This window comes from Pempheris klunzingeri, chromosome 18, assembly GCF_042242105.1.
Source record: "Pempheris klunzingeri isolate RE-2024b chromosome 18, fPemKlu1.hap1, whole genome shotgun sequence".
Classification (NCBI taxonomy): Eukaryota; Metazoa; Chordata; class Actinopteri; order Acropomatiformes; family Pempheridae; genus Pempheris; species Pempheris klunzingeri.
In genome coordinates, this window is record NC_092029.1 from 13,871,729 (window position 1) to 14,110,765 (window position 239,037).

At 41.6% G+C, this 239,037-nt stretch overlaps 17 protein-coding genes across 20 annotated transcripts; 14 read left to right on the top strand and 3 right to left on the bottom strand.

Annotated features, from left to right (window-relative positions):
* Positions 1-2,357: 2,357 nt before the first annotated feature.
* LOC139218073 (sine oculis-binding protein homolog) lies at positions 2,358-15,181 on the top strand. Of its 2 annotated transcripts, none has more exons than XM_070849608.1 (7): positions 2,358-2,655; positions 5,253-5,382; positions 5,698-5,892; positions 6,993-7,144; positions 8,347-8,442; positions 8,637-10,580; positions 12,818-15,181. In XM_070849608.1, exons 1-6 carry the CDS (start codon positions 2,563-2,565, stop codon positions 10,569-10,571), a joined length of 2,601 nt encoding a protein of 866 aa, XP_070705709.1. In that variant the 5' UTR covers positions 2,358-2,562; the 3' UTR covers positions 10,572-10,580; positions 12,818-15,181. The 2 variants fall into 2 exon arrangements, with proteins under 2 accessions (XP_070705709.1, XP_070705710.1); XM_070849609.1 differs by having other exon boundaries at positions 8,658-10,580.
* A 1,561-nt stretch (positions 15,182-16,742) lies between these two features.
* Positions 16,743-47,710, top strand: LOC139217654 (rho-associated protein kinase 2-like). Its single transcript, XM_070849041.1, has 34 exons — positions 16,743-16,861; positions 21,929-22,010; positions 22,730-22,830; positions 23,492-23,629; positions 24,611-24,871; positions 25,649-25,793; positions 26,048-26,186; positions 28,134-28,225; positions 30,675-30,834; positions 31,783-31,879; positions 32,011-32,090; positions 32,734-32,782; positions 32,888-33,023; positions 33,308-33,399; positions 33,673-33,919; positions 35,151-35,257; positions 35,378-35,537; positions 35,953-36,113; positions 36,534-36,718; positions 36,909-36,978; positions 37,184-37,287; positions 37,654-37,840; positions 38,634-38,727; positions 39,034-39,128; positions 39,429-39,617; positions 40,230-40,398; positions 40,659-40,880; positions 41,452-41,519; positions 41,638-41,726; positions 42,752-42,830; positions 42,965-43,232; positions 44,102-44,381; positions 46,076-46,205; positions 47,017-47,710. The coding sequence occupies exons 1-33, from the start codon at positions 16,766-16,768 to the stop codon at positions 46,167-46,169; spliced, it is 4,536 nt and encodes a 1,511-aa protein (XP_070705142.1). The 5' UTR covers positions 16,743-16,765; the 3' UTR covers positions 46,170-46,205; positions 47,017-47,710.
* Positions 47,711-49,553: 1,843 nt separating this feature from the next.
* LOC139218164 (leucine-rich alpha-2-glycoprotein-like) lies at positions 49,554-50,965 on the top strand. Its single transcript, XM_070849722.1, has 2 exons — positions 49,554-49,625; positions 49,819-50,965. Exon 2 carries the CDS (start codon positions 49,821-49,823, stop codon positions 50,817-50,819), a length of 999 nt encoding a protein of 332 aa, XP_070705823.1. The 5' UTR covers positions 49,554-49,625; positions 49,819-49,820; the 3' UTR covers positions 50,820-50,965.
* An 830-nt stretch (positions 50,966-51,795) lies between these two features.
* On the top strand, positions 51,796-52,973 carry LOC139218179 (phospholipase A2 inhibitor beta-like). Its single transcript, XM_070849736.1, has one exon. The coding sequence runs from the start codon at positions 51,803-51,805 to the stop codon at positions 52,805-52,807; it is 1,005 nt and encodes a 334-aa protein (XP_070705837.1). The 5' UTR covers positions 51,796-51,802; the 3' UTR covers positions 52,808-52,973.
* A 13,255-nt stretch (positions 52,974-66,228) lies between these two features.
* Positions 66,229-67,728, bottom strand: LOC139218303 (voltage-gated potassium channel regulatory subunit KCNF1-like). Its single transcript, XM_070849867.1, has one exon. It carries the CDS (start codon positions 67,726-67,728, stop codon positions 66,229-66,231), a length of 1,500 nt encoding a protein of 499 aa, XP_070705968.1.
* A 2,984-nt stretch (positions 67,729-70,712) lies between these two features.
* On the top strand, positions 70,713-78,041 carry pdia6 (protein disulfide isomerase family A, member 6). 2 transcript variants are annotated; one of them, XM_070848914.1, is made up of 13 exons: positions 70,713-70,793; positions 71,135-71,276; positions 72,062-72,119; positions 73,196-73,322; positions 73,621-73,727; positions 73,849-73,988; positions 74,504-74,618; positions 75,367-75,507; positions 75,917-76,001; positions 76,184-76,256; positions 76,339-76,497; positions 76,606-76,702; positions 77,348-78,041. In XM_070848914.1, the coding sequence occupies exons 1-13, from the start codon at positions 70,775-70,777 to the stop codon at positions 77,417-77,419; spliced, it is 1,335 nt and encodes a 444-aa protein (XP_070705015.1). In that variant the 5' UTR covers positions 70,713-70,774; the 3' UTR covers positions 77,420-78,041. The 2 variants fall into 2 exon arrangements, with proteins under 2 accessions (XP_070705015.1, XP_070705016.1); XM_070848915.1 differs by having other exon boundaries at positions 73,852-73,988.
* On the bottom strand, positions 78,037-88,394 carry hpcal1 (hippocalcin-like 1). 2 transcript variants are annotated; one of them, XM_070848916.1, is made up of 4 exons: positions 88,097-88,394; positions 82,061-82,518; positions 80,582-80,687; positions 78,037-78,683 (listed from the first exon to the last, which is right to left on the bottom strand). In XM_070848916.1, exons 2-4 carry the CDS (start codon positions 82,436-82,438, stop codon positions 78,586-78,588), a joined length of 582 nt encoding a protein of 193 aa, XP_070705017.1. In that variant the 5' UTR covers positions 82,439-82,518; positions 88,097-88,394; the 3' UTR covers positions 78,037-78,585. The 2 variants fall into 2 exon arrangements, with proteins under 2 accessions (XP_070705017.1, XP_070705018.1); XM_070848917.1 differs by having other exon boundaries at positions 82,061-82,532.
* Positions 88,395-98,309: 9,915 nt separating this feature from the next.
* On the top strand, positions 98,310-113,835 carry apobb.1 (apolipoprotein Bb, tandem duplicate 1). The gene is made up of 28 exons (XM_070848752.1): positions 98,310-98,382; positions 98,737-98,769; positions 98,923-99,035; positions 99,140-99,285; positions 99,463-99,610; positions 99,748-99,900; positions 100,216-100,340; positions 100,441-100,526; positions 100,621-101,065; positions 101,180-101,294; positions 101,376-101,522; positions 101,606-101,817; positions 101,939-102,134; positions 102,229-102,408; positions 102,528-102,731; positions 102,847-103,014; positions 103,124-103,329; positions 103,592-103,774; positions 103,868-103,998; positions 104,114-104,324; positions 104,413-104,585; positions 104,816-104,976; positions 105,064-105,173; positions 105,269-105,642; positions 105,854-111,883; positions 111,975-112,086; positions 112,328-112,514; positions 112,654-113,835. The coding sequence occupies exons 1-28, from the start codon at positions 98,328-98,330 to the stop codon at positions 113,647-113,649; spliced, it is 11,400 nt and encodes a 3,799-aa protein (XP_070704853.1). The 5' UTR covers positions 98,310-98,327; the 3' UTR covers positions 113,650-113,835.
* A 3,850-nt stretch (positions 113,836-117,685) lies between these two features.
* LOC139217454 (apolipoprotein B-100-like) lies at positions 117,686-133,225 on the top strand. The gene is made up of 28 exons (XM_070848750.1): positions 117,686-117,768; positions 118,244-118,273; positions 118,542-118,654; positions 118,775-118,920; positions 119,021-119,168; positions 119,305-119,457; positions 119,664-119,788; positions 119,905-119,990; positions 120,094-120,538; positions 120,653-120,767; positions 120,849-120,995; positions 121,078-121,289; positions 121,411-121,606; positions 121,701-121,880; positions 122,000-122,203; positions 122,319-122,486; positions 122,596-122,801; positions 123,060-123,242; positions 123,336-123,466; positions 123,582-123,792; positions 123,881-124,053; positions 124,264-124,424; positions 124,512-124,621; positions 124,717-125,090; positions 125,302-131,331; positions 131,423-131,534; positions 131,752-131,938; positions 132,036-133,225. The coding sequence occupies exons 1-28, from the start codon at positions 117,711-117,713 to the stop codon at positions 133,017-133,019; spliced, it is 11,388 nt and encodes a 3,795-aa protein (XP_070704851.1). The 5' UTR covers positions 117,686-117,710; the 3' UTR covers positions 133,020-133,225.
* Positions 133,226-140,100: 6,875 nt separating this feature from the next.
* On the top strand, positions 140,101-175,107 carry LOC139217508 (apolipoprotein B-100-like). The gene is given in 51 exon segments (XM_070848825.1): positions 140,101-140,216; positions 140,642-140,686; positions 140,817-140,929; positions 141,029-141,174; positions 141,339-141,486; positions 141,907-142,059; positions 142,344-142,468; positions 142,812-142,897; positions 143,012-143,462; positions 143,569-143,683; positions 143,785-143,931; positions 144,043-144,254; positions 144,381-144,600; positions 144,851-145,009; positions 145,114-145,317; positions 145,425-145,592; positions 145,858-146,063; positions 146,293-146,463; positions 146,842-146,972; positions 147,092-147,293; positions 147,431-147,603; positions 147,712-147,887; positions 147,994-148,106; positions 148,220-148,593; positions 148,716-153,370; positions 153,483-154,545; positions 158,061-158,988; positions 159,517-159,617; positions 159,620-159,674; positions 161,254-161,617; positions 164,899-164,967; positions 165,577-165,682; positions 165,925-166,112; positions 166,208-166,380; positions 166,680-166,971; positions 167,063-167,156; positions 167,344-167,451; positions 167,598-167,743; positions 168,491-168,611; positions 168,792-168,932; positions 169,043-169,348; positions 169,453-169,680; positions 169,947-170,214; positions 170,321-170,450; positions 170,569-170,703; positions 170,857-170,994; positions 171,231-171,356; positions 171,650-171,721; positions 173,105-173,226; positions 173,953-174,145; positions 174,829-175,107. Coding segments are annotated over 51 exon segments (14,547 nt in total). The 5' UTR covers positions 140,101-140,161; the 3' UTR covers positions 174,961-175,107.
* Positions 175,108-178,258: 3,151 nt separating this feature from the next.
* Positions 178,259-182,014, top strand: LOC139217794 (syndecan-3-like). Its single transcript, XM_070849252.1, has 5 exons — positions 178,259-178,415; positions 180,450-180,534; positions 180,648-180,694; positions 180,802-180,916; positions 181,004-182,014. The coding sequence occupies exons 1-5, from the start codon at positions 178,350-178,352 to the stop codon at positions 181,162-181,164; spliced, it is 474 nt and encodes a 157-aa protein (XP_070705353.1). The 5' UTR covers positions 178,259-178,349; the 3' UTR covers positions 181,165-182,014.
* Positions 182,015-183,240: 1,226 nt separating this feature from the next.
* On the top strand, positions 183,241-190,730 carry laptm4a (lysosomal protein transmembrane 4 alpha). The gene is made up of 7 exons (XM_070849250.1): positions 183,241-183,463; positions 185,152-185,272; positions 186,934-187,010; positions 188,062-188,184; positions 188,442-188,537; positions 188,899-188,997; positions 189,740-190,730. Exons 1-7 carry the CDS (start codon positions 183,335-183,337, stop codon positions 189,812-189,814), a joined length of 720 nt encoding a protein of 239 aa, XP_070705351.1. The 5' UTR covers positions 183,241-183,334; the 3' UTR covers positions 189,815-190,730.
* Positions 190,731-191,586: 856 nt separating this feature from the next.
* Positions 191,587-197,804, top strand: matn3a (matrilin 3a). The gene is made up of 6 exons (XM_070849751.1): positions 191,587-191,870; positions 194,991-195,566; positions 196,770-196,895; positions 197,310-197,408; positions 197,619-197,688; positions 197,782-197,804. Exons 1-5 carry the CDS (start codon positions 191,672-191,674, stop codon positions 197,672-197,674), a joined length of 1,056 nt encoding a protein of 351 aa, XP_070705852.1. The 5' UTR covers positions 191,587-191,671; the 3' UTR covers positions 197,675-197,688; positions 197,782-197,804.
* Positions 197,805-202,736: 4,932 nt separating this feature from the next.
* Positions 202,737-205,069, top strand: ttc32 (tetratricopeptide repeat domain 32). Its single transcript, XM_070849602.1, has 3 exons — positions 202,737-202,879; positions 203,085-203,251; positions 204,325-205,069. The coding sequence occupies exons 1-3, from the start codon at positions 202,764-202,766 to the stop codon at positions 204,450-204,452; spliced, it is 411 nt and encodes a 136-aa protein (XP_070705703.1). The 5' UTR covers positions 202,737-202,763; the 3' UTR covers positions 204,453-205,069.
* Positions 205,070-205,319: 250 nt separating this feature from the next.
* Positions 205,320-210,460, top strand: zpax1 (zona pellucida protein AX 1). Its single transcript, XM_070849098.1, has 21 exons — positions 205,320-205,420; positions 205,508-205,584; positions 205,665-205,760; positions 205,842-205,966; positions 206,359-206,502; positions 206,580-206,651; positions 206,753-206,917; positions 206,992-207,088; positions 207,168-207,385; positions 207,471-207,627; positions 207,705-207,910; positions 207,985-208,102; positions 208,237-208,433; positions 208,508-208,622; positions 208,692-208,861; positions 208,934-209,031; positions 209,120-209,250; positions 209,331-209,520; positions 209,712-209,853; positions 209,934-210,063; positions 210,361-210,460. Exons 1-21 carry the CDS (start codon positions 205,401-205,403, stop codon positions 210,432-210,434), a joined length of 2,742 nt encoding a protein of 913 aa, XP_070705199.1. The 5' UTR covers positions 205,320-205,400; the 3' UTR covers positions 210,435-210,460.
* A 2,372-nt stretch (positions 210,461-212,832) lies between these two features.
* LOC139217805 (uncharacterized) lies at positions 212,833-218,769 on the bottom strand. Its single transcript, XM_070849263.1, has 21 exons — positions 218,737-218,769; positions 218,592-218,650; positions 218,406-218,492; positions 218,198-218,319; positions 217,954-218,097; positions 217,704-217,802; positions 217,432-217,602; positions 216,966-217,068; positions 216,389-216,609; positions 215,620-215,776; positions 215,326-215,537; positions 215,144-215,252; positions 214,727-214,956; positions 214,520-214,634; positions 214,266-214,435; positions 214,097-214,185; positions 213,793-213,923; positions 213,385-213,574; positions 213,167-213,308; positions 212,978-213,074; positions 212,833-212,903 (listed from the first exon to the last, which is right to left on the bottom strand). The coding sequence occupies exons 1-21, from the start codon at positions 218,757-218,759 to the stop codon at positions 212,833-212,835; spliced, it is 2,742 nt and encodes a 913-aa protein (XP_070705364.1). The 5' UTR covers positions 218,760-218,769.
* A 1,768-nt stretch (positions 218,770-220,537) lies between these two features.
* On the top strand, positions 220,538-223,265 carry LOC139218015 (delayed-rectifier potassium channel regulatory subunit KCNS3-like). The gene is made up of 2 exons (XM_070849541.1): positions 220,538-220,586; positions 221,163-223,265. Exon 2 carries the CDS (start codon positions 221,167-221,169, stop codon positions 222,664-222,666), a length of 1,500 nt encoding a protein of 499 aa, XP_070705642.1. The 5' UTR covers positions 220,538-220,586; positions 221,163-221,166; the 3' UTR covers positions 222,667-223,265.
* The last annotated feature ends 15,772 nt before the right edge of the window (positions 223,266-239,037 follow it).

A 239,037-nucleotide genomic window follows, 5' to 3' on the forward strand; every position in this document is an offset into this window, starting at 1 on the left:
GAGGCCCTTGTGACTCTGGGCTGTAGGCAAAACTATTCAAAACCAGTGGGTAGACATCGCCCCCTAATGGTGGAAACACATTACTGTAAACCACAGGAGTTCACTCTGTGTGTCCCTGTAGGAGCAGACTACAGCATTCAATCATCTTCTTAATTGACAGGGTATGTTCTCTGCTGCCATGTATCCGTGAACTATAATGCAAGTAATGATACACAAAGTGGCCAATTTTTATGATTCGGTCCAGATGTTGAGGATTGTAACGTTAGACCTCTATCATTTGTGTAAGTGGATTTCAGGGGAAGAGTGAGACGGTCTTATCCCCGCCTTCACCCCCCAGAGGAACCTAAGGGGACAGCGCTCCCTGCAGAGGCACCAGATGTGCGCTTGTTATGGAGAGCCGGAGAGAGGGGCCTTTTGTGAGGCATCAGATAAGCCCTGTTCCCAAAGCCGGGCCGGATCGAGTATCATCAGCGGGTGTACGAGGGGGCGAAACCCAAGCCCTGCGCACTGGATCGGGTTTCTGTTTACACGAGCGTGGTCCCTGGATTCCTCCAACCAGGGCAGACCGAGGACGGCTGGAGACAGGGAGGAAAGAGGCTCCGAAACAGCCCTCCCCTCCCGCCTGTCTGTCTACCTGTCTGTCTCTCTGCGTGGGGTTTGGTGACCAAGTGAAAGTTCTGCAAAAGACAGACATTTAAGGATGCAGAGGCTCAGTTTTTCTACATATTTGGGAATACCCAAATGCGTGACCTCAATTCATCTCGGTTAGTATGAGTGTTAACCTTGGCGTTCAGAATAAATAAACTGGGATAAAATAAATTCTAGGAGTAAAATAGTTGTCCAACTTGTCGGAAATAACACTGATGTTTGTTTATGTTGCTGAATGCAACTCGATCGCGTCTATCTTTTCATCATTCGCCTGGAAACATGATAGTGTAATAAATCCTCTGGCCTTTCCCATCAAGAATAACCATGGGACAAATGTTTATGTTCAAAGCTGTTGTTTGCGCGCACACACCTCCCCCATATGTGAATGGAAACCCGGTCCTCGGACATGTGCTACTTTCCAAAGGCAAGGGTGGCTTAGGAGCCAAATGTGGACATTTCAGGTGTTTTTGCGCAGTGCGCACACACACACACACACACGCTGTCACACGGGCACTGATCAAACAGATGCCATTTGAGAAAGCCCCATACATTCTGCCACGGTATCATTTAACTCACCGCGCTCTTTTCATCTCTTTATTTTAAGACAAGAGTATTTGTACAGTGTTTGTACTGTGTCCCCTCAGATAAAACACAGTCTTTGCATTCCTTATGAAATGTATCTGTTGAGATTTGGGAGGGGTGGGCGCCAGGTGTTGGGTTACATCAACTCAGAGGGCCCTCCCTTCCCTATCCTAAGAGGGCACTGTCAAGCTGCAAGCAAAGAGCACAAATAAGACCGGAAGCGTGGTGACTTTGCTTTCATAATAAAAGCAAAAAAGTGTGTCAAAAATGTTTTAAAAATACTCTCAGCAGTTCCTTGTGCAGATTACAATTTAACTCAGCTTTAGGCAGTTTGTAGTAATGCTACTTTATTTCACTAAAAAACAGAAGAAATATTTATATAGTGTATCAACAGAACCAATCAGTCTCAAAATGTGTAGTTATTGCTTCTGGTATGTTGTCAGATGTGCTGTGCTTGATTTTTTTGTTTGCTTGGGCATTGATAAAAATGCTGTAACATTCGAATAATATAAAAAAGAGTAACATTTTGATCAGAGATCTTTGAGTGGTTAGTTTCACTCTGGTTTGTGTTAACAGGAAATGGTGCAAATATTCAACCTGGATTATTATCTGGCATGAAAAATGTCTCACACTGACAAAGTCTTTGTTTCTTATGTTTTGAAACCTAAATTGTGATGCATGTCGATCATAGATTCTTCATATCCTCAAAACATTTTCATTTTGTCTAAATATATATATATTATATTTTGATTTTTACCATTCTTATTTATCTGATCTCATCTTTATTCTTTTAATTGTTTTCATGTGCTTTTATCCTTTGGTTTTATCCTCATTTTGAACTGTTTTTACTTTGTTTTTTAAAGTGCTTTAATTTTAGAATGTTGTTAAGAAAAGTGCTATATAAATGTAGGTATTATCATTATTGTGTTGTTGTTGTTGTTGTTTTTAACATCAGAGTTCCATCATTGAGTTGCTGATTATTAATCTTGGCTGTCCTCAACTTGCATACTATAAACATGTAAGGCCACATCAGGTTGTCATTGAATTTACTCTGAAAGTCCTAACCGGAAGCGGTGTGTGTGCTCCCGATAGGCGGTGGACACACTTGGAGAAGAGAGAGTGGGGATTGTTCGGCGGTGGAGCCTCCAGCCCGGAGCGCACGCATGTCCAGTGGACTCGAATGGTGCGAAGCTCCAGATGAGGGACTCAGACGTCCGGGAATGACAGCCGCTGTCACCGGGAGTGACAGCTTTCACTCTAAGCTACGCCACTAAAACACCTCACAGCTGACACCCAACACTGATCCGGATCGGATCCAGCCAGACCAGGACTATGCCAGAGATGGAGAAAGGGAGACCACCGGAAAATAAACGCAGCAGGAAACCTGCGCACCCCGTAAAGAGGGAGATCAACCAGGAGATGAAGGTGAGAGGGAGAGTTTGTGTGGCGCTTTTTAGATTAGTTTCTATCCGGAGAGGCTGTTATAGACTGGGCGACAACTTCTGTACGCACGTAAACGTCTCCTCTCTGAGGGCAGCTGCGCACAAATCAATGCTGGGAATAATCAGACACACACTCTGTTTAACGTTCACTGAATGCGCTCCTTGTGTCTTTAATGTAAGCAATCATGTTTCACGAACGCACTTTTGTCGCAAATTTAGAAAAAAATAACCCTTCAAAGTTTGCGTCCATTAGGAGGCAACAAACTCGTGATAATAAACGAGCTTTAGAATTATAAATCCAAAATGTCACACTCAGAGTCACGGGACTTTTTTAATTATAGATGTCCGCAGTGAGGAAGAAGAGTAGGTTGGCCTTCGCCTTTCTGTGACGCCATGTCAGGCCAGCTGTGGCCGGACGCTAATGTCCAGCGGAGATCCAGATGTGCGTCACTTCTTCCCCGCTCTTGCGGTGCGCACACTTGCTGCACCACAGAGGCTTGCCCTCATGCCTTCCAAAAGAGAGAGGGTATTTATATCCTTTAAATAGCCTACCTCAGCCCTACACTGGGCAAAACACTGAACAGGGCTATAAAACAAGCTTTAAAGCGTGCAAATATGACACCAAACTAAAGTTCCCACTCAGAGATAATGTTTACACGGGCTCTGAGAATCGCTCCCCTGTTGGTTTAAAGGACAGTCAGCGCACAGGCAATGATAAGTTAAAGCACAGTAACAGACTTGATTCCCTCCCACCATTATGAGCCTGTTACTGCATGGAAACTAATCCTTGGATTGCCTGCTTTGTTTGGGTATGGACACTATTTGAGAGTGTTGACTGTGGTGGTAAGAGATATCTGAAGCTCCCTCAAGCAGGAGTTCAGAAATCTAAAAGGACAAGCAGTTTTTTTTGTGTGTGTGTTTTGGGGAGGGAGGGGGGGGGGATTCTGGCTTTTTTCGTGAGAGAGGAAATGTGGTCTTTTTGTGTAAGTGGTTTGGATTGTAGCTCTTGATATCCAGGGGAGGTGTAGTGTTACAACTTAACTAATTTTAATCAAAACATGTGAAATGCAACCCCCGCTTGATGTGAGCCTGCCTGCGCTGAATCTCAGGGTCGGCCCCGGTTTGTTGCCTTTGGCTGCAACTCTCTCTGTGGTTTGGGATATGGCTTGTCACTCTCACAAAGCAGATGTTTGTCTGAACTGCCAAAAAGAAACAAAAACAACATTGTGGGAAGTGGAAGGGTGGGATAAAAAAAAAAATTGCCAGTTTTTCGTTAACAAGAAACCAGAAAGGGTAAATGACACTGAGCTTTATGCATATGATGTAAAACATGTGATGTAAAACATACAGGATGAAAGACGGCGAGGGGAAAAAAAAAAAAAAGGGAGACAGACAGGAAGATGGGCAGGCCAACTGATTTCTAGCTCAGCTGAGGTCCAGCCTAGTGTTGTCTCTGTAATACATCTGTTTCAACACCACATTCGGACCTACTCCCTCCACGTCAGACCCAAGCGCAGCACCAGACACTGGATACTTCACTTTAATCATCGTTAGGCATATTTAGCAGGATATGATACCACTGCTTGCACTCACCCACACACTCTCCCAGACACACACACACAGCAGAAAGTGAGCAAGCGAGGGAGAGATCCATTTCTTTGAGGCCCTAGTGCGGAGCAGAGGTCGGAGTGAGGAAAGCAGGGGAAAGAATGTGCAGTCAGTACTACAGCACTACAACACCACCACAGCAGGCTGGCTGTGCTGGAAAAGGGTGAAACCTGAGAGGCAGCGCTGTGTCGGGTGTCAGGCTGGAAGGTGCTGGGGTGGAGGGGAGGATAGTGAAGATGGGAGGTGAGGGAGGGAAGAGGAGAGGAGAGGAAGAGAGACAAGGGGAGGGACGGGGAAAGCTGTGGAAAAGAGAGAGAGAGAGAGAGAGTGGTGGACAGTGGAGAGAGAAGAAGGGAGAGGAGTGGGGCATTTCCGAGAACCGTGGGACCTCGCTGTGGTGTAGGGTGTCCCGCTCTGATTTCTGCCCGTTCCGGATCAGGTTTCTCCTCCAATCCGGTTCTCCCAAAGCCACAGAGTGAGGTGGGTGGATAAAGAGAGAGACCTTTGTGTTTTTTCTTTTTTTTTTTTTCATCTGGTCGTAATAAAAAAAAAAAAAAAAGGGACCACACATCCCATCTGTGGAGAACAGTTTTCTTTTCTCCCTCTTTTTTCCAATTAAAAGAGATAAACAAAGGATGATTCATAGATTTCACACTGGTGTTAGGTTTTAAACCTTTCCGTCTCAGATTTAGCAAGAGTAAACAGCTTGAATACATCATGGAAAAAGCGTCATACTGTACTCCACTGTGCCCGTATTCATTTCTCCAACTGGGCTGGGGCTGAGAAAGAATCCCTCACATTGATTCAGAGTAGGAAGGTCTGATTATGTTTAACATAGGATAAAAAGTTCCACTAACAACCCTAAGATGTACGGTCACAGTTTCCCATTTGCAGGCAGGCTGGGGCTCAGTTACCCTATCCCTTTACATAGAACCTTAATCAGTGATTTCTTTTCCTCTTTTTCTCATGCAGACATTTGCAGAAAGCACCATGAACGAGCTGCTGGGATGGTACGGCTATGACAAGGTCGACCTCAGAGAATCGGAGGCCAACGAGATCAGAAACTACAGAGAAAGGCGTCAGCATGTGTCTGTGCTGAAAGGTGAGGGCAGGTGTCGACAGTTCACGGTTAGAAAAGAGTCGTCTTGGATTTACACCAACAGGTTCTGCAGGTTTTAGTGCAGACATTGAGTCACTGTTCAAATTTGCTAGACGTACTCTCCTGTAGTTCTCAAGTTTCATTCATTCAGATACGTCTATTGTTTCTCAACACGTTTGTACCGAAAATTAGAGTAGGGCATTGTTATGAGTGCAAAAGTTACTACAGTATCATATAAGCCATACTGTGGATTTATGCTATCGTTTTACATTAATAAACTCTGAGTCATAAGCATTACGTTATCTTTATGTCTTTCAGAAAACTCATTGCCAAAACCCAAGAGCCTGGACACCAAAGTCGGTCAATCTGTCCTCCCCATGAAGACTGGAGAGAGAGAGTCCTCCAGTGTCCCCTCCTCTTCACCCTCTTCTTCCTCAGCGAGTGCATCCCTGACCACTCCCAAGGAGCACAAGAGTGCCCCAGTCATTGTCCCCCTTATAAAGCCATCAGCAGGTAGTGGGCTATGAGACTACACATTAACACATATGATTTTAGCTCATAGCATTGCTGCTCCCCCAGATTCACACATGCACACATATTGCGTGACTTGTAATGTGTTTATATGTGACAGGTCAGAGTGCAGGTTCAGCAGTGCAGAAGGGACAAATGTGGGTTACATGGACGCCCTGTAAACAGTCAAAAAGGATTTTCCAATTACATGTCAGCATCCAATTATTCAGTACCATCACTTTTGTTGTGGTTAAGTCTTGCCAGTGCAGCCCATGAGCATGTGGACAGTAACATGTTTTCAATTTTTTTGACTGTGAACTCCTGCACATTGGGTCTAGATTTAAACAACCATTAAAACAGTAATGTACTGACTTTCAGTTTTGATTTGAGAGTATTATCAGGGTGAACACTGTAGGAATGATAATACTGTATGTATAGCATTAAAAGGGCTGCATCTCTTACACCGTACACTTCATGCTGACGGAAAAAAAAACTTTAATCTGAAGGTGAAAGTCAACTCTTGAACCATTGTTTCATTTCAACATGCACAGTCTAAACAGTTCAAAATGTATCATCATCAACAGACTGCGCTGGTAAGGCACAATGCAGCGGTGCACATGATAAGAAGTAACAGGGGTGCAGCAGGATCTGTGGAGTCCCTGAAAGAATATTGCTTCAGGACTTCTTTAATTGATTCACAGTAGAGTATGTCCCACTGGACGTTTTGGAGCACCTCCAGCTGTGGGCCAAGATCCTCTGATTCTTAAACACACTGACATTATTCAACATGAACTTGATCAAGTAATTTGCTAAAGGATCAGTTCTCTTCAGGTTCAGTTGAGATCAAATAGTTGTACTGTTAGTCCACTGAAAAGCACTTAGCCTTAGCTGTTCTCGGGCACTGAGAGGTAAAGGCTTCTAATGTGGCTTTTTAAAATCCTCCATAATCAACACCAGTGTCACCCAGACCTGTCTGGGTGACACTGGTGTCAGTCACACACACCTCTGTGGAACTGAGCTATTTTAGGTTACGCTTGGTAGTAAGACTTTTGCAAAGTGCACTAATTAATTGCATTCAGTTTTTTTCTTCTTTTCCTCTGCAGTGGAAGATGTACAGAACGTGCAGATAGTGTGTGTCTGGTGCCAGAAGGAAGGGGTAAAACGCTACTCTCTATGTATGGGTTCGGAGCTGAAGAGCTTCTGCAGCGAGAAGTGTTTTGCCGCCTGCAGACGGGCCTACTTCAAACGCAATAAGGTGAGTGGTAAACGTAAAATCCCGTGGAAATCCCAACATCTGCGCGACTGATGACGACTGATCTGTGCATTCGTTTTTTATATTTTTGAATGTGTTGAGTTCATCGGATTGCACGCGCGTACATGCAGGTACACTACGGGTGCATCAAGTGGTTTCTGGCAGGTAAACGGACCTTCAGAAACAGATACTCTTGATCCTGTGAGGTCATAACTGATGGATTAATTTACAGGAATTTAAAAAGGGGGGATCTCTGAGAACACACTTTCCAGTTATTATGGAGTATCCAGTATAGGAATGGTGGGAGGGAGGTCAAAGTTTGTGGAGGACACTCAGTATCAGTTTCGCGTTAATGGAGGAGGTTCCATCCATTAAGTGGCTTTGGTCTGGAGGACAGGAAAGCTGCAGCTATGGAGAACTGCTCTGATACACATTGCCATGATTTTTCACCTTCAACAACGACACAGATATACCCTCTTTAGAGGTGCGGCGTGACAAGCAGCTATATCACCTTTCACCCTCACTGTTGTTTATACTGTGGTAGGTTTTCACATGATAACAGAGACAAAAAGGAGGGCTGAACAGAGTCTGAGCGCAACAAGCCCTCTAGTTTTTCGGAGGCGGGGAGGAAAGCATTGCCGTTGGCTTGTCGCTGCTTGTCTGAGAGGAAAGCCAGAAGGCCTGGGGCGAGGTGTCCACTTTCAGCGCATACCTTACCTTCAGCTGCTTCATGTTTCGTAACTCAACACGACTCAGTGGGTCACAGAGATGGGGGAGCACTCAGATCCACAGCAGATTACATTACATGAATCAAGAGGAATTTCCTATATTAATACTGGCAAGGCCATCAATAATATGACAATACATCACCTGTATTATCTCCCTAAGCAGTTGTAGAATCATATCTGTTTCACAACACAGTGATTCCCCTTTGTTTTACTGAACTTTAGGGTTTGGTGCCATGCATAAAGTTCAGATGACTTCTAACCTTGATGACAAGGCAATTCATTTGAAGCTATATTTTGCGCTTGTTATGTAAGAAGCTCATATTTTCAGTATAGCATTTTGATTGAAGGCAACTGTACCTACGCATATCATCATGAATTGGAGAATGAATCCATCAAAAGTAGAGTGAACTCAGGTCTGACAAACTGCTTCACAGTGGTTCATGTCACGTGTGTCACGCTGTGGTTTTCCCCTGTCAGGCCAGAGATGAAGACCTCCATGGTGAGAGATCCCCTCAGCACCCCCATACGGAGGACTCGCCCAGACTGGTGTTGAAGATAAACAGCAATGTCAGAGTAAGACACTATCAATGTATCTTTTGTTTTCCTGATGTAAAGTATTAATATGAATATGCTATAAAATTACAAGATTAAAACAGCTTTAAACACATACACCTTAAGAGGTTGGAATAAAGTCAGCCTATCTCCCGTTACTGTGTATTTATACAAAGTTTTCAGCTAGGATCCATCACTTCAATGACCCCCCACAGTCTCTCTCCCCTGTGCCTCAGGTATGTGATTGGTGCAAGCACGTCCGCCACACTAAAGAATACCTGGACTTCGGATCTGGCGAGGAACGACTCCAGTTCTGCAGTACCAAGTGTCTGAATCAGTACAAGATGGATGTTTTCTACCGAGAAGCCCGTGCAGCTCTCACCAGCTCCAGCCCAAGCAGGACCAGCCAGGAGGGGAGGGCGGACAGCATTGTGACTGGGCAAAAGCTGCTCACACCTGAGTCTTGGAACAGCAGCAGCAGCAGTGCAGGAGAAGCTCGTCATAAAAATCTTTCCCCCAAAGGGTCTACGCCAGTCCATGGAGCAGCAGAATCCACCTCCATCTCCCCCTCGGAGGCATCCTCTTCTAATTCCAAGGTCCCTGTCTCTGGGCTGAGGACATTAGAGAGACCCATCCAGCCTCCCTCACATCCCCCTCCCATGGAGATTTCAACCCACTCTGCTCCACTTCATCCTCCACATCATCCTCGTCCCCCTCTGGAACATCAGCCCATACCTCAAATCCCCATGCCCTTCATCAGACCTCCACTACATGCTCAGGGCCTGAAAAGCCCCCTTGCCAACCCTCCCAGACACCCAGGCCCCCCTTCCAGCCCCATCCACAGACCTCCTCACTCTCCTCACCTGCAGCCCCCGACCTCTTCCATGAATCCCCCCGGACTGATGCATCCCTTCCCAGGAGCCTACTTCCCTGGGTTGCACTCCCCTCCCCTGAACATGATGCCAAGAGGTCCTGTCCCGATGCCTCCAATAATGAACTTTGGTATTCCTTCCTTTAGCCCTCTTCTGCCTCAACCCACTGTCCTGGTGCCTTATCCCATCATTGTTCCCTTACCTGTCCCCATACCCATTCCTATTCCCATTCCAGTCCCTTCTAAGGCAACCCTAGAAACTCCAAGTCACAGTGGTGTTATCCAGCCTGTGCCAGAGGGGGCAGACCGGGGTAGATCCAGGGCTACCAGGCCACCATCTCCAGGGATCCCTGGAGGAGACAGCAGATTGGTGGCCAACAAATTGGGTGGAAACTTGACACAAGGTCTCCACTCGCCAAGTGACCCCAGTACAAGGGACACAGACTGGGTTAAATCAGAGAGGCCATTCCCATCCCCAGCATCCACACCCCACAGTGGAGCATCCTCCCCCAGAGCAAAGTACAACGACTCCCCCTGCTCAGCCCCAGAGTCCGAGGGGCTGACAGACTATAAGCAGCAGCAGTCAGAGCGACAAGTCATCCAAAGGGTTCTTCAAAGGACCCACGTGAAGCTGGGGCCCAGTGCCAATGGAGTGGTGGAACTGTCAGGACTGGGGGAGTCAGGGACAGGGCAGGGTACCAGATCAGGGCTACACGACATCATCAGACCTACCCCTCTACCACAATCCCCTTCACATGACACTGTCTACCACCACCAGGACTCCCACACTCCACCTTTACACACCCCACCCAGCCCCACAGGGAGCAGCCATCCATATGATGCCATGTTCTCTGATCTGAAATCTCAAGACCACGGTCCAAATGGGATGTCCTCCTCATCCACACCCGCCAGTCCAGACTCCTCCCTACCCCAGAGAGTACCAGCACCACCCCCTGAGCCTGCACTCAGTGAGCTGGAGGCCATCAAAGAGAACAAGTGCTCTATTGTTGGCCCAGTGCGGGTTGAGGGCCCAGTCAGCCAGTCAGAAGAGCCCTTAGCAGTAGTTGGGGAGGTAGGAGAGGACCCCCATGTTCCTGATGAGGACCATGCCTATGCCCTGCCCACAGCGCCAAAGACAGGTGGGACCACCACCCCGCTGCTCTTGCCCAAACTCAGGGACAAGGGTAGCCTGCGGAGCCCTGCAACCATGCCCAGTGCTGGAGACATGGAGCCAGCTCTGAAGAGGCGATGCCTACGAATCCGTGATCAGAATAAGTAGAGGATGGAGGTGAGAGATCCTATTACAAGCGAGGCAAATTATAGATAGCATTACTTTCTCTAGCTGTTACATCTGATGTTACTGAATTGCACGTTTGAAGAAGGGACACAACCACAGTACCTTGTCCATCCTCATTACTCATACATACAGAGGACATGCCACAAGGATCTTGTGGGTGGGATATACCAAGCTTACTAACTGTATTGGCATAAGCTTCCTAAATCACATCCCGCTGGTCTTTGTGGCATTTTGTGTTGGTCTAATTAAAAACCAGCAATCATTTTTAAATGTCATTTGGGATTGGAACCCAAGGGATTGGAAACTGTGTGCATACGAACATTCACACACACACAGGACAAGCTCGATCACAGGTCTCACAGTATGCGCATGGTCACTAAACAGCATGGCGCCAAAGAGAGAGAATCCCAGTAACCTGGCACTCCTCTGGGCTCTAAGGTTACAAGAGGGGAAGGAGGTGGAGGGCACAGGCAGTGAGAGTGACTTTGAAAGGCGATCACTTCACCACAACCTGACAGTCACAATGCTTTGTTTGCATGGCAGCCCGTTTTGTAGGCTCAGTTTTGCCAAGATATGCAAGTGCGTGTCTGTGGGGAGGAGATTTCTGCATTTTAACCAATTGGCTGATGCTTTTTATCCAGGGCAGTTTGCAAAGTATGGGAAAGTAGTGGGTTCATTGTCTTGACGAGGACAGATGGCTGCAGCTAAATCAAAACCGTGACCTTAAGGTTATGGGATGGTTTGTCCAACCTGACACCCAGACGGAGAGACAGATCAAGTGAGATTGGCTGAGGGCGACCCCAAAGTCAAACTCTTGCTTCTTGCGGCATGGACAGCGAAGCAGTGCAGATATGTTTCTGAGGTCGTCGTGGAGACAGAGGTGATTGTTAGGCAGACTACAGGGCGCTGTGAATATGAGAGCCAACCCTCCGCTGTGATAGAGCTCTGGGGCTTTGCTCGAAAACGCAGGGGCAGAACCAGAGCGTTCCGATTATGCATGTCAAAGTGACACCCTGTTCTGGCTTCAGCTGGTCCTCTCCTCTCCCCTTTCAGTCCTTTCCCTTCTCTTCACTCACCACCGCTGTCCCCTGCCAACCAGATGTTGTTGTAAGAGTGCAGCAGAAAATCCTCCTTACTTTGGACCAATCAAGGGGCCTATTGGTTTCACTTGCCTGATCGGTAGTCCAAATGGCTGTAACACCACCCGCCGTCCTCACCCGCTGGTATCTCGCCATAACAAGATCATGTTGCCATTTTATTGTATGCCCTGAGATGAATCTGCTGATATTACAGAGATGGTTTGGATTTCAACTGGCCTGCTTTTCTCTCCATTTTCCTCTCCAAAGGCCATGGGTCAGCTTAATAATCATGTTTAAAAATGATGGCTGTGGATGGAGAAAGCACAACATAAACTATTATCTTGTATCCCAGGTGTTTTGTCTCTAAGTTACAAGATCCCCTTTCGCTGAATTGGTTCTCACTTTAATCTTTGTCATTTGTTGTGGTTTGGTGTGTCCCCTTAGTAACCACTACATATGAAATCACAGCGCGCTGCTTGAGTTGTGCAGACGGATTTATGGCCCTGCGTTGTGTTGGAACTGGCTGCCGTGTGCAAACGACTTGGGCTTGCCACCTCTGCGCTCTGAGCCGAACATTGCTGTCCTGTTCTATTGTCTCCACCACTAAAAGTCTTTTAAAAAAAAAATCCAACAGAATCAGCAGCCAACTGGAGGATTTCACCTCAGGAAACAGCCCGTTTTTTCGTCTCAGTTTTCCTTGCCTTTATTTGGGATATTTTATAGCCCCGTGTAATCCGATCCCACCACTTGGGTATTCGCTGAGCGTTTGAAACTAAAACGCAATGGGACAGAGGGAGTACAGAACCCTGGTTTTGGCCCTTACATGTGAGTGTGTATGCGTGCGTCTGTTTACGTTTAATATGTGTGTTTGAATGAAAGTCTGTGTTAGTGTGTGAGAGAGAAAGAGGCCAGATGTTCTTGGTTTGATTGTGCCCTGTGCGACATTTATCTGAGTGTTGACATGACTAAAAGCCTCATTCTCAGTGTTTATGTAGAATGGGCGGATTAAGGAATGAGTGTCCAGAGCAGGAGGGGTTGATATAAGATATGCTAGAAATGGAAATTACACAGAATCAACCCAGAATCTATAACATCTCACCACTCTTTCTCCTCCTCTCTGTTTTTTTGCTCTCCTCCACCTATGAACAGACTCCCTGTTTAACACTGTATGGCGGTGCCAGAATCAGTGCCACGCCCTCTTGTGGACAACGCCAGTGCTAACACCGTCCAGCCAGTCCCTCAGCCTGTCAGCCCACCAGTGTTGCTCTGCCTGTAGACCAGCAGGGTGCCAACGCAGGAAGCAGTCCAGATGGCCATATTATCACAAGTCAACGTGGGGGGAAGAACGCAACACAGTCACACGTTTTGTCCTGGACCAAAGAGCATTGCTGGCTAGTGTTTTATGTTGTGTTCCGTGAACGCTTGATATGGAGCATCTCAGATCTTCTCCCTGTCTGACATTGCCCTAAAGTGTGTCGTGTGTGTGTGTGTGCACAAGTTAGTGTGGCTGCCCAGATGCGCTCCTCCTCCTCCTCCTCCTCTCCTTGCTACACACAGCAGACAGGGCTCTGATCAGCCTTGTGTGGTCTTCTCAGATGGAGCCTGAACATGATCTCTTTCCAGGGGAAACGGTTTGTTTTCTCTGCCCGGCTTGCACAAAGAGCCACATTGTTCCTCTCCCCATATCCCACGCTGACTCCCCACTCCAGGTTTTGGGTTACCTGGCCGACGGGGGCTCAGACTTCAGGAGCTTTTTTATTTTTTTGACCGACAGCCAGGAATATAGAAGACCCTTCTCCCCTCCGCCTAGCGCCCAATCTAAATACGGTACACAGCGCACAGTAACGCGCTAGTTCTGAGGTTTGACTCCTCACAACCGACCGCCTGTGATTCCCTTCTCTGCTCACTCCCTTCAAGGGAGGAGAGAACTTTCACCTTGAGCTGTGCGGAGAGAGCCTGGCTGGGCTGTTAGGACAGACGACTGAGCAGCATAACACAATATGTGAGGAGAAAGGATGCTCCCCCTGGCTGCTCTAAAACAAAGTCAAACTGAGTAGAATACATAAGGGGACACCTACTGATATACAGTAGCCGAGATGGTCTGCCAACACTTAAGTCATGCTGACGGCGCCGGTCCATGAATGTGTGATTTACAGATCCTCCCTCACCTTTCACCTGACCTGCCAAAGCTTCGATAGCAAATCAGAATTTGAATCACTTGTAGTGCCGTGTGCAGTGCATGTCTGCTTTAAAATCCAGAACATTCATTGCACATGCCAGTTTAACCGATTCTGATTTTCTTTTTTTTTTTTTGTTTTGATCAGACAACTCTGAAAATCAGGCTTGTAATATTACCAAATGTGGTATTATACTCAACCGTCAAATGCTGTAGTATGCAGCGATCAGTATTACAGTTCCCGCTGTAGGGGACACCTGATGAGATTTGATCCAGCTAGATCACTTAGATGCTTTTTCAACACTTTTGTCCCATTGTAAGATTTCAGTTTTTCTAGTTATACACAGATATTATTTGATGTTATATTAACTTATGGATGATGCATCTGTAGATTTTCACAAAAAAAAGTGCTTTATTTCTTCATTTGTTTTTTTTTCTTTGATGATTGTATTTTGTGAGTGCTGAAGCTCTTAAATGCCCCCATCTTTATATGTTCTATGCCCACTAGAGAGCAGTGTTCGCCTTTGTAAATTTGCACCTGCCCTTTTCTGACAGGAAGGCACCAAGAGGCCCGTAGGCAGTCTGCTGAAACCCATAAGATTAGACAGAACACTGCTGACATCCAATGCCAAGTATAGGAGCTTTTTACTCCACGCCTTGCTGCCATTATTTTCCCATTACATCCTGGTATTGCTTAACATTACAGCAGTGTCATACCTAGAAGCTTCTTCCCAGTCTCCTGGGATAAGTGGCCATTATGACCCACTCCTAGAATAACTCCAAATGTGACCCACCCCTGCCGTCATTCCAAAAACAACATGCCTATCAGTTTGTGTGTTTGTGTGTGTGCCTACAGCAGCGACACATTTCTCCCCCCCCACTCATTCCTAGACTACATCTTCAGCACAGGTCATGCCATCATGTCAGCATCATCCTCGGCTGGCCAGGGGACTTAGTATGAGTCAGTGATGACATGACTCCATGCAAATAGCTGCAGTGTCAACAAGTGGTCCTCTACTCTGACGTCAGAGGCCAAAAAAAGACATTGTTAAGACTGCCATTGTTGGTTTTATTGCACATTTTAATCATTGCCATGTCTGACCTGAAACGAGATGTGTGTTAATCTAATGTTTGGACAAAAAAAAAAAAAAAACTTGTGTCAGAAATTTTGTTGCTGTCGTTGCCTGAAATTGGTTGGTACTTTCTGACCTCCCCTGTCAAACATTTAGCCCACTGTCTGAATAGATTATTCACAGAGTGTTTGTATTTGAGTATAGATTCAGTAACCGAGAGCTTTGGTGGAGACCTCTTTGTAAAGTAAAATAAATAAAAGTTATTCTAAGAGCAAGGAAGCGTCTAGTGTGTTTTCACTTCAGTTCTTCATATTGCACTTTTTCTTGTCATTTTTAGCCGAGAGCTGATATTTTGTTGCGCTGTAGCCCACTAAATCTGAATGTGGGCTTATATTAGCCTGACACACATAAAACTGTAAGGATTTTGAGCTGTAGACAAGGACTGTGGTCCCTGTAAATTTCTATTTTTAGTGCCAGCATGTCTGCAAGGCAGCGCATCAGCATTCCTGGAATACTAAAAGTTGGTCGAGGCCCTGAGCTGTGTCGGTAAAAGAAATGAGTGAGATAAGAGAGCAGGAATTCCGGCCTGGCGAGAGTTTCCTGGGAACACTGAGTGGAGGATTTTAGGGGAGCAGAGGCATCCGGGGTCCGGAGCAACTTTCCCCAGTCAGACAGAGACCAAAGCTGCTGGAGAGGACTCTTATCTCACACATCTCATATCAACAGATATTAGCTTTATGTTGCCAAGACACTTATAATACGACAGCATGCAACCGGATGCATAGGTTTGCCTTCAAAATAAAAGCAGATGGTCTGCAGGCGAAATAGAGGTTTAAAAAATATAATTAAAATGGAAATTAAAAACAAAGACTTAAAAAAGAGATTTATTTGAGTTTGAAAGTCAATTCTTAACTCACCATTTCAAATGTTACTAAGAACTTTTCCCCATATATTTACATGATTATCAGTTGACTTGCAATACATTTAAATGCAAATATAATATTTAAATGTATTTACAAATAATACATTTTAACATTTAAAAAAAAAATATTTTCTAAAAAGTTTGTTATACGAAATAGATTTTTTTTTTTCCTATTTTGACTGGAAATTCTTTTATTTGTTCACAAAATGTGCAATTTTAAAATAAGCATTTTGAATGTATCTTCTTTATGAAAAAATATATATATTTCATGTGATACCAAAGCTTTCCTTTTGAGGAGTTTTCTTACTGATTTTGGATACAACCAGAATGTTCTCATACACATCTCACTATTACCTTGTTACCATTATACTTGTTTATATTAACATTAATTATCTAAGGAGTCTTTCCTACTTCGTGTTTCCCCTCGGCTAAAATAAAAATTCTGTCTAATCTTTCGGTGAAAAGTTCAATCAGAGTTTTAGTTTGACAGTCCAAACCGGAAGTCGTGCTGTTTTATTCTGTCTAACTTGCAGCGGTCTGTCCTACAGGTTGGACACGTTGTGGTCGGATCAGATTTTGTTGTTCTTACCTGGGAACAGACGGGGCGCACCTGAACGTGAAGTGCTCCTTCAAAAAAAAAAAAAAAGAAAAAGAAAGTCCGCTCAGCTCTCACTTTCTGGCGAGATATTAATGAGAAAAAGGGGGTGAGACAGCGCACTTTAGCGGAGGGTGAATAATTAACCTGACAACTCAAAGCCGCAGTTTGCAGAGGAGCTGACATGAGGAGCTGAGCCGAGCAGCAGTGGAGCGCGTCTGCCTGTGTCCCGACACTAAAACACAGGCCTACAGGTGGTTGTGTTTTTTTTTTTTTTTTTACTATTTCTACCATTTCATGTCCTTTGACCTGGACACACCGCGCTGTGATCATGCTGGGAGCGGAGAGCAGGCTGGAAAGCCGGCTGAAGAGGCTGGAGTCCCTGATGAGGAACCCCGAGTCGGCTCTATACTTGGAAACACTGCTGGTGAGTTTGCGTTTACCTTCGGGGTCTGAACACAGGTAGGTGTCATGACTCAGGCTGGGAGATAATGAGTGGCACACGTTGCTGAGCTCTCAGTAGTAATTCTGTCATGATCACAGACACTGTTGTCTCAGAGCAGCTGGAGTTACATAAAAAAAAAACCAGTCACAATCTAATCTGATGACTGTTTTTGTAGGAGTGAATGATTGGACAATACTCTCTTTAATACTTTGGAGAACTAAGAACTTGGAGATGTCTGCTTGTTAAAAGCTCAGTTGCCATTTAGCTTTGTTTATCATTACTTTTGATTAGGGAAACTAAACTCCACCTACACTCCACCTGTAGCCATTTCCCCTTGTGTTAGATACATTTTACTGCTCAGTTTTACAGTTTGATGATATGAAAGGAAATTGGGTTTATAATCATCAGTCATGATACATTTTAAAAGGCGCATTACTGTAAAGGTGCATTACTACCACACACAGGCAAAAGAACCTACATAAGATCTAGTGTTCTCCATAAGATCTACATTATAGTTCGGTCATTCATCTTTTCTTACCACTCCATCAGCGTTGAGTCTCTTGGCGTGGCCTCTAATTGATGTGCCCTCTCCCTGACCTGTCCTAAGAATGCACTTTGATGAAACTTCTGCCACGGCTCAGCTTCTCTCGCTGTCCCGGCCTCTGACAACAAGCACGCATTTCTGAACTGATATGGAAGCCTCCTTTTGTTCTTTACCTCTGACCTGACAGGGTCTCACACCAGGCCAAGGCCTAAAACTGCACTTTACTTGTAAGTTTGCCCGTGCACAGCCATTTTTCAGCACCGCACTTCTGGGAAAAATACATTTAAATATGGAAAACTTACTGCCTGTAAGAGAATCCAGAGAGACACGGGGGGATGTAAGGGCTGGATACTTCTCTACATGTTCACGCTTTGGCTCAGCAAATGAAATAATCTGATGAGGAAATTGTTCAGGTGTTTCATACAGGTTTGATATTGACTGAACCAGCCATGCAAGGACATCCTGGTGACATTTAGAGCAAAGAAAAACCCACAGAGTCGTGCTCAGGTTTCATTAGAGGGGGTCAGTATGTCAACCAGATGAACAGATGAGAATAGACGAGTCATGTAAAGGAGATTTAATGTTCTACGTGCAGGTTTTCCCACACAAAACAACCTCTCTCTGTGCAATGTTTTCCTGCTGGAGGATCTCACAACTATTCTCAGTGCTGATGAGTCACATGTGAAGTTCAGTGTAAAGCCACTCGTTCTCATCTTTAATAGTGCAAACCCAGCTTATGTTACACGATGACCTAATCGGACAACAAAGTGAAATGAGGCCGTCTTGGCCCACATCGACTGTCCATCCGAACCTCACCAGTCGTTACCTCACGCTTTTAACTCGACTGTCTGGTTCCAAGCAGCTTTGCAGTGGACTTAACAATGGGCACCGTGTTGCCTGATGCAGGGAGCTACCACACAGGAAGCTGTAGTCACTTCCTGGAATTGAGATGGAGCTAACCTGCAGTGACCTCACATCACTATTTCCTGTTTGTCCTCCATCATTGTTGTTGTGTGCTCACTAAAGATGTGTTTTTTTGAAGTGTTTTTTTATCTGTAGAACAAAGGATTTGGGTCTCAGTCAGTGAACATTTTAGAAAATGTTTTTTTTTATTTTTTTATTTCATATTCCACCTAACTTCCTTATTAAAACGTGCTAAGTCGGCAATTATTACCTGGACTTTCAGTCAGAACATTAATACATGATCTATTTATTATGTGGTTGTATGTTGTGCTGTAATAATACTGACATTAGACCATCAGTCACTGATAAATCTGGCAGCTGATTTTGTACAAGTGCCAAACATTAACTGGTTCTAACTTCTTAAATATGACAACTTATAATAAGACAATTTAAGGCATCATTTTAGGCTCTTGTGATGGAGATTTTTCCCCATTTTTGAGGTTTTATGGACTTAAATTCTAAATCTATTAATCAAAAAACAATCAATAGAAATAATCATCTAGAGCTGCTTCACAGCAGCTTCAGACAGGACTGTGAACCAGGGCTAAGCAGTAGAATAATCCATTTTAAATGACGGATTACATTGAGCTTGTTGGTGAATACTAATAATAATCCCCGAATACCATTAATATGGAGCATATGCAGAATTAACGTATATGTGGGGAGAGCAATGTGTACAATATATAATAATAGTCTTATTGAGCAGTTTATAGCATAATAACAGAATGTATGAGTGCTGTCAGAGAACATGTAGACATGAGCTGAATGATTATAACAAATGCATTCAATGTGCTTTATGTGAATGTGTCTACTCACCAAAGCCCTCAGATGGGATGAAGTGCAAATTTGTAAGACATACTCTCTTTTTGTGTCTCTCCGTATTGTTGTTAGTATCCACACTTATGTGATCAATAGAGGTAGCTACTGTAACATGCAAATGTGTGCCAGAACATGTACAAATCAGATGTTGTATAAAGAAATTGTGTTTGACACAGGCCCACTTTCTATCAGCTTTCTCGAGGCAGCCTTCTTTAATACCCTTTCGACTGGTGCAGACCGGATCTGCACGAGCACCTGAGAACCCCCCCCCCCATTGTTGCCGAATGTGCTCAGGCAGTATCAGCTCACAGTGGAGCGGGTGGGAGGTGTTATCTCGGGTGGTGAGGACACACAATCAAGCCTAAACTACAGGATCGTGTTTAGATTTGTTCAGATTCCAGAGGTGAAAATCAGACCAGTTTGATGCGCTTATCGAAGGAGAGGGATCTAAGTGTTGAAGCCTTTGCACTGCAAGATTGTGTGTTCAGATTGTGTACTGTAAACAGTGGTGTGAATCACAGGTTAGCCCCTAGATACTTAAAAAACAGCACCTTCTCTGGTCTTAGCTCCAGTCGTTGTCCACTGGATCCCAATGTGAGTTTTGTCAATAACCTGAACTATGCAGAATGATACGTTCGCAAAATCAAAATTCATGAAACCTACAGATTTCACAAGGAAGTCACAAAGTTTTAAATTCGATAGGCAGTGTTAATACTGGATTTAGACCCAAGTTACTGATGTGATTTCTAACTCTACACTCATCAAACACACTGCAATTTTGTGTTCAAGGTGATTTTGTTAAAAATGGACGGATTTTACCTTTATAAAGCTTTAAAAAGCTGCAATAGGTAACATTACTTCAGTATAACTGTGGATGAAATAGCTTATTTTGACCATTACATGTGACTAACAGTATTGATTATATATATATTATATAATTGAAGGGTTCCCTTAAAAATGTGTATCTGTGTGCACTCGTGTGTGTGTGTGTGTCTGTGTGTGTGTGTGTGTGTGTGTGTGTGTGTGTGTCTGTGTGTGTGTCTGTGTGTGTATTTAGTTCTTTAAAAATGGTTGGTTGTCTGAATCAAACAACCAATCAGAGTTAATCAGCACATAAATGGCCAAAGACAGATACTCTGTGTAAATAACAGCTTCTGAGGCAACAACAGATTTCAATTAAATATTGTTAGTGAGATACAATGGTCAAAATACATGATTTAAATCAAAATGATAATGAAATAATATCCTCTATTATAGCTGTAAAAACTGGTTTCAGTTACAAGAATGGAAAACAGGATGCAGCAGCCTGAAGAATTTGAAGATTTTAATCTCATATTCTCACAAATTAGACACACACACACACACACGCACACGCACACGCACACGCACACGCACACACGCACACACACACACACACACTAATGCTTCATTCGAATCTACTAAAATGAGACTATATTTTCATATAATTCAAATGTTACAGAGTTCATCATGGCTGGAACTCAGAGTTTCTCCTCTACTGCAGTAACCATGGCTGTTACAACACACGCACACACACACACACACGGTGTAAACTGATCACAGATCCTCGAGTGCTCAGTCTGAATCCAGACCCATAAGCTGTTTGTCCCACAATAGCTTCTGAGCCTTCAGGTCTATTTCCACCCGTCTGCAGGGGGGGAGATCTCTCCACACTGCTGCTATTTAAAGGTGCAGAATTGTTCCACATGCCCCTGCCCACCCACTCACATGTCCCCGAACAAACAGGCCGATAGACACTAAAGACCCGACACAGCCCCACACACACACACACACACACACATATACACACTTTAATGACTCTACTTGACCCTTGTTTTTGGGGAACAGAGGGTCATGCCACACCCCTCACCCGCCTGCCCAGCTGCCCTACCAGCCTCATGCGTTACCAAAGAGACATTTTGGTTCTACGTGAAACTCAACACCGCTGATTTACGCGCCGATGACACTACTGAGGCCCCGGCTTTGGGCCGATGCTGCCACTGCTCCTCTGTGCTAAGCCACAGGGAGGGGTCTGTGTTTGTTGGGCTGGAGCGGGTGTTGGTGGGCCCAGGTGATAGTCTGTGTGTTTGGGCAGGGGGCTGTAAAAGCATCATGTGATTAGTTGTTGTATGAGTTGTTATGTCTTCACTTCCAACCTCCATTGTCCCCCTGTCATTGTCTTGTCATGCTGCGCATTAGCAGTCTCATTTTCTCCACCCTTCATGTTGCATTTGGGAGCGTACAGCTCGCAAAAAATGTAATTCTTTCCTTCCTTCCTTCCTTCATTCCTTCCTTCCTTTTTCGCTTCCTCCATTCATTCAGTTTTGTAGTCTTCACTTAGCCAGGAGGGGGTCAGGGTTGACTAACTTACAAGATTTGTCCTGACAGATTAATGAGAATGTCATAAAAAAATATTCCTTCCTTCCTTCCCAACATAAATGAAACTTCAGACCAGCTTTGAAACATAATCATATTTTCATGTTTCTCAATTCATTAATGAAAAATTCAGCCAAAACCGCACAATAGTGATTCCAGTGTTGGATGATAATTGTTTTTCCAATGCAGCGTTTAAGTTTGAGAGGCAAAATAGTTATTGAATAAGTAATTTAACATACTAGGTTAAACCTGGACAATCCATACTTTGTTCCTGTTTATTTGTTCCTCTTCAGGCTGTAATTGAGCTGTTTGTCTTCTGTGTCTTTCAGGACGCCATGAACGCCTTGGCTCATGATTTGAACTATCCTGCCCTGCGGAAAAACAAAAACATAGAGGCCTTTCTGAACCGATGTAAGAGCTACAGTGTGTTTGGTGAAGGTCAAGATTCTCATGCTTAGCTTGAAAAATGCCAATAAAGTTCTGAAATACTAAACAGAGCCAAGCTGTGAGAAACTGAGCATGTTTCTTATTTGTAAATGCACACAAATATGTTCTGTGTACCTTTACAGAACAGCGTGCATGCATAGATGATGACTTTCCAATCTTGTAAGAAAATCTAAATCCTTCAACAGGCGACGCTGTAGAGACACTGTTTACAGCACAGTGGTTGTTGTTTCTGCCAAAGGTCACAAAACAGATAAGAAATGGATGGATTAACACAATCATAGTCTGATTATTAGTGAAATTTTGTTATTCTACTCAGATTTTCATCTGCTATTTGGCCCTGACAGATTTTACAGTCAAAATAACACAAAAAGTTAGATATGAGTCACTTTTGTGCAGCTTTTCTGCTTTTTCAGATCCATTTTTTGTTCAATCTTTTGCACTCGCCATCATTGTTTAGACTTATTCAAAGATATTAATTAACATCACAGGCTAAATCTACACACCCTCTGCACTACTAATGTGTGTTTCTCATCTGAAATCTACTGTGGCTTTAATTATATTGGACTGGTAAAACTTTTCATAAACTCTCTGATCCAGCAGTAAACTGACCCCGCGCCTTTTAGCCGAAATGGTTGGAGCTTGACATGTGTGTCGCCGTGGTAACGTGTGTGTCCGTCCCTCAGATGAAAAGACAGTGACTCAGCTGCGAGAGCTGCAGGTGAAGCTTGAAGACTTCGAGAAAGTGAAGCTGATCGGGAGAGGAGCCTACGGAGAAGTGCAGCTGGTGAGATGTTTCAGCCTGGAAAGAGTTGATAAGAGATTAATAGTGTGTTACAGGTTTACTGGATGCAGAGTTTCTCAAGAATTCAGCAATGTGCACCAAAATACCAGAAATGTGAACCACTAGAGGGAGCAGCAATCTGTGAATCAACAAACATGCAAAATATGCAACATCTGCATCCTGTTTTTTTGGTGTTTCAAATATAATTGGCATCTTTCTCCGCATAATGGCCAATTTTAGTCACTTTGAGTTTAAAAAAGGTAATCAGAGCGAGCAGTAATTTGCTCCAACCTCCCAGTTTTTCCAGATGTCTGTCTCTTGTGCTGGTGGAAGCTTGAATCTGGTCTCTGCTGTGTGTCTTGTGGTAGAAACAAGTCTGGACAGGCTCAGTGCGTGGGAGAAGAGTGTGAAGTCTGGTGTGGGGGTGTGGAGGCCGTGGGGTGCTTAGTGTGTTTGTGCTCAAAATCTTGTGTAAGCATGTCTTTCTATGGGTGTGTGCCTGTAATTATGGGTTCCCCCTCTGTCTCTGTCTCTCTCACTGTTTCTCATGTTATCTTGGACATTGTGGCATTCGCAGTTTGTGTTCTTATTGTCCTCGTCCATGTTTACACACCGGCGTCTCCTCTCTCTCTCTCTCTCTCTGACTCGCCCTCCTCTGCCGTAGGTCCGTCACAAGGCCTCTCAGAAGGTTTACGCCATGAAGCAGCTCAACAAGTTTGAGATGATCAAGCGGTCAGACTCTGCTTTCTTCTGGGAGGAGAGACACATCATGGCCTTTTCCAACAGTGCCTGGGTCGTCCAGGTGTGCACATACGCAGGTTTTATTCTAGTGAAAAAACACAAAATAGAGAAAGGGTTGAACATTAAAACACATAACAAAGAAGTATATTCCCAGTCAGACCAAGCCTCCTTCCAATACACAGACTAAACAGGTTTTTACTAGATGTCTGGCCCCTTTGAACACACACACACACACACATCTGATCCCCTTATGTTTTAATTATATTGTAAACAAAAAAAACCCTCTTGTATCTCCTGTCCTTTGGGGGCGATTGATGTGCAAAGTCCATTTCAAGAGAAAAACAAAATGTTACACATACACCAAATGGGCTAAATATTAATTCTGGCTTTCAATTTCCCTTATTCTTTCTTTTTAAATGTCATTACGTCTATATAAAGCACAAGAGTGAGGTGAGAATGTTTAAGCCTTTAGGCAGTTGTTGACTTTAACTCTACGTGTGTATACATGTATAATCTCCTATTATGTAATATGCAATTTTGTGTCACAATACCAACATATTGTATATCTTGATAAAGTGAATCTTTTGGGAGGCAAATTAAGAAAACATTCATAGATAAAAATAACTCAGTCTGATATTTTTCAACAATGAACTCAACATACAAAACAATTATTTTACATCGGGGGGTTGCTGTTGGTGCTTTAAAATTAGATTAGATCAGTTTCATTGTTATTGCTCACAGTAAGTACCAGCACAAGCAAATGCTGATTAGCATCCAATCAGACAAACAGTAGCAAAGTGCACAAATGAATATACAAAATAAACAGTGTAGTGATGGTAACTAGGGATTTAACTGTGATGTAAAAGAAACAAATAAAACCAATGCCCAGAATGCACAATGTAGATGAAAATAGAATGAGTCTGGCTTTGTAATGCCAATAAAAAGGTACACAAGAACTTTAATATAAGTCAATCTGTATCAAATAAATGGACGCATAGGGCTTTCACTATATGACACCAAGCGACTGTTTATTGTCTTCTAGCTGTGCTGCGCTTTCCAAGACGACCGCCACCTCTACATGGTGATGGAGTTCATGCCCGGAGGCGACCTGGTCACGCTCACCATGAACTACGACATACCTGAGAAGTGGGCTCGCTTCTACACAGCTGAGGTGGTGCTGGCGCTGAACGCCATCCACTCCATGGGCTTCATCCATCGGGACGTTAAACCTGACAACATGCTGCTCGATCAGAACGGACACCTCAAACTGGCAGATTTCGGCACGTGCATGAAGATGGACTCGGTAGGTTAAGTGTGGGCCTGTGTTGGACGTAGAACTTTTGTGGTGGAAGAAGTTTAGTCCTTTGCTTCTGAAGAGAAAACACCTCCTGGATGAGCTGAACAGACGCTGAATTGACTTTTCCATCCCAAGACTTTTCAGTGCCCTAGTGCACCACCAAGTGCTCGGATTGTGAAGTGAAGCTCGATGCAGCACTCTTGCATCAGGCTGTTTTGAAATGCCCCACATGTTATTGTGCTAAACAACCAATCTAGAGAGCAGCAGAGGTCCCGCCTCTGGTGTGAGTCAGGAAATGTTTTTCCACCTTTTGATTTCACCACAGCAATTTCTAAATAGCTGGTTCACAAGCACACATCACATATTTGAGCTCAGCATTAGACAGAATGTGTTGTAAGAACATGTTTAAACCAGTCTAGCAGAGGTTGAACTCTGCCCTTAATTAACTATCAATGCCTGAATCAGTGAAATGGTCTGTTCTCCTACTAATGGTCAGAACATCTTGAATATTGTAAAGGTTTCAGAGATATGATGAAAGGACTTACCGGCATGTTTCCCTGCTTGACATTGTGCTGTTTCACAGTTTTTGCGGTAATGAAAAAAAAGAAATTTACATTGCAGCCGTGGTTCTGACATGACACAGCATACTCCTGTGAAAATAATATGGCTTATTTATTCTGCTTCCTCCCCTACAGTAACTTCACCAACCTTTAACTGTCACTACATTTCCAGTCTGGCTTCCTCTATATAGTAGATTTTATTTGTGTATATTTCTGTTTGCAGACAGGCATGGTGCACTGTGACACAGCTGTAGGCACACCAGACTACATCTCCCCTGAGGTGCTCCAGTCTCAGGGTGGTGATGGTTACTACGGCCGGGAGTGTGACTGGTGGTCTGTAGGAGTCTTTATCTATGAGTTGCTGGTCGGTAAGTGACCTACCATACATATTTATTATTGACTAACATGTCAACAGGATACGATGTAGCACCTGTAATATGTAAAAGCCTGTAATAGCCCCTTGGTTGTTGAGAAAAAGCTATAATAGTTGAGTATTTAGTATAATCATTAATAACTTAGCTCCAGCAGACACATACTGTTCATTTTTGTGTAGTTTGCAGTTAAAGTCTCAAGCATTTCTATCTTAAATATCAATCATTGTACAAGACTGCTTATTCTGCAGGTGAAACTCCCTTCTATGCCGAGTCCCTGGTTGGAACATATGGGAAGATCATGAACCACAAGAACACACTCATCTTCCCAGATGATGTAGAGATGTCTCAGGATGCCAAAGACCTCATCTGTGCCTTTCTAGCTGACAGGTTCGCACTTGGAACTCATAAAAAAACATTTTTGCTTTGTGCATTAACAAGAATTCAGACTATTCAAACTATTTAGACTATGTCACAACACCAGGCTCCCTGTCATCATGTGACCACAGTTGTATACTTAGATTTTCCGTTTCTACTCTACATCACAGGAAGACCCAACTCAGATTTGTACTTTGTGGCAACAAGTCCAATGAAAAGACCAAAACCAAGAATGTTACACCAACAACTTCCCCGACGTGTCTGGGGCTCTCTGTCCCAATCGTATTGGTTCCTATTTACAATGTAACTCTTTTAAAACGGGTCACAATTATATAGTTTCACTTTTCAAAAAGGTGAAAGATCTAAAATAATAGCTGGGCACTTTTGTTTTTAGCTAATGTTTTCAAACGGGAGCAAAATGTGTATTTGTTGGGGACTATTTTTACCCGCGGACTGATACACATTTGATGTGCTAGTGAGTATTTACAGTTTGCGAAATTGATTCAAAATAAACTACAGTGCCCAGTGTTCAGTGCAACGAAAGAGCATCTCGGGCAGTGCGATGGTGTAGCTCACTGATGTATTTTGTTTGGATGATAATGGAGGTCTGTGGCACAGAGGAATAACTTATATTACTTTGGCTACACAGACAACACTTGATGGAAGGGTCACTTCATTCTACGTGTTGATCTTTTCATTGACAAAAAGAAAAATATGAAACTTTCCTGTAATAGAACCAATACTCTGCCTTCAACTATTTGGCTGAAAATGACATCAGTGACTCCAAACCTTCATACACAGTACTGCTGATCCTATTAATGGTACCATTTTTATATGTGGATCAACATATTATTTGTATTAAAGGCAAAAGTTACATGACTGTGTGAGTGTGGGTCATGTAGCCAACTTGGTAAGTGGCTCAGCCCCCTGGAAGAAACCACTTCCTGTTTACATTAGTAACCCCGCCCCTGAGAGGGCTCAAACACAGGCCCTTTCTGCTTCAATACAGAGCAGCCTTTCATTTTTCCTCACTCAGTTTATTTACCTTCTCACTCACTATTCTCTCACCACAGACAGAATCTCACATGTGTACGGCTGCTTAGACACACGCCCACACACATGCATATCTTGAGCACTGACCAGTGCATTCATTTACCACTTAACCCACATGCTGTCTCTGTCGCCTCTTCTTGCTGAATCATTCGTGTGAGCATTACCATCTTTTCCTTTTGGATATTTTTTTCTACCTCTTTCCGTCTTCTCACTATACATTTTTTTTAATTTTCTTCGTCTAACTTTTCTTGGTGCCACTTTCCATATCTCCATCCTCTCCTTTCTGTTGTAACTTTCCTCTTTGCACTCCTGCATTGAGACACAGCCTGTTTTACGCCTGGCTTGGTTGCATGTCAGATTTTTTTTTTTGTTGTTGTTGCGGGGGTTTAAAAACTCTCCCTCCTCTCTTTCTTCCTCCCCGCCCCTGCCCTCTCTTCCTCTTGGCTGGGTCTGGAATGTCCCACACGTGGCAAGCCCAAACTGCCGCACCCCTCCAGCCCTGTACCCAGCGGTGGAGGAGGGAGGAAAGGGGGACGGGAAAGTGAGAGAAAGAGTGTGTGTGGAGTTTTAAATTGAGAGAGGAGAAAGAGGGAAGGCGGCAGCAGCCTTAGCAGTTGTGTTTGAGTTGTTGATGTTGCCTCCTGCAGTCTGATCCTGCAGTCTTCACTCCTTCTCTCCTCCTGGATCTATATTATCTGTCTGGTTAGAGGCGGTGCCGGTGTCCACCAGTGGTCATGCGGCTCTCCAGGCTGGTCAGTGTGGTCAGCGCCTAGTGGTCACTCCACTAGCTGTGTGTTTGGGATGACATGTTGATGACGATGGTGGGTGGAGGGGGCGAGCGGGGTGTGTTTTGTGTTGAAGATGAGGAGGCTCTGCTTACAGCCTTGCTCCTGTCGCTGTGTGCAGGAAAGTTCGTCTGGGCCGCACCGGAGTGGATGAGATCAAATGCCACCCTTTCTTCAAGAACGAAAATTGGACCTTTGACAACATCCGAGAGAGTAAGTCTGTACATGTGCATGGTTGCGAGTCTTTTGAGTTTCTTAAATCCCCACAGTGCAGGTGCAGATTTCCTCTTTTCCATCCCAGCTAATGTGTTCTTATTCTATTTTTCTTTGTCATTCCTTTGTTATTGCTTATGCGTCTTATCATCTCCAGCCCATTCCTCTGCAGGTCTGTTTCTCCTCAGCCTTAGTTCATGGTCTATTTCCATCTCCTGAGCCATTAAGCCTGCATGTATGGTACACATGCTCTCCATATGCTGCTCATATATTACATTATATGAGTGGATGCTGTGCAGAGTGCATGATGCAGGAAATGTGAAGGATAACCAGCTGCATGTGGATGTCACTCCAAAAAGAATGGATCAGAGGGAATTGAAAAGAGTTTTAAGAGTTTTAACGCAGATTTAATTAAGTTTGGAAGTTAAGAGCAGACAGTTTAATCTGAGAAAAGTCACGACCCTACATTTTACATTGGCTTAAACATGGCATGCTGGGTCTGCACCACCCGTATAGGCAGTACACACACACACACTGATGGGGCTGAAAGGCTCTTTTAATCACAATCTCAATCAGGACAGGTTTTGTTAAATGGTGTGTAGAAGCACAACTTTCAGTCCAATATGTGAACTTCTAGTGACATAAAGTCCTGTTACTATTATCATTATTATTATCATTATCATTATTATTATTATTATTATTATGTATTAGCTAAATACACAACTTAAAAGAATAGTAAGTAATATGTAATAGGTGGAGTTGTTACTTTACTTTGTTATGTTATCCCTTGGTAAATTAGCTAAAATAATCAAATCACGCACAGCCATATTTAAAAAAATGATCCCAGGTTTATTAAAAGGGAAATACAAAAAGATTTAAAAAGCCAAAAGAACTTGAACACTGTTACAACAGCTATAAATATATACATTAACTGATGATATTAACAAAAAGATGGTGCAAAAGCTCCCACTTCCCTAATGTGAATGTACATTGAATTGATCATTACAAACATGTCATGGTTTAATCTGCCATTATACAGCTGTATCAGCTTAAGCAGCTCTTAGGAAGGAAGGGAATAAGGAAAGGGATATATTAGGAATATGAACAGGATCTCTGTGTCTGTGTAGAATTACATGCGTGCTCTTTCAGCTTGCCCCTCCATCTCTCTGCTTCACCTGGCTCCGATTAACACAACAGACAGAACTTCTGACTGAACTTCAGGCTGCCGGGCAGTCTGGAGCACAAAACCACTACTGTGCCACTGCTGCGCTGCTCAGCTCTCTTCATGTTTGCATGTCCTGTCACACACACACACACACACACTCAAAACATGACGCTTCTCTTTTTCTGGCATCCCACAGAGCTGCATGAACCTCCCAGCCCTCTGTGCCTGTTTAAGGGTGATTTTACTCCCTGCTGTGTGTGGCTGTGACTCAGGAGGATTAGTCTCCATGAAGGATTCTCCCTGTTGTCTTCATGTTTATCCGGCTTATTAAGCGTTGGGGTGATTTAGGGAAAATAATTCAGCACCATGGATGGATGGATGGATGGATGGATGGATGGATGGATGGATGCACCCCCCGTAGCAGCAGGCGGGGCAGGCTGTGCGGCCTGTGTGGACTGGTCTAATGAGAGGGGCGCCCCAGTTTGGAGGGTTGCTCCCGCTCTCTCACTCTCACTGTGGCCACGGCTGCCTGTCATTAGCCGCCCGCTATCAGAGTGCATTCTGGGAAGTCGTGCCACAAGGGCCTCCATGGAGTGGCCCGTGTCTCTTTCTGTCTCACCACATTTTGCCTTTTTTTTTTCCCTGCCTCTTCTTTTTTATTTCCCCTCATTTGTTTCATTCCTGTGCTTGATCTCTCTCTGTATTTTCTCCACCATCTTTGAGTCACATTTGTCACGCTGAGGGTTGTGTCTTGACCCAACAGTAATGAGCTCTTTGCACTGGTCTGAGGAACTCGATCCATAATGGCTGCTTTTTCTCCTCTCTCAATTACTAACTATTTATAGGCTAAAGGACTAGCTTAGTTTTATCTGATTGGCCCTTTGACACATTTTTGTCTGCCTGTTGTGCAGACGTTTAAAGCACGCCTGCTCCTGTGAGAAGAGAGCAGGCGTTTAGGCTTCGTTGGTGAAAGGCACTGTGTGTGGGGCACAAAGCGAGCACTGTACGGGAAAAGGAGTGGTGTCAGCCTCACGCCAACCTGCAGGAAGCTTACTCCTTCTGCAAGCAGTGCCAAAGTTGGCATAGAGTTTCCTCCTGAAAAAATGTTAATAGTCTCTTGAAAGTGTACTTTAAATTTAAATACCTGTAGCACCAGGTTTTAATCTGTTATAGCCTCAGTTTATGTAAGACACCATCGCTTTCTTTTCTCAACCCCTCCTGGTTTGCACCTCCTCCTCTCCCCCCTTTTTGCTCCGTGACACTCTCTCTGCTTCTGTCTTCCAGCTGTGGCTCCAGTTGTGCCAGAGCTGAATGGTGACATAGACACCAGTAACTTTGACGACATAGAGGATGATAAAAGAGATGCTGAGACCTTCCCTCCACCCAGAGCCTTTGTGGGCAACCAGCTACCATTTGTCGGTTTCACTTACTTCAAGGAGGACCAGTAAGTCTTTTATTCTGGCATTTTTTTGAGTCTCTGCTATTATGCATAAACATTTTGCCTGGATTAGTGTTTATTTTTGTTAATGTACTTTTGTTAATGATATTGGGATTTTATGCAGAGAACAAAATGTAGCTGTCACGTATGGCAATTTTTACAAGGGCCTCTAGACTTAGGAAACAGGTTTAAGCACAGCGCTGTGCCTAAAATGCAAGTGGTAAAAAGAGACAGCTTCACACCCGTACCTTTTAATACAGTCTTACACCAGTCAGACACTGTATGCCTGTTCGAGCTTCACACTGCTGCCTTGTTCTGACAGCCTTTTTAAATGCCCTCCTTGCTTACGATGAAGTCTAGTTATGGAAGCTCTGGTCTCGATAGGTAGGAGAAGTAGTAATAATACACCTGTGTGTTGGATTTGTGATTCTATACTGCTTTAATGTTTTAACTTCAAGGTATGTTTTTACTTTTTAGGCTTAAATTCATGAAGCTGGGTCAAAGAAATGCCATTTAAGGCAGTGAATGACTCAGTCGAGAGCACAAGTGTGTACGGCTAGTGGTGAAAACAGCTGAAATTCCTTATGATACATTAATATGGCATAGGTACTAAAAAGCATGGCAACCTTTTGCCTTTACTGACGGTCTCAACTTTGTATTTTAGGATATACTATTTCTGAAATGATCCTCATTTATTAGTAGTATGTGTGGATGCATTTCCATTTTTAAAAATGAACACCATTCAAGAACAGTTGACACTAAAGGGGACAGCTGGTCTTAAAATGATTGTAAACTGGCTTCAAATTCCCTTCCCATTAAGCAACCATGTGGCAGAGTCATGTAATGGACAGTAGTAGTGGACAGTGTTGGATGTAACCAGGGCTGAAAAACCACCCCAGGTACATTCAGTCCCAGACATTCATGGCTCTCCTCCGTCCCTCCTTTCTTTCTCAGGCTGCTGAAGGGAAGCAACAACAGCTCTGTGGAGGATTCAGAGGACATTAAGGAAAACTGTGAGGACAAGGAGTATTGTTCAGACAGTGAGAAAGAGGTAGGGGCTTTTGTGTGTATGGTCTTAATATTATGCCAACAGAGGAGAGATAATAGACATAAATGAAAGATGGAAATGGACATTAGATGATAGTGTTTTTCTTCTGGTCATCTGTCTGTCTGAATAAGCAGCTGCAGAAAAAGCTTCATCAGCTGGAGGGGCACCTCGACCATGAGATGCAGGCCAAAGATGAGCTGGAGCACAAGTGCAAGTACGACTGGACAAACAACACACACATTAACACACAGGACTTAGTGTAGTGAGTTTATTTTTACTGGTTCTAACATTACAAATGTGTCACTATTAACTGTGCACACTGAGAACTTTTGTTCTCTTTTCATTCAAACATCCAGTTTAGGCAATAAATCACTTTGGGTTGAAGGGTCCTAATTTTACCACAAGAATGTCGTGAAATAAATACATAATTATCCAGTTGTTATCTAACATCTTAAAGCTTGTGCATGTAGCATGTTAATGTTAATCACTACAACATTAATTTTGAGACACTGACATAATTAGATTTAAGTAAAACAGGCCATCATTGAGAATATTGGCAATTGGGCTGTGTGCCATTTGTTGGCTGAGACAGGAAATTGGTTTGATTGGTTTAGACAACAGCATAGGCGAGTTTCCAATCATGGTAAATGTTTCCAGCGTGTTCCATTAGCAGAGAAAAAGAATGGGTGTTGATCGGGTCGTTTGTATGTCAACAATAGTCCATTATTCATGTTGATGCAAACAAAGAGAAACGTCTACCTGTAGTGATCTTATCTTATTATAACAGACCAAAAGGCCGCTGCTTCTGATTCAGTGATTTGCAGAAAGAAGTAATAAAACCATTCTTTTTCCCGCAGAAATGCCACCAACCGTTTAGACAAGCTGGTCAAGGAATTGGACAAGGAGGTAAGGATGGATGGATGGATGGACACCATCGCAGCCATCATGCACCTGATATGACAAATGAGAGTTCATTCAGCTCACCGTGCTGCTGATTTCCCCTCTGATTAGATGAGTAGCAGGCAGAAAGTGGAGGCATCGCTGAGGCAGCTGGAGAGAGAGCGAGCTCTGCTGCAGCACCAGAGCGCCGAGAACCTGCGCAAGGTGGAGATTGAAGCTGACAGGAAACGCAGCCTGGAGAACGAATGTGAGCAATTATCCAGTCTAGATTCTTGGATTGAAATTCTTGAACACTAACTCTTGAGCTCTTGTGTTATTTTATTGTACGCAGAGAAATGAGCCCAGTCAGACTACAGTATGTTTATGCAGGTCTTTGAGTTGTTCTCATTTTCATATATTTCACTTGCAAAATTGGCCTATATACTGTATGGCTCTATATGCTGGCTAGCAGTGGGTGGACTGTGGTATTTTCAGGGTCCTAAAAATATGTTATATGAAGCACTGCATTAACTTGTTGTTTTGATTTACAAGTGAACAACCTGAGGGACCAGCTAGAGGATCTTAGGAAGAGGAACCAGAATTCCCAGATCTCCAATGAGAAGAACATCCAGCTGCAGAGACAAGTGAGGGGGAGCTTTTTAGCCTCACCTAAAATAGCTTTATTTATAGTTTTGTCTGTCTTCTGTTGATAATTTTTCAAAATATGTCACTGTTTCATGAGTGTTTGTACTTATGTAAATCAAACATGCTAATGTTATAATCCATATTCAAGCAAGCAAATGCTGTTTTCATTATTCTTCTGCTTTCCACTCATTAAATCCCTTTAATTTTGCTGCTGCACTGACCCACTTTAGCCTGCAGGGAACAGTTTCATCCTGCCTGTTTCTCATCTGTAGCTCGAAGAGGCCAACGCCGTGCTTCAGGCCGAGCAGGAGGCGGCAGCGCGGCTGAAGAAGAGTCAGGCAGAGGCGCAGAAACAGGCCCAGAGCCTGGAGGTCAGCCTCAGGGAGATGCAGGAAAAGTGCAGCCAGCTGGAAAACAGCAAGATGGAGCTGGAGAAGCAGCTGATGGGGCTGCAGGCCGAGCTGGAGGAGGAGAGAAGAGATCGCAACCTCGGGACAGAAACTATTTCTGACCTACAGGGTGAGAGGAGGCTGTCTGTTTAACCCTGACATCTGTATTGAAAGTATTGAAATACACCGAAAAAGTGACGCTATGTAGCTTTTGAGAGAAGAACTGTTTCCCTTTTTGTTTTTACAAATGAAAAGTAGAATTTATAAGCAATGAAACATGCTGTTACACACAGACATTTTGTTGCTACAGCTTTACTTGGTGTGGTATGGCCAGTAGTTTGTGGTGGCTAATGTTAGCAGATTATATTGAAACATTGCTGCATAGCAGACAATAAAAAAGTCACATTTCTGGCTTTATGACTTTTCTGCCCTTGCATTACTGTTACAGCAGCTTAGCATTTTAGCTAAATGCTAAATATTGTACCATAACTGTCGGTTGTAACCAACCACAGTGGGTGTTGTTCACAAAAAATTACATAGTCTTACTTTAATAGTCTGTTTATACACATCGCCAGCACACAGTGTTTGGTAATAATCAATAAGCATAAGAAGAATGCTGTTAAAATGTGGCTGTTACATTTTACTACAATTAGCAACCAGCCAAGCATTATTTACAAGCTTTTATATTCTATACTTTAACGAGTCTATTAAAGTGTTACAAGGTTAGCAAAGTTAGAATTTACCATTCGAATAGGTTCATTAGCTGCAGGTAATCAAACTGTGATATTCATGGGCTCATTAAAACATCTCCTCGGTAGCAGGAAAAAGCTATTACACAACTCGGAGCTGGAGGCTGGACGGGGGTATTAGATGTGAATCGGTTTTTTGGACCAGGCCTTGGGAAACATCAGATCATAGGTGGAAACATCTGTTCAAAAGGCTGAGAGTGAAGCAAGAGGCTTTGAAAGCCAAAGCCGGACTAGAGCCAGCACCTCTTGTGAGACGCTGTTTGGAAACTTAGACGTGCTCAGTCCATGCAGAGGGGCCAGTCACTGAGGTCAGAGGAGACGTATCGAAACAACAGTGTCGCCTGTTTGCTGCGATGCCTCGTGCTTCTTTTTCCTCTCCATGAGGGTGGAGTTAGGTTAAGGGAAAATAAACACGAGGTGTGGTGTTTTTCATATATTGGAAACTGAACACGTGCAGGAGCATTACGTACTGTCTCACCTAAGATCGTGTCCATTTGAAACTCAGGTGAATTTTCCTCTAGTTCTACTACAGGAAAACAGGAAACAGGAAACATGTCCTACTATACTCTTTCTAGAATTCTCCTTCACTCTATTCTCGTTACACCACCTCAGGACGTATCTCTGGCCTGGATGAAGAGGTGAAAGAAATGAAGTCCTCTCTCTCCAAGGTCCAGACTGAAAAGAAGCAGCTGCAGGAGAAGCTCAGTGATCTCGAGAAGGTTGTTTGTCATTTCTGATTGCTAATTTCCATCGTGAATTGAGAGTTCAAGCCAGAGATCATGTCGACATCTCGTGAAATGTTGGCTGTTGGAAACCCAATGTCCCCTTTGACTCTTTAGGAGAAGAGCAACCAAGAGATCGACTTGACGTTCAAGCTGAAGTCTCTCCAGCAGAGTCTGGAGCAGGAGGAGGCAGAACACAAGGCCACCAAAGCCAAACTGGCAGATAAAAGCGAGATCTACCAGTCCATCGAGGAGGCAAAGTCTGAGGCGCTAAAAGGTGAGCAAGTGAGAGGACAAAAGGGTGAAAGATGATTGCAGGTTGGATTAAAGTATCAGATAATACACACAAAAGAGTGCAAGTATTACCGGTCATCAGAGTCAGTTATTCAGTTATTCAGAAAGGATGAAGAAGAAATGATGCATCACTTAGAGAGAAAAAAAGGCTGATTGATGGGGCAGACCTTGGGCCAACTGCATTTGCAAATAATTCTGTTTGTGTTCAGCGATTTGACAGAAAGCTATAACAGTCTGGCTGTCAGAAAAACCACTTTGCTCTGCGTGTCCTTCAGACACCTGGACATTTATCTTGTCCTTCAAGCAAGTTAAAGCGGAGGCAAGAATTGTTTTGTCAATACTGAGTGCAGCTTAGATTACCCTCCTGATGGCTTTCCTGGCTGTTCTGTTTGGTCCAGAGATGGAGTGCACCCTGAAGGAGGAGCACAGCTTGAAGCTGCAGGTGGAGGGACAGCTTCTGCAGCTGGAGAAGGACCACTCCATGCTGGACTGTGACTACAAGCAGGCGCAGCACAAACTGGAAGAGCTGCAGTCACAAAAGGAGAAGCTTAATGAAGAGGTCTGTCTGAGTCCTTATGAAAGCAAAGCTCGATTGCCAGTAGCAAGCACCTCGCAATCAGTACCCATGTCTATGACCTGGATTGCACTGCAAACTTCAGCATTCATCAGTACCAATTTTTAACTTATATTTAATTGTTTTACTTAACTCTTATCAAATTGAAATGCCAAACATTTTCTCTATTGAATTTTTCTCTATTGAATTCCCAGTCAGTTTTTTGAACAGATGTTCAGGCAAAATAAGCAACAAGAAGATGACACCCTGCTCTCTTAGTCATCCTTTTTAGTATCAGTAAAACTAAACATCAGTTGCAGCCTTAACTTTTTGTTCTGTTCCCCAAAACTGTCAATTACTACCACTGAGAATCCTTGTGTTTTTGTGTGTGTGTGTTTTTGTGTGTGTGTGTGTGTGTTTGTGCAGGTGAAGAACCTGAAACTGCGTCTGGAGCAGGAGATTCACAAGCGGAGTCTGAGCCAGAGCGATCTGAAGATGCAGAACCAGCAGGTGTCGGTGCTCCGCTCTTCAGAGAAACAGCTCAAACAGGAGCTCAACCACCTGCTGGACATGAAGCAGGTCCTGGAGAGACAGAACCAGGAGCTACGCAGGTCAAACACACACACACACACATAATAACATAATAACATAATGAGCGCAATGCAGCTGAGTTTGGTGTAATACTGTTGGCAAATTGTTATGGAGAATCTCATCCATCATTTTTGGTTTGAGGAAAGTGTTTTGGCTCTGGTTGTTGTTTGGTCAGCAGTGATGATTGACAGATTGTTGGTCGTGTTCCAGGGAGAAGCAGGAGGCGAGTGGCCAGCTGAAGGAACTGAAGGACCAACTGGAGGCAGAGCAGTATTTCACAGTAATTCTAACTATTTTCCTTCTTTGGTGCACCTTGTCTAGAAACAAGTGACAGCCAAATATTTGAAACCCAGCATCACATAATATTGTCAGACGAGCAGAAACTCTAAATCGATCCTCAAAGTGAGGCTTGAATGGGGTGATATGACCTCCATCCCAGATCTGTGGTATGAAATTAATCGAACCTCAAACTGTCCTCCTCCAAGACTCTTTACAAGACGCAGATCCGCGAGCTGAAGGACGAGTGTGATGAGAAGAATAAGCTGTGCAAAGAGGCGCAGCAAAGACTGGCAGAATATCAGGAGGAGAGGTAACTGTGGATTGCTGGTTTGTCCTGTCAAAGTTTATCTGTTTTCGTAAGAATTCCAGATTAGTGCTATTTGCCTTCTGTGAATTCATCTCATAGCTGAAAAGGCGGACTTGACCTTTTAACTGAATGAGTGCAGTTAAACCAGATCAGCAGTAAAAGATTACTGTTTACAAGTAGTTTAAATGTGATGAAAATGCTTTAAAATCGTGCATTGGCAAAAAGGTCATATAAATGTTAATGTATGTTCACACAGTGTGTCTCTGCCTGGCATGGTAACAGCAGGCGTTTTTCTAGTTCAGAGATGTACCCAGTTCTAGCATTTTAATAATATGGTAATAACAGTTGCTTTCCCTCTTCTCTCCGCAGGGATTCTTTAACAGCCCAGCTGGAAGTCAGCCTGACCAAGGCGGACTCTGAGCAGCTGGCTCGCTCCATCGCTGAGGAGCAGTACTCCGACCTGGAGAAGGAGAAGATCATGAAAGAGCTGGAGATCAAAGACATGATGGCGAGACACAAACAGGAGCTCAGCGACAAGGAGGCCACCATCAGCTCGGTGAGACCATTTTTATTTGATTACATCCAGGAGGTGGGTTAAAATTCTAACGTACTGCCATGTTTTTAGCCACAGTGAAAGACTTTTTGTGGGACATTTTACATTCCTGTAACAAATATAAACTGTTGTCACTCCTGACCATTGATTTCATAACCTGCCAGCTATAATAAGGAGCCCTTAAGAATTTTCTTGAAAATAAATAAATTAAAGTTTTTGACGCATTGTTTGCGTCCTTGAAGTTTAAAAAACATGTTGAATGCTTTTCCTTCATCATAAAACATTTGAAAAGCTGATTCTTTTATTTATATTATTTTGGAACCTGTATTGCATTTTTTTACATTGATATTTGCTAGCTCTTTCTTTTCTGTGTTTTGTTGGCATGTTGTTACCTTTCTCTGCACGTTAGCGCCACCAACTGTTGATCAGTGGAACAGCCTGAAACTGGCATCAGGGAGAAGATAGCAATGAATTGGGGCGCCACACATAAAAACATGGATCCATAGTGCTACTAGTGGTTAACAGCTAGTCTTGACTAGTCTTCAGCTAGTTAACTTGAACTTGATTAGATAGCCAGATTAAAACTGAGGATCAGCAACCATTGCAGTAAATTACAGTAGTTTGAATCACACAGTGTAAAAACAGCAAAATGCACAGATTAACTTCTGTTTTCAAATGTGCTGTATGAATTAAATTTGCCACTGTATAAATGGATGAGACTCACCTCTACCCCCCCCCCCCCACACACACACACACACACACACACACACACACACACACACACACACACACACAGCTGGAGGAGTCCAATCGCACTCTGACGGTGGATGTGGCCAACCTGGCCAATGAGAAAGAGGAGCTCAACAACCACCTGAAAGAATTTCAGCAACGTGAGTGTCATTTTGAGTTTAATGAGCACCACGAAGAGAAGAGAAGACATTTTCTACAGGACTGACATTTCCCTCAGTGTTGGAAAATGTGTTAAAAAGCTGTCCTCCATATCCAGATGATTAATGCGGAGAAGGCTGTAAAAATGTCATGAAAGTAGCCATTAATCTCTCCATCAGGTTCTGTAGAACGGCTGAACGTTGATCTTAAAACTCTCTTTGTAAGCTATGGATTACTTCTATAACACTTGTGTCAAGTAAAATTGTATATGAATTCTGAATTAATGTCCCTCTCTGCTATTTATACAGAGCACCAGAAAGCAAAGGAGCAGGAGAAGCAGATGAACTCGGTCAAAGTGTCTTTTGAAAGGCAGCTGCAGAATGAAAGGACGCTAAAAATTCAGGTGTGTGTCTGGGCGCCTACACACGTCTGGAAAGCCTAGAATATTTTCTATACTTAATACTTTTAGTTTTTTTTGTGCAGACGACTGTTATGTCACATCATTTGTTGTTAAGAATAATGTTCTGCTGCAGGCTTGTGTTGAACTCTGGGCAAAATTGCTGAGATCTGCCACGAGTTTTAAAAAATATGTCTCGCAGCAGCATTGATATTCCTGCAGGCTTCTCTGCGTATTTGCTGAATTCAGGTTTCTCAGAAATAGATAAATAGCTGTAAAGCTGCGTTTGCGGTGCTTTGCTCTCAGGCCATCAACAAGCTGGCTGAGGTGATGAACAGGAGGGAGACGGTGCGGGGAGGCCACCGCAGCACCGGCACCGAGGTGCACAGGAAGGAGAAGGAGAACAGGAAGCTGCAGCTGGAGCTGAGAACAGAGAAGGAGAAACTCAACAGCACCATCATCAAATACCAGAGAGAGATGACGGAGATGCAGGCGGTCAGTGCACCAACACACACCAGCACACCAACAGATGGCATAATGTGAATATATGTACTGTGTTTCTGTGCGATACCGATGATCTGTATTACTGATTCAAGTCCTGACTATAATAACGAGATCCAGATGGAGGCTTTAAATGACGGTATCTGTGTGGAATTAATACGCTTGTTCATCAATAGTTCTTCCCAGCGAGTCATCAATCAGTTTTACCGGACCTGAGATCATATTTAAAGCTGCTCCAGACAAAAATTGATTTAGATAACACACCTAGACATTTTTGGAAAATCTAACCTCTGGCACGGGACAGTAGCAGGGATAAGTTACAATAAGTTACAATAAAAACCCTAAAAATACCCATGACTATGAAGATAAGAGCAACAATAAAAAAGCAATAAAAAAAATCATAAAATTCCTCTAAAATAACAGTAATTTAAAATGGGTACGGTCTGTGTTAAAGAGATAAAGGATTTAGAGTATCAATGTTATGTTCAGCACATTAAATTGTGTACAGACAACCCTTTTTTTGCTTTATGATTGTGCTGATCATAACTGCAAAAAATAGAGATACCTTGAACTGTAACTAACAGCCTGTTAATGTCTCTTATTCAGCTGATAGCAGAGGAGAACCAGGTGCGCCTGGAGCTTCAGATGGCGTTGGACAGCAAAGACAGCGACATCGAGCAGCTTCGTTGCCAGCTCACCTCCCTCAGCGTTCACTCTCTGGACTCCACCAGCATCAGCAGCGGCAACGACCTGGACGTGGGTGAAGGATACCCAGGTAGACAAAGGAGACTTCCTTTCGCACTCGTCATCCTATAATTTGGCACCAGTATGCAGAATCAGACACGCAAAGCCAGTTCTAAGTACGCCTCTGCATGTAGATTCTGCATCTGTCTCCCTGCAGTCTCTTCTCGCTGGTTCCTTTGTTTTCACTCTGAATCTCTTTGTCTTCCAGGCCAGTTGTTTTTGACCTTTTCCTCTTTATGCTTCTTCCTTTTTTCACTTCACCTCAACTTCTCTCTTCGGCGTCCGGTGCAGTGCGCATTACTCACTCCCACACCTCAGAATCAATGTCCTTCACCTACCAGCGCACGCACAAATCTGTCTGCATCGACACCCGGCCCAACCTTCACTCGGCTCGCACTCTCTTTGACTCTGACTCTGACTCTGAGGATGAAGAAGAAGGTGACAGGAGGGTGGAGCAGGGCCACCGTCCCCTGGCCCTCACCTACGAACAGCCCCCAGAGGCTGAACCTGCAGGTGACCCTGTGTGGCAGTTCAAACCTGGGATGGCGATGAAAATTGACTTAAAAATGATTTATAACATTTATCCATCAAAATATTTCTCATGTTTTTAAAATTCGTGGTAAGTGCTTTGTCCCTAGAATAATTGAATTGAGAAGGAAACATCCTCAGCCCTGGTACAGCTCTGCAAGGTTTCAGCTAATCCTTCTACTCTGTTGACTCTGATCTGCTGTGCTCTAATCCTTTTTAATGTTCACTGGACACATGAATACTCACAGCTTGATGCCTTCCTGCTTTGTTCAAATTTATTCCGCTGCAGAAGATGTGAGCAAACATTTTTCCAAGACTGAAATTCATGTGCAAAGTCTTTCCTAAGCTAAAAATAAAAAGCTTCTTACTTGGTGTAATTTTCCTGTCACATTTTGTGCTGGAGATTCCTTTTAATCCTTATAGTTCCCACTGACTGTATTTTCAAGGAAAAGGCCACGGAAATTTCAAAATGTCAAGGTGTTCTTTTAAGTGACTCACATGATTAAAGGCTCCTCTTTGTGTTGACATCTTCCTGTTTTTTTTCTCCAAAAATTAGACTCCAGGCTGGAGGGCTGGATTTCTCTTCCTACCAAGAACACAAAGCGGTTTGGCTGGGACAAAAAGGTAACACATCCACCATTATTTCTCATATCTACAGATTTGTTTTCTTAGTAACTGCCATTACCGTTGAGTCACTTCCTCCTTTAACCTTTATGGCCCTCATTTTGCCTTTCTTTTACAGTACGTAGTCGTCAGCAGTAAGAAGATCCTGTTCTACAACAGCGACGTGGACCGAGAGCAGGCCAACCCCTTCATGACCCTGGATATCGAGTGAGTCATGTCAGGGCTGCTAACTCTCACGCATTGACCGTGAGACGCACACAACTAACACTTTTCACACGCTCTCTCATGCCACACATCAATTTTCTCAATATAAATGTATAATGTGTCAGTTATAATATGTATAAAATGACCTCTGACAAAATCTGTAAGAAAAATATGATACATCCAAACAGAACTCTTTCTCTCTCTTCTATCACCAGGCCGGCTTTCTAGTTTAATAAAATCTAGTTACTTTGTCTCCCAGACAAAATTATCCCACAGGTTCCTCTGTCTTCGAGCAATGTATTTCTCTCCTTGGTGTATTTTCATAGAATGTTCCTGTTTGTAAATGGAGCCAGATCAACCCTAGATACTCGTGAGACTACCATTTTTCAATGCCCCCTTCCCCTCTTTCATCCCAATTTCACATTTCGGCTGCAAAATCCCTCCATAAATTCACTAGATTGCAGGAAAACTGTCTGGAATTAACAGTTTTCGGGTAGGTTTGGCAAGTATGTTGAGTAACCATGCTTACTCATCATTGACTGTGATTATTGGCTTGGCATTTAATTGATGAATTCTTTAAAATTGCGAATTTGGCTGTTTTTTAAAATTAAGAATTACTATGGGTTGAGGAGTGACGACCCCGACCCTGCGGTGGGTAATGTCACATTTCCATCCAAGGAGCCACTGCAGCTACTGTGGCTGAAAACAGAAATAAGGCAGAATAAAAACTAGAAACAAAAGACACATTTTAAAACGGCAGTTAAAAACAATGACTGGATAAAGATTAGCAGAATAAAGGATGAGGATAGATTATATAACAAAAGCATGCTTTAAAAGAGGAAACTGATCTTGTCTTGCCGCTGCTGTATATTATGATATTTTGCAGCCCATAACTGATATTTTCTTTGAGCCGATGCGTTTTTAAGGCAATCTAGTTCAGATACAAAAGGTTAAATCGCTATACTCAAAGTAATAATTACACTAATTATTCCGAGTCACCACTTAACTCGTCCATCTCTCTCCTACAGTAAGCTGTTTCACGTCCGACCTGTCACTCACACTGACGTGTATCGAGCAGATGCCAAAGAAATTCCACGGATATTTCAGGTGATGAGCCAGGATTCTCCCTGTTGCCTGGTCTTTCTGGCCCCTCTTCCACCTTTCACAGACTGTCAGTGTAAATCAGATACGGCGTCCTTAATTTAACCGTCTGCTTCAATAAATCTTTTTTCTTTCCTCAGATCCTGTATGCCAACGAAGGCGAGATTAAACGCGACCAGGAGGTTGTAGTGGAGCCCACGGCGTACGGTGATCGTTCCTCCTACATCAGCCACAAGGGCCACGAGTTCATCCTCACTCTCTACCACTTCCCCTCCAGCTGTGAGGCCTGCACTCGGCCGCTGTGGCACGTTTTCAAGCCCCCGCCGGCCCTCGAGTGCCGCCGCTGCCACACCAAGTGCCACAAAGACCATCTGGACAAAAAGGAGGAAGTTATTGTGCCCTGCAAGGGTCAGTGTGCTCAGCCAAGAGTTCATATAGAGGTTTAGTTGTGCCAAGATCTCTTCAGCATTAAGATGGAGTGTGTATGTTTGAGGCCACACGTCTGATAAGAACACATCCAAACTGCAGTTAGCCAAGCAAAGCTGTCAAAATACAAAATGCAGTGAAATTACAGAATAAGAACACCTCCACAATTGTACCCATTTCATACAATAACATTTTTATTAGATTTATATTGAGAGGTGCAACTAGCATTTATTTTATTACCAATTAATCTATATTTTTTTTCTGATTGATCAGTTGGGTTATAATATGCCAGGAAGTAGGAAAAACACGTGACGATTTCCCAGAGCCCCAAGGTCAAAGCAATTTCTTGGAAAAAGGAGAAAGTTGTCACATTTTAGAAGCTTTTAGAAGCCAAAAAACAATTATATTGTTTGTCACAATGTTTCCACTTAATTCTCTTTTGATCGAATAATGAATAAATAGTTTCAGCTCTGTATATATTATATATTAATGTTTGATTATAAGCTGAATGGCCCAAAAATACCAATCTTTCTACATTGAAGCAAATAACTTATTGATATATTCTCTTTTGTGGAACTTATATAATTTCTTTCTCCTTTGCTATTGAGTAAACTTCAGACTTCAGACTAAAAAGTAACTAGGAACATTTTTAAATTTCATTGCAATCTAATACACAGTGTACACCTTGAAATTTCACCATATCATTTAATCCAAATACAAAGAAATAAAGATGTCTCAGCAAAAAACTAACTTTAGAGAAAAATGTCTCTTAAAGCTACGGAACTATCTTTTATTATCTTTTGTTGTCTTTACCCTGTTTCTAATCTATTTTAAATCTCTTTCTTTAACAGTGAACTATGACATGTCCACTGCCAAAGAGCTGCTTCTGCTGACCAACTCTCAGCAGGAGCAGCAGCGCTGGGTCAGCCACCTCCTCAAACGCATCCCGAGGAAACACCCACCATTGAGTTCTTCCTCTGCAGCACCAAGCAGCCCTCCTGAGGCAACGTCACGCTCCTCTCCACGAGACTCCCCGCGACCCTCACCCAGAGGTTCGCCTCATATGTCGACCCACCGCGGAGCCATCAAGATCCAGCCCAGCAGACAGCAGCAGGCATCGGGGAAGCCCAGGTGAGGATGGGGAAGATTTTACTGGATACTGGGCTTATTTTTCACTTCTGTTAAAGTTTGATTCTGTAGAATTTTTTTATGTTTACACACAATTAGAGAATCTTGTTCTCAAGGTCAAACTCACTGTGGCTGATATGTAGGGCTCATAAACAAAATAGTGTATACACATCCCAATATTATGTCGTGTGTGTTGGCAATAAGACAAAAGCACACTAAGAAGATGCTACCAACAAAAACATTTAGTAAGTGTCCAGGCAACTTTTCTCTTGACATATATTATACATATATTTTATCTATATATATATATACAATATATCAAATCTCCAGAAATATGTCCGTCTTTGTTTTGATTGTATAAGGCCGACTGACAATCGGATACAAGACATCGACAATTCTTATATTTGGGATAAAATATTATTTTAAAAATACCATCTACAGCACAAATGGTACTTCTAAAGCCATTTACTCAGGGACTCTGGTGCTGATCAGCTGCTCATTTGTGTTTTTTCCCAGCTTTTCTTTTCTTTTTCCCATTTTCTCTTTGTGTTGGACTTTTCTAAGCTTGCCAGTGCCACAGACCAACTTAATTTACTGTGAACTGTAGTGATCAGTGTCCTGCTTCAGTTGGAAACATAACATTTTGGATGAATTTAGGACAAAAAAAAGATCATGGTGAAAATGTTCAAATCTGATCTCACAAAATATCTATGTATTTTTAGTTCAGTTTAACCAGTTACAATAAAAACAACAAGCCTTTTAGTGTCTTTGCTGATGATTCTCAGACCTGTACAGCTGAAAGGTGCCTAAAGCTTTGGCTAACACAGGACGTCTTGCTTTAAACAGGATTCCTAAATCATTTGCATGTGCATCACGCTGTATGCAGCATTTAAGGGATACTTTGCTGATTTCCGACCAGCTTTTGTATCATCACAGTGTGGGTAGTATATGCAAATCAACAATGGTTAAATTACTTTCTTGTTAATTCCACCGAGAGCTCCCCACAGGTCCCAGCTGTCGGTGTCCACCGGGTGATGAGTCTTTCCGGCTCTATCTCTGTTGTTTGATTGAATAACTGACTTAACATTAAAATCATTGCTGTTATTTTAGTGTTAAGTTAGTCATTGAGTCGAACAACAGCTCTGTTTTGCGTCAACTGGTGTACTCAAAGAGTGCTGACACGAAGCTGGCTGAAAATCGGCAAAGTGTCCCTTTAATGCTCCAACATGGCATCTCGCACAGCATCAATAGCCACCTAATTGAGTAGGAAATGGTACCAAACCGTTATGGGAGCCACTAACTGTATTTGCCCAGTTTTCTGTGATTGATTAAGACACTCGGCTGTTAGTTTGCTCTCAGCCACAACCTAACTGGCTCTCATCCCTCAGCACTGGCCCCATGCTCCGTATCATCCTCCACTGACCTTTGACCTCTCCACCTCTGACCTCACCATTTCTAACGTCTCTCATGCTGGGAGGCTGTAAGTAGCAGAGCTTGTTGCTTGCCCGTCTGCCTTCCTTACTGCTGTGCTGCTGTGTCCATTAACCATCCCCTCACCGTGTCAAGCAGCACTCACTCACTTAACACCTCACAGCTCTATACTGCCCCCTGGTGACCTGGGCATGTTTTGCCCCAGTAGTTTATGAAGCACTAAAAGGCTTTTGAGCCCTCGGTGAACCTCACACTTACCGTTTCAGATTGCTTGAGTTTGGCCTGAAAGACTGGACTTGGTCGTTGGATGGTGTCGATAATGATGATGATGATGATGATGATGATGATATATTCTTCTGAAGGAAGCAAAAGAAGGGGGACGGAGGGTAACTGCATGTATGTTTGCAGTTAGTAGGAGGCCTTCGTGTGGCCTGACGCATGTTTCTGTGTGATCTCTAAAGTGACAGCACAGTAAAAAAGGAAAACTCATGAAGTGTTTGAGCTTCATTGCTGTCACAAGAATAGTGTTACGGTTTGGGAAGTATGCTCGCTGCACAAACAGCAGACAGATATGGGAGTAGTCTAGAATTCAAATATTTAAGATTAAAGCGACTATTTGGCCGTTTTGGGAAATATACTTTTTCGCTTTCTTGCTCAGAACGAGATGAGGAGATCAATATCTTTAGCATATTAGTCCATTAGATATGAAGCTATAGCCAACAGAAGGTTAGCTTAGCATGAACAGGGTAAACAGCTAGCCTCACTTCATCAGAGGGTAACAATACCTAAGAATTATAATAATTATATAATATATATTAATTTTTTACCAACTTTACAGCTTGTTAGCTGGTAGGCGGATTTTGTTGACTTCAGACGGAGCCAGGCTAGCTGTTTCTCCCCTGCTTCCAGTCTTTTTGCTAAGCTAAGCTAACCATCTGCTAGCTGTAGCTGGAGTGTTCTCATCAAAGTCTTTGCAAGAAAGCGTGTAAGCAGATTTCCCAAAAATGCACTTTAATATTCAACTTTTTCTTGATATTATTCCCATATCTGTCTGCTGTTTATGCATTCTGCTCGTGCATTGTGTGGCTACCGGAGAGCTTTCTTGTGTAATATGTGTGGATTTTGTGTGGGTGTGCCTTTGAAGTCCAGCCATTCTGTTGGTAGCATCCCAGGTTTTTCACATCATTTTCTTTCTCTCTCTTCACAGTTAACCCTGGCTTATCAAAGATGTGTGTTTTCATCGTCGTGGATTAATGACCGCAGTCTGGACGCAGTGCCTACATGTGTTATTTCTTCAGGGAAGTAGAGTGGAGAAAAAAAAAAAAATGCTAATCATGAAACATTCACAGAAAGCTGGCTGTCGTCATGAGAACTGGGACTGTCTTTGTCATTTTAACAAGAGGAAAATGAGCAGTATTCATATTAGAGCGAGACTGCATGTATTAAAAAAAAAAAAAGTAAAAACCTCAGCTCAGCACTCGATGACTAAAACTGCCTTATTTTATAATCATGAGAAAAACATGGACATTTTATTCTGTCAGATGCAATGACTCACATGGCTTTGTGCTGGTGAGGTGTTGGGCATGTGTGTGAACATTTGTAAATAGGATGAATAGGTCTGTCTGTGGATTGTAACACAGAAAGCTTAGATCATAGTATATGATTGTTTTATTTTTGTGGATATGAGTCAGCAGCACATCATACGGTATATGCTTGTCCTGTAAATGAATGCCGTTTTACTGAATGGAAGATTTGACATCACTATGAGTCTTCATTTCTTGGACTTATTTCATTACACAAAGTAGATTCATTACAATATAAGACAGAATAATGTGAATTGAACAGAAACAATGTGTTTTCTTCTCGCCATTTCTGACAAATCCAAATAAATTCTGTTACTCTGATACGAAATAATTGATTTTTCATTCATTGTTTAAAATCCCATTTGTAGGATTTGTCTCAATATGTTGCCGTCACGGATTTGGGGTGATAAATGACGAAGTATGCAAAAAAAAAAAAAAGTATGGCTTACAGTTCAGAATTTCAAACAGTAGGCCTTGATGTCTTCTTTGAAATGTTGAAGTCTGAATTTCACACCAAAATCTGCCCCTCCAGCTTAATGTAGATTCTGCATCAGAAGCAGCAGACAGACAGACAGACACTGGATGAAATATGTTGAGGTAGAGCCAAGTCCAATGAGTTATTTTCTTACTTTTGAACATTTTGGGGAAAACTGGAGTTGGAATTTGATCTCTCCACCCACATCTCCTCAGGTTCCGCTGTACCTGAATTATCGGCATGGTATCGGTGAGCTATAATTCACAGTTGAGAATCATGAACTCAGTGTTTTAATTGTTGCAAAACACATTTATTTGCTGTCTTGGCAAGCGTTAGGTGAGAAGGTAAATATGACACTCTCATATCTGTCTGGTAAATATTATATGCATATATGAAAAAAGACAATGAGATTATTGTAGATTCACTGACTTCATAAATACAGAAAATCTTATGGGAACACTGAAGTGTTCATTTAGAGGTGTAACATCTGACTACAGTGTATTTTAAGGAGACTATTTGAACTATACCAGAATAGGCCTGTCTCTATCTTGCAAGTGCATGTGGAGTGAGTGGGCTTGACTGAAATAAATCTTTCAAAGGAGCCTAAAGCCAACTGGCACTCATCATACATAATGTAATGGTTCATCATGTTGCCCATCTGCTAAAATCGTATTTCATAGTGCAGGTCTGATCCATTCTCGCTATCAGCCGTGTGACTGTATGTTCTGGTTAAATTACCATGAAATCTGCTGTACCTGCCTGCTGTCACCTCAGGTGGCACGCAGCCCTCCACTGGTGTTTCTCCTCCTCCTCATGAAAAAAAAAACAAACCTTCATTCTTTTATCTTTAGTCTTTTCATTTGCATTTTTAAAAATGTAGTGGTATTAAGTACATGGTGGTGCAAAAATCAAAACGTGCATTTGTAACTCCGCATATTGCGACACTCTGGATCTGCCAAGAGGTGTTTTATCAAGAACATGGTGCACTAATGACTTACATTGTTTAACCTTTCCTCTGTCTCCACTGTTATTTACTAAGTCTTCTTAATTTCTTTAGTAAAGCAAACACTTCAGCCTTATGCACTTCACATGAGCAAAATGTAATAATATGACTTGTCTGGTCCAAAGTCATGGTGAAAAAAAGTTTTGATCATTGTGATAAAATTCCCTCTGCATGATTTGTTTTCCTCAGTTAGACACTTTTTATCTCCAGTTGTAAATAAGTACATTTGCTTAAGTGCTGCACTCATAATATAAGTAGAATTTTACGGCACATTGACTTTGAGTATTTCCATTCTATGCTGCTGTTTTCATCTACTTTAATTCACTGCCATACAAAACATGTGATTGGCTCATAAACTACAAACCATTATTATTGAGATGTTTTCACATCAAACAGTTTGTTTAAACTAGCTCCAACTTGACCAGCTACAACAGTAAAATGCTATTTCACTGTCAATACATAACCAATAGCAGTCCAATATAACACTCACAGGGGACATTATTTGCATAAAGAAGTTTATTCAATAAAGCAACATAAAACTTTCCAGTTCATGTACTTTCACTGCAGATAAGAGTCACGCAGTCTGTCGCAACCGCCTGTCCTTGACTGTGTAGTGACGGATCCTTGTTTACTCAACAAGTAATGATTAGATTGGGGGATTCTGCCCCCCAATTGACTCAGTAATTTGCAAGTGAACAGTGCTGAATCTGATAGAAGGAGCAGTCTGCTGATCCTCATCCAACTAAAGAACAACAGTAAGTTTTCATTTGTTTTTCATGTTACTCAACATCATGTGCATAAACTAGAAATTATGTGTGCTTTTATTTGCGTTTGCATGTTTTACAGTGGATATTTAAGTCCTTGTAAGTTTTCTGATGACTTCTCCTCCTCATTTTCAACTCTCTGTCCTCCCCATCTTGTCTGTCCCATCTCTGTCCTCCCCCCTAGTAATGAAGTCCTGGTGTGTCCTTGCTTTCCTCTGGCTGGCATATTTCTGCCCTGGCACTCAGTCCTGCCCAGTGCTTTGCAAGTGCTACCACAGAAGAGCTGAGGTGGTCTGTCATGAGGTTCTTCTGACAGAGTACCCCTCTGAGGGCCTCCCAAGCAACACCACCATGCTGACTTTCCAGTTCACCAACATCACCTCCATCTCCGAGCAGCATCTGAGCGCCACGCCCATGCTGCAAGAGCTCCACCTGTATGCCAACCACTTGCGGAGCCTTCCCTCTCATCTCCTCAGGGGCGTTCCTCAGCTCAGCACTTTAGATCTCACAGAGAACAAACTGTCCGAGCTGCCCGCGGATGTCTTCAGCCACGCTCCGCTGCGCAGCCTAGTGTTGAAGAATAATCTGATTGTAAAAGCTGATGCTGAGTGGCTTCCTGATAACAGCAGCCTCACCTGGCTGGACTTATCTGGGAATCATTTAACGAAGACCCCGACTGCTCTGCTTCAGAGGCTGCCTCACCTGGACAATCTGGACCTCTCCAACAACCGGCTGGAGAAGATCTCTGCGAATTCTTTCGACTCGCTGACCAAACTCGAGAGGCTAAACCTGCAACGCAACAAGTTAGACACCTTGGATGCATCTGTATTCCAGAGCACCCGTAACCTCACCTATCTGTTCCTCACTCGGAATAAGCTGAACAATCTCCCGCAAAACCTTTTTCAGGAGCTCACTCAGCTCAAACACCTGAGTCTGGATGACAACCAGCTGAGTCACATCCCTGCAGGTTTGCTGGACCCTCTGAAGTCCCTGGACGAGGAGGGCCTGGACCTGAGCGACAACCCCTGGCTGTGCGATAAGAATATGGAGTACCTCTGGAGGTGGCTGCAGAAGAACAAGAAGAAGGTCTTCCTCCCTGAAACCACCATATGCGCCAAACCGCAGCCTCTGGCGGGGCGCTCAGTGATGTCACTGACAGAGAGTGAATTAATCCTTCAGTCTTAACATTTTCCATCCTCACTCTGGTTATTATCTGATATGGTAATGCATCTAGCTCAGCTTGTCGTTGCTGTCTCATCTTTCAGTCTCTTGAGACATTCCTCTTTTGTCAGTGGGATGTGAACGTATAATTAAATGATATGAGCAATGACTGAATTTCTGTCTTTCCTTGCACTTTAATTGTAGATTAAACGTGCTTTGAAAGGAATAGTTTGAAATTTTGAGACATACACTTTGTTGCTTTGTTGTTGAGATTTGGCTAAAGCCTGGAGATGGTTAGTCTGTATGTTCTGAATGAGGAGAAATACACTGAGATGATTTCATGATTATGGAAATGGATTAAAGCATTATAACAAATTAAATATCTCATTCATTCAACTATTGAACATAAAGTTTGCACTGGGGGAAATGTAATGAGGTACATGTACTCAAGTAAGGTACTTTTTTGTCATTGTATGGTAGTTTACTTCTACTCTACTACAGTTTTAAGGGAAATATTGTAATTTTTACTATTTAACAGCTACGAGTTAAAGTTACGAGTTAATTCTCAGGCAATAATTTTCGACATTAAAACCTCATGAGGAGCTTAGAAAATATAATAAATGTTGCCACTGATTTACAAATGGCACTTGGAATACATATTATACATATTATAGCTCATAAAATCTTCTTGCAGGAATGAAAAAGTATTGATTTGTGTGTGTTAACCGCTGTTCTTTTAGAAAGTACAGAAAACCACTCACCAGCTGGTGAGCTGGTTTGTTTGCTTGGATTTGTTTGCCTCTTGCAACATTTTGTCCTGACTCATTGCTGGGAACAAATGTACTCCACATTGTATAAAACCACGTCCGTAATCAAAACCATGCGGAATTCAGCAGTGCCTTTCAGGTAGGATTCTGCTTTGATGATCACATTTTCACATTGTAGGTAGATTAGTCCATTTTCCTGTCTGTGTAATGTGTATGTTTCCTTTGTGCAGTGCTTTAAAGATGAATTTGTGGATACTGCTGGCTTTCACTGCAGTGGCTGAATGCCGTTACCAAAAAAGAGGCACCCACTCGTGCCCAGATCTCTGCTCTTGTTCCTCTCCACCTTCAGAGGTGGTGTGCAGCCAAAGCTCCCTTACACATTTCCCTGTAGATGGTTTACCCTCCAACACCAGTCTCCTCTCCATCCAATCCACCAACCTCAGCAGTATTACAGCCAGTCATTTGAGTGTCGTGCCCCTTTTAAACAACCTCCAGCTGTACCACAACCACCTGAAAAGCCTTCCCTCAGATCTGCTGAGGGACGTTCCTCACTTGAACACGTTAGATCTGACAGGAAATCAGCTGGTTCATCTCCTTCCAAACACGTTCAGCCACACCTCACTTCGGAGACTTGTGCTGAAGAATAATCTGATTGAAAAAGCAGATGCTGAATGGTTTCTTGGCAACAGTAGTCTGACCTGGCTGGATTTGTCTGGAAATCGTTTAACGGGTGTACCCGCTGCTCTGCTTCAGAAGCTGCCCAACTTGGAGAGTCTAGACTTGAGTGACAACAACCTGCAAGACCTTCAACCTGACGCCCTGAAGAACCTGCACCGCCTGGAGTCACTGAATCTCGCTGGTAACAAATTAAGCTCCCTGAAACCTACAATCTTTGCCCACAACCGGAAACTATCCCAACTCTTTTTACAGGAGAATCAGCTCCAGGACCTACCTGCGACCCTCCTCAAGGGTCTCCCACACGTTGAGCTTCTGCTGCTCAATCAGAATCAGCTACAGCATTTACTGTCAGGGATGCTGGATGACAGAAAATCTTCTTTCCAGATTATCTTAACAGCAAACCCCTGGGTGTGTGATGAGAAGATGGAGTATCTGTGGAAGTGGCTCACTATCCATCCACAGAATGTCATCTTTTTGGAGGAGGTGACATGTGCAGGACCAGAAGCTCTTAAACATCGACAAGTGATCTCTTTAACTGGCAGTGAGCTTGGACTTGACAAGATTTAAAAAACTAGTGATGAGGAGGTGGCAAAAAAAAGGTGGATATTTTGCATTTGCTCTCTGCTATTAACTAAAATGTTATGTCTAATTATAAATGATTGACACATAGTCCACTGTATGACAGGCTGAATAAAACTTTATGATTCATTCTTTTATGCTGCACTGCTTTCTTCTGATCTCCCCTTGATCTCTCCATTGTTTGGATATTGTCCAGCCCACTGGGTGGCGTAAGACACTTAATAAATCTGTTCAGCAATGAGCTGAACAGACAGTGCAGGTCATGTAAGAACCAATTTAGTCAGCAGATCCCTGCCAAAACTTCATGCTAATATATTCAGATGAAATAGATTTTTACAATCTGTGAGGCACATAAGAAGGTGAAGGTGAATGAGCATAATTCAACATTTTAAATGCTTTTATAAATTAATAGAACAGCCCAAAAATCTGCGATTAAAATAAGAAATGGACGAAATCAAAGCGCTCTTCCCTCCTGCATTGGTGAATCTTTTGGTGAATCCTTACACCAGTGGATCTGCCTCACTTGTTGTTGGTTGCATCACAGATTGCAGCATTGTTTTAGTCGTGCCTTTTTGTTTTTAATGATGTTGAGCATGTGGGAGTGCGTGGGCAGTGCAATGGCTGAGTCTTCCAGCTGACCTCTTCTGGATGTGTTTAAATATCTCTCTTTCTCTTTCTTTAAGTCTCTCTCTTTCTCTCTCATAGTGGTATCTGTGCGTGTGCATCTTCTATATACCCACACACACCCGTCCTCAAGCCTTGATCACTGTGAGTGCACCCCAAATGTGATTTATGACTCTTATAAAATATAAAACATTGCCTCCTCTAGAGGCTGTTACTTATGAAAATTAAACCTTGTTTGTAAATCCTCCCCAAAGAGCAGAAGGAAAACTTGAGAGGTTTGATGTATGTCTTTCATTCCGCCGCTCTGAATTGTGTCCTGGAGGTTAAAGGTTGAGGAAGTGGGTCTGCTCATCTGAAGCTTAATTCCCTCTTATTCATCCAGAACTCCTTCTGGATGGAAACATCTTTTAGGTAAGATTAACAAATGCACTCTCCTCTATGTTAACAACTGCTGCTGTTCTTTGGGCACGACATTTAATATCCATCTGCTCCTGCGTGCCCCCCAGGCTGTGATGTTTGTGAGTGTGTAATGGTGGGCAGAGCACAATGAGCATGACGCTCCCCTCACCTGGTCAGTGTGGAGGAATGGAGCCTGCTCTCTGGCTCGCTGCCGTACTGTCGGCTAATGATGACTGACTGGCAATGAAATCTAAAAGGTTGCAGATGAGGTTATCACGCACTTGAGAATTGCTCTGGCCTCTCTGACTTTGTGTTGTATTAAGGAGACATGATCATCTTAAATAGCTGCTCATTAGCTCTTAATGGTGCACTAATAACTTGACATTTTTGTCCTAATTGGCGAACACAGAATATCTCTGAATGTCTGTTTCCAGGTGATTAACACAGTGTAGTCGTTAACTTCTCTTCTTTTTTGTATCATTCTTTTGAGGTGTCGTTTTTCATGTTAATGAAAAACATTTTGTTGATGTTTTTCCCTTCTTTCTTGCTGTAACTCTGCACAATAATTATAATAATTACCAAATATTGTCTGGCAAATCAAAACCACTCTCATATCTGTACATTAAATGAAGAAGGCAGATAGTTAGCTTAGCTTATCTTAAAGACTGGAAGCAGATGGAAACAGCTAGCATGGCTCTGTCTAAATGTAACAAAAATCCTCTGCAAGCACTTACAGTGGACAGATGTGAGAGGTATCAATCTCCTCATTTAACTCTCCCCCAGAAAGCAAATAAGCAAATTTTCTAAATGTATTTGTAATGCTTTAAATGCAAGATTTATAATAGTGGTGTATTGGTGCTTTGGCAGACTGTGAAGTACAATTAATCACAGCAAAAGAAAATCCCAAGACAAAGTTTCCCCTCTAATGAGACATTCATCCATCAACAGACACATCTGTTTTTTTTTATCCACACTGCAGTAGTCACCCTTTGTTCCTCAACCTTGATATTTCGCAGGTCACACTCACCTCCTTGTGTTGTGTGTGTTTGAGTTCCGCATTGAATAAAAAAAAAAAAAAAGGTTGTTTGAGTCATTAAAAGCTTACCCGAAGGTGGTTGAGAGGAGTCTCACTGTGGCTACCTTCAGGAGCTTGAGGCCATTACCATGCGAGCACTTAATAACAGTGAAACACTCCCACTGAGCCCTTTATCAACCTTCCTGCGCTTTAAAATCAAGATTGTCAGTATTTTGTTTATGCCTCAAACCTGTGCATGTGTCAGGACCAGCATGCTTTGCACCTCACAGCCCTCATCTAGCATGTTTGATCAATTTTAAGAGGTTGTCGGTGCGTGTGAAAAAATAGCATGATCCCATCCATTAACCCGCATCTTCATTTATCATAATCCTGCGTGCATTTTATTCATCTCATTCACCTGCTCATAAATTATCGCTCTACTTGACAGCACAAACACGGGGAGAGGAATGTGCTGTTGCCTTTGTGCATTATCTCATTATAGGCAAAGAGAACCGAGGTCGCTTCCCCGACTGTATGATGGGTTGTTGTAAATGGCCTCCTGTGCTCTCTCGGGAAATGGGCCATTAGGAGGCTCTTCCTAGATGGACGCCGTGTTTCACACCCTGCCACAAATTGAGGCTACTGTATTGCGGGAATAAAGGTTTTGATGGAGGCTCCCTCAGTATCCCCCAGCATATGGACACGAACCACGTGGAGAACACATTAACCTCTGAAGAAAGAAGCTATATTTATTCATCCAGTCTCTATTCACAGAAGTGGGAGAAATTATCAACCCAAAAATATCAACATGACAGCAACAGAACTCAATGGCAGCAAAATTAATGGAGGACACTAAGCGGCAGTGATGACGCATGCTAAGGGAGGACATGAAGCATCCGTGTATGGATGTTTGCTCTATTTTCTGTGCCAGAAGCAGCTTGTTTTTTGGTTTAAGACAAAAAAATGGATGAGGCTGCTAATGACACAGGACAAAAAGGATAGACAAGTCTAAAATTTAAAGGGTTGGTTCCCCCAAATAAAAAAATCCATATTTTCTAGTAGTATCGAACCGCACACCAACCGTCACCCCAGTACAACCACTGGTTCCACCAGTGGTGGAAAATAAACAAGTAGGCTACATATAATGAAACACTGGTAGTTTTTTTTTTTGAGTATTTCCACTCTCTGCTGCTTCCACTATATTGTCAGAAACATTGTGCGTTTTCTCACCTGCATTTGTTTGATTGTAATAATAATATTGAATGTACTCAACAAATAAATGCTGATGCATTCCTATAGGTTAATAAGTAATATAATATGCAAATAATAAGTAATATATATTATTTTGAAATAGGCATTTCTGCATTACATATTTAGCCTATGAATGCAGGAATTTCACCTGTAACAGAGTATGTTCACACTGTGGCTTTGCTACTTTCACTTATAAAGGATCTGAATAAAATGAAATACGTATAAAGAATAAAGGATCTGAATATATTTCCTCGACCACTGGGATGGGGGTATGCTTGAAACAAACTAGTACAATGTAATGTAAAAGGAACATGTGTGTATAGCTGTTTCATAAAGAGCACACTTGGAGGCCGGGTAAAAAGCCTGCAGTCAAACGCAGTGGTAAAATGAAATAATTGTTCTAATTTGGATAACAGCACACATTTTTAAAGGTTATTTCTTAGCCTTTTGCCTTAATTTGATATTCCCTTGGGAGAGAGAGAGGTTTGGCATGAAATAGCGGTCCCTTACCGGACACCCCCACAGCACACACTTTTTGGCAGAATGTCATCATTTGCATTTATGGTGTTGTACTACTTTGACAAATGAAGAGTGATGGAAGTAGTTGTGTTAAGATAGGAGGCGAAAAGGGCTTTCAGAGATTCATACAATGCTGAACCACCATTTGAATTGCACTGACCCTGTTAGAGTCCCCTGAACATATTGTCAATAGTAATAGCTTACCATTAGGGTGAATATATATTTTATATAATAAAAGAGTCATAAAGTCAGTGATCTGACACAGTGATGTTTGTGATACTATCTAACATTAGCTATTATAAGCTACTGGTGGTAACAGACCAATTTAGACTGTAGGAAAAAAACCTCAGTGTACTGACTTGAGCAACTTTTTATTTGTATGTGACAGACTGTGTTAGTTTTCATAGTCTAAATCTAACTCCAACATAGTGAAGACGCACACACAGATAGACAGGACCCACATCTGTGGTCTTTCATTAGCCCGCCCTCTGGAAACACAACACCTCTGATCTCCCTCTGCTCATAGCCTCCTCAGAAAAATGACTCACAGATCTTTTACTCCACCCCCAACTTCCGCCATTCTCATCTGACTGTAAACACATCCACTCTCTTTAATTACTGTATAAATATTCCACTGCAGCGATGCTCCGGGTATGATCCCTGCAGCTTTGATCTGAGGCTGCCGTAAAAGGAAAAGTCTTTGTAGAAGATACTCCGGTTACCATGATTCCTTTTGTCTCACTCTGTATTTGTTCTTAGCGGGGATGGCAGAGTGATCCGTCTGTGATCAGCCACAGTGACCCACGCAGGGGACAAACGGGGCCGGGGGAGTTTAATTACCTCTGAGCACAAAAGACAAGGACGCAACATTTCATCCCTGCTTGACGTCTTAATCTACTCTGTGACTTCTCATATCCTTTGCCATAAGTTTTTATGTGGGCTCACTGACATCCTTTCACACTGAGCTCATATGGGTTATCATCTGGCTCCATCTGTCCTGAGGGGGTTTAGGCAGTGCCTATTCACAGACTTTTCACCTGTTGTTGGGGTGGGAGGTGTAGAGCCACAAAGAAACTTGTTCAAAGGAAGTAGAATCAAGGTCAAGGCTACTGAGGTGGAGATCATATGTCACTGATGAGCGTAAAGAGAGGAGCAGGCCAACTATTTATGAGGCCGGACTGAGATGAAATAGCAAAAACAAAGCCGAGTTTAGGCATTCATTTAGCAACACGTTCATTCAGTGGAAGTCGGTGGAAGTAGATGCTGGTAGGTTGGTTTTGTTTCTTTTGAACAGAGCTATGCAAGCTGTTTCTCCAGTCTTTATGCTAAGTTAATATAACCAACTGGACCTTCATATTTAACCAACAGTGATGAAGGTGGTATTAAGCTTCTCATTCAAAATTATTATAATCTATGATAATAATCTAAAGTGTATTTTCCAATTTTCTTCAATTCTTCCATCAATTAAGTTTTGTGCAAGAGAGCAAATAATTCTAATTGACTACAAATATCATTTTAGTGAATGATTATAATGGAAATATGCATTTGTCCATTTTTAACCAGCATTTCGGAATAGATAGCTTCATTTCAAAATGCTTTATGATGTTTTTCGCACGTCTCTTCTACATTGCTGTTTTGAAAGCAAAAACCTCAATTTAGAGCTCATCACTCAAAAGTGAATTTCAAGATTATGGCAGCAATCGGTCATCTGGGTGTGGCTGCTACATTTTTCATAAGATGGATAGTGGATTTTTGAACGAAACGCCACTTGGAGTGTCACAGTAGCGAGAGGCAGAAACCCAAGGCTGAACATGGCAATAATGAAAAGCTGCCACAAATTGACATACAGATAATGCATGTTTGAGTAATTCTGTGACAGAGATAAATCTCACATCCCACAGGAGGTATAGGTCTGAAGACACCGTCACTAAATATTGTTTTTATGACCTTCAGCCCTAAATTAATTGTAACAAGCCACCATGTGACGAGGATGTTCCACTCCATAAAACATCATTGTCTCTGGATGAGATAATCAGCAGTGCCAAGTGCACCAGCGAGCAGGTCAGATCTATCACCGCGGTCTCTCAAGGCCAATTTCCTTAATTAGATGTCCATACATTTATCAGCAGAAGTGACACAGGGCCACCAGAACATGGCTGATACAGTAAAATTTGCCCTTTGAAAGCCATTTTTGAAGTGAGGACGGTCAGAGAATTGCATGATCTAAGTGACTGAGAGGCAAGAAAGAGCAACTTGTGCCACACAGTAAAGAGACCAAGCCGTAATCTTTATTATGTATGCAGGCAGTGGTACACAGGAGAGCCATTTATTCCTTTCATGTGCTGCTGTTTACAACCTTCTAATTGAATTCATTTGCTAAAAAAGCCATGCAACGGACGGATTGATTTCGAAATAAACTGAGGCAGCTTCAACAAGCTTTGGCTTTGAACAAGTTATTTGAAGCTGTCAGTGGACACGACTTTCAAAGCCCAAGTTCTTCTGGAGAATGTGCTTTGGCAGAAATGCGAAGGCTGTTTCTTCAGTCTGCCGAGGCCTGATCAAAGCAGCCAGCACGGCAGTAATGTGTGAAGCACTGCAACAGAAAACGCAGTGCACCGCCACAAAATGACAATTCAGACAACACTACGCAATAAATGACTAATGACGTGAATAAATGCACCAGGATTCTGACTTTTAATTTACATATTCATATTAGCTGTATGAGAGTTCACTTTACACCGGGGGACTTGGCTGTGGGAGCCTGAGAGACTAACAGTGGAATGTAAAGAAGGGATTTCACATTATTTTTCTGCCCTCAGTGAAGTTGGTTCAAACAAAGCCTGAGGGAAATTGTGCTGCTTCACACACTGAATCTATACATTTTTGTTATTGAATTCAACTTTCACTTTCAAAGGAGGCAGAGGAGAATGAAATGGGAAGATCAATGAAACTCTCAGGTCTTTATATTAAATGCAGAGATGGAGCTAGGAGGTGATTAGCCTAGCTTAGCATGAAGACTGCCAGCTAGCCTGGCTCTCTCCAAAGTTTCCCTCAGAGGCAGGCTGATATAACATGTTGTGCCAGTTTTATACCCATACAAAATGTAAAAAATGACTATTTGGAATTTTAGAGGGAGTCACATTTATTCACAACTATTCACTATTCTCATTATACTATTCACTCACTATCAGCCAGTACCATTGAAAAACCTACATCATGAAAACGAAAAAAGCCACATTAAATCCCTTTGGTTCCATTTTGTAATATTACAATATATATTTATTAGCACTGTAGTATATAACCAAGTTCCAGTGTGGTATAATTAAAAGACAGGCCCACTGTGCAGGCAATAACTAATGCCATCATATTTGGCCCCTGAAACAATAATTAACAAAACCAATATACCATAATGGGAGAATTGGTAGATTAAACAAATCTAATGAGTTCATAATCATTTTGTTGCTCCCCTTTGTCTGCTGTATAATCAGACAGGTATTTTTCAGATGCCAGGATCTGATGTTGGCTAACTTTCCTCCGAGGCTTCACACACAGATGCTTGGCTTGTTCTCAGAGCAGCAGAGGACTGGTTGAGGGCACGAATGTCAGTGAGCACATTGAGTGGGAGCCACAACAGATGTTTTACTGAGTTAAGGCCACATCACCTTCTCGAGGCTCGGCATTAAACTGCGATGGCCCAGAATCACCCCATCTCTACTTCACATAAAAGGCACCGTAAACCTCCCTCCCGCCTCACCTCACACCCCTCAGATAACAACCTGAAAAAATGAGGCTATAACTTCCCTGCCAACTCTCAAGATGCTGAGCATACGCTGAGACTAAAGGTTGTGTTGAACTCCTGAACACACAGTTTTTTATTCTATATTCTTCTCAGGTGAATGTTTTTCTTGAAACTGATTTAAAGATTCATTACATGTATTAAGGTCATATTTGGGGAACATCTATCACAGTTTCATTTTGCTCTCAGGAGTCTCTAAGCGTAAATCTTTATTTTTCATTTAAAAAAAAGAAGATAAAAGGTAGTATACTACTAATGTAATCCACAAGGACGCTCATAGCTGATTTATATTAAATGGTTGTTTCACACGCACACACAGAGAGTCTCAGCATGCCTGTACGTATCACTCAGTATTCTCCTGCTGCTGTCTTGAAACTTAGCGTTCGCACACCCTCGTTCAACTCTCTGCAGGAGCAAAAGCTTCTCATCAGACCACGTCTCTACTAGTCTGTCTTGCGGAAACAAAAACCGGCTCACCAGTCGTAACTCTTTTCCAGGCAAATCACTTTTCTCAAATTGCATTTGCAGTTATATTTTCTTTTCCCTTTTTATGAGTCCAGGGTAATGTAGCAGCAAACGGCAGAAGGCTGCACTTCATCTTCACTGGTCAGTATGCACAGGCATGATTTCATTGTTTAACGCTTTACATTGACATCTTGAAAGGTTCTGGCAAAGTCGGCTGCGAGGCCATTTAGAAATGCATTTGAAATAATACATTGACTGGGCATAGGCTATGTGATTTTTCAAATGAAAGCATATTAGGCCTTTATTCTGCAGGTGTCATGCATTTACCCGGCTATTTCTGATCTTTGTTCCCATGAAACCACAAGGGCGGCAGACATGATGATCTTACCAGAGAAGATTCTATGAATTAAAAAAAGTGGAAGAAGACATGGAAACAATTTTGCAGGTTGGATGAGTGGGTTAAGTGCATCATCCTATTCTGCTATTTTGAAGAAGGTCATATTTAATCTGTGTAATTATTGTCATGCCATTTATGCAGCTCTCCGCCTGAATCAAAGTGCCACAGGATGCACCTACGCAGCGTTTTAAACGTTTTTGTTGAAAAAGAAATGAAAGTCATGCAGCACACAATAACGCTCCTGGAACGTGTTTTTCCTCTTCCTCTGAATCTGACATCAGGGAGATTACCTTTTCCCTCTCCTGCGGCTGAAAATATCTCTCGAACGGAGATAGTGCTCAGAGGGGTGGGCTGTTAAGCCATAACATTATGCACACACATTCTTATTCAAATGAGTGTGTCTGACCACCTTCTGCGGGATATGAATCCATTAAGATATCCCATTTGTACAGCTCGAGGGTAGACTTTATCTGCTTCTGTAGTGTTGGGAGCAGCATCTGATCTACAGTACGTTTGAATACTGTACCTTTTTTTTGCCTTGTTTTTCTTTATTTTAGTTTCTTTTCTCTGTCTTTCTTTACTTTTTTTTCTCTTTTATTTAGAACTTGCATGCGGTCTTTGGCTTTGACCTTTCCACTCAGTCTACAACTTTGAACTTGCAACTTCAACTTTCGTGACTGAAGCTCCCAGGAAATTTGAATGAAGAGAGATGAATGGACAACCACTTTTTAACAGCTGTTAAACATTAATAAAACAACAATAAAGAACTTTACACACGAACAGCTGTTTAGAGACATGCACAACATAATTAGCTTGTGTTTGTCTTGAACACGCATTTGTCTGTACCGTTTGTACATAGGCTACCTACAGGGATTTTCCTATTTTTAGACAGGGGTTGTGAATAGAAGAAGATCCCCGCACTAAAGGTTGAGGGGGAGGGGAGTTGGGTGTCTGTGAGTCCGTGCTGCCATCAAAATGGTTGGGTGTAACTCAATACACATGCCAGTATGTCACCGGAAAACAATCACAACTGGGAGTCAGCTGGACACGAGAGTTTCAAGAATCACTTTGATTTATCCTGGCTAAAAGACATGCAAACACAAGCAGTAGTTACACAGAAGTATAAAGAATACCTGAGGGACCAGGCAGAGCACGTCACACTGTGTTTATTTACAGCACCTTGCAAGCGTGGTCCATGATTTAACACTAGATCTGATGAAATATTGAAGTGCACACACAGCAGTATGGTATTGAAACAAGCATGACATGCTATAGAGACTTTCCCTTGTTAATTATTCCTCTTCATCCTGGCTTCATGTTAACTGAGTTGTTGAGCTTAATGTCAGCAAGATAATTTGGATACCAACAGAGATAAGACAGAAAAGTAAATTAATTATCAGCTGGAGAATTTGACGATCTTTCCTCAAGCAGACTCCCACACAGATTATGATCTTTTTAGTCTGTTTAGTATATTCATAAAAATCAGCGGTGCACATAGACATGCCTCAGAAAACCCTCTATTTAAAGTGGTACAAGTCAAGTAAATACATAACTACATCTGCTTCCCCAAAGTATATTCAGACTTCTTAAAAAAATATATAACCATCTTTGCTCAAAAACCCTGTCCCAGGATATAACGACTATGTGCAGTGAGAAAATGTATTGATTTAGTAACAGCCATTAGCTAGTTTGGAAATTCTCACAGTAACTATGCATTTTTATGAAGGGATAATGAGTACAAATTTAAGTAAACTCAAAGGAATACATGAACACCCACTGAATGATGCAGATGACCAACATGTGGGTGTAAAAATTGGTGATTAGCCAGCAGATCACAGAAGGTCGGTGTGGAGTGGATCACATGTGGCTGTGGATATATGTGTGAAGGAGTGTATATGTGTGTGTGTGTGTGTGTGCGCGCGCATGTATGTGTGCAATTATTTATGTATACTTAAAGGTAGGCGGTGGAGAGGAGGGGGGATGTTTGTGTATGCCACTGTGTGTGTGTGTGTGTGTGTGTGCGCGCGCGTGCGCTTCTAAATCTAAATTTGAACCTGAAGGTGCATGTGTATTTGCACGCGCTTCTGCTGAAGGAACATTGTTCCATTAGACAATGCACGCCTTTGACATTCCAGCTCCACCTGTCAGCGTGTACAAAGGCCTTTCTCCTCAGGCTTTGACATGTGTGAATCTGCTGCTGGTCAGGAGAGATAGCGGAGTCCTGCACAGGACATGTGTGGGTGGACAGCCTGCAGAGTCCCGCCTGACCTCCTTCATGATCTTTCTCTCAGGCTGTGTAACTTAGAATGGAGCTCATGGAAATTATTGCTGAGGAGGGAGCTGATACTGACTCAGTAATCACTAATCTTACTAATCTACTAATCTCTTACTAATTAAACAAACTGGCATCTTGTCCCAATAGCCGATGCAGACACTATATCAGTCAAGCAGAGGTAAGATCCATCAATTCATTCCTCATTCATTAAGGTGTCACTGGTGATGTAGTAATCACAGTTGAACTTCTTCAGATTTTACTTTTAGTTTTAGGTCTCCTATCAGGCCAAACAATGATTTATTTCACAAACCTGAACCAATATAACATCTGCATTTTCAAGTCCTTTTTCAACATAAAATATTGCGAGGATTACACTCCTTTGTTACAATTGTGTTATTTGACAAAATGTGTACTTAAACTGTTTCAATTTTATTTTTCTGCAGTTGGAGTGACGCTTATGGTTAAATTTTCAGCGGTCTACAGCAGTGATTCCCAACCATGGGCACTGTTGCCGTTGTCAGGAGAAGATACAGTTATACATGGACAGATTGCAAAGCTCAAGCTCAGAAAAATAAGAATAACTATTTGATTTTTAAAAATAATACTTTTTAATAATCCATATTAACACCTGATCATCCTTACTTTAAGCTACAAGTGTTATTTTTTGCTAACTATTCTAACCATTTATAAATCATTAGCCAAAAGTAATGGATATATGGTATAGATAGTTAGTTGATGAACAATGGATGAACAAAAAGTTGAAAGCTGAAAATGGTTTAAATGTCCAGCTTTGTTCCACTCCAAGTAGTAGTACGAATGCAAACTGACCAAACTGAATGGCAGTTTAATTGACTTAAAAAAATAACATTTAATAATGTTTTGACATAATCGATAGTGTTGAATAACTTTAAAATCAGTTTAAATTCCCACATTCGGAGGACTGGTGTTGCTGAAGTTAAGTCGGACTGTGGAGGAGTATCAGATAAAAAAAGGATGGGAACCACTTCTGCACAGCTTGGCTGAGGCGAGGAAAAGGATTCAAGTTGATTTAGTCGAACCCACATAAAAGTTTGACTTTTAGGCTGCCTGTTGCTATTAATGCCATCATCTTCTTTCTCATATGCCTGATTTTTGGTGATAAAACATCACTGCTTTTGTGCACAAGGCACATATTTACATTCAAGACATCATGCTCATTTTATAAAACTTCACAAAATAAGACAGGAACACGATCTTGACATAAATCATCTCTTCAGTTTGCAAAAAAAAAAAAATCAAGCCACTGACATCTTGGATATGACGTTCGACTTAAATATGTCAAATTTTAATTATAGCTCCCCTACTGCACCAACTAATGTGTTTTCTAGGGAGTGTGCTATTTGTGCGGTAAGTTTCATGTCACTCAAACTAATGGTGTAGGAGTCGAGACGTTTCTAACGGTGAAAATATGACCATTGAATACAGAGCCCATTAAGCCAATTTAGAGTCTGTTTTATAAAACATGGAGCAGTGTTCATCCTTTTAAGCTTCAGTAATGTAAGAGCAGTTCTGCATTAAGACGCATTAGTACTCCTACAGCCTCTATTAACACTGGCCTAATAAATGAATGCCATTTTGATAAATCAATGGAAAAAGGAGTCCTCATTTTTATATCTTCATACCAGTTCCTTCTCTCAGATTTTCTGGTTAACTAGGCTGCACTCTGGAAAAACAAATTCTGAACTTTACCTCAACCACTGGGGTTATTTTTGTTTAACCTCCAGCCTGTTGCTCCTCACTCATAACTTGGTGAGCGAGCTATTCTGCTGAACCTCCGGGGAGGAGCAGAGTGGTGATGGCTGCTGCAAAATTTAAACCCATTACAAGAACATGTCCAGCAGCCAAGGAAACTTCTGAGGCCCGGGTGTTGATTACATGATCCTGTCTGAAGCTGCAGCCACTGCTTTTAACGTTCCTGCAAAGTTGAGGAGGTTTTATGATATATGACCTCACAATCACACAGTGTCAGTTACAGAAATCCCCCTGATGCCAAGAAGATCACAGGCAAACACAGAAGGGAACAGTCCTGATGATATGTTGAGCAACTACATTGAAATTTATGGCACTATTTACACTTTATTACTATTTAATACTAACAGTTTTCCTTCAGTTTTGTTGTGATGCCTGTGCACCCTTCTTATACCCATTATGGGATAACTCTCTTTTCTCCTGGAGGAGCTGCCAATCTTTATTATTTTAAAAAAACATAGTAGATGTGATATATATTCCTGTACAGAGAAATGAGCTACAGAGCAGTCTACAGTATGAGTGCAAAGATTGGGGATGGGGGGGTGTTATATAAGAGAACTACATGGGGGAATCAGTGTACTGGCTGTTCAAACAGAACCCCTCGGCCTACAGAGAGTCACTGCGCACAGGCACAGCTCATCAAGTCAATATCTCACACATATGTCCCCTTAATAGGCGCAATTCCTCAAATGCTTTATAAAGGTCCTTGGAGAGCGTTACTGCGGTCCAATTATTTCTAAGAGGCTATTTACAGGCACAACACTCAGTTGTGTGGGTTAAGTTTGAATAAGTTAAAAATGAATAATTAATTTGATGTTTTGTTCTTTATCTTTTTTTTTTTTCCTGCAGAGTCTTTGCAATGGTGCGGCATCTTCAGTGTTCATGAGATGAAATATTCGGTCGCCTCTGCTGTGCTTTCAAAGCTCGTGTCCATACTGGGGGTCTGGATCCCCGCCGCTCCCCTGGGATCCTTCAGTAAGGGGATGAATGTGTCGCTGTGACAGGAGCGCATGGCGTTGTCCCAGACCCCCGCGCCGCAAACATGTTTGTGGGCGCCGGGCGCGGCCTCCAGCTCGGCGTCACCGGAGCGCAGTGCCATCAGTTCAATCTCATGCTTGGCCGCAGTCTCCAACACCTGTTGCTTGTTGTAGAACAGGACAAAATTGTTGATGATGGGGTGTATTGGCAGCGCTATGGCGATCACCCCGCATAGAAAGCTGATGGCGGCGTTACACCGACCCAAAGTGGTCTTGGGGTAGACGTCTCCATAGCCCACCGTGGTCATGGTGATCACAGCCCACCAGAACGACTGAGGGATGCTGGTGAACAGGGTGTCCGGGTGGTTCTGCTCCATGGTGTAGCCCAGTGCGGAGAAAAGGAACACCCCCACGCCCATATACATGAGGAGCAGTCCGAGCTCTTTGAAGCTGCTCTTCAGGGCAGATGTGAGGGTCTGGAGTCCAGAGGAATGTCGTGCCAGCTTGAAAATGCGCGCAATGCGCATTATGCGTAAAGCCTGCACCGCTTGCTGCACGTTAGCCAGCTCCATCACTCCTGCGCCGAAGGAGGTCAGAATCAGCACCACGAAGAAGGGCATGATCGCCATGAAGTCGATGATGTTCATGAAAGCCAGGACGAATTTTATTTTATTTGGGGAGGAGATCAGACGCAGCAGGTATTCGATGGTGAACCAGCCGATGCACACCGTCTCGATGACCTCCAGAGTTGGGTGCTCCGTGAGGTGACCCTCCGAGTCCTCCACCTGCAGGTCGGGGATGGTCCCGACACACATCACCACGGAGGAGACGAGGATGAAGATGAAAGAAACTATGGCGATAACGTGCGCCGGCAGCGAGGACTCCGGCTTCTCCATCAGCCTCCAGAGGCACATCTGGAAGCGCTGCCAGCCTCCTGCGGACGGATCACCTTCTCGGTCCACCAGGATAGTTCTCACTTTCTCTGCAATCTCTGCAAGTTCATCCTCCACCTCCTTCAGGTGGCATTTACAACATTCATCTAGAAAATCCGAGTCGATTTTCCAGAACTCCATCTCCTTCATGAAACAGATTGGACAGATGCCTCGTTTCATGTGGATCTCTCCATAATAATAAAGCTCAATGACACACTTAAATGCCTCGGGGTCTCTGTCAAAATAAAATTCTCCCGTGTCGGGGTCGTAGTCGTCACATAGTAAAGATATTTCTTCAGAGGACTTCAGTGAACAATCCACCAGCTCTGCCAGCCGAGTGTCCGGGTAGCGATTCAACACGTCCCCATATAACACCTGTTTCACCCCGCCGATGTTAACAATGATCTCTGTCTCCTCGCTGGCTTCAGAGCCGTTGCAGTCTGCATACCTCGTCCTCTGAATCCCCCACATTATGTTGTCAACAAGTCCGCCACAGAAGAGCCCAAAGTGATCGAGATTTTTACGCAACTTTTCAACGCAAGTCACCAAGAAGCCTCCTGAATCTCCTGCTTTCCGAGATTGAGCTGAAAATAAAAATGAACGTTTGCTCGGAGGTGACTGCGGCGTGAAGTCTTCTCAGTTCGACACAGCCGTGTTTGCGCTTGTGCGCTCAGACAAAGTTGGCATCGAAGTGCGCGTAATGTCAAGAGAGAGACAATCAAAGCACATCACTTCCGGTGACAACTTTCAAACAAAATCCTCACAGATCGAGTTTTTTTTTTTTTTTTTTTAGAGCGCTTCACCACCAAGTTTTCCCATAATGCAGGTTGATCCCAATTCTTTTAAAACGTGCCTTTGTAACTCCAGATGTCTGGCAATTAATACTTATAGTTCTGGCCTCTGCCAACCTTTCTTCTTTAACTTTCAGCAGTTGTTGTCATTTTTTTTTTTACTTTACACACTAAGATACACTAATGCATCAACAAAATTATGATTAATTAGGTCTACCTTCCAGAAAAAACTTAAAAACATAGTAGTTGTTTGAGTTTAATACTAATTGAAGGACTTTGTTTGGAGCAAAACAGAAGGAAAACATAAATGTAGGCTATCCGTGTAATTGTAAGGAGAAAAAACAGTGGAGTCAAGAACAACATGTGACACTCAAACGAACCAAATAATGATTTAAATGTCATGATATGTTAACATCGATGAAAGAAATGAATTCAAGGAGAAAATAAAGCGGCAGATTGTTATCAAAACAATTAAAATAATTCACAAAGAAAAGACTGGGTCACTCCTAAAGGGTGAAACAATTAAATTAAACAAAAGGAGAAAATCAACAGGAAAAATAATGTAAATCGGATGTTTTAAGTAACAATATCATGCAGCACAGCCCATGCTTTTATTTCTAAAGGCTGTCTCGGTGTCTTCCGGTCGTGCTCCGTCTGTCTGTGGTTGTCTTGACGCAGCGCAGTGCAGCCAGGCAGCGCAGCATAAATCCCAGCGGCATGTAATGAATTGTGAAGTAGCAAACAGGGAAATCAGAGACTTGCACTCCGCTGGGTTTTGGTGGCAGATCGAAGAGCAACAGATAGTTAAAAGGTGAACGATTGACAGGCAAACACGATAGAAACCTAAATCACCCCTTTTTAAGCCTTTACAATCTTTGTCCATACAGACTATATCCTGGACCTGGGTGCATTATCCATCATCCATTTTGAATGTATTAAGCTTTCACCAAACAGCCTAACACACGCGGGGAGACATCAGCTGAGCAATCACTTAACATGAGAGAGAGAGGAGGCTCTATACATGATCAGGCTGCTATAAAAACCTACATCACATTCAGTGATGTCAAGGGGCAGTGATGGTTGGGGATGACAACAAATAAATTAGAGGAACAAATTATAGGAATTAGTCTATCGGGCTACTTTCAAATATAAATCTGCAGCAGTGTTTTCCCAGCCCTTGGTCCTGGGGGGCCCCTGCCCCTCATGTTTCGGACATGTCCCTGCTCCAGCACACCTGATTCAAATGAATGGATTGTTATGAGGCTTCTGCAGAGCTGGATGAGGAGCTGGTCGTTTGAATCAGGTGTGTTGGAGCAGGGGCACATCTAAAACATGCAGGGTAGCGGTCCTACCTGGGAAACACTGGTCCTACAGGATAAGGCTCTGCAGTAGCCCACGGTGAATAATTGATTGGCAGACAGACTGACCACACAGCGCTGCCTTGGTGTTTGTCTCCACCCAGTGGCCAAACCAGCACATTACAGTAGCCTCGAGGCTTTTTTTTTTCTGCTCGTGAACAACGGTGCAAACCACTGAGGACAGAAATGCATTAATAAGTAATTTAAAAAGAACAAACAGTGTTTGTGTCATAGGAGTCTTTCCATTATTAAAGCACAAAAACATTATCTGAAGAAAAAGCAGCAATGCAGTGTCACCAAGACTTTACTAACTTCATATAAAACTGACCTTGTCAAACTTGAGAAATAAATGTTTTGTTCACATCAAGTATTCTTTTAAAGACGTTCACACTACAGCTAGCTGTAACTGTACAAGTCACCAGTGGTTGTTTGGGATTTGATTAATTTTCAAGTGCAAATGCAATTTTTAGTTAATTGTACCTTGCATGCACATTTACATGATATTCTACTTTACACTACTCCACTACATATCAGAGGTAAACATTTTACTCCACTGCCAACACCCAACCGTTGAAGTTACTTTACAGGCAAAGAAGAGGAGCTTATAAAATATGATGCACTGTTAAACATTAAACTACTCAAAATCATATAATACAACTGATTATTCTGTAACTGTCTGCAACATTAAGATTATAGTTACACATTAGTGCACCGTTAGTAGTGTAATTAGTGTCTCAGAGATCTCAGCTCTCTTAAGCTCTCTTCTAAGTTAGTTGCCAAAATCACTTGTTGTAATGAGTCATTTTACATGATGCAATTTCCCTTTAGGACTAATCTATGCATTTCTTGTGTACTTTATCATATTGAAGTAAAAATGTGACTTCTGATGCAATACTTGCTTATTGTGGTATTGCAGTTTGTCCTGAAGTAAAGGATCCCAATGGTTCTGTCACCACTGCCAGTGAGAGTTATGACAGCTTTTAGTGGCCTTCTTTATCTTTTCGTTCATTAGAAAGACATGTTTCAGTCTGTGTGACACCATGTGTAATCTATGTGGCCATGATTACACTCTGTCATTATCAGGGGTACATTCCACCATCGTACTTGCCACACTGAGTCAGACATTTGTTGCATCCCCTCTCGCTGGAGTTGCTTGCTGCTTCCTCTCTCCTCCGGCCCCTCTTCTCGTCGGGCAGCGCTCTAGAACTACACGGCGCACGCTGATTGGCTGAGGCGCAGCGTCGCCGCCAGCGGACCAATCAGCGTGGGCCACGGTGAGACTTTCCTGTCTACTTTTCCTGGGAGACGCAGCGGCAGCAGTCTGCGTGTGTTGCTAGCAGAGGAGGCGAGCAGAGAGCAGCTAAAACTATGAGGCCGCTTTTACTCGGTGAGTCACAGCTGCAACAGCATTTCCACTTCTAATACTGGGGTTTTTTTTGTGTGAGTTTATTCGGTGTGTTTGACAGCGTTTGTGCTACTGTGGTTAGCTTGAATAACGTTAGCTCACGTGAAGTTAAGGTGCACAGAACAGTGCCAGGCCTTAGCGCGGAATCAATGAATTAATAAACATCACTTTCACTCCTCCTTACTTAAACTTGCAATAATTCCGCATCCAAACAGCATTTAAGTCGGCTTACGGTGTCCTGTCATTGCTCACCGTAGCTGGCCTGACATTGTTGCATTGCATTGTTGAGTGTAACCCTTTTGTACCATCATCTTCCTCTTCAGGAGTGTGGGGCTGCTCCCTGGTCCTGTCTGTCCAAGCCTTTTACTCAGCCAGCGATGATGTTGTTGAGCTCAACCCCTCCAACTTCAACAGGGAGGTGATCCAGAGTGACAGTCTGTGGCTGATTGAGTTTTACGCTCCCTGGTGAGTTCATGTACCCTTTGGTGGGCATTATCCACATTAATAGTACCAAGTGTCCTCAGATCAACCACGTAGTGACACTGTGAGCACAGTTTCAATACAAGCTTCCTGCATCACTCAGTGGGGGTTCAGCCATGTAATCGCTCCCCCTCACACAAACATTCACCACATGATCTCAGGAGACTGCATGCAAAGCAGGTAGCTCCTCCTTGAGTTGGCTGGCAAGTGCACAGTTCAAGTTTATTTGTAGAGCTCAGAGTGCTTTAGAGAGGTACAAAAACAGTGAAAATATACTGCGTCTTAAAGAACATTTACAGGTAGACGGCGTTTAGATACACATTCGACAAAAACAAGTTAAAAGATGGATAAAAAATGGCTTGAGCTGCTTCTTTAGAAGTTGCCAGATGTTGATTGAGCTCTAGGAATCTGAGGAAAAAGGCAACCGCAGGCACCCACCAAGTTAGATAAACATAAACCCTAAGTGTGTCAGATATAGATATTCAATAACTGGACCATAAAGTGCTTTATAAACCAGGAGCAAAGTCACGTCTGTAAAGAAGTAGCCAGTGGAGGTGGACACAACAAAGTCTATATATAATGTGAGGTGTTGAACAACCCTGTGCTGAAGGACTATGGCAATATCTCCTGTTTTTCTGCCATTTAGCATTTCCATTGATTTCTAACTCATAATAAAATAAAATAAAAATAAAATTAGAAATCTCTAGTAATAAAACACTTGCATCTTTTGCCCCCCCACCCCTTCCCATCTCCACTGTCTATCACTACAGGTGTGGTCACTGTCAAAATCTGACTCCAGATTGGAAGAAGGCGGCCACTGCCCTCAAGGTAAACAAAACGTCTCTGGTCATATCTCCATTTATTACCAGGCGGCCTGTAGAGCGACAGCTACAAAACCCAGCTTTGTCTTCCGGTTTCTCCTTCTAATAGCTGTTTTTGTCTGTAAAGTTACTGTGCTACCATGTTAGCACCTCACTGGACAGAGTCTATCTCAGCGCTGCAGCTCTGTGTGCGCGCCATGTCGGTTTACCATACAACTCAGGGACTTGCACACACTAACATGCATGCCTGGGCGTCCCAGCTGCCAAAACAAAGAACCAAGAAGCCCAGATTACAACATGCGCAGAGGCAGTTGATCTTTATTCTCTGTTCAGGACGCCATAACCAACTATTTATAATACACAGTAAATAGTCGTTAAATGCTATATTGATGTTCTGGCTCATATAGAAAACCTTTTCTTGACAAAATCGAACATCATTGTTTTTAGTGAAAAGTGCTGTTGTCAATATGATTATTATGGTGTACTCTTATTAAATATTTGCGGATGCAAGAATCAGCTGCTTAATAATCAGGCAGATATAATGACCAGGCAATTACACCTGAAACATTCAATGTTTATTTTGCTCAGATAAAAATAGATATGTTCAAAAGTTTCATTTTACTTGTTTTCATGAAGACCAGCACCAAAAAGACAAACCTGAAGCTATATCACGATTACTGAGGTTTATCTCACAGCTTTGTTCCAGCCAAGAATACTTACAAGTTTGTGACTAAGCAGTCAGATTAACTGTGAGCGGTGGTGTGAGACGTGGGCACATGTGGGGCTAATGCCAAATATTAATGAATAGTATTAACTTTGTTCCAGATAAATGCAAGACTGTTTATTTAGTGGAATCTGTTTTTCCGCTCATAGTTATCACCTCAAATATTATTCCGAGCAACATTTGTGTGTGTGTGGACAAATACTGCATACGCGAGTAAAGGTTGCACTTATCCACTGATGCGCCCACTTCCACAGTCGTGATGTTATGTGAAGAAAACGATCTGCAGGCTTGCTACATTTTGCTGTTGTTAAAAGTGGAGAGTCCTCACACCCACCTGTTGTTGTTGTGAAATCCTTCAGGGCATCGTCAAGATCGGTGCCGTCGATGCAGACCAGCACAAGTCGCTGGGTGGTCAGTACGGTGTCAGAGGTTTCCCCACCATCAAGATCTTTGGAGCCAACAAGAACAAGCCAGAGGAGTATCAAGGTACAGGCAAAACCACTGCACCACGCAAATACCTTCTGTTGCAGCTTTGGGATTTGTGGTTTAGAAATCTTCCTCCACAGTGACATCACAAAGCCCTGCTAAAAAGCTTTCCTGGAAGGATGAGTCGTAGAATATAATGTCGATCAGAAAAGTTCAGGGAAAGAGGAAGGTATCAGAGAGGTGACGCACTTCATCCATTTGGAATTGAAATTGGAAACTTTCTGACTGAAGTGGTTCTATAATCAGATATTGTTTTTGGCTCCAATGACTGACCTGTGCATGTCCCCCCCCCCCTCAGGTGGACGCAGTAGCCAGGCCATCGTGGACGGAGCCATGAACGCTTTGCGCTCTCTGGTGAAGGAAAGGTTGAGCGGCAAGTCTGGCGGCTCTGGCTACAGCAAACAGGTAGATTCAGTTGCAAATACGAGCACTCTTTTATTCAATTTTTTTATTTTTTATAGTTATTTGAAATTGGATCAATTTCAGTTCACTGAAGATAGTTAAATAACATTCGACCGCCTTCTAGCAGGGCGGCGGTGGCAGCAGCGGTGGCAGCAAGAAGGATGTGGTCGAGCTCACCGACGACAACTTTGACAAGCTGGTGCTGGAGAGCGACGACATGTGGATGGTGGAGTTCTTTGCTCCCTGGTGTGGACACTGCAAAAAGTGAGTTGGCCTCCAGTCTTTATGAAACACTAGTTTGTCACTAGCACAGGAGACACGAGATCTCAGTCTCTGAGATTACTGCCTGAGGGTAACAGAATTTAGTGTTTTGCTGCCCAAAACACGGAAAGGTTGTGAAAACTAAACAGTGAGTCTTTGTGGAAACAATGTCTCAGTAAGTCAGAATAATCCACAGACCTGATTGAAAACACTTGGACCATGGAACTATTATTTCAGTAGAAAGTAATCCCTCTTAAAACTGTTCTGTGAGATCTGAGCTGTTTTGTTTTTTTTGTTTTTTTTCCCCTCACCATGTAAATCCAGTGTACAGCATTTTTACTTTTTAAGATAACACATTTTCTGCATTTGAAGTCAGTATTTCAGCTGCACACATTTGTTGGAATCTTTGCAAGAAGCGAGGCACAGTGTCATGAATCATGAATTCTCTACTGTGGTGTTAATTCTTTAAGTATCATCATCAGTTTTTCTTAACCATCGCCCTCCTCTGTTGTTGGTAGCCTGGAGCCTGAGTGGGCAGCAGCAGCCACAGCTGTCAAAGAGCAGACCAAGGGCAAAGTTCGCCTCGGGGCCATGGATGCTACCGTACATCAGGCTGTGTCCAGCCGCTACGGGGTGAGTGAGAATCAATGCATCACTGTGCTGCGTTGGGGAACAATTCTGATACAAACTACTGTACTAAAAGAACCAACATAAAAGTGTGAACCAGCACTGCTCGCTGCACAATAGGATACAAGGTGGGAAATGTTGGCTGCAGCTGCTAAGAGTGGCTTTCCCATTTTTAGCAATAGTTTAGATTTAACTAAATTTAAATAGCCAAAGTAGCCAGTGAACATGACAATCCACCGAGCATTAAGCCTTGGAACAAAGAGTTATCTACTTTGCATATGTGGCTGAACCTGTAAACATGCCTGCTTATATTCTTAAATGTTGAGTCTCATGAAAAGATTGTTAAAGTCTGCGGTTATGCTTATATGTTCTTCTTGCTGGCGTTGAACACTGAATGTAAGTCTCTGCAGCGTTTTGATAAAATACAGTACATCTGTTACCATCCAAACAAAGCTGCTAAACTATGTTGATGTTGTTATGGAATAAATCAGCCCAAAATGACTAAATCAGACTGTCTTTGGCGGACGAAATCCAACTTACAAGTCAAAAATCATGAATATGATTTCTTTTCTTAATGTTCCATTTAAATCCTTTTTTATTTTTTTTTGCTCCATATAATGCTGCTACAGTCAGTGAGTCTGCCACTGTGGATGCAGCAGTAGCGTCTTAATGTTTCAGTCACATAAGCAAGAACACGTTATTATCCAAAGCAAAGCATTTATATAACATATAACAATAACACATTTGTGTGCAGATCCGCGGATTTCCCACCATCAAAATTTTCCGCAAAGGCGAGGAGCCTGAAGACTACCAAGGCGGCCGCTCTCGGGGTGACATCATCGAGAAGGGTTTGGAGCTGTTCTCTGACAACGCTCCTCCTCCTGAAGTGGTGGAGGTCAGTACGCTTTGTAAATTAAAATTAAAATTCATGTATGAGAGCTTATAGGACTAGTGTTGGACTAAATTCAGGCCAGAAGCGTCGTCCTTAACCATCTGGAGATTCTGCTTTTGCATGCTTTGGGTCACAAACCACAATTATCACCTTTTTTGTCTAATTTAGGTTGCCAACACTTAAACGTTGTTTGAGCACGAGTAGCAGCCTCTATCATGTCTGATGAGAGAAAAGAAATTAAATGATGAGCAAAAGAAATTTGGATTAAATCAACACAAAATCCAAAATGCTGATACGAAGTGTTTTCTGACGTGCTGTGGGACAACAGCCCAGGAAGGAGGAAAGCAGCATCACAGTTAAAGCCATATTGAGCCATAACAATATTTTACGATTAAATTTGTGTGTCTCTCAGATCCTCAATGACGGCCTCTTGAAGAAGACATGTGAGGACAGTCAGTTGTGTGTAATTGCTGTCCTGCCACACATCCTGGACACAGGTGAGCCCAGACCCACCTCTGACTCTGCACGTTAAATAGCTCCGAAATGTAACCTTAAGGAACACTAACACCTGATGTGGGATCACATTGTTTGTCACAACAAACACTGACCAGAAATGGGGTGTTGTGGGGGCACCACCACCACCAGTCTCTCACCATGCACTGTGCGTGTCTTGCAACAGGCGCAGCAGGTAGAAACGGCTACCTGGAGGTGATGATGAAAATGTCTGAGAAGTACAAGAAGAAGATGTGGGGGTAAGGATAAGAGACCAGTCGTGGATTACTATTTGAATGACCAAGTACGCCTGTGACTAATAGCCCGCTCTGCCTTGGTCAGCTGGCTGTGGACTGAGGCTGGAGCTCAGATGGACCTGGAGTCCTCTCTGGGTATTGGTGGATTCGGGTACCCCGCCATGGCTGCCATCAACACGCGCAAGATGAAATTCGCTCTTCTCAGGGGCTCCTTCAGTGAAAGTGGCATCCATGAGTTCCTCAGGTACGGGGTTGTCTGATCGTCTGTTTTTCACCACTATGAGAATCAGAATAAAAATACGCCTCACAGGAAACTGAATGATGACACTCTGCTGGTTCATCTTCTCCTTAGGGAGCTTTCTGTGGGCCGTGGCTCAACTGCCACGTTGGGAGGTGGAGTCATGCCTAAGATTCACGCTGTTGAGCCTTGGGACGGCAAAGATGGACAGGTGAGGGGGAGCATCACGGTGGTCACATAGTCGGAAAAGAAGACAAAAAAATACAGAGAAAATCTAGACCAGCGGGTGTCTGGGAAGATGCAGACAATATAGTCTGTGCTGTGATCAACATAAACCTGAACTTCACTGCAGAACAGACAATCTCAGTCAAGACTTTGAGCTGCAACAAATAAAAACTTCTCCAGTGGTATTAAAACGAGCTCACTACAGTTAATAACAGATCTTTTAACAGCAGCCTGTACTGCTAGACAGCTGACCAAAGTTTCTTACATCCCATCCGTCGTTCACGCAGTCAAATCAAGCCCCCCTTAATCTGAGCACTCAGTGACAACAGATCTGGCAGAAATTTGGCTCTGTACTCAGAGGCAACCAGTTTGGGGTGTAACACGTGTGCCTCACTTACAAATACAAAAAACCTGCACTACCTCCTTGCTGTCTCTGTACTGCAATCATGCGCACAGAAGGAAATGTCAAACAGAATTATGTAATGTAGCAGTTGGAGAGCTCCCTAAAAATCTGATGTTTTTCTTTCTCTGTTAATTTAAGAGACCAGAATGTTTATGTCTCACAAACATTTCAGGCGTCCCCATCTTCGCTAACAGTTTGTCTTCATTTTACTCTCCTTGTTGACCGCAGCTTCCTGAGGAGGAGGACTATGACCTCAGTGACATAGACCTGGACGATGACTATGATAAGGATGAGTTATGAGCCCAGACGGAGCGGGATCTGATCCAGACTGGCTTGGCTGGATCTGGTCTGGTCCTGTGCGACTCCCCCCTCCCATCTCCTGTGGATGAATGGGAGGCCCGGTCGCCCAGTTACTGAAATACTCCAGAAAAGACACACGAGACACCTGCAGATTCTCAAATCATCTTTGTCAGTCACACGGGGACAAGAGGGAGGGGGCGTGCGTCGTGTCCCTGGAGTGAACTCTGCCTCGCAAACCTGCTGAACATTAGAAGCTGTGTATTTATACTACTGCCACCGCCAGCTGAGGAGCGGAGGGGAGGAGGTTCGGAATGTGGCATTTCAGTTGTTCATTCAAGTCTTTATCAAACTTTTGTTCCCCTCTCCCCTCCTCAGCCACCCTCGAACACCTACTTTAAGATGTGGTCAAAGTAACACTTCAATGTCCAGCCCGATGTGACTTTTTTGTTTTTGTTTTCTCTTTTTAAACCAGTAAGTGTGAATCTCGGTGGGTGTGCGTTATGTCTGTCCAGGACAAGGGGATACTGTGGGACTTCTTGTGTAGATTTTTCTTACACGACTTTATTTCAATTGTGTGAAAACAAAACATTTTTGTTACAAAAATAAAAAGGAATAAAAACAATCACGGCCTCCTTTATTCACGTAAACTGTTACAATATCAGAAAATGCATATCACAGAGTGCATGCAATACCAAAGGCATACAGAACGTGCTCAGAACAGCAACTTCTTAAGCTGCGGTTCACATCCTGAACGATAATGAGCCACTTTTCAACACAGTTAACTCAAATCAAATCATACACAGTGATGTAATTAGTTTCCTCTCAGTGTAACATAATGGGGGTCATAATACTTGGGAGCACATAATCCAGTCAGTATAAATATATGATATGGCACTTCACTTAGGGGGAACGGGTAAAAACCATTTAAAGGCAGGAGAGCTTTGGAAAAGCATGTACACAAAATACCTTACCTTAAGCACGTCCACAGAAAGGGAGCCACATTGACAGAGAGAAGTATCCATTAATGTAAACATTAAGACACGGAGTGTTGCTTAAATGAAAGGGTTGTCTGTTTAAGTGGGGGGTGTGATGACGGCTGAGCCAGTATCAGGTGAACAGCATTAAGCTGGATGGATGTGGGTTTGTGGGTGTCATTGTCTCTGTTCTCAGAACTGACGAGAGGCTCCTTGATCCGACTGCAGCAGTCTCACAATGGACGGGTCACTCTTGGCACCTTTAATGAACTCCTCCAAAGACAATCTACCTGTGAAGCAGAGGCCAAAAAAAGGTTCACGGTCGGTAGCGGTTAGATGTGTGACGGAGGGGTGAATCATGCGGCTAACACCCACCAAAACCAACAGAAAAAGCTGCTCATGTTCTTTTTGAGCTGCTGTTCCTGAGAAATATACAGCTGCCCCAGATGACACAGTACCAGCAGAAGTACAAAACATCCTCTTAATAAATTACAGTGAACTTGTATTAACATTTTTATGACTAAGAGACTGAGTGACTCATACAGTGGATGTCAAAGTCAGATCAACCAGCAGGTGATGCTGTTGTGCTATTTTCATACATGACAGAAACGATTTAACAAAAAGTAAGACTGCGTTATTGTTTATAAGATTATGAAAATAACAATACCTCCTTGTAGTAAATAATTCATTTAGAAAATTCCTTTTACAAACATTTAATTAATTGCTGCTGACCAAATACAAGCAGCCAATAATAGCTTCTCTATAAGATTGAATTAAATTACATTAGCAAAATCCAACAAAACAGAACTCTAACATTAAACTAAAACATCCAAAGTTTAAAAAACAACAATATTTAAATATCTAGATATTTCAATATACATTTATATTTCTAAACTTTTAGTTTCTGGATTTCTTGTTTAAACGGAGGACAACGGCATATTCTTTGGCAAAATAAAATTTAAATGTAGGCAGTCAGGAAGTGAACGTTATATCTGCAAAACCCTTGCAAAGTTTTTCGAAAATGTGTTCAAACTCAGTGTAGCTGAGATACTAATGGCTTTGATATTATTTAGCCATCCCTGACAAAATGCATCTTTGCAGTACTGCAATATTTTTTTTTATCTTATTTCTAATCAGCCAATAGTATGCACTGCAAAATGAAACAACACTGGCAGCAAATGCTGCAAATATTCGTGTGGCTTTTTGATTAAAGTTTTGATTAAATCTGCTCCATAGATAAGTCGCAACAGTACACAACAGTACACTTTACCGTATCTAAAAATAACTGCAACTTTCTGTCACACAGCATCTGTGTAACATGCATTAGAAAGGAGGGTTAACTGACTTCTGGTGGATTTCCCCCACATGTGCAGCTGTAGCCACAGGCCTCATCTGTAGTGCTACTGGATGTTATAAACTTGAGCCTGAGACACAGTTTGACCTTCGGACTTCCTGAACCTTCAGCCTCAAAACAGCTATGAATATCTTCCTGAGATGTGACGTGTCGAAATCAGGCAGAACGGTGAGAGATGAGAAAATGTCTTAAGTACACATCACGTGGGTGTAGCATCACCTTTTCACACTAAATGTCAAACCGCTGGCATCGAGGTGGCTCAGCAGGAGAGGATGCAAAAGCCGTTAATGATGTTCATGTTATGTCGTGTTGTTATATGACGTCCTATTTCTCCCTTTGTCTCTTTCTCTGTCTGCCGCCCATCTCCCAGATTTCCCGTTGCTCTCCAAAACGCTCTGTGGTGCTAAAAGTGAATAATGTCAAGACTATTACTTAACTCATTTCTCATAATATGTCTGTGGTTTTTGCAGTCTGGATGTGATGGTTTCTTTCCAAGTATAAGACAGTACCAGTTCGTCAAATATTATACTGTAATCCGTCTCCCAAAGTGTGTTACCGTTTTACATTCATTTTTCAAAAAGGTTTCACTCTGAGTCATGGAGAAGCAGCATACTTATGAAGTATCTATAAAAAGTACTTGGTAATGTTTTACTTTAAGCCTCCCACAGGAGAAGGTACAGCTGTTGACAAATTCTATTCTACATATATTCTACTTTTATATACTTATATACTTTTTTTTATTGGTCGATAATTGTTATTATTATTAACACCATTTATTAAAATGTATTAAATGTAAAAACTTTTAGTGTGCAACAAACCCTCTTCACATCTTACCGTCATTGTCAATGTCCATTTGTCTGAAAATCTTGTCTGTCCTTTTCTCTGGTGTTGATTCATCCTCAGGCATCTTCATCACTGATGACACCATCTTGTAAATTGCCTACAGGAGGGGAAGAGGAAGAGGAGGGGAAGAGCGACTGCTGTTAAGTGCATATTCATTTGGCTGGTTGTCAGTGTGAAGCTTTGAGGCAGTAAAGATGAAAAATGTCATTTTTGTTGCACCTGTTTGAATGCTTTGACCTGTTTTCTGTTGTTACCTGGTAATGATGCTGCTCTGGTAAAGCTCATCCTGCTGTTACACTCAGTAATTTGCTCCGATCAGATCTGCCAGATGCCCTGCTATAATGTGTGTATTTGTGTCATCTAAAACTGTACATGTTTCAGATGATGTACAGATCTGCAGCTTTGATGAGAGGCAGAGGTTTTACTGAAAAACAGGGAGCTTTCTACACTAACAAAAGCAGTGATGCTTTTGAGTGTTTTTTTAAACATTCATTTGGATCCACAAACACAACGGACTGAGCCAATATTGATATGGCCCTGCGGGCTGCTCAGCTCAGCATATTGGAAGAGTAAATATAGCCACAGTGATAAGAAAAAACAGAAAGGGCAGCCTGCATCCATAGTGTGAGGTGAAAATGTCTTACAAATTCAGACCTGCAAATGACTACTAAGCCTAAAAACCACCATTAGACAGTCAGCTACCATGCGCACAACACAAGTTTTTAGGATTAGTCACTATTTGCCAAGAATTTTGATAAGGGATTGTATCAGCAATTTGTCAAGAAAAGTCATCAGTTCCAGATGCTAACATGTGAAAATTTGCAGCATTTCTTTGTCTTATGTAACAGCAAAATGAATATCTTAAGGTTTTTGATTGTTGGTTGGTGTACATCAACTCAAAGTTAAGAAAATTGTGACAGTATTTTTCACTGTTTTCTGACATGGTATGAGGAATACCTAATTCCAGGTTGTTGTTGTTGTTGTTGGTTTTTTTTAGCTTTTTGTGTGTCCATACAAGCTCTGTGAAGCTGCACTTAGGTGCTTTTGGTGCCAAGTCTTTCCTACAACTTAATTTGTGGACCACACAATTAATGAAATAATCTGGACAATAAATGTTATATTCATCAATAATAAAAGTAATTATTAGTTGTTAAATGCTTGGAATTTAAATCTGTTGGAGAAGTTATAATAAAAATGTGCTCATCCCAAAGGAGTGTGATGAGATATTTTCCTTTTCCTTCTCTGGGTTCAGATTTTTACACCTTTTAAATTTACATTCCTCTTACTTGAATAATCATTGAATAATATCAGCAACATTTTAAGGTCTGTATGAAAAACAGCTGCACTGCTAGAACCTCCTCGGGTCACGTTTGTGTCTCAGATGATGCTGATCCTGACCCAAACTCGGTCAGCACACACATCCATGAGGAGACCCTGTCCTGTAGTATGAAGCATTCACTGTGTCCTCACCTGAACTATCTCCAGCATCTCTGCCCGGCTGATGTACCCATTCCCGTCCAGGTCGTACATGCTGAAGGCCCAGCGCAGCTTCTGCTCCAGCCCGCCACGAGACGTCACGCTCAAGGCGATGATGAACTCCCTGAAGTCGATGGTGGCATCACCGTTGGTGTCAAAAGTGCGGAAGACATGCTCGGCAAACTTTGAGGCGTCGCCGTAGGGGAAGAAGTTGGCGTAGATCTTCTTGAACTCCTCCACAGTCAGGTGGCCGGTGGGACAGTCCTTGAGGAAGCCGCGGTACCACTCCTGCAGCTCGTTGTCGGTGAACTCTGTGTTTTCTCTCAGGTCGTTCAGGACCTCGGGCCGCAGCTTGCTGTTCTGTTTCCCCATGACGTGGAAGATAGCTGAGCTGGAGTTTCTGCTGTCTCCTGTCACTTCTCCTCTCTCTGGCTGCTCGGCTTTCTCTGCTCCTGCAGGAGACCAACTACCCTCATTAATGTCCTTGTATGAATATCATAAATGATTCATTGGTTCAATAACTCCTCTCAGCAGGCAGCAGTGTTTTAGTGTAAAACATGTTCTATAGATGCAGCCAAGCTGAGGGATACACCTGTGTGGAGTCCACATTGAGGGAAAAAAAATGACAGGTAAGAAAACAATCAGATCTCATGAGGTTACAATATGTGGGTCTATGTGTGTGTGTTGGTTGTCGGCCTGGTCTCCGTGGATACAGTATGAATCCTCTGGCATGGTGATAATTTATCGACCCTTCACTGCACGGTGGAGGGACAAGTGTCCTGGGGCATTGTAATTCTCAATAAAACCACTTTCTAAAGGTCAGGCTGATACTGACTGTTGTTACAGAGAAAGCCAGACGCTCACCTCGACAATAATCCCCACCTGTACATGAAAATGAATATTCCAATTGATTTTAAGCAGGTGGAGTTCACACACTGATTAAAGAGAAACACAAATGATGGATAAAAAAAAAAAATACCAACGCAAAAAGCATTTGACCACCTGGGCCTATTCACCTTTAGTATCTGTGGTTTGTTTCCATGGTTATACTCTGCAAAATCTGTTTATTCATGTATACAGGAGTATTCATGATTGGAGAAATGAGAATGCATAAAAACACCACATCTGGAATAAAACCATGACAGCATAGCAGGCATTAGATGGGACACTGTTGGAGCAGAGGCAAACTTGTGTATTTGTAAGCAAAACGGTTATGATGCTTGACAGTTTTTGTACATTAACAAATGTTAGTGGGGGCAGAATTGTTTTCCCCAAATATGAGGAGAAAATATCTGTTTCTTACATTTTGTCAGAAAGGGAAGTTTAGTGTGTGCTCCTGTATGAAAGAAAGAAAGACGAAAAAAGACTAAGATCAACATGGTCCAGATAAAAAATATCATTTAAAAACTAATAATTAAAAACAAATGACTGTTTCTGTTTTTTTTTTAAATCAGAAGAAGGAACTGGCCAACAGCTGAGCTAATCTTTTACAACACGTATCTGGTAAAGTGTGTGTGGGAGGGATAGAAAGAGAGATGTGTGGGGGCAGGGAGAAAGAAGAATGGAAAAAGTATGACACATAGAAAGAAAAACTATTTCCAGCTATACTATGTGAGCCACTTTCCTAATACCTGCGCTTCAGTTGCATAATAATCCCTCTGAATAACAGGTCCACTCCTCCTGTGTTACCTATAATGAATTTATCTGAGAAAGAGAGGTGTATTATCCCCATCTTCTCTCCCTTTCAATTATTGAAATCCCATTGCTCATGTGTTATTGGCACCAGAATGATTCTATCTGGCGTAGAAACAAATGAGAGCAGCGTGAATTTGGATGAGGTCTTTTCTAGACATGGACGCCTTCTTATAATTGTCACATGGGTGTAATTTCCTGCACTTTTATGAATTGGAGTCACAGAGAAACATTAGAAGCAGGCAGGTTTAAGAAACAGCTGGTGACACATGGAAAAGAAATCCATGAAACCAGATGCGCAGCACATTAATGCAGTTTATTTCTTACACCCGTTTTTTTATTCGTGCAGATATGCTTGTAATATCGGCAATTCAGCAGCAGGGTACACTGCTTGAAAAAAAAATCCCATCATACCCTCCAAAAATGAGGCTACAAATGTTTTCAGTGAGTGTGGTGAGTGAGATTTAGAAACTTACAGTGGCATAAAATCTAACTGCTATAAGGTTTAACTCCAGATTGTACTTTATACTTGATAATTGACAAAGTCATTAGGATTCATCTTCTGGGGACCATAAATGTCTGGACAAAATTTTATTTCAATCACTCAAGTAATTGTTGAGGTTTTTAAGCTGGAGCAAAGTAGTGAACCAAGCGACCAACAGACCAGCATGGCTATGGAGCTACTAAGATGGGTAAAAATAACCTGACACGAATGATATTGGTTTAAAACGGAGTGAAAGCCTTCTGTTGCATTTTGAAATGATAACACACTATCATATCATAGGATTCTGTCGTGTCTTATCCAACTTTCTAGCCAGCTTGTGAACATTACAGAGCCGGAGTGAGCCACTAGAATAAAACTGATGCTCCCTTTAAGATCATAACATCATTGTCTGCTGACAATGTTTAACAAGGCTGTGATATACTGTGCATGACACACTGCCCTGTAGGCCTGGCAGTAATCCTTCCGCTCCAACACCCAACAGGATGAGGAAGCGGCAGCATCTCCTCAGCTCTGGGTCACATGGACTTTTCCAGGACAGCTCAGTGCGCAGGCCGAGCTGGAGCAGACATAAATATGGGCGTTGCTATTTATTCCTTCCAACGCACAAAGCCACATGAAACCCAGAAGATTCCAGACTGAAACATGCTGCTGTGATGGTTCAAGAATTTCTGAACTGACTGTTTACTTCCAAGCAAAGTATTTGGGAAGAAAACAGCACAAAAGTGTGTACTCTGGTAAAGAGGTTGTTAGTTACAAACATATTTTTAACTCACAAGATTGTGGGTTACAAAACAGTTTTACAGATTCCACTGACCTCTGAAATATGTTCATTAAAGCCTGAAAATAAACTAAAATCCCACAGATTAAGTATGGGTCGCAATTAAGGTTCATTCCATATTATTATAGTAAATCTGTGCACAGGTCTAAGTATAAACAGTTGCCGTATATTTGTGTTTTAACCATGAATGAAATATTGCTGTAAGAAAACAGCTGAATCGGTTCCTGTAAGTTGTGGTTCACTTTGTTCCCCGCTGCACAGACTGCTGCTGGTCTCAGTACACTGGGCAACAAGCTGTATGTTATTCCAGTTGTGCTAATAAAGTGTAAGTGATTCTCACATATGCATGCAAGCCTGCATTGAGACGTCACAGGATGTTTTATATGTTTTCACAGCTGAGAGTGGAGTCTTTTTCTTTTTTTTTTTTCTCAAGCTACTTGGTGCAATGGAAAATGTTTTGAAATGTGGTCAGAAATAACTGCTGGATATTGCTGTGACATCTACATGACCTCCTTTGCAGAGAGAATCTCGATCTCACTGCCTTGGCCGCTAGAGTTGGAGAGTGACTTTGTGAGCTGGACACAGTCTGAGAGCGTTGTTTGATACACAACAGCCCCTCGAGATTGCCATTCCACATTCAGTGTTTGCAATTCCCCTCGATTACACGGCAACAGTCTCTCTCCATGTCCCCAACCCCCATAGCCATCGCCGGTCTGTATGGTCCATTTTTTCCAGTGGGTTCCCTGCCTAATGAGACTGTTTCACACAGGCTCCAGCGCAGAAAGTACCCCCCTCCCTGAGGCTACAGTGGAGACCCTGTAAACCTCTGATGACCAGGCCAGTTTCGCTGCTGTTTGCTATTCTCAGGCCCACCTAATTTCCTGGGTAATGGCTTGTCACAACAAAGAAAGCCTTTATTCTTTTCCCAGATGCTCATTGCTTCTTGTATTGCAAAGAAGAAACTCCAAAGAGTAAAAAAAAGGAGAAGAGAGAAGAGATGAAGGGTGTGTGTTTGGATACATGTGTATGCATATGGAGGGGGGAGGTGGTGCTTTCATAAAGCATGACACACAGCTAATGGAGCTCATTATGCCCTGACAGTTACCAGCTAGAAGGCAACTGGTGTCAAAGTTCACATCCAAATGAAAAATATATAGTCAATGGACAGAAGTGAACTATTTTGATAATCAGTTAATTGTATAAGTCATTTTGTAAGTAGAAATAATCCCTGGTTCCAGCTTTTAAATTGGGTTGGTGTGATAGGAAATGTCATATAAGTCTTCCATAGAACACTCTTAGAAATTGTGATGGACCTTTTATGTATTTTCTGACATTTTGTAAATTGAACCACTAATTCGTTAATCAAAAAAATAATAATCAGAAGGTTAAAACATAATGAAAATGTTAGTTGCAGCCTTAAAAGGTTTGTTAATAAACTGGATAATTTCCCTTTCTTTCTCTAAAATAGACCCTCTCTACTCTTCACAGAACATTTCCCATCCTCAACTCTGCATAAACACAACCAAGATAATATTTTTCATGCTGTCTGTATCTTGGCTATTTTGAATGGAATGTAAATCAAACAAACTGATATGGCTCGGTGCACAGAAAGAAAGCAGACTTCCCACTTTAGTGGTGCATGTAGCCAGCCGTGCTAGTGGATGAGCAGGGCAGCACTACAGCCTGAAGTAGCGCGCACCACCGCTAACTAAGACGGCACCATGCGGGTGACGAGGTAGTCCAGTGTAAAGAGGAAGAAAAAGAGAAAATGAGCTCTCCAGTTATCCTCGCTTTCAGCGCTGCTTCGTGGCAGTTTCTCTCAACTAGTGTCAGAGAAAATCATGCAGTGGATCAGGATGAAGTCCCCTGACACACCAGTTGTCAAGGCAACAGGATAGTAGTGCTGAGGCTTATGAGAGGGAGGCGGTGTGACTATCAATCTGGGGCACACACAGGCCAGGAGATATATTGAGACTCAAGAGAAACAGTTTTACTGTGTGTGTAATCTAATGCAGCAATTTTCTCGTTCTGTTTAGGTTCATAATTACATCTGCATCATACTCATTGCTTGATATTGTCCAGCCTACAAACTGTTTTATTGCATCTACATAAATGTATAAGTTTTTCCACTGGTGAGTGGGCTTCTTTAATTTTGGAAACACACTCTTCACATGTTGGCTTTGGTCCTGTTTTTAAAAAAAGTGTGAGAGAACATTTTTTAAAAAGCAGCAATACTGTGGAATAGTACTTGAAATTAGTGGTAAGACACAAAGGTTTAAGGGACGGAGGAGCTCCACATCTTTAGCTGCAGGTCTTTGTTTATCAATACCTTCTGTCTTTCGTCAGGGTTGGGCAATAACTTAATATCATCATTTATAAACTTTCAGCAGAATCATATCATGACTGCATGAATCACATTCTCATTCTACGCATTTCTGCTCTCCAAAGTGTTTATACAAGCAAGCTGGATTTCAAAAACAACAAAAATCAGCTAAACAGTCTCTTTTGCAAGCGAGACCTGAGAACAAATGACGTAGTTCATTCACAAAAACAATCTCACACACACACACAGCTACACTATTAGTTAATTAGCACATTAATAAGTTATTTAATAAGTATTTGTACTGTACACTTACGGTTTGCTCCAACAGCGGAGCACAGATCATTGCTCTGAACACTTTTATTTAAGTATTTTCTGTGGTCATGCATCACAATATGGCCTACAGCCTAGTTATATAGTAAAATACCCTTGTAAACAATGTCAGATTTTTTTTTCAGCTAAATATATACATGAATATCAGTAGCATTTATTCAGATTGTGTTTACAGTATCTTTTCAGCTTAAAACTGTATTTTTTGAGTTTGCCAGCGGCTGGTTAACACTTTAAAACATCTTGTGAAGTGGGTGTGAGCTGTAGGCTGGTCCTGTATGGGTGTAGCCCTCCTCTCTATTGGGGGAATAGCTACAGCAGTCCAGGGCAGAGCAGACTGGACCCTACAGCAGCTTTAACCACTTTATTTGTATCTTACCGACATAGTAAGTGATGTTAACTCACCTCTGTTCAGGGGTAGAGGTTGTTTGAGGGTCTTCCGCTTGAAAAGTCCACTTTCCCACTTTATGGCGTCTCCACCAGCCTAAGTTCACCGTGAACTCACAGTAGTCTGCCCTCACACCTCCTGCTGCTGATTAAACTCTGTCAAAAATACAACACGAGAATAATTCAAGATGCCCGCGTGAGTTTTACAACCGCGTGACGCACTCAAAAAGTAAGAAAACGCTACTAAGTTTGTCAGGAGCAGAAGAAAATATCGTTTTTTAAGCTAACTTCTCATTTGGTCGGTCCTGCCTCCGGTTCCCGGTGCAGCAGCTTTATCATTTAGTGGAAGATGTGGCACAGAGCTCGGTTTTCATCCGACTTGTCCAGTCACTCCGAAAGGGTTTTCTTTTCTCTTTCAAGGCGACTAAACATGCTTCGTCCGGCTACTGGACAAGTCAGCACGATTCGTAACGGTACAAAATGACAATAAGTGCCCAAAGTAAATGTAGCTGACGTATAAGAGTTGTTTTGTGTTGATTTTACGACTCGCAGTTTGTTTGTAGTACTCCAAACCACCCCCACACACACGCTGAATGGATCCGTCCACACTCGCTGCTTCCCTTGTAGAAACAGTCGCAGCAGCGTCCTGTGGAAAATTATCACTGGAGACTAATTTTAGCTCAATATCTAAAATAAACGGCTCACATTTAAGGGGAAATCTTGATACCAGAGGAAGCTCTCAGCAGCTGCACCAAAGACAGACATTATCATGCAGAAATCCATCTAAATAAAGAGAAACATGAATAAAAACTGTAACCATAATAAAACTTAGGTATATGACATCCTATGGGCAAGAGTTTAGTTGGAGTACAGCTATCATCAAGATGCAGCGCCCAATAAACATACAAAAAGTGTTTTCTTGTAGGAGTAACAGTCGTGTTGACATCCCTTGGTGGACAGCATTTTTAATTACAGCAGCAACATCATGTGCTCTGATTCATTAAAAAAAAAAAGGTTTTAAAAAAGCAACCAGTTTAAGCCATCAGAAGTTCCTCTGATGGTGTGATGCACTAGAAACCAGTGGTATTATACAATCAAGTTATAACCCAATTATGCACACTCGTGCATCAGTGTCTATGACAGTAACCTCTCTTGTGTAGGCTAAAGTGACACTGCAGGCAGGGTGGTGTGTATGTCAGCATTTCAGGGACTGGATAAATAATTAACTGTGTGTGTATGCCTGTGTGTGTGTGTGTCTTCCTGAAGCCTGACACCTGTTTCTATAAGCACATGGAGTGTTTATCTCGACCTAAGAGTGAGTACAATACAGACCAGGGGGGCCGAGGCACTGATAATGCAGTCTGAGGTTGCCTTTGTTGCTGTCGCCAACTTGCAGCTTAATGTTGTCCCAAGCCTGTCGTGGGTGGAGTAAAGCGGATGAAAAAAAAACTGTAGTGAAATTGTAGTCTCTTAAAAACAAGAAGGATCGCTTTAATATATTTTTGAGGAGCAATTTATCATATAAGAAAATAAAACACAGTTTATCATGTGGCCACCACAGCTCAGACTATTTTGAATGTTATAAAACACAATGTTAAGGCCACTATTAAGTAAATTATAAGACAATATATGAACTTTGTTCACATGCTTAAACACTAACAAGATCAGATAAGCACAAGAGAACATTAATTTTAAGATTGGAGACATTAGTTTGACCAAAAAGGGGAAGAAAATGTGCTTAATAGCTTTTATAAAACAGTGAGCTGCTGAGTGGACCTTGATGATCTAAATGTTAATTCCTAACGATTATTACATTCACTGGAATAAAATGTTAGGGTAAATATTTAATAATTGTAGTAACAAAAATAGATATATTCAAAGATATTAAGTAATGACAACACCAAACACCATTTCCACATCAACTGAATAAACTTTATCTGTTAATGAAGATTGTGAGATGTTGCTGTAAACGAATTGAATGGAACTTGAGCTGAGATTTTTATTTGTCAAAAAACCCTAAATATTTTTTCCAGACAGTTACTTTTTCCCTCCAACAGAGGCATTGCTGCACAATTGAGTTTTTTTCTCTGTTTTCCGAAGATAAAAGCTCATTAAGAAAGTGCAGTAATAATGGACAGTGGACCAATTAAATGACACATATGTTAGATAAAAAATAAATTGTCATCATATGTTTCAAAATCAAAACTCAGCTGAATCTGCTGTTTGTTTGTTTTTTTCATCTTATACATACCGGTTCATGCTCTAATCCTAAAGTTGAGTGTGGAGTAAGCAAGGATTACATGTATCACTATGCATCTCATATTCATTGAATTTTGCTCAAGGACACTACAACAGGACATGGATGTGGGTCTGTGTAGTCCTGTAGGAACACTGTGAAAGGAGGGACAATCTCTGTGTTGTTCTGCAGAAACATAATGATCCACTAGAGGTCGCTAACAGCCCTCCACTCTGCTGGTGCTGCAGTGTTGGGTGGTCAATGAGTAGGAAGGTCTGTCAAAAAAAGCTGTTGGCTGGGCCTCATGGCATCAGACGGGTCTGTTTATACGTGCTAAGGGTGTTGACAGGCACAGTTCCCTTCTAGCCAATTACTAAAGAGTATTCTCTATTCGACTGTGCCATGGTCTGATGTTTCTCCTCACTGCCTGTTTTGACACTACAGTAAGGTAAAAAAAACTAAATGAACAATAAAATAAGAAGCTCATGCATACAAATATGTTCATGCATACAAGGCCACATAAATGTGCACACAACCACATACACACACAAGTCTGTTTTTGCTTTTGCTCTCAAACTGAAAAAGATGACGCATGTGGCTTTGCGAGTTATTGGATTTCTTTCATTATAAGCACAACATAAATCAGTTTCATATTGGTTATTTATTTGCCAACAAGACTACATAAAATGCTACTAGTTAAACAAAGTTTTTATGTTCCCCTGAAATCAGAACAGTTCACCTTTTGTGACCTTTTGCCATTATGACAAAATACCTCAAATCATTAATTGATTTGTGCCAACACCTTCAAAATAAATTAATGAATAAATTGTTTATAGTATCATAATATAAAAAGTATACTGCTAAACTACTACAACAGGAATATCTGATCCAAGATTGTATTACAATGTGAAAACATCATGGGACACTGCAAGCCTAAGCTATCCATTAGTCTGAGTTTCTTACTTAATTGTACCTTACTATATTGGCAAAGAACCCAGCTGGGTTTCATATTGTTATCTCATGAGTTCAAGTCTATAAATGTTGTTAAATACCGCTAAATTTCTTCATAAATACTTGCTGACCCTGTGTCCTTCCTCCACGGCACACCTGTACATTTAATCTTCTACACGATTTGTGACATGCAGTCAGTCACTGCAGTAAAAGCAGCACACACTCCTCAAATATTGATCTGTCTGTCTTTACGTTACACAGAGTGAGGGGCAATGCTCCCCTCTATAGTCCTCTGTCAATATTTGGGGAACACATGGCACTGAAATCAAGGTTTAAACTGATCGAGGTACAATAGCGTGCCCTTTAAATTATGATTAACACATTGAAATTGCACATGCACTCAGTTCAGGTCATTCCTACAGTATTCCTCCTTCGGTATCCATACTCCAGGATACTGTGCAGAAAACCAAAATAATACTACATAAACAATAATTTCTGTACTTGAGTGCTTATTTGAATGACTGGTGTGTTCTACTCTGGGAACCAGATGAATCTGCAAGCCAATGTTGCTCGGGCAGGTTCACCTGGTCCCCCGTTTGGACAGATTTACGGCTGACCTGGTCCCCGTCACACCAAACAGCCATTTATCTCATATGGCTTGGATTTAACACGATTTATGCTACTGAGGCATTTAAACAACGGAGATGGCTGCAGCTGATGTAGGATGTTCTGTTGAATCTGAATCTATCATGACAATTAGAGTGACATCTCGAAATCATTGATTTTAAACTTCTGTACATGTGCAGTTCTCTTTGGACGTGCTGCAATCGAAAGGACATGATCAGTCTGCAGTCAGTAGAATCATGTAGGTAAGCTGATATGCTGATAAGTTACATGTGCTGTAAAACCTCCAGCTTGCTTATTATATTTGCACTACTTCAATTTTTATTGCGCTGCGTTGATAGTGGCAATGCTGAGTGGACTTTCCTTGAAATTTCTAGATGTATATTGCAGGTGAATGACTGTATGCATTGGCTTGTTATGAGCATAGGAATGAACAGGACATGCCGCTCTGAGCTGATGATATTGAATATGATGGCACATAGATCTTTGCATTAGATGCTGTGAGACTAACATCTATCAATATCATTATCATCTGTTAACTGTGAGCCACAGTTACTGACTTGATTTGTTCATTTGATGGTTTCTCAGAATTCACTCAAAGGCACTGTTGATCCAAACTGTGATTAATGCCTTTTTTAATTTGTGAAACACGTAAATGTTGTTATCTAAAACTCTGTTGATTACAGTAATTATAAGTTATTTTGAGAATCCTCTACCAGTCACAGTTCAGCAGTGAGGCTTGACCAATTCAAATGCCGTGTTGGGCTACTAAATCTAACAACTCATTTGCCCAGTTGGGCAACTGGTAGAAAAGAATATTAAACATAAAATCTCAGATTTTTCACACCACATCCAATTTAGGATGTAATCTTTTTCTTTTTTCCTTTCAAACTTGACATGACTCGGCCAATTTTACCTTCGTTTCAGGGCTGCAGTGGTCTCGTGCAAATCACAGTGTCACAGACTTCTTCCATGTGGTCATGTGCCTCCATTTGAGATGCTGGAATAAATGAGTCATGCTGCTGCTTTTAGGTGTCACAGACTTCTACCTTGCTACAGACAGTAGTTTACTTGCAGTTGAATGCTGCAAACTTAGACTCCTTCCAGACTACCGAGGAAAGAATGACTTTTTGGGAACAAACTCTTTTTTTAGCGCATGCCACCATGTTGATATTTTACTTGGCCCTGTGGTTGACTGGCGACCAGTCCAGGGTGTACCCTGCCTCTCGCCCATTGTCAGTTGGGATTGGCCCCAGCCTTCCCGCGACCCTTAAGGAGAAGCGGTATAGACAATGGATAGATGGATGGATGGTCACACTTAGAAGAAAAGAAACAATAAAGTGAGATATGCTATATTTTGCGGGACTAACTTGTGTATCCAATTTGAGGCAATCTTAGTGGAATGAATGTCACTTCTGTCCCCAAAAAAAACAAAATGGCAATGGCTGTGAGATCAAGATGTCCATAAATCCAAACTCAAGGTTTCAGAACAGCGGTTCACAAACAAATGGGTGACATCAAAGCGATGATGTCCACTTCTTATATACAGTCTATGGTTTGGTCGTGTGTGTGTGTGTGTGTGTGTGTGTGTGTGTGTCTCTGTCCGTGGTTAATCTCTAAACCTACTGGAACATCCAGCCAAATATTTTTTGCACAGATACCCCTGTATGCTGAACAATCAACTGCAACACAGTGCAAAAGGCATTTGGCCTAAAAACAACCCTTACCTCGTCTGTTGCAGGCCACAGTGACGAAGGCCAACTTTATCATGACTCCAAATCTGATATCCATAAATCTGCATATTACTTCCATACCCAGTGTGTTATAACCCACTAAAGTTACATAAAAAGTTACTGTGAGAGCATACATTCAGTCAGGTCTTCAGAAGTAGAACAAAGGTTGTATCCGACACAATTTTGCCAATCAAAGTCCAGAGACATTATGTGCGGTTGTTGAAAGGAAGCCAAATATGCAGTGTATATGATGTACTGTACAGGTAGAGTAGACTATCTGTTCTGTACAGGAGGAGCACTGAGTGTATTTCCAGCAGTCAATCAACTTGCAAAGACTAGAGGGACTAGAAAGGGACTTCCTGTAGCAATCAATTTTTGGAGGCCATATATTCTTTTCTCTAGGTAGACCATGACACCAAACTTATATTGAGTCTTTCTTTCCATGTAATACTTTGCATACAACGAAGGGGTGAATATAAATACCTGCAACATTTCCTACTCAAAGTACTACCTCCAAAATACACTACCTTGTGTCAAGTGAATCAATGTCAGTCAAATAAGTCATAATAATGAAAAATATAACATGATTTCCTGGACTTATTGCCCCTGAGACTCTCTTACTATCTGAACACGAGAACCTGTCTGCAAAAGACTCAGACTGATTCAGGGATTCCTGCATATGTGAATCTTTTGTGTATATTTGCGTGCATGTATTCTTTATGCTGCACAGTATGTGCCAAACTTTGTTCAGTCTTCATAGAACAGTTCTATCAGGGAAGATTTTATCAGGTTTGGTCTAAAGTGCTATGTGTCGGTTCCAGATAAAGCTGAAGAACAATATTGCTTGAAGTGAACATGGTGGTTTATGACACAGCAGTACTGTTCGCATGACTTAATTGTGTCTGGACTTTCAGCCAATGTTTGCTCAACCAGACTGACTGATAGATCAGTAAACTGCAGGAGAACGTATTGCAAACTGTATTATGTAATTAAAATCATTGCAGGTTAATTATTTTTTGTACTAGAAAGATACAATTTATATTTGGGATCACAAACATGATTGGGATGATTTAAGCTCATAACTTTGGTTTCCAGTAATATCTAAACTTGTTGCAGTGGTTTGGTAGCTCGTCTATGCAGATTTACCTTGAATGCAGTCGATGAGTGGCTATATTGATGCTATAGTTTATATAGCATTGCAGCAAATTCCAGTTTATGCCTGTGTAGCTAGCGCCTTCAATCACAATGTATCGGAAATAAAGAGATCAACTATCTCAAGGCTGAGATGTCTAAAAATTACACCAGTTTACAATTATTCATATAATAATATATTACATTTTCCTTTACATTTGGATCATGTATTGTTTCAGGCTCATGAGCACATAGCCAATTTATGCTATGCTTCTTACAAAGATTTTTTATAGTTTTGATCTTTTAAGACTTAGCATCATCCTTCACCAATTATTGATTGTGATAGTAGAAAGAGACATGGAGATGGATGGATGGATGGATGACATGCCCTGGCTCCTGTGTTTTGCTCTTTAGCATTTGAGGTTAGTTTTCAAGCATGAAGGCGCTATGTTGATAGCAGCTCTGGCCTATCACACCAGCTCCTCTCATCGCTTTTAAAATCAATGTCTGCCCACTGTGACTGCAGTGTGCAGATTGGTTTTAGCAGCAACATGTACAGAAATCCAAGCAAGATCCTTCTGCATGGACTGATAATTATTCCATAAAAAACAAACGTTTAAACTTTTTACATTTCTTTTTGTCAACATATGGATCGCCCAGTTCTCATGTTTTCTATTTACATGTATGATTATGAAGTTTACATTACCATTAGCCGGTTAGCTAAGTCTTGATAATGACTTGAAATGCTTGGATAAACAACATTGTCAACAGTTAATGGATTAACTGTTGAAATTTTTTGTTGTTCATTTTCAAACTTGATTTTGTTCTGAACATTTTAAATATCTTGTGGGGAAAATAAAATGGCCTTTGAAGTTACTTATTTCTCATTGGGGGCATTTTGAGCCAAGAACCACTTATTTGGAAAGTCATATTTTGAAAACTGCTTTATTTTAGATCTAAAGTGATTATTCCCAGGGATGCACCCCATCCTGAAATATATGTACATGTTTTAGTTGGAGAAATTACTGTCAAGTCCTCCTTTAAAGATGCCTCAACTAAAAACTGGCTTAACTCACCCCATTCTCCCGTCATATGCTATGGTGGGGTGTTGATTAGATTAAATGAAAATGAATGAATTATCAATTCTAACTGTGATTTAAAGAGCTATAAAAAAATTTAGGTTTAGGTGTGTTCAAAATGACAAAATCATTTTTGGCAATCTTGTTTGAAATTGCAGCACTCAAAGCTAATGTGGTGACAAAGGTGATGTTTGCAGATTTAGCAAACTACTCAGCACAAAAAAATCCATACTAAAGACTTGGAACATGTGATCAAGAAGTCTACAGATAGCCACTGATTACACAGAACAAAGCATACAGGCGATAATATCTGCACTGCTGTGCCAACTCTCAAATCCTCATGTGGTAATGTTATCATGCAGCTTGATCATGCACTGTGAGGACGCTGCATGCATTTCTCTGACTATATTTTAACAACGGGAAATAGATAGACAACAAAGTTGAACAGCACTTGCAAAAGAGAATCAGATTTGTCAGTGGATTAAACCTGGAATGACCTTTATGCCAAACAATTGATTAAGCAAGAGTGCCAGCAGCTGCCCTGCTGGGGGATTGCACATGTCTGTATCTTGTGATGCGGGTCACAGAGTTTATAATCACTCTAATGTGCCTCATCAGGTGGGCAGGAGCAGTTCTTCCATTTCTTTTGACTGAAAATAGCAAGATTGAAGTGATCAGCTGTGTTTTGCTTCTCGAACATCTTCTCCGTCTTAGACATTTGAGCAATGCACAGAGACACATTGCTCGACTGCAAAGAGGCATGGCAGGATAAACCTGAGACTGCACTGTGTATCTTTCACCAAAGACAAACACCTTTAAAACAAAAATATCTACATTTATTTTAATATACGAAAGTCTGACATGATGGATTCAAGTGTAAGCTAAAAGTCTAAAATGCAAATTAAACACAAAGCAACCAGTGGCTCAAGCTCCCTTTGGACTCTAGCTGTGTACATGGCAGAGCAAACACTGTCAGTATCTGACAGACTTTTCAAGGTGCTGATGGGGATGGATTGCAACAGGCCATTACACAATGTGCAGATGTAATGATGTGAGTGATATACCAAAGGACAAAAGAAAACTGCATGCTTTCGCAGACTTTGAGTACTAATGAAATAACGAACTTTAAAATGAAAAGTGAAAAAATGAAAAGACTTCCAGCCAATCTAAGGTTATCGCTGTTTATTCATTGCATGTACAAACAGCGCAAACTTGACTACCGTCCAAATTTAAACAGCAAATCAAACTCGAGGTGAACCTTTGAATCTTTGTAGATCAAAGTTCATCATCTAACCCAAATCGAATAACAGTTTTCACTGCCTTCATTTTGGATTGTGGCAGTGGAAGCAGAACAACAAACATCTAACTCTTTTTCAAAGTTATACCGTAAGTACTTCAACTACAATTAATTTGAAGACTGCATCCCCATTTAAAACACTTGAGCATAGTCCTGATGTGTATATTGTGTTTAACAACTGCACTTAAAGATGCTATTGAATTATGAATTATGTAAAACTGACCACAATTGTAACTTATGTTTAATATGTCTGTCCATATTAAATAAATTACAAAATAAGACTAACAAAGCAACAGTAAAAGATTAATCCAACATTTGCATAACAGAGGAAATTCTGCTTTGAGGTTTTTGCTTCTTTTTGGCCAATATCACCAACAGATAAAGCAGCTGATAAGTTTATCATTTCTTAGTCTAGAGGGACTTTGTGTCTGGAGCACGCCTTGATCACTCAGTGTTCACTAATGAGTGTCTATCAGTGACCTTATTCATACTGGCACTGTTAGCTGTACTTAACTTAATTGGTTGATTTTTTACAGTTCAAGAATATGAACTTCTGTCTGATTGTGGACCTTTATAACCATGTGGCCTAAATATAGTTCATATAATATTCCATTAGTTCAAACTATGGGTTTCAAGTCCAGACATGTCCATCCTTTTATCATATGAATCTTCACAACGAATAACAGTAAATCAAAGGAAATATAATAAATAATTCTTCAATGAAAAATGGCAAGTGGACAACACCAAGAAATGTGTCTAAAAATGACTAAAAACAGTACAATCATTGTGATCACCTCTTCATGGATATCTAAATTACATTACAAACAGTGAAGTGCTATAAGAAAACATCAGTATCTCATAAGGCTCTAATAAGGCTCAAAAAATTCATAAGGCAAAAAAATTCTACATGCATTTAAGTATCCATAAAATGCATCTTTACTGCAGCTAAAAAAACATTTTGAAGATTTATCACAACTGATTGGTTGGATTGAGCCTGTGCTCGGAGCCATGAGTATCAATTGAAACCTTTTGCCTTTGTCCCTCCACACAGGAGGGTGGGGTGGACTTTGAGCATTCAAAGCCCTGTCTGTGCCTCCCAGTCCTCTGACAGAGCCCAACTGAGGGTATAAAAGTCCTAAGCTAAAGCTGAGAAATCAGTCTCATCTGAGTACTCGCCAACTCCAGAGGAGAGAGCTTCATGGGGGACTCAAAGCTCTGCCTTTTGCTGCTCCTCAGCACATCTGCCTTGGCTTGTGAGTAGTTCTTAGAAAACATTTATTTAAAAATTGTACATAGTTTAGAATAACGGTGTTTTTTTTGTAGTATTATTTATTTCGCCCACTGTTTTACAGCAAATATAAATCAAATATTTCCTAATTTGGATTGCACTCTAAAAAGTATTTTATATTAAACTTATAAAAATATAAAAAACATGTAAAAATTTGTCATATAAGTGAAACATTACCCACCTGTGTGTAATTATAATTATGACCAAGGAACTATGGATGAGTGTAGTAATGCTAAATTTTATTTTATATAACAGTTAATATGATTCTTTACAGATGCATAGATTTACAGAATTTTTTTTCAATTTTTTTTATTAACAGTTGCCCAAGATGATGATCAGCCAACCTGCCTGCGTAAGTCACACCAAACTACCTGATGTGATCATGCTCATGTTAATAAGTTTAATTTTTGTGTTGACGTCCAGTCTGCACATTTGCAATATTTTTATGGGACTAAATGTATTGTTTTACATACAGAAACTCTTAACATTGATTTTTCTAATCTAGTGGCCAAAAGGTACAAGACCCTTCACAAGTATGAATACCAATATGAAGCTGAGTCTTTGAATGCCATCAATGGAGCCTCACCACTCAAAAACGGACCCAAGGCCTCTTGCAAGGTACAGAAAAATGATCTGTTACAATCATTTTTTATCATATGATTTTTCTCTGTCCATCTTTTTCAGAGAGTTAAATAAAAAAAAACATTTACCTTCTTTCACAGGTTGAAATTGAAGTGCCTCAAACTTGTAGTTTCATTGTCCGCACCACTGGCTGCAGCCTGAGCGAGGTGGTCGACATGGACGCAGAGGGCAACCCTGTGTTCGGTCCTGCACCCAGCTCTGATGCCTTTGCCGCTGAAATGGAGAGGTGTGTAACATCAATAGTTGGCCGTTTAGTAGCACATACAGTTATATGAACACACATTATGTAATGAAACATATTTGCTTCTTTCTTTCATCTTCTTTGAAACCTTTATCACTAATCTGATATTTTTGGAAAATTTGCAAAAATTATTAAATTCAAATATCCTGATTTTCCTCTTAGATATCCTCTGAAGGTTGTGGTTGAGGGTGTGTACGATGTGAAACTGTACCCTGAGGATGGCGAGACAACAACAATCCTAAACTTCAAGAGGGGTATCATCTCTGCCCTGGCTGTGCCTCTGCTGGAGGAAGACAAGAATAAGAAGATGGTACAGTGATTGACTATTCAAGTGAAAAATATGCATGTTTAAATACTACCATGAAATTAAGTATGCTGATATTTACAGTTTTGAAAAAATGCATTCTCTAGATAATTATATATTTTTACTGTAATCATCCATTGTAGCCCACTATCCATGGCAAGTGCAAGACCTTTTACTCTGTCAACGCGAGAGAGGACATTGCAACTGACATCAGCCTCACCAGGGATCTGTCTGGATGTGACAAATTCGTCCCAATGAGAGATCACACCAGCCCACTGGCCCTTATCTCTGGCATGGTAAGACATCAAAACCTCATTTTCTGTGGTAAAAACATGAAAGGCTGCCCTTTGCACCCAGTTTGGGTAGTCACATTGAAGTTCTCCTGATGTACGAGAAGTAATATTATGTTTGTGAAAGCAGCAATAGTACTTTTGTAACTTCGACAAAAAAAATTGTCGAAATTGGTTAAGATGAGCTGTAATAGCCACAAGATTGACAAAAGACAAATAGTGAATTGAAGACAAAAGAGGGCTTAAACCAAAAGCTATATATGCACAGTCTTTCATTTTAATTGATCCACCACATTAACTTGATTATTTGTCTGTTATCAGCACTACCCTCTTGCCCAGCTGGTCAGAAGTTCACAGACCTGCAACTACAAGTTTGATAATGAGAAGAAGCACATGACCTCTGGGTCCTGCACTGAGAAACACATGCTCATTCCCTTCTCTCACAAGTGAGCAAACCTTACACTGCACTCTATAAAATTCTTCATTATTTAATTGTACATACTGATATGTGATTCTACAGCATTAACTATGGCTTGCATCTTACAGGGGAGAATATGGAGTTACTAATGTTGGAAAGCAGGAACTGACTCTGGTTCAGGTTTCTCCTCACAATGACAGAGTCTTTGACCACAGTAAGCACATTGTTTAACTTGTGGTGTTTTGATTTATAACTGGTCACTTAAGTTAACATTAACTAATTATATCCATCTTGCTTGCGTATCATAGGTGACGTTGTCAAGGGTCTTCACATGGAGGCTGTTGAGGACAAGAGTGTTGTCCAGGACAAAGATGCAGGTCTGACGCTCCTGAGAGAACTGGCCACTCTGCCAGAGACAGAGGGTGAGAGGAGGGCCCACCTCTTCCACAAGCTTGTCACCATGGTCCGAGGAATGAAGGCTGAGACCCTGGGTCCCGCCATTCCTGAGGCCCTTGCCGTGTCCCGTGTTCTGACCTACCAGGTTCTGGCTCAGTGTGGAACCCCTGAGTGCAGCAGCGCCATCATGCAGATCCTCAGGACTTTTGACAGCTCTGCACTCGAGGTTGATGCCACTGTTTTTGCAATGGGACTCATGTCAAATCCCTCTGCCCTCCTGATCAATGACATGCTTGAGATGGCCAAATACAAGCCCAGCAAGCCCATCATGTATGCCCTGAGCAATGTTGTCAAGAGGTGAGTGAAGTCAACCACACTTTTTTCCAAGTAGAAGAATAGCTTTCAGCTTTCTGTAAAATAACACAGGGTTTAATTGAATGTGTTTTTAATTTGAAAAATCCTCTTGAACAGGTTATACAAAGCTGAAGGAAAACTGATCCCTGAAATTAACTCTGTTGCTGAGTTCATGGCTGCCCAGTTGGGTGACTGTTCTGGTGACAAGGAGAACACTTTCATGACACTGAGAGTGGGTAACCTTCCCTATAAATCAAATGTAAATGACTGCCAACACCAATAAGCAGAGTATTAATGTGTCTTTTCATTCTAGGTTATTGGAAACATGGCTCCAGCTGTGGTACCTGGTAGTCCTGCCCTCAAGGCTGCTGTGATGCAGTGTGTGAACCAGCCTGCAGCCTCCCCGGCTGTGCAGCAGGCCGCCGTTCAAGTGTACAGGCTGACTCCTGTGCCTGAAGAGGCAAGACAAATTCATTCAAAGGTCTGACAAATTATTGGAACAAATCTACTGTATACTCATCTATTGATCTCTATTGTTCACAGGCCAGAGAGGTTCTCATGCAGGTGGTTCTGGACAGCGCCAGTCCTGCCCAAAAGCGTATTGCTGCATATCTGGTACTTATGAAGGATCCCCAGTCTACTGAACTGGTGCAGATGGCTGATGCCTTGCCCAAAGAGCAGGACAAACAAGTCAAGAGCTTTGTGATCTCCCACATTACCAACATTTTGAGCTCAACTGAGCCAGAGACACAAGAGTAAGCAGTTAGAGCTTCATATCTATTTTTTCAAATTTGTTGAGTCATCAACATGATAAGCAGGTGTCCCGATTGCACCACCATCAGTGGTTTAACTGTATCATTTATTTTGTTCCCACAGACTGAGATATAAGATTCGTGATGCCCTGCAGGGAAATGAGGTTGGGCCCATTATGGATCCCACCAAGTTCTCTCGCAACTACAAGATCGGATCTGTGGAGGGCAACATGATCTTTGAGGGTACCAGCTACCTGCCCAAGGAGGTCATGCTTGAAATGACTCTGAAGGCATTTGGCTTTGACATTGACATGATGGAGGTAACCAATTTGAGATATTTCAATTGATTGAGGTAATCTAGTCAATCGTTCAGTAGGCTAAGTTGTGTCTGTGCAAAATTTGTCATCTTTATAGGTTGGTATGGAGGGCAAAGGATTTGAGCCAACCGTTGACGCCCTGTTTGGAGAGAATGGCTTCTTCCCTGACTCTGCCCTGAAGACAATGTACTTTGTCTCTGACTACATGCCAGTCAGAGTCAAACAGGTGCTGCAGAACATCATGCCTGCAATGAAAAAGGACAGAATGAAGAGACAGGTACTCAGACCAATCTGCTTTGTATATATTAGATATTATATCTCCTGAGTAGTCACGAAGTGGGATTTTTACAAATGGCAATGAATTTAGTCATATAATATGGACATTTATATGTTAAGGCCTCCCAGAACCTGATGAGGGACATTGGACGCAACCTCAACAAACTTGTGAGGGAACTGAAGGCTGCACAGACTCCTGAGGCAATGGTTTATCTGAGGCTTTTGGGAAATGAGCTGGGATATCTGAAGAGCAACGAAATGGAGGAGATGGCCTACTCTGCTGCCATGATGATTGACAGCATGTTCAAGATGGTCCCAACTGATGTAAGGACGTTATTGGTTAATGTTTGAAGAGAAAATGACAATGATACAATACATTCATTTAGGGAACTCCTTGTTTATGAGTTAAATGTTTTATGTGCATGTTTATTTGCCACAGCTAATGAAGGCACTGATGACCAAGACTGACAACACAATCTTTGCCCATTACATCTTCATGGACAATGAATTCTTCCTGCCCACTGTAACCGGTGTGCCTCTGAGGATTGCACTGTCTGGTACTTTCACCCCTGGCATCAAGGGAGGATTTAAGATTGCTCCTGATATGGTAATTATCATTAAAGAAAACCTTCCAAAAATGTGTTTCACAGTCAACTAATAATTGCATGGGTTTCTATTTCACACAATCATAACCAAGGTTTACTGTGGTCCCACAGAGTGAAGTTACCTTCATGCCCTCTGCTGGCATTGAGTTTGTAACTCAGTTTGGCTCCGACATCTCTGAATATGCCAGCTCTGGATTAGAGATGCACACCTCCATTTTCCATGAGAGTGGGCTCACTGCCAAGCTCTCCATGACACGTGACGCTGCCAAGTTGACCATCCCTGCTCCAACGAGCCCTACAAAGCTCATCAAAATGACGTAAGAATTAGTAGAATTATTCTGTGTCCTGATTAGTAATGCAGAAAGAAACACACAGAAGCTGTTTTGCATATCTGTCTGTAATGCAACTGTTAAGTTAACACTAGCTAACCTAAAGTATAAAGTGGACAATAAGGATAGCTGTTTTTGTGGCTTGAATGCGTATTTTCATCTGTGTAATCATGTCCTCATGAAATAATTCTTCTAATAATTCTTATATTTGTGCTTGCAAAATTTCAACTTCTCTACATTTAAAATTTAGAAACACCCTGGTGGCAGTGACTGGATCAGAGGTGAAGACCATCCCCCCTATGGTGATGGACAAGGTTGATGTCAGTGAATGCACTCCCTTTTTCGCTGGGATGAAATACTGCACTGCTCTGCAGTACACTGACGCTTTCTCTCAGGAGACGGCCCCCTACTTCCCCTTCACTGGGGACAGCAAGTGAGCAAGACTTTGTAAACCACCAGCAAATAATTTTCCATTTAAAATAAATTACTTGTGAATATTAGCGAACTCATTGAATTATCTAAACAGATTTGCTGTGGACCTCCATCCTACTGGTGAAGTCACCGAGTACATAGCCACTGTTGCCTACGAGCTCCTCAGGGAGGGAGAAGAGGGCCGGCAGAAGGTTGACTCTGTCAAGTTTGTTCTGAGGGCTGAAGGTAATGTGCAATATAAACAACATGGTAAAATCTTTTCATGTTTTCAGTGGCTCAAGTGGCCCTAGAAATTAAAGGGAAATTATGTAATACTTTTGTAATGGTTGGCCAACAACAGGTGCAGAGCCCACTGAAGCTAGAGCAATCATGAAATATAACAGAAGGAGGAATGTCATCAGTGCTGACATCCAGATCCCTGACTATGATGTGGAGGCTGGCCTCAGGCTGGGTGTTGTTGATGGAAACACCAAGGGCAAAGGAACTCACTCCATCTCTCTTGACTTTGTAAACAAGAACATCCCTCAGCTCTCCCTGGTTGGCCGTGCCAAGTAAGAAATGAACAATAAATCCTCAGGATATAACATTAACATCAGCCTCATCACTGAGAGTACACTAACCCACTGTAATATTTTTCAGTCTGAAGGCCATGAAGGAAGGTATGCTGCAAGTCCAACTTCTTGTTCCCTCAATCAGTGCTGATGCCACTGTCACAGCTAACATGAAGCGTGATGAAGAACTGGAACTGGAGCTTAAGAGTGAAGTCAAGGTCATGGAGGCCACCTCTGAGCAGAAAATCACAATGAAATATGGTAATGTAATCTACCAGAATATTAGAAAATGTTGTTTTAATTGTTGTTGAGAATTTCTAACCATCCTAGACATAGTGCAGTCATTGAAGACTAAAACATTTTGCCTGAGAGAAAATGCAAAATTTTGTTTTGTTCAGAGTAAGTGTTCTTCCAGATTAACTCTAATTTCGAGTTTAGAGGAATGTATCCTCATACCTCAGGATTCAGTTCATTATTCTCTATTGTTGCAGATGACAGCAAGATTGAGGTTGAGTTCAAGTCTGATGTGAACACTGAGACCACCATCTTGCCAAATGCCGATGTGGTTGAGAAGTATGGCAATGAGCTTCTTGACATGGAGGTGGGACAGACCGACATGAGAGTCCGCCACATCTTCAAGAAGTTTGTGGAGGTATGAATCTTTCATTGAACAATTATTAAAACCTTTCGGGTTACAAATGTGAGGCATGCGTAAAACATTGATTGTCTTTTTTCTTAGGCTGCAAATAACTACATGGAAAAGTATGGTGCTGATCTCCCTTACATTCAGAACTTCAGAGTACCTGATATGCCAGAGATTTCCCTGCCGGAGTTACTGTTCCTGAATACGTAAGCGTGAACAACTTCATGATAAATGTTTATATTACAGAATTTATTTGGAAACATTTATGCATTATTTACGTATACTTCTGTGTTTTTATCAGTGAGGCAAAGGCTGTCTACTTCTTCAACAACGAGCGCTTCACCATCGCTATTCCTCTCCCTCTTGGAGGAAAGTCAACAGAGGAGCTTAACTTCCCACCAGCTTTGACCACACCCCATGTGTCTCTACCCCAGTTTGGACTGGAGATCGTCTCCATGGAGGTCCCCATCCCAGAGCTTGTTATCCCAGAGAGCCTTACTCTGTCTGTTCCTCTGTTTGGCAAAGCTGAGGTTTCAACAATGATGAAGAGCAACCTATACAACATGGAGGCCTCAATGGCTGCTGGCAAAGATGTTGTGGAGACACCAAGCTACTCAGCTAAGTTTGATGTGAAGGGAACCTCCCCCCTTGACATTCTGTCAATGAAGATTGAAGGTAAAGAATAAATGTTATTCAAATATTTAGAATTTTTTACACCAATATCTTACAATGATGTGTTGTTCACTGTCGGTAGAGCACTTCAATAGTGGCTTGTGTATATTTCTCATAGCAGCAAATTCATCTCTTTGCGTTTCGTCAAAAGTTATTAGACTATGCGATCCTCAGTTACCAATTATAGTTCTTCCTCATTTTGTGTTTCATTTAGGATCTGGAATGTTGGCCACCACTGATTCCATCAAGGCCCATTTGAAAAGTTCCTTTGTCCATAAATTCATTGAAGCCAGTATTAGTATTGTTGAGGATGCAACTATCACAGACAAAATCAATGTGAAATCAAGCAGCAAGATTGAAGCCACAAGCCCATTTGGTCTCAACATTGAACTAGAGCACTCTGGCATGGCTGGCATTAACACTGAAGAAATCTCTGCTGATAGCAACTTTGAGGGGATCTTCAAGGCTGGACCCATGTATGGCAAGACCACTTCAACACAGTCATTTGCCATCTTCCCATTCAGGCCAGAAGCAAAGATTGATTCTACTGTTCAGTTTGACTCCACCATTGTTAAGGCCCAGAATACATTTGCAGCAACCCTGGCCAATGGTGAACTCTCAGTTGTGTCTAATACCAATGCATTTGAAGACATCTTGACCCATGTTGCTGAGCTTTCCTTCAAAGACAGCAAGCTGTCACTGAAAAGTGATGCAAATGCCCTTGCTCTTGGCATGAAGATCCGCAACCAGGCTGAAGCCACTGCTGGTGCAGGTGAAATCGTCATGAGAATGGAAACAAATGCAGATCACTCTGAAAACCGTGTTTACTCTCTGATGACTGCCACTTTTGATGTCAATGGTCTGGCTGTGAACAGTGATGCCACTGTGAAGCTCCTTGAGAATGAGGCTACTCACAAGGCTACTCTGACAATGAACAAGGATGGTTTGACCACAAGTGGAACAACTACTCTCCAGAGCCCCCTGGCCCTGGAAAACACCTTCAGTGCTGGGCTAGATGCTTCAAAGGCCACTCTATCCATTACCAACAAAGCTGCTGTGAGTGACATCAAGGTTGATAATTCCAACACCATGACCATTACTCTCTCTAGCCTTGACTTCAATTCAAAGGCTGAAGCCACCGCAAGTGAGTTTGCCTCTTACACTCATGATATCACCATCGACCTGAAACCATACACTGCTTCTGCAAATGTCAATAACAACCTGAAACTTCTGGCGGCCAACTTCATTAATGAGGCTAAGCTGCAGGCAGAGCTATACAAGATGGGCCTGACTGGAAGCCTGAAAGCCATCTATGGTGAGGAGGAGATCAAGCACACCTATGAGGTCAATTATGCTGATATGACTGCTAACGCAAAGTGCAGCACCACTGGAAAACTCTTTGGAACTCACATGAACCACAACACCGAGATTGAAGTTATTGGTCTTGCTGCCAGGATCACCAATGGTGCCCGCTTCAACTCACAGCCAATGCGCTTTGACCATACCATCCGTTGCAGCATTGTTCCTTTTGATTTCAACCTTGATGCTATTTTCAATGCTGATGGAGACATGACCATGTATGGAAAGCACAGTGCCCAGCTCTATGGCAAGTTCCTCCTTAAAGCACAACCCCTTGCTTTTGCTAGCTCACATGAATGCAGAGCATCAGTATCCCAGCACATGGACAATGGTTTTGCCCTTGAGACTACATTTGACAACAAGATGGATAATGTTCTGTCACTCCAAGAGCAGAAGACCAGTTTAAGAATGAGGTCTAAAATGAATGAGCATGCCTTTAATCAAGACATGAGTGTTTACAACACTGCTGAAAGAACTGGAATTGAGGTTTCTGGCAGCTTCCTCACAAACATCCTCAACACAGAATCCACAGAGAATCAAGAATTCACCATCTCTGGCTTCCTCAAGTATGACAAGAACACAGATAGTCATATAATCCAGTTCCCTCTGATTGAAAGTCTGCCTGCCTTCTTGGAAAGCATCAAAGGCATTGTTGTACAAGTTGCAGAAGCACTGCAAGACTACATCAACAAAGACGAGATAAGGGCTAAACTTGAGGCTCTTCCTCAGCATGTAAGTGACTTTGTTTCCCAACTGAATGTAGAGGGCAAGGTAGATCAACTGAAGCAGTATTTCAGTGATTTTACCCAAGAATATGTCATCTCCATGGATGACGTGGAAGCCTCTTTGAGAAACCTGAAGGTTACTGTTGAGAAACTGCTGGCTGATTTCACTGCTTACATCCAAGACTTTGCTGGTATGATGAAGGAGATGATTATTCGTGGCACCCTACCTGAAACCCTCATTCAGAAAATCCAGCAACACCTAAATACCATAAATGAGGAGTACGACATCAAGGCTGTGGTTATGTATGTGATTGATACCATGATGGAGATGATCCAGCAGATTGACCTGGAAAAACTGGAGGGCAGCAGCATTGCATTCCTGCGTGATATTGACTCCAAGTATGAAATCAAGACTCATCTACAGATGATCATGAGTGATGTGAAACAAATAATTGACAGCTTTGACATTCAGAAATTTGCCACTGAGCTGAAGAGGTTCATTTCATCCATCAACTTTAAAGCTTACATTGAGAAACTAATGAATCAGATTCCCACAAAGATTTTCAGCGATATAACAGATTATATTAGGGAAATGATTCAGGACCTTGACATCGTAGGTAAGATCAACTCATTCTACGCCAAGATCAGAGAGCTGATTGTAAAGTTTGAGGCTGACAAAAAGGTTCAAGCTGTCTTGGAAAAGGCTGTGGAGCTCATCAAGCAGTTCAGAATTGAGGAAACTTTCAGGGCTGTAGCGAAGATGGTGAAGGACGCAGATTTCCCTACCAAATTCATGCAAGTCTTCCAGGTTGCCATCGACTACTTAAAAACAACTGATGTTAAGGATATGATTCAACAGCTGAATATGTGCATTGAAACTATGGTGCAGAAACTGAAGTCATTGGACTACAATGACTTTGTGGATAAAGCCAATCAATATATTGCTGAATACACTGCTTATATCAATGAGCTGATCAGGACTCTTGAAATCCCCCAGAAACTTGAGGCAACAAGAGATTTTGTCAACTTTGTCTTATCCTCTTTCAGAAACTTTATGGAACGCCTGAGAGAAATCAAAATTGCAGAAATTATTAAATCTTTTAAGGATTTCATTGACCAGCTAGTGTTTGATAACGTTAGTGGATTTGCTGAATTCATAAAACAGGAAATTACAAATCTGGATGTCAAAGCTAAGATCATGTCTTATCAGGACTTTGTCAGCAAATACTACAGGAGGGTCATAATCATCATCACTGATATGTTCACCAATGTGGTTGACATGATTAAAGGAGTGGTACCCGAGCAAAAAATCATGAGCGAGATTCAGCAAATCTTTGATGGGCTCATGAATGAACTTAGGAAAGTCGAGTTGAAGATGCCATCCTTCATGCTTCCTTTCACTGATCTTGTTGTGCCTTCAGTGACGTTCAGCATGGACAAGCTTGACCAGATTGAAATCCCAGCACAGCTGGACATCCCTGAGTTCACCATCCTGGACTTTTACACTGTGAAAGCAACCACAATTTCCTTTGATGACATCAAGCTGATCCTTATTAATCTTATTGATTTCATTGTAAACTTTGAAATCAAAATGTTTGATGTGGATGTTTTCTTTGGAGACCTGGCAATGAATTACCTTCCTTCCATGCCTGAGATAGCCTTCCCAGAAGTCACTCTTCCTGAGATCTCAATCCCAAGCATCCCACAAGTTCCTGTAGAAAAGCTTGTTGAGTCTCTTCAGGTTCCTGAGATCAAGCTGCCAACTATTCCAAGTGAGATCATGGTCCCATGCTTCGGCAAACTCTATGGTGAGATGAAGTTCCAAACTCCCATCTACATCGTCAAGACATCTGTCGAGTTCCAAAACTCCACTGAGAGTGAAATGACGCCTACATTCACAGGATTCTTTACTTCCCAGGCCACAGCTCCAAGTTTTGAAATGCTTAATTACAAGCTGGACTCCACTGCTCGAATTGCAATCCCAAAAATGAGTCGGGTTGTCTTTGCAGAGACTCTGAAGTTGATCCATAGTGCTATTGGAGTTGAACATCAGGCGTCTGTAACTCTCTATGGCCCATCAGCCCAGGCTCAAGCCAAAACTATGATTAAGGTTACCACATCACCTTACACCGCTGACTTTATGAACACAGCTTTTATTGCTATGGAAGAAGGGATGTCTGCCTCTCTTGATACAAGTTACAATCATTTAGTGAACCTCCCAGTTTTCGAAGTCAGAAGTGAGGCCTCTGTAACACAGAAAGCTGTTGCTCACCAAAATGGCTACACATTCACTCTAACGGTGGATAATTCAGGCAAAGGCAAGTTTAATGCTGAAGATGGCAACCACAAGAGCAACTTACATTTTTCACTCACTCCCAGAATTGCCACTCTAACTTTCTCTGGTGACACAGACTCTACTTTCTTAAAGATGAAACAGCAAATTACTGCTGAATCTGGCATACTTAACTACTTCAAGTTTAATGTTCGCAATGAGGCAGAGGCACCATTTATTAAAAACAGTCTTTTTGAGGCATCTGGACATGGTAACCTTTATGATATGAAGGTTGAGCTGAAAGCAAACCATGACACAGAGCTGTATGGCGCAGTCAGTGGTGTCCTGTCCAATGGAATCAACATTGTAGTCCGTCCTGTTGAGTTTGTCTTTGAATTCCAAAACAAAGGAAATGCTAAGGTCAACATTTTTGAAACTCTGATTGCTAAGATAGACCTACAGAATGACTACACAGCCATCTTAAAACCTGAGAGCCAACAGATGAACACAGTTGCTCTGGCTCGTCTTAATCAGTACAAGATGATCTACAACTTCACTGTAGATAATAATGAAAATGAGGCTGGCATTTTTGGTGCAATGGAAAGTGAGGCCAGTCTTGACTTCCTGACTTACCCCATCAGCATTCCTGAGCTTGACCTGCCTTTTGTTGAATTCCGTACTCCAGCTATCAGTGATCTGAACTTGTATGAACAGACTGGACTGAAGAGCATTTTGACAACCACTGAGCAGACCCTTAGTGTGGATGCCAAGATTGTTTACCAGAAAAGCCAGGCTGCCCCCCTTGTTGATATGATGAGTCTGATCCAGATTCCCTCTGTTGGTAACCTGATCACAGAGCTGTCCTTCAAGTCTGCCATCATGAATCTGAATGTTAATGCTGGACTGTATACTGAGGATGACCTTGTGTTCCGCCTGGGAGCTACCACAGCCTCTGTGTTTGACAGTCTAAAGGCCAAGCTTGATGGCACCACCAGTCTGACCACCAAGAGAGGAATCAAGCTGGCTAATTCCCTCTCCCTTGAAAATCGTCACATCGAAGGCACTCATGACAGCACCATCAGTATGAGTACTGAGACTTTTGACACTGCTATCTCTGTTTCTACCATTGGAAAGATTAACCTGCCTATACTCAACTTGGAAGCAAACCAAAATCTGGTTGCAGACACCAAAACCAAAGCAAATGCTGTCTCCACCTTGAGAATGATTGGTGATTTCAACATCCCTGTAATCAAAGCTGTTGGAAAGGCAGAGGCAGACCACAGTATGAAGCTGGAGGGAACCTTTGAGTATGCTTCCATGGAGTCATCCACTAAGGCAAACATGGATGGCACAGTGCTTGAAGACTATCTAGTTTTGGGAATCCTGGATAATGAGTTTAATCTGCATCTGAACAATGATGGCCTGCGCTCCACCTCCAAGGTTATCACTGATGCTAAGTTTAACTATGGCACCACCAAAGTCTTTGGCATGGATGTGAATGAAAATCTTGCTGTTGAAGCCTCCCTGAGCCGTGTGTATGCAGTGTGGAAGTATATTGGCAACAATGAAGCAAACCTGTTCACTTTCAACACCAAGGGCAAGCATGTTGCCCAGGCAACCATTGACTTTGCTCCAACATCTTCCTTGACTGCTGATATTCAGATTGACATCTCTCAGCCAAGTAGCCTGGGCGACCTCACCATCTTTGAGAAAACTGTTGCTGAAGTGACAGCCACTAAGCAGATGATCTCTGCCAATGCCAAATTTGTCAGCCCACTGTACACCACAAACCTGGCAGCTGAAGTAGAGGGCAGTGCTCCTGTCTTCAAGGTCACCTTTAAGTCCTCTGCCGCCTCTGCCATTGTGCTCTTGGAATACGACATTGATGGTGAGTTGATGAATTTCCTCAAATGTGTTCTGTTTTATGTTACAAGCATTGTTGAGCGCTAAATCTTCCAAAAAATAATTTCTTTCAATAGCTTCTACTACTACAAGGTTTGAGAATGAAGCTCTGGACATGATTTCCAAGATTGCTCTGACACACGCTGAACTGGCCATGGATGTCAGCCATGTCATTACCCAACCCTTGAGGTAAAATTCTGTATTTGTGTACAATATATGTTAAATTTTTCTTCAGATTTTTAAGATTTAAAGTAATTAACTAATTTTCCTCACATTTTAGGAGAAAGCGACAGGCTGATGACAGGTAAGCATTCTATTAAGTCTTTTTTTTAATATATTTTAATCATGACCATTTATTTTAAAGTGTGTTAATCTGATTCTTTCATATTAAATATTAGACCTTATTTGAAATGTTTTCTTTCTCTTCCAGTAACTCTCGCCAAACCCTGAATGTGGACATCACCAGTCCTACTTTCACTGATGTGAGCCTTCGTTATGCTGCTCAAAGAGATGGTATCAGTGCCTCAGTATCTACCCCAACCACTGGCTTCCTGGGCATTCAGTTCACTGGCAGAGTCCCATCTCAGATGAGTGCAAGAGTCTATGGTCGTTATTCTGTGAGTATCTTTAATGGTACCTTTTTGATACAATGGTAAACTAAATAATAACAATATTGAAAATATAGTAAAATAATAAATAGTATAATAATAATAATAATAAAGCAGAAATAATATATAATTTTCTTCTATTCAACAGTCTGCCCCAGATGCTGACGTTGACATCTTGGTCATAAGATCATTTTTCAAGGATGCTGACAAGATGAACCTGCAGATTGCCTACAACATGGAGGCACCCAAAGCAATGCTCTCTGAGCTCAAGACGATCATCCCTTCCATCATCTCTTCACTCACAGTATTTGCTGACAAATACCAGATAACAAGGAACATGGAGGAACTGAAGAACTCTGTTGCTGACCAGATCAGGGAGGCCTACAATGCTGCAATCAACTATGATGTTCAAATGAGCCAGCTGTCAATCTTCTACAGGAACATCATTGTCCAGTACCAGAAGACTGTCCAGGTCTTCCTGGATGCTATTATCAAGATCTTGAGGGAGACCCAGTTCCAGCTCCCTGGGTCTGATGAGATGACCACCCTCCCTGAGGTCCTGAAGAAGCTGACCAGCAGCATTGCTGCTATGCTAGATGTCACCATCCAGAGTATCTATGAGAACATGGAGGTCTACTATAACACCTTTGTTGAGAAGATCAGTAGTGTGAAATTACGAATGCCAATTGGTGACGCAGTCACTGGAAGCCAGATCTTTGATCAGGTCAAAACAGGTCTCAAGAAAATCTTTGATGATCTGGTGGACTTTGTGAAAAATATGGAGAGTCTTGACACAATGTTAATGAAGATGGGTGAGACCCTAAAGGCTGTTGTTGAGAAATCTCAGGAGTTTGTTGACTCTGTCAAGTCTGACTATTTAGATACAGTGTTCATAAACATCAATGCCCTCTATCGTGAGTTTATCATAGCCGTAAACTCTTTTGTCAACCAGGTCTCTGCTCTAAATATGGAGCAGATCAAAGCTTCAATTGAGTACATTATGGACAGATTCATTTATGTAGTAGACCAGTTCAATAGCACTGTTTATGGTTTCCTTCAGCAAGCATCTGAGGAGGCTCAAGCCTACATGAAAGTTAGTGATGGAAAGCTTGAGATTGAGCTTCCATCTCCCTTCCAACAGTGAAGAATCCTCATAGACTGAGGCCTAAGTCCATATGAAACACTACCATCTGTTCAAAACACATGCTTGGAAGGAGTATGGACTATTCAAATCTTTAACCATATTTAAGTTTAACAAAAACACCAGTTGTATCATGGTTTATTGTGTGCAAACATTGAAAATGTGAAGTTTTACTGACATTCCTGAAAAGAGTGAAAAGCATCAATAAAATATATTAATGCAATCTGTAAATGTCTGATTTCCTGCTTCATGATGTTTTTTTTAATTCACATCCAAACATTATATAAAGCAGCTTATCAAATAAAAAAAAAGATAAACAACGCAAGAAAGGATTTTGCTTAGTGTTACAATACAGTTTACATGAGTTTCACTGAGTTTATCTAGCCATGATTCAAGAATTGATTAGAACTTTTTAGATAACTGAGGTTCTGTTAAATTGACTGCTGATTTATTCAGATAGTGGATTCATTATGTATTAGTGATGATAGTTTCACTTGACAACATACACTTAAACTGTAAAGGTTGAAGTGATTCCAGCACTAACAAAATAATAAAACAAAAAATAATTGATACAAAACCAGAGCAGAAATACAACAGGTCACAGCATCAACATCTACATACAAACAGCTTAGCAGGCTGCCCGTTGCACAAAAGACAAACAAATAGAAAACATATTTACTGTTCTGCAATATTCAGGACAATACCATTAGAAGGATCAATGGTATTAATGCAATGTTTATGTCATGGTCTGAGTGAATACTCGATTCTGCTTTGGACTAGAAATATCTTGTATTGCCACGTATCTATAATCCCTCCTATTTCCTGGAGGCGTGAACAACGTTTCCATTGCATAAGAACCTAATGGGATGCTAATGACTGTTCCAGAAACTTATTTGTAAAAAAATAAAAACTTATTTGAGATTATAAATGAATGGTCTTACTTTTTCTTTTTGCCAAGTGACTGTGGTTTAAGCAGGATAATTCCGTTCAAGGTGCCCATAATCAGGAATTAATGGGCGATGAGAGGCAGTGAGCCGTCCGACATGCAGCATGCAGCCTGATAATGGACACCTCGTCGGGCATTATCCCTTACATAACAAGTCACATATCACAGACTGAAACATATCAACTTCTCATGTATCATTGTGGTTTTAAAATCATAGATAAAAAGTACTGAGACCATTTGTGAGCTGCTGATCTGAATTAAAAGCATCCAGACTGATTCTCATTTGACATTATAGGATCTCATTCTATCTGCTCTCTCTTAGGTTTCTTGTTTGGATTTATATAAATTCCTTTGAGACTAATCTATATCTTTAAATCAGACTTATCATAACCCCTATCGAGGAACGTGAGATTTTCAAAAATATCTCATGTGTGCTGGCTAAGTCGTGGCTCTGTGCTGCAGCGGTTTTATTCCCTGAGATCAGAAATGGACCAGTTTTGAAGAGAGAAGGACCTCTTCATGAGCTCAGTGACCCTCTCTGGTTGGCATTTTTAGTGGACTCACTGATCACCTGAACACACTGAACAAGAGCCTACAAGGCAAAGACCAGCTTGTACCACAACTAGTAAATGAAAGCCTACTAATGGAAAGGCTGTTTTTTATATGATATACATCACCTCTAGTGGATTAAAGTTAGCAATATACCTCACTTCTAGTGAGTGGCCCAGCCCTTTGTATGTTTTTCTGTATGTGGCCCTCAGTGAAAAAAGTTTGGACACCCCTGCTGAGTTTTTAAACTTCTAGTAGCATTATGGAACTGTTTTTCTAAGTTTAGGTAGTGTATGCAAAAAGGACACAGACTTAGGGTTAAAAGGGATGTTTGATGCATCAATCTTTTCTTAATAAAGGTTGAGAAGAAAGGATTGCATGGAATGAGGCATTAAAAAGAACGGGCCATTATAATGGAGAAATATGAGGAATATAAACAACTGTTGTTGAAATGAAGCCAAAAGCGGAATACTGCAGGATAGATTGATTGATATTTATTTTACCACTCTCTGTGCCTCCTGTTTATTCCTGATGTACCAGCTATAGAGGCCTAATTTAAGACAGCATATTTAAACACATACAAGTGCATTTAGGTCTGACACTGTCCCATAATGAAGGAGACATGGAAACCACTGCAGTCGGATTAAAGTGAAATGAACTTTATTGATTTAATATTATCTGTGATAAATACCAATAGACTAATCAGTTTTCTAATCAGTGTAGCTGCAGTACAGTTGGTACAGTACAATACAAAATGGACTTTGCACCTAATCAGGACCAGGTTTAAAAATATAATCCACAAAGGTCTGTAGCTGCTGAGCCTTCATTTATTATTTTAGTGTGTGGATGTTCTGCTGTGGAAGATTTGTTTGTGTGTGTTAATATAACAGAGCCTATAGTTTCCTGTGACAACATGATGCATACAGCGTGTGCTACTGTAACTGCACAGCTTCATTTGGGGCCATTACTAACGTACAGCTCAACAAGTTTGCATCATAATTTGCACATGTCAAATTTAAGGTCATCCCTCATCTTAAAATCTACATTGCTCATAGAGAATGGGGAAAAGAGAGCAGTGCTTTTAACAGCCAATTCAACCTGAAACTGAGACCAGGTTAAGTTACCATGGTGATGCAGCCAGGTTAAAAGAGAGCCACCTTCGTGACACCGAAAACCCCGGCTTTAGGCTCAACATAGCACGCCAACCCTCTAATCTTGCTTCTGAGTACACCCCTCTGCTTTATCACTACTGTTTCTGACCAGACAGACTTCAGTGATGGCAAACAATCCAACAGCTGTCAGCACTTTTTTGTTCATTGTTGTTAAATTTTGACTGGTGCACAGAAACTTAAGACATCATCTTCTGAGCCCCAACTACTTCAATTAGTGAGAAAAAACACCCTGAACATTTCTCTCTTGTGCAAATTTGTCTTTGTAAGATTTGGTTGATGTTTTGAAGGCTATATTTATGATATCTCTGGAACAATTATCCCTAGAGGTGATTTCAATATGACTTTGGAATGGCCTCAAGTATGTTATGATAACCGGTTCATAGAACTTAATGCACTCAAAATCACTTAAACACAGAATACAGAGACTGTAGTCCAATGCTCCTTTGACAAGATGGTTGATAACAAACTGTACAAGTTCAGTGTTACAACTCCTTATCACTGGCTAAGGCACACTACTGAATAAGCATTTTATGGTTATGATTACGCAATGCATGCCTCTCGCCTTTATACATCAAGTAAAATTGAGAACCTGAAAATGTGAGGAATGTTTTAAATCTTTATTGGCTGTTGGTTATTAACATTAGAGTTTTAAGTACATTTAATATTGCATTACATTACATTATGAGGCTGAAAAGTACTACGTGCAAAAGCTGAAACAAAACCTTCCTCTGACTTACTTAGTAGATGTATGAAATGTGCTGGTGCAGATGCAGCGACATGATCCTATACAAAGGTCTCTCATTAGCATTCACTGCAGTGATACTTTTGGGAAAATCTGGAAGTATTAAAAAAACTCCAAACTATAATTTTTGTGTGACCAAAGAAGCAAGAACAGGATAATATTGGTGTTACATTACAATCTGGTATTGCACCTACTCAGACTGAGTATACAGTATATTATATATATTTTTCAATGACCTTTCAAGGAAAAAAAAGACTTTGCTCAGTCTAATGACCTTTACTCTGGAGTGATATTCATCACCACTGATGTAGCGAGTGTGAATTCTTCTGTTATATGTATTATAAAGCACTTCTGCTTACTTATCACTTTGAATTATATTATTCAGAATGCTACTTGACCATGTTAATAGATTTCAACACAGAAATGCAGATTCTGAACCTTGGCAATAATATTCAAGGAAAGCTTTATGAAACTAGTTGCCTTTGTCCCTCCACACGTACGTATATCTTGGACTTTGGAGCTGGGACAGCACTGTGTGTAATTCTCCCCTCCCCCCATACAGAAAACCTTTGGTATATAAGGCCTATGAGGAGGTTGAGCCCTCAGTCTCATCTGAGTACTCATCAAAGGAGCAGAAAGGAGTTCCACAGAGTCCATGATGGGGGACTCAAAGCTCTGTCTTTCCCTACTCCTAATCACACTTGCATCGACTTGTAAGTATTTTGTACACCTAGACACACACACACATATATATAATAAGGATACCATTAATACAATGAAATATTATTAAGTGAAAACACTGATCTCTCTGGGAACTAATATAATTTTCCTGCAGGAGGAAACAAGATTTATTCTAGATTAACCGTTTATAGGGCACTCATTGAAATACTTAGAAATTCTAAATTTCAACCCTAGATCATTACTGGTGGTCATTACAAGACTTTTTTACTTTTGTGAATTTTTCAAAAAAATGTTTAATGTTATAGTGAAAATCAAGGTCAATGAAGTTACCATATATGGTTCCTTGCCGGTCTGTCATGTAGCCTGATTGTCGCTGATTGGCTTGGAGAAATCTTGTAGTTCTACTGCCTCATGGTCAGGCACTCCCACTTAAGTTACCAAATATGGTCCCTTGCCTGATAAAGGGTTAAGACTAAAGATCTATTTTTTTTGTGATTGTCATTACAGATGCCCAAGAGGAGCATTCCACATGCCTGAGTAAGTTCCAGTATTTATTTGTTGTTGATATCTACACAACCTTACATTGAAATGTTGATCACACTGCAGTGTTGAAGTAATTAAAAAAGGTGATAAGAGGTAAACTGAATTTTAATGGTGGCGCGTGTAGTATTTTTTTCCTCACATTTCTGAATTAAAACACTATATAGATAAATAATAGCTAAACTGCTAAGGCAAACTGTTGGACTTTCTAACAGTACTTGCAACATACTGAAATCTCATGTAAATTCATGATCCTCTCTACCAGTAAACCAAAGGTACAAAGCCTACCACAAGTATGAATACCTGTACGAAGCTGAGTCCTTGAATGCCATCAATGGTGCTTCACAACTCAGGAATGGACCTAAGGCCACTTGCAAAGTATGTGCCACTGTGTTTTAAAAGCTAAATGTCATTATTCTATTTCTGTCAAATCCAATTAAGCTATTCTTTTCTACACTATATCTGGCAGGGAAAAGCTAAAAAATGTACTTTAAACAGGTTGAAATTGAAGTGCCTCAAACTTGTAGTTTCATCGTCCACACCACTGGCTGCAGCCTGAGCGAGGTGGTCGACATGGACGCAGAGGGCAACCCTGTGTTCGGTCCTGCACCCAGCTCTGATGCCTTTGCTGCTGAAATGGAGAGGTGTGTAACATCAATAGTTGGCAGTTTAGTAGCACATGCATTATGCAATGAAACATATTTGCTACAGGCCTTATTGGTAAAAGTCTCACATTTTCTGTAGATATCCTCTGAAGGTTGTGGTTGAGGGTGTGTACAATGTGAAACTGTACCCTGAGGATGGTGAGACAACAACAATCCTGAACTTCAAGAGGGGTATCATCTCTGCCCTGGCTGTGCCTCTGCTGGAGGAAGACAAGAATAAGAAGATGGTAAGCCTACCACTTATTACTGTGCACTAAGAATGAAACACTTAGCACTCTCCTCATGTGATAACTGCTTCCTCAAATACAATAAAAAGAATGTGCAATTAAATTATATCTGTATCTCTGTTTACACCCATTCCAGCCCACCGTCCACGGCATGTGCAAGACCCATTACTCCGCCAACACCAGAGAGGACATTGCAACTGACATCAGCCTCACAAGGGATCTGTCTGGATGTGACAAATTTGTCCCCATGAAAGATCACACCAGCCCCTTTGCACTTATCTCTGGCATGGTAAGACATCCAAGCAACACATGGGTGAATCTGGTTTAAAATGTAGATAAATGTCATTCACGGACTGACATTCAAGATCCAACAAAAATCACATCACTGTACTAATTCTGTTTGACATATAATCTCTCTGCAGTGTAGTGTAAAAGCTTTCACAATGCTGTTAAAATCAAGAATCTTGCAGATTAGCTGAATTCTTTGTGTTTCAGCACTACCCTCTTGCCCAGCTGGTCAGAAGCTCACAGACCTGCAACTACAAGTTTGACAATGAGAAAAAGCACATGACCTCTGGGTCCTGCTCTGAGAAACACATGCTCATTCCCTTCTCTCACAAGTAAGTCAAACCTTAAACTGAACTCAATGCTGTGCTTCATTATGTTAGTGTATGTACTGATATGTCTTGTCCAAGGGTTCAATTGTACTCTTCAACCTCATGCTGCCTCTCCACAGGGGGAAATATGGAGTTGCCAATGTTGGAAAGCAACAACTGTCTCTGGTCGAGGTTTCTCCTTACAATCAAAGAGTTTTTGACCACAGTAAGTTTCCCTTCTTATCTGTGTTATTGTTATTTATGACTTATTATTAAAAATGAACTAAAGGTATGAATAACTAATTCCAAACATTTCACATATATCATAGGTGACATTGTCAAGGGTCTTCATATGGATGCTGTTGAGGACAAGAGTGTTGTCCAGGACAAAGATGCAGGTCTGACGCTCCTGAGAGAACTGGCCACTCTGCCAGAGACAGAGGGTGAGAGGAGGGCCCACCTCTTCCACAAGCTTGTCACCATGGTCCGAGGAATGAAGGCTGAGACCCTGGGTCCCACTATTCCTGAGGCCCTTGCCGTGTCCCGTGTTCTGACCTACCAGGTTCTGGCTCAGTGTGGAACCCCTGAGTGCAGCAGCGCCATCATGCAGATCCTCAGGACTTTTGACAGCTCTTCACTCGAGGTTGATGCCACTGTTTTTGCAATGGGACTCATGTCAAATCCCTCTGCCCTCCTGATCAATGACATGCTTGAGATGGCCAAATACAAGCCCAGCAAGCCCATCATGTATGCCCTGAGCAATGTTGTCAAGAGGTGAGTGAAGTCAACCACACTTTTTTCCAAGTAGAAGAATAGCTTTCAGCTTTCTGTAAAATAACACAGGGTTTAATTGAATGTGTTTTTAATTTGAAAAATCCTCTTGAACAGGTTATACAAAGCTGAAGGAAAACTGATCCCTGAAATTAACTCTGTTGCTGAGTTCATGGCTGCCCAGTTGGGTGACTGTTCTGGTGACAAGGAGAACACTTTCATGACACTGAGAGTGGGTAACCTTCCCTATAAATCAAATGTAAATGACTGCCAACACCAATAAGCAGAGTATTAATGTGTCTGTTCATTCTAGGTTATTGGAAACATGGCTCCAGCTGTGGTACCTGGTAGTCCTGCCCTCAAGGCTGCTGTGATGCAGTGTGTGAACCAGCCTGCAGCCTCCCCGGCTGTGCAGCAGGCCGCCGTTCAAGTGTACAGGCTGACTCCTGTGCCTGAAGAGGCAAGAGAATTCTTTCAAAGGTCTGACAAATTATTGGAATAAATCTACTGTATACTCATCTATTGATCTCTATTGTTCACAGGCCAGAGAGGTTCTCATGCAGGTGGTTCTGGACAGTGCCAGTCCCGCCCAAAAGCGTATTGCTGCATATCTGGTACTTATGAAGGATCCCCAGTCTACTGAACTGGTGCAGATGGCTGATGCCTTGCCCAAAGAGCAGGACAAACAAGTCAAGAGCTTTGTGATCTCCCACATTACCAACATTTTGAGCTCAACTGAGCCAGAGACACAAGAGTAAGCAGTTAGAGCTTCATATCTATTTTTTCAAATTTGTTGAGTCATCAACATGATAAGCAGGTGTCCCGATTGCACCATCATCAATGGTTTAACTGTAGCATTTATTTTGTTCCCACAGACTGAGATATAAGATTCGTGATGCCCTGCAGGGAAATGAGGTTGGGCCCATTATGGATCCCACCAAGTTCTCTCGCAACTACAAGATCGGATCTGTGGAGGGCAACATGATCTTTGAGGGTACCAGCTACCTGCCCAAGGAGGTCATGCTTGAAATGACTCTGAAGGCATTTGGCTTTGACATTGACATGATGGAGGTAACCAATTTGAGATATTTCAATTGATTGAGGTAATCTAGTCAATCATTCAGTAGGCTAAGTTGTGTCTGTGCAAAATTTGTCATCTTTATAGGTTGGTATGGAGGGCAAAGGATTTGAGCCAACCGTTGACGCCCTGTTTGGAGAGAATGGCTTCTTCCCTGACTCTGCCCTGAAGACAATGTACTTTGTCTCTGACTACATGCCAGTCAGAGTCAAACAGGTGCTGCAGAACATCATGCCTGCAATGAAAAAGGACAGAATGAAGAGACAGGTACTCAGACCAATCTGCTTTGTATATATTAGATATTATATCTCCTGAGTAGTCACGAAGTGGGATTTTTACAAATGGCAATGAATTTAGTCATATAATATGGACATTTATATGTTAAGGCCTCCCAGAACCTGATGAGGGACATTGGACGCAACCTCAACAAACTTGTGAGGGAACTGAAGGCTGCACAGACTCCTGAGGCAATGGTTTATCTGAGGCTTTTGGGAAATGAGCTGGGATATCTGAAGAGCAACGAAATGGAGGAGATGGCCTACTCTGCTGCCATGATGATTGACAGCATGTTCAAGATGGTCCCAACTGATGTAAGGACGTTATTGGTTAATGTTTGAAGAGAAAATGACAATGATACAATACATTCATTTAGGGAACTCCTTGTTTATGAGTTAAATGTTTTATGTGCATGTTTATTCGCCACAGCTAATGAAGGCACTGATGACCAAGACTGACAACACAATCTTTGCCCATTACATCTTCATGGACAATGAGTTCTTCCTGCCCACTGCAACCGGTGTGCCTCTGAGGATTGCACTGTCTGGTACTTTCACCCCTGGCATCAAGGGAGGATTTAAGATTGCTCCTGATATGGTAATTATCATTAAAGAAAACCTTCCAAAAATGTGTTTCACAGTCAACTAATAATTGCATGGGTTTCTATTTCACACAATCATAACCAAGGTTTACTGTGGTCCCACAGAGTGAAGTTACCTTCATGCCCTCTGCTGGCATTGAGTTTGTAACTCAGTTTGGCTCCGACATCTCTGAATATGCCAGCTCTGGATTAGAGATGCACACCTCCATTTTCCATGAGAGTGGGCTCACTGCCAAGCTCTCCATGACACGTGACGCTGCCAAGTTGACCATCCCTGCTCCAACGAGCCCTACAAAGCTCATCAAAATGACGTAAGAATTAGTAGAATTATTCTGTGTCCTGATTAGTAATGCAGAAAGAAACACACAGAAGCTGTTTTGCATATCTGTCTGTAATGCAACTGTTAAGTTAACACTAGCTAACCTAAAGTATAAAGTGGACAATAAGGATAGCTGTTTTTGTGGCTTGAATGCGTATTTTCATCTGTGTAATCATGTCCTCATGAAACAATTTAGGGTTTTTTATATTTGTGCTTGCAAAATTTCAACTTCTCTACATTTAAAATTTAGAAACACCCTGGTGGCAGTGACTGGATCAGAGGTGAAGACCATCCCCCCTATGGTGATGGACAAGGTTGATGTCAGTGAGTGCACTCCCTTCTTCGCTGGGATGAAATACTGCACTGCTCTGCAGTACACTGACGCTTTCTCTCAGGAGACGGCCCCCTACTTCCCCTTCACTGGGGACAGCAAGTGAGCAAGACTTTGTAAACCACCAGCAAATAATTTTCCATTTAAAATAAATTACTTGTGAATATTAGCGAACTCATTGAATTATCTAAACAGATTTGCTGTGGACCTCCATCCTACTGGTGAAGTCACCGAGTACATAGCCACTGTTGCCTACGAGCTCCTCAGGGAGGGAGAAGAGGGCCGGCAGAAGGTTGACTCTGTCAAGTTTGTTCTGAGGGCTGAAGGTAATGTGCAATATAAACAACATGGTAAAATCTTTTCATGTTTTCAGTGGCTCAAGTGGCCCTAGAAATTAAAGGGAAATTAAGTAATACTTTTGTAATGGTTGGCCAACAACAGGTGCAGAGCCCACTGAAGCTAGAGCAATCATGAAATATAACAGAAGGAGGAATGTCATCAGTGCTGACATCCAGATCCCTGACTATGATGTGGAGGCTGGCCTCAGGCTGGGTGTTGTTGATGGAAACACCAAGGGCAAAGGAACTCACTCCATCTCTCTTGACTTTGTAAACAAGAACATCCCTCAGCTCTCCCTGGTTGGCCGTGCCAAGTAAGAAATGAACAATAAATCCTCAGGATATAACATTAACATCAGCCTCATCACTGAGAGTACACTAACCCACTGTAATATTTTTCAGTCTGAAGGCCATGAAGGAAGGTATGCTGCAAGTCCAACTTCTTGTTCCCTCAATCAGTGCTGATGCCACTGTCACAGCTAACATGAAGCGTGATGAAGAACTGGAACTGGAGCTTAAGAGTGAAGTCAAGGTGATGGAGGCCACCTCTGAGCAGAAAATCACAATGAAATATGGTAATGTAATCTACCAGAATATTAGAAAATGTTGTTTTAATTGTTGTTGAGAATTTCTAACCATCCTAGACTAAAACATTTTGCCTGAAAGAAAATGCCAAATTTTGTTTTGTTCAGAGTAAGTGTTCTTCCAGATTAACTCTAATTTCGAGTTTAGGGGAATGTATGCTCATATCTCAGGATTCAGTTCATTATTCTCTATTGTTGCAGATGACAGCAAGATTGAGGTTGAGTTCAAGTCTGATGTGAACACTGAGACCACCATCTTGCCAAACGCCGATGTGGTTGAGAAGTATGGCAATGAGCTTCTTGACATGGAGGTGGGACAGACCGACATGAGAGTCCGCCACATCTTCAAGAAGTTTGTGGAGGTATGAATCTTTCATTGAACAATTATTAAAACCTTTCGGGTTACAAATGTGAGGCATGCGTAAAACAGTGATTGTCTTTTTTCTTAGGCTGCAAATAACTACATGGAAAAGTATGGTGCTGATCTCCCTTACATTCAGAACTTCAGAGTACCTGATATGCCAGAGATTTCCCTGCCAGAGACACTGTTCCTGAATACGTAAGCGTGAACAACTTCATGATAAATGTTTATATTACAGAATTTATTTGGAAACATTTATGCATTATTTACTTATACATCTGTGTTTTTATCAGTGAGGCAAAGGCTGTCTACTACTTCAACAACGAGCGCTTCACCATCGCTATTCCTCTCCCTCTTGGAGGAAAGTCAATAGAGGAGCTTAACTTCCCACCAGCTTTGACCACACCCCATGTGTCTCTACCCCAGTTTGGACTGGAGATCGTCTCCATGGAGGTCCCCATCCCAGAGCTTGTTATCCCAGAGAGCCTTACTCTGTCTGTTCCTCTGTTTGGCAAAGCTGAGGTTTCAACTCTGATGAAGAGCAACCTATACAACATGGAGGCCTCAATGGCTGCTGGCAAAGATGTTGTGGAGACACCAAGCTACTCAGCTAAGTTTGATGTTAAGGGAACCTCCCCCCTTGACATCCTGTCAATGAAGATTGAAGGTAAAGAATAAATGTTATTCAAATATTTAGAATTTTTTACACAAATATCTTACAATGATGTGTTGTTCACTGTCAGTAGAGCACTTCAATAGTGGCTTGTGTATATTTCTCATAGCAGCAAATTCATCTCTTTGCGTTTCGTCAAAAGTTATTAGACTATGCGATCCTCAGTTACCAATTATAGTTCTTCCTCATTTTGTGTTTCATTTAGGATCTGGAATGTTGGCCACCACTGATTCCATCAAGGCCCATTTGAAAAGTTCCTTTATCCATAAATTCATTGAAGCCAGTATTAGTATTGTTGAGGATGCAACTATCACAGACAAAATCAATGTGAAATCAAGCAGCAAGATTGAAGCCACAAGCCCATTTGGTCTCAACATTGAACTAGAGCACTCTGGCATGGCTGGCATTAACACTGAAGAAATCTCTGCTGATAGCAACTTTGAGGGGATCTTCAAGGCTGGACCCATGTATGGCAAGACCACTTCAACACAGTCATTTGCCATCTTCCCATTCAGGCCAGAAGCAAAGATTGATTCTACTGTTCAGTTTGACTCCACCATTGTTAAGGCCCAGAATACATTTGCAGCAACCCTGGCCAATGGTGAACTCTCAGTTGTGTCTAATACCAATGCATTTGAAGACATCTTGACCCATGTTGCTGAGCTTTCCTTCAAAGACAGCAAGCTGTCACTGAAAAGTGATGCAAATGCCCTTGCTCTTGGCATGAAGATCCGTAACCAGGCTGAAGCCACTGCTGGTGCAGGTGAAATCGTCATGAGAATGGAAACAAATGCAGATCACTCTGAAAACCGTGTTTACTCTCTGATGACTGCCACTTTTGATGTCAATGGTCTGGCTGTGAACAGTGATGCCACTGTGAAGCTCCTTGAGAATGAGGCTACTCACAAGGCTACTCTGACAATGAACAAGGATGGTTTGACCACAAGTGGAACAACTACTCTCCAGAGCCCCCTGGCCCTGGAAAACACCTTCAGTGCTGGGCTTGATGCTTCAAAGGCCACTCTATCCGTTACCAACAAAGCTGCAGTACGTGACATCAACGTTGATAATTCCAACACCATGATCATTACTCTCTCTAGCCTTGACTTCAATTCAAAGGCTGAAGCCACCGCAAATGAGTTTGCCTCTTACACTCATGATATCACCATCGACCTGAAACCATACACTGCTTCTGCAAATGTCAATAACAACCTGAAACTTCTGGCGGCCAACTTCATTAATGAGGCTCAGCTGCAGGCAGAGCTATACAAGATGGACCTGACTGGAAGCCTGAAAGCCATCTATGGTGAGGAGGAGATCAAGCACACCTATCAGGTCAATTATGCTGATATGACTGCTAACGCAAAGTGCAGCACCACTGGAAAACTCTTTGGAACTCACATGAACCACAACACCGAGATTGAAGTTATTGGTCTTGCTGCCAGGATCACCAATGATGCCCGCTTCAACTCACAGCCAATGCGCTTTGACCATACCATCCGTTGCAGCATTGTTCCTTTTGATTTCAACCTTGATGCTATTTTCAATGCTGATGGAGACATGACCATGTATGGAAAGCACAGTGCCCAGCTCTATGGCAAGTTCCTCCTTAAAGCACAACCCCTTGCTTTTGCTAGCTCACATGAATGCAGAGCATCAGTATCCCAGCACATGGACAATGGTTTTGCCCTTGAGACTACATTTGACAACAAGATGGATAATGTTCTGTCACTCCAAGAGCAGAAGACCAGTTTTAGAATGAGGTCTAAAATGAATGAGCATATCTTTAATCAAGACATGAATGTTTACAACACTGCTGAAAGAACTGGAATTGAGGTTTCTGGCAGCTTCCTCACAAACATCCTCAACACAGAATCCACAGAGAATCAAGAATTCACCATCTCTGGCTTCCTCAAGTATGACAAGAGCACAGATAGTCATATAATCCAGTTCCCTCTGATTGAAAGTCTGCCTGCCTTCTTGGAAAGCATCAAAGGCATTGTTGTACAAGTTGCAGAAGCACTGCAAGACTACATCAACAAAGACGAGATAAGGGCTAAACTTGAAGCTCTTCCTCAGCATGTAAGTGACTTTGTTTCCCAACTGAATGTAGAGGGCAAGGTAGATCAACTGAAGCAGTATTTCAGTGATTTTACCCAAGAATATGTCATCTCCATGGATGACGTGGAAGCCTCTTTGAGAAACCTGAAGGTTACTGTTGAGAAACTGCTGGCTGATTTCACTGCTTACATCCAAGACTTTGCTGGTATGATGAAGGAGATGATTATTCGTGGCACCCTACCTGAAACCCTCATTCAGAAAATCCAGCAACACCTAAATACTATAAATGAGGAGTACGACATCAAGGCTGTGGTTATGTATGTGATTGATACCATGATGGAGATGATCCAGCAGATTGACCTGGAAAAACTGGAGGGCAGCAGCATTGCATTCCTGCGTGATATTGACTCCAAGTATGAAATCAAGACTCAACTACAGATGATCATGAGTGATGTGAAACAAATAATTGACAGCTTTGACATTCAGAAATTTACTGCTGACCTGAAGAGGTTCATTTCATCCATCAACTTTAAAGCTCACATTGAGGAACTAATGAATCAGATTCCCACAAAGATTTTCAGCGATATAACAGATTATATTAGGGAAATAATTCAGGACCTTGACATCGTAGGTAAGATCAACTCATTCTACGCCAAGATCAGAGAGCTGATTGTAAAGTTTGAGGCTGACAAAAAGGTTCAAGCTGTCTTGGAAAAGGCTGTGGAGCTCATCAAGCAGTTCAGGATTGAGGAAACCTTCAGGGCTGTAGCGAAGATGCTGAAGGACGCAGATTTCCCTACCAAATTCATGCAAGTCTTCCAGGTTGCCATCGACTACTTAAAAACAACTGAGGTTAAGGATATGATTCAACAGCTGAATATGTGCATTGAAACTATTGTGCAGAAACTGAAGTCAATGGACTACAATGACTTCGTGGATAAAGCCAATCAATATATTGCTGAATACACTGCTTATATCAATGAGCTGATCAGGACTCTTGAAATCCCCCAGAAACTTGAGGCAACAAGAGATTTTGTCAACTTTGTCTTATCCTCTTCCAGAAACTTTATGGAGCGCCTGAGAGAAATCGAAGTTGCAGAAATTATTAAATCTTTTAAGGATTTCATTGACCAGCTAGTGTTTGAAAACGTTAGTGGATTTGCTGAATTCATAAAACAAGAAATTACAAATCTGGATGTCCATGCTGAAATTTCCTCTTATTTGCAGTTGGCAAGAAAGTGCTACACTGAGTTCATAACAATTGCCTCTAATATGTGCACTGCTTTGGTTGACCTCATCAAGAAGGTGGTACCTCAGCAAAAATTTGTCAGTGAGATATTGCAGATCATCGAGGGGCTCATTTCTGAACTGAAGAAAGCTGAATTCACCATGCCATCCTTCATCATTCCTTTCACTGATCTTGTTGTGCCTTCCCTGAAGGTCTGCCTAGATAAGCTTCACCAGTTTGAAATCCCATCACAGCTGGAAATCCCTGAGTTCACTATCTTGGGCTTCCACACTGTGCAAGCAACCAGCATCTCAATTAATGACATTAAACAGAGAATCATTGACTTAATTGATTTTGTTCTCAACTTTGAGATGAAGATGTTTGGTATGGGAGCTTCATTTGGAGACCTGACTATGAACTACCTTCCTACACTACCGGAGCTTTCACTTCCTGAGATTACTGTACCTGAGTTCTCCTTTCCCACTCTCCCTCATGTTCCAGCAGAGAAACTTGTTAAGACTCTCCAACTCCCGGCATTTAAGCTGCCAGTCATTCCTAGTGAGATCAGGATTCCAGGATTCGGTAAACTGAGCTATGAGATAAAAGTCAGCAGCCCCATCTACACCATTAGGAATGCTGCTGAAGTCCAGACGTCTCTTGATGTAGATGAAACACCTCAGTTGACAGCTTTTCTGACCTCCCAAGGGACATCTCTCAGGTTTGAGATCCTTAACTTCAACCTGGATTCCACTGCTCGTATTGCGGTAACCACGGGGCATCGTGTGATTGCTGCTGAGACCCTTAAGTTCACTCACAATTCTCTTGCATTAGACCACCATGCATCTGTGACATTTTATGATTTCTCAGCTCAGGCCTCAGCCAAGACCATAGTAAAGGCTACCACAGCCCCTTACAATGCTGAGCTTTTATATGAAGCTTTCTTAGCTACCAAGGGTGGTTTATCTGCCACTATAGACACTTCCTATAAACACGTACTCGACCTCCCAATAATTGGTCTCACTGGTGAGACATCTGTAATTCAAAAAGCTGTGGCCCGCCAGGAAGGTACCTCTGTTACAATAACTGTTGGAAACCAGGGTACTGCCACCTTCAACTCTCATGATAGTACCCACAAGAGCGACCTGCGGATCACAGTCAATCCAACCACAGCCAAGATGACCTTCACCAGTGACACAGATACATACCTTTTGAAGATGAAACAAACCCTGAGTGCTGATTTTGTCATTTTCAGCTATTTCAAGTTTGATATTCGCTCTGAAGCAGAAGGCCCCACAATTAAAAACAACCTTTTAGTGGGATCTGTAAATGCCAATCTGCATGACATGAAGCTTGAGCTGAAGGCAACCCATAGTACAGATTCAATTGGTATTGTGAGTGGAACCCTATCCAATGCGTTGGATGTTACTGTCTTTCCCAGACAGTTTGTGTTCAAATTTCAGAATAAGGGAAACACCAAGGTCAATTTTAATGATGCTCTTACTGCCAAAATTGATCTGCAGAATGATTACTCCGCAACCTTCAGGCCTGACATGCAACATGTGAGCACTATAACTCTTGTTCGTCTTAATCAGCACAAACTGTTGTGGAACTACACTGTAGAGAACAATGGGAGGGAGGCTGCCATCCTTGCCGCTATAGAAGGGGAAGCAAACCTTGATTTCCTTACTAGGCCCATCAGCATTCCCGAGATTGATCTCCCATTTGTTGACTTCCGTACTCCAGCTATTAGTGATCTTGACTTGTATGACCAGACTGGACTGAAGAGCATTTTGACAACCACTGAGCAGACCCTTAGTGTGGATGCCAAGATTGTTTACCAAAAAAGCCAGGCTGCCCCCCTTGTTGATATGATGAGTCTGATCCAGATTCCCTCTGTTGGTAACCTGATCACAGAGCTGTCCTTCAAGTCTGCCATCATGAATCTGAATGTTAATGCTGGACTGTATACTGAGGATGACCTTGTGTTCCGCCTGGGAGCTACCACAGCCTCTGTGTTTGACAGTCTAAAGGCCAAGCTTGATGGCACCACCAGTCTGACCACCAAGAGAGGAATCAAGCTGGCTAATTCCCTCTCCTTTGAAAATCGTCACATTGAAGGCACTCATGACAGCACCATCAGTATGAGTACTGAGACTTTTGACACTGCTATCTCTGTTTCTACCATTGGAAAGATTAACCTGCCTATACTCAACTTGGAAGCAAACCAAAATCTGGTTGCAGACACCAAAACCAAAGCAAATGCTGTCTCCACCTTGAGAATGATTGGTGATTTCAACATCCCTGTAATCAAAGCTGTTGGAAAGGCAGAGGCAGACCACAGTATGAAGCTGGAGGGAACCTTTGAGTATGCTTCCATGGAGTCATCCACTAAGGCAAACATGGATGGCACAGTGCTTGAAGACTATCTAGTTTTGGGAATCCTGGATAATGAGTTTAATCTGTATCTGAACAATGATGGCCTGCGCTCCACCTCCAAGGTTATCACTGATGCTAAGTTTAACTATGGCACCACCAAAGTCTTTGGCATGGATGTAAATGAAAATCTTGCTGTTGAAGCCTCCCTGAGCCGTGTGTATGCAGTGTGGAAGTATATTGGCAACAATGAAGCAAACCTGTTCACTTTCAACACCAAGGGCAAGCATGTTGCCCAGGCAACCATTGACTTTGCTCCAACATCTTCCTTGACTGCTGATACTCAGATTGACATCTCTCAGCCAAGTAGCCTGGGCGACCTCACCATCTTTGAGAAAACTGTTGCTGAAGTGACAGCCACTAAGCAGATGATCTCTGCCAATGCCAAATTTGTCAGCCCACTGTACACCACAAACCTGGCAGCTGAAGTAGAGGGCAGTGCTCCTGTCTTCAAGGTCACCTTTAAGTCCTCTGCCACCTCTGCCATTGTGCTCTTGGAATATGACACTGATGGTGAGTTTTTTATTAGCAAATAATACACTTTTACATCATGAATAAAAAGCATCATTATAAGGTTTTAACTAAAGTCAATGTTCTTCAACAGCTTCCATTATCATAACCTTTGAACAAGCTGGCCTAAGCCTGACTGGGAAGGTGGTTTTCACCCACAGTGATCTGACCTTGGACATTCAACACGTTCTTTCCCATACACTGAGGTAACATTTAAAATAAGCATTGTCTGTGATATTTGGAGGATTTTACAGTTGTAATTTAGAAGTTACTCCAAGATACACATAATCTACTTAAATCCCAAGAAAAGACACCATATGTTGAAATATATTGGTAATTATTTTCTGTAAAATTCTTCTGTTTCTTGGGTAAAATTGCCTTCTTAGCGATGGAAAAGTGACACATTCCTGCCTGTCCTTACAGTGACTCCCGTCTCACCCTGAATGTGGACATAACCAGCCCTGACTTCACTGACGTGAACTTGCGTTATGCTGTCCGCAAAGATGGAATTAGTGCCACAGTTTCTATCCCATCTGCTGGCTTCCTGGGTCTTCATGCCCATGGCAGGGTCCCATCTCAGATGAATGCCAGGCTTTATGGCCGTTATGCTGTAAGGATCCCATACTGCTATTGCTGCTAATATTTGCACACTTATAATAATCAGGAGTTTTACATCTCATTTTATGTTTGTTTTTTCTGTTCAACAGTCTGACCCAGGGAAAGATATTGATATATTCACCATCAGAGCCTCTGCCAAGGATGCTGATAAAATGAATCTTAAGATGGTCATCAACATGGACGCCCCTGACATCATGCTCAGCGGACTACAGGAAAGACTTCCAGCCATTACCTCTTGTTTGTCTAGTTTTGCTGAGAAATACCAACTGTTCAGATATGCTGCTCAGCTGAAGAATGTTGTGATGTACTATACTGAGGAGGCCTACAACATCGCAAACAACCATGCTCCACACCTGAGTCAAGTGTCTATCCTCTTTAGGAACACTATTGTTCACTATCAGAAGACTGTTCAGGTCTTCCTGGATGCTGCCATCAAGGTCCTGAGGGAGACCCAGGTCAAATTGCCTGGCTCTGAGGAGATGACTCATCTCATTGAGGTGCTAAATAAGATGACCACTGGCATTACCACTATGCTAGAGCGGACAATCCGCCTGGTGTCCGTTAATCTAGAGTATGCTTTCAAAGTCGTAATTGGCGCAATTAGTAAAATTCAAGTCACAATGCCCATTGGCGATGTCATGGCTGGAGCCAAAATAACTGAAAAGATTAAGGACAGGGTGAAGACTATGACTAATAGTTTTGTGGATTGTTTGAAGAACCTGGGGAGTCTAGATATGTTGCTGGAGGAACTGGGTGACAGCATAAAAGTTTTTGTTGACAAGGCTCAGGACTTTGTTGATAACACCCTAAAGTCTGATGTTCTTGATGGTATAGCTGGCCACATTAATGCCTTCTATGAAAAACACATAAGCTTCATAAAAACAGTCACCAAGTATGCAAATACAGCTGTGGACATGGAGTATATACGTGGCAGCATTTATTACATCCTGGATCTTTTAAGATCTGTTGTGAATCAAGTTAACAACACCGTTACTGACTATCTGCAGCAGGTTCCTACTCAGTACAGATCTTATGTAAAAGTCAAGGGCAGAAAGCTCGAGATTAATCTCTGAATCCATCTTCATGAGTAAGCTGAAAAACAGAAATGCTACCAGTTGAAATGCTTCCGAATTATCTAAACATAAACATGTAAGTGCTTAAAAGATGTTGAACATTATTTAAACAATAAATGGATAGAAATTCTAAAAGAACACAAAGTGTCATGTTCAGTGGATGAGAGTATAAAAATGGTATTACATGTAACACAAGCGCATCTAACAACTTGCATATCAGTTGTTCTGCAAGTCAAATGTTTCTGTCTTTGTGTTTGATAGTATAATGTGAAATAAAGTGTGTTTACTGAATAGAGCTGTGTAGCAATTATTTTTTCCCCAGTCATTTACTACACTACTTGCCTCTGCATGGACATGGGCAACAAATTCTAAATTTCCTATGTCCATAAAAATTGCAGAATTGCAGAATCCTGTAGTGTTTCATACACTGCTAGTAAAGTAGCAAAATAGTTAATCGGGTGAAAAACTACACATTATACCTCATCCTCAACATATGGGTATACTATTGTTTTTTTGCTAAAATATATTTCCAAAAGCAAAATGTGTCATAATTTTATTAACTGTCATTGACTCAAATATATTTATCAATGTGAATGTCTTAAATGTAGAAACAGTTTATCATTTACAAATTCAAATTGTTTGTCATGAGCAAACAAAAGTCCAGCATCCAGCTGAGCAGAGTTGATCGGTGACTGAGGTTTCTGTCTGAAGTCAAATTTCAGTGAGTGAAGGAGAGATGTCATACAAACTGCCTCTAAAAAGTATATAAGCAAAAGCGACACAAAAAACTGTCTCTCTTCATCCATGCCCCTCCTGTACCTTACATTTTAGCTGTTGCTGTCGTTCAACTTGTAACTACATGGACCCAATGAAAACAGTTATGCATGACAACTTCATCTAAAACTCTAAAGTTGCCATTTGCTCTCTGCATGTTCATGAACCTACTGATACAGTTATGTCATGTTTTTTAGAAACCACAGGGGGGCACTAGGACTTTTTTCAATGATGCTACAGTTAAATAATAGACTGGTCCTGCAGTTTTAAGAAGCTGTTGCCTGAATTTCATTATTCATTTGCATGATAGCATGTTATTCTTTAAAACACTGAATGGTAGAAATTCTATACTATACATTGATTATCAGCAGATTTTGGTCTGCATATAAGTTAACTTTCCAAAAGCCTATCAGCTCCTTTCCAAACCAACCAACTGTGAAAAAGATGCATTCCAAATTAATTAAGAGGCAGATGTGATCTCAGGGACACATAACTGATGGCCTTGTTGATTTGTGCCAAGCTATGTAACTCCTTGAGCTTCTGTTGGCTGAATTGAAAAATGCTCTTATCAGTATCAATAGTTTACTTTTTATTTTGCAATTTCTTTGTATTCCAGCTAGCTGGCTGCATGTCTTTAATTCATTCAGTAAAGTACTAAAAATATAAACTTTTTTTATATAAAAGTCAAAACAAGTCCAGGCAAGCCTCAGCCTCTCAGTTGAACCACTAATTGAGCTTTTGAGTAACATTGTCAGAAACTGAAACCTTTGATCCATGACTGTCTCTCTTTAACAGTATTGGAACATGTTATCAAGTAGTTCTTGAGGGTACTAGAAGATACCAGTTAGTGTGATGTAGGGCGGTGTTTTCAGGGTGCTGCCCTCTGCCCTGAAACAGGTGAAATGTAACAAAATGTTCACTTGCAATAGAGATTACACGTAATGTTTATTCTAAGTCTTTTTCTGCAAAGAAATACTTGTGAACAAAGATTGTGATATTGCTTAATTTACACACCAAGTAAATGCCTGCTCTTCCTCAGTGATATTATGCAATAGCTTGAAACGTAAGCCAGTTTCAACATGTATCATGAATCCTGGAAGCTGAACACAGAAAGCTGGATGAAATGATATTGGTTTATAATCAGTTAGGCAATTTATAAATCCTGCTGTTTGCCAATAGACATGCCACAAACATGGAAGATGTGTGAAATGATTATCAACCGACTGCAGCAACAAATCAGATAACTCAGTAACATGTCTACCTGACACCTCTTTGCTCCACTTATTGCACAACCTGATCTGCTTCGGCCAAAGCAAGGGAACTTAAAGAATGCACTCCTGAAACTGGATTATCTGCTGCTCAGTTGGAGAGAATTCTAACCAAACTACAGCACCAATCAAATTACAGCATGTGGATCCATCACTCACCGCTGACATGTTGATTTCCTTAATTTCAACAGCTTTATTACTCATAGTATGACAGTTACTCAGCTTTTCTACTCTAAGGCAAGGACCCTTCCACACACTTGGCAAGTACGATTTACAGGCAAGTTTGCTTCAATACGCATTTCTTTCAGTCATGCTTTTTTTTAGCACCTTGAGGGACTCAAGAGGGACTAACCCTAACCCCCAGAAAAGATCGTATACCTAACAACAAACTTGCAATACTGACTGAGTCCTGAGTGGGACAGAGCTCTTTAGGTTACAGGTCTGATCTGGTTCTGTAATGGCCCGTAAATCCTCTTCATGAAAGATAGTGTCATATCAGAAAAGAACAGGCATAATTACAGAAATAACATGAATAATTGATGTATTTCATTTCATCAGCTCCAGGGGCCTGGTATTGTGGTGCTGCCAACATTCTTGCTGTGGACACTTTTATGACCCCTATGGCAACTTTAAAAACAAAACAATCGTGCCTAGTGACAAATCTTTGGACTTTTTCGACAGATGTTCTCTCATATCTCTTGAAGAGAGTGCACTCATGTGGCTGTTGCTCTCTGGATTGTGTGTGATCAGTGAGTGGAGACGGAAAGCCTCACCAAGTTGAGTCTACTGATCATCATGCAGACAGAAACATGAATGAGTCTGACCACCCATTGTTTGTCTGATGACTGTGTGCGCTTTTTGTAGGAAATTACTCAACTTTTTTTCTCAAAATACAGAGTTACAAGTTTATTCCAGTGTCTTGGTCTTCTCTATTCATGACATTTAAGTTCCACAATCTGTGCAGCAACCTTCATAACAAGACAGATTTAGATGCTTTTAGATGAAAGAACTGGAATGTGTGTTTACATGATGTCACAAATAAGAAAATTACTATGTGATGAAATCTAGTGACATGTAGCAACTACTAGCAAGGACGATTTTTGACTCATTGAAAATGAGTTGGTTACATCATCTGTCTATTGGTCTCTCTAACACACTTCATATACAAGAAAACATTCAGCTATTACCAGTTCAAGTACTGGACCTTTAGCTCTTTGCATCAAAAAGTTAAAGTAACTCAAAATTTAAGATGGTGAAACCCCTAGTTTGACTCCAGCGGACGAAGAAGACCATACAGGTGGAGACGCCAGCTGAGTAGCAGCTATAACATTAGCTGACTGGCAATAAGGCAGTATTTCCTACAAAAGTCCTTTCAAAATCAGGTATGAAAGTCTTTTATAGTGCCAGCTGGAAAAGAAAGTTGGAACAAGTTGTTATCAGAACTGCTTTAATAAAATCACTTACATTACCAGGTTCTCTTAGCTGCTTTCACACTAATTTTGTGTTATCTCTATTTCATATCATGTTACTTTTTGTTTGTCTCTTAAGTTGTTTTATATGAAACAGGTGTGTGATTGTTATGGAAGCTGCTGATTGAACTTGGCCTCCTTAATGAGATTGGTCTATAATTTCAGATCCAAATGCAAGGTTCTGTAAAGCAATAAGAATTATCAGTCAATCAATCTTTATTTATATAGCGCCAATTCACAACAGCGTTATCTCAAGACGCTTTACATAAAGAGCAGGTCTAGACCAAACTCTTTAATTAGAGCCATATTTATTCATTTGTTTAATTCATTTATTCATAATCTCTCGATTTTTAAGATATGACTAATGGTTTATGTATCATCTCCTTTCTCCTTTGGTTTATGTATCATCTCCTTTCGTCCTCTGACTGAAGAGGCGTCTTATCTCTAACTTGTACTAAGTCCAGCCATTATGACTCCTACTGCATCAACAAGACTGGATCACCACAGTTAAATGGGGGGAGAGCTGATTCTGCTGTCTGGGTCTGGCTCTGACTCATCCTGTAAGGGTCCAGAGAAATCCAAATTCACATTACAAGACACAATCAGGCTTTATTGACTTTGGGATGCCAACCAGCACAGCTGATTATTTATTATTCAAGAAAAAAGTACATACAATACATACAAGATAACTGCTTGATCTATGGATATTTTGTATTTTGTGATCACTTGTCTGTATCAATTTTCTCTAATTAATATTATGTTGAAAATGCTTGTAGTACATGACTGCAACCACACAGGGTGAGAAATCAGATTTGTAATTGTAATAACTCTTTTAACTCATTTTTATGTATTGATAAAACTTTTGATTACGGCCATTTGCTCCAGGCCCCAATGAGTTGTTCCTGCACACTGTGATAACTGCACTCAGTGCTGCTGTGACTCTTATGCAATGGGAGAGTGTCTGTTCTTCTGCCTGATTAACTTATCTTGAATTGACTTATGGTCTCAAATCCCAGTCAGCTGTCATACATTTCTCTTAGGAGGTGAAAGGTGAACCAAGAATGTTGAGATACCATATTTTGAAATAGATAATTACAATTGAAAATTGTATTAATAACGTGTAATTTCAACACATTTCAGATGTTATTGAATCTGCTTTGGGCTTTTCTGTAAAAACAAATGACAGTAACGTTAAATTCACTTTGTTGTAGGGCACTAGCGCACCAATCTACCAATCTACAACACTGTGGGACATTATCTCAAACTGAGTAAACATGATAGGTTAGGTACCAGGTACTATCCACAGCTTTTGCCAATAGAATAGAATGGTTCCAAGCAAGTAGAGTCGAGCCAAGCCAAGCCACGCCATAAGAGGCTAGAGAGGCCCTCTTCTAAATAATAGGATTTAAAGTAGAATATATTACAAAGCCTGAAACTGACAAAGACATTCATATTGTTTCAGTCAAATTAGAATTAGATTAAAGGTCCCATATAATACTAATTTTTCATTCAAGTTTACATACATGCATTTGGAGGCTCCAGTAGAAGAGGTTTACATGGTTTAATATGCAAAAAGCAAAGATTATTTTTCTCGCATCATATGTGGCTGCTCCAGCTTTTTTCAGCTTCTTTCTGCACCGTTTTAAACGAATAGAACAAACTCTGTGCTTTGCTTTTGCATTCAGCATCTTTGTGTTACTCTGAGTTGGTTCAGGAGGTTTTCACTGGCAGAGGCAGTCCACCTCCTGGTGGGCTGGAGGAGGTCACATGATCAACAGATCCCCTTATGGCATCATAAAGGGAGCCAAATCTAAATGAGGTGTGATCTTTTCCTAAAAATCTGGAAGGCTGCTGTTCAGAAAAAAATAGTGTTTTAGTATGATGTATTTAAGGCCTTGTGCAAAACCCTTTTTGTTTGAATCTACAAAGCTTTCTAATATCCTTTATCACAGACCACATGTATATAAGTGTGCCACATTATTATGCAAGTCCTATTTAACTTTGACCATGGACAAGAAAAGTGACCTGACCAAAGAGTCAAAGAGTCTGAGCAAGGGATAATCTACAAATGATATAGCCAAGAAATTGCAGCGTGACCACCGAACCATAAAAAGATATGTCCAAAATAGTCAGGATGGGAGAAAACCCAGAGTAGAAAAAGCTTGTCCAACATTATCAAGCCGAGAACTGTCAAGAAACAAACAAGAGGTTGCTAAAAGACCCTTAGCTACCAGTAAGGCCATTTTGGAAGCTGTGGGGCTCGATGATGTACCCAGGTCTACTTGATGCAGGACGCTAAAAGGACGCTTGATGATGAACTTGTTGGTCCTTTCCATCCTTTCAGGATGGTGTAAAAGTGAATTCTGAGGGGTACTGCACTTTTTAAAACTGCAAAAGTTTTATTTTGTATACAATTGTAAAGAAAACTGTTGTTTTTGTTGAAGTTTGAATACACATTCTTCACATTTGAGAAACTGAGATTATGAAATGTTCAAGCTTCTAGCACACAGTATATCTGCTTTTTGTTTTTGGTTCTGACTTTTGACAAATGATGACTGTGCTCCATTCAGGTGTAGGCCAAGCCACTTAGACACCGTGCACTACACCAGGGCTCAGGAACTGGCACATCTAAAAGGAATGCAGCCATTATTAATGCCACATGTTACAGATGTGCTTATAATGCTATGATAAAAGATGATATTGTGTGTGCACAATATCATGATAGGCATGGCATGAAACGGCCTAAAAAAGGTACAGTGCATTGTGCATGTCATAAAAAACAAAAAAAACGTGGTGATAACACGCTACACGCGCTGCAGCTGAAGCAGCAGATGACTTTCAATTCTGTGTCAATATGATTCATATTGTTCAACAGTCATGGGACAAAGGTTCACTTAGCTTTCTGTGAGAGGCTGTCATGTATTTGTGGATGTTTAAAAATACACTAAAGGACACTGTAACCTTTGTGCTGAATAATTTTCTGTGAAGAACTCAACATCTTTACTTTCTTCTGAGAAAGTCTTAACTACAACAGTCACTAGACTTGAAGACAGTGGTTTTGAAATAGAGTGAAAAACAAAATGGCACTCAACTAAAAAATTCAAAATACATCCCCTTTCTTACTGATATAGCCACATTAGCTAGTTGATTTGTGCACTGCCCTTTGACCACTGCAAACAAGCAATCAAAGTTAGTGATTCAGGATATATGAGCTGTTATATGACATTGATCTGATTGCAAATGCTTTATAGAATAAACGTGTTTTTTTTTAATTATGAGCATAAATACATTCATTTCTCCATTAAAAATGACCTCAGTATCAGCCCAATGTCTCAAGAAAACAACCCCAAATAATAAAACAAGAGCCAGAGAGGTAATTTGACATAATCGCATCGACCGCCCCCACCCAGTGCTGACAAGTCTTAGTTTGTGAAATGTTTTAACCTTTGGCCTGCCACAAGGACTGCTCAGACTTTGGAACCAGGGCAACACATTTCCAAGTCCTGGTAATCACATACAGTAAGACTGGAGGGGTATAAAAGCCAGAGGGTCAGAGCACAAGAATTAGTCTTCAGAGAAAGTGGAGGACTCCCCTTACCTTAAGGCTTCAAGGAGCTTTGCTAAACCCATCATGGGGTGTACCAAGCTCTGCCTTTTGCTGCTGCTGGGCACATACACACTAGCCCGTAAGTATTGTACTTTTATATTGAAGCTAATAGAATTTTAGGATATAGTTTTATATATTAAGTGTAAATCTGTTTGAGAATAAATAAGATTAGTGTTTGTTTGTTGCTTAGTATTTTAAAGAGATGATCATTTCCCATAAGATTTTGTTTTGTATGAGACAAAAAGTGGCAGTGATATTCTACAGCGTGTTTGGTACTCAAGCATTACTTTTGTCACACCAGTTGTGATAGCTGAGGCTGTTCTAATCATTTTTGAATGACAGACAAGTGAAATACAACAACAAAGAATAAACATTTAATATTGAATGATACTTGTAAATACTGATTCTATATTATTTAATTATTTTGTTCTCAGTTAAGTTTCTGAGCTTTTTAGTTTGTGGCTTTTGAAATTGTCAAGCAAACTTTTTTTTCATCCTTTACAGAGCAAGATGTGGGAAGTGTTGAGGAGCAATCTCCAGTTTGCTTTTGTGAGTTTTTTTTTTTTCATTTGTCATTTTTCTTTGTCATATTCAACTATCCATTTAAATCTAAAAAGATGTACAGTCTGTTAAATGCTAACATTACAGAGCTCTAACTGATAGTTCACATGTGTTTTAGTGGCCAAAAGATTCAAGAACTTCAGACGGTTTGTGTACAACTATGAAGCCGAGGCGTTAAACGGCGTGACTGGAGCTACCGACAACAAGAGCGGCCCCAAAGTCTCCTGCAAGGTATGTCTCACGGCCCCCATCATTACTGCACTGACAACAGTCTTGTGACCCTGAAAAGAAAACAGTAGTACTAAGAAAAATGTTTAATCTGCCGCACAGGTTGAGGTTGATGTGCCCCAGACCTGTAGCTTCATCCTCCACACCACAGAATGCTCTCTGAGCGAGATCTTTGATGTGGATGCAGAGGGGAACTCAATGTACCGCCCTGCTGCTGGAGCTCAGGCTTTCAATGCTGCCATGGCCAAGTAAGTCTCCTTGTTATGTTTCCAGCAAATATCTAAAATTCATCTATATTGTTTAGACCTAAAACTGAGCACTGCATAGTCAGAAAAGAGTCTAATCTGAGGCAATAAACGAAGTGGAAAGGCTAAATGGCAGGTTGTAAATGGGGATCTGTCCACGTCTACAGGAACCCATTGAAGATCACAGTTGAAGGACAGGCTATTGTCAGACTTTACCCTGAGGATGATGAGCCTGTCAACATCCTGAACGTCAAGAGGGGGATCGTGTCTGCTCTCATGGTGCCAGTAATGGAAGAGGAGAGGAACAAATTGATGGTAGCTCCCCTTTTTTAGTGCCTTATTTTTGTTGTGTCAGTATTTACTGCAGTTGCTAATCAATTGAGGCCAGAGTTCCTGAGTTGAGCATGAAGCTGTTTGTGGTGCAGACTCATGCAAAGATAAACAAGTTGCACAATGAGGAGATAAGCTGCCCCAGTAACAGGTGATAAATACACTCGCATAACATCATGTTCTCACAATGGCAATCTTCAGCTGCAGGTCGAAGTCCTAGATACGTTTATCTGGCTAATGGCATCACCTGCTGTCATAAGGGGCAATCTTTCAGATCAATTGATAATCAGATTCAGTAGGATTGCTAGATGACAAAAAAACACTTTACCACCCTTGCTCTTGCAACTTTATTGAATTGGATCCAACAACATCCTCAGTACTGATGATGCCTCTCATCATTTTCAGCCCACCGTGCACGGAGTGTGTGCCACCGACTTCACCGTCAACGCCAGAGAGGACATTGCCACTGATGTGACTGTCAGCAGGGATCTTTCCTTATGTGAACAGTTCTCTCCCAGGAAGCAAGTTACCAGTCCCCTGGCCCTCATCTCTGGCATGGTAAGATATAGAGCCTCCACAACCTCATACTGTCACCATCACAAACCAAAGCTGAGAGTTGTTAGATTGTGTAAAGCATGTGAACTTTAAAATCCACCCTCTTAATGGCATAATATAGTTTTAAATGGATTGCCTTACAAAGCCAGCAAAAAACACTAAGAAAACCAAGCCAAGCCAAATCATTAAGCCATCTTAAAACATGGTATTTTTTTTACTGTTTTCCAGCAGCCTGTTCTTTCTCATAACCTTATAGCAAAACACTAATGTTGTCTTTCTACCATCAGAGCAAACCTCTGTCCAAGATGATTAGCAGCACCCAGACTTGCAACTACAAATTTGACAACCAGAAGAAGCACATGACAAGTGGAACCTGCACAGAGAAACACATCTTCCTGCCCCTCTCCCACCAGTAAGTTTTAAAACCATGAAGCATCCGGAGTCTTTCAGACCTTTAAAGTGGCTCATTATTACAGTGGGCAGTGGGACATACTTCTTGACTTTGTAGGTTGTAGGTTTGTTTCATTATTTATGCACTACTTCCGTATATATGCTTTGGAAAAATATAAAAACTTTTGGTACATTTGTATGAATTACTATTTCTGGTATGAATTGCTTGAAATGTGCTTAACATTTCAGGATTGTTTTCATTGTATTCTCTATTAACTGGTCCATACTTCCAAAAACAGACGAACAGAGATGCTTTATGTAAAATAGAATAAAATAAAATATTGCCTAATTTCCTCTGCCAACAGGAATGAATATGGAATTTCAGCTGTGGTGAAGCAGACTGTGACTCTGAGGGAGACAGTCAAGATCAATGACAGAATCTTTGACCACAGTGAGTGTTTTCAGCTTTTATAAATAGCTTGTAAAATATCAAGACATTCTCAATATCTCAAATGTGTCCACTTTGTTTGCATTTTCTCACTGTTTGTGGTATAATTCTGTACAGATGAGAACAACTTCAGGCAGTTGTCTATGGATGTTGCTGATGACAAATCCACTGTGCAGACCAAGGATGCTGCCATTGCCACAATGCAGCAGCTGAACGGCCTGTCGCAGACCACCCAGGGCGAGCAGCGTGCCAGCCTCTTCCGCCAGCTGGTGTCTGAGCTGCGTGGCCTGAAGGCTGATGTCATGGGATCTGCTGCTGTTGAGATGATGGACATTTCCAGTGCTCTGACATGGCAAGCTCTGGCCCAGTGTGGCACCCCAGAGTGCACCAGCGCCATTCTGAAAGTCCTCAGGACCTTTGACGATGCTGCTCTTGAGGTTGATGCTGTTGTCTACGCCCTGGCACTGCTGCCTAGCCCCTCCCGCCTCTTGGTGAAGGACATGTTAGCTATGGCTCAGTACAAGCAGAGCAAACCCATCATGTATGCCCTGAGCAATGCAGCCAGGAAGTAAGTAAACCTACAAATCTGGTGAAAGTCCTCCTTATTACTCTAGCACAGAGTGGTGGTGTCTGTCGTAAATGATCAAATCACTAATGTCTAAATTTGTCATCAGACTTTACCAGGCTGAGGGCGTCACCCCTGAGATCACTGCTGTCTCTGAGTTCATGACTTCCCTTCTGGGAGCAGACTGCGCTGGGGACAAAGATCTGACCTTCTTGACCCTGAGGGTAGGTGACCAGCTGTGAACATAAAGTGCCTATAAAATATAATTTGTTATAGCAACTTCCTGTTCCATGCCTTTTCTAATTGTGTGTACTATTTCATCCAGGTTGTTGGCAACATGGGAGATGTCATGGAGGCTGCTGACCCCGCAATAAAGACCACCCTGATGAAGTGCATGAGGCAGCCTGCAACCACACTTTCTGTGCAGCTGGCTGCCATCCAGGCTTTCAGACGCATGTCTGTGACAGATGAGGTAATCAACACACCCCTCTGCAGATGAACAGTATCCTAGTTTCCCAATTTCGTAGTGTGGAGTTTTCCTGAAATACAGTGACAAACATGTAATTCTCGCATTTCTATCCAGATTCGCTCAAACCTCCAGAGGGTCAGCCAGTACGCCAGGGGTGCTGTGCAGAAGCGCCTGGCAGCTTACCTGATTCTGATGAGGGATCCCCAGGACAGTGATATTGAGATGGTGAAGAAGCTGCTTAAACAAGAGCAGAATGTGCAGATCAAGTCCTTTGTGACCTCACACATCTACAATATCATTTCCTCCACTGATCCAAAGATCCAGAGGTGAGAATGAAGCACCTGTCAGCTGATAGCACAGTTTCTGTTGTATTTCATGGAAATGCTGTGCTGGTTTAACAACCCTACTGCTTATATTCTGCTGAATGTTTTACATTTCCTTCTTCTACCCAGGCTCGGTAAGAAGATACTGGATGCCATGCAGGACACTGACGTCGCCACACACAGCGACTACACCACAAAGTCACGCAATTACAAGCTCGGCATGGGACATGAGAACATGCAGGCCAGCATTCAGAGCAACATCATCTTTGATCCCAGTAGCCAGTTGCCAAGGGAGGTCTTGCTGGAAACTACCCTGAAAGCTTTTGGTTTCAACATGGATATGTGGGAGGTGTGTAACACTATAGATCATAATAATCAGTAATTCGTTGCTGTTTCAGATGGAAGTTTTATACATATAAGAAATACTAACAGATTAAAATTATATATTATTATTATTATTATTATTTCTTGTACTGGACTTTCAGGCCAACCCTAACCATCTGCCACTGAAATTAAAGCAAAATAACACACACATTATTTTGCCTAGGGTCAGGATTTAACACTCACACTGTTTTGAATCTGTTTTATTTTTCCAATAGATTGGCATGGAAGGAAAGGACTTCGAGCCAACAGTTGATGCTTTGTTTGGAAAGAACGGGTTCTTCCCCGACACTTTGGCCAAGGCTATGTACTGGGCTGTAGACAAGATACCAGGACTGGAGAAATGGGTTACTCCCATGGGATCAGAAGGACGGAAGGTATGTATAGTGGGCAATTATTCAGTTAGACACTTTTAGTCTGAGTAGTGTTGTCATTTCCAGTGATACCACCACAACTAATACAATGGATTTTTTTTCCTAAGGTTCCCGAAAATCTTGTGAGAGAAGTTGTTCGCAACTTTAACAAGCTGGTTAAAGATCTGCAGAGTCAGGATTCTCCAGAGGCCATGGCCTACCTGAGGATCATGGGAGCTGAGCTCGGCTACATCAAGGGCAATGAATTGAAGTCTATTGTGGATAATGCTAGGATGTATGCAGAGATTTTCATGAAGATCATTCCTACCAAGGTACAGTTCTATATTCCTCTAAAGTAAAGGCTGTCCAACAAATTTCAACTCTCTTTCTGTACTACAGTGGGAGAGAATTCAAACTAACTGTTGTTTCTTTGTATCAGGTCATGACTAACCTGATGTCCAGCACTGACAATGAGATCTTTGCCCATTACATCTTCATGGACAACAAGTTCATCATGCCAACGGCATCTGGCTTGCCTCTGACATTTGCTCTGTCTGGTACCTTTACTCCTGGTGCGAAGGGAGGCCTTCGCATTGCACCAAACATGGTAAAATTTCCATTTTTTGCCCTGAATCTATCCTTACTTTCAAAAAGTAAAGTAAAGGTTTATTATTATACTATTCTATTAATGTTTTTCCTCAAATGTCCCGCAAAGAGTTATTGAAATGTAGAATTAAGATAATAATTCAGTATAAGTAGTATTGGTAGTATAATAGTAGCAGCAATAGTTGTATGATTGTAGCTTTATCATTGTATATTTTTTCATGGCTCTGCAAACTATTTAATGCCATGTGATCTGTTTTTGTCTACAGAAGGAGCTGTTGTTCATGCCCTCTGTTGGAGTTGAGTTTGTGACCCAGATGGGAGTCCATGTCCCTGAATTTGTTGTGTCCACTGTTGAGATGCACACCAACATGTACCATGAGAGCACTCTCAATGCCAGGATCACCATGGAGGACAGCCAGGTCAAGCTTTCCATCCCCGCACCACAGGGTACCACAAAGCTCTTCAGTATCAGGTAACACAAAACATAAAATACATTTATGTATTGCATTTATTAATAAAATGGTAAATAAAAAGTGTGTTGATGTCCCTTTGTAAGCCTGTTGTAGGTCACACAAAGGTGTAGAAACAAAAAATGTTCTCCAACTAGCATAAAACAAGCAATCAAACAAAGCTACTGGTAGGGCACACAACAAAGTTATCAAAAAATATAAACTGATTTTGCTATTTTTTCTTTGAAATAGCAATAAGGTGCTGATTGTTGGTAGTGGCTCCTCTGCAATGATCCCACATGTACTGGGTGAAGCAAACTGCAGACCTCTCTTCTCTGGAATCAAATACTGCACCAAAACACTCCATGCTTACACCGGTGATAAGGCCGCTGTTCCTTACTTCCCCCTGAATGGAGAGACTAAGTAAGTTGATTATTTGATTATTTTGTCTTAAATGTTACTTTAAGTAATGTAATTATGTAAATTTGTGTCTCATTTCTGTTATGTGACATATTCCAGTATGATAAGGGATGTTGGCAGGAATGAGAATAATGTAGTGTGGGACAGTAGAAAAGTTAAATCAATCAGTCAGTCAATTTGATTTTTGAATATCATATAAAATATATTACTTTCAAGAGGTGGTATTATTGGTGTGATGTGTATGTGTCCATGCAATGATATACTGTTTAGTAACAGTGATCAAAGTTTAGCATACAAATACTTGTGAAATGTCAGTGCAATATTATAGAACACTTATAAGACAATTCATCTGTGACTCAAACTTTGTTCTTTTCACCTTAGATTTACTGTGGATATCAAGCCCACTGACGAGGTCTCTGAGTACACAGCCACCATCGCCTATAAACTCCTCAGTGAAGGAAAGGATGGCCGCCAGAAGGTTGATTCCTTGAAGTTGGCCCTGAGAGCTGAGGGTATGAGCATCTTATTTGGGGGAATAATTTACACTGACTATGTGCCATAAGCTCCTTTATAATTCTGGTTTATACACATCCATCATCACCTTGTACTTTTTCTAATTTTGTGGCTTTAGGTGCTCAGACTACTGAGGCTACAGCCACCATGAAGTACAACAGGAACAGGAATGTTTTCACCACCCAAGTCCAGATACCTGACTTTGATGTTGAGGCTGGCGTTAAAATTGGCATGACTGACAGCAGTGCCAAAGGCAAATCCATTATCCTCGAGATTTCCAACAAGAATGTGCCCCAGCTCTCTCTGATTGGCCGTGCCAAGTGAGTTAACACAGCCACAGATTTTATTTAGACACTTTTTCATTAATAATGTACCATACTTAAAGCTAGGTACTCATTTCCATATTGTACTTTTATATACAATCATTGACTGGATTTATTATTTTTATTAATCACAGGGTTCAGGCTATGACTGATGGCATGCTGCAGGTTCAGCTGTTAGTCCCCTCACTCAAGACTGATGCCGCCATCACTGCTACCATGAGCAAAGCTGACGGACTCACCATGGAGATCAAAAGTGATGTCAAGCTGCCAGAGACCACCTCCATTCAGGCAGTCACATTCAAATATGGTCTGTATGAGAAAATAGGGCTAATGGACTTAAAAAATTTACCATTTTAGGAATTTGTCCAAACTCTCTCATACATAAAAGTAAAATGTTAAATGCCTTGTGTCTCAGGTAAAGACCAAGCTGAGGTTCAGCTGATGTCCAACATGAACGCTGATACTAAGATCCTGGTGTCTTACACTGAAGCCTCCAAGGCCTGGTTCAGCCAGCTTGTGGAGGATGTCAAGGACCAACAGGTTGTCAAGACTGACATGAAAGTGGGTCATATCTTCAACAAGGCAGCAAAGGTGAAAACAATATGATCATTTTAAGTATTTTAGCATTTTTGCAGACCTTGACTTAGTTCTAGTTCCTCCTTACTAAAGCATGAGAAATGTGGTATTCTTTCATTAGGTCATCGACAAGTGGTTGGACAAGATCCCAACTGATAATCCATATGTTGAGACTCTGAACAGAATAACAGCTGTGGAAATGCCCTCCATGCCTGAAAACCTATTCATGAACCTGTAAGTAAATCCTGAATCTCATAACAATATGTTTTATATGGATTATGAGAACATTTACTCACCAGAAGAACGTTTCCAACTGAACAACTGCTCTGCTTTCATCCATTCACCAGTGAAAGCACATTCAGATACCAGTTCAACCAGGACAGTTTGACCATCAGTATCCCTCTGCCTCTTGGAGGCAAAACATCTGAGGAGCTGAGGATACCTCCAATGGTGACCTCCCCACGCATCTCTGTGCCTCAGCTGAACATGGATTTTGCCTCACGGGAGATCCAAATCCCCACTTTTACCATTCCTTCTGAGTATGATCTCACCCTGCCTCTGATGGGAATGGTGGAAGCATCTGCCAAGGTCAACAGCAATTATTACAACTGGGAAGCAATGGTGTCTGCTGGTAACAACACTGAAGAGTCGCCTACCTATTTGGCCAAGTTCAGCATCATGGCTGACAGTCCAATCGAACTTCTCTCCTTTTCAACTGAGGGTAGCTTAATCTTTATCCCTTTCTTTATTCATAAGAATTATACTTTTTTTTTTACTAAACTCAAGAGACACAACATATCAATTGATACTAATTCATATTTTTCTGTTCTGTCTGTTTTAAAGGTGCTGCAAAAATCACTGACACAGCAGAGAAAACTATGAAACTGACCATTGATGGTTCCCTGAAGCACATGGTCATGAACACAGGTTTTAATGTGGTGGAAACCATTGCTGTCACTGACAATGTAATGACAACGGGAAGGTACAACGTGTATGCCATCGCCCCTCTGGGTCTGGACACTTCTCTGACTATTACCACCCAGGTCCTCCTTGACTCAAACATGCTTTCGGGAGATATCAACACAGACGGAAGTGTGACTGTTGGACCCATGACTGCTAGCACCACCTATCTCCACACCTTCTCTGTTGAGCCAGCCAAAAAAGAAGCAAGACTGGAGAGCACACTGAAGGTGAACTCTGAAATCCTTAAGGTTTCAAACAAGATCACGGCATCATATGCAGATGAGGAACTTAGGATGGAGTCAAACACCAACGTCAACAGTGATCCCATCAAGCACACCACCAAAATGAGCCTTGGCTACAAAGATGTCAAACTTACCATCCAGTCAGACTCTGTGACCAAGGCTGATGAGCGAATGCTTCGTAGTCAGATGGAGTTTGCTGCCTCTGAAGGACAGGCCAGCCTGAGAATAGAAAATCAAGCTGATGACACAGAGAATCGTGCCTACTCACTGCTCACTGGGTCCATGAAGCCCTCCGGCCTGGAGATCAATGCTGATGCGTCCTTGAACATCTTTTCAAGCCTTGCCTCTCACAAGGCAACCTTGGCTCTGAACATGAATGGCCTAACCACCAGCTGTACAACAACTGCTCAGCACAGTCCAATGACCTTTGAGAATACCTTCCATGGTGGAGTTGACACTTCTGGTGCAACCATGTCTCTCACCACCAAGGGAGCCATTAAAGAGAACAAAGCTGAGCTCAGTTTCGAGGGAAAGATTGCAAGCACAGAAGTGTATCTCAACAGCATCTTCAAGGGTAACTTCTTTGACATCAACACAAGGAACAGAGTGAACCTCAGAGTGACTGAAGATGGCTTGATCCTCTCCAACAACATAGTTGGATCTTTCAACGAGATGACAACCGAAAACACCCACTCAATGTCTCTTACGCTTAGATCTTTCAGCCTCCACTCCAAGACAGACAACTTCCTTAACAAGAGGAACTCCTACATGCATGACATCACAATTAATATGGAGCCTTACACCACCTCAGTTATTGTGAAAAATGACCTGAAGATCATGGAGATTAACTTTGTGAATGATGCCCAGTTCAAGGCAGAGCCCTACAGCATGGAGCTGACTGGAACATTGATGGGAATGTTCTCAGAAGAGGAGCTCAAGCACACTTATGAAGTCAAGTTTGCTGACATGGTCCTGTCTGCAAAGTGCAACACTAATGGTAAACTCCTGGGAGCTCATATGACACAAACTACTGATATGGAGGTTGCAGGTCTGACCATGAAGTTCAACAATATGGCTAACTACAACTCACCATCTCTGCGTCTTGACAGCACGGTCAAAACTGTTGCCGCACCCTTCACTCTGGAAATTGATGCCATTTTCAACTCCAATGGTGCAGTGTATCTGTATGGACAGCAGAGCGGTGAACTATACAGCAAATTCCTCCTGAAAGCAGAGCCTCTACTGTTTACACATTCATTTGAGTACAGAGCCTCAACTGACCTTGAACTGGAGGGAAAATTCACCATCAAGACTAATATGGACAACAAGTTCAACAGCATGCTGAGCCTCAATGAACAAAGTGTCACACTGAAGATGGTATCCAAAGTAAATGAGGCCACTTTTGATCAAGAAATGAGTGCATACAACAATGCAGAGAGAATGGGTATTGAGATGACGGGGGCTGTTGAAGATTACACCATCTCTGGATTTGTGAAATATGACAAGAACAGTGACAGCCACTTTGTCCAGATCCCATTCATTGAGCATCTGCCTGCAGTTATTGAGAATGTAAAAACCACAGTGATGGGGCTAATGGACCAAAGCATTGAGATGCTGAAAGACATCAACACCAAGTATGGAATTAGTGACAAGTTTCAGAACAAAGTGTCAGATCTGAAGGAGGTAATTGACAACTTTGACTTCAACCTCTTTGTCCAAGACCTGAGAAAGTTTATCACCTCAGTTGAAAACTACATTATCAACCTAACAGCCAAATTCCCAACTGACAAAGTTATGAATGCACTGAAATCAATGAAGGACACTATCATGGCTTGGATCGAGAAGCATAACATTGCAAACAAATTCAATGTAATTTATACCAAAATAGAGGAGATCCTCTCCAGCTATGAAGTTGAGAAGATTATTGGGGCCATCATGGATGAGGCTGTTAAAATTATGAAGCAGTATGAGGTGAGGGAAAAGATTCAGTCTGTATTTGCTGCTCTCAGGTCAATTGACATCCAGCCCATGCTCAAAAGAGTTAAGGCACCTGTCCAAGAGCTTGTGAATGAGCTGTATGCCTTTGATGTCAAACAGCTGGTTGATGACATAAGTGACTATTTCATGAGAATGGTCCAGAAACTCAAATCTTTTGATTATGACACCTTCACTATGGAGTTGAAAGAGAAAGTGGCAGATATGAGCAAGATTCCCTGTTTTGGAAAACTCTATGGCGAGTTCAGAGTTACTTCCCCTCATTACACACTGAGGACCACTGCTGACATGGAGAACACCACAACTACGTCTGTCACACCAGAGTTCAAAATCAACCTTAACTCACAGGCTACATCCACCTTGAAAATCCTTGACTTCACTGTTGATGCCAGTGCTCATTTTGCTGCACCCAAGATGAGTCGTCTGTCCATCTCTGAAAATATCAAAGTTGACCAGTCGTGTTTTTCACTTGACCACAAGGGAACCGTGACTCTCTATGGCCTGTCAGCTCAAGCGTCTGCTGAAACTACCGCAAAGGCCAATACTGAGCTCTACGTTGCAGAGCTTGTCAATAACGCATTCTTTGCAATGGAAAACGGGGTTTCTGCCACTGTGGAGACAGCCTACACACATGACCTCAACACCTTCAGTAAAACATCGATGACTCAAAAGACTGTTTTCCTGCTTGAAGCTGGCACTGCCCGTCTAACCATTAACAATCTGGCCAAAGGAAAATATGCAGTTCTAGACTTCTCAGATGAGGCAACTCACAAGAGTGACATGGAGGTGGTCATGGATCTCCACACAGCCAAAGTGACTTTCACTGGAGAAACAGGCTGCAGCCACTTCAAAGTAAATCAAAATGTGGTTGCCGATTTGTGCATTTTCCGACATGCAATTATTGATGCCAAGTTTGAGACAGAAACACCTTTCATAAAGGGCAGCGTTGCAGATGTCAAGTTCCAGGCTAAGGTTGAAGATATGAAAATTGATTTCACTGCCTCTCATAATGCAGAGCTAGCTGGAAAGGTTGAGGGAACTCTCTCAAACTCTGCCATTGCTTTGGTCACACCCAGTGAGCTTATGTTTGACACCAAGAACAAGGCAAACGCCAAGCTTTTCCTTCCATTCCAGCTGCCTGCAAAGATGGATCTCCAGAATGACATCTCTTTTACTCTGAACTCTGAAGTGCAGCAAGCTAGCTGGACAGGTCAGGCTAGAGTCAACCAGTACAAATACTCCCATTACTTCACTGTTGATAATGGTGACAGAGAAATTAACATATTTTCCCAGATTAATGGAGAAGCAAATCTGGATACACTGAAGGGTCTTATCACCATTCCTGAAGTAACTGTGCCATTTGTCGGTATGAAGACTCCAAGGGTAGAAGACTTCTCACTGTGGTCAGACACTGGCCTGAGCTCCCTCCTGATTACAACTCAGCAGACATTTGACATGAACTACAAGTTGAAGTACATGAAGAACCCTGAGATGATCACCATTGATATTGATTTGGACCCAGTAATAAATGTCATTAATACCAATGTCAAAACTCTGCACAAGAAAGTGCTCATTGGCAAGGATAAGGCTGCTGCTATCCTGGCTACATCTTATGACAAAGCAAAGGCAGAATATGAAAAATATAGCATTGAGTTGCCCAAAACCATTACAGTCCCTGCCTACAAAGTTCCAGTGATGAATGTTGAGGTGTCCACATTCACCATTCCCCTGCCCGACGTCAGTCTCATCACAATGCCTGCTCTGCATGTTCCATCTGCTCTCAGCAAGCTGACTCTTCCAAAAATCACTCTGCCCAAAATTGAGAACATCAAGATCCCTGTAATGGGTGATCTGACCTATGAGTTCTCCATGAAAACAGCAATGATCACACTTAAGACTGATGCCAGCATCCTCAACCAGGACGGCATCATCATCAAACTTGATGCTTCGTCATCCTCTGAATTTGAGCTCCTGAACGGACAAATTGAGGGCAACACCAACATGAACACAGTTGGAGGATTCAAAATGACCTCTGTCCTGTCTGTAAAACATCAAGTGTTGGAGGGAAACCATGACAGCACCATCATCTTAAGCTATGAAAATGTGGAAACCTCCATCGCCAATTCAGCAAAGTTCAATCTACCTGACATGACTATGGAAATCTACCAGGAGATTACTGGAAATCCACAGGAAGGCCTTGTTGTCTCTATGTCCACTCCATCTGCAGGACATATTGCACTTCAAATGCAAACTAAGCGACCAGCACAAGTAAAAGCAAGACTCTACGGTCGCTACCCAGTAAGAGAGCTTCTGCTTACTTACTACTTACATTTGACTTTGATTTCAATGTAAACGGTCTTATTTACATTTTAGTAACTTGTGATATTTCTTGTTTACTTTTTCTCCACAGTCTGAGCCAACAACCGACATTGATATCTTGGGTCTGAAGATGTCTGTGATTAACTCTGAGAAGCTGAACCTTCAGACAACCTGGAACATGGAGATGCCGTATGAGATGATGCTGGGAGTGAAGAAACAGGTGCCGACAGCCGTGGAAATGGTGTCTGATCCTGCTGTTAGGACATATAAGGAAATCTGCAGACATGCTAGAAGACTTGAGGGTTCTTTTGAACGAGCAAGGAACCAGGGTAAGGTGATTTTCAAGAGGGCTGTTGACAACCTTGGAGAGGTAAATCCTTCTGATGTTATGACAGTTGTCACAGATAAGACCATTCTGATCCTGAGAGAGTACCAAAAGAAAGTAGAAATTGTTTTTGATGCTGTTGTTAAATTCCTGAGAGAAACCAAGTTCCAGATCCCCGGGTATGAACACAGGCTCTCTGGGCTTGAGGTCTACCAGAAATTTAGTACTTTTGTTGCTGATGTATCCGAGGAGGCTGTTCAAAAGATCCCTGAGTACTTTGCCTCCATGTTTACAGCAGCCCTTGATTATTTCCAGGCCATTGAATTCACCCTCCCTGGTTCTAACCACATTGTCAGTGGAAAAGAAATCCTTGATGACTTGTTTGTAGCCTTGAGGAAAATTCAGGACCACGTGATTGTCACTGTGAGGAAGCTGAGGGATATCCAGCTGGAAGATATCATTAACAAATTCTCTACATTCATGAAGTTTACCACTGAACAAAGCGAGAAGTTTCTCCAAACCCTAAAATCTCAGAATGTAGAGAGGGTCTCCACCTTTGTGACTGATGTGTACAATGATGCCATCAACTCTCGTGTCCTGGCTGATGCTGCCAAGCAGGTTGAAGAGGCCCGCAGGATTGTTATTGATTATCTACAAGCTGTGCATGCTAAACTCCAGAATATTTTGTCTGACATGTCTGTTGACCAGCTTCAAGCTGACATCCAGTCCTGGATTGACTTAATGGTGAAACGCGTAAACGCTTTCCAAAACAACTTCATTAAGACACTAAAGGAAAAAAGCAAAAATGTTGAACCATTTGTGAGAGTGGGTGACAGACAGATGGAGGTTGACATTCCTTTGCCATTTGTTGCCAAATTGAAGTAAGTGACCATGGCTAACGGTGTTTATATTGACTGCATCTGTTGCATAACCATTTAAGACAACATAATATCTATTCTTCCAAAAAATACAGAACAAGTGTTAACTGTACCTATGGTGTTTATCACTCTACTGTTTTACAAATTATTAATTTTGTTTATTATTTCACAGTGAACTCACAGTTGTTCTGATCCTACTGTGCTCCTTTGTGTCTTGTACTATTTAAAAAAACAATATGTGGCCTTCAATAAAGACAGTTTATACCGCATACATCTCTGTGTGCTTCTCTATATATAATTTGAGATAAATGTCTGAAAACATAACTTTTGGGTTATGAAAGTAAGAGTGCAATCATGGTATAATGATATGACTTTTACATTGGTCCTCAGAATGATGTTATCATACATAAATTGGCATTTTCCTGATGTGAGGGACTTTAGTTTGAGTTAATTCTGCTTCCCCCAAACTCACAAATATAGAGCTGCTCATTAAAACACTACATACTGAACACAGTCACAGTGTGGCATGATTTTAAAAAGCTTATTATGCACCCCTGTCACATGCCCATTAGTCATTTGTATCCTAAATATAGCAGAGACACAAATAAATTCTGTGACACAGATGTTCTCTTATCATAAAATAATGAGAACAAGTATAGATATAAAGTCGGCCTGACAGTTGTTAACAATAGTAAAAAGAGAAGTCTTGAAATGGACTCATGCTTTGAAATACATGAATTCATTTTCCAATTATAGCTATTGGCTACAGTGGACTCATTAGTAGGGGTGTAAGACGTATTCAGATCAGTTTCTTAAGCAAAAGGTAGCAATACAAGAGAAGAGAAATACTCAAATTCAAGTAAATACACTATTCTGAGTGTTTTAAAAATCTGACTTAGGTAAAAGTATTGAAACATTTGGCTAATGCCCCCCTATGACTAGTTAGCACTGTAACAATCCAAGAGTCATATCATATCCTTAGTATGTAAAATAATAAACAGCTGCAAGTGAGTAGCTCAAAATATTAAAGTAAATGAACTGAGATACTTTCCACCACTGAGGCCTGTATTACAGTTATGGGTAAATGTATCCTGCCAGAAACAGGATATAATTACAAATGCAGTGGAGGGTGTAATTCACAAAACATCTTTCTGCCACCTCTGCAACATCACATTAAGTATTTGTCTTTTTAACGTGAGAAAATTAGGCAGAAGAATGGAAAAGTCAAGGTGATGACACAAACTGGTTCTTTTATTGACTTTCCCTAAACAGTACCACTTGTTCCCTTACATTCTTTATTGTTTTTCCTCACAAAAATGTCCATTGTTCCCATTCTACCATCCAAAACCTAGAAATTATGTCTTTACAAAAAATGCTGTCATAATCTGATAAACTCTCACAAACAAATGCATTTGGCACATTTTCAGCATTTTTTGTCTCTGTGGTTCCATAGCCCCCCCTTCTAAAAAAAGGAAAGTAAATAAAAAGTGATGAAAGGTGCACTGATCAGTGAATAATATCCTGACAACATTGGAAATCACATGAGGGGGGCCAGTGTGAGAAAATGAACCAGTCCAGCACAATGCATTCCTGGCCTGTAAGTCAGCAAAAAGCCCAGCAACAGAAGGCAGGGAAGAATGTGACTTTTACACCATTGTAACTCTGGTTATAAAGATACTGCTTTAAACACTGATTTATCGTTACTTGAGCCACAGAAAAATGACATGTTTGAAGCAAAGAATTCAGATTTTTTTGTCCCCAGTTCTCGCTAAGAGAATAACTTGCATGGTAAATCCACCAGGGCAACAGTGTCTGTAATTGATGTTCATAGCTGTCATTTGAACAAGCTCTCTCCCCGTCGTGTAAGAGGACAGTAGCACATCACTTCTGCATAGACACACATCAAATGTGATCTGTATTTATTAAAGTATGGAGGGAAGCTCAAGTACATTGACTTCAAAGCTCCAAATCGGAGGTGCATTCACAGTCATGATGGAAGAAGTGTACTTTTGTGTTTCTCAACCAATCACAAGTCAGTTTTACTGCTGTGAACAAACTTTTTACATCTTCAGAAAGAAAAATCCCAACTTAACATGTTACTTTTGACTAGTGTTTTACTCAAATCCTTTTGTTCAAGTTTTTGTAATTATTAGAACACTTCAATAACACATGACACATTTCTGTAGACATTTTTAATTGCCATCAGGCGGCTTAATCCCACATGAGAGTGTGATACTGGCTCATAGAGCTCTGACAAAGCCCCACTCTTCTTTTCATGACACTTTCTAAGAAAACTCATTTCACTGAGCATTAAGCACCCACATGCTCAATCTACTCTCTGAGATCACCCACATAGCTGTAAATGAAGGTGTAGCTAAACAGAACATGTCAATAGCTTTTGAGATTGCTACACCTGTATTCAGAAACATGCTGGGATACCGTGCGCTTCAAATGATTTGGCTCGGGTGAGCTGTGAGGAAAAAGCACGTTCCCCCTCCTTTGCCAAATGTACCATTAACAGGCTACAATGCGTCTGTGTAACTTTCTCCTGCAATGTTTCATAAATCCATGTTCATCCAAACAAAACAAAAACACCTTTCCCATCAAAGTCCTCCTGACAATAGGTCACTTTAGCCACCAACAAGCATTACATTTGGGGTAGAAGCATGCTTAGCAAACTTTTGAAAAGATACCTCTGGTATCCGTTTGTGCACTTGATTGTAAAAATGTGTACCTGAAAACGCACTGAAGACTACACTGGACACTAAGGTTAGCCCTTTTCAAGACTGGCCAGTGTGTAGCCTCTTGGACCTGTGATGGTGTCAGGCCTGTTGCAAAACAACTACAAAACCAAGCATTTAATACTGCAGAGTCAAAAACATACTTTTGGGATGTGGTTCCTACTAACAAACTTGAGACAAATTACTTCATTAACAGTAAACTTAGGCTATGTCATTAATCAAAATGGCATAAAACATCAGAAGGAACTATACAAACACTGAGGACATCATTGCACTGACTGGAACTTTCTATAAAACCTTCCATGAAATATTGTAGTGTCCAGGTGCAGTGCACTTTCCCAAACTAAATCTATAATACAAAGTGGACAGAAATAACGAGTGCAATTCTTTTTTCCTGCTTTGCATATCACAAAGTATAACCTTGGCAGTGAGGCAGAGGCCTGTGAAAACAATTCAACAACACAAAAAGTGAGCAAGTGAAATCTTGGATCGAAAGCAGGCCTCCAGAGAGGCGATGAGCACATTATAGAGGGATAAAAAAAAAGAAAAGGCGTCCATTGTGGCTCTTTGTCCTTTTTACCCTTCCACCTGTCAGACAGGGATCATGTGACCCTCAGAGAACATGGTGTAATCGGGGCATTTCACACGCAGTCACACACCCCGATGTCATATGAATAACGAATGCGCTCAAAACAAGTTGTCTCCAGTCATTCGTTTTGGTTCAGCCAAGCTCGTCGGACTACAAGGGAGTGTCCAAACCATGGCCACCGTCCATACATGTTCAGGCACAGCTCCCAGCGAGGGGGGGTGGGGGGAAAGGCGGACGTCTAGTCCACCAGACTCACATCAAAACACAGCACTGGAGACAACTTTGCGATGGTGTTTTTCGTTTTTGCAAAGCTGCCCGCGTTGCAGTTTCGAAAACCTCCCAGATCCCCTCCTTGGTTTTGGCAGAGCACTCCAAATAGTCATATGCGCCAATGCGCGTGGCCATGGCGCGGCCGTCCTCTGTTTTCACAGGCTCCAGCTTCAGCCGGGCCAGCTCGTTCTTCACGTTCTCATCGTTGCGCAGATCTTTCTTGTTGGCCACTAATATAATAGGCACATTGGGACAAAAGTGTTTGACTTCGGGTACCCACTTTTCGGGGATGTTTTCCAGCGAGTCCGGGCTGTCCACGGAGAAGCACATGAGGATGACATCGGTGTCCGGATAGGAGAGGGGGCGCAGCCGGTCGTAGTCCTCCTGTCCGGCGGTGTCCCACAACGCCAGCTGGACCTGCTTGTTGTCCACCTCTATGTCGGCCACATACGTCTCAAACACAGTGGGGACGTACACCTCTGGAAACTCGTCTTTGCTGAATAGGATCAGTAGACATGTTTTCCCACATGCGCCGTCTCCCACCACGACAAGTTTCTTGCGTATGTCCGCCATCCCTGCCATTTTCTCCCCCCTAACTCTCGCTTAGATGCGGCATCCAAAACACAGATGTACTCGCTCCCGCTGCTTATATACTCTGAATGAAACTGGGCAGACGTCTCCCGTAAGTCGCTCCCGTCTCCCAACTCCGGAAAATTTACCAATAACCACCGCGATCTCTTTATAAAGCACATGGCGGTTTTGCTAAATATAGCAACCCAATCGGAAATAGGGAGGTGAGATCACAGTTTGAAGAGGAAGAGGTGATTGGATCTCGTCGGGTTTTCCTTATGCAGAGGAGGGTCACGGACCACGAGGACCCACCCGACCCAGGATCAGCCCAAATCCGCCAAAACCAACCAAATGTAACTGCATTACATATGTATTCATTTTAAGATTAAGATTTTTTTTTTTAGATATAATTCTCCTTTATTACCAATCATATGGGCGTCCCATCATTAAAACATATCCCATATAGTGTTTTAACAATTTGCTTATTCGCTTCAGAATAAATAGAACCATCCAACACTAATTCATTCAAACTGAGACATATTTCGTAGGTTTTCTAGCAGCAATAAGAGAGCGCCTCTATGGGAAGGTTAAGCGTAATACAGTGTTAATGCAGTTAATTTGAAGGAGGCAGACGGAAGGTTACTAAGCACATAAAATACACCTTTAAGCTTATGGTTACCTTCACATCGCGTACAAAAGGTACGCTGGGAAGGCACATCTACACTGACATTGTTATACGCATGTCTACGTAGTTCACGCTATTTACAGGGAGGGGGCACTAGCGTAGACAAACTCTTTGCTTTGACTATCAAGCCTTGCTAAATCACCGCTCTCTCCAAGGAAACAAAACAATATAGAATCGGGTTGACGGCGTGCAACAAGCATAGACCCTCTCTCGACACGACAACGCGTGAGTATCTCTTCTTTATTTGTTCACATCGAAAGCAAAAGGCTGCGAAAAGCGTCTGATTTGAACGCGAGTCGCCGTGGTGTGAGTATTTCCCCTTTTGTTTAGCGGTTAAGGCCCCTCTGTTTGGAACTTGAAGGGGGGCCATGTTGTTTAGCCACTGAGTGGTTTGGTTGATGTTTTAGCCCACACAACACCAACTTGGCAATTAGCGTCGGCTAGCTCTCACGTTAGCTATTTTGGTTTAATTGGCTTGTTGCATGCAGTCGATGCGGCTACCACGAGCCCATGAAAACTGCTTGATTTCCGTCTCAGACGACAGCCCACTGGCTTGGTGTAAAACAGCATTATATTCATGAATTTAACTTTGATGTTAGCGTCGCCAACCAATAATAAACAGAGCAGGCCCGCTGCGGTTAGCCTTAGCTGGTTAGCTAACGTGGTTGCTAATGCTAATATTGGCTAAACCGAAATATTTTCGATTTCTGCTCGTGCCAATAAATTAATTGACGTATATAAAAACAAGAGCAATGTTAGGAAGCACTGATACGGACTGCGAGCCACTGAACTTTTACAACCGTAATTTGCGCAAATGCCCAGTAAAAGCTGCTATGTTAGCTTGCTTATTAGCAACGGACTTGCTAGCTAGGTTAGCTTGCTGAAAGGCTTGCACATCGGTTTGTCACAATGATCAGCAATGGTAGACGTACCGTTGTGGCTAGTTGCTTATTTTCTAAAACCAATGGCAGCTCGCATCGTGGCCAACATTGCCAGTAATATTAAGTGAATATCCTTGTGTGTCACTGTAATCATTATTAACGTTACATTAGTGGTAGCGTCGCGTTAGCTTTGATCACCGGCTAACACCAGGCTACCGACAGCGTTATCTAGCATTCTTGGATCTGCGAGCCATCAACATTCTTGTCAGCCCCTTGTTTTGTTCTTGTCCTGCCCATTCGTAAATCAGCAAACCGCCAAATTAGACTTTACATTTGACGTTAATCTCCCCTTGTTGTGGAAGCCATCTAACTACATTTGGATGCACAGAGCAACATTAACTAACGTTTCAGTCTTCCACCGGAGGAACGGCCATGGTAAGAAATTAGCACCTCGGGAATTAGTCACATCCCAGCGAAACAAATAAAGTTATACTTGTCATCCATGTAGTATTCTTTCGGATGGCTCCTTTTCCTTAAGTTTAATTCAGAAGTTGGTTTGTCTGAAGGCTCTCACTGGAACCAAGAAGGGCACATGTTGTAACTTACAGCTTTTCTTGCTTAGAAGCCTATCAGGATGCAGTAATCTAACTGTCTAGTTACAACGAGGCCTACATTGACCACATGTAGTCATGAAAAGAAGCTTAAACCATATATCTGACTTATTTGTGTCAGGCAGCCGCTCTGGTAGACAACCAATTATACTTTGTTTTGTCATTATCTTGTGCAGAACAGCACAAACGGGCCATGAACTCAAGCAAGATTACATATTCATGTCATACATAATACTCCTATGTCTGTGCCTCTAAACTTGAATGAGGACTAAATTAAATTAATTGACAAAATGATAATGTGTTTTTGTTCAGGCTTTCCCGTGGAATGAGCGTTCCATGCAGCATCCTAGGTATGAATGACGTGGCCTGGCAGGAGACAAGAGGTGGGATGCTGCATGCAAATGGTGCTCCTGAAACTGGAGGTGTCAGAGTTCATGGTGGAGGGCCCTTAGCCACCGTTGGGGTAGCTGGACAGGCTCCCGTAGGTCCACATTTACAGGGCATGGACAGGGTTGTCAACCCTACCCCGGGCACCCCGCAGCCTCCGCTGAGCGGACGATCTCAGGATGATGCCACAGTTGGATACTTCTTTCAGAGGCAGCCCGGAGAGCAGCTTGGAGGTTGTGCACCCAGCAAGCATCGCTGGCCTACTGGAGATGCAAATCATGTTGATCAGGTAATGCATCTTCATTCAAAGACCAGTCATCGCAATGTTATTCACTTTATTTTGTAGCATCGAAGGCTACAAGTTTCACTGAATATTGTTTTGTTTATGTGTTGTGCTTTGCGAAGGGATGTGGGGCGGCAGAGGTGTTTCCCCTACACTGCACGCCATTTGAAAACAAAACACAATTTCCTGTATGGACAGTTTTCTGAGCACACCGTCCTTTTTACAATTCAGAACATTGCCCATCAGACATATTGTTTAACTATATCAACACCAGAAAGCAACAAAATGAAGAAAATATAAATGGCTGAAACCAAGAATTTGCATACTTAACATGTAAACTCCACTGGATGACTTGTCAATGGGCTTGTAATTGCTCTGCAGCATCTTTCTGTCTCAGATTGTGTGTTTGGCTGCACAATGGGATGCGCAGCCCAAACAATAAGACCCTGTTTGTCACCACCGACAGTAGGTCAAGAATTTCACATGCTCCCTTAGTCTGTGATGGCTTACACCAGGTGCCAGCCTTTTGTCAATAACCATTTCCTCTGGACATGTTTTATTGAAGTTAGAGTACTTAATCTGTCAGTGGCTTTTGTTGGTAGAGCTTAATGCTGTGGGGTGCATCAATACAAGGATTTTGTAGACAATGTAAATACAGTGACATTTTCATCTCAGAAAAATGGGAGCACGCAAGATTTTCTTGGTAAAAAACAGGGGCTAACTCTAGAAGAAAATATAGATTAGCAAGCAGTTTTCTGTATTCTTTTTTTTTTTAAATACAGTTTGTGATCAGAGTACAGGTGTAGAAATCAATGCCAAACTATACATTGCAGTAGGTTTTTTTTTTTTTGCTCCCAGATGCTCAGTGGTTGCTTTACTATGACTGAACAGAAATTGCACGAACAGGCAATTAAAAAGTTCTTGTTTGCTGAGAAAAGGCAGCAGTAATAACTAAAATAATTGAAATCTATACTTAAGTTGCATTTATTTAAGAGTTTCGCTAGATGAACTTGGTTCATGTTTATATCAGATAAGCTGCACCATTCAGTCAGTCATACATTTCCAGTGAAGGAGTGTGTCCATTCAGAAAGACCTCCTGTGTGCTCTTGTCTTTCTCAAGCCTCCTCACTCGTCCATGCAAAACTAAGCGAAGTGAGAAGTCCTTCATAATGGTGAACTCATTCAAGTTCTGGATCCATCCCCTCTGCATATTTACTTATCCCAGCACATGTGAAAGGGGAGGCAGAGAACACCCTGGACAGATCACAAGCACTACTTGTAAAAACACGGCCTCTTCATTTGCAGAGACCAAAACGTGTGAGACCAGTGCGTTGGCCACTGCATTCACACAGCAGGAGTGTGACTGTTGCTGTGATAACTGGCCAAATTTGTAATATCCTGTAGTATAAACTATCATGCTGCGTATTAGCATCTAAAAAGTCATACGTTTTTTGTCATTCAAACTCGACTTCAAGGGTAAGATTTGATCTTTTTAATGGTACCTGTAGCAACACACCAATCTCATTCAACGTGCATGTCTTTGGCCTCTGGGAGGAAAAGGGGAAGAGCTTAGCTGAAAATAGTGAGCAAGTAGAAAAAAATAAAACTTGATGGTCTAGTCCTGCTGTAATGTTGTTGGGCACACTAAAGAAGTTAAAAGAAAGCAGTAATCTTTTGAAATGGTCTTTATAGTGTTTATTTAGTTGTACTGAGCTTTCGCCAGGCTGGTTTCATTGGCTTTGTCTCATGTACAGTGTATATACCAATTGAAGAATATACCGGCCACGTCAACTAATAAGTTCTGCTTTTAAAAGAGCTTTTCTGTGTTCTTCTCCCTCTCTTTAGAAATCATTATTTGGGATTTGTGCAAATTGCGTGATATTAATTTCTTTGTTTGGGGCCAACTTTATAATTATTGAGTTTCGGAGACACATGCCTCTTAATCTCTGTCTCAATATCATTGTTTCCATTATGTGTGTTTTGCAGTGGCGGCCCCCTCGCCCCAAAGATTATTGCTGCTACGGCTTCAGAATTTCATGAAGTCAAACAAATGGTCGTCTGCTCTCTCTCTCTCTCTCTCCCTATTCCTAATTGCATTTTCAGATGAGTTTGTTTAAAATATTTCTTCAAGAAAAGAAAGATCCTGTTGACGAAGGTAGTCTGGTAACGATACAAAAACAAGGGAGGGCTCAAGATTTTTAGTTATGGCCCAAAGTTTTCATGTGAAAGAAAAGCAATCTAGTTATAAAATATGTAATGTTAGTGGGCTCTTTTACAATATTTTAATGTTCTTGGTGCTTGCGTGATTACATATTTGATGTGAGAGAATAATCTAGCATTACCCATTCACAAATGTAACATTTTTGTCAGACAGGTGGAAGTGATGGACTAGAGAGGGCAGTGAGGGACAAGAGTGGAAAGAAAACAAAGACTAACCACAGGCTATCAGACTGGGACCCTAAATTTGTAGACAACACATGGTTCAAGCCACTCCCCCCACCCCGATGCTTTAAAAACACAGAATCTATTAACTGTGCAAAGGTCCCTCTTTAGTTTGTATGTTGGTTCCACATTTCCAGTGCATGTCTGAGACCTTTGTTCCACAGGCCCCTGTGCTTGCATACAGTGGATGGGACATGGGCTTATCACTCAGCCTGATTAAAAGAAAAATGCTATTGTAGGGACACTTTTTCTCTTTATTGTGGTAAACGGCAAATACTGTGTAGGTTATTGGTGCATTACTGTTATTTTTATTGTTTCTTTTTTCCTCTCCATTTGAGATGACAAAGGCTCAATGGTCACACCAGAGTAAAGTTTTTGTATTAACACACCCCTATTTTTCACATGCATACACAATCGAGGGAGGGATCAGAGTGAAAAGAACTTGGGTGCAGCACCACTGTTTTGTTTTGTCCTTTGGTGTAATGTAATAGTGCTGTGACTCTAATCTTTCATGTATTTGTATCCTTTTAACATCCAGTTTAGTTCCAGCACTCAGAGTAAACAAATGTAACTGATAGTATAAGATTTATATAATTCAAAGCAGAAACTGATGCCGATCCAGGTTTAAGTTTGATTGTGTTTGTGTTTTAACAAAAAAACTTTTGGTTGCATTGTGCTGCTTCTGTACTGAACAAGACTCTTTTGTTGGCTGAGGGGCTTTTTCATGTAACCAAAATATGTTCAGGAGACAACCCAGTAAAAACACAGACTAGTTAATGTCTCAATTTTGCGGCCGTCCATTGAGCTTTCTGTTTACAGTCCAGTTTTTCTTTCTTTTGTCTCAGGTCCGTGCTGTGGATGAAATGAACTATGACTTCCAAGCTCTTGCTTTGGAGTCGAGGGGCATGGGAGAGGTAAGTGGTTTTCAGTCCTTACAACCGTCATGTTCTTCTTTGTGGTACAGTGATAAATCAAAATGAAAAGCTGTAGGAAACACTCAGCCTGTCTGGTCTTGAAAGGTGACTGTGAGACATCTGTGCTATCTCCTTTTTTTTTTTAAAATCGGATCAAATTAAGCTTAAAGTTTATATGACCATCGGAGGAGAGGGAGACGGACACAAACCAACTCATACTCATTCAAACATGACAGGGTTGTATATTGAGACGAAAGCAGCGCATATAGCCATCGTATGCATTTGAGCACTCACCCCTGCAGAATATTGCACGTTTTAAAAATGTGCTATAACTCTGCACTGCAGTAGTTGCAAAATTATAGATAAAGATTCAATAAAGTGCTCTTCATGAAGAGGAAACTACAATAAACCACCTATACATCAGATGAGTGTCTGTACTATTGAGTGATTTGACTGACATTAAGTGAGAAAGTGTTGACTACCTCAAAATTATAATCTAACCACTATACAATTTTAAATTATTGATAGTGGCATTTTTCAAATATTACATTGCACCAGACATGCAGAGATCTTGCACATGCTTAGAAAATATGTACAATTTCGTTGCAGCTGCTTCCAGCAAAAAAGCTGTGGGATTCTGATGAGTTGGCCAAAGATGGAAGGAAAGGGATGCTTCTTGGAGAGGAGTGGAGGGACAATGCCTGGGGATCATCTCGTGAGTGACTCCTATATTGTGTAAAATATTTTCACATAGCTTTTCTTTCTTCAGGATCCACAATTTGTTTGATCTGATTGTATGGATTCTATTCCAAGTCTAATTATATGTTCTCAAATGGCATTAAACATCACCCATTTATCATTACTATTTTCAGTGTTGTCTTAATCTGACTGGGTTTATACTTGGCTTTAGTTTATATACACAACTATTTAGATATTTGATCAGAACTTTTCATTCAGATCATTCAGTGTCTCAGCCAATCATGGTGCAGCGGCGACCAGGCCAGAGTTTCCATGGGAATGGTGATGCCAATTCTGTGCTTTCACCTCGCTCAGAAGGTGGAGGCCTGGGGGTGAGCATGGTGGAGTACGTCCTTAGTTCCTCTCCTGGGGACAAGATGGACGGCCGCTACAGGAACGGTGGCTATGTAAGTCAAGCATCTGTTTCACTTCCAGCTCAAAGAAGAGGCTCTCTTGCTCATATTCTCAAGGGTGTTTCACCAAATGCTTTTTATAAATGCAGGGTGGAGGAGATGTTGACCAAGATGGGAGAGAGAAGGGTGATGTCCAAGAGAAAGTGTCCCCATTTGAAGAGGACAAGAGCCCAGAGATGAAGGTGGGAGACGATGGTGATCCCACTAAAGCCAATGGAAGAGGTCTACTCAATGGCATGGACAGAGACTGCAAAGATTTCAAGTGGGTTTTCCTTTTACGGCAACAAAGTGAATGAGCAGTATTATCAGCCATTTTTATAAATTATCATCCTATTTCTCATTGCCAAAAAAGTTGGTGTTGGCATTCTCTTTAATGTTTTGGCAAATTTCAGCTTTGCAATTCAAAGCAGTGAAGCCTCCACATAATGAAAATGTCAAAATGAGCGAATGAATATAAATGTAAATGCTTACAATCTCATCTATTTTGCCGGGCTTCCTGTGTGAGACGGTTTTGTACCAACATAAAATGCGCACTGATGTTTAATTTATTCGCTTTCCCAGTCCGACCCCTGGAAGTCGTCAAGCTTCCCCCACTGAAGCTGTGGAGAGGATGGGTCCCAGTCAGGCAGGTTTGGAGATGATGGGACAGCACCACCCCCACATCCTTCAACAGCACAATCCCAACCAACACAAGGCCCCAGAGGACTTCCAGAACCAGGAGGCCCAGAACATGGGAGGTATGGAGCAGCAGGCCGGTGTGGAGTCCCTCCAGTTTGACTATGCTGGGAACCAGATTCAGGTGGACTCCTCGGGCACTCCAGTAGGATTGTTTGACTACAGCTCTCAGCAGCAGGTCTGTAGGAAAAACAAATCCTATCTATCAAGAGACCTAGCTGTAAGTTTGGTCAACATATTGTGATCCTTTTTTGTTTGTGTTTTTCCAGTTGTTCCAGAGATCTAATCCCCTGACTGTTCAACAGCTCACTGCAGCTCAGCAACAACAATATGCCCTGGCTGCAGCCCAGCAGCAGCATCTCGGTAAATTGGGCTGTTTGTCTTTCTCAGTGTTTTAGTACTGTGTGTTGTGTAACACAATCTACTTTCTTCCTCAAGGTGTCTGGAGATCTGTTTTTACAGTTACATGGTCATTTGTATGAGATTTGATATGGAAATATGAATTTCCCTTTTTATCTTATCTCGTATTACTCTTCCTCATATTACCCAGCTGGCCTTGCTCCTGCCTTCGTGCCAAACCCTTACATCATTAATGCTGCCCCCCCTGGAGCCGATCCTTACACTGCCGCTGGGCTGGCAGCAGCGGCCACGCTTGCAGGTGATCATATAGCACCTTTTTGTTCCTTGTGTTGGAGTCTGTTTAAACTCTCATTTGGATGCAGCAGTATTTTGGAACACCATGCTGTTGTGCCAAGTTCAAATAAAGTCTTAATCAGATGTGTAATGTCAAAATGGTCTCCCTAGGCCCCACAGTGGTTCCACCACAGTACTATGGCGTTCCTTGGGGTGTGTACCCGGCCAATCTTTTCCAGCAACAGGCTGCATCAACTGCCAATCACTCAGCTAATCAGCAAGCATCCAATCAGGGACCAGGGCCAGGACAACCACAGGTAAGAAGTGTTCTGAAGAAGCTGATATGTGAGGTCTTTCATAAAGATGGCTCCATAAAACATACTTCATTGTGAAAAGCTTGTCTTAAATGAGCCAAGCAACTTGCACCAGAGTTAAACCGTTTCATAAGAAAACGTAGAAAAAAACCATAACGTGAGCAGCTGACAGTAAGTCTATCAAACACTGCTCATATCATTTCACAGTGAGGAAAACTGCCATGCTCAGACAAACCTATGATGATCACAGTTTCAAAAAAATGTTTGCAATAAAAGCAAACAACCCCTTCCGTTTTTATGAATGCCTTCAGACTTTTTCATTTCCAGTGTATGTTGTCTTCACTATGTAAGAGTTTTGTGCTATGGAATGCAACTCCAATAAACCATACTATAATTTATGTGAAGAGCTGGTTCTATGACTTATTAGAGGCATCAAAGGCCCAGAAAACAAGTTTCCTCATTCAAGTTTTTGCTCTTTCAGCAAAATTTTAATTAAAAAACGTTATTTTATCGTTTTTGGTTTTTTTTCAGATTGGGGATTTCTTTAACTGTCTTTCTATCATGGTTTTAGCAACATTTGAATCGATATTTCACAGTTTTGGGGTTGTCTGTTTGTTGCTAGGCAACTGTCAATCAAATCTGATCAAACCAAGTCCTGATGAAGCAGTTAAGCTGAACTTTGATTGTTCAGAAATACTTAAGCTTTTCAGGACCTTGTGGGTATGAACATATCCTTACCTTCTCCTCCAGGTGATGCGCACAGGAAACAACCAGCGACCTCTTACACCTGGGCAAGGCCAACAGAGTCAGCAGGAATCTCTAGCTGCAGCAGCTGCTGCAAACCCTGCATTGGCGTACGCAGGAATGCCTGGTTGGTCAACTTCTTTATACAGTCACTTAGCCAAAGACACTGACAGCTAAATACTTGGATCTGCTTGATGTAGTCATTTGAACTGCTCATTTGAGAATGTTATGTAGTAATACACTAGATTTAGTCATTGGTATGACTCTAAAAACACCAACATTTTTCAAATGTTCATTCTCTTTTCAGGTTATCAGGTGTTGGCCCCTGCAGCCTATTATGACCAGACTGGGGCCTTGGTGATGGGCCCTGGTGCACGAACAGGTCTAGGTGGGCCAGTTCGTCTAGTCCAGACGCCTCTCCTTATCAACCCTGCAGCAGCACAAGCTGGTAAGTACCAGCCTATGTTTTCATATAATGTTCAATATATGGATCCACTCCTCCCTGTTCTTCTGACCTTAGTTCTCTACCTTTCACACTTCCTGCTGTCCCTCCACCAGCAGCTGCGGTGTCCGCATCTGGCTCTGGTAATAACATGTCTGGTCCTCCAGCCAACGGGCTGTACCGCTCCATGCCTCAACCTCAACCACAGCCGCAGCAACAGCAGGCTCCCCCACCCAGCAGCGGCCTGCCCTCCAGCTCATTCTATGGCTCTGGATCAGTCCCTAACACTTCTCAGAGCAGCTCCCTTTTCTCACACACTTCTGCTGCACAGCCACCACCAAGCTCCTCCCTGGGCTTCAGCAGTACTGGCGGCTCTCTTGGCGTAAGCCTGGGATCTGCTCTCGGAGGCTTTGGCTCTTCTGGTCAGTGACTCAGTTTCTTTAACGCTTGTGTAATTTGTGGCTGTTTATGTTTGAGCCTGTTTTCTAACACGGGTTCTTTTTTATTTTTATTTTTTTTCCCTCAGTGTCCAGCTCTACTAGTAGCAGCGTATCTCGCAGGGACTCCCTGTTGGCAAGTTCTGATCTATACAAACGGGGTGGCAGCAGTTTAACTCCCATTGGCCAGCCCTTTTACAACAGCCTGGGTTACTCCTCTTCACCCAGCCCCATTGGCCTCACACCTGGTCACTCCCCTCTCACTCCTCCACCTTCTCTGCCCTCATCTCATGGATCCTCTTCCAGCCTTCACCTAGGTAAGCCTAATATTCATGGGAATGGTGAATAATTTACTAGTTGTTTTAAAAACACATCTCGATATAAAATTCCCTCTTAAATCAACTTCTTCGGTGTTAAAGGTCATTTATGATTCAGTCACACAGATAAAAACCTCACTTTTTATAGTTCATCAGAATATTTTTCATAACTGTCTTGTGTTACAAGGCGTACACTGTTTCACATGACAATTGTGGTCAACTGCTGCCACCGCTACAACAGTTTCTGGTCATTCTGTAATGCCTAGGTGGCCTGACAAATGGCAGCGGGCGTTACATTTCTGCAGCGCCTGGGGCTGAGGCCAAATACCGGAGCGCGGGTGGGACGTCCAGTCTCTTCAATTCCAGCAGCCAGCTGTTCCCTCCATCCCGGCCTCGTTACAGTCGCTCTGATGTTATGCCGTCCGGACGTAGCCGCCTCTTGGAGGACTTCAGGAACAACCGTTTCCCAAACCTCCAGCTCCGTGACCTGCCGGGACACATGGTGGAATTCTCTCAAGACCAGCATGGATCCAGGTAGCTTTATTCTGGCATTTTAACCGTAAACCTTTAAAACAGGGAGTACATTGCATTAGCATACCAGTCTAATTTTCATCTGTGCTTGCCAATCTTGTCTGTCTAGATTTATCCAACAGAAGCTGGAGAGGGCCACTCCTGCTGAGCGGCAGATGGTGTTTGGAGAGATTCTGCAAGCGGCGTACCAACTGATGACAGATGTATTTGGGAACTATGTCATCCAGAAGTTCTTTGAGGTTGGGACTGAATAAAGTTAACCTCAGTATTTTGTGGTTACTGAAATGACACTAACAAGAACAGAGGCTCTATTTTTCTGTAGCATGTACAATACAATTTGTGGGGTTTTTTGTGCAGTTTGGAAGTGCAGACCAGAAGTTGGCTTTGGCAACACGTATCCGTGGGCACGTCCTTCCCCTGGCTTTGCAGATGTATGGTTGCAGGGTCATTCAGAAAGCCCTGGAATCCATTTCCTCAGACCAGCAGGTAATTGTAAGTGAGATTTCACTTCTTTTCAACGTTTCACTAACCTTGTTTTATTGATGTGTTTTTTTTTTAATCAGTCCAACATACTACAATCTCCAAAGTCAGCACAGTGAAGCTGGTACAATTTAGCCCCTTTTTTCCCTAATTTCCTCATTTCAGAGCGACATTGTCCGCGAGCTGGATGGCCACGTGTTGAAGTGTGTCAAGGACCAGAATGGCAACCATGTGGTGCAGAAGTGTATTGAGTGTGTCCAGCCCCAGGCCCTACAGTTCATTATTGATGCCTTCCAGGGACAGGTGGGAGGAGTTGTAGTTTAATCTATATATTCTGTGTTGGTGGAAATGTAAAATGCTTAAAAGAACTGTTCATGAAACCAAATATCCCCTATTTGCTATGTAAATACAAGAATGTAATATGATAAAAAGAAAAAAACTGATCAGTGAAACATGATGCGACTTCATAGAAAATGATAAAACATAAGAAACACATTCATGCGTATTAAACTGACTCATATTTTTACTTTCTTCTGCAGGTATTTGTGCTTTCCACACACCCCTATGGCTGCAGAGTTATTCAAAGGATTTTGGAGCACTGCACCCAGGAGCAGACTCTGCCTATCCTGGAAGAGCTGCATCAGCACTCTGAACAGCTGGGCCAGGTGAGAACATCTGTTTCCGAGCGGTCTCATTTCTAAGCCCACATTGTTTGCAGATGTCAATATTATGTTTGCTAGATGTGACCGATCACTGAGATGTGTGCTCGTCTTGTGTATTTGCATGTCTCCTCCATGTTTGAGCATTTCATATTTTCAGCCTGTCATTGTTCCTTTGTAGTTGTGGTCTGCTAAGTGTAAAGTGTAAGGATGAATGTATTTGTACTGTTAGTTGTCATTACATCTGACGTATGTGATTATTTAAACATCCACCCTGCCCCCTCACTTATTCCATCTAGAAATATCAAGGCGTATCATTGGAGATGACACCCAAAACATATTATACAGTGTCCCGCGATGCACTGTTCAAGGTCAGAGCAATTTGCCTCTCTCTCGCGGATGTCCCCGTGCTCCCTTCCTCTTTCCCTTTTTTATCTTTTCTTTTATGAGGAATCTAATTTAACATTTAGGTAGTTCTCCAACTCCCAACTTCTACAGGCCTTCTCCTAACCCACTGAGCCGCCTTCCTCTCGCCTCCCCCCCTCTCCCCTCTTGCTTTATGCCACAGAGGATTCACAAGGCACAGGCTTCCTTGCTGTCTGATGATCCCTGTCTTCTGCCTTCAGCATCTCCTGATCAGTCTGTTTTTCTGTTTTCATCCTGAAAGCACCATAATTGTTTGGGGGAGTCTTCTCAAGAGTTTGAAACTCTGAACAGCCATAGCACAGAATAAGTGGTTAAATCACGTAACTTCACCTTGAGTGCTTGGCTTTAAGACGAGTCAAAGAGCAAAATAATGCAGGTTCTTGTTAAAACAGATTGGCAGGAAATGGTTGTGAAGGCAAATACTTTGAAATTAAAGGTGGAGATTATATTACCTACCCAACAAATTACTACTTTAACAAGATCAAGTCAGAGTGGTGTTATTTGTTGCTTGGTCAGGTGAGTCCTTGTCTCCATCTTGTCACACTAAAATTTTACCCATAACTGTCTATCACCCATTTCTGAAGGGGCAAAGATGCTATTGGTTGTGTAGTCCAGTCAGTAGGGGTGTAACGGTACACGTATTCATGCCGGAAATGGTACGCATGTGTACAGAGTGAGCGTAGTCTTTTCTAACCACTGCACATGCAGAACTTAACTTGTAGAGAGATTCATTCTAGTCTTGGAGTTAAGACAGTTGCGCAGCCCTACTGTGAAGCTGAAAGCTGCCAATGTGTATACAAGCAGAGAACAGTTAATTTTCTAAATGCTGCCATGGAATGGATATTTTATTTTTTATTTGAGAGAATATTTTCAAGTAAATTTTACTTTATGAGGAGCAGCTGGTATCTGAAGTATTGACAGACTTCATTTAAGAGAGAAAACACCATAGTTCAGTAAAGCACTGGCAAAAGGTAATTTTGTATTTAAAACTGAAGTATGTACTCAATAGGTTTTTTTTTTTTTTTTTTTTTTTGTGCACCGTTACACTCCTGCTGGGCAACAACACTCCACACCAGCAGAATCTGTTTTGTCTGACCTTCCGCAGTGATGACGAAAGGGTATTTGTAAGACTACAAATGGGGGTGTCACTCATTCGTCTACCTGTCATTGTAGAGATGCATGATTATCTCACACCAATTAAGACCAATGGTGAAAAGTAGTGCATGAGTATCAATCAGAGTCAGGGGTGTTGCACGGAGTCTGTTGTGATTAATCTGTTGGTGAAATGGCTGTTTGCCTTGAGCTCACACCTCCACTGCCTCCTGCAGGATCAGTATGGTAACTACGTCATTCAGCACGTTCTGGAGCACGGCAGACCAGAGGACAAGAGCAAGATTGTTGCAGAGGTTCGCGGGAAGGTTCTTGTCCTCAGCCAACACAAATTTGCAAGGTAAGCTTATTCAGGTGTAGTGGCAGATATGAATACTTCACTGACGGATACCTGAAGTATTAAACTTTCCACTGTCACATCAGTTACCAGGCCAGGTTTATTTAGTAAGTTGACCATGAGCACAGTGTAACAACCAGCTACAGATAACCAATGTGCCAACTAGTAATCCATGAAGGGTTGGGATAAAATAAATATCAGAATGTTCTCTCCATTTCTTTTTTTTTTTTTTTTTTTTAAACAGCTCCTTGCCAACTTGGAGTCTGAATGATCTGCTAAAAATAATGTAAAAGGACCTGAAAAATAATTTAAATAATGCCACATTAAACACTAGCATTCAGTGGCCTTGGATCACACAGATCCACAGGCCACTTACAGTCACGCTTACCTCGATCTGCAAAGACGCAATTGAGAAAAAATAGTGCCCTTTTCCTGGAGCCGTCCTAGATGGGGAAAAATTTCCATCCATTAAGCTCGAATCCAATACAGTCATGAAAGAACGCTGGTCAGTCAGGGACTTTAATATTGCTAATGGAACATTTTCAATACACCTCCCACTGTTGCAATTTGAAAATATCAGTCCAACAAGCCTTGTATTATGTTTCACAAAAACAATTCAAACAGTTGAAGACATAAAAAGTCATCCACCATGACAGCCAGTGCTGTCACACCTTCAGCTCAGTTATGTATGTGTGTAATAGAAGCTTTCCTCTCCCTACTCTTCCTCAGTAATGTTGTGGAGAAGTGTGTGATCCACTCTTCACGTGCGGAGAGAGCTCTGCTGATAGATGAAGTGTGCTGCCAGAAAGACGGGCCCCACAGCGCCCTGTACACCATGATGAAGGACCAGTATGCCAACTACGTCGTCCAAAGAATGATTGACATGGCAGAACCCGCTCAGCGCAAAATCATCATGCACAAGGTGAGTGAACGACTACGTTAATGTGATCAGGCCCGTTCTTGTATGAACCACTAGTATGATTTAACGAAGCTTCAGTGAATTCATATTTGGACAAAAAAAGTGCAGAAAAATCTTAGATATACCCTAATACAGAGCCTACAGAGTGCCATGAATTATGTATGACTTGGACTCAACCTGCTAAACCTGTGCTTATTGCACAGCTTTGTACTAATGAAACCAAGTTGACATAAAATATTGATTTTCAACATGATTTTATTGCTTCCACTATCGGAATAGCCATCAGAGGCCATAGCAGCAGTTTGTTGCACAATAATAACAGACCATAGAATGTAATAATTGACAGAATCACAATCGAGTATTCAACAAAGCAGTGTAATAATTTGTAGATATGAACAGGTTCCAGTTGTTACATTGCGCCTTTTTTTTTTTTTATATATATGTACTGAGTATCTGTTGTGCCAATTGTGGAAACTTGTTTGTTTTTCAAGTTTCCTGCTAAAATTTGTGCTTTTGTTTGACCAAATTTCCAAAACCAAAACATTTTACATTTACTAACATCTAGAAACTGGAAATACTGAACCTTTGGGATTTGTGCTTCAAAAAGTACTTGTATTTTTTTTTGTAATTGGCTCATTTGAGCTGGTCTCTGAATGTGCTGACAGTTGCCGTTTGCCCCTTCTCAGATCCGGCCTCACATTGCCACTTTACGCAAGTACACCTACGGGAAGCACATTCTGGCCAAGCTAGAAAAGTACTACATGAAGAGCGGATCTGAACTGGGTCCCATCGGCGGCCCCACGAATGGCCTCATGTAGTCATCCTGGGTTCCCTGAAGAAGTGGAGGAGTAGGAGCCCCAAGCCCCCTGTTCTGTGAGAGACGCTCCTTAGCCATAGGGGTTAGCCTTTGACACCCTCTGTCGTCCCATTTTTGGGGAATTACCAAAAAGAAAAAAAAAAGACAAGTCAACTTCACCTAAGAACGCTGTGACAACTGACCCCTGCCACTCTGCCACCCCTGGCGCAGGTCCCCAGCGTGGCCCCCAGGGGACGCACAGTCAGCAGGCCGATCTTTCCTGGGTAAAGCACAAGCCCACTGTTAATGATGTAATTGATGTATTTGACTGGTTTTCATATTATCTTGTACATTTAGTTTTTTACCTTGTAAATTCTCTGTAGAAAAAAAACTTATACACATTTGCTGAAATTTACAATTCCTACAATTAATAACACCAGCAAGTGATTTTATAAGGCTAAACTGAGTGATCCTTTTAAAAAAAACAATTCCATTTGTTTTTGTAACCAGACTTATTATGTCAGCTGTTCTAATTAAGTCTAGGCAATTCAATATTTGTACATTACCCCCTGCACAGTAAAGGTGTTTTTCCCAATGCCAAAGCAGCTGATGGATTAGTTTTCAAACAGCACTACATAGTATGGATGGACACACACCCCTCCGTCCACAGGTGAGTACTATGTGACACGTGCCACAGCCACCCAGAGGTCTTTGAGAGCGGTTTGCGAGCTTGGCTTTGGGGATTGGCGCTTTTAGTCTAGGGTAGTGTTTTCCAGTGGTGGCTTTTTCTTGCCTCCTTTTCCAGACTAAGTGGAGAGGCACGTTTACTCCCCAGCAGCTTGTAGTCTGCCTGACGTTTCGGTACTGAACATTACAGACTGACCAACCCGAGCTGCTGCATCCACTTGGCCCCGTTTGAGCCGTCTTTCCCTCGTCCAGGTGATCACTCTGGGTTTATGCAAGACAAAAGCTACCATTAACTTAAAGAAGCAGAGCATGAGGTTTGGTTGTACAGCTGGCGTGTAACCTGGTATAATCTTAACATGAAATGACCGTAGTTGGGGGGGGGTGGCTTTTTGTGGGGATAGCGGGGTGGGAGTGGGCTATGTGTTGGCATGCTGTGACGGGTTTTAATCCTTGGAATGATTTTTTTCTTTATCATGTTTTGTGTAACATCTTATGTCTTGTAGTTTGAGATGAACACTGCCCTAGAAAAACGGTATCTTTATGTACTGAATAATCATCTCTTGCGTAGAAGTAGTTTAGCGATGTATAGCATCTTTATGTATGAGTAAATCGTTGCTTTTGGGTAGGGGGCTTGCAGCAGTGATGGGACCCCCACCGCCTGAAGGTCAGAGTAGTCAAAAAAAAATGTTGTGAAGTGGCGCTTATCCCAGCTTTGTACATCTGAGGTGAAATGAATTAGAACTAGTGGGATATGTGAAAGAAAGGGATGCTGAAAGAACCTTTTTTTTTTTTTTTTTTGAATGGTTCTGTTTTGTTTTTTTAAGTCTCCTTTTTTCATTTGGTTGGATATGCAAGTGCATTGGTGGAGGCTGGTGGGGCCATCGAAAGCTATACAATTCACCTGTAATGCTCGTAGTGATGGCTTCTTTGCTTCATATGAATAATTGTAGAATACATGTAGTATATGTGCAGTTGATAAGTGTAAGATTATTAGTTTAACTGAAAAAAAAAAATGTCTAGTCGTGGTGTTTGACAGGCCTTGCTCTAAATTTGTAGTGATGCTTTTATTTCGTCTGTACAGTTGTACATTTGTAAACGTTTATGCTGTAAATGGGATGTCTTTTACACTTTTTGGGGAGAAAAAGGCAAAAATGTGCATTTTGATGTGTGTATATTCATCACTCCTTTCCCCTTGAATATAATGTATACAGTTTTATTTGATCAAGTGTTATTTTAAAGGAAAAAAAAAAAAACTTTATGGCTTCACAATCTGGCATGGTTTTTGTTTTTAATCCGCTATGGAAAAGGCCAGCCTCTATTTGTACTGGAGCTGTAACATCCACTGTTGATAGTCTTTCTGATGTGTGACAGTTTAAAAAGAAGAAAAAAAACACTCTGTACTAAAACTGAGGCAGCATTTAGTCCTCTCTGCTACCATGGAAACTTCACAGGATATGACAAGAATTATTTTTGTACAGAAGAGTGCTGTATTTTGGAACAGCTACTACCTTGTAAGCAAAAGCAATGTAAAATATTGTCAATTATATAAATATGAACATATGAGTTTTGTCACACTGTCAAAGTCATGTACATTTTCAGGTGGCCTTATGTACATTTCCAGATGTTAGATGAAGAAAACAAACTCATTTTTGGAAGCAGAATTGTGACTATGTATGATTAAACTGTTCTTCTAACATTTGACGAGCAGCGTTGTGGTTTTTCTCATGTTTCGTTTGTTTTTTTTTTTAATGATGTTTTTAACTAATTGTTCAAAAGCGTGAGCTAAACCTAATGATCCCCCCCCCCAGTGGTACAACTCAAACTGCCCTACAGTAGATACACTGCATATTAAAGGGATTCACCCTGACGAAGTTTTCGTGTTTTATCGTCAGACAAATATAGAATCATTTAGATTTCATTTGGCTTTTTTGACTCAGCAACTTTAAAAATACCCGATGATGTGAAGAAGAATACTTGTTTGTATAGGTTGTTGCATAATCAGCTGCGATTAGTCAAGGGCCTATCAGCTGATTGTAGTATAAATACAATAGTACAGGGGGTGAACTTTGGAAACTCTACCTTTGCTGTGCTAAATTCTAAAGGTAAATATTATACTTTCTACTCTATTACATGAGTTATACTGTAGTTACTATTTTTCAAATTAAGCTGTTTACATGCAAATCAATCCATATTGATGTAGTGAAGATTGTCAAGGTGAATAAATTAGTAATTGACTCCACTTTGACCTTTCATGTGAAAACACAATGCATAAATAACTGGAAAAAATATAAAACTGATATTTTAGTATGGTTACTTTTGTTACCAATGTGTCGTTTTCGTTTTGATTAAGTGAATAATTGGACATTTTTTCTTATGTCTTTCTTTTATTTTTGCAGCACTGGTGTGAATGTTCTCCAAATGCATCAACACTGAACAAATCCAAAAGCATCTGGGTGTCATTTTAACTGCGTAGTCTTTCATATACTCCCCTGCTATTCAGTCCACTACTTTTAAATTCATCTTATTTCTTAAAATTCAATGGGCCCTTCAGATAATCTAAAGTGGTTTCCAGATGTGTGTTTGTTGGTGTAAAGAGCACATCTGTCTGTTTCCTCTATTAAAGCTGTTGGTGGGCGGGGCCTAACCCGGCACAGGCTCTAGGTTCAATGAAAACACCTGCGGAGGTCCGCGAGGAGGAAGAGCCCACAACATCCCTGCTGAGACATGAGGAGACCAATAATCGCCTCTTTACTTTTAATTGTGGGATTAATACACCCGGGCAGCATGTCGGTAAGTCATTTTAAGTCTGTTAATGTCTGTCTGACTGACATTTTAAACAGCATAGACGTTACGTAAGTCTCACCTTTCCCCACTTCCTGGAGTTAACAAAGGACTGTGTCACCGCGACAAGGTGTGTTAGTTTCTGCCAGTACATCGTCTCTGGGGCTCCAGATTAGTTTGATATCTGAAACATTAAATAGTTTTATCCACAGTTACCTTAATCAATAACTCAATGTTTCAGCGGAGGACATCACACCTCTTACTGAGATCACCTACTGGCTTTGGGGGCTTTTAGAAGAAACTATTAATATAAATAGAGAAAACTTGATCAGCTATTTTATAGATATTATCCACCATTAAATATCTTTTTCTGCATCCGTGTTGGCAGCAATGGAAGTATTCTATGTACAAATATCATAATATTATAAACTATACTCATACAAGTAAAAGTCATGAATTACAAATTTAACTTATTAAATTTAAATTTAACTTTAGTGCCTAAATTAAAGTGTTGCCAGTTGGATTTATTATAGGTATTAATAGTACAAGTTCCCGTTGACCTTGTTTCCACTGTATTCCCATATTATCACGTTTATTGTTTTATTATTTTATTGTTACTGATGCATTAAGGTGTAAACAACATTTAAATGTTGTAGTTGGTCAAATTGGAGCTGATTTAACTCTATATTGTCAGTGTCATTGTTGCATGGTTTATGATAATCCACCGTATTTTACACATTTGTTAAATTGTGTGTAAAATCCAAATCCACAAAGTAACCAGTAACCATAGCTGTCAAATAAACGTAGTACAGAAAATAATACAATATTTCCAATGGTAGAAAAAGTACTTATGCTACTTGACTGAAATAAAAGTATTAAGAACACTATATAAAAATGCTCCAGAACAGGTAAAAGTCCTGCACTCAAAATCTTGAGTAAAACTCTTTCAACTGTAATTTTAGCCAATTATTTCCACTGTTCATCGAGTACTTTTATCCAACTGTTTCAAATTGTTATCTAGACTTTGTGTTAAAATAAGCTAAGATAAACTAGGCTAAACTAAGCTAAGCCAACTGGCTAAAGGTGATGTATACAGGAAGTGTAAAGATGTCATGGAGCCATTGAATTAATGTGTTTGTCGACTCTGAGAAAAGGAAGTGGGTGTGTCGGATGATTTCTGACTCAACATGCGTCATTTGGATTCTGCTGTTATTACTCGACCCTGCCATTTTCACAAACTTGTATCATCGAGCAGTTGTCATGCTAACAGTACAGCCTCATATTGTAACCTCCTAAAGCATTAACATTGGTTAATTGTTTTAACACTTGTCTGTAGACACAAGAATCATGACTCCTTGAACACAAAAATATCACTTTAAATGGCAAAAAAAATGGTGAACTTAAATGTGCTTATTACTTACTCCGTGGGCCTCTCACCATCACACGGTGAGTAAAATAGATGACTCTTCAACAATGTGTGGTCACATGACCAATGTTGTCTATGGTTGCCTAGAAACAAGGGGTCGCTCAGCTTCCCCACAGGCTCAAATCACCCTGTTCTACCATACTATATATATATGTATATACACATATATAAGGGAAAGTTTCATGTCTGTGGGAGGAAACCTGTGCAAGCATTGGAAGAACAAAACCAGAGTCATTTCTCACAAATTAAAACTAAACAGTGAAAGTGCAGAGTCCAAGTTGCTAACTTAAGATCACTGTTCTTTTACCTAAATGGGTGGAGTTATACTACCATCTAATTCAAGCTGTATTCTCTACTCATTAAACTTTATTGGTGATAACTGTGTGTGCACTTACATCATGATGTGTTTGCCAACGTTACTTCGGAGGGACTTTGTATCTGAGGTATGATTAATTTCTTTATTGTGCTCTTCAGGAAAGTCTCTTTTACAGGCTTCCTTCACCACTTGTCTGTTTTCATACGACTGCTAATAAGACAGGAAACAATATTGTTATGCCACTATTCAGCAGTAGTCTGCATTTTTAAACATCCTCACTACATCTTCTGCATGACATTAGTTTTCTGCACCTCCTGAAGACTTGGAGGGATCAGGATATGACCTGGACACTTCTGGGTCTGGCTCAGGCGATTGGCCAGAACAAGGTAAAGCTGTGTGCTACACACAAAGACACAATGAGAAATTTATTCACTTTACATTGTATCCATTGTTCATGTCACACAATATAGTTTATGCTCTTTATTTGTCATTTGACCAGATGAAATGAAAAGCGTTAACGGGGGTCGAGCTGAGAATACTTTCCACGTAGGGCACTTGGCTTGTTTTAATGAGTCTCACTATTTTGTCACATTTAAATATGGATGGCAGGGCAGGAAATGAAGTTATTCAGCTGTCCCTTCTTTTGTCCTTAGGGTTCTTGGGGCCTGACCTTTGATAATACACAGTGGTCTGCAAAAAACAGCGGATCAGGATTTGTTGTTCTGGCCAACAGCAAGAGTTTGTTGGAGAACAAAGAAATCTTTGCAGGTACTTTCAGTGTGGTATGCTGAATCTAACAGGATGATACACTGTTAATATGTATTCTAACTCAGTCCTGTATGTTTCTGTTTACAGGAGTCATTGCAGGAGGAGTAACAGGAGCGATGCTTGCAGCTATACTAGTAGCGATATTTATCTACAAATGGCAGAAGAAGGAAGATGGAGGATACTCTCTGGGCCAGCAGAGGGCTCCAGATAAAGATTATCACAAACCCAAGCGGGAAGAAGTCGTTTAACTGTTCAAACCTTGAAAAACCAGCATTTCTTTACTCAGGTGATATTGCCATAAGTGGTAACAGTTGTTCTTGCACCTTGTGGAGCATGCTGCCTTTGATATGTGTGCGTGTGTCCACAGCAAATCTCACATACTACTGGACCGATCAGCCCAATATTTTTGTGCATATTTATGCCCGCATGCGTAACGACCTCAGGATTACTAAAAAACCTATTGCACTGACATTGTTTTTTTTACTGTTGCTAACTCCTGACTCCTCACTCTGAATTGGCCGGTTCAGAGATGGACAACTGCTTCAGTTTTAAATCACAGAGCAAAAAGACGTTTCTGGCTATCGGCTAAAGGCTAAGACAAACCTTACCTAGTCTGCTGCAGGCCACGTTTTGGCCTTTGCCGTAGCTTAAAAACTGACATCCAGAGAAAAGTGCGGTCTCGTTTTGAACCAGAGCATCTGCACATTAATTAATACTCCATCTGTTATGATCCATTAAGCGTTATGAACAATTTGGCATGAATAAATCTCTGATATCCTCATCAGCATCTGGACAGCTGTTGTGTTGAAGTCTGTTCCCCCATTAAGTAGTGTTTCTCAGGTGCAACAGGGCGTTTCAAAGCTGCATGCAGGACCAATGACCTCAGTTTTTCTAAAATCCTGGATAATCCATGTGCTATGTGAATCTTGGGGAAAGCCATTCCAATGTGTACATACATACAGCTTGTATAAATGTAAATGACAATGATTACGTAATAAGAATCAGCTGCTACAACACAACACCTTATCTTGTCTAGAAATGTGATGATATGAAATGATATTTACTATTTTTGTAATTAATAAATGAGCTTTATACTAATTTCAATTATCCATGTATTTTTTTGTTTGTATGAGCATATATTCAGAGTGTGTGTGTGTGTGTGTGTTTGTGTGCGTGCACGTATTTTACATGCAGTCTGTTTAAATGTATGTAGGACAATGAAATGAGATCAGAGCAGCTGATCTATCTATCTATCTATCTATCTGAATGAATGAAATTATGGATTATCCGATGATATATGGACCCACTGCAGTCAGCTCTTCACTATAAAGACATTAAAAAAAATGTAGAATTAGTCCAAAAAGTGATTTTTGTAATATGATAAGTGACCATTTGATTTATTCCTTATAAAATCAGCCTTCTAAAACTACAATATGAAGGATTAGGTTGTATTTGTATCATAATGTCGGAGAGATGGAGAAACCAGCAGATTAAAAGATTAATTTAATAAAATAATATTACTTAATCTAAATTTTATGAAGTTATTAGAATTTCCTAATCCGGAATTTCCCCTCGGGGATTAATAAAGTATTTGATTGATTGATTAATCCCACCAATGCCAAAATCACCAGACTTCATTCAATAATTGTCAATATGATGTTCCCTTATAGATTCATAAGCCTGAGCATCTCTGCACGTGACCACACAGACTCCATCAATAATATATTATCTTTGATCAATATTTCTGAGAAATGACACCAGACTAATCTGCAGACTCTGTGTCTGTGCTGTTATAAATTCAGCAGCTGCTCATTTAAAATGATCTATCAGCTGATATTTTGCTGTTTAACAACACATCCCCTGTGGTTTTAGCCACACATCACTGGAATGAGCTCATGTAGGTGTTAATAATGTAGTTTAACTTCCTGCACTATCTTCAGTTATTTATTAGGTTCTTTTTGTGCATATCTATAAGAGCATAGTTGAAGGATTTAATGATTTTCATTGCCAGTGACTGCCTCACAGTAATTGTTGTGCATAAAGAACTTGAACTTGAAGTAATGGTGATATAGTATTAAACAAACACTTTGGCTTTTAATGCAATCACCACAAATTGTCCCGCTGTGAACCTAAAGATATTGTACCTTGGGGCAATTTATTGAGGATTTTTTCCATCTAGCTTGCTCCAACACGGCCTTGCGCCTATTGGCTGTGCTCGTAATTTCTTCATGGCCATTGGTTCAAACCCCTGTCAGTCAAAGTTAGCGCCTTTGGTCCCGCCTCTTCCGGTCCGTCAGCGCGTTTGTTTTTATCCGCGGAGTCGCGCAGGTCGTCAGGGAAGCGGTGGGCGTTCCTCCGTGTCCGTTCGCTGACTGTTGATGCTGAGAAGGTATTTCTCCTCCACTACCAGCTCTACCGATGTTTCTTCCTACGCTTGTGGAGGACATGCATCATTTCAAGCCTAGTCGAGACAGATTGTACACCACCAGGTGTTGTGGATGTTGCCACGTCCGGACGGGGACCATCATCCTGGGAACATGGTACATGGTACGTAAAATGGTTGATGGGACTTAGCAAGCTCACGCTAGCTAGCATTGCTTATGGATTTGAGTAAGTTCGCTTAAGTAATAAGTTATATAATGAATGTCAACTAGACAGCGATATTCAATATTTACAATATTGTTTTCATGAGTGTTGTCCACAACTTTAATGTGAGCTATGTGTTACTTTTGACTAAAACAGCCGTTACATGCAGAGTTACCGTTATGCTATCGTTAGCAACAGCCTGCTATCATTTCAGGTCTGACTAGCAAAGTGTTTCTGTCCACACAACTCGTCCAACCTTGAAATGCGGTTAGAAAACTGGTACTGAAGACAACAGGTAACATTAGAGAGTCACTGGCATTAGGATAGGACCTGAGGGTTTAAAATATGTGACATTTTGATTAACGTTATGTAGCACGGTAGCCCACGCTAGCTGACATAACAAGCACATAATAACAAGCCTGACCATGATGGAATCCGCATTAACACCGTTTGTTAGTAAGGGACACCGTTTTTTCAGTGTGATTTATACTGTAGTCGCTGTTTTTTTTTTTTTTAAAAAGGAACTGTATTTCACTGACACACTCCGGTGCATGTCTGTTTGCTATCGTTAGCCGTCGTTGACCTCTGCTCATCTCGTTTCTGCTTTAACGAAATTCCTTTCAGCTCACAGCTGAATTAATCCCCTCCCGTTTTACCTAATCACATAACAGATGTTCCTGCTTTTGGTTGCATTTCGAAATCCTCCTCCGAGTTTTCAACAGCTGGACAATATCTGACACGTATAAAACACGTGAGCCATGTTCCTCTATTTCCAGGAAAACGGTTTTTCACAATGAGATAACACCTTTAAACGTGTTTACAGTGGCTATTCAAATTTGACAGACAGGCTGGTGATTTGGTGTATGGTGTCAGCCATTATAATAGTCAGTGGTCATGAACTGGAGCTCTTTTTCTCTGTGCTCAAGCAGGCAAAATGATGTTACTCAGTTGTTCCATAGATTCTTTGCAGAAGTTTTAGTTTTGCAAGCTTTTGATGTGGTTGAGTATTGGACATATAGACATAGAAGTTGGAATCAAATATGATGGTAATGCTTTGTTTGGTTAGAGCGTTCTTGGTCTCATTGATAAGTTTTTAGTATCATCTCTCAAAAGCCACTTTCTCTATGAATAGTCCCACCGATTTTTAGCCTGTTACATTAACTCCAAATAACATCTGTTTTATAACATTGCTAACCATTTTTCATAGCATATAATAAGTTACATTTTCCTTCCTGATAACTATCTGTTCCAATTCATGCCAGCATATGTAATTTGTTTTTCCAGGGTGTTTGCAATTGCTTGTTTGTCTTGTGGAGTTTATTTTGCAATAACCTCTTGTGAATGTGCCGTCTCTTAATGCTTGAATGCTCGTGTGTCCGTGAACGGCTCATCATCATGACTGTGTTCCCACATGATAAAGTAACCTTGACAAAAACAAGATAAATAGTTCAATTATAATTGAGCAAAATTGTTTTTGTCTGTCTTCTTCACGTCTTTGCACGTTGAATTCAACAAATGGCTGGCTATACAAGAGGAATTCAGTCCAAAATATTTTCCAAACCTTGTGTGGTATTATTTTGTCAGTCACGTAAAGGATAGAGTCCTCTGAAAAAACAAGCATCTTTCTTCTTCTTCCTTCCTCTCCACAGGTAGTCAACCTGTTGATGGGCATCCTGCTGACCGTAGCTGTGACCCACCCAGAGAACGTGCCCACAATTGACTTGCAGTATGAGGTCATTGACCATTACTTTGCTTCCGACAGGATGTCTGGTAAGCAGCGAAATCTACATGAGAAATACTGAAAGTTTATCAAGCATTTACACGTCTGTTGCAGTGGGTTCCTTAATAACCCATCATTGAATAAATGCTCTCTGTATTGGATTTGGTGGTGTATAGCTGCTTTTTTCTCTCAGCCATCAGCTGCTGCTGTGCTGAGGGTGTCATGTGATTCATCTTCCACAGGGAGCACAGAACTCCCCACTGACTGTTAAACAAAACAGCTCATGAGAACAGCCGAGCACTGCTGTTTTGTGTACACATCATTTGGAAATGTTGTTATTGGTGTGGTGTCCACTGTTGCTTCTTCCTGAAGGATTTAGGCGTCCGTGTTTATGTGGGCTGGGGAAGGGCTGGCAGGACGATCAGGGTGCCTTTTTCTCTTGAGGTGGCGGTTGTTTTGCTGGTTGGCTTGGTGAAGGCCTCTTAATTTTTCTAAAACAGTGACTCAGCGGGAGAGGAGGGGAAACAACTGTGGTGGGTTGACCTTCCCACAGCAGGCTCATGCCAGCACACAGGGAAGTGGAGGGTGTCCACAGCCCGCAGAGGCAACGTTAGCATATTGGTGCAGCTTTATCAGACTGTTAGTTTTATTTATTACTATAGATTTCAGGCCACGTTTAGAAATGATTTAACTGATGGAACAATTGAAAATGACCTTTTGGCTTTTAGTTTGGATTAAGCAGAGTATTTGTCTTGCAGTTACTTATAATTAACTACAAAACGCCAATTATTCTCTGGTTGCAGCTTCTCCAAGTCTCAAATTTTCTTTTTATCCTATCCTCTGTGAAAGTAAACAGAGTGGCTTTGAGTTTTAGATTGTTGATTTGGACCAAACGCACAATTTGAAGATGTTACATTTAGCTTTAGAAAGTTGTGATAGTAAAAATTAAAAGTAAAAACATCGCTTATTCAAGAAAATGATTGGCAGATTAATTGAGAAGAAAAAGTAGAGATCATATGAAGATTTTTAGCACTGCTCACTTTTTTGGACATTTGATATAAAATAGCATTTCTTTGACACGTGACCCTGTCCAGTCATAAACCTATAACTGAATACAAGCAAAACCACACACTAACATTGTTTAGACCCGAACAAGACCCACAAGGACATAACTTTATGTTTAACACACAATAAAAGTGGTATTTTCATCAATTCCAACATATAGGCCCGTTTTTGTATTCCTTACTCGCTGAATACCAGAAACTAAGCCTATAAGTATTTTGTTTCCAGTAACCTGTGGGTGAGCTCCAGACAGTCCTCTGACAGTTTCATACTGCATTGCTGCAGCAGCTCTGTCTCTCCAGTGCAACAGGCAGAACAGTTTGAGGAAGTGAGAATGATGGGAAGAAAAGAGGATATGAAAGGCAGACCCTTTCAATTACCCCAGACTGAGTTTCATTGTGTCTTTACCGACACTACACAGCTGAGAGGGAGAGGCTTAACGCTCCCCAGAGTTGGCCTTTTAAGACGGCGTTAGCTGGAAAGAGAGAAGCCCTGGAGACAGTTCACTTACACTGTATGCAAATCACAGCTGCTTCAAAGAGAGCAAGCAAATATACATTCACCCACACTCACTCATACATACATTATCAATTAAGGCTACAGCTGAGCTGAAATGTAATAAACCTTATTCTCACTTCTCCTCACACAGAGAACGCCTGTGTTGGATTTGCCATCTCTCTGCTGATGCTCACTATCAGTGCCATGATGGTGTATGGAGCCATTACTGTAAGTCTGCATAGCGGACGTGATGCCGTTTTTTAAATTCTCTTTTGACAGCATGCACTTTATTTAAAGTGCTGTCATGGTTTCTTATGCAAATATGTAATCTCTGAATTTGCATTTATAAAAAAAGCATCGCTTTCAAGTTGTCTAATAATAAATCCAGATTTCAGAGGTAAGTAAGACATAACAGGAAATACAAGAGCACCCTCCCCAGTACGTTTTAGCTTGATGTTTAAAAGTATCCCAATGCAAGTGGGGGTGTAGCACACAATGCTATCTTCTTACCGCTTGTCGTCTTTACCTCCCAGGCCTGCCTGATGGCATCAAGACAGACAGGTTTGATAGCCTTTTGACATGGTGCTGCTTTAAGCTGCTAGTTGGGATGACTGCACAATTAAAGTATGACTCACATCTGCATGCGGGGTCCATTGTTCGTGCAGGCAGTCTGTGCAAGAGTCATGCTTTAGTTGTACAAGTACATGCTCCCGAACAGCTGCAGTAGAGACCCCTGTTCCAATTCAGTGTGGCAGTGCAGAGCTGCTGTTGCTGTAGTGTCCCTATGAAATACCCTAAATGTTTGAACCATGGTTATGATATACTAAAGATAATCAGTCCTTTGCTACATAGATATAGCATATACCTACTGTGTTTTTTGTAGAAAAAAAAGCTAGAATGCTGATGGTAATGTACAAAGTTACAATGTCAGCACTCCCCGTCTCTGTAGGTAGACTCTTCTCAGCTACCCCAAACCAGATCTGATGATGTAGTCACAGCCTGAGCAGTTGAGAAAAAGTTTTCAATCCACGAAAACTCACATTAGACATTTAAACCATGAAAACCAAGGTTAGGTTTTTAAACTTGGAGCACTTTAAAAGAATGAAAACTACAGTGTTTCTGGTTGCTGCTCAGGCTGCAAATGCATCTTCATCTGTAGAGTCTGTACAGCGAGAGCCAACAGATAGAACCCACCCACCGCACACAGATATATAAGAACGTTAATCTTACACGTGTGTCTGTTGATGACTTTGTCTCCACCTGTCACTATCTTTCTCAGCACCGCGACGGCTGGCTCATCCCGTTTTTCTGCTATCAGCTGTTTGACTTTGCTCTGAGCTGCCTGGTGGCCATCAGTTCTCTCACCTACCTCCCCAGGATCAAGGACTACCTGGACCAGCTGGTCAGTCTCACCAGTCTCACCAGTCTCACCAGGCCACAGTCTGGAGTCATGAATTAATCACACTAAGACTCGTGTTTATTTTACTGCACAATTTAGCTGTTGGTCCAATAATTTTGCGGCTGATGGCCTCTGGTCGAAATGGAGATCATTCATTGTTTTCTTATCGTTGGCATGGTAGCATTGATGGCGATGTGAGCTGAATAAGTTTAAAAAGGTTTTATTGATTATCTGCCATTGTCTGTTCTTTTCTTCCTCAGCCGGATTTCCCATACAAGGATAACCTCCTCTCCCTGGACTCCAGCTGTCTCCTGCTCTTTGTGCTGGTCTTCTTTGCCTTCCTCATCATCCTCAAGGTGAAATTATAGGTTATGCACAGATAAACTGTGCTTATTCAGTGTGTTGGTTAATTTAATTTATGTCCTAGTAATGCAAACTAAAATAAAAAAGAAATCCAATATGGTTGGATGAAAAAAATTGATATTTCCTGTTATGGATTCAGTAAAGAAGTGAGTTTAAGACGAGCAAGGAAATCAGAGGAAAGCATAGCTCTGTTTACCACCGATGCGCCATTGGTCCCATTAGAATTTCTTTTGGTGTATTTAAGAGGGGGGAAAAAACAATGAGCTTATGTATTGAAAGTGTTTACTGACTGTTCAGTTACACAGCCTGATTAAACCACAAAATTCTCAATACAACCTTATCTTTGCTCTCCAGGCTTACTTGATCAACTGTGTGTGGAACTGCTACAAGTACATCAACAACAGGAACATGCCAGAGATTGCAGTGTACCCTGCCTTCGAGACCCCTCCCCAGGTATGCAAGCTGCCATTATCATGACTGTTAGGAGTTGTATCTACTGTCACCAAAACCCCCCGACACTGTCAGATGAAGCAATATGAAATTCTTTGGTTAAGCCAGCAGAGGGCGTGCTGTCCTCACATTAACATTGATTCTCATTTTGTCTGAAAAGCCAAAAGAGGGACTTCCCTCTTTTGGAGTACATCCGCAAATTCTTTGTCAATAAATTGAGTACTTGTTTGGTATATAACATCACAATTTCCCACAGCTTAAGTTGGCACATTTAAATGACTAATTGAAGAACCCAAAACCAAAATGTATTCAGTTTACTATCATACAAGACTCAGAAAACCATCTTAAACTAGTATATTTGTAGTATTTTTTTAATCTACAGAAACTGTTTGGATTAATCATTTATTGTTTCATTTTCCTTTTGGATTTTCTGGTATTCTTTGTCTCTTATGACAATTAACTGAATATCTTTGAGTTTTGTGGCCTGGTTGAGCCAAAACACACAATTTAAATATATCAGTTTGGTCTATTTAATGCCAGAAAAAAATCCCAGAAAAAAAACAGTAGAAAATCCCCATCATAATTTCCCAGAGCTCAAACAATTGAATGACTAATGTGTGAGTACATATTAGCGCTACAGCTAACGTTAGTCGTACCTCTGATCTGTGACAGAAGCATCACAGCTTCTGGTCAGTGTTTTTTCTGCACAGTGACTCTAAACTGTTTTTTCCCCTCTCTTCTCTAGTACATCCTGCCCACTTATGAGATGGCAATGAAGATGCCAGAGAAGGAACCACCTCCCCCTTACATGCCTGCTTAAGCACAAGCCCCGCTGCCAAAAGACACACACACACACACACACACACACACACACACACACACACACACACACACACACCACACACCACACACATGCACACGCACACACTACCATATGCATTCCTACCTTCCCTCACTAACCCTTTCTGATCACCATTATGCCCTCACATCCCCACCCTCCTCTGACCTACTGTGTATGTGTAAGGCCACTGACTATGTTTAGTTCTACCCGACCCACTGTACCCACAGTACGTCTATAGACGAGTGAGAAAAGAGAGGTGGGATAGAATGAAATCTGTGTGAGATGAATGAATGATCTAATGGATGTGATGTTTGAAAAGGAACAGAAGCTACCAGCCGACACCCGCCCCGCCCTCCCCTCCCCCTTCTGGCCTTTTTTTTGTCTTAGTAAAAGGGATACATGTGAAAATTACATTGCTTGAAATGCTATCGTCAATCCAGCACCATCCTATATATAGATTGATATATGAAGTGTTAAAAGACTATTATGACAATCCACTTATTATAGCTCTTATTGTTGAATTGTGTTACTTTCCCTCCCTTAATGATCTAGACTATTCCATCTCAGTCTTGAATGGAGTCTGTAGCACTTTTTTGTCTGTTATTTATTTAGCTTTGCCGTGGTTCAGTTCACCACCACACCCTGACGTGTTAGCAAAGCTAGTGAATAGTTTTCCATCTGAGACTGAGAGACGGACGGAGAGAAAAAGCAGAGGGCACTGACAATGGATCATTTTCTCTGCTTCTTTCTCACCCGACATCTGGAGCAAACGGTTAGTCTTGTGAACATTAGTAGTTGCATGCTTATCAACAGCCCCCCCCCCCATTACTTTACTGGTAATATGATTTTATTCTAGTGGAAATACATTTGACTTCAATAAACGTTTCAGAACATTTATGTCATCTGGACTCTTTTGTTGACTCTTTGGAAAGGACGGTCACTATGTGTTGCTGACAGAAACTCACCTCAACAGCCACATTTGGAGCTTTTTTTATCCATGTTGGCTGAAAAGTAGCTGTTTTTAGATGCTGAATGATTCTTTAGGTGAGTTTTGACACTCCGGTCTTCTGCTGTCATTCAGAAATGAGGGTGAAAACTTAAGGAGCTGATGGATAGAAGGGGTTGTGCTTTTATACCCAGGCTTTTTAACAAGTTGGATCAGGTTCATCAAGCCAAGTTATTAACATTCCCTCGTCTAATGGTGAAATGTGAAATACTGAGTCTCTTCAGATGCAAAAAGCACTCATTACATCATTGTACAGCATCTGGTCTTCACTATGATGATTCCAAAGGTGGGACGTGGCCTGCATTCCCAACTTTTATCTTTTATGACTGAATAACAGACAGATGATTAACCAACCAGGTACATAAGATAAGATAAACCTTTATTCGTCCCACATTGGGGAAATTTGCTGATTTGCAGCAGCAAAGAACAAGAACAACAGGTGGCTATATAAGTAGAATATAATATATATATATTCCCCTACTCGGGGAAGTTTATGATTAAAAACCTACACCTGTCGATCTTATAAGCTATTTCAGTATTTTTGGACTCGACATTTTTCTCCAGTAGCTACTGTCCCCCGCAGTGTGGAAAAAGCCCCATAAACACCTTCGTGATGCGACATTTTTGTGTCCAGTCAAAATGTCTGGCAGAGGAAAGTGATGCGTTTGGGGGACCCCATCGATAAACGCGTGACAGTCCTCTTGCACCGTGGCCTGCGGATCACGTCCCACCTTTGGATTGGACAGACGGTCTGACGCGTCGGGCCGAGAGCCCCTCATATCAGGAGGCGGCCAGACCCCCGCCGAGCTGAGCAGGAGATCAGGCGCAGGATGGACCACCGGGGCACTGAGCATGCAGGCACGATGAGGGCTGGAGTCTGGAGGCTGCTGTGCTGCGCTTCTCTGCTGCTGTCTGACGTCCTGGCCACGTACCCACTGAGCGCGGGAGACCCGCAGCTCACAGCCGCACAGAGCTACGCACAGACCAGGAACAACGGCCGACCACCGCTCAGGACCCTCAACCCGGCAAGTAAGTGATGGTTGCAACTTCAGTCCAAAACACTGCGTTAGTTTTTCTGAGGGACAGTTTTCTATTTTGCTTAAGTGAAAGTAGCAGTGCAGCAATGTAAAAACACCAGTGTTTACTCAAGTACTGTAAATACATCACTACATTTTAATGAGAAGTACTATTTCTAGCCAACTTTTTTAATTCCACTGATTTTATTTGACATCAGTGGTTACTTTTCAAATTACGATTTTACACTGAAAAACGTGTTATTATATTATATATTAATATAATGTATTGTTTAAAATGAAGCCGTATCCACCTCACTACTTTCTCTCACTACAAGTACTTTTGCTTAGATAATATTCTGTACCTTTTACTTAAGACTTATGAATAACCATTATGAGCCAAATTAACATTATTTATGCAGAAAAATAGCCCCCATCTGGGTTGTGCTACCACACAGTGTGTCAGATTATTTGCATTTTAATGTAGTGGTTCGGTCAAGGTGGAGCTCATTTTAACTTGTTTATTTATTAAATCCAAAGCAATGCATCATTTGGTGTGAGCTTATTATTGATTCTATACGTAAAATGATAAAAGTGGAGTTAAAAGTTTAGTGTTAGTGAAGAAGAAGTATAAAGTACCATAAAATAGAAGTACAACTACTTCAACACTGTACTTAAGTCTAGTATTTGAGTAAATGTACTAATTTTACATTCCACAGTTGCTTTGCAGCCACGTTAAACTTTTTGAGTCTCTTTGTCACCAGTTATGATCGGTTTACATAAAAATAATGCAAATTGTTTCATGATAGAAGTCATTTATTCTTGCAGGTGACATTTTACAATAGTCATGTTTGTAAATTGAACAGAAAATATGAAAGGGCTAGTAAAACTAGATATTTAATCCTCCCAAAACTTAATCGAACCAGTTGTATAACAACAGGATTTTACACTTTTCCCCAAACACAACATGCATGAAATCTGAAATCTGAAATCCTTGACCGGGTGTTTCACAGGCTTTACAGCGGATAATCCGAGCTTGTTGCAAACGACCCAGGTGGCTGAACGTACACTCATGCTTCAACTAATTATGTGTCTGTGCTCACAAGACAAGCTAAAGTTGTTGTATATTTCCCTTCAACTTACTTCACAATGTCAACTTACACAGCTTTCCTGTTGATCTGCTTTCAACCTACTAATGTTCTCTATCACTTTTCCTTTCCGGGGGCCCTGTAGTTCACAGAAGTGATTACACGTATAGAGGAGGGTATCACTACCACTACCAGCCACCAAGGATCCCTCCACCGGTAGTGTATCGACCTATTCCTCTGTCTCCTCCGGTGACGTACCACAGACCCTCAGTCCCAATGCCGCCCTATCACCACAGATTCAAAGGGCCAGTGGCACCACAAATGCACCACATATACAAAGGTCTATCTCCACCAGTAGCTCACCATCCCCATCAAAGGCTCAAAGGCCCGTTCCCCTACAAATTGAAAGGTCCCTGTCCAACAAAGTTAGACCCTACAGTACCAACGACACCTCTGGTGTACCTCCCAACCGTCCCTCCAACTCTACCAGAGCTGACAGTGCTGCCAACTCTGCCAGCAACCACAGCAGCACCGGTGACAACCATCATGCCAGTGGTGGTGACAACTGTGGCGCCAGTGGAGACAGCCGCTCCTGTGACGCTATCGGTCAGTACCCAAAGCGGCTTCATCACCACCGTCAGTCCTGTGGAGACAGGTAGAATATTACCAGTCAGGTTTGCTCCCCCCCCCCCAATGCTTTCCAGGTCAGATCTGTTTGTTTCGCTTTGAGATCGAATAGAAATGCGTGAATGCCACTTTAAGCAGATGCCATTTTATTTAAAGGAATAAATCAGCATTTTGCAAAATCTTGCTGAGAGTGAGATGAGAAGATCCATACCACTCTCATATCTGTCTGTTAAATATGAAGCTACTACCAGCCTACCGTTAGCTTAGCTTAGCATAAAGACTGGAAACAGCTAGCCTGGCTCTGTTCAAAGATCCAAAATCCCTCTTGCAGCAGCTCTAAAGCTCCCTCATGAACACTTGACACTGAAAGGTTGCCTTCTTGTCATCACATTAAAAAAATGTGTCATGAAGAATGTAACAGTTTTGATTAGTCCAGTTGGATCAACTTCCTGTCATGTTCACACCATAAGGTTGCTACAACATGGTGTTTTTATACTTCAGATTTTGAGCAGATATAACAGTTTAATTAGTGAGCTTTAGCTCTGCTGGCAGACAGATTCTTTTCTTTTACATTTGTAGAGATTCAGGCTAGGTGTCCAATCTTTCTGCTGAGGTAAGCTAACCATCTGTTGGCTGCAGCCTCATTTACTCTACAGACATAAGAGTGGTGTTGATCTTTTATTTTTCTTGCCAACCATTCCTTTAAAGCAGATGTAATTTTATTTCAAAGTGATTATCACAGAATTTTTGATGGTGATATATGTTAGTAGTAGGGGATAAAATAAGTGCCCCTCTAACAGGCTGAATTGCCATTTGGTTTCACTTCGTTATTCGGCCTTTTTTGATTTAAAACTAAAAAGTCAAAAAGGCCTCTCTGCATTGAACATTTTAAGTTTGTTTGAATAAAACCAGAGTCTGTATTTTTTTCTTTGAAAAAGGATCTGACACTAAACTGGAGAAATGTGATTCAGAATATGTGTATGTGATCTGACAGGCAGGTCTCCTAACACTGTCTCCATCTTTAGGTGTGATGTCTCTTTTTATGTGTGGGCAACAAGCATCCTTTTCATTCAGGGAAATGAGATAAAAGGATAAGTCCTATAAGTCTCTGATGGACTGAAACACTGGACTTGAAACACTGAAATGATACAGTATGTATTACGGCATACAATATCATTTCACCAGAAACACAACCTTTTATTTTACCGCTGCAGTGATGCACAACCGTTTCCTGTTGTTACCATGGGAACATGCGTTGTGCATCCCAAGGTGTCCTGTGTCTTGTTCATGATTGTTAACTGTATGACTCTGACTGTGACTGTTTAACCAACAAGTTTGAATGTTTCTCTGAACAAAGAACTGGATGTTTAGGATTAGATGGTCTTAACTTGCCACTTAATCCTGGTTTGGTTGATTACCAGAGTTGGACTCTCAGTGCAGGAGCCGTCCCCTCGACCTGGTCTTCATCATTGACAGCTCTCGCAGTGTGCGTCCTGGTGAGTTTGAGAAGGTGAAGATATTCCTGGCTGACATGGTCGACACGTTGGACGTGGGTGCGGACGCCACCAGAGTGGCTGTGGTCAACTACGCCAGCACGGTCAAGATCGAGTTCCTGCTCAAAGACCACTCCAACAAACCAGATATGAAGAAAGCCATCTCCCGCATCGAGCCGTTGGCAGCTGGCACTATGACCGGCCTCGCCATCAAGACCGCAATGAACGAAGCCTTTACAGAGCAGTCTGGAGCCAGGCCTCGCTCCCGGAACATCTCCAAGGTGGCCATCATTGTGACAGACGGGAGACCCCAAGACCAGGTGGAGGAAGTGTCCGCTGCAGCTCGGGCCTCAGGCATCGAGATCTACGCTGTCGGGGTGGACCGTGCTGACATGCGGTCCCTGCAGCAGATGGCCAGCATCCCCCTGGAGGACCACGTCTTTTATGTGGAGACCTACGGTGTCATCGAGAAACTCACCTCCAAATTCAGGGAGACCCTGTGCGGTAGGACAAAGAGACCTGCGAGACCCTTTTCTCGCCATTAACCCCGGTTCTAGTTCCTCGGTAAGGGGCACCTACAGTCTACAGGGGGTTTTGTTGCAGATTGTGGATCATTCAGTGTGTTACTGGTGAATTATAAACTCTGAAATCATGAGGAAAAATACAAGGCCAGATGCTCTCAACCCCCACATGGACTGCAGATGTCGGCACTAGAACCTGCTTGTAGTCGCCAAGTTAAACCAGTGTAAAGTCTTGGGGCTGTGCAACCCTAAACTTTCAGCTTCTTTATTTTCAAAAGCAAAAAATGCATATGGTGATCATTAGTCATTTGTTTTGTACTGAAAGCATCATTACAGTGATTGCTTTTAATGCTTTATTTGAAATGTACAGTAGAACCTCAGTTTTAACACAAACCAGTCTGGAAAGACTACAGTGACTGAAATAATGTAAATATGGACACGTGTGTAGATGTGGTTTGGTTTTATTGTGCCATAAAACAACATACATATAACAAAGTTGTCTACATACATATGAATTCCATCAAGCACTATTTGTAGCTGGTGAAACGTGAAAATTGAAATAATCTGTTAGAATTTGCTGATCTGAAGTACAGATTTAGCTGTATTAGACCTTTAAAGATTGTGGCAAATGAGGTTCTGCTGTAAATTTGTGAATGTTTGCCATGTTACTGTCTGATGTTTGTCTTGTTCCCCCCGGAGATTCAAATGACATAATTTATCCATGTAACTCATGTCATCACTGTTGTACTTCAGGGTTCTGTGATTTTACCTGTGTTGTCCAACACACAGTGAACCTAAGCAGTTCGCAAATGACCTTGGCTGAGATGTGGTGAAGGACGAATGAATGGACCAAGTTTTCCACCACAAGTAACATGTGGTCAAGTGCAAACATTTAAGAAAAGCTTGCGAATATGGCTTTTTTGATCCAAGCAAAAAAAAAAAAAAATGCCACAAATGGAATCTAAGATAGCTGCTGCAGTAAAACTAGATCATTTTGCCTCCACATATCCTCCGTTAGAAAGAGATACTGATAACCATCAACTGGTTTAGTGGATTTTTGCAATCTGCACAGCACTAACTTGCCTATCGCACGCTACCTGCCTATAGTATACTGTATGCTAGCACATGAAACTGTATCCATGCTGCCATTTTGACAGCACCATCCCTTAATCCCGGCTTATTCTAGGTCTGGACCCCTGTGCCATGGGACATGACTGCGAACACATTTGTGTCAACAGCAATGCCTCCTATTACTGCAAGTGCCGGAATGGTTATATCTTGAATGCGGACAAGAAAACATGTTCCCTGAAACGTAAGAACATACTGTATGGATTCCTGCAGCAAATGTGCATAAAAGTATATGTGTGAAAGCTTTAAAAGCAATGTGCAGTTAGTGTTTGGCTTCTAAGCAGGGCTTCACAACATCACAACCAACTGGTGCGTAACCCCTGACTCTGTAATTCACTGTTGACTGCAGCATTTGTTGGACAATTGTCGGGTAATATTATAGAATTGATTCATTATAACTGCCTTATTGTTGCAAAATAGCGAAGATATTGTAGAATGTTTTGGAATGTATTTATCTTTTAATGTGTTTTTGAGCTTGATTTCTTCTTGAACAGCAGCCTGGTTGGAAAAAGTAGAGCGGGCCGCACTCTGTGTGCTTTTTTTTCACCTTCTGCATGATCTGTCACACTGACGTGAAATTTTCTTTCTCCCGGCGAAGAGGTGAAGGTGGAGGTGGTGGAGGATCCCTGTAAATGTGAAGCCAGACTGGTTTTCCAGAAGCAGACACAGGCCGCCATCCAGCAGCTTACAGCCAAGCATATCCTTCCTGTTGTTTCAGATGGAAGACATTTTATTATAAACATTCCCTGCAGCACATTTCACTGAGGTGAAAGCGGCTTATTTCTACCTGCTGGTATTGTTATGGGAATGTAATTTAACAGTGTGTCTTGTATATGTTCAAGGGAGCAATATGACCGCCATTTCTCATTCTCATTGTCTACAAATGTGTTTCCTTAACTGACCACACTAGCCGACGTGTCTGGGAGAATAGAGCGCCTGGAGAACATGGTGGGCCGTGCTTAAGGATGGACATCGTGGTAGGTGTCGACAAGTTTTTTTACTGGAATGATTTGTAGTAAAGTCTCCCACCCACCGCACGGTTTAACCTTTTGTTTATTTATTCTCTGCAGTGACAGCTGGCCGCTTTGTTTCCTGTCAGCGGTACTGACGCGCACTTCCTGTCGTCCACTCTCAGCTACTACTGGATTTCAACCACAGATGGAGTGAAGCTGTGATTCATAAACCAAATATCCCTCAACTCCCAGAGTAACAACATCTACAGTTGATCTGGGAGTTTTATGAAAATTAAATGTTTTGAAATTGCTGTAAAAGCTACTTAATACATTGTCGTCTAAACTCAACTAAACAAGTATTATTGTCGTTGTTTCTCCTGTACTGTATTATGTTTGTTTGTGTCCTGTTTGTACAAAGTTGCATATTGTATATAGTACTTTTTATGAAAATGTCATATTAGATTTACTTAGTAACAGATTTTAATAGAAAATTACTATATGCTCTGAAGCATTCAGCAAAGTAAAATGCTTTCTATATGAAATATTTTTTCATATTGTCTTTGTTATATACTCTGTTACAGCAATTAAACTCTTGCTAATCTTATTGTTACAAGTTATATTATGTGTCATCAATGAGAAATGTTAATCTTCTGTGTCTATGAATGTAACTTGATGATATACAATGTTTGCTACAAATTATAAATGTAACCAAGCAGACAAATTCGACAATAAAATAATCAGGTTGTTGTGCACAACTACTGTCTCTTTGAAATAAAGGGTAATGCTGACATTAGGTGTGAAATCGCAGTTTAACACAATCTTGTGAGTCTAAACAATGAAGCTGATAAAACTGAAACGATGAAAACAGTAACACTAGATAGATGCATGCATGGAATGGTTCTGTTCGAGGTTTCTTCCCGTTAAAGGGGAGTTTTTCCTGCCACTGTTGCCTAATATAATATCTGTTGCTTGCTCATGTGGGGATTCTTGAATCCTTAAATTTGAACCCCTAAATCGTTGGGTCTCTCCCTTAATTAAAGAGTTTGGTCTAGACCTGCTCTTACCTTGCTGTTATGAATAGGCGCTATATAAATAAAGATTGATTGATCGATTGATTGATATAACCCTGTAAATTTATTTCACAAAGCAATTTGAATCCATGGTGCGAATGGCGGAGTCCGCCACTAAGTGGAAACAGTAATGGCAGGATGTGAATACATTGAGAGATAAGTGCTTACAAAATGCTGACCGTAAATAGTGGAAAAATATGGCTTAGTTTTATGAAAGTTGAAAGGACTGTAACTTGCTTTATAAATACACTGTAAACATATATTTTCTTGTTTAGTCAAATTCTCGTAATAAATTCCTGTATCCTTTTTTTCCGTCCATTATGTATGTCACTTATCCTTAGAGGGCTGCACCAATCCCAGCTGACACTGGGCGAGAGGCGGGGTGCAACCTGGACTGGGTGCCAGTCAGTCACAGGGCCGAGACAGATAATAATTCATGCTCACATCCACAGAGATGGAGCAAAGTTCGGTGGTTCAATCCCTGTTTCCTCCAGTCCACATGTCAAAGTATCCTTGTGCAAGACACTGAACCCCAACTTGGTCCTGAAGCAGCTTCAGTGTGTGAAAGAATAGTCTCCTCCAACTTAGATTCCTCCCGTATGAATGGGTGAATGCGGATGTAATGTAAAAATGCTTTGAGTGGTCGAAAGGTACAATACAAGTACAGACCATTTACCATTTACCGTTCACATGTATCTGCAATTTAGAACCACCTATTAACCTGCATGTCTTTGGACTGTAGGAGGAAGCCTGAGTATCCGGAGTGAACCCACACGGGGAGCAGGAGCACGAGGAGAACATGAAATATGTTTCTGTGGATACAAAAGAGGCATTATATCAGTTTTTTTTTTATATAACTAAATTCCAATGCCATGTATGTATTTCTACATCAATATAGAAAGGTAAACACGATGGTGGAGCTCTGACATTTCTATTAACAATGTGTTATAATGTACTCTGGCAGTCAAACTGCCCTGATATCTGAGGTCAGGGGAAGATCACTTCCTAACACCTAACCCTGTGTACTCAGAAACACACTAAACATAAAATAAAGCTGGATTTAAGTCTAAAATGTGCTCACAACTTAGCAGAGCTATTACCTGACTTGATAAATTACTATGCAGGGTAATCATTTCAACACTTTCCTACACCGCCAGCTGTTTTTGTATCCTGCTATCACCATCATGTCCTTTTTACACCTTCAGCTTTGCCAAAAAAACAACAGACAGGGGTCATCATGTAACCTCTGGAATGAGTTGGCCTATTTGCCTGAAACAGCCCTGACAACAGAGCTTCTCTGTGTGCTCCGTCTGTGTGAGGCAGAGAGTCAACACGCCAACGTTTACCTCCAGTCTGGTTTGGATCCTCTCCCTCCTTCCTTCAACCAGGCAGCTGTTTTATGTTTGTTTGCTATTTCAGTGGCTTTCATGGTTACCACACACACACAGGCGGTCAGAGAGATGAGCCCACCAGTGTTTCAGCGCAAGAAGATGAATGGGACTCACACGCCTCTGAGAAGTGGAAAAGACACATAAAGCTTGGTGCAAATGCATCATTGTTCAGGAGGTTTAAGGGCTGAATTTTCAACAATATCGCGAAACACTTTAACAGTGCTCTGTTTCAATGTATAACTTTGTAAGGGTCAGTGAGGGCATCTCTCAAGTGTTGTACCTCACAATGGACATTCTCACAATCCTCACAAATGGCTCAGAAATGGACAGAAGATGTTTAAAGTAGCCATATGTGGCGGAAGACCGGAGTTTGTGGCTTTAACATTTCAGCATCAGCAGTAGGATAGTTTGTATCAAAGGAATAGTTTGACATTTTTTAAATTACAATAATCACTTTTCTTGCCAAGATGTAGATGTGAAGTTTGATTCCACCCTCGTGTCTCTACACCGAAGATGAAGCTACCGCCAGCAGCCAGTGAGCTTATCTTATCATAAAGACTGGAAACAGGGGAAAAAAATTAATATACGCTTACTTACGACTGCAAAACTCACTAATTACAAGTTACCGCTCATTTCTTTTGAGGTGTAAAAACATACTTAAAATTTAGAAGAGCAAGAAAGTGAATAAGCGTATTTCCCAAAATGTCAAACTGTTCTTTTTATGCTTCCTTCTGGAGAAGGAGCGGTCAGAGACATGAGAAAAGACATCTGTGTAAGACGTTACACAGATGAACAGCAAAAGGATTCAGAGAAACTGAGAAGCTTTGTATATTTTTGTTTTATTGCATCTTTCTATCACAATGTGGTCCATTGAAAACATACTCAAAAGCAAGACTTCTCACACCAATGACTTGAAGGCTCTGGAAAGACGCTGAGACATTTTGAGGGTGAGAGGTGAACTGTAGTGATATGTGCAGTGCGGTGGTGCGGTGGGTCTGTCAGTGAGGAGGACACCCCAGACGAAGACGTGTGATGGATGCGTGTCCTGGTTCTGCCAGACCAAAGTGGACTTTGATACCTGGTGTTAATTCTCTCAGCAAACAGTAACATTTAGAGCGCAAGAAGAAGCATCAGCTCCGGAGCTGTTGAACATAACAATCTTTGCTTCAGGTGCATGTGTCGCTCTTGCTGAAATAAACCTGTGTGGATGAGTTTTAAATGGCCTCAAATGAAGAAACCTGATCCCTTATGACCAACACATTTACATCGATTCAGGTAATATTATTGCATTTCAGTGCATGAATAAGCACTTGAATCTTGACATTTAATGAATGGATTGTGTATTGTGCAATCGTGCATTTTAGCATCTTTAACATAGTTTGTTTTAGGATGCAGAAATCCCTTAATTCATGTGATGTAATGGCTTACAGGTGACCTACATTTCCACAGGCTGGATGTTATTGCCATTCTCCAAGCAGTGTCAAAAGCCAGCGGCCTACATCCTCTTCCTCTGGATCTCTGTTTGATCTGTTTCAAGTCGTCCACACAGTCTGGAGATAAATGGGCTGCAAAAAGGGAAGTGCATGGATACAGAGTGACCTCTACTTCCTCAAGGTGTCATTTTTCACCAGGACAGTTGACTTCTTCACCTTGGAGATGGTCTGAGAATTTCTCACCAGTTTGCTTATGGGTTTCCTGCTTGTTGTGTATTTACAGCAGCGAGTGTCCACAGAGTCCTACGAACGGTGTGACAGATGTTTGAGTCTGTGATGGTCACTCTGTTTTCTTTCAAATGAAAGACACTCATTGCTACATTAGTGGGATAATATAATGTTAATAATGCTTTATGCTATATTTCATGCTGTGTATAATTTGAACTTTTTAAAATTGAACCCACAGTTACTTGTCCTGAGGACTTCACTGTCTTGTGTCAGGTCTGAGCTAAGTCTGCCACCTGCTGTCACAGAAACACTTTGACTTTAAACATCAGAAATCACTTATAATTTTATGGTTTGGTATGGACTGGATCGCCACATGTTATTTTGGATTATCTTGAGGAAAATTAAATTGTGGGATATGAGGATAGGAAAAGTTTACCCACCGTTTTAGGTTAATCAAATTTGTAGTCCAATATCATAAATCACAATTAAATGATAATGAAAATACATTTAAGATAATTAATTTAAAATAAAAAATGCATGTTAAAATGAGAGTAGAGTAAATACATCTGCATCAAATGAACAACAGGAAGTGCAACATGTTTAGAAAATTATATTGTAAGTTTTTTTTTAAAAAACCCTAGAGAAAAGGTAATCTGTGTTACCATTTTACGAGTATTAAAAGTAAGTAAAAATTAAGTACAGACATGAGTATGAATTATATCTAATATAAGTAAATAAAATCAAAGTGGTAAGTTATATGAGATACAATTGAAAAATTTAATAAAATGTAAGTTGTTCATTTTTAATATCAAATTAATAAAACAATTTAGTTTATAATTTCCTGTAAACACATTCGACTTTAGCGGTGGCCGATAAGCCCCGCCCAAATAGACGCGCTGAAATCTGATTGGACATTCTCCTCAGTGTCGTCATATCCGCAGTTGGAAAACCAGGAAAAACAACCCTTAACAATCATCATGGAGGAAAATGTTACCCAAATACTTGAAAATGCTCAGTCTGAGTTTAAAAGGCAGAATTACAAACAGGCAGAGGAACTGTACACGAAGTTTATCTCCTCCTGCTCACAGTCCAGGTATTGTTTGTCTGTTTTTGGAGAAGTTAAACGAGCTCACATTCAGCCACTGTTGTGGAGCTACTGGTGTTACAATGAATTGTGTCACTCGTCACATTCTGTGACCTGCTTTTCGCTAACCGTTAGCTAGCTAACGTCAGTTCTGTTTCTCTGACTTTGGTTTATTGCATTTGCTGTCAGAGTTAACTGTGTCATATTTCCACAGGCAATGTGAAGCTAGTAACTTAGCCACTGCTTATAACAACCGCGGGCAGATAAAGTACCTCCGGGTGGACTTTGATGAAGCAGTGGAGGACTACACCTCCGCCATTCAGACTGACGACCAGTTTGAAACACCTTTCTATAACAGAGGACTGATCCACTACAGACTAGGTAAAGATATTAACACTCACTGTCTGTCACCTGCAAGCCTGACAGAGCCAAATGACTTCCTGCTACAAAATGCATTTATTAATTCATTGAAGTATGAAATAAATAAAATAAAGACTAATTCAAGTCCAGGGTAAAAAAATATAATAAAGTGAATGAAATTCCAGTTGGATGGTGAAAAGACAATCATAAATCCATCTAGGTAAGAAATGAAAGGGCAAAAAACTGAATAAATCAGTGAAGAAACACACGGTGCAGATGTTCACCATGAAAATGATTTTAATCACATGCTACGGCCTTTTCAGTCACCAACTCTCAACCCAAGTAAACACCTGGGGGTGAGTTCATCACAGCCAATGAAGGAATATGTTGTGTGGTGTTCGTCCCTCTTATAGAGTTACAAAGACTTGTTGGAACTGATCTGCAGTCTCATGATGACCCAGCACCTTAACAAGACACCTTATGTTGTGATTTTTCTCCTTTAATCTGTCACCTGTCTGTAAGTCTAGCCCTTAATAGCTCAGTTTAGCCATTATCAAATGACAAAGACACATTCTTAGTGATATGATTGCATTGGAGATAAAATTAGTTGTCTGTACTGGGAATCTGAAGGAAGAACAGTGAACTCAAGTAACAGTGGATGGCCATTAACACATTAGACACTGAGATAAGTAAACAAACCAATGGAAAAACATTGCCTCAGTGTATGTTTTATAAAATGAAAACACAAGTTTTATCAGCATTAAGAAACCTTCCTTTGACAAACAGGCCTTCCGCACACACCCTGTTGCACAATACTTCTGCATTTTCATCAAAATCTATCTTGTTTTTTAACAACTGTATCTCCCCACAGAGTCAACCAGCTTTTGTTTCTGATCCTTTAATATGGATCAGAAATTAGTTTTAAAGTCTGTAACTGTGTTTTTCACCTGTGGTGTGATCACAGGTGGGTTTTTCCCTGAAACACCAGAGGGAGCTGTGTACTCGCTTGTGCTCATGCTGCCCAGAAAAATATAACTGCTGACTCTCGTCAAGCCAGTTTGACATATTTATTTACATTTTATATTATCTTACAGGTTTTTTTGATGATGCCAAGAGTGACTTCCAGCAAGCATTAAAGCTCAATCCAGATTTTGAAGATGCCAAAGTGAGCCTGCAGCAGACACTTCTGGACCAGCAGCACAAGATGAACAGGGGATTCTGACTCATTAAGTGCAGAGAGTACACGCTCTAAATATCATCAAATCTGTTAGCTGCAGAAACTGTGAACAGCAGTGTTGTCAATTTACTGAAATATTTGTACAGTTGTCATACAACAAATTAATATATATTATTAAATATGATGATGAACAGTTTTATAATTTCAAGATGTGCACATTCTAATGAATCCAAATGTGAAACACAGCCAGCATAAAGTAATCTGGACGAGCAATGTCACGGCTGAAAATCACAGTGCTTATAATATATAATTCCTTTTCTGTGCTGACTCAAGACTCTTCCAGTTGGAAACGTTGTAATGGCCTCATAAATGAGAGGTAAGTAAATCTGTGTGTGGGCCGGGCAGACCGGTCAACCCAGGCGCCGCAGGTGGAGCATTGAGCTCGTGTCTCACTGTCAGTAAAAAAAAGATACTAGGAGGAGGTTTTGTGACTATAAACAAACCATGATCAAGTAGGCTGCAAAGGAGAAACATGTTTTGTCTTGAAATGAAGCTCAGGCACACCTGAAGTCTCTCTATAAGGTTTTAATTGTGTGGACATCTTGAATAATTCAAATATATATATATTTCTAACACCACAACACAAATGTAGATATCTTTTAACAGTGAACAATAAATTATTTGAATCAAACTACCGATGAACGTTATTCATTCTGCACATACTGAGATATTTCTGTGTTTTCATGGCAAACACAGGCACATGTAAATCTCCCTGTCTGAGGTGGGTGGAGATTCACTGATGTGTTTCACCTGTGAGTGGTGATCAGCTGATGTATAAAACAGCTGGTGGCGGCTCAGTAAAGCAGTCCACCACTTTCACATCAGAGTTGGTTTGCTGGTGGGGGCTGCTGGGGTTTGCAGTGCCAAGGTCTGATAGTGGTTGGATTCCTGTAGTTTATTGTTTTGTTTGTTTGGCTGAGTTTGGACTGCAACATGCGGAGGCTTGAGAACATGTGAGTACGTTTTCACGGTTCCTCTTTAAGTGTCTGTTGGCTGTTTGCTGCTGTCTCTAAATCATGTGTTCTTTTTTTTATTTCAAGTTTGTTATGGAACTTGATGGCTGCAGTAATCCTCTTGGGTCAAGCAAGGCCAAATGTGAAGCTCAATTTGCAGTCAAGTAAGCCTTTGTTTGTATGAAATCACTTATCACCTTCTTAAAAACTGGTTTCCCTCCTCACAAGCCTTCTCTTTTAACAGGCAGTGGTTTGAGGTCAGACTGTGTGGGTAATCTAATGAGGCTGTCATTGGACAAAGCTCTAGCAGTGGGGAACCAGCTTGAGGTGGAAGCCATCAGTGAGTATAAACTCTGCTAATGAGCAATGGCTGGATCATCGGTGGGAGATGTGATCCCTGTCATGTTTGCCCCCACTCCAGATGGCACTGAGCACATTGCGTTAACTCCCAGCTTGGCTGCCCAGTGTGGATACAGCATGGAGTCTGACCCGTGGGGTAACACCAGAATCTACACCTCCCTGATGGCCTGCTATGTGGACAACAAAGTATGATGAGCTGAAGTTACTTTGGCTTTTTATTTCCCCTGGAGTTTATAGTGCTATAAAGCACCTGGTATGCTCCATATATTGCCCAATTTATATTAAATATACTATATCTCCTCCTGGAAGACCAACCAAATCAGTGTTTTCATTGCACATTTTATAGTCTCCCTTTATGTGTTGTGTGTTTTTTTTTTTTTTTAATATAGGCTGCATATCATTCTCTTGTGAAGAGGATGGGTGTAAAACCCCTTATTTGCTGTTATTTCCTTGGCTCAATGGGTTGAAATTTTACAAGGATAAAACTCGACAGGCCAGAAATGACTTAAACAAACTTAAATCTACTTCAGATGAGCAAAATTTCCTTATCCTCATGCACATTTTTCTTATATTTGTAGGAAGATACAACATTTAACATTGGTTTGAGACTCCAAATGTACAGCCAGAGCCCATCAGATGTGGTTAGTCATGATGTGACGCAGACCTGCAGCTACACTCAGTGGGCCTCTAGAGAGATTCTCTGCGACAGGAACTACATGGAAGTAGGTCACTTTACACTGATGGCTCTAACAACCTGAGTGTGAGGGGCATGATTAAAATCAATTTCTCATGTGTTTAGGTGTCAAACTACATGGCTACACCTGACGCTCAAGCTAAGGAGGACAACTCTAAGATCAACACCATTCCTGATGTAAAACTTCCATTGCCTCTATTTTGATTACACACTGTATAACTTTGCATCCCCTTCAATGGAAGAAATTAGACTCAATGGTTTTTCTTTTTTCCTTATAGGCCTCTGGCTCAGCACAGGGTATCTGGAAGGTGACATTTTACACTCCAGAACCAGTATCGATGGTGCTGAGGGAGGCTGAACAAGCTGGTTATGGTGCCATGATGACCTCAAATCGTCTGGTTATGCGAAGCCCATACAATACAGCTGAGACTTATGCAGAGGATGTAAGCAGCACAGTCCGTCAGCTTCATTAATTTCTTTTCCTCCTTGTAAATGACAATGCACCCTCTTTCTTTAGGTGGCTGGAATCCCAATGGAAGTCTTCAGGGTGAGCGCTTACTATAAGGCACCACATGGTCTGAGTGTTGTGAACTTGGCAGCTGCTTGTCCCACAGGTTAGTCTTGAGCAATCAGTGGATTTCAGTGAATGCACAGCATTTGTCTCACACTTAACAGCTTCCTTACAATTACCAGGTGGCGTCCTCTTCCAGGACGATGTAATCTCCTGGCACATACCTCGCCGCGTGACACCCCTCATAGATGGCAGCTTTAAAGTCCTAGAGATGCACATGGGCATCAGTGGACAGAGGCTGGCTAAATCTGAGATGGCTGCACGGGGGTACACTCTATCTACCACAGACTTCCACATCGTTGTTGAGATCCCACTGGGCTCACCTGATGGTTACTACAAGGTTGGGAATTCTCTGCATTGGATATGCAAGACTCTGGTCACTGGTCCATTTGCATGTTTTATTAAAATGCCATCAATAATTGCAGAGCCATGCCCCAGATTACCAGTACCACATCACGTACACTGTGGAGCCCATGCTTGAGGTACTGTGGAGGGCTGACAACACCCAAGATGAAACCAGATACAAGGTTTTGTTCCCCATTACCACCCCTCTGATGCCTCAACTGCCCCATGTCCGAGATGGTAATTCCCATTTTCTGCTAGAAGCATCTTTAAGTTCAGGCGGAGGAGAAGGTGTAACCATGCTGCTTTCTTCTCAGATACTGTTCCAGAGGCCAGGGTGTTTAGTGTTAACTTGGGAACCTTCTTACATGATGTGGAGCTGAGGAACATCACTCTTTCTGAGGTTCTCACTATTGAGGAGTGCAATGCCAGAGGCTACACTGTCCAGGAGCACAGATTTCCCAATGGAAGCAAGAGCTTCTCTCTGCAAGTGCCCTTTGATACCGATGCCGTTCTGGAACATGTAGGTGAATTGACTACCAACTGTGTAACCAGCTTGTCTGTGCTGCCTATGATAAAACTGACTGACCTCTGCAGAACCCTGAACCACTGGTCACTGTCTACTTCCTGCCTCTGATCTTTGGGTTTATCATCCTGCCTGAGGAAACCCCATTTGCCCACCCAGTGGAGTTGCAGGCATCTCTGCAGGATGTTGGTGAGATCTTGATTTGTGGTGGTGTTCATAATGGCTGCTTTTCCAGAATGAAATTAAATGAGCTGCATAGCTTTCTCACTTAGAACACATGGGAGCACTACACAGCTAAATGGTTTATTCCGTTCGGCATTTAGTGTTGCCCACAATCACTGGAACATGTGATCAGAGCCAGTTTTACGCAAGTGTGAAATATGGGACTCAAAGAAATTTCCAGACCTTGGTTGGACCTCGACAGTTGACTCCTGAGCTGGCTGAGGGCTACAGTTTCCAAGAAAACAGCACACACTTCAGCATCGCTGTGCCATACAACTCCATGGACACGGAATTCGAGGTATGTCAAACTGCAAAATCTCTCCATAAATCACATGGTTAAGCACCCAGTTAACTCTCCTTTCTGTTTTCCAGATCATAACCTCAGATTCTGTCAGAGCCAGACTTGACCTGCTCCTATATGATCCCATCAACAGCTGGGCACTGGCTGATCTCTACCTGGCCTGCAACTTCCCCTTGATGACAACCAGTAAGATATAAAAATTGTAGCATTATTTTGCATACAGGATCTCTTCTTTATTGCATCTTCTACTTTCAGAGTGCTACCCCAATGGAACAGTGACTGCTTTGGCTGTGAAGGTGCAATCGGTGCGCAATCTGAACCCAAGCTGGCTGACTCTAAAGGACCAGTCCTGCAAACCGGCATTCAGCGACGATCGCTTTGCATATTTCTCTTTCAGTGTCGACTCCTGCGGGACCACTAGAACGGTAAGTTTAATGCCCCCACCCCAGTCTAGAAATGAGTGCCATTGTTCAATGCCGCCTGTCTTTTCTCTTTAGTTCTTTGACCACTATATGCTGTATCAAAATGAGATTGGCCTGCATTATGAGAACGACGAAGGAGCAGCCCACACATCACCCATTGATCCTGACTACAAGTAGGACAGCTCATCAATCTTTTATCCTGATATCAAATCCTGTAAGTGATTTAAGGTTAACTACTTTTCTCTTTGAATCTCCTCTTAGACAAACCGTTTCCTGCTACTATGTGGTCAACGACACTCAGTCTGTTGCATTCAGCTATAAACCAAGAAGCTATAATCCCACAGCAGAGATTGGCTTAGGACAGCTGATGGTGCAAATGCAGCTAGCCCTAGGTAAGGTTCCTTTTTACTAAATGGACATAACTTGTTGGCATGTCAATGCATTTTTCTCTAATGGGACTTTTCTCTGCCAGATTCATCATACGAGTCTTTTTACAAAGCAGAAGATTATCCAGTAGTGAGATTCCTGAGGCAGCCTGTGTATTTTGAGGTGGAGCTGATGCAGTCTCTTGACCCTCACTTGGAGCTCATCTTGGAGAACTGTTGGGCAACCCTCCATGAGGACAGGACCTCTCTGCCAAGCTGGGACATCATTGTGGATGGGTAATACAGCATGTTCCACCAAACCTTCACTTTGTGGCATTGAAGGAATCAAATTCTCAACTGGTCTAAATGGCTTAAGATTTGTCACTTGTGTTTTGATAAAGAATCTGCAACTTCAAAACTACATTCCTAACTTGAATTTTGAAGGCTGCTATAATGCACTCAGAAATAAGACTATGTTCTGTTACTAGATGTGAAAACCATGATGACGGCTACATGACCATCTTCCACCATGTTGTGAGTGATGCCAGGGTTGCAGTCCCATCCCACTTCAAACGCTTCTCTGTGAAGATGTTCACCTTCACTAAAGATGAAGAGATTCTGAAAGACGAGGTAAATGAGGCATCTATGGCCACAGCACATGGGCCATCTGCATGTAGTCCAGCGTATTAAAGCCTCTTGTCTGTCCACAGATTTACATCCACTGTGACGCAGTGATTTGTGACACCAACAGCCAAGCAGACGGTGCCTGCAGAGGCCAGTGTGTGCATCCTGCAGGCATGAGTAACTCCAGACAAGGGATAAAGGGAGGCCTAAAAAAGGGTAAGGGACAAAATGGAAGTGTTAAAAGTTTAGAATGACATACTAGTGATGCAAAGTATGATATCCAATTGTATATGCAGTGTTAATTGCGCAGTGTGCATTTTAGTGGCATAATGCCTTATCTGCACAAACTTGTGTGCTATGAGCTTGACTTGCAGTTTAACAGACATGTTGCTTAGGTACATCTCATTAACTGTCTAATGATTTAATGGCTCATCTAGTAGGCAGTATATTGGTATGCAATTTCAAGCACAGCCTATATGTGTAGTTGGTAAACTCAACTTGTCTTGTTTCCAGCACGAAGAAGTACAGACTCAAGGCGGCTCTCCTCTGGACCAATCCTCCTATTAAATGCTCAGTTGAATTTCTAAATAAACAAATTTTCTTATCTAACAAACTTGTTGTGACTTTTCTCCCCCCTAAAAGACCACCTGTGTCCTTTGCTTTCCAACCTACCTTAAGGTCATTCTGCATGACCTCTAGTACTCTAACCTGCATTCCTTTTTGGGAGAGGTGTTAAACTGGCCAGATCAACAAAGGCTGACTCTTGTACACAGACAAATACACTTGGAGCTGCACGAAGCAATTTTATAAATTGTTTGCTCCGATTAATGTTGCTATGATATAGATGCCCTTTTGTAGTTGTAGTGGCTCATCCAGTTGTCCCATAAACCTGGTCTTTGGAGTTTCTCCTCTTTAAAAAGGAGTCTTAACCTGAAGTACACACTCATTGAACAAAGCTGCAACTTTACAAAATCTAAAATATGGTGTAAAGTGATTTATTAGACTGGTCCAGATGTTGTGTTGCAAAACTATAATTTCAACAGAAAGCAAATGCATTTCTCACTAGCACAGTGGCTTGCAGCTGTGTGGTTATGTTGCCAGGTTTTCTCATGACTCCACTTCTATACAATGAACTGAATTTCATTGCCAGTGCTCTCGGAATTAAACTTGGAAACAGTCTTCCAGAAACTGTCCTGGTTATGCTGATGCATGCACAGGCATTTTGCCAGGTACAGTACAGGCCATTTCATTTATAAAATACTGGATAGGGAGTGAGGGTGTAATGTTCAGTGTCCTTTGATTTAATCCTTACATTTAGACTGAAGGCACATTTCCAAATCTGAACACTGATTCACTCTAAAATCACATTGTAAAAATCTAGAATTTATTTATTAAGTTCAAAATCTTTATTGTAATTTATTGAGAACAAAATGACATAATGGTCAATGGAAACCAAAACCACCAACCAATTGAGGGCTGGATTCAAAATCACACACCAAAAATCAAAGTGAAACATTTGAATCACAGGCTGATCCAACTTGTGATTTCATCATGGTGACTCAGTGTGTATTGCACCTACGTGCCTGTATTCCCTACGGACATCATGAGACAGCGGATGGCGTCCTGGAGGATCTCCTCCCAGACCTGGATCAGGGCATCAGTGAGCTCCTGGACAGTGCCAGAGATTCTCAAATGGATTCAGGTCTGGGGAACATGAGGGCCAGTCAATGGCATCGATGCCTTAATCATCCAGGAACTGCCTACACACTCTAGCCACGTGAGGCCAGGCACCAGGGCCCACTACACCAGCGTAACATCTGACAATGGCTCTGAGGATTTCATCACAGTACCTAACAGCAGTCAGGGTACCATTGGCGAGCACATGAAGGTCTGTGCGACCCTCCAAGCATATGCCGGACCATCACTGACCCACTGCCAAACCGGTCATGCTGGATGATGTTACAGGCAGCATAACGTTCACCAGTGTCTCCAGACTCTTTCACGTCTGTCACATGTGCTTAGTGTGAACCTGCTATCATCTGTGAGAACGGGGCGTCAATGGCAGACCTGCCCATTCTGGTGTTCTCTGGCAAACGCCAATCGAGCTGCATGGTGCTGGGCTGTGACAAAGGTCCCACTGGTGGACATCAGGCCCTCGTGCCACCTTCATGGAGTTTGTCTGGACAGAAACATGCACACTAGTTGCCTGGAGGTCATTTTGTAGGGCTCCGGCAGTGCTCCCGTTCCTCCTCGCACAAAAGGAGCAGATACCAGATCTGCTGCTGGGTTGATGCCCTTCTACGGCCCTGTCCAGCTCTCTGCTTGTAACAGCCCATCTCTGTACAGATGTGCCATCCTGGAGGAGCTGGACTACCTGTGCTTCATGCTACTAGTAGTGACAAGAACATTAGCAAAAAGGAATCAGTCAGGAAGGATAAAGAGAGCAATTGTCTGTTGCCACCACCTGTAAAACCATTCCCTTACTCACTTTTTCTTAACGGGACAGATTGATATCCCTGCAGTTTAATTGACTGTTATACTGTGATGATTAAGTGTTCCCTTCATTTGTTTGAGCAATACATCCCCATTAAGTATTAATTCCATTTTGTGCCTAAACTGTTATATTTAGGAGGCCAAGTTATTTACTGAAAGGGCAAACAGGGGTCACTTCAGCAGAGGGGCAAGTCTAATTAGTGCATCTTAGTCATTGCTTGTGACTCTTTGGTCGACCGTTCATGTAGAGACTCCAGAATGTTTGATAAAGATGAATGGACTGAACACATTGATGTACAGTGTAATCATGGATCACAAACTCAGACAAAAATGCCCTTTGGGAAAATAAATCTATAGGGTCACACCACCAATTATCTTAACCATAGAAAAACAGTTAGCAGGAAAAACTTGAAAGCACCAATAAGTCACATCTACAAATTGAACTCGTTTCCAAGAAGAGTGAAAATTTCTGTTTAAAATATTTTATTAGGATTATGTAATAAGAATGAGTCCTGATGATACACTTTTGAAACTGAGGCCATCTGAAGCAGCACGCCTTTGACCTGTGGAAGATACAAAATCTAAGTTTTAACCACTTTACAAGTCATTTGTTTCCTCAGAGAGCAAGATGTTTTACCTTTGACTCCAATGTCCTGGTTTGAACACTGCCCACTACAAGCTCCACCCAGTGGATTCCTGGCGTCACAGATCACCACGTCACAGTGGACAAAGAGCTACAAGATAGAGATTTGACTGTTGGACTTGGGGTTTACAGATTGGTAAGCAAATTCATATCTGAAGCAAATGTATACAAAAAAATAATTACCTGGTGACTCAAATTATCTTTGTCTTCAGCAAAGGCAAACATCTGCACCTCAAAGCGCTTAAAGTGAGAAGGATACTGAACTCTGGCGTCGGCCCAAACAGGGTGGAAGATCACCTGGTACGGGTCCACTGGGTTTACACAGCTGAAAGGGATAAAAATACATTTCAATCTTGTCTCGTTGCTCAGGTTTGGCCAAGATTTAAGAAAAAAAGAATTACCCATTGATGACGAGGTTCCATCTGGGCTGGGACGTCCTGTCGTCATCCAGCGTCGCCCAGCAGTTCTCCAGCTCCAGTGATACTCGGGGGTTTGTAAACTCCATCAGCTGCACCTCAACATAGAGCGGCTGCTGTAGGTACTTTGCTACAGGGTAGTCCTCAGCTTGGTGAAACACGCTGAAGGAGTCATCTAAGAGAGGAGACAGACTCAGGAACAGGACTGCACACAATACAAATGAGTGAATTTAACCTGAAGGTAAATTGCCCTCTTCGTCTCACCTGCCAAGTTGGTCACTAAAATGATTAGTGTCAATGGACTCTGTCAAAACTCACCAAGATCAATTTGTGGGATTGCCTTCTGACTTAAACTTTGTGAAAATAATGCAGTGTGCTCAGAGCTCCCCTTACCCAAAGCAAGTCTCAATGCAACTTGCAGCTCGCCTCTTGCATTTTTAGCATACGGCTCACTCCTGCGAGGTCTGGTGTGGAAGGCCACAGCGTGGGTTTTGTTGATGTCATAATAACAAGAGACCTTTAATCTGAAGAGGGACAGCCCATGAGAAAAATGTAGTTAGTTGGTCTAACAAGTCAGTTTTGACACTCACGCATTAGTTTTAGCAAGTCACCAGCCTTTGGTGACATCTTGACAGTCCAAAATGAAGTCAAGTTTCCAATCACAAAAGATAAAGAAATGCTTTTTGAAGACACTCACTCGTACTCTGGCTCGTCAGTCTCTGAGTCCATTTTCCCTTCATATGGCAGAGAGATCTCATTTTCATATAGCATCATATTGGGCAAAAACTAAGAAAAAAAGGAAACCTTAACTTCTCAAGTTAAATTAATCCCAGTCTGCATCAGGTCAACATTCAGCAGCTTGCTACCTTTCTGGTCGTCCCGCAGGAGTTCCCAGTGAAGACAAAGTAGGCGTAGTGGTCGTCGCTGTAGAAGGGCCCACAGGTGGGGTCCCTCAGGGTCAGCTGACTGGGGTTCAGACTGGGAACCGACTCCAGTTTCATAGCCAGAGCCGTCATGGTTCCGTTGGGAAAACACTCTGAAAGCAGAGGGTCAGACATCTGTATGAGTTGGCCGTTTTGTCAGACAGAATTAGAAATGCTTACTTTCACCAAAAACCAACCAATGAGTGTTGAGAAGAAATTGCAAGCCACAGAGAATTCTTTGAGGTTTTTGTTGGTTTGCAGATTCCTCAGAACCACATCGAGTCGGGTCCTGATGGATGACGACTCAACAGCCTGAGAAGTTGTCAGAAACAAAGCATAATCAAAAAAAAAGTTCCACATATGAATTATGATAATTTTCACTATTGTGGCCAATCTGATCATACTTCTAACACAACGCCAGGGTCTGAAAACGGGACTGCAAGGCTGAAGTGTGTTCCATTCTCTGTGTAGCCGTAATGCTGAGCCAGGGCTGGGGTCAATATCCGCTTTCCCACTATGGTCTGAAAGTTGAAGCCGTGGGTCCCATATTTCACATGGATGTAGAAGTTTTGATAATCACAGCCACCAGACACAGAAGGGGGAGCTGCAGAGAAAGGGAAAATTTGTAGTTTTACTTTTACACCAATTAATCAAAAACTACAGAAATCTAGCTTTGTTTACAGTCAAGTTACAGACAACTTCTATTTAAGTTGCAGTATTCACTTGCTTTTGGTCTCGTGTGCTGATTACATTAGCATTTTAGACTGATATTCAATTCCTCTTGAGCCCATTTTGTTATCATTTATATCCCAAGTACATACCCACTACTTTAGCCTCCAGATAAGCAGTGAGAGAAAATGGAGCAAGATGTGGCAGGACCAGCAAGCCAAAGGTCAGGTGAAGAGAGTAGACCATTGTCTCCATCTCGCTCTGTTGGGAAATGCAGACAGATTAGCAGCCAAACCGCAGCCTCTCATTCCCCAGAGCTGAGTGTGAGGCTCACCATTTGTAGTACAACGCGGTCCGTGAAGGGCACCTCAAGTGTGAAGACCTTGGTGCTGCCATTAGGGGACATGTGCTCCAGGACATTAAAGCCTCTGATGTTGCAGTCTACCACGGACAAAACCTCATAGGGGAAGGTGATGTTCATTAGTGCCACATCAGAGCCGACAGGGCCGAGCAGCACCTTAAATACCCGCTCCTGTGGAACAGTGTCTGTGGGGCACAAGTTGAGAGGAATGACGGCATCTTGTGATACATTTTAAACGTCACAGAGCACCAAGATAGTAAGACTCACTGTCAATAACTTGCAGAGGGTGAGACAGTAAGGGTGTGGCGATGGGGAGGAGGACTTTGTATCGTGTGTCCTCGTGAGTGGTGTCTTCAGTCCAGAGCAGCTCGAGCATCGGCTCAATCATGTAAGAAGTGAGGTAATGATTGTCCTGAATGTGACTCTGCAAAAATCAAAATATTCTCAGTTAGGCCTTCCCTGAATGACACACACTATAAAACAGGAGTTTGGCTCTTGTCTTCCTCATCCAGAAGCCAAAAGATCTTTGGTTACACAGAGCTGTTATTCTTCTTAATGCTGAAGTTTAACTCGCAAAGAACTGAAACTCAGAAGTGGAAACTTTTTCTTCCTCTTTTGTACCATACAAACTAATGATTTAAGAATTAGTTCTCAGATAGTGACAAAATCCTGAAATATTCTAATGGGCAAAAAGAATTGGGAGCAATTTAGAGTTGGCATGTTTAAGTTTGATTGTCTCAAAAGCCTGAAGAAACAGCAATATGTTTTATTTAATGAGTACATACCGATTTCTCTACTGTTACACGTTACGTTTTTGTCAGTGTCAGTTGTAGAAAATAAAAAGCCTCAAAATCTGAAAGTTTTTGAAACTTCTGTTTTTGGACTTTTGTAGTGAACATTTATGCATTCTGGATCTGGCTTGTAAATTTATGATGTCTTGCATGTCCGTGCAGACTGGATACAGTCATATGCATGATACAATAAAAACAGTCATTCATATACTTTCAAAAGAAAATATAAGGTCTGTGCCACTGACCTTAAAGTAGCCACCAACTGCCCCAACAGGAATTTCAACGACGATGTGCATGTCACTGACAGACAGAGAGTATCCTCTGGCAGCGATCTCAGCAGGGTTGAGCCTCTTGCCATCGATGCCCATGTGCACCTCCAACAGCCGAAACTGTCTGGAGGCAATCAGAGGGTCGATGTGCTTGGGCAGGAACCAGCTGATTGTGTTTGGAGTGAAGGAAACACCACCTGTACACAAAAGCCACAACACACAGTACTTAGAACAACCAGACATTGGGCGCATTTAACGACTCAGTCAGGGCCATAGCCAATATTTTAGAAACGCTGAAGGCATAGATACAAGCAAGTCCCCCTTCCTCAGAAAAGTTACAGGATTTAAAAAAAAAAAAAAAAAAAAAAAAAAAAAAAAAAAGTTGTTGACTTATGGTATTCAAATTTGAATATAGTATTTTGATAATATAAGCCTATAAAAAAGCGACTGTGTGCGGGTTCAATTGGTGACTAAACACCATCCCAGTTGCTACAACCCCTCCAATTTCCAGAGAACACACTTAAGACTGGTCTCTAAACATGCAGCTCATTACCCTCAACTGTTGGACAAGCAGCTGCAGCGTCGATTTGAGTCACCAGCCACTTCTTTTTAAACACAGTCAGGGTTTTGAAGACAGTCATGGGAATCCCTGCTACCTACAAGTAAAGATCATTGTGAAGAAATATTTAGTTCATTTAATGCCTTGAATGGATGGATATTCACACACTGTTGGAAAGAATCTGATGACTAAGGATGAGTGTAACTCGACATAATGGGGATGTACATAAGAAAAAATACCAATACATATAAATGGGCCAACTAGATTTCAGACATAGCAATTCATTCAACAAGGAGGTCTGATTACATTATCTGACGTAAATCCAATAGTTTACTGGCTGCAGGTGTAAGCAAGTGGTGAGTTATCTAATGGGCTGCAAGTAATTTAACTAGAGCCTACCTGAGGGGCAAGTTATTAAGTCAGGGCTTGTGTGAAATGTAGTGAACTGCACTCCACTCACATTCTGGGTGTATGTTTCAGGTGAATTCTTTGGACTCCTCAGAAACAGCCTTGTAGCAGTGTTTGCTATCCCATAACCACTTCTGTGGGCCTCATCCACCGTCATGATCTTCTCCTCAGGCGTAAAGAACACAAGCGTTGCGATTCTGAATCCTGCGTCTATGGGCTGCTTCTGCAAGGCAAATAAAGACAAGCCATTGAATACAAAAAAAAAAAAAAAAGTGACTTTTCCAGAATGTTTTTTTCCCAAAAAAGGGCTAAATGGGCTCAAACCTCAGCAGCTCGTCGAGGATCACCAAACCTTGAATTAGCCCCTGGGACGGGATGTTCAGGGAGGATATAATCATCTGGAGCTGCCCTTTTCACAGACACCTAGAAATGAGGGCACTCCATAAGTGATGATCAATCTCTTCCCCTCTGCAGCGACGTCAAATGTACCAGCCTTGATGCTCATGCCTGACATCAAGCTACTTATCATATAGACCGGAACATGACCTCTGAGAGTCCTGTTGCATTCACTTGCCTCCATATAGTTGGGGTTACAGACAATTTCCCTCGAGGCCCAGGTAGTGTAGTGGCAGGTTTCGGCCACCTGGTACAGCTCGTCTTCAGCCATCCAGTTCCCGTGCAGCCGAAGGTTTAATATTGTTGTGAATGCTTTATCGCCCTGCAAACACACCAAAAATTAGACATGAAATGATCACCACATAGAAAATAAATAAAACATTTGGCACAGCTCTGCAAAGCAATATCTCCAGTCTCCTCACCACATTCTGAGCAAAGCAGTTTTGAAGGGAGGCATAAATCATGGTGTTTCCAAGCTGGTCCACCTTCATGTTGAAGCCACACTGAGAGGCTAAACTTTGTGTGAGAGGGATGGCAGAGTTATCTGAGGAGGAAAAGACGACAAGACAAAAAGTGAGACCAAGTAAAACCAAAAAAAAAAAAAAAAAGAATTCATAAATGTCAGCTTACTAATTACAGCAGCAATTTCAAGAAGATTTCCTCCAAGTGGACCAACATCCACACGCATGATGTTCCCCAGGCATTTTGAGCTGATAGCTAGGATTCAACATTTATATTAGCAGTCATACAACTGAAATCATGCTGTAATCATATAAGAGGCACCATGTTTAGGAAGGAATCACATCAAAAACTCACTTATAGAGGTCTTCTTTTGAGCCTCAACATTTACAACCACTATCAGGACAATGAGCCATCTGAAAGAGATTGAATCATTTTCAGAGGAGCAGGAAAAATCTGAAATTCTGAGCGAAAGCAACGGAATAAAATCAAAACTACCAACCCCAATCCAACCAAACGACCCATGGCACAAGAAGTGGGAAAATGGTAACCTCCGAGTCCCTGTTTTTTGCAGTTTTTAATGAAGTTTGTGGTGGGCCAACCCTGTGGGTGGGCTGAGGGCGGCTCCTGTTCAACAAATACAAGCACACACAGGTGGATCCTATTACAGCCTGATGGGGATAATTGTGTGGACCAGAGTCTTGTAATGTGGCCTCAACAGAGACTCAACATGCACTGCAAAGAGGCTGATTTCATTTGTTCTACTTGACTTTGGTATGAAGACTGAAAAGGAAATGTGGAACAAATGCTTAACATTTGTAAGCTTATTTTTAAATAATGCATTTTACCATTTTATTGCTTGACTAGGTAGCACCTGTAGAGGGATGACAGCAAGTCCCCAGCTAGACTTAAATAAGGGACATTGTGGTCCATGGTCATTGTCTTAAATACTGAGTCATGGCAACATCCGGTGACCTTTATGTTTTAACTTTAATTTAAAAAAAAAAAACTGAAAAGTAAGAATGGTAGTGCAAAATGGATCAAATAATGAGGTGTCACTGTAGACTTTAAAAAAATTAAAAACAACAACTTACATATACTGATCAATAAAAGTCTCCTGCCCTCATCCAAAACGTCTCCACCTTCACCACTGAAAGGAAGATCTGACATCTTTCCACTGTGACCACCAACCTGTTGGGGTGCAAAACTCTTTTTTTTGTTACTATCAAATAATATAAAGAGGAGCAGCAAGTTGTCACAGCTGTAGAGTTGGAGAGAGATAATGGGGTTGTTGCTTGACAAATAGCTTAATGATTCAATGTTTATCGAGAGATAAATAATCTTATGTTGACTGATTAATAATTAACCCCTCAGGGCCCCTTCACAATACAAGACCACAAGATCGGGCTTCACTTGACACTGTATTGAAGAGGTGCAAATTTAAAGCACTTGTAACAAATGTCCAATTTAGGGAAATGACCTAAAACAACTTTATAGCAATGACTCTGTGGCTCTGGGTCCTGCCCCGAGTCGCTTGTGATGACTTATTTGGTGCTTTAAGGAAGAATAACTGGTTATATGTTGCAGGCAGCACATCTGGGAGATACTGATGATATTTTTTTATTGAGGTAACAAATGTATTTTAAACTGTTGCACTAACAACAGCCTTTTTTTTTTTTTTTTTAAATAATCTGTTCCCATTCTAAAAATATGTTGTATTTCCCCTTTGCTGCCAAATACAGTGTCACTGGCTGGTTTGGCAGTCAGCCTGCCAGCAGTGCTTTCTCACAGAGGATTGAAATGTCAGGGTGTGATTTTTTACTCACTTCGGTCCCTCCACCCTGCAGACAAGCTGTGATCAGCTGCATTTAGTTGAAGCAATTTCACACAGATACAAACCAAGTGCAATTAAAACAAGTGATAATAAACATGCATAGAATTATTGCAAGTGCAGAGGAAAGTCCCATGACCTCAAAATACATCCTGGAAAATGAATGTGAGAGCAGAACTACAGTTTCCATCACATCATTAATAAAATGCCATAAAACAGAGACTATGTATTATTACAGTAATATCCCGCTGGGTGTTCCTGCATCTGTGTATATCCCTCCCTTTCTCCCCCCTCCTCCTCCCCTCTCCTCCTCCTCTCTCGCCCCTCCCTGTTCCCTGTAAAAGGGAACAGACTGCCGCCGCTCTGCTGTCCCGCCTCCAGCTCCTCTTGTCCCGGCCGTGAAGCTGCAGCCGCACCGCACTCCCTCCACCGACCTGCTGTGTGCGGCGTTTTCCCGGAATGTGACAACCAAACCAGCCGAATAAAAGTTATTTTCATGGAAACAAAGGCTCCAAGTACAGGTACGTGTCAACCTTACGTTTTGCATTCAAATTAAGTCAAATTAAAAGTAATTAACTTATTTACAAATAGGATTTGGTTGTTGATCTCACGCAAAGGTCAGCAATCTGAAGGCAAACCAGCACGTTGCTCAGAATTTCAAGAAGAAAATACACACAGAACAATCTGATAATTTAATCATGTTGGAAAACAATGGTTGGCTTTAATAATTGCTTGAAATGTCGTGTGGGTTCAGTTTCAACTTGTTGCCTCTCATTTCCTCTGAGTTAGACTAGTCCTCTCAGTAATTTGATTCTTCTGGTGATAATCCTGTATCTGAGCCTTCAAAGAAGTGACAGTACCTCACGCCTCTTCACTCCCTCCAGCTCAAGCCATTTCCTGTGTGTGCTGTATTGATTTTTTTCTTTCAGAGAACTAATGTGTTCTTCAAACAATGCAGTCAAGTATGTCTTGATAGACAATTCTCCACATAAATGTTTCCTGCCTGTGTTGGCTTGTAGGGTATTTAGTAGTCACAAAAAAAATCTATTAAACTGACAGGCTTGATTCATCGTCTTAATGTCTCTATGTATCGTCAGGACCATGGGGTATGGGCAAATCCTCCACCCGCGGGGGAAAGAGGAGGACCAGGTCCACCTCAACGTGGGAGGGGAACGACACAAAGTGGATCCGGACATGCTGCTCCGCTTCCCTCACACACGCCTGGCTCGTCTGCTGCGCTGCCAAAGTGAGGCAGCCATCCTGGAGCTGTGTGATGACTACAGCCCGACCGAAAAGGAGTACTACTTCGACAGGAATCCCCGAGTTTTCCTCTGCGTGCTCAACTTCTACCACACGGGACGGATCCACATGATGGAGGAGGTGTGCGTCTTTTCCTTTAGCCAGGAGATCGAGTACTGGGGCATCCAGGAGCTCCACCTGAGCCCCTGCTGTAGCTACTGGTACCATGAGAGGAAGGAGTACATCGAGGACGGAGACTGGGACACCAGGAGCGACGACCAGCAGCAGCCGAGCATAGACTCTTCCTTTGAGGAGCTCTCTGCTCTCGACAAAGACCTGGCCAAGTTTAAAGGTGCCTGGTGTGGAGAGGTGAGGAGCTATGTTTGGCTCCGTCTGGAGGATCCGGGTCATTCGACAGCATCAAAGATCATCGCCGTGGCCTCTCTCAGCGTGGTGTTGACCTCTATCATTGCCATGTGTGTCCACAGCATGCCTGAGTTTCAGCAAATGGACGACAATGAGAGACCCATCGAGGACCCTGTGCTCACCATCCTGGAGGAGATCTGCATTGCCTGTTTCTCTGCAGAGTTCATCATCAGGCTGATTGTTGCACCCTCTCGTAGGAAGTTCCTTGGAAACCCATTAAACATCATCGACGTTGCCTCAATTTTGCCATTTTATGCCACTTTAGCTCTGGAGACAGCAGACGAGGAGGCGGCAGAGGAGAACGAGGACATACAAAACGTGGGGAAGGTGGTGCAGGTTCTGCGCCTCATGAGGGTTCTCCGAATCCTCAAACTGGCTCGCCACTCCATTGGCCTGCGGGCACTGGGCGCCACCGTCCGCCACAGCTACCACGAGGTGGGCCTGCTCCTTCTCTTCCTCTCGGTGGGCATCTCAATCTTTTCTGCCCTTATCTACTTTGCAGAGAAAGAAGAGGACGACACCGATTTAGGGACCATCCCTTCAGGCTGGTGGTGGGCAACAATCACCATGACCACAGTTGGCTATGGCGACACCTGCCCGGTGACCCTGGCGGGGAAGATAGTGGCCACCTTGTGTATCGTCTGTGGCCTGTTAGTGGTGGCTCTGCCCATCACCATCATCTTCAATAAGTTTTCAAAGTACTATCAAAGAAACAAAGCCATGGAGGGACAGTGTATCACTAAGCCTGAAAGAGAAGACCCAGAGCTCCCTTATTATAACATCAGAGACCTGTTCACGGAGAGTGTGTACCCCTTTATAGGAAGTATCGCCTTCAGGAACAGTGAGAGCAGCGCAGGGGACGATACAGATGCCTCCAGTCTCCAGGACATAGAGGTGTACGATAATGACACTTGTGAAAACGGCGCAGCAAAATAAGATTACTGCCATTTCACTGAGTGTTGCTCCCTTTATGACTGCAAGTCACTCCGTGCCTCTCAGGGCAGAGTGCTCCATCACTGTCCCTCCCTCCCTACACCGTCTTCCTCCTGCAGTTTAACAGAGAAATATCATGGCCATGAACCTTTTTTGTTTTTTTTAGTTTTTTTTACTACTTGGGAATAGCTTGTGAAATATACAGCATCGCTAAAACCAGGAAACCTAAAGGGAATTATCTGAACCTTGCTCAGAGGTTTGAAAGCCCATTTTCTGCTTGAGAAAACTGCAGTGATGCATGTAGGAGGCCATAATGTTAATGTTTTTCAAAGTAATGCCCTGTATCGATTCGTCTGCCCGCTAAAAGTTCAGACAGAGAATTCGGCGAATGCAACAGTTTAGAATGACATTGTCTGATGTTTAAAAATGGTATTATAGATCTCTAAGTTGACTGATGTTACAGTCTGCATGAACAAATGAATGCATTTTGAAAGAGATTAATATAATTAGTCGTGTAGAATTACACAATGTTATCGATGCTGATGACGAGAGGCCACGCGGCTCTCTCAAAGCACTGTGGAAAGCACCGATATGCAAGGTTATTATTATTATTATTACATTTTGGTTTTGGACAGTTGTTTTGGCATGCAGGGTGACCCCTGCGGGGTAACTCATGTGGACTTGAAATAAAACTCAATGAATCAGAAGAAATATGCCTCTTATTTGTGACATGGCATACGGTAAGTTGTGCCAATCACCCATTCAGATCAGGTTTTCTGTTCAGGTTAATCGAATGTATTTAAGTCCAAAATACTGCAATGTGACTCATCAACGATGTCTTTTCCTCAGTGGTGAACCCACCGAAAGTGTAGAGATAACTTCCTATACCTATTCACTCTTTTCTGTTCCTAGAAGTATTGATTTCCTGTCCTCTCTTATAATCTCCGGTTGGCTGAGCTGATGTCCAACCAGGGCGAGAGATGTAAAAGATCTTCTCTCTACAGGGGTCTCAAAGGTGTTGACCAGATGCAGTTGACGAGAAGCATCTGCTCTCAGAGCTAAACGCTCCAGAAAGGTTCCTGAAACCATTTATTTTCAGACTGGACTTCAGAGAACGGAGTTTTTTTTCAAATCTACTGGCTGATTTGACACATGCTAAAATGATAGTAAATGGGTGTCCGTTTGGAGCAGAGGGGGCTGGTTTCGACACGGTTACACAGTTCGTACTTATACAGCAGGTCGTGTAAAGACTAACTGCAGCTTAATTTATACAAATAAGCCTGTTGCTGTCTGATTATTTGTTAATGGAAGTAAATGAGTTTCGATTACTGGGCTTCCTGTCTGCGGAGGTGTGCATTGCGTAGCATATTAGCATAGTGCTTAATCCACACTTTGTTTTTTGCTATTGCCAGGTGCCTTACACAGAGTATTGATGCAGACAAGTATTGATTTTCAGTAAACAGTGCAATATCGTTGATAACGCATAGCGATGCAGAGTACAGTTGATACTATACAGTAGATGATAATGATTTTGCAGATGACAGTATGCATCTTTACATGGGATAAAACTGGATATGTTTGTCACTAGATGCATAAAGGGATAAGAAATTGGGTTATATTACTCAAAATATTATTTATTACTAAAAATTATTTGCCTGACTTTTCTCTAAATCCTGCTTGTTTTGTCGTAAGAGCTAAGGACTGAAGCATTGCTAGATTATTGGCTGTAAAGTGTAAACAAAGTTGTAAAAATGAACTATGGGGGTCATGAACTGATGGTGGATGCATATGATGATAATTACTGGTGTTGTACTGACAATTTGACTGACGCTGTTACAACAAGTACACCCAAACACCCCTATAATAATAAAAACTGAACTAACAGAGGAAAGTTGTGAGAGGTGCTAATGCATGTCAGTAGAGTATGTGAGGAAAAACCAAAAAAGGCTTATTGATGGAAGACGAGCTGAAGCTGAGTTTCGACACTCTAAGGGAAAATCTATGATCTATATTCGCTGTGTGTGTGCTTGAACAGTGATGTCAGCCTTTTTCGCTGAGGAATCTATCGCAGGAGTCGCAGATGACAATCCAGCACCGACGGCAGCAGTTAATGATAGGTTTGCGTTCCTCGCCATTACTCCCAGCCTCCTGGCTTTGTGCATGGCTTCTGTTGAGGGAAGTCTGTGTCAATATTCTGTCAGCAAAAATACATTGACTTATCGAGCTTGTGTCAGGATGTGTGTCTTTATATTTTCTATAATTTGCCACGGCAGCTGGTGTCTCTCATCTGACTTCCAAAAAGTTTTTGCGAGATAATTGTTGTTGTTGCAGTTGAGTTTGCACAGCAGAACAACTTTTCATAGTTGTCACTAAAGACAAACTTACAGATTGGATGTCAACTGAATAGATAAGGACCTAAAGGCACCTTATTTTAATCTTTTTTGAGTTCAGTCTACAGGGTCTGCCAGTCTAAACATAGATTTAAGACCTTCGGTTGATGTTCTGCTTACAATGTACATATTTATGTTTACAATTATCAACGACATTATCAATGTAAATGAAAAAAAAGCTCTCCTCTCCTTTACTCTCCTGCATGTGTGTCCCCTGTTAGTTGAGCCTAGTGACTGTTCACGATCAATAGTGTAATACAGTTACTCTGCATGCAATTTACTGACTCCAAACAGTGGATTTAGGGTTAAGTTACTCTTTAAAGGCACCAAGATATACATTGATGTACTAAATCACATAGTGGCCATTTTCATGTTAATGTAAAGAGAGAAAAAAAAGCCAATTACCTGTAAAGGTCACAGTGAGTGTGTCAGCACAAATGTCACTACTGCTGCAGAAATTATTGGGTGACTTATGTTTCCAACTTCCCCTTTAGGCTTTTTTTTCTCTTTAAATTAAACAACAACCTTCATTACAGTAGGGCTGAGATGAAGTTGCTTCCTGCAGTGCTTCTTTAGGATGCGGCAGTGCGTTAAACCACCAGGATAAAAGGTGTCACTGTGCAATCGAATTCCTGTCAGAAACACTGGTCAGTTTCATGAGTGGGAAGGAAAAACAAATCAAGGAAATTTATTTTTGCAGTTTTTTTTCCCTCTGAAATTTATATTTGCTAAGCCAGGCCAGCACTTTGATGGTGATTTGAGGTGAGTTGTTTGTGTGCAGGATAGAGACGGGGATGTTTCTCAGCTTGCAGTGCTGTCAGGAGGGGATACTCCTGCACAGCTTGGCGGACTTTAAAGTTAAACAAAAGTCACTGCCGAGAATGACAGAGAGAGCGGGAACACGGCGGGCTTCCACAGGGATCTGTGTGTGCAGCTTTGGCGCATTTCAATTTTTTTTTTGAAGAGGAAATATAAATCTCTCTTTGAAAAATCTGACATTTGTTTTGAGGTAAGAGTATGAACTTGTATATTACATAATGCCTGAGGGGTCTGTAGAAGCATTTGTCCCTTCACCTCACACAAAAGGAAAAGGTCACTGCAGTGATGAATGCACAAGAGGCAAAGGGGAGTTTTATGTTGGGTGCAGCTCTGCCTGAGCCGGTTCACCAGCTCAAGTTCAAATTTAGCCTGTGCTAAGTAAAAAAATGACACAAAATTAGTTCGTACATAACGGTTAGTTGTAAGTATTTACACAAACTGCTAGGTGTAACTGTTATGATTGAGATTGAGGAAGTTCTCTAACATTAAATAATGTATAATATTACATATCTGTCCTGACACATCATCAAAATGGTGTTTAAACTTTACTTCAACTTGGAAGATTTCAATTGACATGTCACAAAAATAACACATTACTTCAAATTCCAACATGCTACTGACACATCAGCATTGGTCAGGTGAGCAAAACATCTGTCTGTGACCTCACTCACTAGCTATGACATTTCTTAAGTTTTAATGGTGCAACCCAATTTAGCAAATCACTATTCTGAAATAGCTGCTAGGTACTGATTTTACACACAAGCCTAGTCATGGATTTACGATGCTGTTGCAACCCAATCAGCTTTTAAGACTTTGATTAGCAATTCAAAAAATGTATTGTTATCTGAGAGAAACATGCTGGTGGTGGTGTGGGGAAATCTAGCAGCTTGGGCTTCAACATTTAGCAAGGTAATGATCCAGCTCTGCAAAGAAAACACCTTATTGTTTCTACATTTGTAAACCGTTAATGAGCTGAAACATGATTCTGCGCTGCCAGTCTGCAGAACAGACAAGTGGAGGTGTTTTTGTTTTGTCCTAAATTGAATCAGAGAGTGTAGAGACCCCTGCTGGGAGAAAGAGTTTTAATATTTCCATTAGCTTCTGGATTTACAATGTTTTGATCAGTCATTACATGATGCTGCTCGCCACAGAGTACGGCCAGATCACTTTCACTCGGCCATTACCCGCAGCTGTGTGGTTTCTGCAGATATAACAAAGAAACCACTTTGTTTATATTTGGATCCTGCTTTTTGCCCTTATGCAGGTTTATTGCAGCGAGGCTGGATGGACATTGTTATTGTGCATGTCCATAATCATTTATTACTTTGACACAGACTGGGGTTTTGGGCTGGGCAACGCATACATCTGCCTTAATTGAGTCAGTCATATGAGCCTTTTTATATTTATTTACATTTATATATTGTGTGTGAGCCATGTCTTTCTATGAACTTTCTATGAACTTTCTATAGTTCTCTTTTAACCTGCTGATTCAACTTCATTTCAGATTCACAACAAACTTTATTTTCCATCACAGGATATTTGTCGTTGACACTAATAGGTTAGAGATATACTGCATTTATTTATTTGATGTTTATTTTTGCAGGGACAAGTACATGGACTAGTGCCACATACCACAGCATTCATAACCAAAGCCAGTCTGCAGCACCAGTCCCTAAATGGATTTTAATACAAACACAGACAGGAGAAGACAGAGCACAAACATCATTACAATAAAAGCACCACATGAACTTGATAAAATTTTTTTAAAAATCTGTTTTAGCTGGAGATGAACCAGTTAGTAAGTTAGTAAGTGGACCATGAGTTGGCACTGAGACATTTTCAAGGTCAAGAATGAGGATTTCTCATGAAAAATAACAAGTTACACAATAACTAAAGTGTAAAAAGATCTTGGAGTGCATGAAACTATTTTCAGCATAAAATGGTCAACAGTGTTTTGTGAGTCTATGTATCCAAATTCACTTTTTTTCTAATTCTAGATGGGAATCTAATACAAATGTGACATATTATACTTCTGAAACCTATTTTTGAAAGATGTTTTGTGCCTTTATAGAGCATTGATGGTGTAGATTTCAACAAAGGTCCCAAGCCAGAATATAACCGGGTCACTTAGTCACATGGTGTGCGCCTTAACTACACCTCCTGAAACCATTGAAATCATTCTCCATTAACCTTTAAATTCAACTTACTTATCCAAGTGTTAAACACAGAGAAAGATGAAATATAACATTACATGCATGAATAAAATGGATTTAATAATGTATCAGTCTGACAAAAACGGAATCACCCAGGGCCAAACTCACCTTCACCTCTCCTTGGACAGTGTGCAGTGTGACTTATCCCATTAAGAACAAGAGAAGACTGAAGCATTTCAATTACCCTTTTTGGCCATGCCTATTGTCCACCCTTACAATCGTGCCCAGGAAACCCTCTGCAATTATGAGGGCAGAGATAAGCAGATAATCCAGTGTCCTGTGCGTAGGCTGGTATCCATCTCAGAGGAGGGTACAGGCCTCTGCATAGCCTGACCTCAGTCCTCTGCTCTCAACAAGACTCCAGTTCACCACTCACAGCAGCGCCGGCTCCTCTGGGACCTGTCGTATTTGCCTTTGCAGATGGACAGGTTACGTGAGGTTACGGCCTGAACACTGCAAGGTTGTTGCAGAGCTTAAAACACCCGAGTATCAAGCAGTAAGGCGGCACTGCAGAGCTCAAACTTACAAAAGGAGTCCGTTATCAGAGATATTTAAAAATCCCACACACAGATTTCCCCATTTGTTCCCCTTTATGTAGTTTTAAGGTTGTTAAAATCTTCTCCCCTGCTGTCTGACAGCATCATGCTATATTGGCGTTTTTGTGACTTTTCATTGAAGCGATATGACGTTAACATGGTGAAGCATTTCAGTGGCTCACTGAGAAGCAACTGGAATTATTCCAGATGTTTTGTGTATCATTTTAGAATTCAGCCAGACATATTTTGGTATCTTTGGAAACTTTGGGATCTTCAATAGAATTTAATTTAAAGTTTAATGTGTTTGAACAATGTTTGACAGCAGGGCAGAAGTTTGTACTGACTGACCCACCACCAGCATTTAACTGTTAAACTTTGATTGGTGTCTCTGCAGGGATTTCTCACCATAAATCACCCCCAAATGAAATTAACTAGGTCATAATGCACATTTAAGCTACTCCTTCTATCAATATTTATGGGACATTTTATAAGTTGTTGCCCCAGATAATTACTTTTGTCAAGCTGTGTATTTAGAAATAAAATTACAATCTTATTTAATTTTTTTCCAGTTTTCTCCTCAAGTACGAGGAATTATATACATGCTATAGGAGTGTCAGACACACTGTATCTCTCTTACTGTTAATCACAGGCTCACAAGCATTATATAAATTGAATTTACATTTCATTAATGTGTTTTGGAGTGACAAAGAGCTGAGCTGAGCTGAGCTGGGCTCGGCCTAAGTAAAGATAAAGTGGGTAGGATGAAAAATGTATAGTACATGGCAACGGCTCTTAGCTCAGATGATGAACTGATGCACTCGCAATCCAAAGAGGGTTTCAATGGAGAGAGCAAGGATTTAATGGAGGCAGTAAAAGAGGGCAGGAGGGCTCTGAGTCGTGCTAATGAATCAAAAGAAGGGAGGAGGAGAGGGAGAGAGAGAGAGAGAGAGAGAGAGAGAGAGAGAGAGAGAGAGAACTGAACAGAAGAGGGATGGGTCAGTGTAAGACAGGAGGACCAAAACACTGTGTGGTCAGCAAAGCATCACTCTGACGTGGACACGTGTGGATTCTCAAATTTTTCGGACCTCATTAAGCATGTAGCTGCATGAGCTAAACACACTTCCAATAAAGTCAATAAACAGTATTAGATAAAACATATTCAATGATAGTGATTATAAAATATTACCATGAGTAAGAGCCAGAGGTATTATTTAATTACTACTGGGTCTGCAGTTAACAAATTAAGCTGCTGACAGTGTTTAGGACAAGACAGTGAAAGGCAGCAAATCCCCACAATTCAGAGCCTGTATCCATCATATTTTTTAATTTCAATTTTTCAAAATATTTGCCATACAGTAAAAAACAAACAGGATTCACTTATAAACTTGAAGTCTAGAGACCTTAAAGATAAAATCAGTTAAGTTTAGTTTATTCTTATTCTTTTGGAGCTGTGTGTAACAAAAAGCAATTTCCCGCTGGGGATTATTGAAGTAATTCTGATTCTGATTCTGATTTAAATGATAACCTTCAGCCACTGCAGGATGAACACACAGAAAATCTGCCTGCATGCAGTCACCAGATAGGCACAGGCCTATGGTTTTATTACTTTTAACCTTTAATGATGAAATGCATCCATGCGTCCATAAAGTCCATCAGGGCCGAGCCTGAATGTTACTGCAGTGGTTTTTTTTTTTTAAACCTCGACTGCAGATTTTACAGTCATATGACGTTACTGTACCATGTAATACATGTGCTGCGTAATTGTGTCCGCTGAGCCTCTCGGGGCATCAATAAATGCCTGTAATTAGAAATCAATGGCAATCTGCAGCTTTATTGAATTCTATTGTAGCTGTAGCTTAGTTAGTTTTATGCAACATGCTTTTATCTCTCCCTCGTGCATTAGTCTTCACTGCAGCACTTGTGAATTCTGTCAAAAGCTTCACTGCTTCTTTCTAAAGAGAATCTACAAACTAATGATAATAATAATGACGATAACTTACATTTACATAGTGCATTTCAAGAAACACATGGATACGTGGAAGTAGGGAGCCAAAACAAATAACACAAGTATAAAAGCAGATATTAATGAAGAGGAGTTTTTATTAGAGGAGTCAATGGATGTGGAGTTGTTGATCTCTGCCCGGGGGAGATTTCCAAAGGATGGAGCTGCCACACTGAATGCTCAGTCCCAAAAAGTCTGCAGGCTGGTGTGGGGAATGGTGAGTAGACCTGTCTTTGAGTACTGCAGCTCCTGGGATGGGATATATGGGTCTGAAAGATACTGCTGGGTCAGAGCATGGAGGGATTTACAGGTGGGGAGGAGGATGCCAGTGAATGTGGATGACGATGGGTGTGATGTGCTGCCAGGGCTTGGTGCGGGTGAGAAACCTGGCAGCTGAGTTCTGCACATACTGGACTCCGTTGCAGCAGGCCAGTCGGGCTCTGCCACGAAGAGTTTGAAATAACCAGAAAGGGAATGAACCTGACAACTGTAATTGTGACAAACTATCAGATACATCTGTTGCACCTCCCGAATAATCACAGTAATGATGGTGAGCAGAGAAATGTGGTCTCCATTACCCCCATAACCCTTTCATGCTAAAGTTTTTTGGGCAGGTTTTCCTCTGCTCTCTCTCTCTGACTAATTTGCTGTTGGCTTCACCTCTTTGCAGACTGATATGACACAGCAAGCTCTCAAGGTCGCTTTGCCCATATCAGGTTTCAGCGTGTCAGTATCACTTACTTGCAGCGTTGCTTTGCGTCGTCGATTTAGCATTAAAATGGAACCTGACTTTGAGATCAAAAGCACTTAACAAAGCTCTGAGGGCATTATTCAGTGAGTAATTGGCTGCTGCATTGCTGAGTCTTGTTGGGGCCCAGTGATTGCTTTGATTAGCCCGAGATGACCTTGTGGATAATTAATTTGCATATTTTATTTCTTCCTGTGCGATTAATGCCACTACAAATCTTATTTGCAAAGGTGAAAGTACACCAGGTTAATTTGTGTGCAATTTGTTCTTTCTCAATGTGATTCTGCTCATGTTTGTGCACTTTCACAAGGCACTTGTTCCTGCTCTCGTTTGAGTAGATTTTATCTTTTATATATATAGCAACATCATTTAGAATAAAGTACAAACATCCTGGACTGCTGTTCTGGTCTGATGGTCCATAAAATTATTTTTGGGGATCTTACCAAAGTGATTAATCAGTTAATTTGAGGGATCCTGCTTTTTCTTAAGATATAGTCTGAATCTCAAAAAAGTAGCTTCTTCACCGTTGTCAGCAGACTATTGATTTACATTTTCTTGATTAATCTAATCAATTTATCTTAGTTTCTAATGGAATTCGCAGACCTCAGCAAAGTCTATGAACTGCACAAGCACACACAGACACGCCCCCTGCCTCCCCCATCGTCTCATATATTTACTGGAGGAAAAATTACTTTGTGCATCTATTGCAGGGAAGTATTTTAGTGTTTTTTGCTTGCTTTGCATTTACCAACCAACCTACTGCTGGTCATTATTATTCAGTGGGCTGAGTTGAAGATGGTGTTTGGATTGTGCAGAACAGTCTCCACTTCATCTTCATGGCATTAATAGCGTATTACATAATGTGTTTCCAAAATCCATACACCAGTACAAACACAAAATCCTTGTGGCTGCAGAGAATGAGCTCGCCTGTTTATGCTGGAGACCAGATATAGACGTTATTGGAGTTGTCAGGTCAATTTAAATAAGCTCTGTGCGTAATGGATAGCGACAGTGTATTTACCTGAATATGTAAACAGAGAAAGCACTCTTGGACAGAACAATTGTCTTGTCAAATAACACACGGAGTGCAGAATGTAGCGACCGAGCAGAGGCTGAAATAATAGCTTTCTGTGCGGTCATTAGGAGACAATAAGTCTGATTTAGATCGTTCCCAGGCACCAGAAAAAAAATTCCTATTGATCAAATGTACAATAATGTGTAACTAAAAGACGATTTATGTGGTGTCGTCTTCATTTCTGCATACAAATATGTCAAAACAAAGTAATGAAAAAGGGCTGTGAGGGGAATGTTGATTCATCACTAGATCACTGCTGTCAACATTTATGATTTTGTATGTGTTTTATTGAATTTAATCCAATACAGTCAAGCCATTAAGTGCAGTACTAAGACCAAAAGTTGTGCTGTAAAGTTATAAACTTTGTGAATTCTAAATATGTTGGTGGGGGATGGTGGCCCTGAAATATTTAATCAGTGTGGGAAATACTGATGTTTACGTTCCCAAATTACGGTGAAAGAAAGAAAAGTAGACTAATCAATATACAGATTAAGCTGTGAGTGGATATAAATACATAAAATCTAAATTTACTTTAGAATTAGCAAAGGTGCTTGTTTTAAAGAAAAATAAAGATTCAGTCTAAGTGTTGATGATAATATGCAGTATGTCTTTGTACCTCTGTATATACACACAATCTTACTAATTACTTATTAATGTATTAATACTAAAAACATAGCTTATACTAAAATGACTAACTGAGGAAAACCCCTCTGAGAAACAGCATCACCTCATCATGCAGCTCTCCGTACAACTCGTTCACTAATGGACTTCTGGCTTCACAACTGGATCGATCACAAGACCGTGACGCTGAAGAATTTCTGATAACAACAAATCACACAGTGAATCAGAGATATAAATCAGAGCATCCTGGCCGCTACATCACCCCCACTCTGAGAGGAGAAGGCTGCATGTTGATGACTTTATGATGGATGACTGATTCACTATCCATCAGATCTGGAGATGAATCACAGCAAGATGGAACAAGACACTGGCCAAGCTAAAAACTGTTGGCTCAGGGGTTTGAGGGAAAACATCCTCGCGCGGAGAAAAACATGCTGATGTGGTTTATGAATATAAACGTCAGTGGAATTCGGTGGAGTGTTTGTTTGTTTTGAGTGATTTATCGTATTTCTATTCAACAAATATGCTTAAAATGATGCAATATGGATGTAACTAGGAACAACCTGAGAGTTGTTCAACTGATGTTTCATTCATCAGGTTTTACAACCTGACAGAGCACGGTGACTGTGGAGGGTAAATGCATCTAAACTACCAACACAGACTGTTGTATTTGCCAGTATTCACTACCATTTAAGGCGGAATGAAATCAAAAATTAATCAAACAGGTTAATCTGTATAAGGATTGTGCCTATTAGTCTTAAACGAGATTAATTAATGCTTATTTTAAAGTCTGAATGCCTGATGTTGATTTATTTTTAAAGCACACAAAGGCTTTAAATATATAGAATAAATTAAATGTGAACTTCTGCGGGCTTGGCTCACAACAACATTGGTACAATGTTTACGATGTTCATCTTAGTTTAGTGTGTTAATGTGCTCTGTACAGCAGAGGCTGATGGGAATGTCAGTGTTGAGCAGTCAATCACCAAAGTTGTTATAATTCATCCCGGTAGAAACATGAATGTCTGTATCACATTTCAATAAAAAAGAGTCAAGCTCAACATAGCGGATAGATGAAAAGTTAGGAGATCACTAAAGTTAGAGTGATTCATCCTCTGTACGAATAAAAGTTTTATCTCAATCCATCAAATAGTTGTTGACGTATTTCACTCTGGAAATGCAGCAGCCGGCCGACGTCGTTAGCCCTAAAAACACATAATAGTCTTCTTATATAACAGCACATCAAAAATACTCGATGACATGCAGAAAAAGCAGTCAGGTTTAACAAGCTCAGAAGTATTATATGAACATGGTGAGTTTTACAACATATGACAGTTGTTGCACCCATAGACTGTATTGAAGAAGTGGATGTTCTTATATACACCCATTAGTTTGTGGACTGCCGATTTGAAGCCTCGAGTTTGGCCGTCACCATCTTTGTCTTTTGAAGCCAGAAGTAACATTGATTGCACAAAATCTGCCTCTGATGGGCTAGTTTTAGGCATGACTCATCTCTGATTGGTTAGTAACAAGGTTGTCCCGCCTCTTGTACCCTGCTTTATCATCTATTTGAGTCTAAATGGGACCACAATTTACTAAATGAGCGCCATGTTGTATTGAATAGACTTCAGAAACTCGTCAGGAAAATGTTTGCTGAGGTAATAAATCAAGTGAGAGGTAAGGTCATTTTCTTATAGATTTCCATATACTCTACTAATTTTTGGAGCCAGTGGAGTCGCCCCCCCCATTAGTCATTAGAAAGAATGCAGGTTTAAGGTACTTCAGCTTCGGCTTCACTTTTCAGAACCCGGAGGCCGCGTTCACTTCTTTTTATATTCCATTATAATTTTTGCAACTTATAATGACAATGTCTTCAGTTCAGTACAAATTATGATCATGTCTGTTAGGTATTCCTATGGAGGGAGAGTCTTAAAGGGTAGGTACAGATGATTTTCAGTCTCCAATGAATGCAAACAATCTAGTAACATATCAACCCTAAAACAACACACTGACATCATCACTCAAACAAAAATGTCAAGTATTTAATTCAGGGTGATATACAATGCACGACAGAAAGTTTATGAAATTTAAAAGACAATGTATGCTGTGATTACATGACATCATCTGAGGTGACGTAATCACTGATGTGGTAATTATTTACTGCCTGAAGCACACACTTTATCTTTAAAAGTGTATCAAAAGGTCACTGCTCAATGTAAATGTTTCTTTTTTGTGGTGTTCTTTTCTCCATTTTTAGTGATGCAAGCCGATTTTATTGCAGCATAAGCAATAAATAATGTCCCTGTATATCGACTGTCTTTGTTGAAGCGGTGACTCAGTGAGCAGTGAGGATGGGCCAAAAGCTCTTGTTCTCTCATGGGAAGATTGGCAGGAGTCAGGAAATGAGTAGTGAATGGAGAGCACTTACACTGAGTGAGTGCATTTGGCAAGGCTACAGTCACCATCTCGTTCAAGCTCGGATAATTTCAAATTTTAGCAAGGGGGCCTCCTAAGCTACATATTTTGCAACAACAGAAAAGGATGAACAAATGGGCGCAGCTTCCCTGATATTGTTGCTGCAGTGATTTAAATCCTCCTGTTTAAAAGTGTCTCACTATTCAAGCTAGATTAAGTCCTCATTTCCTCGTCCTCCACACCTGGCGGCTATATTATGATTCAAATGTCAAGACGTCCTCTCTTCACATCACATTACAGCCCGTCACAATGATCAATATTATGGTAAATAAGCGTATCCTCTTTCTTGCCAGGAGTTACATGAGAAGACTGATCCACTGTCATGTCGATGCTGTCGATATGAAATAGTGACGGAAAGTAACTAAGTACATTTATTCAAGTACTGTACTTAAGTATAACTTTGAGGTACCTGCACTATTTCTTCTCCATTTGTGGGCAAATATTGTGCTTTTGACTTTGCTGCTAGTTATTAGTTATTTAGCGAATTTAGATTAATAATACAAAATATAATCAAAAGATAAATTATGATATATTATCTCAGGCTAAGATCTGACTTAACTGATCTCCAGGGAAGATTCACAGCTTGTGAGCGTAGAGGTGCTGTAGGTCTGTTGTGTTTTGTGTGGACAGGGGCAAGCTAGCTGTTGTCGTCACTTCATATATATATACCATACAGACATGAGAGTGGTATTGATCTTCTTGTGTAATTAAAGTGATAAGCACAGTTCCCATAATATCTGCCTATTTCCTTTAACTGCTGCAGCTAAAATTTCCCTCAGGGGAGACTTGATGGGACCCTGTTCAAGATTTTCTCTTGCTGACAGCAGGAAAAGGGGCCTCCTCACTCAAAAGCAGAGGCAACACTTCAAGGTGAAGATTGAGGCCAAGATCTACAGTATATGTTCGATTAAAATGAGCAGTGATAGAGAGCTCACAAAACATCCCAGTGTCAGTCACCCGCACCTCGTATTTCAGGGGCATCCCAACGTCACCGCACTGGAGATGAATGGACTGGAGTCGAGGACCATTTGCATAACTGTGGGTGAGTAATGCTGCTGACTCCGGCTTTAATACTGACATATGGCTTTAATTCCATTATGTGAGCTTCTGTGTAAGGATGGAGGAGCAGCTGACCCACAGCAGAGCGCGGGGCTCTTTTACGTTCACTACACTGGACCTGGCTGTAAAATGCTGGAGAGCTGTGGACAAGGATGACAGACATATAACCAATCGAAGCGAGGGGTGTCATGGTGCAAGAGGTCATCGTGCTAGATTACATCCCCCAAGGCCATTGACCGCACAGTGAAATTGAGCTGAGTGGTTTGTCAGTTATACGACCGCTATAGTCATTACATGAAGCGATTTAGGTCCAGCGTCAAGGACAACTGGATGTAAGCAATGTTGGGGAGATGATGCGAGTTACAAATAGCAGAATGCAGCAGCTTGTCTTCTATAATGTGGTGAACAAGCTGAAGGTCCTCTGGTTAAATGCAGTAAATGCGGCGGATTGCTGTGTCTATTCCACACTATACACAATGTGTACAACACAACTTTGATGCTAGACTGAACTACTCATCCACAGCTAATTAAACCTCAAGGAAAAAATGTTTTTCCAAAGATGTTGTACTTTCTTTGGTTCCACTTTTTCACGAAGGGATCATTTGTAAAGGGTTTATAAGTTGTAACCAATGACTCTATTGATAAATGATTTACTGAAGCTTTACTGATCAGTTATAAGCCTTAAAGAGAACGCCCTCTGGGTTGCCAGGTTGTGAATAATCCCCCGTACTGATTAGACAGTGTGATCATTTACTCTCTGGAAAAGAGCTGCAAAGAATCTGAACCTAAAACCTAAATTCCCTTTATTTCCAAATATTGAGCGTTTGTCAGTGTCTTACTTATTATTACTAAATAGAAAGGATTCACACCTGCTAATGGGATTTTTGGCGATCCACATTCTGTTCTTATTAGTTCCATAAAACTAGTGCAGGTTACAGTACATTTATCTTGAAACATATGTGCTGCAAATCAATGGCATATTAATGTGATTTCAAGAAGACAGAGTTGCAACAAGTTGCTGCAATTTTTCCAGCTGTGAGGTGCTTCACGGCAACTTTTAATGCACTGAATATTCCAACTTTTCGAGTGTAAATGTGCTGCAAACTAAAGATGTGGACTCTCCTCAGGCCTGGGTGCAATTCAGTATCTTAACCTCTCAAATATCTTAATATATTTATATAAATAGAGGAACGTTTGCTCCATATAGACCTCTTTAATTAGTCTTAAATAAAACGTACATGAATATTTAATGTTATTTTCACAGTTTATTGGTGACCAAAAATCTTAAATATAGCAATGTTTAATTCACTTATTTTTAACCCCACAGATGGAGAAAGAGCCTGACCTGTTCACAGACATGTGTTGTGCCTATGTGCAGTCACTTTATGAGCATGCCATGTACTGTGGACCACTTCGTATTCACTGCGAGAATGACATTGACCTGCAGCCTCACAGGTCATGCCCAGAAAATGATCAAAGTTTTACAGCTGAGTGGCTAAACATAAATAATCCTAATGTACATTTCTGCTTTGCATCAGATTTAACCTCGGCCCCGCTGGAGAAGAACCATCGATCTTCTCATTTGTCTTCCAGACATTTAGGGACATTGATCCAGCGTTTTGCCCTCGTCTCCATCGCCCCACACCAGTCTGCCTCGTAATGTCTTCATCTTCTCCTCTATCCCTAACCTATTTTGCTGTGTCCATGTAGCTGGGTTTCTAATGGGGCCTTATTAGCAGGCCCACTGCTCAGGGAGAAGACATTTGATCCACACTGTAAACCTCCAATGCTTTGTCATAAGCCCCAAGGCAAAAGATGACCCTCTGAGGACATTGAATACAACATAACATTGACAATAATGAGCTGCCATACATTTAAGTAGATTTAGCAATTTTCTAATCATTATTAAGGTATCAAAATCACTCAGTGGCTCTTCAGTTATATCCCTTTAAGTTGAAACATAATTTTAAAAGTTTCAATTTAAGGGACTGTGTTAAAATTATTTGGGGGGTTAGAGAAGAGGGAGGGTTGTTTTTTTTACTTGCCATTTGCAGAGAACAATCCTGTCTCTCACCAACTCGCAACTAATAATACAGCACGAGCATGTCAGCCTGCAGAGTACACAAAACACACTGAATCCTTGTGGATATTAATGTTATAGTCATAGTCACTCTATGCTGCATAATAATATGAAGGAAAAGAGTGTTCAAGTTCAATGAAAAAAATGAATGATGGAGTTTGGCCAAGTTTTCTGCCAGGCAAATGTTAAAAGCATCGAGAGGCAATCAGACAATACTGAACTTCTACAGAAGTCGTCATCCAGCTTGCCCAGTCATTCATGATCCCGAGAGGATGCATCCCACTGACTTTGGCGATCCTCTGGCTTTTTCCATTTTGTGGTGAACTCATCCTTTACGTTCCATTAGTATCATTAAA

What these genes read in the sequence shown, in the direction of transcription:
- zpax1 (XM_070849098.1), top strand. Translation starts at nt 205,401, where the DNA reads ATGCGGAGGCTTGAGAACAT. An exon ending in ATGCGGAGGCTTGAGAACAT is followed by an intron (nt 205,421 to 205,507) that starts GTGAGTACGTTT and finishes TTTTATTTCAAG; the next exon opens with TTTGTTATGGAACTTGATGG. An exon ending in GAAGCTCAATTTGCAGTCAA is followed by an intron (nt 205,585 to 205,664) that starts GTAAGCCTTTGT and finishes CTCTTTTAACAG; the next exon opens with GCAGTGGTTTGAGGTCAGAC.
- LOC139218164 (XM_070849722.1), top strand. Translation starts at nt 49,821, where the DNA reads ATGAAGTCCTGGTGTGTCCTTGCTTTCCTCTGGCTGGCATATTTCTGC.
- LOC139217654 (XM_070849041.1), top strand. Translation starts at nt 16,766, where the DNA reads ATGCTGGGAGCGGAGAGCAGGCTGGAAAGCCGGCTGAAGAGGCTGGAG. An exon ending in CGTGCATGAAGATGGACTCG is followed by an intron (nt 24,872 to 25,648) that starts GTAGGTTAAGTG and finishes TTCTGTTTGCAG; the next exon opens with ACAGGCATGGTGCACTGTGA. An exon ending in CCTGAAAGAATTTCAGCAAC is followed by an intron (nt 38,728 to 39,033) that starts GTGAGTGTCATT and finishes CTATTTATACAG; the next exon opens with AGCACCAGAAAGCAAAGGAG.
- hpcal1 (XM_070848916.1), bottom strand. Translation starts at nt 82,438, where the DNA reads ATGGGGAAACAGAACAGCAAGCTGCGGCCCGAGGTCCTGAACGACCTG. An exon ending in AGATGCTGGAGATAGTTCAG is followed by an intron (nt 80,688 to 82,060) that starts GTGAGGACACAG and finishes CCCCTCCTGTAG; the next exon opens with GCAATTTACAAGATGGTGTC. An exon ending in AATGGACATTGACAATGACG is followed by an intron (nt 78,684 to 80,581) that starts GTAAGATGTGAA and finishes TCTGCTTCACAG; the next exon opens with GTAGATTGTCTTTGGAGGAG.
- LOC139218179 (XM_070849736.1), top strand. Translation starts at nt 51,803, where the DNA reads ATGAATTTGTGGATACTGCTGGCTTTCACTGCAGTGGCTGAATGCCGT.
- LOC139217805 (XM_070849263.1), bottom strand. Translation starts at nt 218,759, where the DNA reads ATGGGTCGTTTGGTTGGATTGGG. An exon ending in TCAAAAGAAGACCTCTATAA is followed by an intron (nt 218,493 to 218,591) that starts GTGAGTTTTTGA and finishes GTTGAATCCTAG; the next exon opens with CTATCAGCTCAAAATGCCTG. An exon ending in ACCGCGTTGTACTACAAATG is followed by an intron (nt 215,253 to 215,325) that starts GTGAGCCTCACA and finishes ATTTCCCAACAG; the next exon opens with AGCGAGATGGAGACAATGGT.
- LOC139218015 (XM_070849541.1), top strand. Translation starts at nt 221,167, where the DNA reads ATGGGGTATGGGCAAATCCTCCACCCGCGGGGGAAAGAGGAGGACCAG.
- LOC139218303 (XM_070849867.1), bottom strand. Translation starts at nt 67,728, where the DNA reads ATGTGGGGGATTCAGAGGACGAGGTATGCAGACTGCAACGGCTCTGAA.
- LOC139217454 (XM_070848750.1), top strand. Translation starts at nt 117,711, where the DNA reads ATGATGGGGGACTCAAAGCTCTGTCTTTCCCTACTCCTAATCACACTT. An exon ending in AATCACACTTGCATCGACTT is followed by an intron (nt 117,769 to 118,243) that starts GTAAGTATTTTG and finishes TTGTCATTACAG; the next exon opens with ATGCCCAAGAGGAGCATTCC. An exon ending in TCCCTGGTTGGCCGTGCCAA is followed by an intron (nt 123,793 to 123,880) that starts GTAAGAAATGAA and finishes AATATTTTTCAG; the next exon opens with TCTGAAGGCCATGAAGGAAG.
- matn3a (XM_070849751.1), top strand. Translation starts at nt 191,672, where the DNA reads ATGGACCACCGGGGCACTGAGCATGCAGGCACGATGAGGGCTGGAGTC. An exon ending in ATTCAGGGAGACCCTGTGCG is followed by an intron (nt 195,567 to 196,769) that starts GTAGGACAAAGA and finishes GGCTTATTCTAG; the next exon opens with GTCTGGACCCCTGTGCCATG. An exon ending in GAAAACATGTTCCCTGAAAC is followed by an intron (nt 196,896 to 197,309) that starts GTAAGAACATAC and finishes CTCCCGGCGAAG; the next exon opens with AGGTGAAGGTGGAGGTGGTG.
- pdia6 (XM_070848914.1), top strand. An exon ending in GCTCTGGCTACAGCAAACAG is followed by an intron (nt 73,728 to 73,848) that starts GTAGATTCAGTT and finishes ACCGCCTTCTAG; the next exon opens with CAGGGCGGCGGTGGCAGCAG. An exon ending in GGCATCCATGAGTTCCTCAG is followed by an intron (nt 76,498 to 76,605) that starts GTACGGGGTTGT and finishes TCTTCTCCTTAG; the next exon opens with GGAGCTTTCTGTGGGCCGTG.
- ttc32 (XM_070849602.1), top strand. Translation starts at nt 202,764, where the DNA reads ATGGAGGAAAATGTTACCCAAATACTTGAAAATGCTCAGTCTGAGTTT. An exon ending in TCCTCCTGCTCACAGTCCAG is followed by an intron (nt 202,880 to 203,084) that starts GTATTGTTTGTC and finishes ATATTTCCACAG; the next exon opens with GCAATGTGAAGCTAGTAACT. An exon ending in ACTGATCCACTACAGACTAG is followed by an intron (nt 203,252 to 204,324) that starts GTAAAGATATTA and finishes ATTATCTTACAG; the next exon opens with GTTTTTTTGATGATGCCAAG.
- LOC139218073 (XM_070849608.1), top strand. Translation starts at nt 2,563, where the DNA reads ATGCCAGAGATGGAGAAAGGGAGACCACCGGAAAATAAACGCAGCAGG. An exon ending in GCATGTGTCTGTGCTGAAAG is followed by an intron (nt 5,383 to 5,697) that starts GTGAGGGCAGGT and finishes TATGTCTTTCAG; the next exon opens with AAAACTCATTGCCAAAACCC. An exon ending in CCTTATAAAGCCATCAGCAG is followed by an intron (nt 5,893 to 6,992) that starts GTAGTGGGCTAT and finishes TTTCCTCTGCAG; the next exon opens with TGGAAGATGTACAGAACGTG.
- apobb.1 (XM_070848752.1), top strand. Translation starts at nt 98,328, where the DNA reads ATGGGGGACTCAAAGCTCTGCCTTTTGCTGCTCCTCAGCACATCTGCC. An exon ending in TTGACATTGACATGATGGAG is followed by an intron (nt 102,135 to 102,228) that starts GTAACCAATTTG and finishes TCATCTTTATAG; the next exon opens with GTTGGTATGGAGGGCAAAGG. An exon ending in CCCTTCACTGGGGACAGCAA is followed by an intron (nt 103,775 to 103,867) that starts GTGAGCAAGACT and finishes TTATCTAAACAG; the next exon opens with ATTTGCTGTGGACCTCCATC.
- laptm4a (XM_070849250.1), top strand. Translation starts at nt 183,335, where the DNA reads ATGTTTCTTCCTACGCTTGTGGAGGACATGCATCATTTCAAGCCTAGT. An exon ending in TGCTTCCGACAGGATGTCTG is followed by an intron (nt 185,273 to 186,933) that starts GTAAGCAGCGAA and finishes CTCCTCACACAG; the next exon opens with AGAACGCCTGTGTTGGATTT. An exon ending in TGGTGTATGGAGCCATTACT is followed by an intron (nt 187,011 to 188,061) that starts GTAAGTCTGCAT and finishes TATCTTTCTCAG; the next exon opens with CACCGCGACGGCTGGCTCAT.
- LOC139217794 (XM_070849252.1), top strand. Translation starts at nt 178,350, where the DNA reads ATGAGGAGACCAATAATCGCCTCTTTACTTTTAATTGTGGGATTAATA. An exon ending in GAGCTGAGAATACTTTCCAC is followed by an intron (nt 180,695 to 180,801) that starts GTAGGGCACTTG and finishes TTTTGTCCTTAG; the next exon opens with GGTTCTTGGGGCCTGACCTT. An exon ending in GAACAAAGAAATCTTTGCAG is followed by an intron (nt 180,917 to 181,003) that starts GTACTTTCAGTG and finishes TTCTGTTTACAG; the next exon opens with GAGTCATTGCAGGAGGAGTA.